At 42.3% G+C, this 288,358-nt stretch overlaps 3 protein-coding genes, 1 long non-coding RNA gene, 1 other non-coding gene and 1 pseudogene across 10 annotated transcripts; 3 read left to right on the top strand and 3 right to left on the bottom strand.

The window, feature by feature from the left end:
- Positions 1 to 24,982: 24,982 nt before the first annotated feature.
- POLD3 (DNA polymerase delta 3, accessory subunit) lies at positions 24,983 to 77,489 on the top strand. 2 transcript variants are annotated; one of them, XM_043580253.1, is made up of 12 exons: positions 24,983 to 25,144; positions 26,443 to 26,498; positions 36,983 to 37,085; positions 45,487 to 45,526; positions 46,762 to 46,894; positions 52,358 to 52,613; positions 53,920 to 53,992; positions 58,680 to 58,845; positions 61,452 to 61,558; positions 69,231 to 69,343; positions 70,479 to 70,554; positions 75,079 to 77,489. In XM_043580253.1, exons 1-12 carry the CDS (start codon positions 25,085 to 25,087, stop codon positions 75,279 to 75,281), a joined length of 1,386 nt encoding a protein of 461 aa, XP_043436188.1. In that variant the 5' UTR covers positions 24,983 to 25,084; the 3' UTR covers positions 75,282 to 77,489. The 2 variants fall into 2 exon arrangements, with proteins under 2 accessions (XP_043436188.1, XP_043436189.1); XM_043580254.1 differs by lacking the exon at positions 24,983 to 25,144 and adding an exon at positions 25,495 to 25,875.
- LOC122482868 lies at positions 44,152 to 45,255 on the bottom strand (annotated as a pseudogene).
- Positions 77,490 to 101,279: 23,790 nt separating the features above from the next.
- Positions 101,280 to 101,384, bottom strand: LOC122484561. Its single transcript, XR_006297621.1, has one exon. It is a non-coding gene; the product is annotated as a U6 spliceosomal RNA (small nuclear RNA).
- Positions 101,385 to 124,956: 23,572 nt separating this feature from the next.
- On the bottom strand, positions 124,957 to 157,053 carry CHRDL2 (chordin like 2). Of its 2 annotated transcripts, XM_043580252.1 has the most exons (12): positions 156,949 to 157,053; positions 145,354 to 145,466; positions 141,457 to 141,550; positions 139,308 to 139,450; positions 136,976 to 137,069; positions 135,715 to 135,770; positions 133,768 to 133,936; positions 132,630 to 132,824; positions 130,229 to 130,402; positions 129,356 to 129,410; positions 125,848 to 125,940; positions 124,957 to 125,119 (listed from the first exon to the last, which is right to left on the bottom strand). In XM_043580252.1, the coding sequence occupies exons 1-11, from the start codon at positions 157,028 to 157,030 to the stop codon at positions 125,850 to 125,852; spliced, it is 1,266 nt and encodes a 421-aa protein (XP_043436187.1). In that variant the 5' UTR covers positions 157,031 to 157,053; the 3' UTR covers positions 124,957 to 125,119; positions 125,848 to 125,849. The 2 variants fall into 2 exon arrangements, with proteins under 2 accessions (XP_043436187.1, XP_043436186.1); XM_043580251.1 differs by lacking the exon at positions 129,356 to 129,410.
- LOC122483343 lies at positions 137,077 to 138,902 on the top strand. The gene is made up of 2 exons (XR_006297395.1): positions 137,077 to 137,646; positions 137,825 to 138,902. It is a non-coding gene; the product is annotated as an uncharacterized LOC122483343 (long non-coding RNA).
- A 14,685-nt stretch (positions 157,054 to 171,738) lies between the features above and the next one.
- RNF169 (ring finger protein 169) lies at positions 171,739 to 285,383 on the top strand. Of its 4 annotated transcripts, none has more exons than XR_006297392.1 (7): positions 171,739 to 172,275; positions 205,460 to 205,533; positions 247,031 to 247,177; positions 251,417 to 251,535; positions 277,924 to 278,023; positions 278,589 to 282,392; positions 282,720 to 285,383. XR_006297392.1 is itself a non-coding variant. In XM_043580248.1 (6 exons), exons 1-6 carry the CDS (start codon positions 171,774 to 171,776, stop codon positions 279,768 to 279,770), a joined length of 2,124 nt encoding a protein of 707 aa, XP_043436183.1. In that variant the 5' UTR covers positions 171,739 to 171,773; the 3' UTR covers positions 279,771 to 285,383. The 4 variants fall into 4 exon arrangements, 1 of the variants encoding a protein (XP_043436183.1); XR_006297393.1 differs by having other exon boundaries at positions 278,589 to 283,002; positions 283,257 to 285,383; XR_006297391.1 differs by having other exon boundaries at positions 278,589 to 283,002; positions 283,112 to 285,383.
- The last annotated feature ends 2,975 nt before the right edge of the window (positions 285,384 to 288,358 follow it).

Raw genomic sequence — 288,358 nt, 5'->3', positions numbered from 1 at the left:
TCCCTCTGCCCCTCTCCCTGGCTCTCTCTCTCTCAAATTAAAAAGAAAGAAGAGAAGAGAAGAGAAGAGAAGAGAAGAGAAGAGAAAAGAAAAGAGAAAATCACCACAAACTTGGTAGCTTAAAATAACAGAAAATTTATTTTCTCACAGTTCCAAAGGCTGGAACTTCAGTTCAGTTTCACTGGGCCACAAGCAATGATTCAGGGCAGAGTCACACTTCCCTCTGAAGGATCAAGGGAAGAATCTGTTCTTTGCCTCTTCTGGCTTCTGGCGGCTGCCAACATCACTTGCCTGTGGCCACATCACTTCAATCTCTGCCTCTTTGGTCACACTGCCCCCTCCTCTTCTATGGGTCATCAAATCTTCCTCTGCCATTCTCTTATAAGGTACTCATGATTACATTTAGGGCCCATCCTAACAATCCATGACAATCTCCCTACCTCAAGATCTTTAATTTATTTTTTTCAACGTTTTTTTTTTGTTTTTTTGTTTTTTTTTTTTTGGGACAGAGAGAGACAGAGCATGAATAGGGGAGGGGCAGAGAGAGAGGGAGACACAGAATCGGAAACAGGCTCCAGGCTCTGAGCCATCAGCCCAGAGCCCGACGCGGGGCTCGAACTCACAGACCGCGAGATCGTGACCTGGCTGAAGTCGGACGCTTAACCGACTGCGCCACCCAGGCGCCCCTCAAGCTCTTTAATTTAAATTCACATGCAAAAGCCTTGTTTCCATAAAGGTAACATTTACAGGTTTCAAGGATTAGGAGCTGATATCTTTAAGGGTCATTATTCAGCCTATGATAGGGGCAAATCTGAGTTTTCTCTTTCTGTTGTTCTAACAGGGAAGGATGGTCTTTGGAAAGGAGTAGAGACACAGAGACTTTGTTTGCATGGTAACACAATGAAGTTATGTTCTGAGTAATAATCAAATTTTAAGAGAAGGTTTTGTTTGTCTTATGGGTTTCTCATTCTATAGCAGCTGAAGGACGTGAAGATTTTTCCAAAAATGTATACCTTTTCAAGGACCTGATGCTCCCTCTTCCATGATGAGGGGACCCTACAAAGAGGTAGAAGATTAAAGAGACTTAGAAAATGGTCAAGGAGGAGAAAAAGGGAGGGAAACCAGAGGGAAGGAAGAGAGAGTATGGAGAGAGAGAATGCCAATGGTAAACATGTTTCCAAGTACTGATCTGTATTCACACACCCTCCCAGACTATATATTTACTCTTTGGAGGAGACAGTGAATTGTTCCTGTGGGTGGCTGTAATCGTAGACAATAGGAGAATGGAGTACAGATAGATAGTGTTAAAGTCAGCTCCGTTTTACTCAGTGGAAAGGACAGATCACTATATGCCACTATTTCACACACTGGGGAGATTTCAAATATTTGGGAGCTGGGGTTTGAGCTAGACTGTATAGATCCTGGAGGATGACAGAAGATTGGAAGAATTCAGAAGAGCCATGAGAAGGGTGCTCAAGCAAGGCCAGTGGCCTAAGTAAAGAAAATCAGAGCTACTTTTTCCTGGGTATCCTGGTGACTTCCAAATACATTCCTAGTGCCTAGGATAATACACTAGAAGTACAGACAGCGGGTAGGAGATTAATCTACCCTCTCAGTCTGATCACCCAGCTCCAAGCACTATTCGATAAATACATTACATTAAGTAGTCAATAAAATTCCACACAACATTTCAATTTGGTAGGTTAACCATAAGTGTGAATTTTCTTATCTTTCTTTACTGCCTCTGCTACTTTTAATGTCTTTTTAATAGCCACGATCCAAATAAGAAGTTTTTAAAAATTTTATTTTTCTAAGTAATCTCCACACCCAATGTGGGGCTTGAACTCACAACCCTGAGATCATGAGTTGCATACTCTTCCTGCTGAGCCAGCCAGGTACCCCACCATAGTTTTATGTATGTATTTATTTTTTTAATTATTTTAAAAATATAAATGTGTCATATATGAAATTCTAAAGAAGTCTGCTCATTTCCTTTGGGAAATCTCCTTACCCTTGTACCACCAACCAACTTTATAAAGTACCCAGCTAAGGGGTGCCTGCGTGGCTCAGTGGGTTAAGTGTCTGACTTCATTCAGCTCAGGTCATGATCTCACAGTTTGTGGGTTCGAGCCCTGCATTAGGCTTGTTGCTGACAGCCCACTTTAGATTCTGTGTCTCCCTCCCTTTCTCTGTCCCTGCCCTACTCATGTTCTGTCTCTCTCTCTCTCAAAAATAAACAAACATTACAAATAAAATAAAGTACCCAGCCAATTTCTGTTCAGAACAAAAAGTTGGTACATTACTTATGTATTGATCACTTGCTTTGTTAGCTTATTAATTATTCCTATGATTATGGGCCCTTAAGAGTTGAAGCTTGGTGGTATTTTATCTTTTTTTCTGGATCCATGGTATAGAACTTGTTAATAAATGTTAATTGACATTTAATACCTAGGTTGGGTCAAAGTAGCAAATTCTTTAATGTCAGGGTGCAGATTTAACCTAAATGCCCTAAACATAGCCTCAGAGTCATAAAAAATCTAATTTTTAGAAAACCCATTTTTAGTTTATTAATCTTTTGCTCACAGCATAGGCAAAATTATAGAATGCTAGAATTGTGAGAAATTTTAGGGCTAATTTAACCTAAAATTCTCATTTGATACCAGAGGAAACTGAGGACCAAAGATTAAAGTGACCTACTCAGGGTCACACAATGAGGATCTGACTTGGAGTGAAGGGCCAGTTCATAAGGGGCACCAAAACCAAAATACTGCAGGAAATTGAACAAGGTGAGAAAAACTGAGTATATGACAACTCCTCTGGGGCAGAGTACTCTAGTTTTTGTAAGGAACATTTTGATTAATAATCTAAGATGGGGATGAATAACAGTGAACACTTACACAGCAGCTTCCTAAGGGGGCTTTTGTTTTGTGGAATGGAATATGCAAATCTGGGTCATAACTGAATTGCCCTGGAAAATAAAGGTGGAGATTAGCACTACCACCTCTGGATGTCCTTCCTGCCTTTCCCCTTTATAGCACTCAACTACCTTCTTCAAGAAAGTTGGTTTGAAGAAAGTGTGCTAGTATGTCTTAGCTGCAAACCTACCCTTCAGAACCCTGGGGTGCTGAGGCTGGGACTCTGCAAGCCACGTTTTCTTTTGCCAGCCCCATCCCTTGTCCACCTCCCCCTACAAAGGGCACTGGAGGAAGACTGGAACACTGGAGGAGGGAGATAGGACTTGTTCCTTCCAGTTTGCTTCCTGTTCCTATCAGCGTCACCCCAGCCAAAGCCATTCACCTTGACAGCAGCAGTTGGGGTCAGTCTCTAGATTTGGGGAGCTGTCTCAGAACGAGTCCAAATTCTAAGATTCTAGATCTCCATGAACCCCATCCTCTTTCCTCTATTCCCTAATCTCTGGTGGAGGTACCTGCTAATGTAGTTATTCTCTCTTTTATCTCCTTTCTCTCTTTTTCAATTCTCTACTACTTGTTTAACTAATTACTTACATTAAATTCTCTCTGTTAAAATACCTAGTGTAAATTCTGTTTCCCTAAAGACCCAGCTGCTGGGAGGTGCCAAATCATTAATCTTCTCAGGGTTCCTACAAGTCAGTGCAATCTTGGTTGGGCCTGATAAGAGCTACCATTTATTTGAGGACCCACTATATGCTCAGCACTTAAATACATCATCTTGTGGGGTGGTTGGGTGGCTCAGTGAATTGAGCATCCCACTCTTGATTTTGACTCAAATCATGATCCCAGGGTTGTGGGATCGAGCCCCATTTTGGCTTGAGCATGGAACCTGGTTAAGATTCTCTCTCTCTCTCTGCACCTCCCTCGCTAGCGCCTGCACATATGCTCTCTTTCTCAAAAACAAAACAAAACAAAACAAAAACAAAAACAAAAAAAAAACCCACATCCTGTTTAATCCACACAGTAACTATTTACTTTAATTATTTTTCATTTTTTTAAGTTGATTTACTTATTTTGAGAGAGAGAGAGAGAGTGAGAGAGAGAATGCCAAGCAGACTCCACACAGTCAGCACAGAGCCCGGCATGGGGCTTGAACTCACAAACTGTGAGATCATGACCTGAGCCGAAATTGAGAGTCAGACACTTAACCCACTGAGCCAGCCAGGTACCCACCCCCATTTTAATAGATAAGAAAATAGAGGCTCAGAGAGGTTTAAACAAGTTGTTCATGGTTATCCAGCCAGTATATGATAGAATGGGAGTTCAAATTTAGATTTCTCTGGCTGCTTTTTCTTATTCCTTTTAATTTTTAAACATACTTTTTATTTTTTATTTTATTTATTTTTTTAATATATGAAATTTATTGTCAAATTGGTTTCCATACAACACCCAGTGCTCATCCCAAAAGATGCCCCCTTCAATACCCATCACCTACCCTACCCTCCCTCCCATCCCCCATCAACCCTCAGTTTGTTCTCAGTTTTTAAAAGTCTCTTATGCTTTGGCTCGCTCCCACTCTAACCTCTTTTTTTTTTCCTTCCCCTCCCCCATGGGTTTCTGTTAAGTTTCCCAGGATCCACATAAGAGTGAAAACATATGGTATCTGTCTTTCTCTGTATGGCTTATTTCACTTAGCATCACACTCTCCAGTTTCATCCATGTTGTTACAAAGGGCCATATTTCACTCTTTCTCATTGCCACGTAGTACTCCATTGTGTATATAAACCACAATTTCTTTATCCATTCATCAGTTGATGGACATTTAGGCTCTTTCCACAATTTGGCTATTGTTGAGAGTGCTGCTATGAACATTAGGGTACAAGTGCCCCTATGCATCAGTACTCCTGTATCCCTTGGGTAAATTCCTAGCAGTGCTACTGCTGGGTCATAGGGTAAGTCTATTTTTAATTTTTTGAGGAACCTCCACACTGTTTTCCAGAGTGGCTGCACCAGTTTGCATTCCCACCAACAGTGCAAGAGGGTTCCCGTTTCTCCACATCCTCTCCAGCATCTATAGTCTCCTGATTTAAACATACTTTTTAAAAAAAGATTTTATTTTTAAGTAATCTCTACACCCAATGCAGGGCTCAAACATACAACCCCCAGATCAAGAGTCATACTCTCCATCTACTGAGCTAGCCAGGTGTTCCTAAACATACTTTTTTTTAAAAATAAGGAGTATAATGCATACTATTTATAATATGTCAAACAGTGGAAGAGTTAACATATAAAGCACATGTTAATAATCTTTCCCTAATTCCCTCTAATACCTTCACTACTCCCTCCCTACCATTTTCCACCCCACCCCTATTTACCAATATTAACACTGTGTTGTATAACTTTCTGCACCTTTCTTTTTGCTAATACAAATATATAAACCTAAAAAAGGGGGTTCCTTTTTTTTCTTAGCAAATATTGAGACATGTGATACACACTACTATGCAACTTGCTTTTTCATTTGATATTCCACATTCATTCTTCCTTTTTGGTATATAAATTTAACTCCTATTTTAAATAGCTAGATAATATTCTGTAATGTAATGTAAATGCACAAAAATGTACTCAATAATTTCTCCACTATTGGACATTCAGGTTATATCCAGTGTTTTGTTTGTTTGTTTTTGACACTGTAAGCAATGTCCCTATAAATATCTCTATCTATATCTGTATCGATATCACTATCAATATCTATAGATATCTATAGATATATAGATCAATAGATCAATATCTATAGATATATAGATATCTGTAGATGTTGATAGTGATATTGATTCAGATGTATTTATTTATTTTAGGTACTAATACATTTGCTCCAATAATATAGAGTCTTAAAAGAGAGATTACTGGACCAAAGGGTACATACATTTTAAATTTTAATAGATCCTTCCAGAATACTTTCCAAAGAGATTAGGGTATGAAGTTACACCTTCACCAACAATGTGTAACGATGTCCATTTTCTTACTCTCTAACAACAGCTGGATGTTCTCAGACTTTTAATTTTTGTCATATTTTGTAAAAGTGTGTCCTATTTTTATTTCCATGATTTATTTATTTATTTATAAATGTTTATTTATTTATTTCTGAGAGAGAGAGAGAGAGAGAGAGAGCGAGCACCCAGCAGGGGAGGGGCAGAGAGAGGGGGAGAGAGAGAAAATCCCAAGCAGACTCCATGCTGCCAGCACAGAGCCTGACATGGGGCTTAATCTCACGAACCATGAGATCATGACCTGAGCCAAAACCAACAGTCAGATACTTAAGCGACTGAGCCACCCAGATGCCCTGCATCCTATTTTTTATTTATTTTTTTTAAAATTTTTTTTCAATGTTTATTTATTTTTGGGACAGAGAGAGACAGAGTATGAACGGGGGAGGGGCAGAGAGAGAGGGAGACACAGAATTGGAAACAGACTCCAGGCTCTGAGCCATCAGCCCAGAGCCCGACGCCGGGCTCGAACTCCCGGACCGCGAGATCGTGACCTGGCTGAAGTCGGATGCTTAACCGACTGCGCCACCCAGGCGCCCCCATCCTATTTTTTAAAGTTTACATTTCCCTAATGACTAGTGAATTTGAACATTTTTTCATGTTTCTTGTCCATTTGTATTACCTCTTCTGTGAATTGCCTATTCATATCATTTACCCATTTTTCTCTGTGGCTTGTTCATCTTGTATATATTCCACATTGCAACTAAAGTGGTCAATAACAGAATCAGGACTACACCCCAGTCTCCAAACTTCCAAATCATGATTTTCTCTACTCTGCCACTTCCTGAACTATCACGCATAGTTGTTGTTCTGTATATTTGTTGTATTATATTTATGTCTCTTCTCTTACAATGTTAGAGTAGATAGTTTGGTGAACAAAGTGAACTCATACTGCTGTAGACAGAAAACCATATTTTCTCCCACCTGTTTCTCTACTGAATAGGTCTTTCCTTGTTACTAAATGAAATCTTGGACGGACCCCATTGGGTTCTTTGTTTGCTTGTTTGTTTTGGTTCTCAGGTAATGAGAGCTCTTCAAGTGCTTTCAAATATTATAAAGAAGACAAAATTAGAAAGATACACTGTGCCTGGTCTGGAAGAAAGCCAACATTCATGTTGTAAACTGCATACGGGATGTATTAGTCAGCTCAGGCTGCCATGACAAAATACCACAGACTAGATGGCTTAAACAGCAGAAATTTGTTTTCTCACTCCTCTGGAGGCTAGAAGTCTGAGATCAAGGTGCCGGCATGGTTAGCTTCCGGTAAGAGCTCTCTTCATGGCTTGCAGATGGCCACTTCCTTTCTGTGTGCTCACATGGCCTCTCCTCACTGCACGTGCATGGAGAGACAGAGAGTATGCTCTGATGTCTCTTCTTGTAAGGACACTAATCCTATTGGATCAGGGTCCTACCCTTATGACCTTACTGAAGCTTAATTTTACCTCCCAGAAGTCCCATTTCCAAATATTGCTCACATTGGAGATTAAGACTTCAACCTATGAATTAGGTGGGGGAGACAGGAGGGGAGACACAAAAATTCAGTACATAACAAGGGGCCACATGGAAAAATATTGGAAGTGGCCTCTAGGAGCTTAGAGTTGTCCTCAGTTGATAGCCAGCATGAAAACAGGGATCTCAGTCCTACAACCATAAGGAACTGAATTCTGCCAACGATCAGAGCTTGAAAGAGGATCCTGAACCCCAGACCTGACCAAAACTGAATTTATCCTGGTGAGACCCTGAAGAGAGAATTGAGTCATGCCATGCCCAGACCTTCAGCATACAGAACTGAGATAATAATTCTGTATTGCTTTATGTTGCTAAGTTTGTGGTAATTTGTTATACATCAGTAGAAAACCAATGTATCTTTAAGAAAAAGAATCCAAAGTTGTAAAGGGGCCTAAAGGGACCCGTTCCAGGGAGGGGTCCCAAAACACAAACTTTGTTAGTTTCAAGGTATACCCATCTCTGGCTCCAAGGGAGGACCACAAGGCATCCACTGCAGTGTAATGCTGCTTTGTGGGGTGGTCAGAAGTCCTAAGCCAATTCTTTCTTTTTGGAAAGCTTTAGCAGGCCTTTTGGAGATCCTCCCCTAGAGCTCCTGCCTGGACTTCCCTTGATAAGGCAAGGCCTCTCTCCCAGGTTAGCCCCTGAGCTTCTAGCAGTCCATCCTCTTTGTTGGGATCACAGTACCCTCCATGCGATTCTTTGAGGGCAGTTCACTTTTAAGAAGATTTCAGGCATCTCCCTTCTTCTAGGTCCACATCAGTCCCTAGGACACACCTGTCTTTTTCCCGTGGCCAGTGGGAGAACAGTTTGTTCTCAGCATAACCATCTCTCTCCTTGTCCTACAGGTTTCTTTCGATCTCTCATCACTAAGTTCCTCAAGCAAGTGTGAAATTATGTTTTATGATTCCCAGACTCCAGAGTCACATGTCAAGTTCTCCGAGTGGCTTTCTGGAAGTTGCCTATCTCCCTTGTCTTAAGGAAGGAGGAGAATATACACCCCCCCCCCCGACACACACACACACACACACACACATACCGCCACCCTGTGCACTGATTGCCATTCAGTAGAAAGAACATTGATGTGGGATTCAGGAACTCTGAGCTTTAGTCTGAGTTCTGTTATTAACTTAGTGTATCCTTGGGAAACTTCTTTTCCATTCTGGGCCTTGCTTCCCTGGGTCAGTTAAATGAAGATGCTGGATTAGATTCACACATTTATTTAGTAAATGGCTGTTGAGCCTCTACTATGTGCCAGGAGCTGTTCTGGGCACTGGGAAGCTGCAGAGAACAAACTTGATGACCTCTGAGGACACTTCCCATCCTCATATTCTCTGATGCTCCTCCCCACACAGTTCCCATTCACCCCCTACTCCTGATGGGCAGTCAGTACTGGCCTACCACATGGCCACCTTTTCCACCCCAGAAGAGCATAGCCTCTTCTTGCTGGGACCTTTGATGGAACTAGGGGTGAGCCTTCTCTGAAGGCAACATTGTTGTCTCTCTGTTACTTCCCATCAGTCTGGTCTGTCTAGGCTGGAAGTGCTGCCTGGCCAATGACAATGGAAAGGTTTATTTGTAGTGATCAGGAAGTCCCCCATGACCCCTTTCTATCCACCTCTGGGACAGGAAGCCCCAGGAGGAAAAAACAAAAGATGAAACACTGGCTGATTTCCCAGCTTCCAAGTGTTCAGTGATACTCTGGTCTGGAAGATCCCTTCTGACCAGCAGACAGTGACCTCCCTCAGAAACTCCTTCCTCATCATTGGGCCCCAGGACCTCAGTTCCTTCCCAGAGGATCCAGAAGGACTTAGGTGACGTAAAAGAGGTACAAGAAATGAAGACAGACTCTCTGGGAAAGGATGCGTGATGTCTTATCCTAAGCTAAGTCTCTGTCTGGGAGGGAAGGAGGCTGAATTCACAGAGTGGGAAAAATATTCTCAATGTTTAAGGAAGCAAGTGAGTCACCTGCTCTGACTTTCATCTATGCCTTCTCATGGCCAGGGTAGTTTCAGGGAGAGGGTGGGGATGGAAGAGATTTCCAAGCCTCAATTTTTGCTTCCTGAGTTATTTGGGGATCCTTACCTGTGACACTGCCTTTCATCCATCATTCTTGTCCCAACAGCTTAGCTAAACCTGCCTGGAAGAAAGTTACCATTGATAGGATGTGACCTGTGTAGGTGCCCAGGGCCTGTGCTTAGAAGGGCCTCATGCTTGGTTTAATGTCTGTTGCTGCTACCTTGAAAGTCTTGATAATTTCTGAATAATAAGCCGATGTTTTCATTTTGCAGTGGGCCTCGCAAATTGCACAACTGCTCCTGATTGAGAGTGTCCCATGTGTTCGGTTCTAGGCCAGGTACTTGACATACTTGTGTCATTCCAGCCTCTAACTGTGCTGAGCTAGGTGTTAGCTCCTTGTTACCATTGATGAAATTTAGGGTTAGGTAAATAACTTGCTGAAGGCTACGTACCAAGTACAGGGTGGAGCTAGGATTCAAATCCAAGTCTGATTCCAGAGTCAGTGCCCATTCTTGTCCACGGCGTCTACCAGAAGAGATGCTTTTACTTCCACTATATGGGAGAGCTGAGTCTGGAAAAGCAATTCAGGAGAGTCAGGCAGGGGTGGGATGAAGGGCTTTCACTAAGCTGGAATTCCAAGCAAGCCCTGAGTATGTTTTTTGAGAACAACCTACATGCCTACATGTTCACACAGTCGCACGCCTTCACTCTCACTCCATCTCTCATGCACACATACTCACACATGTTCACATCTACACACACACACCAGCAGCAGCAGCAGCAGCAGCCCAGAGCCTGCCTTCAGAAGCAGTTCAATTATGTGTATCATTACAGAGTCCTAGAGTGTCAACACAAGTACCCCTAGGGGAGCACCTAATGTGACAATCTGATTCCTTCATCTGACAGATGATAAAACTGAACTCAGAGGGAGAAGAGATTGTCTGGGTCACACACATTACTAGTGGCTGAGCTGGGGGCCTTGTGCCAGCCTCCCAACTCTAGATTCAACAGCATAGCATAGGACAAATTAATGGGAGGTAAAATGGGGCAATTACAGACATATCTGAGCAGAAAGGAAGCATAATGTTGAGGTTAACCAGGCTTTCTTTCCCTCCTGACCACCATTCCTATACACCTCAAGCAAAATTTGCCCATCAGCATCTGATAAATACTTTGCTTCTGACCCTGGCTGGGCACAGAAATCTCTACCTCCATATAAGTGTTTATAGCAATGCTATTGCTCAAGACCCAAAAACACCTGCTTTAAGGGGTTAGATGGTTTGGATTAGCAATGTTGATTGTTCTTTTATTCATAAGCAAAACAAAACACAAAGGCAAAAATATAAACAGGATAAGGCATGAGGGTTTAATTACCCTGTAGAAGCAGGAGAGTTTCTATGAAGTAAAAAACAAAACAAAGAACCATGATCTGCCAGGGACTGTCCTGGAAGAACAGGTGACCTGGGGTTGGGCCAACTTTTGGCGTTCTCTGGGCAATCTCCCAACTCCAGCCCCTAAGACTGAACTGGGCTTGAGATGGAGTAATGTAGCTAAAGAGCAGGGTTTTGATCCTCTTTCATTCTGAAGATCCTTCTCCTCCCATGTTTCCTCCTGGACAGATCTGGGTTCAAACTTTGACTTTGCCATTTACCAAATGTGATTTGGGCATGTTGCGCAATCTCTCTAAGCCTCAGTTTCCTAATGTGTAAAATGGGCATTATACTAAACCTATGTCCAGGTCTCAGGGGATTCCCAGGATGTAGGACTTTCAGTGCTACACCCGGTAGAGTCCCAGGCAAACTAGGAAGGCTGGTCGCCTTAGGTTATTAGGGAGATAATGTTGATAAAGCATTTATCAAAGTGGCTGGCAATAGATATTGCTCCTACAGTAATTATTATCCTTTTTTCTTCAAACATTTAAAGAGCACCTTCTGCTTGCCATTCTTCGTGTTAAGCACTGTTAAGATAAAGTAGAAACATTCACAAAGTTCATTTTATAATTTACAAAGCATTTTCATACCTATTTTCTCAGTTAATCTTTACAACAGCCCTAAGGGGGAGGTAAAACTCAATATCCCCATTTTATAGGTAAGGTAACTGAAGCTCAGAAAGATGAATGACTTTCTCAAGGTCACTTGGCTACTAGCTTGCTATGGAATGAATGTATCCCCCCAAATTCATATGTTGAAGTCCTAATCCCCATTTTGATGCATTTGGAGGTGGGGCCTTTGGGAGGTAATTAGGTTTAGGTGAGGTTGTAAGGGTAGAGTTCTTTGTAAGGGATTGGTGCCCTTATAAGAATAAGTAGAGACTAGAGCTGTGTGTGTGTGTGTGTGTGTGTGTGTGTGTGTGTGTGTGATGTGAGGATGCCATAAGAAGGTGGCAATCTGCAAACCAGAAAGGGCTCTCCCTGGACCTCACAGCTTCCAGAACTGAGAAATCAATGTTTGTGTAAACTAGTTTGTCTACAGTATCTTGTTACAGCAGTCTGAGCTCACTGACACGAAGGTGAAGGGCTAGGACACAAATATAAGTCCCTTGGCTGCAGAGCTTAAGGATTTTCACATCATATCACACTCTCTCTCCTACTTCCCTTCTCCATCCTCATTCATTGAGGCTGCTGATAGTTCCCATTTCTTCCTACCTTTACCAAGCAGGATTTTTTACTGCAAACAGGAACCATATTCTGGCTTATTTAAACAGAAAAAGAATTGTTGAAGGGATATCAGGTAGCTCACAGAATCTCGGGGAGGACCAGAGAAGCTTTCACCCCAGGAACAACTCCCAAATTCAGCACATAGAACTGGCCCAGTAAACACGTGACAGCCACTGCTCTAGGGAGTGGGTTCCACCGCCTACACCATCAAGACGACCAATGACAGACCTGGACTCTACCACCACAGCTGCTGGCTCTGCTGCTGCCAGCCGTGGCTCACGCTGATTTGCATGCCGCTGCTTCTTTGCCTCACTAGCTTCCAATTCAAAGTGGACCTAAGGCAGGTCTGACTGGCAGGGCTTAGGTCATGTGCCATGCCTTAGTTGCAGGGGTTGCTGGGAAAGCAAGTCTGGCATTTTCAGTTTCTATAATGGGAAGCTAGTTCTGTCTGTCTCATAAGATGGGGAACTCTCCAAACATGAAAAAGTCCTAAAACTCAGCAGCCCAAAACAATTACAACTATTTGCTATCCCATCCCTTCTCCACTTTCTTTACGCCTCCAGGCCAGCCACCTTCAAACTTCAAATTTTATTTTGTCTCTATATACCTTACTAAAGGTAACCCAGGTGTTGTGAATTCAGCCAGAGTGAAGTCCAGAGTTCTTAAAGGCGTTACACTTTTACACAGGTGTGTTAATCCAGGTCTTCCAAGAAACAGAGCCAAGAGGGGATGAAACATGCAAGGATTTTACTCATGTAACAACATGTGAAAAAAAATGAGAAGGGAGAGGTTGGTTGAACCATAAATCCTCCATGCGAGTCTGACCCTAAGTAAGCAGAAGAGGAGGGACAGTTGGGAGGACGTGTACAGTCTAAGGAAGGTTGGGCTGTCATGAAGCCAGACTTAGCTGTCAGAAGAGTCCTTGTCCCTCAGGAATATGTCTACTTAGCCTTCCTGCTGCACACAGCCCTTGGCTGGGAGCAGCTCAAAGGAGGTGTGGTTTCAGCACAAACTGAGCAGCAGCAGACTTTACAGAGCAGTGTCTGGGGCCATTGGTCTATTACACTCCTATAGTTGGAGATCTGCAAGGCACCTTTTCATGGCCCCATAACATGCTCTTCTCTACACCTGCAATGCCTCTTTTCCAGCATTTTCTTTTTGGCTAACTCCTCTTGGTCTCTCTCTTTCTTTTTAAATGTTTTGAGAGAGAGAGAGTTGGGGGGGGAGGTATAGAGAAAGAGAGGGAGACAGAGGATCCAAAGTGGGCTCTGTGCTGACAGGAGAGAGCCTGACTTGGGGCTTGAACTCATGAACTGTGAGATCATGACCTGAGCCCACGTCAAGAGTTGGATACTTAACCTACTAAGCCACCCAGGCACCCCCTAAGCCCCTTTCTTATATATGGAGAATTCTCCACCATGGGATTCTTGGAGAGGCAGATCTCGTCTCCTATTATAGAAGTAAAAAAGGCCAGAAATTTGCTTTCCAGCCCACCCTTACAGCTAGGGTATGCGCATATGATTTAGACTCAGTCAATCAGGTACATTCTCCTGGAACTTAGAATAAGATACTTGTATTGCAAAGAAGCAGGGACAGTGGAGAGTTTGGCAGGGGCAGGGACAATGGCAGTAGCGTGTAAGTTTCAGGGCACCAATGCCAGCAGAGTGAGTGGTGGCCTCTGGGTCCAGTGTTCAGGGCAGGGGTCAAGATGGCTTATTGAATTGGTTCTGTAGCATGAAAGATTAGGGATGAGGTTGTATCTGCCCTGGCTCCCTTTGTTACTGCCAATTTTTTAAACATCTTTATTGAGATATAATTCACATACCATATAATTCACTCATTTAAAGTATGCAATTCACTTAAAAATTTTTTTAATGTTTATTTTTGAGAGAGAGAGACAGAGTGCGAGGTATGGGAGGGGCCGAGAGAGAGGCAGACACAGAATTCAAGGCAGGCTCCAGGCTCCAAGCTGTCTACACAGAGCCCGACATGGGGCTTGAACTCACAAGCTGTGAGATCATGACCTGAGCCAAAGTCGGATGCTTAACTGACTGAGCCACCCAGACGCCCCTACAATTAACTTTTTAGATTAGTCATCACCATCAATTTTAGGACATTTTTATTGTCTCAAAAAGAAACCTCATGCTCTTTGACTATCATTCCCATCCTCTACCCCTGCTTCTCCCACCCCATCTCCCCCCAGCCCTGAGCAACCACTCATCTACTTTCTGTCTACAGATTTCTCTATTCCTTTCATGTGAAATGGAATCACATAGTATATAGCCATTTGCGACTGGTTTATTTCATTTAGCATAATTTCTTCAAGGTTCATCTGTGTTTAATCTTATGTCAGTACTTCATTCTTTTTAATGGCTGAATAATATTCCACCATATTCCAGATCTTGTTTATTCATTCATCAGTTTATGGGAATTTGGGTCGCCTCTCCTTTTTGACCATTTTGAATAATATCACCATAAACATTCATGTACAAGTGTCTGTGTGGGTGTATACCTTCATTTTCAGCCCATTTTTTAGCTTAATTCTTCAGTTTTTCTGGTGACTGTATGAGCTTTAGAAGATCATCAAATGTATTTCTTATTCAAATCAGCAAGAGCTGACATCTATTCTTTATCACCATGAGGTCTTTACTCCTTTCGCTTGGGGGCCGAGTTTTTAGCCCCACATCAAAAAGGCTATAGTTGGCTAATGTGACATACTTCCCAATTAACCTTCAAAGTCTTGAGTTTTGCTTTCTCTATACTTGATGTTGATATTGAGGTCCAAAGGGAGAAAGTGACCTGCCCAAGTTCACACAGCCAGTCAGTTGTACAGCTAGGACTGGAATCTAGGACTCCCCAGCACAACTTAATGCTCCTTCCTTTGTACTATGCTTCCTTTTGTCAACTCAAGAAATGTTTGTCAAGCTCTGTGGCAATAGGATATATGGAAGAAGTAGAGGATATAGAGTCCAAAGACATGATTTCTATTCCCAGCTTTGCCACTTCCTACCTTTGTGACCTTGGACAGTTTATCCAATGTCTCTGGGCCTCAGCTAGCCCATCCGTAAACAGGCAGGGGAGGTTCTGGGGGAAGAGATTGAATTAGACAGAATCTCAAATGCCTACACCCTCTGTAGGGTGATACTGTTTTACTTATTCTGTTCTATTTTATTCATTTATAATTTACCCCTCTTAATTACAATTTATAGCAGAAACACTTATCTGCATTAAAAAGAATCAATTCTGTTGATGTTTTAGTCCTTTTTTCCATTTTGTTGCTTTTTCATCTCACATTTTTTCCATCTTCTTCTTAGGTCTTATTATGCTTTATTTTCATAATAGTATTTAGGTTGTATTCTTTAAACATAGACAACACTGTGATTACTTCATTTTCACAAAAACTGGGTTCTTTCCCCCTCTGTTTTTGAAACTTGTGGCCCTCACAATCTAGCTCTTTCTTCGTTTTGTTGAATACATCGTCAGGAACTATTCACTGACAAGAAAAGAGTTTAAGAAAAGTAACAGTACAAATATTTTGACCAATGGCAAAATACCCTTGGCAGAAGACGGCAGCTAGATGTTTGGATTAATAAGACCTAAAATATGATTTTTAATGTGAAATCCCTTGTTCTTTACGTTCAGGCAATTAATTCAATTCAAGTTTGGCCCCCAGAGTGTTTTCTTCTAATTCGTTGTTGAGGTCCTTAGTCATTGTTACTCTTTCTGTGAGAAGGAGCACCAGCGCCTCCTAATGGTAGATGACAGAAGGAGAGGGGACTCTGCCATCTGCTGCTCCTTGACAGTACGTACCTGCCAGTCTTTTATTAGAGTTCCAGCACCACCCTCTGAAAGGGTCAGATCTGGAAGACCTTGTCATGGGCTCCTTTTTTTTTTCTTTTTTTAACGTTTATTTATTATTGAGAGACAGAGAGACACAGAGCGTGAGCAAGGGAGGGGCTGAGAGAGGAGGAAACACAGAATCCAAAGCAGGCTCCGGGCTCTGAGCTGTCAGCACAGAGCCTGACGCGGGGCTCAAACTCACAAACTGCAAGATCATGACCTGAGCCAAAGTCGGTCGCTTAACCAACTGAGCCACCCAGGTGCCCCATGGGCTCCTTTTTTTATGGATGGGTGTCGGAGGCACATGGAGGTCTTTCTTTCCAATACCCAGAAAATGCCTAGCCAGCTCCTGGGTAAAACCCATAACCAGAGTGTCCTCTGGTAAGCATCAGGGATGTACTGGCACAGAGCACAAAGTGTGGCTGGAAAAGGATGCAGGGAAAGGAGAAGGGATTGGAGCAGGAGATATCAAAGGAAGTTGGAAGCTGTCACAGATCTTCAGGAATGGCTAAGGTAAGAAAATTAGAGAAAAAAATGATTTCAGAGAACAGGACGGAAGAGAAACAGACTTGGGGAGACCTAGGATCCAGAGAATGAAAGGATGGGGCTACTAATGTCTGTCAATGAGTTGTACTTTGTGCTACTAGATTAATTTTTATAAAACTTCAACTTGATCATTTATTAACTCCAGCCTGTTTTGGCTTCATACTGAGATCAGACATATAGCAATCTGTCACCACATGAACACTGAATGCCCCTCCCCACACCCAGCCTTCTCCCCAACTAGTCTATCAGGAATCCTAGGTTGGATGGGAATCAAGAAGTCCCAGTGCAAGTCCCAAGTTCAGTTATTTTCTGGTGTATGAGCTTGGGGAAAGTCACTAAACATCTGGGACTTAACCTTTTTCATCTCTAGTATACCCATTTGAACAATGGCTCCCTCTATGGGGCAGTTCTGCTGAGCCTGCGTGTTCACTTGGTCTCTACTCTAGTTGTGAATGTTGTCTGAATTTACTCTTCTTACACAGATACCAGTCTTATGGATTAATGTCCACCCTAATGACCTCATATTAGCTTAGTTACCTCTTTAAAAACCCTATCTCCAAATACAATCACATTCTGAGGGACTGAAGGTTAGGACTCCAATATATGGTTGGGTTGGGGGGTGGACACAATTCAGTCCAAAACAGAAGCCATACACAAATAACTACACGTTGTAGGTTCCATCTATATGAAAAGACAAAATTATAAGGACAAAGAACAGATCAGTGGTTACCTGGAGTTGGGGGGTGGGATCAGGGATTGATTGTGTAAGTGGGGAATTAAGGCACATGGGAATGTTTTGGGGGTGATGGAAGTATTTTAAAATTGAGTTGTGGTTGTATGTGGTGGTGGTGGGGGGGGGTAACATCATCAGATCTGTGTTTTAGAAACATCATCCTGGAACTGGAGTTAAAGATGGACCATGGGGCGGATTGGAACTGAGATGAAGCTGGAGAAGATGAGGATGATGGTTTCCTTTATAAGCAGAAAAACAAGTTAAGAAAAATTGACTGATGATAAGGAGAGTCTGAAATTGGACAGGTACAGAGAGATCAAAGGTGTGATGGAGGCATCTTCTCATGGACAGAGAAAGGGGAAACGAGAATTTGTTTGGGTGAAGTTTACCCCCTTGTTTTTGTTGTTGATCTAGAGTCTTGGGAGAAAATACTGAAAGGTAAGATACTTCAGGTTACTCAATCCATGGAGTATTCACAAGATAAATGTGTATGTGTATGAAGTTTATATATATAGGAATGTAGGAAACCTCACTTTGGAGTCTCCAGCAACAGTGCTCTCTGCAATTCTCAAGCCTGTTTAGGACCTGTGCTTAGTCCTAGCTTTTGTCCTTAAAAGCCTCCCCCCGCCCCACCCCGTGCCCTCATTTCTGATCTCTGGGCCTTTGAAGGAAGCTGGATTTCCCCAGTTAGCTTATCAGTAATGCTCACCTTGATAACAGACTATGTAATAGTTCAAGTGGTGGAAGGGAAGGCAGACAACACCTTCCACAAACAATATTCTGTAGATCAACAAAGGGATTATAGAACAGAACAATATTTAATTCAGTTTTATCCATCCATTGATTCATTCAGCCATTCAGTTACCAGTCAACACGTATTTGCTAAGGGCCTACCCTATGCCATCTATGGCCACGCTGGGTGCCGGGAATCCAGGAATGAAAAGACCTTTAAGAAATTTCCATTCTTTGGGAACCGAGGATCTACCCTATGCCCTCCTCCTGCAGATTCTGGCCTGAAGTTTCTGAGGCAACCCTACTGAGGACATTCTAGATGAAAAAGACCCCAGAATTCCTGTCCTACCTTTTTCTAAGACAAATACCCACCACCACCTCCCACCCCTATCGCTTAGGCACATATGTTGTAAAGTTCATGACCACCCTCACTCCTATTTCTCCATTTCCACATACTTAATTGGCCAGAGTTGCCTTTACCCTCCATCTTCAGTTTCTTTTCTTACATTTCCTCCCTCCTAACTCACTGCCATCTGGCTTTTGTGTCTCTCACTCCTTTTGTACTTCATCAGAGGCCTCCTGACTGTCAAACCCCTATGTGTTCCTCTCAACCCCTACCCAACACCATTTCACATTTTACACTGTTGCAAACTCTCTTCTTCAAACTCACTTTTTTTGTTTCCATATGGAAACCTACCTGTTTTCCTTTTCTCTCTCAGTTCCCTTTTTAGGCCTTTCTTTCTTTGCATGTCCTTTCTGTGCTGATGTTCCTTGGAGTTCTGTTCTTCAGCTCTGTCCCTGGGTGATCTACTCTCTCTGATGGCCCAAATAGAATGTTGTGGATCCCCTATCTAACTCTGCACCTGGGCATCATGTATTCTACTGTATCTCATGTGTATAGTGGGCTCATAGAAGGAATTCAATGAACCATTGAGGATTAAGTAAAAGAGCACCTATCCAAGAGGAACCTGTACATGGCTGGTCAGTATCCTGAGAAAGATATCAATACTCTGAGATTTTAAAAAACCAAAACCCTGAGATAAGCTGAGCAAATCAGGTTCAACCATTTAGGAATTACAGGATGGGGAATTGTCAAAAGCATCTGTAATGATGCGGTAAAAGCTGGAGGTAGTGGTGTAGATGACCCTTGGTAACTTATGGTTGTGTTTAAACTAAAATTATGAGGAAGTAGAAACTGTGATTAAGCCAAAGTCAAACAGAATAGTCGTAGAGACAGAGAAGCAGTAATGCCAGGAGAGAGACAATGAGGCAAAGAGAGCAGCCACTCCATCCACTGTATGTAGAATGGCCTTTGCCCCTTCTTTACTCCATACCAAAGTGAGGCCACATGACATTTCCTCAGGAAGTCTTTCCAACCAGCAGTGCCGGAAGCCAGACAGCAATGGTGTCTAGAGAAGGATCACGTTTCTTTCGAGCCCTGAATGCCAAGTCTCCCTCACCTTCCCGCTCCCATTTAATAATTCATAAATGATGTGCTTAAGACAAAACTTCTCATCATCCATTTCCAGTTATCTTCACTTTTACCATCACCCTTCTGGTTTTAGGTAGTTTTGCCATAAACATCTTTGCCACATAACTAATTGGCTCTAAGGCAATTTTGCCATAAAAGAGAAAAGTAACTGGTTGGTAGTTTGGTTTGACAGTTTGTTGGTTTCATCAACTGGTTGAGTTTGGTTTCATTTCTTCATTAACACAGTACTCCCATTTTTATATTATGTGAGTCTTAGCCCTCATAATGGTCTATACAGTGGCACAGAGTTTTGAACCCACATTTCCCTTAGAACTTTGTAACATCTACCAATGGACATATGCCAAGAACAAACAACAGTGTAGAAGGCAGTCACAACGCAATACAAAGTGCAGTTACAAATATGCATCCTCCTATTTGGAAACTGATACCTCTATTAATGAAGGAAAAAAATTTAGCAAAAAAAGTCTGATGTCCAATGAAGAAATGAATCAACAAGCAAAAAAATATATATAATATTATGAACAAAAGATTTTGAAGACAAGTGCTCGGATACAATCCACAAAATAAAGTCAGTTATTTACACAGTATTGCCATGAATCTACACTATATATTTTGAATGCATTCAAATACTTTGTATTTTGCCATAGTGTCTTTTTAATTTTGTTATTCATTCTTCAGTATGTCCTTTTTAATGAGTGTCCCTCTTTTATTTTTTGTGATCTTATCTTTTATGGAAAAACTGCTTTTTGGCCAATTATGTGGCTAAAATGCTTACAACAAAAATGCTAACAGCGAAAATAGGGGCACACACTCTTCCAAAGCACCCTTCTAGCCCCCAAAGGGATTGAGAAAGGAAAACAATATACAAAGTAATTGCAAGATGGGACCGGGGTGAGATCTTCCTGCTCTTTTTCTGTGTGACTGAGGCAACAAAGGTAGCAAAGTGAAACTGTTGGTGATTGAGTTGAGAAATAAACAGGCTGAGGTGTAAGTTTGGGTTGGGGGTATGGTGGGGTGGCAGTGGGTATAAAACAGGGGAACCAGTGTCTGATTGCCCTCTTGGCTCACCCACTTTGTTTTGGTAACAGAGGGGTTTTACATTGATTTTTATAGAACTGATAAGGTGTGTTAGAACAGCATGTTATTTTACCCTTCCCTGGGCTCCTGCCTCACCAGCTGTCAAGAAGGTTGATGTGCCCTGGCCTTGATAGCTGTACATTCCACAAGACAGCCTGCACAAGGCACACATGTTCTCATAAAATACCTTTTATTATATTGGCTTGTTGTATGTGTTAATAACAGTGACAGCACTCTGATTTCCTATATATTTCACCTAAAGTGAAAGGAGGGATTACATGCTCTCTAGTCCTGGATACCTAAATCCAGTTTTCTCCACATTTCTTCTGAGCTCCAGGCGGGGTTAGTTGCCTCTGCCAGGTTCCCATGGCACCCTGTGCTTTCCCCACATTGTATTGCTATTTACTCCCCACAGACTAAACTCTCAGAGAGGAAGACCATGCTCTGTTCCCAGTAGTCACACAGGGCCTGGTAGACAGGAGGCCTTGAGTAATATTTGATGAACGAATGTATGAATGATTTAATGCTAATAGCATGGTATTAATAAGTTCTGGGTCCCTGGGATCTGGAACAACCCTTGGACAGTTATGTGGCCCCTAAACTATAGCTCTTAATCTTGTATTCCTTGGTTCTGACCTGTTCTTCTGCCTGGAATGGTATCTCCCAGAAATCTGCAGGAGCCCTGTAGCCCAGTTCTCTGGTGGGGCTCCCGAGCTGTTCCCACAGGCCCCGTTTCCTGGTCAGAGGCCTGGTGTCCTTCCCCTACTCTGAGTCTGGGGTCCTGCCTGCATATAGGTTGACCACTCCTTATTCTCTTCCCAATATTGAGTCCAGTCTGGATTTACCATCCCATGCCTCGTCACAATCATTAGCCTCTCTGATGCTAATCATTTCTGGGATGAAAGGAGGAAAAAGAAGGATTAGTCTTCTGTTTCTAATATCAACCTCTTTTGAAACATGAAGGCTGAAGAGTCTTGATCCTATGGCTCCCACTTCTGGTATCAGCTGACACTGCCATCTCCAAGTTTTGTCTGGCCTCATTTGTTTAGAAATACTTTGGTTGATTGGTTGTTCAGATTCCTGGAGAACTGCTATTGTTTTTGACATTTTTATTAAGCTTCATCTATAAGGAACAGGGACTGAATTTTTTTTTTTTTTTAAGAAGCAGCATTTAAGGTAGAAATGGTGGGGGCGCCTGGGTGGCGCAGTTGGTTAAGCGTCCGACTTCAGCCAGGTCACGATCTCGCGGTCCGGGAGTTCGAGCCCCGCGTCAGGCTCTGGGCTGATGGCTCAGAGCCTGGAGCCTGTTTCCGATTCTGTGCCTCCCTCTCTCTCTGCCCCTCCCCCGTTCATGCTCTGTCTCTCTCTGTCCCAAAAATAAATAAACGTTGAAAAAAAAAAAAAAAAGGTAGAAATGGTGGTACTTTTCCTTTTTGGAGGTTTGCCTGTTACATTTCAAATAGGGAAAATGTTACAGATGCCTAGAATAAGAAGATGAGTTAATTTTACATTGCTAAACGCGCCAGGCACAGAACCTGCCCAGTTGGGTCTGCAATTGACAAGGAGTGGTAGGGCTTGAGAGCTCCCCCTGCTGGCCTCCCAACTCCATTCTAAACTAGGTTTCCTTTTATTATCTTTTCACAAGAGCCATTACTAAAAATTAAATTATATAAATTTACAACTAAATAAATAATAGTAAAAGCAAAGACAATATATATTCGAATATCATCACTTCCTAATTACCTTACTGCCATATATGCTCTTGAGGTTATTTGTTTATTCTATGTGTATTGAGGAAATAATGGTGTGATCTCATGATCTTGTGTGTCTCCACGTACTTTGCATTCAGTGACATCAATATCACTAGCTTGAAATCTGCCATGATGGGAGTATTCACACCACATAAGTTTTCAACTCAGGGCTATTTATTTATTTTTGAGAGAGAGAGAGAGAGAGAGAGAGAGAGAGAGAGAGAGAGAGGCTGCATGTGTGCACACAAGCGGGAGAGGGGCAGAAGGAGAGAGAGAATCTCAGGCAGGTTGCATGCCCAGCGCAGAGCCCAACGGACAGTTCAGTCTCACGACCATGAAATCATGACTTGAGCTGAAATTAAAAGTTGCGTGCTTAACTGACAGAGCCACCCAGGAGCCCCAAATCAGGGCTTTTTTTTTTTTAATTTTTTTTTTCAACGTTTTTTATTTATTTTTGGGACAGAGAGAGACAAAGCATGAACGGGGGAGGGGCAGAGAGAGAGAGAGGGAGACACAGAATCGGAAACAGGCTCCAGGCTCCGAGCCATCAGCCCAGAGCCTGACGCGGGGCTCGAACTCACGGACCGCAAGATCGTGACCTGGCTGAAGTCGGACGCTTAACCGACTGCGCCACCCAGGCGCCCCCAAATCAGGGCTTTTTAAGTTTGGTTGTTATACATTTTATTAGTACACCAGTTTATTGCTCCTTCTTTTAAAGATCAGGAAACTGAGGGCTAGAGAAGTTAAGTTGATTTGCCTAAGTCCACACAGCTAGGAAGTGGTTAAGCTGGGATTCAAGCCCAGGATTTTGTTTGCTTGCTTTAAAGAAAAAAAATTTTTTTTCCCCAAAGCCCGCATGCATTCCATTCAGTCCCTCACCCCTGAGGTAGGAATGTTCAAACTGGATAGGCCTCCCAAGGCTAACTACTAATCTGGCTTTTAACAGTCACACAACCCTTTTAACATTGACATATCTAGGGCCATGTTGTTTCAGGTATATTATCATCTGGTCCCTTAGGTGTGAGGGTAGTGGCAAGACTCTGGTCAATCATCTTACTTCCCATCCCTGTGAAACAATGACAAGAAGCTTGAATTCCAAACCTAGTACTACTACTCAACACTGTGACCTGGAAAATTCATCTCTCCTCTCTTAAACCTCAGCAATCTAATCTATAAAATATGGACAGACACAATTCATTTGCAGGGTTGCTATGGGGATTAAGTGAAATCTCACTCTCATTACTATACACCAGGCATGGTATATAAGTATATAGTAATGTAATCCACTGTTCATTGATTTTATTGTGTGTAGGTATGGTGTGAGGGATATATATATGTATATACACACATATATGTATATATACATACATATATATGTATATATATATTCTCGTTTATAACTGTGACTAAATAGAATTCTTTGATATTCTTTGATATTCTCATCTGCCCTTTCTCTCAGTCTCCCACAGCCAGTAGTCAAAGGCATCACCATTTACCTAAATATTTAGATTCCAAATCTAGGTACTTTCCTTCATTCCCGCCTTTCCCACACTCTATTCATCTACTCATCAGCAGGTTTTGCTGACTCTAAAAAGAAAACCCAAGTCATTCAGTTCTTTCAATTTCCCACTATCCCATTTTAAGCCCTTGCCATCCCTCACATATCTTTATGAGAATGTAAACTACATGTGAACAGGCTCTGTGTATTGCTGACCCCAGCTGACCCCAGCACCCAGAACAGTGCCTGGCCCTTAGTAGGCTGTTGCTATGTCTTGAATCAGTACTTGTTGCAACAAAACTTTGAAGGGGATGCTATTATTATTTCTATATTATAGATGGGGTAAAAGGCTTGCAGTGGTTAAATAACTTACTTAGGGTCACACGACAATTATCAACACCAGGATTCAAATCCAGGGTCTAACTCTAGAGCTTGCTCCATTTTCCACCATGCTGCCCTCTTGAACTACACTGGCTTATGTGGAAGTCAGTTATTAAGGGTTCTTTAGCTGATGTAAGGAGAAATTTTAGTTGAAATCTCCCAACCTGAAACCTTTTCCTGAGAATCAAGTTCATGTGCCCCTTCACATAGCCTTGTACGTGCAGCATGATTGGCCTTTTCCCAAGTCTCATCTCTCCTCATTGCCCTCTTCTCCCAACATTCCAGCTGCAACAAACTCTTTTTTTCTTCCCAGCAAATGTTCCTGCCTCTTTCTGAAACATTTCTCTTCCCATCCCTTCTTGAAAACTATCTCTAATTTCTCAATTTTGAGGAATTATAATCAGCAGTACTTTATCCCAGCTGGCATCATTCTACTAAAATTACTGGTTTATTTGTCTTTATCATTCACTCCTGTGTCCTCAGTGCCTAAGAAGTGCCTGGAATAGGTACTTGATAAGTATCTGTTGAATACAGGTATGAAAAGGCAAGGATTATTTTATCAATTTACAAAGTGGAAAGGCTGTGATTCCCAGAGGTGAGGTATTTTGCCCTGGGTTAGTCATTAAACTGCAGATGGGAGATTTGAAACCACAGCTCCAAGAACAGCCCTGCCACCTCACGCGCACGCTCTTAGCTCTACACTTCCGCCTGCTCCAACTTACTAGCTCCGCCTACTTGAGCCTGCGCCGTCTCGGAGACTAGTTTGACCCTCGGGCGGCCGCCGTAGCGCGTCGGATTCGTTGCTGTGGGAAACGACCCGGGACCTGGGAGGGTGGAAAGACGTTTCCCGCCGGCGGGAGCTGCGGTTGTGGCGGCGGGGCTCAGCGCCGCAGCACCATGGCGGACCAGCTTTATCTGGAAAATATAGACGAGTTCGTCACGGACCAGAACAAGATCGTGAGGAGCTAGGACTGGGGAATGTGGGCGTGCGATTGAGTCTTGGGCCAGGCCAGGGTTGCGGGGGGCCTTGACCCCTCTGCGCGTGGCCTGGTGGGGACCGGCGGAGGGGAGACAAGTCCCCACGCCTCGTGCCCCTGGGCGAGCGAGGACTCGCGGGGGACTTTCTCTGCCGCGCGCAAGTCCGCGTCCCTTGGGTGGGCGTGCTGGGGACTTTGCTAGGAGCCGGGGCTTAGAGGACAGGCGCGGAGGGAGGGGCACTGGTAGATAATAATTGTAAGGCGTTTCTTCACCTGTCTGATAAGGTGGCTGGCGTTTAAAGTCCCAGGTTTACTGTTGAGGAAATTGTGCCTTAATTGGGTTAGGTGACGAATTGTTTAGCCTTTCAACAGTCGATTTCCTCCTTTGGAAATTTGGTATTAATACTTCATAGGGTTTAAGTAAAAGATCAAGTGAGCCGATGAATGTGAATGGACTTTGCAAACCGTGATAATTGAGTGCCTAATGTGAGCTTGGGATATACATGACTGCATTTGATCTTTACAGGACCCACCCAAAGGGCGGTGGAAGTAACCCTAAAAAAAGGAAGTTGAAGCAGACGAGCCAAATAACTTCTTGGTAGTTAGTAAGGGATAGGCAGTTTTCCAACCTACGTCTGTCTCTTTTGCTATTGCTTTCGTCTACGTCTTAATTATTGGAAACTCAGCATTTAGAATTGAAGACTTTGAGAGGTGAGGAGCATACAAGGAAGTGACAAATGACGGGAAGTTCAAGGAAGGGTGGAAGGAAAAACAAGGCTTAATGCCTGTAGTTTCCAGTCTAACCCCAGATACAGTATTCATCCACTTTTTTCAATCCTGACCCCTACACCATCTGTGCCTGTTAACGTTTGTATGGCTGCAACTTTCCTTAGAAGTTTATGGTATACACTTCAAAGTAATCTAGCTCCTGGATGAGTTTTAGATATTTATCAGTGGTGGCCACACAAAAGGATGGAATGTGAATAAAGGGCACTAGTAAAACAGAATGTAAAGAAAAAGAGAGCTTTTTCTTTGTATATTCAGCCCTTCTTTTTAGACTCTTGCATTAATTAGCCTGTGAAACAAATTTTTTAATATTTGTAAGATAAATATCTCAGTCCTACCTGCCCAGATGGATCGTTCTTGCCAAAACTAGGGTGGCAGCTACTGTAATTTATAAGGCATTATCATCAGAGTAGGAATCTCTAGGAACCCTTGGGACTGACCTGCATTCTGGAGTTATCTAATAAAATGTTAAAAAAATTTTTCTTCTTGTAGGTGACATACAAATGGCTGAGCTATACACTAGGAGTTCATGTTAACCAGGCTAAACAGTAAGTCCAATTTACTAATTTTATTCACTTTGGAATTTTTTGTTTTGTTTGTTTTGCTTCACTTTTATTTAAAAAATTTAAAAAAAAATTTTTTTTTAATGTTTATATTTTTGGGACAGAGAGAGACAGAGCATGAACGGGGGAGGGGCAGAGAGAGAGGGAGACACAGAATCGGAAGCAGGCTCCAGGCTCTGAGCCATCAGCCCAGAGCCCGACGTGGGGCTCGAACTCACGGACCGCGAGATCCTGACCTGAGCTGAAGTCGGACGCTTAACCGACTGAGCCACACAGGCGCCCCTAAAAATTTTTTTTTAATGTTTATTTATGAGAGAGACAGCGAGCACTTGCACAAGTGAGCATGAGCGGGGGAGGGGCAGAGAGAGAGGGAGACACAGAACCCAAAGCAGGCTCTGGACTCAGCTGTCAGCACAGAGCCTGACACGGAGCTCAAAACTCATGAACCATGAGATCATGACCTGAGCCGAAGTCAGATGCCTAACCCGCCTAGCTGACTGAGCCACCCAGGTGCCCCTGTTTTGCTTTGTTTTTAGCTTTACAGTTAGCCTTGAGGTAATTTTTTCTTCCCCGGGAAAATGGGAAAGAGAACTATTTTTTATACTTTTTACTAATTTTGCCTATGATTTAGGAGATAGGTGGACTTACCTACTTATATACAAATGTGTGGTGATACATTTACTGGATTTATTTGTAGTCTTCTGATGAACATCACTTTGTCATTTCAAATTTATTAAATGGGCTAGCCAATTCTGTTTATGTCTCAAATTTATATGCCTGTTATATCTTTGTTATGTTTTCACACGTGTTCCTTAGGCCCACATCTGGCTGTTACTGAAGTACTTTCACAATGAGGTCAACAGGTGTTTGATACAGGCTGTGTAACAATATAAGCCTGGGGAGAACTATTTAAGTGAAAGTAAAAAGGGAGTGTTCAGGATGGCACAGGGCATTGTCCTTGAATTTTGCTGTATCACCTTTGCTTGCTGAAACTTGTAGTCCAACTTGAGGCCAAAAGGGAAAAGGCAAGGTTTTGAATTAACTTAAAAATTTCTTAACTTAAAAATGTTGTCTCTGTCCCAAGGGGAGGAATTGGTGAACAGGCTGAGAAAACGTATATTGAATTAAATGCCCATTTAGTTCAGTTTATTCCTAAAGATGGTCTGATTTTTTCCCCCATTCTTTGAGTCATAGAAGCTTTCTTTGAGTTAGCGACTATTCCATGAGTCTTAGAAAAATCCTGATATATAGAATGGGTCAGTTTGGCTTTATGTGGGCTGCTGTTGGACAGATCTAGAATCTGGTTTTTGACTGTGATTTTTATGCCTCCAGGATCTGAAACTCTTGGCCTAGGGATTGATTTGGATTGATTTTGACTCTCTGAGATTTCTGTTGCTAATGCTAGTCAGGCCCAAACCCAAGAGTTTCAGGTAACTTTGAGAATGGACATATATAAGAGTAATTGTTATGGCTACAGATGTTTATGAAATAGCTATTACGATATAAGCCTGTTGAGGCTTAAAGGTGCATATTGAGAGCTGGAGACGAAATAAAGTTGCCTGCCGTTTTATTGTAGTTACCTTGATGCTCTGTAATTTTTATAGAATCAGCATACTGTCTAGCCCCTGTCTCTCAAACAACTTCATCCCATGCTACTGTCTACCTCACTTGTTCCTCAGATATGCTGGGCTCATTTCCACCTTTGGACATTTGCACCATTCCTTCTATCTGGAATGCTCTTCTCCCAGCTGTCCTCATCCTTCAAGTTGTAGCTCAAATGTCACGTGTTACTTTTTGCAACAACCCTTTATAATGCTCTATCTCAGGTATCCCCACCCTTTCCTAACTTTCTGCCGTATCAGTCTGTTAGTTCTTTTCTTCAAAAGAAGAAAGAGATATAAAGAGATATGCTTTATTAAGATATAATTCACATACCATGTAATTCACCCATTGAAAATGTACAACTCGGTAGGTTTTAGTATATTCACAAAGTTATACAGCCATCACTATAATTAATTTTAAAACATTTTCATCACCCTAAAAAGAAACCCTGTATCCATTAGCAGTCACTTACCACTTTCTCTCCACTCCTTTCTCATCCCTCCACCCTCTTCTTCCCAGTATTAGGCAACCACTAATATACTCTCTGTCTATAGATTTACTTATTCTGGTAATTTCGTATGAATGGAATCCTGTAATATGTATTCTTGTGTGTCTGGTTTCTTTCACTTAGCACCATGTTTTCAAGGTTTGTCCCTGCATGTATCACTACCTAAGTCCTTCTTAGGGCTGAATAATATTCCATTATATGGCAAGTTAGTTTCCTAAGGCTGACATAACAGAATGCTATGAACTAGGTGGCTTAAAACAACAGAAATTTATCTTGCAGCAGCTAAAAGTCCAAAATTAAGGTGTCAGCAGATGCTCTCTCTGAAACCTGTAAAGAATCCTTCATTCCTTCCTAGATTCTGGCGGTTTGCTGGCAGTCTTCGGCATTCTTTAGCTTATAGCTCCATAACCCCAGTGTCTGCCTTTGTTGTCACATGACATTCTTCTTGTGTGTTTATGTCTTCACATGGCCATTGTATAAGGATACCAGTCATACTGGGAGCCCACCCTACTCCAGTATGACCTCATCTTAACTAATTACATCTGTAAAGATCCTCTTTCCAAAGAAGGTCACATTCTGAGGTACCGGTGGTTAGGACTTCAACATACCTTTTTTTGGGTGAGGGGGGACACAATTCAGCCCATAATATTGAAAAAAAAATTTTTTTCATTTTTAGAGAGAATGAGCTTGAGAGCTGTGAAGAGGGGCAGAGGGAGAGAGAGAGAGAGAGAGAGACGGAGAGACAGAGACACTCTCAAGCAGGCTCCATGCTCAGTGCAGAGCCTGATGCGGGGACTTGATCCCACGACCCTAGGGTCACATGACCTGAGTCGAAATCAAGAGTCAGATTCTTAATCGACTGAGCCACCCAGGTGCCCCAACCCATAACATACTTAAATAGTACATTTTATCTATCATCGTCAATTGATGGATATTTGGGTTGTTTCCACATTTTGAGTATTATGAATAATGATACTATGACCATTTGTGTACAGATTTTTGTGTGGACATGTGTATTCAGTTTTTTTGGATATATATACCTATTTCTGGGTCATGTATAACATTTTGAGGAACTGACAAGCTGTTTTTTAAAGTGGCTACACTAATTTAAAATCCTACCAGCAAGGTATGGGAGTTCCAATTTCTCCACATTCTTGCCAACTCTTTTTATCATTTGTCTTTTTTGTTTTAGCCATCCTAGGGTGTGTGAAGTGGCATTATCATGGTTTGATTTGCATTTCCATAATTAATAATGTTGATCATCTTCTCGCATGCTTATTAGCCATTTGTGCATCTTCTTAGGAGAAAGATCCTTTCCCCATTTTTTCACTGGGTTGTTTTCTAATCTTTGAGTTATGAAGATTATTTTATATATTCTGGATACAAGACCCTGATCAGATATATGACTTGCAAAAATTTTCTCTCATTTTGTGGGCAGTCTTTGCACTTTTTTGATGGTACTTTTAGAAGCACAGAAGTTTTTGTTGTTGATGAAGCCCAATTTATTTTATCTTTTTAAAAATATTACTTTAAAGTTCTGTGCCCAACGTGGGCCTTGAACTCATGACCCCCCCCCCCAGATCAGAAGTCCCATGTTCTGACTGAGCCAGCCAAACACCCTTTTTTTTTTTATCTGTTATTGCTTGTGCTTTTTGCCCAACCCAAGGTTGTGAAGATTTACTTCTATGTTGTATTCTAAGAGTTTTGTAATTTTAGCTCTTACATCAATAATTATCACATATTCAAGGTTTCTACATATGCTTGTTAACATATTAAAAATGCTTTAGTCCTCATAATACGAATACACTGTAGTTTTCAAATTAGGTGTTGGCTCAAGCTAATTTTAAATTCCTTTTTTAAAAAATGTTTATTTATTTATTTTGAGAGAGAGAATCCCAAGCAGCCTCCATGCTGTCAGCTTGGAGCCCAACGTGGGGCTCGATCTCATGAACTGTGAGGTCATGACCTGAGCCAAAATCAAGAGTCAAATGCTTAACCATCTGAGCCACTCAGGTGCCCCAGCTCAAGCTAATTTTAAATGAAGCACTAAAATGTGTAAATAGGCACTTTTTCTTCCAGGAATCATTTTGTATATGGTGTAAGGAAAGGGTCTAATTTCATTTGTTTGCATGTGAATGTCCAGTTGATCCAGAATTTTACAATTCTTATTACTATCTGACATTTTCTAGGGCGCCCACCCCAGCTATCATATAAACTTCCATGAAGGTAGAGAACTTGTTTACCATGTTGATCACTTTTCCAATTACTATTGCTGTATAACAAATTATCCCAAAATTTAACAGCTTGAAACAACCATTTTATTATGTTCATAGATTCTTTTGGGTTAGAATTTGGGCAGGACACAGAATGGTTTATCTCTGCTCCATCACATTTGGTGTTTCAGCTTGGAAGCCTCAGTGGTGGGGGCCTTATTATGTGTGGGCATCTTTATGCACGTGTGGCAGTTGATGTTGGCCATCTGCTGGGACTTCAGCTGGGGCTGTCGATCAGACATTGCATGTGTCTTTCTTTGTGGGCTGGGTTTCCTCAGAGCATAGTGTCTCCAGGTGGTTGGACTTCTTTTTTTTTAATTAAAAAATTTTTTTTTAATGTTCATTTTTGAGAGAGAGAGAGAGGGAAGGAGTGGAGTGGGGGAGAGGGAGAGGGGGAGAGGAAAAGGGAGAGGAGAGAGAGAATGAGCAAGGAAGGAGCAGAGATAGAGGAGACACAGAATCCAAAGCAGGCTCCGGACTCTGAGCTGTCAGCACAGAGTCCGGTGCTAGGCACAAACTCCCAAACCATGAGATCATGATGTGAGCCGAAGTCAGGCACTTAACGGATTGAGCCACCCAGGCGTGCCTAGGTGGTTGGACTTCTTACATAGCAGCTCAGGACTCCAAAAGCTAGTGTTCCAGCACAAGGCAAAAGCTGATTGCCTTTTCCGACTAACCTCAGAAGTCAGGCAGTGTCATGTGTGCTTTATTCTTTGGGTTAAAATGAATCACTAGCCCTCATATTCAAGGCATGGGGATGGACTCCGCCTCTCTATGGGAGGGTGTAGAAGAACATGTGGGGTGGGAGATGTTGTAACCATCTTTGGAAAATACAGGATGCCACAATCGTCTCTTCAGTGTCTGGCTCATAATATGTGCCAATAAATATTTGTTGAGTGAGTATTAAGCACTATGGTAGATATTTTCACATACATTTATCTCACATAATGTTGTCACAGTCCAATGTGATGGGTGTTATCAACCTCTTATAACAGTTGAGAAAATTGAGACTTAAGTATCCTGTCATATTTTAAAATTTTATCTATAGGGGAAGCATTTTAAGTATTGGCGAGGGACCCCTGGGTGGCTCAGTTGGTTAAGCATCTGACTTCCACTCAGGTCATGATCTCACAGTTTGTGAGTTCTAGCCCTGCATTGGGCTTTTTGCTGACCGCTCAGAGCCCACTTTGCATCCTCTCTCTGGTCCCCCACTCTCTGCTGCTCCCCTGCTTGGTGTGTGCACTCACTCTCTCAAATGAATAAAATATTTTTATTTTTATTTATTTTTTTCAACGTTTACTCATTTTTTTGGGGACAGAGAGAGAGCATGGACGGGGGAGGGGCAGAGAGAGAGGGAGACACAGAATCGGAAACAGGCTCCAGGCTCCGAGCCATCAGCCCAGAGCCTGACGCGGGGCTTGAACTCACGGACCGCGAGATCGTGACCTGGCTGAAGTCGGACGCTTAACCGACTGCGCCACCCAGGCGCCCCAAATAAAATATTTTTAAAAAGTATCATTTGTGGTACTAAGGGCAGTGACTAGGCATGGGTGTTATTAATTTGATTAGATTTGTTAAAAATTTTTTTTAGATGTTTACTCATCTTAGAGCACGAGTGGGGGAGGAGCAGAGAGAGAGGAAGACAGAAACGGAAGCAGGCTCCAGGCTCTGAGCCGTCAGCACAGCCTAACTCAGGCCTGGAACCCACGAACTGTGAGATCATGACCTGAGCTGAAGTCAGAGGCTTAACCTACCGAGTTGCCCAGGTGTCCCAGATTTCTTAAAGGAGTATTTTTTTCATTTCTTATTGTTTGCATTATTTTAGGCTGTGTCATAAAACCGTAAACCTAACAGATTAGCTCTTTCTCATCATTGATTTAAACAAGATAATTTCAGGGACACCTGCGTAGCTCAGTCGGTTGAGCATCTGATTCTTGATTTCGGCTCAAGTCATGATTGGCTCAGGGTTGTGGATTCAAGCCCTATTGTTGGCCTCTGTGCTGAGCATGGAACCTGCTTAAGATTCTCTGTCTCTCAAATTAAAAAAAACCAAAACAACAAGATAATTTCAAGTTGTAAAAGTGCTATAAAGAATGAAAATAGGTTTGAGGGGCGTCTGGGTGGCTCAGTCGGTTAAGTGTCCAACTTCAGCTCAGGTCATGATCTCACAGTTCGTGGGTCCGAGCCCCGCATTGGGCTCTGTGCTGACAGCTCAGAGCCTGGACCCTGCTTTGAATTCTGTGTCTCCCTCTCGCTCTGCTCCTCCCCCACTCATCCTCTGTCTCTCTCTCTCAAAAATAAACATTGAAAAAAGTGGTTTTAAATGTAAAAAAAAGAATTAAAATAGATTTGGGAAGGCATTATAGACTATATACTGTATTCATTCTAGGGAAAATTAAAATGGGAAAGTATAGTTAATCATGTATAGGGAAGTGTATCGTTGATATTTAAGAGTATTTTGCATATTTTGCCAGTAAACGTAAAATGTTTGGTGTAATACAGTTAGATAAACATATCTTAGAGACTTAAAAGATATGCAGAAATTATTGTTATTTGTAAAGATTTTAAGTAATCTCTATATCCAACATGGGGCTCAAACTTACAACCCCAAGATCAAGAGTCACATGCTGTAGTGACTGAGCCAGCCAGGTGCCCCTGGAAATTATTCTTTAATTTTTTTAAAGTTTATTTCTTTTATTTTGAGAGAGACAGAGACAGTGTGAGTGGGAGACAGGCAGAGAGAGAAGGGGAGAGAATCCGTGCTGTCAGCACAGAGCCCAACTTGGGGCTCGATTTCACGAACTGTGAGATCTTGATCTGAGCCGACATCAAGAGTCAGACACTTGACTGACTGAGCCACCCAGGCACCCCTGAATAGGGCACATTTTTGTCCTCAGGGAGCTTATAGTCTAGTGGGGATGGCAGATATATAATGAAGTAGTTAGAATATAGTGTGATAAGTGCTCTAATAGGTATGGCATAGGTTCTGTTAGAACTTAGAAGGCAGGGATACCCTGCTAGCCTAGGTGGTTTTAGGGAAGGCTTCATACAGGAGATGATAACTGAGCTGCTGTCTTGATGAGGAGTTAGGTAGATGAGGTCTGAGAAGAGCATTCTAGGCAGAGGGAGGGCATACCAAAGAGCAACGGGGAACTGCAGAATGTTTCCTAAGGTTGAAAATAGTGAGTGTGGGAGAATGGTGAGAGATACAGGGGCCAGAACAAGAAGGGTCTTACCTGTCATTGCTAGAGTGTTGGAGTCAATCCTTAGGGGCTAGGAAAAGACTGAGAACTTTGGAACAAGGAGTAAGATTTCAGACAAGAGTATCCAATTACCTTTCAACATCACTTATTGACTAATAGGCATTTCAAATTTAACATGCCTCTAAACCCAGCTCCTAATTTCTCCCCCAACACCTGTTTTTCCCCATCTCAGTTAATGACAACTTCATTCTTTGAGCTGCTTAGTCCAATCATCTTTGACTCCTTTCTCTCATACCCCACAGTCAATCCACCAGCAAATTCTGTTGTTTCTTCCTTTAAAATGTACCCAGAATTCACCCATTAATCACTACCTCCATTGCTAACGTCCTGGTCTGAGCCCACCATCACCTCTAGCCGGGATTACTGCAGTAGCCTCCTCACTAGTCTCTCTGCTTCCTCCCTTTCCCCTCAACAGTATATTCTCCACACAGCAGTGAGGAATCCTTCTGAAAGGTGAGATCCTGTTATTTCTGTTCTAAAGCTTCTAATGACTTCCGTGCTTAAAGTCCTACATAGGGTCATAAAGCCCTGCAAGTCTGACACCACTCTTCTTCCTCCACACTTGCCTCTTTTCTGTTCTTGAACTTTGCTTACTTATATTCTTGCCTCAGAGCCTTTACATTTTTAGTCTGTCTGCCTGGAACATTTTTCCCCAAGATATCCACATTGGTGGCTCCCTTACTTTCACGAAGGGTTCTGCTATGAGGTCTTCCTTAATCATCTTATATAAAATCACAGAACTTCTCAGGCTAGTTATATTCTCCTTACCTTTATTTTTTTTTTCATAGATTCACTACTGCCTGACATATATTTACTTATTTGTTAGTTTATTGTTTGTCTTTCTTTTCTACAGCATAAGAGTAGGAATTTGGACTTCTCTGTTCACTGCTCTATCCTCTAGAAATAGAACATAAAGTAAAATTTTGTTGACCAGATGATTTGCATTTTTAAAGCTTCACAATGGTGGCCTTGTGGATAATGAATGGGAAAGGGGCAGGGCAGAATTAACACTTGAAATAGTCCAGTTAAGAGATTTGGGGCCTGGAGTCAAGAATTACTTAGGAGGAAGACCTAATGAGATCTGGTAACTCACTAGACCGGGAGAAGTGAAGGATAATGACTCCAGATTTCTGGTTTGGGTGGTTTGAGCGGATGATGTTGTTGTTAGGAATAAATGAAACCATGGGGTGAATGAAATAGACCAAAATGAGAATATGTAGTTAGGTGACCAACCATCCTGGTGTCCCCAGGACTGTCTGTTTTAACACTAAAAGTTCATGTCTCAGGAAACCCCTCAGATCCAGGCACACCCAGATCATTGGTCACTCTAATTTTTAGAGGGAAAAGATAGCTGACAACAGAACTCCAGCAGCGTGGAATAGGAGGAGATGGTCAAGTCTGTGCAGGAAATGGGGCAGAGGCAGTTGAAGGGGTAGCAGGAGACTCAATGGGGCATGGGATCATGGAAGCTAAGAGAGCAGATGCTTCAAGAAGAGTGGTCAACAGTATAGGTTGAGTTTCCCTTGGAATTTTTGAGTATTTAGCTGTCTTTGGCAGAAGTGTGACATATCAGAGGCACAGTAAATGTTTCTTGAAATAAAAGACACAAATGCTATCCCTCTGTTGTTGTTTTTGTTAAATTCTTTTGTTAAACTAAGTTAAGGGGAGTCAACTTTGGATACTTGCTGGGGCATAAAGATAAAAATTAGTTTAGGGATACTACTAAAAGCAACATTGGGGCGTCTGGGTGGCTCAGTTTGTTAAGCATCTGACTTCAATTCAGGTCATGATTTCACGGTTCATGAGTTTGAGCCCCGCACCAGTCTCTGTGCTGATAGCTCAGAGCCTGCAGCCTGCTTAGGATTCTGTGTCTCGCTTTCTCTCTTCCCCTCCCCCATTCATGCTCTGTGTCTCTCTAAAAAATAAATAAATTAAAAAAAAAACATTAAAAGCGATTTTATTTCTACATTGAGTGGCAATTTCAGGTTAATGAATATTCTGAATACTGGGCAGTGTGAGTAAGCTGTTACATTCTGCAGTTCTGAAACAGTATTGTGTCTGAGCGAACAAAAAATTTGAATTTCAGAATGAGACACTTATGATCATCTACATAGTGGTTCTTACTGTTTTAGAGTAATCCCTTTGAGAATCTATTAACCCTGAACTGTCTCCTTCCAAAAACACATGTGTATCTTGCTTTCAGTTTAGGGAGTGGAGGGTTAGAGATGGCCACAAGAATCCCAGGCTAAGAGTCACTGATTCCCCTTGTTTTATATCTTAGGGTTAAGAGGCCTAGAAAAATTAACTTATCCAGGATGGTTAGTGACTGAACTTTTTCTTGATTCATTGTTGTATCCACTGTGTGTTGTTGTTACTGTGTCAACTCCATACAAGTTGATCCAAACCTGTATGTCCTGTTTAAAGTCCATTTTTTTGGGGGGCGCCTGGGTGGCGCAGTCGGTTAAGCGTCCGACTTCAGCCAGGTCACGATCTCACGGTCTGTGAGTTCGAGCCCCGCGTCAGGCTCTGGGCTGATGGCTCGGAGCCTGGAGCCTGTTTCCGATTCTGTGTCTCCCTCTCTCTCTGCCCCTCCCCCGTTCATGCTCTGTCTCTCTCTGTCCCAAAATAAATAAAAAACGTTGAAAAAAATAAAATAAAATAAAGTCCATTTTTTTTTAACTCTCTGTCTATGGGATGGATCAAAATATTCTGTAAAAATTTGATGGACCGTCAGATTTTATATATTTAACTCTTAAGTCATGAATTAAGAGTTGATGGGGTAAAAACTTACTAATAATGACTTGTGCCTTTTGTTTGGAACAGGATGCTGTATGATTATGTTGAAAGGAAGCGAAAGGAGAATTCAGGAGCCCAGCTGCATGTCACCTATTTAGTGTCTGGCAGTCTCATTCAGAATGGACATTCTGTAAGTTGTCAGAATCTTATGAGCTGGAGTATGTTTGAGTTATAAACCATGTTACATAACGTAACACAAGGGAAAACAGTAGGATTCAGTATTACGGAAATTTTAAAGGGAAACTTCAAGATGCTGATTATTTTGGATTTTTAGACTGAACCTAAAACTCTAAGCTTGGGTAATATCTTGGCTGTGATGCAGAGAGAGTATCATGATTATTCAGTTTTCCTAGGCAACAAGATTAGGAGACTGCTCTGCTATTCCTTTCTTCCTCTTCAAAGTGTACTGGGGACAGTGATGGTTAATTTTCATCCTGTTCAGATGTCCAGCCACAACTTAGGTGTTCAGAAAGTCCAATTTTATTTATTTTTAAACTGAGTTTGATTTCAGTTTAAAATTTTGAAAAATTTCATTTTGGTAGGCTTATGTCTGAGTGGCTGAGGGACAGAGGTGTTGATAGGGGACTGAGCTAATGCAGTGCAGAAGCATAGGCCAGGAATACCTTTATTCTCCTATATCTATTTATAGTCCCATCTGGTATCTGGTCATTCATCAGCACAGGTCACTGCTGTGTTTTTATCATCCAGAGCACAAAGCTTTTTCAGGTCTGCTGACTTCTCTTAGCTACTTCCCTGTCCCTCTTGAGGGCTCAAGGATCATTCTATTACTGTCATGCCTGGATGAGGGCATCAGAAGCTCTGCTGAGATAACTCGTTCCTTCTTCTTCACTAGACTGATCTTTGGGAACTTTGATAATTTCTCCTCTCTGTCTTCCTCCCAAAAGTAAGGGACACCTTTTCTGTTCTCACTTCCCCAAATCTCGAATCTGAAAGTTCTTTTGCTTCCACTACCACCACCATCAGCTCCATAGAACTTAGCCCAAGGATTAGATTTCCTGCTCAGATATCCACTAATGTTTAAGTTTTTCTCTTTCTTTTGACTTTCCCTTAGAGCCCTCGGCTCAGAAAAGCCTGATTTATCAATATATTGACTGGGGTCACCTTGTAGCAAGAGTTCCAAGCATGTGAAATGTAAAACTTGGGGCGCCTAGGTGGCTCAGTCGGTTGAGCATCCGACTTCGGCTCAGGTCATGATCTCGCGGTCTGTGAGTTCAAGCCCCACGTTGGGCTCTGTGCTGACAGCTCGGAGCCTGGAGCCTGCTTCGAATTCTGTGTCTCCCTCTCTCTGCCTCTCCCCAACTCATGCTCTGTCTCTGTCTGTCTCTCTCTCTCTCTCTCTCTGTCAAAATAAACAAACATTAAAACTAGATTGGCAATTTAGTAATTTATAAGGAGAAACAACTGCTATGGGATCAGATCCTTATATTCTGTGACCAGCATATTCTTTCCTCATTGGTAAGCTATTTGGCAAGCCAGGTGATAACAAGGTGTTTATAAGTGTAGACAGAATCAGATGTCATTATATATCAGAAACACAAAATTAAGCAGACCTGATTTATTTGCTTTCAGAAATAAACCTGCCACCAGAATCCTTTCCACACATAGCTTTAGAGTGAATACTGCCCAAGTTTGCATCTGAATGTCTTCTTTCCTTTTGTTTCTAGGTTTAACTAACCCCCCCTCTTTCTTTTCTTTTGTTTTTTCTATAAGGCAAAGCCCTTTTATTTATTTATTATTTTTTTAAATGTTTATTTTTTGAGAGAGAGACAGAGACAGAGTGCAAGCAGGGGAGGGGCACACAGAATCTGAAGCAGGCTCCAGCCTCTGAGGTGTCAGCACAGAGCCTGATGCGGGGCTCAAACCCACGAATTGCAAGAATATGACCTGAGCCAAAGTCAGACACTCAACTGACTGAGCCACCCAGGCACCCTGCCCCCCTCTCTTTCTTTAATTAGTTGTTGCCTTCAATCTAGTCATGTCAATTTTTTTTATTTATCTTTTTATTTTAGAGAGCATGAGTGGGGGAGAAGGGCAGAGAGAGAGAGAGAGAGAGAGAGAGAGAGAGAGAGAGAGAGAGAGAATCTTAAGCAGGCTCCATGCCCAGCACGGAGCCCAACATGGGGCTAGATCCCATGACCCTGGGATCATGACGTGAGCCAAAGTCAAGAGTCGGATACTCAACTGACTGAGCCACCCAGGTGCCCCTAGTCTTACCAGTTCTTTACCTTAGAATAATTGTGTTCCTTTTTTTTATTATTACTATTTTAATGTTTATTTGTGAGAGAGAGACAGAGAGAGAGACAGAGTGTGAGCAGGGGAGGGGCAGAAAGAGAGGGAGACATAGAATCGGAAACAGGCTCCAGCCTCTGAGCTGTCAGCACAGACACCAATGCAGGGCTCAAACTCACAGACCATGAGATCATGACCTGAGTGAGCTGAAGTCGGATGTTTAACCGACTGAGCCACTCAGTCACCCCTTGTGTTCCTTTAAAGCAGTGGTTTTTATTTTTTTTTTTGATCACTGATTCCTTTGAGAATCTGAAAGAAAAATATGTATATTGACATATTCATAAAATTTTGAGTGAGATCATGACCTGAGCTGAAGTCAGATGCTTAACCTACTGAGCCACCCAGGCACCCCATCCCTGTGTCCATCTTAAGAGGAACCCACTGAGTGGGACGAGGTGGCTGAGTGGTTAAGGCGATGGACTGCTAAGAGGAACCCACTGAATCAGACCTCTACCCTGGTATGCATTGTTTAGCATAAGCAAGTTGGTATTTCAACTGCCAGTATCCCCTCAGGCAGCATTTAGCCACACTGAACTCTCTAGGCCGTCCACATTTTCTCTGGAAGGTACCCATTTTTGTTTGTAGGGCCTTACTTAGAAAGTTGCATAAGTTTGAGTGGTTAATTCCTAATGCTGCTTTTCTAATTAGCTCTATAATTTTTTTGGTACAGTTTTACAGAACCTAACATTTTTCGAAATGACTTTTTTTTTTTTTTAAATGTTTGTTTATTTTTGAGAGAGTGAGCGAGAGAACAAGTTGGGGAGAGGCAGAGAGAGGGAGACACAGAATCCGAAGCAGGCTTCAGGCTCTGAGCTGTCAGCACAGAGCCCAACATGCGTCTCGAACCCAAGATCATGACCTGAGCCGAAGTTGGACACTTAACCAACTGAGCCACCCAGGCACCCTGACCTTTGTTTTTTTAAGGAGAAAATGCATTATGAAAACATACTAATATACCCAGTTTATAAAAATTACACTTTTGAAAAAAAATTTAGTTGATTTTATACTGCTTTTTTCTCTTATGTTATATGAGTTTTGGTAGTTCCTAACATTCATAAATATGTTAAAATACTGAAAAATATTTGCTTTAGTAAAGCAAAACTATCTTTAATATGATTACAGGTTAAGATTTCTTTGCAGTTCCTTTTGTCTGTAGGATATATCTTACTAGGGATGCACAATCAGCTAGTATTTTATTTTTTTATTTTTTATTTTTATTAAAAGCTTATTTGTTTTGAGAGAGAGAGAGTGTGTGAACAGGGGAGGGGTGGAGAGAGAGAATCCAAAGCAGGCTCTGCGCTTTTAGTGTAGAGCCCGAGGTGGGGCTTGATCTCACAAACTGAGATTATAACCTGAGCCAAACTCAAGAGTCAGATGCTTAACCAACTGAGCCACCCAGGCACCCCAATCAGCCTGTGTTTTAGAGTCACTTGCAATAACTCCTCTCTGTGGATAAGCCACCAATTAAGTATCTAGTTAAATTCAAATTTTTTCCCACTTTCAATTTTTAGGTTCCCTACTTTTCCTGACAGGTAATTATTTTAATAGATTCTGCTTCTATTCCGTTGTTGTTGTATATATTTTTAATATATGCAAATATATATTCTATTACTCCCCCCTCCCTTTTTTTTAAGAGAGAGAGTGCAAGTGTGGGGGAGAGGGGCAGAGGGAGAGAGAATCTTAAGCAGGCTCCACGTTCAGTGCGGAGCCTGACATGGAGCTTGATCCCACAACCTTGGAATCACAGCCTGAGCTGAAATCGAGTTGGATGCTCAACTGACTGAGTCACTTAGGTGCCCCTTTATTACTCCCTTTCTTAGATAAAAGTTTTCATACTATACTCCCTATTTTACATTTTGCTTTTTTACCTACAGTAGACCCTGAACATTATTCCATAGCAGTTATAGAAATATTCCTTTTTTTTTTTTTAAGTTTGTTTATTTATTTACTTAAGCAATCTATACACCCAACATGAGGCTTGAACTCATGACCTGGAGACCCAGAGTCACATGCTCTTTCAACTGAGCCAGTCAGGCGCCCCAAAATATTCCTTATTCCTTATTACAGCCACCTGATGCTACATTGATAATACTTTAGGTTTTTCAACAGTCCCTTATTGATAGTTTTTGGAGTTATTTACAATACATGGCCTTTACAAATTGTGCTATAGTTAACGTGTGTTGTTTTTTTTTTAATATTTTTGCCACTTTTAAGGTTGCGTTTCCTAGGATTATTAGGATGCGTATGTACTTTTGTTGGGTAATTGCCAAATACTTCTCCATTTTTCATTCCTACCAGTAATGTATGAGAGTCCCTTTTCTATATAATGCATGTTGTCGTATGTTTCGGGGTCATTTGTGTTTCTTTTCCTATGAATTGTCTTCATACCTCTTGCCTATTTTTTCTAAAGGAGTTTATTTCCTCTATTTTAGAAGCTGTATATTAACCCTTTGTGATATGAGTTGCAGGTATTTTTCCCACTTTATCATTTCTCTTTGTACTTTGGCTTAAAGTTTATTTTTGTCATCTAAAAATTGTACATTTGTTAGTTTTTATAGATTATTTAAATTCTTATTGTTTATAGTTAGGAAACTTTTCCTCATTCTCATATCACTTCATAGTAGAATTTATCTGTTTATAGAAGAATTCACCCATATTTTCTACTAGTATATGTATGGTTTTATTCTTTACACTTAAATCTCTGCTTGGTTTAGAATTTATTCTAATCTGTGAGAGACAGATCCAATTTTTATTTGGTTCCATATGATTATATATTAATTCTCTTTACAAAACTTACTAAGAGGTTCTTTTACTCACACTATTTGAGATGCTGTGTTCATTTTCTTGTGTTTATTTTTCACTTTTAAAATTTAGCTTTATTCAAAGGAGCACCTGGGTGGCTCGGTTGGTTAAGCGTCCAACTCTTGATTTTGACTCAGGTCATGATCTCACAGTTCATGAGATTGAGCCCCACATCGGGCTCTGTGCTGACATCATGAAGCCTGCTTGGGATTCTCTCTCTCCCCTGTGTCTGTCCCTCCCTGGCTCGTACTGTCTCTATCTCAAAAATAAATATACTTAAAAAAAAATGGAGTTTTATTCTACTACGTTAATACTAATGCATGCCTGATAACCTAGTGATAATTCATAAGTTTAAGAGTTCACAACATTTTTAGAAAGCACATAATGTTAACATTCAAATAAGGTGTTATAGAAAATTTTGTGAAGAATGAAATGTTTACTATAATCCTTAAAAGCCTTGGTCCATTTTGAAAGATCAACATTGAAGTTTTAAAAATCAGAAGAAAGGAAAGTAAGTTTTTTTCCTCCACAAAATACATAAGAACCACTTGCTGGCATTCGTATTTTGAGTGCCTGGAATAAAATGGGCTACATTTTCAAAGGCAGTTTATAACAGCTTGTACAAGGACTTGTTTCATTTGATTTAGCACCAAGTACATTAAGAGTAAATACACCATTCAAGAGTCACGTTTCTCCTCTAGCTCTCATATGCCCCACAGGACGTAAGCAAGCATCCTTGTTACCCCACTAAGGGATCAAATCATTTTCATTTTAATATGGCAACTCAGATTATACTCACCGGTAGAGTTTCTTCCTGCCAAATAACAGTGGCCATAACTATGGCAGTGAATGCTAGCAGGTGTCAACTTCTTTGATTAGGAATAAAGAACTCAGTCAGCAGTTGGTCTTTTTCAGCCTGTCATGTAAATGCTTTTAATTGCTATAGCTGTTTACTAATTATGATTGTTATATATATCAAGGGAATTTTCCTCAAGCATACATGATCTATTTCTGTTTCCTTGTGCCATGGGTTTTCTTTTATTCTTCTTCTTGTAATTAATTTATTAATTACAAGGCAGATCTTACATTTTGATTACAAAGCAAGCTAGCAAGTAGATCCTAAAGCACAAATTTTTTTTTTTTTTTTAATTTTTTTTCAACGTTTATTTATTTTGGGGATAGAGAGAGACAGAGCATGAACGGGGGAGGGGCAGAGAGAGAGGGAGACACAGAATCGGAAACAGGCTCCAGGCTCTGAGCCATCAGCCCAGAGCCCGACACGGGGCTCGAACTCACGGACCGCGAGATCGTGACCTGGCTGAAGTCGGACGCTTAACCGACTGCGCCACCCAGGCGCCCCTAAAGCACAAATTTTTAAACTCAATAACATTTGAAAACATAAGACTTTACTTACATTTTCTGTTGAAAATTCAGCTTTGGTGTTTTTGCAAGAACTTCTGTCTGTTTCTGATGTAAATCATCCCTCAGTGCACATGTATTTTCGAAAGAACAGTCTTAGGAAAATGAACTTTCTTATGTGCTAATTAATACTTTTTTTAGTAAGTTGAAAATTCGAGTAAACTGAAGGTATGTTTAATGACAAAATAAATACAGCATATGTGACTAGTTTATAAGTGTCTTAGTGTATAGGTAGCAGTGAATTTGCATCCTGCAACTAATCTGTAAATCCAGTTTTTGTTTTTTCTTGGAATTTTATAGACATAATATCTCACAAAGCCATATACCACAGTGCTGAAGATGCTTTTTTTTTTTTTGCATCAGTCTATGCAAAAGCCCCTTATAAGATACTTTCCCCAAATAATATGGAATTTTTTTGTTTCTTTTCCATAAAGTAAGAAAACTTTATCAACCACTTATTCTTCTGAACAAATGTTAGGTTACTACCAATTGCTTTTTTAATTTGCTCTAAAAGATTTTTTTTAGGGCCGCCTCAGTGGCTCAATCAGTTAAGCATCCGACTCTTGATTTTGGCTCAGGTCTTGATCTCATGGTTTGTGGGTTCAAGCCCCACTTCTGGCTCCGTGTTGACAATGTGGAGCCTGCCTGGTATCCTCTCTCTCTGCCCTTCCCCACCTCATGCATGGGTGCTTTGTTTCTCTCTCTCAAAAATAAATAAACTTAAAAAAACATTAAAAACATTTTTTTTTAAGTTTAGACATTTCTGATGTTTTTCAATTGCACACCCACAGATTACTGGATAAAACACTAGATAATTTCAAAAGATGAATCTTCATATTTCACTCATTTGACACATCCTTAATTTCCAGATAAAATCAGTAGAAATGAAACTAATAGAATTCTCAAAGGATTCATACATGCCAGTCTTAGGATAAGGAGCTTCTAAATGCATGGACGAGGAGCTTCTGCTCATCTTACTAGGTAAATGTGGTTTTCCTCATGAAGTAACTGATGCTTTCTGGTTCATTTGTGGAACTTTTGTTTGTAGGGAAACATATACATAGGGCCAGATCTTATCAGTTTCTTTTGTGGAGAATGTATCCTACACCCCTTTTGTCTGGTAGGTAATATTCCAGGACCAGTTCTGTTTGGGTTTTGTAAGCCTTCCATCTCTTGAGAACAATTTCTGGTCTGTTATTCTCACACTGGATGATAGGTGCTCCAGTCAGATCATCACGGTTTTGGGAGGGATAAATTTGATGTTGTAGGCCAGGTGGCTAGGTGGATGAATTTAGCAAGGAGTGAGGTGTTGTTTAATGACCTCAAAGGGCATGTTCAGATTAATCACCATGTCTATCAGATAAACGATCCAGGGCTTCTGCTTATGGAAGTGTCCTTGGAAAACTATCTAATACCCAGCTATGTCGGGTGAGACTTTTCAATTCACGAAGGGCCAAGCTGAGTCATGACATTGTCTGAAATGAGCTTCCCTTGTTTAGTGAAAGTCTTGGCTAACCAATTTCTGTGTCCCAAGCCCACTGTCTCAGAGTGGGTCCCTGTGGGAGAGGGGCTTCAGCTCAAAGTATTTTGTGATGTGCGATGACACACCTTGCCCGAGCTCGGTGCCACCATGATCACTGCGTTCAGGAGGCCCGGGCTGCACAGAAAGAGGGCTTTGGCCTGGTTGCACACTCACCCTGTTCTGTGGTTTGGGACCTGTGGGCTGGCAGCACTGTGAGCTGAGGGCTGCCATTTGTTTGGTTTTTCATTGTATTGTTGATATGTATATTCTGTCACTTTCCTTAACCTGATGAAGTTTTAAAGTAAACAGCTTAAGTTAAAAAATAAGCCTGACTTTATGAAACTGTAATACAGATTTTTATGGGTACCTAATGTTCGTAATTTCACATCAAGGTGCAATTGAATTATCAGCAAAGAAACTTTCAAATTGGAAGTTGTACTACTACTTTAAACACTAATGAGATGTTATTTCCTTACAGTGCCACAAGGTTGCAGTAGTGAGAGAAGACAAATTGGAAGGTAAGTGTTTTAGCAACTTAGCAAGATTTTCCTCTTTTGGGATCAATGTAGGTACAGAAAAAATCTGCCCCTAGCATCTGCATACAGTATATTTAGCTATTTAACTGAAGAGCTGAATATTCCTTTTATTAGTAGTTTCTGAAACATGTTAAAATAGGATACCACATCTGCCTAACTTCCCATTTTTAAGACCAGTAGCTGCTGACATTTATAAAGCACTTTTATCACAGGATTTCAAAGCTCATGTGATTCTTGCAAAAAAACTATCATGAATAACATGTGGAACACCTCATCAACTGTAAAAAAGACAGTAGTCTCTAAATACTGTTTTGTGTTCCAGGACAGTTTTTTAGGAAGAAAATTAAAGATTGCTTTTCCAAAGTCAGAAAGACTTAATAGAACTTCTAAATTAAATTTATCTTCCCATTTCAAAATTATTAATGCTATGGTTCTATTTAAAAATCCAGTTCAAAGGAATTTTATGACAGGGTCCACATGATCTGGACCTTTGTCTCAAGACAAAACTTGTACTGTTGTACTTCCTATATAAAGACTCCCACCAGTGGTGTCATTTTCTTACAGAAGAATTCTGAGGTATTTAGGGTGGTGGAGATGTCCACTTTTTTCTTTGTGAATTCCCACCGTGGTAGGCAAAGTGAGATTTATTCATTCAGTAGATACATCATGAGTATTTATACTCTGTCAGGCTCTGTGCTACGTGCTGGAGACTCAAGCACATTCCCTTTCTTCGTGGAATCTAACATTTGTTCTTGTGATGTTCTTCTGTGTTTCTCCTCTGCAGACTTATCTGGTTAGTATTTTTGTTATAGAGTTGCTTTGTCTGCACAAAAATTGAATTACATAATTGAGTCTTCTCAGGTAGAAATTATTCTTCAGTTATATGCTAAAGATTCTTCCCTGACTGAAAAAAAAAAACCCAAAACATCATAGTCATCATCAATCATTCATTAATGTTTACTGAATGTCCACTGGATGAGTGATACCCTCACAGGTGTGGTACTTAGGACTGACTCACCACTACCTACCTTGTCATGATGTCCCCGTTATAGAAAAAAGAGTTGATGTTATACTGTGTATGTGACTCTTTGGCCTTTTAGGGCTTTTTGGACCACCACAGATTGCAAATGGTTTTAATGCAGAAGGGTTTCTTGTTAAAGTCCCCACATGCTATGAAGTTTGTGTATTAACAGACTGCTTTTCCTGTTGACTTGTAGCAGTGAAGTCCAAGCTAGCTGTGACTGCCAGCATCCATGTGTACAGCATCCAGAAAGCCATGCTAAAGGACAGTGGGCCTCTGTTCAATACCGACTATGACATCCTTAAAAGCAACTTGCAGAACTGCAGCAAGTGAGCTCCTTAATGTTCCTTGTGGGCTTCTTTACGAATTGATTTTGTAAGATGTTTACACAGTGGCTGCCTCTTAAGAGTGAATGCCAAGTCTAGTAAAACCCCATTTATCTTGCAGTAAGACACATGCCTGGTTTTATTAGTACATCATAAGGTGAAAAATAGCAGCCACAACCCATATTGAAAACCCCAGTGGGCTCCCCATAAATCTATTTCTCATGTATTTATCCTGTCACCGCCACCAGAAATGTTTGTTGTGCCCCCTCATTACTCCCTTACCCCAGTCTCTGCTTGTCTGAATCCTACCCATTTTTCAGGAACCAGTGTAAACGTCCTTCAAAAACTATTTCTAATTTGTTATCCCTCTACCTTCCATCCAAAAGCAGTTGATCTTCTACAGCCAGGATCACATCTTGTTTGTTTTTGTACTTTATATCGTTTTCAGTGAGGTGATGGACCATAATGCACAGGCTTGTGTTGTGGCTTTGCTGCTTAATAGCCTGGTGGTTTTGGGCCAATTACTTAAACTCTTTGAGTTTGGGCTTTTTCATTTTTAAATTAAATTCATTTTAAAACTTTCAAATAGTAATACCTACTTTGTGGGGTTGTATTAAGAGTTCAAATCAGTTCCCCAGACATATTAAGCACCTGCTACTTTGATAGGTACTAAGTGAGATCATTTGAATTCATTCCACAAAGTTCTGATGAGTACCTATGGCATGCCACACACTGTAGAGTGAATATGGCCCAGTACCTGCTTATGGAACTGATGGTCCTATGGTAAACACTTACATTATAGCATGACAGTGCTATAATAGGAGTAATACTGAGGGAGGCTATTTGGGGGGCATTTGTGGGAAATCAAATAGCTAGGGCCTGTGTTAGGAAATTATAGGGAACGCATTGAAAGCAGAACACTGCTTTCTGGCCTGCTCTTCTCATAGCCCTCTGAGTGATCTCCACCATAGTGGCCTCCTCAAGACGTCATGAACAATGACTGATTACCCTCCTCAACTCCCATGAGCAAGAAGATTCTTCAAACAAAAAAGGGGGATAGGTGGGAAATCAAATAGCTATGTCCTGGGTTAGGAGAATGCATGCTTTCCTTATAATCGCCTAACCCAGGACATAGCTATTTGATTTCCCACACACTCATCCCTCACTTTTGGGTGGGGTGGAGTGATGAGTCAAAAGAGAGAAGGCTTCCTAGAGGGTGTGACATTTAAGTCAAGGCCTTAAGGCCCAAGTAGAAGTAGCCAGTAAAAGGAGAAGTAGAAGAGTGAGGACAGAACTGTGAGGAAACATGGTGCTTGTGTGGAACGAAAGTCATTTTCTGTGGCTGGACTTAGACTGAGAGGTAGGAAATAATGAAATATAAGACTAAAGTAGGACTCACAGTCTACACTTTGACTAGTAGGTTAGAGAGTTTCGACTTTATTCTGAGGGCACTGGGGAGCCACTGAGGATTTTGAAGCAGATGGGTGAAATGATCAGAGCTGCATTTATAGAAAGATCACTTGGGGCACCCAGGTGGCTCAGTCAATTAAGTGTCCAACTCTTGATTTTGGCTCAGGTCATGATCTCATGGTTTGTAGGATCAAGCCCCACATCAGGCTCTGTGCTGAAAGCGCAGAGCCTGCTTGAGATTCTCTTTCTCCCTCTCTCTCTGTTCCTCTCCTGCTTGTGCTTGTTTTCTTCCTCGCATTCAAAAATAAATATTAAAAAAAAAAAAGATCACTTGGCTGCAATAAGATGGTGAACATCGATCAGAAGGGAATAATCGGGAGACAAAGCCGTCAGTGAAGAGAGATGTTGCAGTGATTCAGGGTGGAGATGACAGTTATCTGAAGTATAGTAGTTGTATTGAGGGTGAAGAGGTATGAAGGTTAAAGAGTCATGCTGTCAAAACCTGGATGTTGTCACACTTGGAGACCAGGTGTGTGTATGTGGCTGGGTGGGGGTGTTCATGATGTTAAGGATGATAACCATATATCTGACTTGGTGGCTGAATTGGGTGATGGTGTTATCAATAAGAAAGGGAATATGTGGGGAGGAGTAAGCTTGCGGGGGGAAGGAAAAATGGTGAATTGGGTTTGGACGTGTTGAGTTTGAGAAGCCTGTGAGGAGTCCAAGTGAAGATGTCCATGCAATAGATAGATGAGTCTAGAGCTAAGAGAGAAATCTGGCATGAAGATAGAGATTTCGGAATCAGAGAAAATAGGTAATTAATTGGAACACAGCAGTAGATACAGTCATTCACAGAGAATGCGTAGAATGAAAGAGGGCAGAAAGTAAAACTCGAGGTCATGGTTACTAGCTGTATAACCTTAAGCAAATTATTGAACCTCTCTGTGCCTCCGTCTCCTCATCAGTAAAATGAAGCTAACAATGGTACAAAGCTCAACAGGTTATTGAGGAGTAAATGAATGAATATATATAAAACACTTAGAATAGTGTTTGGTATGTAGTAAGCGCTATTTAAAGATAGCCACTTTTCAAGGGATGGGCAAGAGAAGAAGAGCCTAAATGGGAGCAGCCAGAGCTGAGAGGAAAATCACGAGAATATAGAGGGCTCTAAAAGCAAGGAAAGAGTTTTAAGAGGTAGGGACTGATTGGCAATATCATATCTTACTGAGAAGCAAAGTAGAATAGGAACTGAAAAGTGTCCATTGGATTTAGTGATGGCCTCGGTAAGAGGCTTTTCCATGGAGTGGCCAGAATCTGGTGAACTGAGTAAATGGGAGCATGATAAAGTGGGACAGCAAAAATGGACAAGTCTTCAGGAAATTGGACTGTAATATGGAGAAAGAGAGAGGTAGCTAAAGAGGATTTGAGACTGAGAGAGAATATATACATTGTTGAGAATGCCCTGAACTTGTACTATTCAGAAAGAGCCATAAGAGAAGAAATGGTTGAAGCTACTGGGCGAGATGGGGTAACTGATACAACCAGGTCCTTGAGGAGAAATAGAGACTTGCCAAACACAGTTTCTGTAAGTTCCATGAGAACAGGGATTGTGTCTATTTTGTGACCAAAAAATGGTGCCTGGCAAATGGTAAGCATTTAGTAAGTAACTGTTGAGTGAATTGATGATAGACATTGGTTCTTTTACTCTACCGCTCAAACCTTAATAGGCACACAAATATTTATTAAATACATAAATATAATTCTATAGCTAGAGTAATAAGTGGTGGGGTTTTTAAAAAATTTTTAGTGTTTATTTTTGAAAGAGAGACAGAGCATGAGTGGGGAAGGGGCAGAGAGAGAGGGAGACACAGAATCCGAAGAAGGCTCCAGGCTCTGAGCTGTCAGCACAGAGCCTGATGCAGGGCCTGAAGCCACAAATTGTGAGATCATGACCTGAGTCGTGATCCGAAGTTGGATGCTTAACCAACTGAGCCACCCAGGCACCCTGATAAGTGGTGTTTCTTAGGGAAGGACTACAAGAAAAGATGAATATCCTGATAGGTTTATGTAAATTGTACTATTAGATTTCAAAAATAATCTGCATTAAAATCTAGTTGTGGCATGTCAAGCTCTAAAAATCAGTTCTTCTATTGTATCTGAGTAGACAAACAGGAATAAAGGGGACTCAGAAGTTCAAAATGATATTTACTCAGGGACCACTGAAGTAAACATGGCAAAGTAGAAATGTGGTAATAGGAAGCACTTTAATGAAACCTTACTTAAATACTTAAAGTATAATGGGTAGAAATGTGAAGAATTTATCTCCAATAAAGAAGTTTGTCAATGCCCTTGAGAATTATGGGCCAACTGAAATCTGACTCATTGTTTCATGTGTTTTAAGAAGTGCTGTGACAGGAAGAAAGTTGAAATTTTAGGACTGAGCAGATTCTTCTCTCTTCGGACATGTTCCCAGCCTAACTTGGTCTCTTCCTTATTGCCAGTTCTGGTCCTGACCCTAAGGTGTGGAATGTAGACCAAATGGAGAAAGAGTTGTTTCAGGGCCAACTTCAGATGTTGACAATGAAATAAACCATTGCTTTTTTCTGTGTACATGGAAGCACTGCAAGGCCAGAGAGGAAGACTAGTGGGTACAAGGAAATGATTTCCGTCTGTTCTTAACTCTGATGCACAAAATATTTGTGTTAGTGTGGGGTTTTCTGAAGTGGACTCTAATAAATCAGGGGAAGATTTTGGAGCTGTAGACTCAGCTTTGGGGCTGCTCAGTCTAAGGTTACTTCTGAAATTAAATGATGTATCAGGGACTTTTTTCTTAGGCCAGTTAATCTAGAAGTTGTGCCTGGTTGATCTCTCGAATGATTACTATTACCACATAGTTTCTTTCTTAACTTTTCCCACCTCAAGTGGAGGTGATACATTAAAGAAGGGAGAGAAACCAGAAGCCTCACTTCCAGGGACTTCAGTTCTCATTCTTTCACACATATTTCTATGTGCCAGGCCTTGTACTGGGTACCTAAAATACAAAAGATGAATAGTACCCTTCCCTACCTCCAAGGAGCTCTCACCTACTCCCAGTAAGCTAAAGACTGGGGGAAATAAAATGTTTTTCTCTGTCAGAAGAGTTGAGGAACTTTGCTTTAAGCACAACTGGGATTTGTGTGAACAAGGCACGTCTACGATGATTATAGAAGAGATGAATGCTCCCTTTAATATGCCATGCATACCGTTCCACATTTCTTCACTTGGCTTTGGGCATACTTGTCTGGTGCTGTTAGTGGGTGTTATTAGAAATTTTTAACAAATGACAATAAAGGACCACAGGTCATAGGAGCCAGTGGCTCTGTTCCCAGCTTCTTCCTTGTTTTAAAGCATGACCCACTCTGGCCAGGAGAGTTGCCAGGAATTTTATTAATATTTAAAGCTCGTAATTTTGGTTCAGTCAATATTTATTGCATACGTAGCTCTGTAAGGTGAAGGTCTTTAAACACAAGAGATAACCATTTGATTTCCCAAGGATGTTGACATTACTAATCTTTTGTTATTTTTTGGTATATTCTTACTGTTTTGAATTGGGGTGCTTTCTTCAAAAAAGTAAGATGTTCAATATGGTATGGTAGAAGACCTCAGATTCCAGTCCTAGTTCTGTTACTGACTAGATGTATAATCTAGGACAAGTCTCTCAACATCTCTCCAATACTTTTTTCTCTATCTAAATTAGAGTTTTTATTTATTTTTGAGAGAGAGCAAGCAAGGGAAGGACAGAGAGAGAGGGAGACAGGAGACAGAATCCCAGGCAGGCTCCACACTGCCAGCACAGAGCCCGTGGCCAGGCTCAAACTCAGGAACAGTGAGATCATGACCTGAGCCGAAATCAAAAGTCAGATGCTTAACCGACCAAGCCACCCAGCCACCCCTGCCCAAAATAATTTCTAAAATCCATTTTAGTTCTAAACTTTTCTAATTTAATAGTGTTAGAGGTAGAAAGTATTGTGTGGAAGAAGCAAGACTTTGAAATTAATGTAACATTTCCAACTTCAGGTTTAGTGCCATACAATGTGCAGCTGCAGTTCCCAGAGCTCCTGCTGAATCCTCATCTTCCGAAAAGTTTGAGCAGTCAGATCTTCAAGTATCAAGTGAGACACAAGCCAATAATGAGTTGACAACCAATGGTCATAGTCCACCTACCTCCAAACAGATTTTACAGCAGCCCAAGGGAATAATGGGAATGTTTGCCTCTAAAGCTGCTTCTAAAACCCAAGAAGCCAACAAGGAAACCAAAACAGAGGCTAAAGAGGTAACAAATATAAGTTTAAAGATGTCTTTATAGCTCAGAATGGGTAACTAGAAGAGCATTGTAGTTTAATCACATAAGGTTCCAATATATAATAATATAGTCTGGTTTTTCCATTGTGGTCTGAATCCTTTAATTCTTGATATTCTCGTCTGAAATTGTCCTTTTTCTTTTGAAAATGCTTCTCACCAAGCTTTGGATTCTTCTGTAAAATGGTCCTGTGCACATCACAAGATTGTTTTGCAAGCCAATTGAAATCATGCATGTGAGAACACTTGAAAACCGTAAAGTGCCAGGAATCGTATATTACAAATATGTCATTTTGGGAGCATCTTATATTCTGAGCTTTGCCATGTATGCCTTTCTTCCTAGTGTATTTAACATTCTCATTCTGTTTTATGAATTTTTCTTGTTTCTTTCTTCATCTGCTTCCCTTATTTATTGTTCACACATCTGAACTAAAATGCATTGACTTAAGAAAAGTCTCATTAAAAACTATTAAAAAATACTCCAGAAAAGCATAATTATTGTTATTTTTAAAAGTTTAGTTATTTTTGAGAGAGAAAATGAGTCAGGGAGGGGCAGAGAGGGGGACAGAGGATCAGAAGTGGCCTCAGCAGAGACCCTGATGCGGGGCTCAAAGTCACGAACCAGGAGATCGTGACCTGAGCTAAAGTCAGACGCTTAACCAACTGAGCCACCCAGGCACCCCATAATTATCGTTATTATTGTTATTACCATCGTGATTTTTGGCCTCTGCTTTGGAAAAGGAGAGGGGAGTGGAGGGAAAACCCCTAACATTTATAGAACTACTGTGTGCCAGTAGTTTGATCTTTGCTTAAATCCTCCTAACTATTCTGTGAGGAAGAGATCTCCGTTTGTAGGTGGTGAAACTAAGGGCTAATTAATTGCCTGGATATCAGATTGCTATTACGTGGCACAACCAGAATTCAAATCCACTTCTGATAATAACAAATGTAACATTTTGAAGGTTCCCTTGTTGTGTATCATACTGCCTCTGATCTGTTTTAATTCTATCAAACTAAGCAGTTTTTAAATATACTCAAAGTTTAGACACATTCATGGGTAATAATTCTGTAAGAACTATGAGTAACTAAGCTTTGGAGATTAACATCAGATACCCTGGTGTGGATTTGTTCTTATATCTCACGCTGACACATTCTGGCATGATTATATAGGGACTGTGCCATCGTGACAATGTGCCCTGCAATTGAAGAGATTGTTTAAGACTCCGACTTGAAGAACAGCCTAGACACTAAAAAAAATCATATGTGTTTTCTGCTTCTAGGTATCTTCTGCAGGCAACAAGGCACCAGGGAAAGGGAATGTGATGAACAATTTTTTTGGAAAAGCTGCTATGAGTAAGCATGTTTTTACCTTCCTTTGATTAATACATGAATGGTAATATAATAACATATTTGAGGTGAAAGCCACCTTACCCAGTTTTTACCCATCTGGTGTCCCATGTAGACTTGCTGCATCCTAACATAAATTTGCAGTCTACTGACCAATATATTGAATGGAAGTAACCCAACTGGAACAGTGGATTTTAACGGGTGAGCTGAGTTCAGTTTACCTTGGGTGGTAGTTTACTATTCCTGTTTTTACTTCCTGCCTTGAAAAGACAATTATTTGTTTCATAGGGCTCTTGAAAATGGGTGATAAAATAGAAGGGAGGCTGCGTGGTTAAACAGTATAGTGTTGAGGTTAATATCCTAGATGCTGGGGTCAGTTTGCCTGGTGTGACCATTATTAATTATTACCTCTGTCTCCCAAGGGGTTGCAAAAACAAATCTTTTTGACATTCTATAGTTATTTTTTACAGATTATTCATGTTAATGAACTAGACCTCAGTATGAATTAGAAGGGCACAGGTGATTGTAGCCATTTAAAAATAATACTTTTTGAGAAAGCAAAATTTCCTTTATTTAAAAAAATTTTTTTAGTATTTTTATTTTTGCGAGAGAGAGAAAACCAGCAGCAGGCTCCAGGCTCCAAGCCGTCAGCACAGAGCCTGATGTGAGACTCAAACCTCATGAACAAGATCATGACCTGAGCCAAAGTCAGAAGCTTAACAGACTGAGCCATCCAGATGCCCTTAAAAATTTTGTTTTAATTAGAATTCTTTCATATGGAAAGAACCAGTAGTCACATATTTTCATACTTCTCATACCAAGTACACCTCCCCTAAGGGCTATGTGGCATAATACCAGAAAGCATTCAGGAGCCACAGGACAATTATGGCACACTTTCTTGGAGCATCAGTTTTACAAAGATCTTGTGGGAAGGTGTTTTGTTACATGCTTGTGCAAGAAAAATTAGTCAGAATTCTGCTTTCCTGTGATGGTCGGATTAGTGGTTGGAGGAGGCGTTGGGGTAGATAGTGTTTATTTGCCATAAAATCCATCAGAGAAGGTTTTTGTCTTTTGAAAATATGTAGAAAATTTGATACTTCAGGTTATTGGGAAGCGTGTTGTATTGTTGCAGGCACAATGCACAAGGAGGGCTCCCTACTTCTGTGAAAATAGATAGTGCTAATGTCACTGGCCTGCATGGCTGGTACTGGTCCACTGAACCCAATCAGAGTGTGTGTGGTTCCTTGGTGACTTTTAGGTCCACGTTTTTATTTTTGTTTTGTTATGCATTTGTAACCAGTGAATTTTAAAAATTTTATTATTTCTAAAATATATAAGCTGTGAATATTTGCTAGTTGTAAAAAAAAATCAAGCTATACAGAAGTATATAATTTATTCATGTGTTTATTTCAGAAATATTTATTGAGCAAGTACTGTGTACTTGCAACTATTATCCATGGTGATACAGTGGAGGAAATGTAGACAAGCAAGGTATCAGCCTTCATGGTCCTTACATTCTACTGTGAGAGACAGACAAATCAATAAAGAATAAAATAGTTAATTATTTTAATTGCTAGGCAGACAGTGATAGAAGGAGTAGGGAAACTGGATAAAATAAAAGAATTAAATACTTAACCTAATAAAAAGAATGGCTTCTAAAGTTGATTTATCTAACGTTTTTTCAAGGATGAATGTTTAGAGTAAAATGATGAATGTTTTATCGGATGAATGGTTTAGTGGGTTAAGTGTCTGACTTGGCTCAGGTCATGATCTCATGGTTTATGGGTTCAAGCTCCACGAGGGGCTCTGTGCTATCAGTGCTGAGCCTGCTTCAGATCTCCTGTCCCCCTCTCTCTTTCTCTCTCTCAAAAATAAACATTAAAGAAAAAAGTAAAATGATAAATATTTTTATTGTATTTGAGACATGACAAGATCATTGTGATGAAAGTGAAGAGAGTTGGATGAAAAGAGTTGAGGAGACTTGAAACATTTAAAATTTAATGCCGGGCAATAACAAGTGTTGGCAAGGATGTGGAGAAGTCAAGCCCTCATATACTGCTATGGGGAATATAAAATAATGTGCTTGCTCTGAAAAACAGTATAGTAGTATTTCCAAAAGTTAAGTAATTATCCAGTGCTTCCACTCCTACATGTCTACTCAAGTGAATTAAAACTGTATGTCCACATAAAAAATTGTACACAAATGTTCATAGCAACATTATTCATAATAGCCAAAAAGGTGAAACAACCCAAGGGTCCATCGTCTGATGAATGGATAAACACAATGTGATATAACCACACAATAGGATATTATTGAGCCAAAAAAGGAATGAGTCCTTGAACTATAACATGGGTGAATCTTGAAATATGTGAAATGAAAAAAGCTGGACAGAAAAGGCCACCTGTTATATAAATTTATTTATACAAAATGTCTAGAATAGGCAAATCTAGAGACAATGTAGATTAGTAGACTAGTGTTACAGGCTAGGTTGGGATTGGGGAGTGACTGCTCATGGATACGGGGTTTATTTTGGGGTGATGGAAATGTTCTAAAATTGGGTAGTGTTGATATTTGCACAATTACAAAGCACTGAATTTTATACTTTAAAAGGATAAATTTTCTGGCATATGAATTATCTCATTAACAAGAACTGTAATGCTCCATATGTGAAAAAAATTACAGCATTGGTGACAAAATTAAAAAGTCATCATCTGTATCTTCTAGTGTTTCATATTTTGACTATAAAAAGGAGATGCTTTTAATTAGTCAATGATACAAATGATTTGATCATTCAGAAAAAAAGAAAATGTGGTTAAATTTTCCTTAACAGTAGTCTGAAAGTGTTGCAATGAGCTGCCTCTTTACCAGCTAATTGGCCATTTGTAGCTGCATATGTAAATAATTTGGAGTTCCCCAAATACTGTGAAACCACGACAGAGTGAAAACTCTGGATGCTGAATCTCTTTGGTCACTGGTATTTTAATTAAGATCAGTTTCCTGAAACTGGTAGACTGTATGTAATAGCCTTGCTTTCCTTACCCCAGGAGTGAGGTAGGAAATACTTGGAGGTTTTTCCTCCTAATTATTTTATTTTACTTATTTTATTTTATTTTATTCTACTTTTTTGAGAGAGTGGGGGAGGGGCAGAGGGAAAGGGAGGAGAGAGAGAGAGAGAGAGAGAGAGCGAGAGAGAGAGAGCATCTCAAGCAGACTTCCCACCCAGTGCATAGCCTGACGTGGGGCTCGATTGATGGATAGATCTCATGACTGTGAGATCATGACCTGAGTCAAAATCAAGAGTTGGACGCTTAACCAAGTGAACTACCCAGGCGCCCCTATTATATAATTTTAAAACAGTTGCTGTCAATATGATATAAATTCTGTAACAATGCAAATTTTGCATAAATTTTAAGGATATACATGCAGCTTCAGAGAACTGGTTTTTTGGGAATCAGTTACTGACTCTGGACCCCCTAGAGATACATGTTTACTCTCCTGTACTATTTGGTGGAAAAACTTGAGACGTACTGATACTTGAGAACAACAGTTTTGAAAAGGCAAGGGAAAATGCCTCCATTCTCTGGTGGATTCCACCAGATTTCTCAGTCAAGTCTTCAAAAAATAAAGTATAAACAAGCTGCATGTTATACTTTTACCCATCATCTATTCTTTCAAAGAATATACTTTGTTTATAAATTATAAGCCGTGTGTAATGGCCAAGGCTAAGCTATCAATTGGTCTTTTTCCTACACTGTAGCTGGTTTTAGCCATTTTACATATAACCAAAGCTACTTATTGAAGAGCCTCATGCTGTTCACAGCTAAGAGTATTTTATGACTTTTCTTGAAAAAAACTGTCACTGAATATAGCACGAAGGCTATTCTATGATTTCTCAGATGGCTAGGCCCATCCTGCTTGCATTTTTTAATCCTCTGCATGGCATAGTAGTTGCAGCTTGGTGTAGGGAAAGAGGTAAGGATTTTGAGGAGTTAAACTGACCTAGGTTCAAATCCTGTCTCTCAACCTCTTCTGTCAGTGTTACCTTGGGTAAGCCATACAACCTCACATATTAATCCCTTTTAATCCTTACAGTAATCTCATAAATATTCAGTTTTTACAGAGAAGATTGACTTTTAGGTAACTTATCCTGAGTGAAAAAGTTTGCATCAAACTTTTCTCATTCCAAAGTAGTCTTTTAATTATATAATTAAGATAATACTGAGATGATAAGAGTATCCAGGTTTAAGAAGATAGAATGGAATAGGAAATAAGATTTTGGTACGAATTTCTGTTGTCACTATTTGTAAACTGTATACTCGGGAAACGTCTTTTATCTCTCAGACTCTTAATTTTCTCATCTAATAAGTGATATATAAATGAGAATGATGATACCTCATATAGTTGTATTTGCTTTTTCTAAGCCCTGCTTTTACTATTATTTGGCCTGGGAGTTGTGATATAATGAAGGATTAGCAAGAGGCAGAAATGAAAACAGTTACTGCTAGAGTGGTAGTTGGAAAGGAGAAATGTTCTCTGACTAGACCATGAGTTCTGTTAGGACAGGGACTGTTTTTTTATCCCTTTAGCCCCCTGCTCCTAACCAATTACTTGGCCCTTAGTCGACTATCAGAGGAATAATAGATTGATATTGCACGATGAGGTTATATATCATCTGTTATACTATATTTGTAGATAAACTTAAAGTCAATTTGGATTCAGAACAAGCAGTGAAAGAAGAAAAAATAGTGGAGCAACCTCCAGTGTCTGTCACTGAACCAAAGCTGGCAGCCCCTACAGGCCTGAAGAAACCCAGCAAAAAAGCAGAGCCTGTTAAGATGCAGCAGAAGGAAAAAAAAAGGTAGGAAAATTTTGTTGCCTGTGAGGGAAGAGTGTCTCTGCTGGGGGTGAGAAGGTCTGTTTGGGCTTATTGACAGTGGGCAGTTTTCAGTTGAGTACTAAGTCCTACTTAATGCCTTAGGGATACAGCTGTATAACCAAAATGAAGAGAGAAGCTCAGTAGCTTATCTAGGGAAGTAGAACTGTGGAACAGCCAGTGTAGATGGTTTAGAGCCCAAATCCAGTTTTTTGGGCCCCATTGAACTAAATTGATTATCCTTTTTTTTCTTTACTTCATTTTAAATTTGTGGACATGGCATAAGTGTGCCTGATTGTGTCTCTGTCTGTTTTTCACTTTAGATTGCCAAGTGAGGGGTTACTATTTCCAGTCAAATTTAAGAGAAAAAGTTCTTTGTTTTCTTTTTATATCAATGAGTTTATTTTTCAAGTGGTAAAATGTAATTAGAAAAGAAAATAAAAAGCACACAAGCTGTTAAAAATGGATCCAGGAATTTGAGACACTACCTCATAGTTGGTAGGAATTAGTCTGTTGAAAGAAATTCTAAAGACACTGTCAGCACTGATAGGCCCAGAAATACTTGACTTTTGTACCAAGGCTGGGGCTACTCTAGTAGAAAACATCAACAAAATGCTCAAGTTTCAGAGGGTCAAGGCTCTGTCCAGTGGGCCTTACCTCCTAGGAATATGTGAGATTGGTAGGTTAAAATGTCCCCAGCCCATGGGTATAACACTCATTGTTGACAGTTATAGTCAGGAATGCGTTCAGTATTTCATTACCGAGTGTGATGTTAACTGTATGTTTTAAGTAGATGCCCTTTACCAGGTGGAGGCTGTCCTTTTCTGTTTTTTTATGGATGGGTGCTGAATCTTGACTGATGCTTTTTCTGCATTTATTGAGATGATCTTTTGGGGTTTCTGTTAGTGTGGTGAATTACCGTGATCGGCTTTTAAGTGTTAAACCAACCTTGCATTCTTGGGATAAACCTAATTTTTTGTCATGATACATTATCCTTTCTATAAGTTGTTGGATTTTATTTGCTAATATTGTAAGGATATTTTGCCACTGCATCTGTGAGGCTGATAGATCAATTATTTACTTTTCTGATAATGTCTTTATATTTTAGTACCAAAGTTATGTAACTTCATAGAATTAGTAGAAAACTGTGTTTTCTGAGTTTGTGTAAGATATATATTATTTTTTTTTCTTAAAAGTTTGATAAAATTCAGTGAACCTGAGCCGAGTTTTCTTTGTGGGGAAGTTTATTTTATTAATTTGATTTCTTTAAATAGAGCCATCCAAATTTTCTTGTTCTTGTTGGGTCAGTTTTGGTTGTGTTTTTAAAGGAATTTATTTCATCTAAGTTGTTGAGTTCATTGGCATAAAGCCCCTACTATAGCCCTATTCTTTGAGGATCTGTAAAATCTGTACTTATCATTACAGATTCCTTTATTCTTTTATTCCTCATGTTGGTAATACGTTGTTTTGTCTTATTTTTTTAAATTTTCTTTTTAATGTTTATTTTTGAGAGAGAGGGAGACACAGAATCCAAAGCAGGCTCCAGCCTCCGAGTGGTCAGCACAGAACCGCGAACCCATGAACCGCGAGACTGTGACCTGAGTCGGAGTTGGACATTTAACTGATTGAGCCACCCAGGCACCCCTGTTTTGTCTTTTTTTAATCAGTCTTATAGAATGGTTTTATTAATTTCATTAGTCTTTTGCCCCAAAATAACAATTTTTAACCTTGTTAGTTTTTTTCTGTTTTATTTCATTAATTTCTGCTCTTTATCTTTTTTTGTTGTTTTTTTGTTTGTTTGTTTGTTTTTTACCTATTTGGGGTTTGTCTTTTACTAGCTTGAGGTAGAAAAATAAGTTGATAAAGTTACATAAGGAATAAGTTACTTGAAGATAAAAACCACATTTTATACATATCTGAATAGTGTGATAGAGTATCCAGAGGAGCTAACTAACGTTAAGATGGAGTCTAAGTTTTTTTTATTATGTCATTAGAATCACCTTAAGGTCTTATGTCTATGCCTTTGCACATTTTTTTTCTTCTCTTTAAAATATTTGTCTCCCTTTTTTTACCTGATGAATTTCCGCTTAGTTTTTAGTTTTCGTACAAAAGTCTTGTCCCACAACATTTTATTTGTCCAGTAGTCTTTATCACATTGTCTTACATTTGGTGGTGTTTATATCTATTTCTCCCACCAGAGCTTCTTGATAACAGTATTTTCTTCATCTTTGCATCCTCGGTGTTTAGCAAAAAGCCTGTGTATGTAGTAGCTGCTTATTTAAAGCTTGTTGAATGATTGAAAGGTCAGTAGGAAAAGTAAGAAGGAATTTGTAATGATAATTGATGAGCTGGTAAGTAGTTTCCAGTGAGCTATATAGAGAGCTAGAAAAATGTTTCATTCTGGTCACCCCATGGAATGACTTAGTTGTGGTCAGCAGAGTATCCTTAAAAAGAATCCTTATTGGTCTACTTTGACTCTTCTATCCTCTGGAATTAAGACCAGGAGTTATGAAGCAAGACCCATAGTAGCATATGAATACTTATATTTTTATTTTGTGTAACATGATTAAATTATTCCTGGATGGCAACAGGGGGAAGCGAATGGAGTTATCTGATGATGAGACAAAAGAAACTGAAAGTATGAAGAAAAAGAGGAGAAGAATCAAACTTCCTGAGTCTGATAGCAGTGAAGATGAAGGTGGGCTATGAAAGGTTGCTATTAATTTTTGGCTAGTGTCATTGTCTCCGTTACTTGGGTTATAGCAAAAGTACCATAGACTGGATGGCTTAAGCAGGACAAATTTGTCCTGTTCACAGTTCTAAAGGGTGAGAATTCCAAAATCAAGGCACTGCCTGATTGTAGTTCCTGGTGAGAGCTCTCTTCCTGGTTTGTAGGATATCTCCTTGTCATATCTTCACATGGCAGAGAGAGAAAGTGTTTCTCTTGCATCTTTTATAAGGGTGGTAATCTGATTCCATTGATTACCTCCCAAAGACCCCACCTCCAGATACCATCATGTTAGGGGTTAGAGCTTCAAATATGAATTTTGGGGGAACACAAACATTTAGTTGATAGCAGGGGTCAATTCTTACTTTGACGCTCAAGGAGTTAAAAAGTAATTTATTACAGGTCACAGTGACAATAGTAATTGTAGTATTGAGAGATAAACAATAGCACCATTAGAGTCTGCTTTCGCTTTTTGATCAGAACCATTGTTTTTTGGTAATTTAGCAAAATAACATAAAAGGAAAGAGAATAAGGATTATTATTATGTATATTATCAAAGAGCTTTTCTTTTTCTAATTTTTTTTTTATTTTTTTATTTTTTTAATGTTATTTTTGAGAGAGAGAGAGTGTGAGTGGGGGAGAGGCAGAAAGAGAGAGGACAGAGGATCTGAAGCAGGCTCCACACTGACAGCAGAGAGCCTGACACGGGGTTCAAACCCATGAACCATGAGATCACGACTGAGCCAAAATCGGAAGCTTAACTGACTGAGCTGCCTAGGTGCCCTGAAGAGCTTTTCTTTTTTTTTTTTTTTTTTTTTTTTAAATTTTTTTTTTTCAACGTTTATTTTTGGGACAGAGAGAGACAGAGCATGAACGGGGGAGGGGCAGAGAGAGAGGGAGACACAGAATCCGAAACAGGCTCCAGGCTCCGAGCCATCAGCCCAGAGCCTGACGCGGGGCTCGAACTCACGGACTGCGAGATCGTGACCTGGCTGAAGTCGGACGCTTAACCGACTGTGCCACCCAGGCGCCCCAAGAGCTTTTCTTTTTAAAAAATGAAATGGTGATATTCCTTTGGCTACCGTCATGTGAATCTTTTAAAACAGGTAATATTGTAGGTATCAAGGGTGTTGGTGATACGGTGTTACACGCCACATAAACAAAAACATGCTAAGTTTGAGAATCTATAGTATCATTGTTGAAAGAGAATGATACTATGGACCCTTCTAGTTTTATGCTGTGGGCTCTATTGTAAGATAAACAAACAGAATAAGGACAAGATTCTTACCTGGAAAATTCATATGCCTTTTCAAAGAATATCAGGTGTTCGAAGAGCCAAGATCTCTTCCGAAATTGTGTAAATGAAGGTATATAGAAAGAGGATGAGGCTGGGGCACCTGGGTGGCTCAGTTGGTTAAGCGTCCGACTTTAGCTTAGGTCATGATCTCAAGGTCCGTGAGTTTGAGCCCTGCGTCGGGCTCTGGGCTGACAGCTCAGAGCCTGGAGCCTGTTTCCGATTCTGTGTCTCCCTCTCTCTCTGCCCCTCCTCCGCTCATGCTCTGTCTCTCTGTCTCAAAAATAAATATAAAACATTAAAAAAAATTTAAAAAAAAAGAGGATGAAGCTAACGAGAAAGATGCCTTGGTCAAACCACTATGCCAGATGACTTCTACCCTGCTTTGAGAACAGTGGTGAGAAGCTTGAGTTTCTATAATCCGTTCTCTATGAATTTATGCCATAATGGGTGTAAAACATTTTGAGGGGTCAGGCAAATCTACTCCAAAGGAATTCAGCATCAGATGAAGGTAGAATGACAAAACAAACAGATGCTAAAAGAAATTAAAGAAGAATAACGAATGCAGGAAAAGGAACCTGTTCTGCTGGTAAAGGACAAAATAAACTTGTTAGGCTCTACTCTTACCAGAAATTTCTGTAAGAATTGAAAATGGCAACAGAGGCACCCCGAAAGCAACTGTACATGTACAAATGAGTGAGAAAGCCATTTATATATACAGATGACAGTAATGCAAAAGAAATGAACAGACCTAAGAAATTGTACAAGGAAGTCAAATCTATGATGTAGGTATATCTTTGACTCTTCCATAGGTTTAGATCCTACCAGTCATGCTTGCATGTAGGAGTTTATAAGCTCTGATATCCTATAGAGGTATTGTGCCCACCAGAGCTGTGGTTTTTTTTTTTTTAATGACTCTTTGGAATAGGTAGGGATAGGGCATTGTGAGCATCCTAGAGGAGCTGTCACTATATACTCATTCCATGTCATTTATCAAAATGCTTTGACTAAGACACCTGAAAGGAACATACCCAAGTGTGTGGCTGAAACAAGAGCCATCAAGTTAAGAATTAAGGAAATAGAAGCGACTCCATGAAGATACATGGGAAAATAATTAGGAAGTAACAGGAATATTACTGTGCTATTGAAATTGTCTTCCCTATTTCCAACCAGGAAAAGGATTTGGGGAAGAATCTGGAAAAGGCTTTCAAGCCATCAACCTAATGTATTTTGAAAAGGTAAACTAGATACTCCAGTGAAGGAGTCAGCTCTAAGTCAGGGAATTACTGTGGTTGATTAAACACTCATTACATATTTCTGAAATATTCTCTGGAGAATGATCAGAATCATTACTGCACAAAAATAATACCTGTGGGTGATTAGAAATATGAGTGGGGTTATTTAGAAAGAAGTGAGAAGAAATGTGATAGAGGTGAACAACCTATAATAATAGATAATATAAATGAGAAGCTCTCAGATTTTTTATCTGGCAGAATAATTTTTAGCATCTGACTAAATTTGCAAACCTTTGCCCTTTTATTCCTAAATTTCTTCTTCATCTCAAAGCTAGAGGGCCTTTATTTTAAACATTTACACAATCTCTAATCTATTACCATTTTATTCCTGTCACACTGAATATATGCTTTTCAATATGCTGTCTTCAGCTGGAAATTAGCAAATGAGCAGCAGAAGTGGAAGAAATGACAGGGACTTTGGAGTAAAACAGACCTGGGTTTAAATCTTACTTCTGCCACTTAACTGAGTACATGGCACCCCAATGTTTATAGCAGCACTATCAACAATAGCCAAAGTATGGAAAGAGCCCAAGTGTCCATCGATGGATGAATGGATAAAGAAGATGTGGTATATCTGTACAAAGGAATATTACTCAGCAATCAAAAAGAATGAAATCTTGCTATTTGTAACTACGCAGATGGAGCTAGAAGGTATTATGCTAAGTGAAATTAGAGAAAGACAAATATATGACTTCACTCATATGAGGACTTTAAGATACAAAACAGATGAACATAAGGGAAGGGAAGCAAAAAGAATATAAAAATAGGGGGACAAAACAAGAGACTCTTAAATATAGAGAACCAACAGAGAGTTGCTGGAGGGGTTGTGGGTAGGGGGATGGGCTAAATGGGTGAGGGGCATTAAGGAATCTACTTCTGAAATCATTATCGCACTATATGCTAACTTGGATGTAAATTAAAAAATAAATTATTTTTAAAAATAAAAAACCTTACTTCTGCCACTTATTGTGCAACTGGAGACAGATTATTTAACTTCTTCAATTCCTTGTTTCCTCATCTCTAATGGGGATGTTATCACACCGTGTAGACTTTTTATGAACATCAAATAAGATACGTCAGCAATGCCAGGACACTGCTTGACATAGCAGGTTTTCTTCTTATTCACCCCACTTTTTCTATTGACGTGTTCCATAAGTATTCAACAGCAGTCTCTTCTCTCAGAAAATTCCCTTCAACTTCATATCTTTAACTCTCTACCCAAGAGACTTTTCCTTTATTTCTCTTCTTGGCAGAGTCATAAGCACCATTAGCAGTTCTACATACTCTCTTTGTAAAGCAAGAAAAAGCCAGACCCAGATAGAAATCACATTAAGAGTGATGTTTTCATTGCTAGGAAGAGGGGCGCCTGGGTGGCTCAGTCAGTTGAATGTCCAACTCTTGATTTTGGCTCAGGTCATGAACCCAGGGTAGTGGGATCAAGCCCCACATTGGGCCCTGTGCTGAGTGTGGAGCCTACTTAAGATTCTCTCCCTCTTCCCCACTCGTGCTCTGTCTCTAAGATAGAATTTAAAAAAATATATTGCTAGGAAGAAATAGTTTTAGCTGATTAAGTTTTTGCTAACATTTTCAGTTTTTGCAAATTACTTATGGAGAATGTTAAGCAAATGACCCCCACCCCCACCCCACCCTTTTTAGGTTAAGATAGCTAGTTTATAAATTTTCCTAGGAAGCTATGAGTGATTTCCAAAATGACCCATCTCTGCCATAGCACTCTGGTAAACAGTGGTTACTCTGCTAGTAACTAGTTTTACTACAGTTCTTATTCTGCTGTCCTGGGGTAAGTGTTAAATTACACTTCTTGAGTACCTTTCATCTGAAAAGCTGTAAACTCATTATAAATATATTTAAAATACACCAATGTATGAAACCCTCCTTATGCTTATGTCACTAAAAGTATGTCGAGGATATATTTACCTTGATGGAAAATCAGACACATACAGATTCTAGCATATGAATGTGGCCAAATTTTTTTTAGTCTCTTTGAACCTCAGTTATATAAAACAGAAATAATAGTAACAGTGATTTTGTGGGGAATATTATGTGAATGAATGATTAATGTTTGTAAAGCCCAGAAAATTCTAGTTGTTTTCTGTATCCTTCCTTCCTTCCCTTTTTTTTCTTTTAAAAGTTTATTTATTTTGAGACAGAACAAGCAAGGGAAGGGCAGAGAGAAAGGGAAAGAGAGAATCCTAAGCAGGCTCTGTGCTGTCAGCACAGAGCCCCATGTGGGGTCCAGTCCCACAGTTTGTGGATTGAAGCTGAGCTGAAAACAAGGACTGGATGCTTAACTGACTGGGCCACCCTGACACGCCCCCCTATCCTTCCTTTCTTTTTTAAATAAATTTTTTTTTTCAACATTTATTTATTTTGGGGACAGAGAGAGACAGAGCATGAACGGGGGAGGGGCAGAGAGAGAGGGAGACACAGAATCAGAAACAGGCTCCAGGCTCTGAGCCATCAGCCCAGAGCCTGATGCGGGGCTCGAACTCACGGACCGCGAGATCGTGACCTGGCTGAAGTCGGACGCTTAACCGACTGCGCCACCCAGGCGCCCCATCCATCCTTCCTTTCTTAAAAAAAATTTCTTTGTGGGGCGTCCGGGTGGCTCAGTCGGTTAAGTGACTGACTTTGGCTCAGGTCATGATCTCGCAGTTTGTGAGTTCAAGCCCCATGTCAGGCTCTATGCTGGCAGCTCAGAGCCTGGAGCCTGCTTCGGATTCTGTGTCTCCGCCTCCTCTTCATGCTCTCTCTCTCTCTCTCAAAAAGAAATATACGTTAAAAAAATTTTTTTTTAAATTTCTTTGAGAGAGAGAGTGTGTGCATGCATGGGAGGGGCAGAGGGAGAGAGAGAGAATCTTAAGCAGGCTCCATTCCCAGCTCAGAGCTTGACGTGGGGCTCGATCTCACAACTGTGAGATCATGACCTGAGCTGAAGTCAAGAGTCAGATGCTTACCTGAGTGAGCCACCCAGGTGCCCCAAAATGTTTTATTTAAAAAAATTTAAAGTGATACACAACTTGAAAAATCAGATACAATAGAAGTTTTGTAATAGATTGTAAGCTCTCCTATTGGACTCAATCTAATTGATGCTTCTCCTGTCACCTTTCTCCCATCTGCCTTCCATCTTCTGGGGATTTGTTGAAAATTGTTATTCATTACAAGTTCTTGGCTCCCCCTTCTACTCTCTTCCCTGTTGTGGCAGGGATAGGGGTGGCAGGCAGGTTTACAGCATTTCATTCCTTAGTCATCACTGTAATGTGTCTCTTTGGGTGGATGTGGAAGGGAGGGGGAGGTATATGCTGACTCTTCCTTGACCTAGAAGCCCCTCATCCAAAATTCCAAAAATGATTGTTTTCCTTTATTAAAAATATCGTTACTGTTTGTTCAGTGCCAGGGAAATTGTGGTGTCTGCCTCCATGGAGGTTAGAGTCAGAGGAGGATCTAGATAAACACTTATATACAGTGCAGTGACAGGGGTCTTAGAGGGTGCCACTAGGATTAAGTGTCTTCATGGTTACAGAAGTGGAAATAGAATGAAAACTCCTAAATTTATTGTGAGGACTCAAAATTCCTTTTCTTTGGCTTCCTCACTGTGTAAACTTTCCTCCTGCCCCTGTAACGCATGTGACACAGCTTTCCTGATTGCTATACCTTCAAAGAAATGGGAGCTTGGCTCTGTGGTTTAACTTTTCTCTTGCTTACTTGAGCTCCCATCATGTTCTATTCTCCTAGAGCTGGGTTACTAGCTGGACCACTTTCCTCATATGTTTCTGACTCTTGTTTCCCAGAGCTTATAAAGTTTTGGGGCCCATTTCATACTTGAAGTGTATAATTTATTGTTTCGTTCTGGCTCTTGTTTTGCTTCACCTCTTTAGGTCATTTGGCCTTGAACCCTCCACTGTCATAATTTTTAACACTGACCTAATCAGTTGGGAGAATTTCAGATCCAAGACTTGTGCTAAGAAATTGAATACAGCCAGGAGATTCAGGGAGCAGGTGAGGCTAAGCAACTACCCAGTGTTTTTACCAGCAGTTTCTCTGTGGTGATTAAGCCGTAGGTCAGCTGAGGATTTTCACTTCCCCCTCTCATGGGCCTTATACCAAGACCACTATTTCTGGAACTGTTCAGGAATGATGGGATCCCTCTGGAGATGCTCTCTTCTCGGGTGATACCACTTCCAGAGCAATATTGCTTTCCCAAAAGTGTTCTTTCCGGTTACTCTTACTACAACAAAACAAGCCTCATCAGTGAGCAATCACTAGAAATAATTCCCATGCAAAATAGTAAGCCAGTCTTAGTTGTAAGAGCTGTAATTGTGACTGTTTCAAAGGTGATTTTTCCTCCAAAGTTTATGCTCTTAACATCAGCTGGAATATTTCAGTCTAATAAACATCTCAGGTGATTGCAGATAATCCTTGGATCATAGTCATGAAGACTCTGGCATGGAACATTTGATATAATCTGAGAATTAGATCTGTTTGTTTAACCTTAAAAGAAAATGTCTGGCCCTGAATGGTAAGGCAGCACAGAATAGTTGGAATGGTAAGGCTGTGGCATCAGACTGACTTGGGTTTAAAACCTCCTGCCTCATTTGTAAGCCCTGTGACCTTGGCAAGTTAATTAACCTCTTTGAGCCTCTTTTTACCCAACTGTAATGTGTGAATAATATTTGTCTCTTAGGGTTGTTATGAGGATAAATGAAACAATTGTAAGTGGAATACATGACACATGTTAGATGATCGGTGGATATTTATAAAACAACTTTAGACTTTCCTACAAAATAAAAGGTTTAGCTAAGATAATCTCTAAGGTTTCTTCCAGCTTTAATAACTCTTAATTCTCTGGTTTTCTTCGTATAAAATTAGTAAACTGTGTATTTTAAAGATCTATAACTGCAAAGTCCTTGGTTGTCATGAATTACTGCTTGCAAAATGTCCTTTGCTGGATACAGACGTTTAAAAAGTCACCAGAGAAGGCGTTGTACCAGATAGTGCCACAGTTCTCTTAGCTAAGCTTGTTTCATTATTTCAGTCATACCAGACTCTCCTGGGGATTATGAAGCTGAGTCACCATCCCCACCTCCTCCTGCTTCTCCACCTCCTGAGCCAGTGCCTAAGACTGAACCAGAGCCTCCTTCTGTCAAGGTAAAACTTTACTGGGATGGTTGCCTTTCCATGTGTCTGACCTCCCAAGGACCTGAAACTGTGCTGAACCGGCCACTGCTGTATAGTCCAGGGACACCAGTAGATGGCTCTTTTCTCATTCCACTCTCTGTAGGTACTACAGGATGGACATTCCCTCTCCTCACCTGCGTGAGAGCTCAGCTATAGGGCGTATCTCAGGAAGGTTGCAGAGGTCAGGCCTGGGAGTGGTTTTGTTTTTCATGACCTCCAGCATCAGGGCTGCTGTGTTACCCAACTCCTGTTGGAATTTTGCAAAGTAAGGTCTTGCCTGCATCAGAGCAAAGTTTGGGAAATAGAGTGAACAAACAACTTAGGCACATTTGTTGTTTTTCAGAAACTCTTCTGGAAAAGGGCAGGGTGAGAAAAGCTGGCAATAAATGGGGGACTATAGTTTTGAATGGTATTCAGCTGTATCTTGTCTATTAGTGTAGATAATGAAGAGTTGAGAAGAAAGGTGCTAACAAGGTTTTTTTTCCTTTACAGCTATTAGTTTTCCTTTAATTCATTGTATTAAGACTGTCATTTAAATTTTGCACTAATTTCCTCATTAGCTGACAGGAAAATGGGATGAAAGACCACTGAACATAAAAGGAAATTGGTATTAGTAGTATCTGTGTGAGACTAAATTAGACAAGGGTAATGTTGCAGCATCAAGGCTACAGCAAGGGTACATGCCACGGACCTCTCCTCTGATTTAGCTTTTCTGTTTGCTTCCATAATGTCTGCCACAGCCCTCCATTAAAGGCCTTACCACAGTGGATTGCAGTGGTCTGTCTTCCTCACTTCTCTCATCCGCTAAGGTCCTTGTCCTATTGGTCTTTTTAACCATGGTCCACTGCTTACCAAAAGTTTGTTGACTGAATGATCACAGTTATCTTATAAGCATTAAACATCAAGCTTCCATATATAGGAATGTAAACTTGTCTGTATAGTAGGACTGGTCCGTAAAAGGAAATGGATAGAGTTTCGCATTCAACTTTTTATCATCATGGAATATTGGAGGGTGATTATTGTAGATTAAAAAGCTCTTGTTTTTCTCTATAGAGTCATTGATCAACTGAATGTTGTAACCTCTGATCTTCCTGTGATCTTTTAGAGCTCAAATGGAGAAAAAAGAAAACGAAAACGGGTGCTGAAGTCTAAGACCTTTGTGGATGAGGAAGGCTGCATAGGTAAGAAGAGTTTCTGGCTCCGTGATCTCTTACAGAGCAGTGTGCTTCAAACTTGAATGTGCACATGACTCACGCCAAACATGGCACGCACCCTGAGTAGCAGAGTAGAGAACACTACAACGAAAGGCAGAACATGGGTTCTTGTTTGGACCACATCCTGTAGAAATAAGCTTTGAGGTCTTGGATAAAAGTCCTGTCACCTCTGGTAGGGAGTTTCTTGATGTATGGAATGGAGGTAAAATATCCATTTTGCCTATATGTGGGATTGTTGTGAAAATTCAGGTGAGGTAACGTTTAAAGGCACTTTCAATGTGGAAACCATAATACCAACATAAAATGTTGTTACAGACATTGAGAAACTTTTTTTTTCTAGAATGGTTGTTTTATACATTTGGACAGTGGAAAGGAAGCCCCCACTGATGACTAGACTCTGAAGAGAGTGTCAAGAGTCTTCTTGGTATTTTGTCCCATCTCTCCAGAGGGGTTTGACTCTTCCAAATCACTTCATGTTTCCCGTTTGTAAGTCATGTTAGATAAAAATGTGTGCTTTTTATGGTGACCTAGAGGGGAATTAGAATTTAGCTTTTCAGTTAGTTATAGGTTGAATTCTTCAGCCATGTTTAAGCTTGTTCTACCCTTCCACAGTTGACTCAAACTTCTGTGGGGCTTTCACCCTTGCAGGCCAATAGGATGCTCTGATCCTGGTACTTTTTGTGTTTACAGAGACTTGTGGGCTTAGTCTTGGAAACCTCCTGTTAGTTGGATAGCCTATAATTGTAGTTTCTCCCTTCCTGTGGCACCTGCTCTCCTAAAGAAGTATCTTTTCCCTTTCTTGACTCTCCTTTTCTGGTTCAAACTTTCATCTTAAAAAGATTGATCAATTCTGAAGAATCTACTTTTCCTAGGTTGTGTGGTTGTTAGAATAAGTGCAAACCCTGTCCCGTTGTTCCCTACCTTCCACTCCTCTGAAAAGGCCTCTGCCATTTTTTTTAAAGATGTTTTTCTCAATGTTTATTTTTAGGAGAGAGCATGCAGGTGGGGGAGGGGCAGAGAGAGAGGAAGACACAGAATCCAAAGCAGGCTCCGCACTGCCAGCACAAAGCCCTATGTAGGGCCCGAACCCAGAAACCAGGAGATCATGACCTGAGCTAAAGTTCAGTGCTCAGCCAGCTGAGCCACCCAGGCACCTCAGGCCTGTGCCATTTTAATTGTAGCATATTATCGGGGAATAAAATTCCTTACACTGGAAATTGGTCTTTTCAGTGCCAAATTTTTTGTGAGCCTATGAATTCTGGACTTCAAGTTAGGGTTGTTTTTTTGTATTTTGTTTTGTTTGCTTTCAGTCTTCTAATAGTGTGTTTTCAAGCCTTTTGGTTTGACTAGTGGTGATAATATGTGCATTTACTATTGAAGTTCTTACTTTTTCTTTGTTTTAAATTTAAGAGGACAAAGGCATCAGTGCCAGTTTTTCCCTCCTTCTACCCCGAAAGAAAAATGTCAGATATATCATTGTGAGCATTTACTGGGAGTTTGTGGCTAATTACCTGTTGCTTTGTTCAAAACACAGTACTCAAGTTTTGGCCAGGTATGGGATGTGGACTTTTTACACTCCTGTCTCCAGACAGGACTATTAAGAGCCTTGGATGCAACAATGAAAACCGTGCTCACATAGCACTTTTTTTTTTTTTTTAAAGGTTTGTAGTCCAAGCTCAACCTAATGAATCTTGGCTCCTGTTACCAACAAAGGAGTTGTGCTTTCCTTTCTGTTTGGACTGTTCCAAATGTACCAGCACAGGGGGCTTGTCCTGTCCTATGCTGGATGAGAGCTGGTCTGGGGGTTTTCAAAACTGATCTTTCCTTTTCTGTGACTTTGCTTCAGGGACTGGGGAGTTGGGCCCCTGAGATTAGTGTGGGGTAGACTTTTGGACAAGTTAGAATTCTAACAGCAAAACATTGAGTGGAGAATAATTCTGATGTTATCCATGTAAACTGGGCTCTTTTTTTTTTTTTTTTTTTTTTTAATGGCAGCCCAGAAAAGTTGCATGTTACTCAGTTAAAATAAAGGTTCTGTATCTTTAAGTTGAAATCTCCTTTGTCTTACAGTTTGAAGTAACTAAAGCTTTGAATATAGAAATCCTTCTTTTAGCTCTTGAGGTATACTAAGTGTGCTGCTGAAGAAATTTTGTTGGTGTTGCCCTGACTGGTTTTAACTCCCCCAAGCAACGCATTGCACAGAATTGGCAATGAGACAACCAGTGGTTTCAGTAATAAGTAATGAAATAATGAGCTAATTGATGTTGGAGTTTTACATTATAGACCTGCTGCCATTTGAATACAAAGTATAGCTTATGAAGGAGCAAGTTTTATACCACCAACTAGTAGTAAGTTGTTTCTTTTCTATGTCTGCATATGGCTCTTCAGACTTCCCTAATTTGAGATATTGAGTAAATAGCAGCTCATAAGTTTGTTCCAATAATCCAGTTGCATAATGCATTTCAAGTTGCCGATGAGATTGGGCTAGTGTTCAGGGATCATAATTGCTGAACTAATAGGTATGCCATGGGAATTCCCTAAGTACCTCAGAGCAGCATTTCTCAAACTTCACATTACTTGAAGATCTTGCTAAAATTCAAATTCTGATTCAGTAGGCCCTCAGGTAGGACCTGAAATTCTGCATTTCTAATAAAATCATGGGAGAGTCTAATGCCTCTGGTCTGTGGAGCACAGGTGAGTAGTAAGGCCTTTGAGAACACTTTATATATGTAAATATATATATCTACATATATATATTTAAAGCTTCTCAGTGATTTGTAGCCTCTAAGTTGATAGGAATCAGCAAAGTGAATTCTAGGCTCTTAAAAGTAATGACAAATCCTAGGAACTCTTAGTGAGGGAACCGTTAATTATGTACCCTTAATGGGATTAGATGGGTATGGTGAAGGAATGCTCTACCGGCAACAGACCTCCAGCATGGCTTTGCCATTGTGAAGGGAAAGACCAGCATTGATGGGTACTTGCTAATAAGATCACTAGGTGCATCCATACCTTCTGTGAGGCAGTGTTACTCCCATTTTACAGGGGAGGAGAGAACAATGATTCTCAAGGTATAGTCCCCAGACCAGCAGCATCAGCATTCCCTGGGAACATGTTAGAAAAGCAAATTCTCAGGTCCATCCCTCACCTACTGAATTTGAAGCTCTGGAATTAGAGTTCGGCAATCTGTTTTAATAAGCCCTGCAGGTGATCCTGATGCACATCAAAAGTTTGAGAATTTATAAATGGCAGACTACATATTAGTATGCAGATATAGTTGATTCCAAAGCCACTGCCTCTGGAGTAGTTTGTTCTTAATCGCTAATTAAGTGCTTAAAACTATTATTGTTCTTTAATAGGACAAAAATGTTCTTTAATCGTTTGAGCATTTATGATGCATATTAGGTTACTGTGTTCAGCCAAGAGGAGATGTTTTCCTTTACTCTTCATCTTCCTGCTGCAACCAGGAAAGCTGAGAAAGAATGTAGATGTTATACAGCTGCTGCAGCTCTCTAAAGTCACAGGAAGGTGGCATTGTACTGTTTCTCATGATTGGTTTGTGTGCTGCAGTAATACTGAAGAGACCCTCATCAGTTCTGTGACATCATTGTTGGAAGTTATTGTCTGTGCCTATGCCCTTTTCAGCTTCCTTATACTGACTGCTCACTGGTAAAATTATTTTCAAAGGGGGAGGGGGTCAGTGAATTTTATTGGTATAAGAAAAGGCAAAAGTATGCCTTTGGCTGATAGGGCATTAAGAGAATTGGTAACTTTGTTTCTCATTTTATCATTGTCTTAAAACAATCAAGCTTGTTATATGATTGAGTTTGCTTGGGGCAGTTATCTTCACAATGCAGACCACTAGTAAGTGTTGGGTCATTTAGAACTAAGAACTGAAAAATTGAGTAATCTGCAATTCTTGTATTTAGGATGTGCAGAGAGTGAGCGGGTGATGTCAGGATATAGCCAGCCAGGAGGGCCCCTGACTGTGAACCTGGTTAGACAAGATGAAGACTGGCGAATAGAGCAGAGATTAAGATCCAGAAAAGCAGCAGTGGAAGGAAATAGGCAGGCACTGTGGGTCAGGGAAGTGAGATTGAAGAAGTCAGTCAAAGCATGGAGGTAGAAGTGGGTATTTGAGATACAGACAGTTCAATGTAGAGTTCAGGAAGTTACCTAGCATTGACCAGGACCCAAATGCAGAATTTGGGCAAAAGGCATGGGACATAGCAGCGAGACAGTAAGGGTAAATGTTGGCTCTGAGCCCCAACTAGAGACTGTATGAGTTTAAGATAAATAGTTTCTATTGGTGGCCTGATCTGATCTCCCAGTGGGAGAAGGCTCCAGTATTAGGTGAGCTGATTAGAGGGTCTCCCTTGATCAGAGGGTCTGAAGGAATTGGAGTGAACAAGACATCTCATTCTCTTAATAACAGTGTTCTAAATGACTCGACCCACTCCTTTCCCATTTTTTTTTTTTTTATTCTGCCAGTGACTGAAAAAGTCTATGTGAGTGAATCCTGCACAGATAGTGAAGAGGAGCTTAAGATGAAGACCTCCTCCGTACATAGACCCTCCGCCATGACAGTGAAAAAAGAACCCAAAGAAGAACGAAAGGGCCCAAAGAAAGGGACTGCGGCTCTGGGCAAAGCCAACAGACAAGTATCCATTACTGGCTTCTTCCAGAGGAAGTGAACTGCCATCTCTGTTAGTTCAGAGATGTGGAGTGGTCAAGGGAGAAGACCAAGACAGACAGACTCTCACTTACTGTGTAAGTTCATCCTGTGCCTCACCTTGCCTGCATCAAAAGACTTATTCCATCCTGTGAGGTTTATACTGTTTCTGGTTTTTAACCAAAGGGAAATCACCTGGAAGCAAGAGGCAAAAGAATATTTAAGAAGCTGTTGTGTTTTAAGGACATTTTTTTAAGCACAATCTTGACCTGTTCTGGAGAAGAATTCACTCCAAACATAAATTGGAACAGGTTTCAGAATTATCACTGAAACCATTTAGTTGCTAATTCACTGGTCCCTACCCAATCCTGTGTCCTGAGCACTTATGGCTCAAGAAGTATTCTTCTTTGTTCCTTTGTATTCTGTGGACTTGTGTGGGTCTTCATTTATCCCTGAATTTTACTGGCTGTGTTTACCACTCTCCCCATAATCCCTTCCCCACTACCATACTTCTATGTGAAGCCATTTTCTGTAAGTCTTTTAAATCTTTGTTGGACTAAAGGCTGAAACAAAAATCTCCCTATAATCCTCTAATCCTCTCTTCCTCCGTTATAAAGTACACTGACACCTGGCTACAGACCAGCACATTGCTTATGTTCTGCCCCTTTCACAAAAGCTCTCTCGACCTTCACTCGCAATTAGTAGGTAGGGAAAAGCCTCAGGCAGAGCACAAATAGAAATGTAATGATGTATTCAACTCCACCAGAAATTACTTAGTGTCAGCATTGACGATAGTAGAGGCCTTGCCATGTTGCTGACACAGGGCATGTTTTACGCTGCTCTTTGTGATTTTTGTCTCCTCCTCTCTCCCTTTCCCACTGTTAGTACCTAGAGAGTGAAACCCAGGCAATGAAATGGAGGCTAAAAAGAGAAAGCCTTTTCTGTATGCAGGGTACAACAGTTAAGAAAAAGTTCTCCTTCTCAAGGAACCTGAATGTTCAGAAACAGCAATTTTCCAGGAAGGTAACAAGGAAGAAATAAAGCACACATTTTTATATAGATGTTGCTCCTCTGTATTTTAACCCTCCCATTTGCCTAAAAGTATAGGCTGCCCAAGAAAGGTGGAGAGACTGAGTTGTTAGTAGGACTAAACAGCAAGTAACACATTCTCATTTGTTGCTTATGGAAAATCATCTATTCTATTGATAACTTTTAAGTGATTTTCATGATAGCTGGACAGTGACCTTGGTGGATCGAAGTGGTGAGGTAGTAATCTGGTACAGTGAGCTCTAGGGAAAGAACACAGGCTCATCTGGCATGACTCACAACTGACAGACGAGGGACGTCTGACTTAGCCTGCGTATGTCATGATGCAGTCAGCATCCAGTAAACCTACTGTTTAAGGTTAGGATTCTAACTGACCTTGGATTCATACGAACATATTTAGCAGCCATCTCCCGGGGCTCTCCAGCCAGGCACCCCATGGACTTGATTGAGACCAGAAGTTTGGGAGATGAGTCCTGGCATTACATCTAGGACTTGAGAAGGCAGACGCTTTGTGTCATAAGCAGAGTAAAGGTTGACGTATTCCACAGCCCTCTTTCTTTTTAAAATGTAAAAGGATGGAAAGCCTGGACTTACCTTTACAAAAAACCTCTGGAGAATGATCTTTAAAAAATTTTTTTAATGTTTATTTATTTTTGAGAGAGAGAGGGAGGGATACACAGAATCAGAAGCAGGATCCAGGCGCTGAGCTGTCAGCATGGAGCCCAACGCGGGACTCAAACCCACGAACCGTGAGATCATGACCTGAGCCAAAGTCGGACGCTTATCCAACTGAGCCACCCAGGCGCCCCTGGAGAGTGATCTTTTAAATGGTTATTTTTGTCATTGCCTCTAGTAATTTTTCTAAATAAGAATTGGAAAAATTTAAAAAGCAACAATCTAGTTTTTTGTGGGTTTTTTTTTTTTTTTTTAAATTCTGCTGGGCTCTCTCTAGTGAAACTGAATTTTGAATTGGAAAACTCCAGTGGTAGTTGGAGTTCCATCTTTGAAAGGATAATGCAAATCCTGTGATCACCACACCCAGTATGCTGCCTGAACTCAGCTGTCTGCAAGGCTTAGGAGGGAGGGAGTGGTGGCCTTTTTTTTTCTTTTTATACAAAACTCTACCATGTTATCCACATGAGTTAAATAAATTTGAGAAGTTGTTTTAAAACAGTGCTTCAAACTGAATGTCTGATGAGTCTGTTATTTGACAGGACGGCAGCAGTGTGTGCAATTATTCAAACCCTGAACAGGAACAAGGCTGGTTTTCAGTTCATATTGTTAAAACTGCACACCCATAGTCTGAGATGAACAAGTCATTTGCTGCCTTCATCATTTTTTCAACCCAGTGGGAAACCTTAGTTTCAGCCAACATCATTTTTTAGTTCATTTAGGAGAAAATGTAGTCCTGATCTTGCACATTGTGTTAGTTTGGCTTCATCACTTGCTAGCCATGTGACCTTGGGCACATTTCTAAGCCTCAGGTTCTTTGTCAAAATAGAGCTAAAACGAGTTACCATAGATTGTCAAGACTGAAGAAGCGTATACATGCAGCCTAAATTTGGTGCACAGTTGTAGCACACAGGTGCTCTACAAATGGTGGCTTCCTTCCTGCTGTGAGAAATGCAGTCAGCCACCAACTTCCTGAAACGTTTTCAAGGACATGAGCCAGATATTCTACTTTGAAAGTTGTCATTCTGGCGGGAAATGTGATCAGAGGTGGAAGATACTTGTTCTATATTATGAAAAATTTTAGAGAGAGTAAATACTTTTCTATTGAAACAAAGTGAGGTTCATTGATGGCTGTATTTACTATACATGAAAATACGTGTGTCTACTCATGTGTCAGGCCTCTGACCTGGACACAAGAGGATATAGGTAGCATCCTAGAATTTAGCACTTGTCTACAGGCTCTAATGGAAGAGACAAGCCACTAAAATGAAATTATAACATGATATGGTGAGTGCAGTGACAAGTAAGCGCAGGGTTGTCTGAGAGCTCATAGGAGTGTGGGCATTCTTCCTGGAAGAGAGAAAGCTAAGTGGATATTTGAAGAGTGAGTAGGATTTTACCAAGCAAAGAGAAATGGAAAAGATTTTCCAGGCAGAGGAACATGGCTTTGGGGGGAAATGGACAGTAGACTTTGGGAAAAGGGATGAAATGTATTGAGAAATGAAGTCGGGTCCGGCTAAGGAGTTTGGATTTTAATGGAAAGACTGTGAAGACCAACTGAAAAATTTTAAGAAGAATAATAACATTAGAAGTTGATTCTCATTTAAGAGGGCAGCTGGCATATTCTTTAATTTTATGTGCCATATAGTATTTCTACGCATGCATGTACATTGTATCCTACTTCTAGTGCTATTAAAGTTTTAATGGGATTAAAAAATGTCACAGCTAAAACAAGGCTGCTTCATTCTGGCAGCCAGCATAGACAGTTGCAGTATTTCCCTCGTCTTCCCCTATCAACACAGATTTCTCTTGCAGAAGGCTTTTCAGTTTTCTGAAATTGATTTCAAAAATGGGGTAGTTCTCAGGCACTCTCAAAGATATGTGCCTCCACTCACCTCCCTGAAAAGAACGGAGGAGGGGAGGGAGGACGGGTGGAGCAGTTCTATTTCTTTTCTATCTTTGTTTCTCTAAGAAGACATTAGTTATTTTACAGGAGAGAGCTGAAGAGAAGGGCCATATAAGGAAACTAAATAGTTTCGCCAGGACATGAGTAGAATGAGTGCATAATAATGTATTTGCCAGAAACGTACTCTGTGTCAAGACTCGTTTTGGTAAACTTGTCTCCTTTCATTGGTTCCGGGACCTAGTATGCTGTAATGCAGCTTTTTACCACCATGAAACATTCTGGGGCTGCCTCGTTTTGTTGTGAGAAGGCAGTATTGCTTTCTGAGTTATTGCCCTGGCGGCTCTGTAAATTAGCCCATGCTGTCACCATGCCCTCTCTGAAGGGCACATTGTACCCAAATGACTGCATTTAGGATCGACTCTTGCCACTCCCTGCTTCATGACACTTCTCACCACTTGTATCTGTGTCCAGTTTTTTTCTGTGTGTTCTTAAGTGTGGGCCACCCACAGATTGCCACCCAGGCTCTTTAGCCAGAGAAACTTGGTAAGGCTTCTGATCCAAACCCACCTTAATTCTAGAATTGCCCTTTCATTTCAAGCTCTAAATATTGTCTGGCTCCCCCACACCATTCCCTCTCTTTTTTCTCATTTACTCTTGCCAGACTCCTTGTTTCTTGAGGCTTCACTTTGGCTTCTACCCCCTCTCTCTTTTTTTTTTAAATACTTAAAAGTTCCTCATTGCTAGTCCTACTTTAACTTCTTTCTTTTGGTCTTTCAGGCTTTCTTAAGGTTCTTCTTTCACATCTTTTACTAGACTGCTCTTGAAGAATGGAAAAACCATGTTGTTTAATATCTGCTTTGGATCATGCAAATCCAAAGTGTCAAGCAGTTGTTGAATGCTAGTTCTGTTCATTCCTGGATAAGATACTTTAGAGACTGCAAGAGCTCAGAGGTTACCATTTTGGAGTGGCAGGACATGCACCCTAAATAAATAGCATTATGTAGCAGTGGAGATGATGCGTAGATGAGGGGTAGACAGGAACTTAATAATCAGAAAAGTACCAGGATAATCATAACGGGCAACATTTTATAGTCCTTTGTGAAAAACAACAGAGGATTTAATGCAAGAAAACAGGCTGAGGGACGGTTCGCCATTTTAGTGGATTTTATTCAACTGTTTGAATGTCACTCATCATTTATACAGTCATGGTATAGGTAATCTATTAAGGGAACCTTTAGTGGAGTTATTTCTGTCCTATCTTAAGAATGAGAATACTGACAAGAAAGAAGCAGGTACCAAGGACTATTCCAAAAGGTACTTTATGGGATATATATTGGATTAGCATGAATTCAGCTCCATTTTATGTGTGCTCAATTTTGGCACAATGGGGAAGCAGGATGCTTTGAAACAGCACAAGTTGGGAGGCAGAGGGCTCTGGATTCAAACTTTGTCTAAAGGCACTAACCTTAGGTGAGGAACTCCTCCTCTGAGAACTTGTTTCCTCATCTTTACGATGAGCTACCACCTACCTTAAAGGGTTGTTTTTGTTGTTTGATTGATTGATTGCAAAAAGAGTACAAACTGGGGAGAGGGGGAGGGAGAGAGAATCCCAGGCAGGGATTTGACGATCCCACAACCCTGCAATCATGACCTGAGCCAAAATCAAGAGTCAGATGTTCAACCAGCTGAGCCACCCAAGTGCCCCAAATGTTGTTTAAGGCTTTTATGAAATACTGCATGGGCAGCTCCTAGTATTTGGACATACAATAAACTCACACAAAACAGAGTAACTCACATTTTTTGAGCACCCACTGTGTGTCAGGCACTGTTCAAGTATGTTAAGAAGTATTAACTCTTAATCCTCATAGTAACTCTATGAGATAGGCACGTTTGTTCCCATTTTACACATGAGGAAATGGAGGCAGAAAAGTTGACTAACTTGTTCAAAATCACAGAGTTAGCAAGTGACACAGAGCCAAGGTATAAATCTTGACAATTTGGCTTCAGTGCCTGTAGTCTTAGCCACTATGCTATCTTGCTCTTGGCTCTATATTAGTTCACACTTCGATACTGCCCAGTGATGATTGATGTTCGTTTTTATAAGTGAAAGTACAACTAGTTGTTCGGTTCCCAGATTGTGAGATGTGAAGGCAATCTTAATGTTTATCTAACTCAACCACTCATCTGCTGCTTGAGTCCTTTCTACAGCATCCCTGCCAAGTGGTCTTGAATCTATAAACAAAGATTCCATTATGCTCAGTATACTGTGCTTACTAAATTACCAAGTTAGATAAGTGGACTAATAAATGTTAAGAAGAATTTAAAGAGAGCCTGGAATAAAATAAAGTTTTCTGATTAATTTTAGATCACCAGGAAGCTCGTCTAAATAGAGCCTGGTTCCCTAAGCAGTGCATTTAATTGGTTTCAGTTTAAATCAAGAACACTGTTTTTCTTTGAAACAGATTGTCAAGTTCTTGGCCTTGCCTTTGACTTACTCATGTAAGAAAATCAAGAGGAAATTTGGTATTTCTTTATCCTATTTAAGCCATACTGCAGGTTCACAGGTAGAGAAGTAGCCCCTAAACATTTGTTGCCCACTGATTGCTCTGGCTTAGGCCAAGGCAGTGTCTTCCATTTTGAATATCAAAACCAGGTTTTTCTAAGAGATGTGTGAAGGTTATATAAACATAGCATAATCATGGTATTCTGTTTTATTCTATCCTGGAATAGGGCGTATAGGAAGCAGAACCATTTTCCTGCCATAAAGCCTGATATGAAACTCTCAATTATAGTCTACCTTCATATGGTGCTTTACTTTATCTTATTTCATCCTTGTGATAACCTACAAAGTTTTTCTCTTCTCTGTTTTGTAGAAAACAAGCCTAGGTTGTTTAGCTAGTGTGCCCAACATCTCACAGTAAGGGGGAGTGAACCAGATGTTCTAGAACCTAGGTTCAGATTTCACATTGTGTGACTCTTCCACTATATAGCAACCTTTAATAAGAGGAAGCTGTTGGTCTGCCCATAAGTATGCTTTGAAAATGCTTCCTGATTTGCCCAACAACCATGATGGCTGCTGTGAAAAATAGAAAAGCACATGACAAGTTCTCTGCTTGCCTGGGACAGACCATCATTGGAAAGGCAAACATGTGCATGTTTGTGCATTTCACAGACTTTTGTTAAAAGGTTACTATGTGCCCAGCACTGTTGTGCTAGATGCTGGGGATATAAAGATGAATTTCTTGCCCTTGAGGAATTTAGCTATCTAGTGCAGGGAGAGATGTAGACCAATACTTATAATGTGCTATAATGCTAATATAATGCTTGAGTGCTTACCAAGGGCCAAAATTCATGCAAGATATCTAAATTTACTTTCTCTAATCCTCACAACACTTTCATTTACAAATGCAGGTGGGGAGGCTCAGAGAGTTTAAATGCTTTGCCCAATAAGTGCCCAATAAGATGTGTCTTTTTTTAAGATTTTCTTTTTAAGTGATCACTACACCCAAAGTGAGGCTTGAATGTATGACTCCACGATCAAGAGTCACATGCTCTACCGACTGAGCCAGCCAGGAGCCCTGAGATGTGTCTTTAATAATAAATTTATAGTGGAAAATTGGAGGAACTGGAATACTTGAATGGTTGTGATTAGCAAACCTGTATAGGAAGCTGACTTCCTGTCAGATAGGTGTGTGAGTGAACGTGGAAGTTGGAACAAAAGAAATAAGATGAATTACACCTTTAAATTGTTGATCCCAGATAGGGATGATCTTGCCAGTGGTTCAAGTCACTGACTCTTTGCTATGATGCCCTGCATCTATCTTTACCTAAGGAAAACCATGCCAGTGGGCATTAGGCTAGAGACTGAGGCTTGCTCTCCTCTGGTTGGCCTGGAGGGCCAGAATTTGAACTCTAGGCCTTCTGACTTGAAGCCTTTATTCTTTCCACCGTACCATGTCCTTCCTTCTCTGTGTAAGGGAGGTATGTGGCCACGAGTTGCTGTGGGCCCCAGGAAGGGCTGTCTGCTACTGCCTTAGAGATTAAGGTTGTGAGAATAGGAGTTTGCCAAATGAGAACGTGAAGCCATCCCAGGCAGAAAGGACAGGGCATGCAGCATAAGGGGTGCACAGGCACAAGAGAAAGCTTGGAGTACTTAGAGATTATAAGCGGATTGAGGAGAGGTGGAACAGTGGGCGATGAGGGCAAATAAGTGATCAGGGGCCAGATCACAGTGAAGTTAGACTTGACTCTATGGACAATAGGAAACCACTGAAGAATTTTAACTTGTCTGGATTGTATGTTAGAAAAATCACCCTTTGTAGACTGAAGAGAGAATTACCTAGAGGTCATAAGTCAGAGCCAAGTTGCACCTGCATCTTGCAATAGAGCAAGCAGAGGAAAATAATATGAAATTAGGTTTAGTTCAGTTTTAGGCAAATGACTTCTTGATTTCCTTGGAAACTCATGACAGGAGAGAATTGGGAGTGGCTTCAAATCTAGAATGATTAGCCTTTTGCTGGGTCATCTCAAGCTTGGAAATCCTCTGGCTCTTGCCTGAGCCATGGTCCTAGTTAAACCATGGAGATGGGATTGGTTCCACAGTTCCACTAAGGATACATGTAGGCCATTCTCTGACGCACAAACACAAACTCTGATTTAGATCTGGAACTTACTGCATCTCCCTGGAATTCTTTGGGCCAAAATGACCCATAGTCCCAGAATGGTCAATTAAATTCATCCAAAGTCATATTTATTGTACACCTATTCCCCACCAAGTGCTTCCATATACTTTGTTATTTAATCCTAATAATTTTGTGAGGTGTAGATATCAGCCCAATTTTGTGAATTAGGAAATTGAGTATCAGAGAGGCTGCCCTGTTAGTTCATGATAGAGCTGGGATTTGACTGTGAGTGTCCTATCATTGTCCATTCTTGACAGGGGTTGTTTTCCAGGGGTATGGAGCACAGTAAGCAGTACCGCATATCATTAGGGTGCATATCAGCCACTCACTGAACAGCCATGATACCCAGGACCGTTCAGTGATAATACTTTTATTCCAGCAGTAAGTTTTTTGCTGCAAACCCCAGAGCTCACCCCTAAAGTGTAACAGCCAACCTGAAAAAAGCTGCATGAAGCCCCTTCCCCTTAGAATTGTGCATAGCTCACGATATGAGTTACATGGCTTCTCAGCCTATAGAAGCAGCAGAGCAGTTACAGGCAGTTGGTTTTTTGCTATCAGGTAGGTAAGTGGTTGTCACTTCTTGGGACACTTCTTGGGATTTTAAAGTTGGACAGACTGGGGGCACCTGGGTGGCTCAGTTTGTTAAGTGTCTGACTTCGGCTCAGGTCGATCTCACAGTTCGTGGGTTCGAGCTCCGCGTCGGGCTCTGCTGACAGCTCAGAGCCTGGAGCCTCCTTCAGATTCTGTGTCTCCCTCTCCTCTATCCCTTACCCCCCTCACACTCTGTCTCTCTCTCTCTCTCTCTCCCAAAAATAATAAACATTAAAAAAAATTTTTTTTCTAAGTTGGATAGACTGGTGCTGGGTGCCTGTTGACTACCCGTGTGACTTCTAGAAAGGCATTTAACTTCTCTGAACCTCAGTTTGCTCATCTGTAAAATGAAGGTAATATCTACTTCAAGATTGTTGTCAGGACTAGAGATTATAAAAAAGTGCCTGGTTTATTGTGATTGGTCAGTAAATGATAACTTCTTATTTTCAGAGCAGTGCTTTGGGCTTTAACCTATGTGGAAAAAAATGAGTTGTCATCATTTATTTTCTTTCCTTTTTTTAAATATTTATTTATTTTTGAGACAGAGCATGAGTGGGGGAGGGGCAGAGAGAGAGAGAGAGACAGACAGAATCCAAAGCAGGCTCTAGGCTCTGAGCCATCAGCACAGAGCCCAACGCAGGGCTCAAACTCACAAGCCATGAGATCATGACCTGAGCTGAAGTTGGACGCTCAACCAACGAGCCACCCAGACGCCCCATCATCATTTATTTTCCACTGTCCTTTATTAGAATGTCTACTTTATGTTATAGACAACACATTGAACTATCAAAAATGATGTTATGATAAAGCAAGGAGGGAGTGCTAATGGACCCAGTGTTTTGGTGGGCTTCCTTGTGATTCTGCCCACCTGTCCAAGCTCCTCTTTGATCTCCCAGCATGCCTGTCTTTCAGGTGAGCTGCCATGTCATGCTGTGCAACCTATACACTTGTTTCAGCCATGTTTCTACTTGAAGCAATTTAGAGAAAAACCAGTGGTCTGAGTGTGCATTCTGTTTCCCCAAGTATAGACATCAGGGGGCGCCTTTATAAATGAAAAGATAAACAGACCTCCAGCAGAGAAGAGACCTCCCCCAACCTCCCACAATGATGTATGGGGTGCTCAGGCAATAGTCATGCCTGCAGTTTGAGCCCATCTGTTTTCTCTGTTCACCTCCTGAGTACTGTCCCCTTGTGGTTTGCATCATTCCCAGAGACCAGCCAACTCCAACCCTCCTCAAGCCACTTGGTCAATAGCTGTCTTATTTAAACACACTCCCTCTCTCTTTAGGTGCCAGATGTGAAGTTTCAAGGCAGCAGAGGCCAGGCTGGCTAACACTGTGACACCTGCTTTAGCAGGCAAGCCAGTCAGCTGCTGCTTCTGATGATGTTGGCCCTTTTTCATGGACAGCATGAGGGCTTCACCCCACCAAGCACACACACAGGCAGCTGAGGGAGCCTCATAAATTATGGTTTTGTTTGTTTACTTAGGGCAAGCGGCGTGGTGTAGTGGAAAGAGCCCTGTACTTTGAAGCAGAAAACATGGGTTTGAGTCCTTACTGGTTATGTGATTTTGTCTTCAGAGCACCTCTCTCTTCGTAGATTTATAATGTATGAGATAGTGATAAGTGCTATTTGTTTATGTGCTTATTGGCCATCTCCTCCACCATGATGTAAATTCCAGGAAGTCAGGGGCTGTCTTGGCCATGATTCTAACTCCAGCACCTAGGACAGTGCCTAGAACATAGTAGGCTCTTAGAAAATATTTATTGAATGAATGAATGAACTCTAAAACTACCTTGTCCACTTACTGGCCATGTGATCCTGGAAAAGTCATTTATCTTCTCTGGGCCTAAGTTTTGTCGGCTGTAAAATGAAGGCATTAGATCTCTGTTCCTGGCACTCTAAGATTATAAGGATTCATTCATTTAACAAATTACCTCGGGTCTCTGTGCTAGGCATTCTGCCAAGCCCTGAAAATACAGTCATGAACAAGTCAGAAACAGAACCTGCCCTCATGGAGTTTTGAAAGGGAGAGACAACCAAATAAATAATGGTGTAAACATGTATTTAAGGACCATTGTGATGAGCCTTACAAAGGATCTGCAGAGAGCACTGTGAGAGGATTAATAGGGAGAACCTACCCATGTTGGGGGTAGTCTGGGAAGATACCCTGATGAAAATGACATTTAAGCTCAGATTTTACAGATAAGCAGGAGTTGGCCAGGAAAAGGGGTACAGGATTTCAGGCAGAGGGAAGAGCTTATGTGAAGGCCCTAGGGGGAAAAGTGTGGCTGGAACAGTGACCAACAGGGAGGTTGGCTGGCCCAGAGTATTGGGAACTTTGTGGCTGTGGTAAGGATTTTGTCATTCTAAAGGCAAAGAGAGGCCAGTAAAGACAATTCCTATCATTATGGAGAGCTCACTATTATATACAAAAGGGAAAGTTGGATTCCCTCCTTACATGCCTGTCCAGTGGAGATAGGGCAGTTATTACCCCATTTTGTAGATGAAGAAAGGGAGGTTCGGTGCTCTTGCAAGTCAGAGGTGGAGCTTACCCTTTGGAATTTTATTCACTCCTCTCAATTCTCTGCCACATTTACAGAATTGAGAGCTTCTTTCTCCTCTCAAATCCTCCAAATGGCTAAATTTTAGACCTAAATATCTTGTAATAACAACTCTCATCTGAAAATTGAATGTCTCATAAGCAACCTTTAAGCAAATCTGATAGAGACAAATTTCTCCTGAGCATTATGCTTGCATTTTGAGTAACTACAACCAAATGTGTGATGCATTTTTTATCCTTAGGATGGATTCCTAGGAAGAGCATTACTGTGTCAAAGGATATAAAGTCTTAAGGTACTCTTGACACATAATGCCCAATTGCCCTGAGATTGTACCAGCTTTGATGCTCATTATCAATACATGAGAATGACTTTTTCACTGCCTCAAGGTAATCTAATTTATTAAGCAAAACTGAGGAAAGCTGAGTTCCCAATCATACTTATTCATTTGGAGACAGGAAATACAACTAGGCTTTGGCAATATTAATCAGGGAAAGAAGATGAAGCTATAGAGATGGTAGTACCCAAGGGAAGCAGGAAACTCCCAAAGGCCTAGGAGGAAGCCAGAAAGTACCTCATGTGGGGTCTGTTCATTCACTGACAGGATGCACTCTCGTGTGTGCAACTGCTGCTGTTCAGAGCTTAGTGTGGTTCCTGCAGACTTAAGTAGGCTCTCTGAAACTGAAAGAACCCTTAACACAGAAAAGGAAACTCTTCTCCAGCAGAAGCTAAACTGGGGGAGGGGGGGGGGGTGCGGAGAGCAACGGTGAGTTCTCACTGCCAGCAGAATCGAAGGAATATCAGCATGCGCTTGTTAGCTTAGCAAGTGGGGACACGGGCCTAAGAGAGATCTTGGTGGTTGTTACCCGCACTTGGGCTGGTGTGATGGGCCCATATCTTCATCTTCTACAGTGCCTTGCATGGAGTAGATGCTCTGGGAATGTTTCAGAGCCAAGCTGAGTTTTCAGTTTTTAGCTAACGGTATTTTACTGTTGATTCAACACATATTTAATGTGCTAGGCAGTGGAAATGAAGATTAGGACAACATGGTTCATGTCTCCACAGATCTTACAATCTAGTGACAGTTAACTATAAGTTATAAGCAATTACAAAATACTAAGAGAAGGGCTATAAGGAGAGAAATACAGGGCATCATGAAAGTATATAGCAGCCCCCCCCCCACTCCCCATGGCTAGCTTTGGTGGATATGGTAAAGCTACAGGGTAAATTCAATGAGGACAGAGATGTATACACCTTGTTCACTGCTGTATCCCAGTACCTGCTACATGATGGGTCTCCCATAAACATTTGATGAATGAATCAACAAAAGAATGAATGAATAAAGTGATGTCTAAATTGGTAAGCCAAGTGGAGGATGGGAATAATGTTTCATACAGAGATAAAAGCAATGTAAAGGATTGGATAGGTTAAGAAAGTAGTTCAGTGTGGCTGAAGCAGAGTCAAAGAATCTCAGAGTATTAAGATTGAAGGCTGAAGAGGTCAAAGGAAGTCAGGCCATGGAGAGTCTTTTAAGGCATATTAGGGAGTTTGCATTTTTTCTTTTCTTTTCTTTTTTTAATGTTTATTTAGTTTTGAGAGACAGAGAGAGACAGAACCTGAGTGGAGAAGGGGCAGAGAGAGAGGTAGACAGAATCGGAAGCAAGCTCCAGGCTCCGAGCTGTCAGCACAGAGCCCGACACGGAGCTCAAACTCACGAACTGTGAGATCATGACCTGAGCCAAAGTTGGATGCTTAACCAACTGAGCAACCCAGGCACCCCGATTTTTTCTTTTTTTTTTTTAATGTCTATTTATATATTTTGACAGAGAGAACAGAGGAGGGGCAGAGAAAGAAGGAGAGAGACAGAATCCCAAGCAGGCTCCATGCTATTAGCACAGAGCTCAATGTGGGGCTCAAAATCACAAATGGTGAGATCATGACCTGAGCCAAGATCAAGAGTTGGATACTTAACTGACTGAGCCACCTAGGCACCCCGGGAGTTTGGATTTTTTCTTAAGGGAAATAAGAAAACAAGGAAAGTTATTAAGCAAGAAAGTGTTATAGCCAGGTGATAGAGATAATAGTAGTGATTACATGTCAGCCAAATGCTGGAGACTTTACATATAGTATCTCTTATTTTCAGAACAACCCTGCAAGGTATACATTATTCCCTATTTTAATTTTTTTTTTCAACGTTTATTTATTTTTTTGGGGACAGAGAGAGACAGAGCATGAACGGGGGAGGGGCAGAGAGAGAGGGAGACACAGAATCGGAAACAGGCTCCAGGCTCTGAGCCATCAGCCCAGAGCCTGACGTGGGGCTTGAACTCACGGACCGCGAGATCGTGACCTGGCTGAAGTCGGACGCTCAACTGACTGCGCCACCCAGGCGCCCCAATTATTCCCTATTTTATAGATGAGATTATGTTGCCTACCTAAAGTCAAATAACACATCTGGGACTGAAATTTGGGCCCGTTTGACTCCAAAGCCTGTGTATTCGTTCCACTAGATCACACTGCCGTCATTGTGCTTGATGTTCTCACTTTCATTTCTTATTGTGAACAATGGCCTTCGCCTGGTCCTTGGCTCCAAGGACACTGTCCTTTAGCTGAGCGTGTCAGTAGCTGGTTAGGACACTCCAAAGCCTACAGGCTATGCCATTGCTGCTGAATTTTTGCTGCGTGTGATGGTGAGACCTGAGGCTTCAAGTATGATTTTTGACCCATCTGTGTTGCTTGCCTGTTAGCCTTTTCAATTACATCTGCCCAATATAGATTTTAACACATTATACCAAAACCACAGTAATAGATGGCAATCATTTGTGGAGCTTCTGCAAATAAATGCACTATCAGGAATTCATATATATTGTTTCTTTTTAGCTTAACAATAATATTTTTAAAAAAAAATTTTTTTTTCAACGTTTATTTATTTTTGGGACAGAGAGAGACAGAGCATGAACGGGGGAGGGGCAGAGAGATAGGGAGACACAGAATCGGAAACAGGCTCCAGGCTCTGAGCCATCAGCCCAGAGCCTGACGTGGGGCTCGAACTCACGGACCGTGAGATCGTGACCTGGCTGAAGTCAGACGCTTAACTGACTGCGCCACCCAGGCGCCCCAACAATAATATTTTAAAGTAGCTATTATTAGCCTGATTTTGACAGGAAAAAAGAGGGTCATGCAGAGTAACTGATACTAAATCAGCCCTCCCACCACAAACAACTGTAAATTTGGATACCACACATGAAATAATTGTTTTCAGACATTGGACAACAGGCAGAGTAGGAGTTTGATCCTGAATAGAAAGAAAACAAATGTGGTGTGCTTATTATGACCCAATTTGGAGGCATTTTCTAGATCCTGATGTAGGGAAGTGCAAGCCAAAAGAACATTTGCTAAGATGAGGAAATATTTCAGGACTACCAAGGCAGCTGAAATTTGCAGGGCAGGGTTTCAGAAAGAATGGAGCTGTATAGAAAAGGAGCTCCAGAGATATACATAGGTGTCCTATACACATAGGTAGATAATCTATAAGGCCAGGCAGAGAACAAATGCTGGAAAACTGTAAGCTGAACTACCACTGCATACAGAGAACTGAGGTATGTTTAAATTACAACTAGCCAGAATATAGAGATCTCATTGAGCACTCCAAGCATCCAGTAGAGCTCTCAGAAATTCCAAACCTTAAGCATAGGGAAAATCTAACCCTAGAGTAAATGCTACTCTAGATGTACAAGCTTTAAAACTAGACTCAAAAGGATCAAATTCATCCTCAAGTAAGTTATCTGCCTGCCAGAACAAAACTCAACACCCTATTAAGGAAGACAACAAAATCCACACTCAACAATGTAGCATCCATAGTGTCCAGCACAAAATAAAGTATTAATAGACCTGCAAAGAAGCAGAAAAATGTGACTCATAATCAGAAGAAAAATAATTTAGTAGAAACAGACCCATAAGTGACATTAATGTTTGGAGTTAGCAGATAATGAGCTTAAATTAGTTATAAACATGTTCGAGGCATTAGAGAAAAGTATAATGAGGAAAAATCTCAACAGGGAACCAGAAATTATAAAAAAGAAATTATAGAACTGAAGAATATAACAGTTTTTTAATTCACTGCTTGATCTATAAATTTGATGCAATCCCAGTCCCAATCCAAGCAAGTTATTTATTTTGTAGACGTGGACAAACCAGTTCTAAAGTTTATAAAGAGAAGTAGAAGGTCCAGAATAGCTAACACAATGTTGAAGAAGAACAAAGTTCAGAGTCACTACCTGATTCCAGGACTTAACTATAAAGCTATAGTAATCAATACAGTGTGATGTTGGTGAAAAAATAGACAAATAGATCAGTGGAACAGCACACAGAGCCCCAAAGTAGACCCACATAAATGTAAACTTAATTTTAAATGTAAATAAGTTGATTATTGACAGAGGAGCAAATGCAGTACAATGGAGCACAGTCTTTTCAACAAATGGTGCTGGAACAAGTGGACATTCACATGCCAAACAAAAGAATCTAGACACACACCTTATACCCTTCACAAAAATAAACTCAAGATGGAAAGATGGATCATAGACATAAATAAAATACAGCACTGTAAAACTCCTAGAAAATACTATAGAAAACCTAGATGACCTTGAGTATGGCAATTACTTTTTAACATCAAAACATCAAAAGCACAATCAGTGAAAGAAAGACTTGATAAGATGGACTTCATTAAAATTAAAAACTTCTGTTTCGTGAAAGATATTGTTAGGAGAATGAGAAAAAAGGTCACAGACTGAGAGAAAATATTTGCAATAGATAAATCTGATATAAGACTTACTCAAAATATATGAAGAACTTTTAAAACTCACCAATAAGAAAATCCAATTTAAAAAAATGGGCAAAAGACTTAGATGCCTCACCAAAGAAGATAATACACAAGACAAACATATGAAAAGATGTTCCACGTCATATATCATTAGGAACTTACAGATTAAAATAACAATGAGATACCACCATACGTCTATTAGAGTGGCCAAAATCCAAAATACAACACCAAATGCTGGTGAACATGTGGAGCATTAGGAACTCTCATTCACTGCTGGTGGGAATACAAAATGGTACAGCCACTGCTTTTTGTTTGTTTTATTTTTTTTAAAGTTATTTCTTTATTTGAGGGGTGGGGAGGGGCAGAAAGAGAGGGTAAGAGAGAATCCCAAACAGGCTCCATGCTGTCAGCACAGAGCCTGATGTGGGGCTTGAACTCACAAACCGTGAGATCATGACTTGAGCAGAAAGTAAGAGTTGGATGCTCAACCATCTGAGCCACCCAGGCTCCCCAACAGTACAGCCATTTTTGAAGAAAGTTTCTTACAAAACTGAACAGTCTTACCAGATAATCCAGTAATTGTGCTCTTTGATGTTTACCCAAATGAAATGAAAACATGTCCACACAAATATCTTATGTCCACACAAAAACATACACCTGGATGTTTAGGGCAGCTGTATTCATGCATGAATTAAAAACTAACAGAACTGAAAAAAGTAGTGGATAAATCCACAATTTAGATGGATATAGAATGATGGGGCAGGACTTCTGGAATGGCAGAGTAAGGAGCTCAAAAAATCCTCTTTAAAAAAACAAAAATCAAAAACCCAAAACATTAAAACTATATGAAATTGTCAAAAACAAAAGTGATCAAAGGCTTACAATAAATTTAGAAGCATTCATTCATGAAAAACTACTGAACCTTTGGGAAGAACAGTGGCAGTCTGTGATGTCTTAGCTGGTGGCTGCTCCTAACTAACATTTTTCCCCCACACTACCACCCCAGCTCAAGGTTATCACAGTAATTGTTCTACATAGAGATGTAAGCCATGGAAAACTATGTCTTTATTTTGGGAAGGAGCTTACTTGATTTGAAAAACCCCATGCCCAGGGGCACTGAAAGAAACAATAGCTATCTCAGTGACAAAACAAACAGGGAAGGCCAACAACTCAGCTAGCTTGAGGTTGAGGTCCTGGTTGAGGCAAGCCAGGGACCAGAAATTTAATAGGGATACACAGGGAATGAGATAGCCATAGTGGGTCTTGATAAGTTCCCACATATCTATGGCAAAGCACATGAGCAGGACTGACCAGAGTGCCCTGGCTATCCACATATTCCTGGTAGAACTTGAGGGCATACAGACAGGTAGAGGAACATGATAGCGCCCACCAGAAAGTAAAAACTGTGGCAGACTTATAAACTGCCTGAATTTTGAATGTATTCTCTAACCCACACATTAGATTCATCACACAGCCGCTGAAGAAGGTGTAAGTCTTATGGGCTCAGTGTATTTGAGCAGAACCTCTCACCAGTCATTGGCCAGCTAATTAGCCATGCAGAATCAGAGGCAATCAAGACTTAAACATAAACACAAGAATTAAAGAAACAAACAAGAAAGACATCAGTGACTGCACACTGCAGACTCCACAGATTTAGTCCAGGCAAGTTACCAAACAAGCAAAAGCAACAATAGCCCCTAGGGAGAAAATATCAGACTTCAGAATTGCTAGAATATATGACCTAACAAGATTTAAAAAGGAGATATGCAAAGAAATGGAAAGTATGACCCACATATGGGGGGCGGGGGGAAGCACTCAAAACGATAATATATGAAACTTTAGAAACCTTAACAAATTTGACCTGATTGACATTTGCAGAACAGAACCCTTGATAATTGCATAATGCTTGTTCTTTTTAGGTATGCATGGAAGATAACCATTTGTATTTTAACCCTTATTCTTTTTTAAAGTATATTTAAGTAATACCTACACCCAGCATGGGGCTTGAACACACAACCCAAGATCAAAAGCCACATGCTCTTCCAACTGAACCAGCAAGGCACCCCTTAACACCTATTCTTGATAAAAAGGAAAAAAAAAAAAAAAACTTTCCAAAACATTGAAATAGAACAAAACACCCTCAATCTGTAAAGCAGGATCTATAAAAATTCTATGGCTAAATATGGTACTTTATAGTGAAATATTGAACACTTTCCCACTAAGTTTAGGATCAAGGCAATGATATCTACCATCATCAATTCATTCAATATTATATTATTGGAGGTTCTAGCCAATGCAATAAAACAAGAAAAGTAACTTAAAAGACATACAAATCAAAAAAAGAAGTAAAATTTTCCTTATTTTCAAAGAGCATGACATAGAAAAACTTAAGAAATCTACCAAAAATAAAGAAAAAAACTACTTAAGCTAATAAGTGAATTTAGTAAAGTGACAGGATATCAGGTCAACATATAAGAATCAATTGTATTTACATATACTAGCAATAAGCAATTGGAAAATAAAAAAAACTTAATGCTATTTATGATAGCATTGAAAACATAAAATATTTGCACAAAATATGTGCAAGACCTCAACACTAAAAACTACAAAATACTGGAGACAGGAATTAAAGAAACTGAAAATTAACAGAGAAATATACCATGTTCATGGATTGGAAGAACACAATATTGTTAACTTGTCAATTTTCCCCAAATTGATTAATAGGTTCAAAGCAATACCAAATTTCTAGCAGTTCTTTTTTTTTTTTTTAAGAAACCAACAAGTTCTAAAATTTATATGGAAATATAAAAGATCTAGAATAAGCAGTCTTGAAATAAAACAGAGGTGAAGAATTTACATTACCTGATTTCTAGGCTTACAAGAATGCTACAGTAATCAAGACACTGTGGTACTGGCATGAAGACCGACCAATGGGACAGAATAGTTAGAGTCTAGAAATAGTTAATTGTTTTTATCTAAAAAGCAAAACCAATTCAATGTGGAAAGAAAAGTCTGTTCAACATGCAGTGCTAAGAAAATTGGCTATGAAATTTTTTTCTAGAAGATTATTTTCATGATCTTTGGATAGGCAAATATTTTTTAGGATCCAGAAAGCAGTAATCATAAAAGAAAAATCAATAAAATGGAATTCATCAAAACTTAAAGTTAAAACTTCTCAAAAGACACCATTAGGAAAATAAGTAGGAGAGCCATAGATAGAGTAAATTTTCTCTATGCCTATACGTTTGACAAAGGATTTCTATCTAGAATATGTAAGCAACTCGTACAAATCAGTAAGAAGACCCAATTAAAATCCAATTAAAAAATGAGCAAAAGACATGAACAGACTCTGTACAAAGGAAGATATACAAATGACCAATATACACATGAGTATGTGTTTAATATCATTATTCATCAGCAAAATGTAAATAAAAATATTGAGATATCACAACATGTACACTAGAATGGCTAAAATCAAAGACATGCCATGTCTAATGTGGTAAGGATAGTGCAGTAAGCAAAATACATTGCTGGTGGGAGTATAAAGTGTAGTGATGCAACCACTTTGAAATTAGTCTGGAACTTTCCATAAAGTTAACATGCACCTACCAAATGACCCAGCAATTCCACTTGTAAATATTTTCCCAAGAAAATGAAAACATATGTCCATAGAAAGATTTATAATGTCCATAGTGGCTTTATTTCAAAACTGGAAACAACCCAAACATCCACAGGTGATGGATAAACAAGTTAATATTCATGTAGTAGAATACAATTCAGCAATAAAAAGGAACGAACTCTACCAAACATTTAAAGAAGATTTAATACCAATTCTTCACGAACTCTTCCAAAAATTAGAAGAGGAGAAAACACTTCTCAACTCATTCTATGAGGTCATTGTTACTCTGATACCAGAAACCAAAGACATGAAAAGAAAACCACAAATGTTACTGATGAATACAGATGCAAAAATCTTCAACAAAATACTACCAAACTGAATCCAGCAACATATAAAATGGATTATTCATTCTGACCAAGTGAAATTAGGCCAGGAATGTAAGATTGGTTTAACATCTGAAAATCAATTAATATTACATACCTTATCAATAAAACACATAAACCACACGACCATCTCAATAGAGTCAGGAAAAACATTTAACAAAGTCCAACACTGTTTCTTGATTTTAAAAACTCAAAAAAATTTTAATAGAAAAAAAATAGAAGGAAACTTCCTGAACTTGATAAAAGGTATCTATGAAAACCCACAGCTAACATCATACTTAATGGTGGAAGACAAAGCTTTTCCTATATGGTCAAGAATAAGACAAGGATGTCTTGCTCTTACTACTTCTATTTAACATTGTATTGGAAGTTCTAGCTAGGGCGATTAAGCAAGAAAAAGCAATAAAAGACATCCATGCTGGAAAGGAAGAAGTAAAACTAGTTCTATGGCATGCTCTCCTATGTAGAAAATCCTAAGGAATCCACTAAAAAACAATTAGACCTAATCAGCAAGACCAACATACAAAAGTTCAGCAAGATCAATATACAAAACCAATACAAAGCCAATTATATTCTACAGGTTAGCAACAGTCTAAAAATGAAATTAGAAAATTTCATTTAGAGGGCACATGGGTGGTTCAGTCAGTTAAGCTTCTGATCCTTGATTTCAGCTCAGGTCACGATCTCACAGTTTGGTTTATGAGTTTGAGCCCCACATCGGGCTCTGCACTGACCATGTGGAGCCTGCTTGGGATTCTCTGACTCCCTCTTTCTCTGTCCCATCCCACCTCAAAAATAAATAAACAAACATTTTAAAAAAGAGAAAATTTCACTTAGAATAGTATCACAAAGAACAGGAATCAATTTAACTAAAGAAGTGCAAAACTCATATTTGGAACCTCACAAAATATTGTTGAAAGAAAGAAGACCTAAATAAATAGATATTCCATGTTCATGAGTCAAAAAACTTAATATTGTGAAGATGGCAATACTCCCTATGTTAATCTACAGATTTAATGCACTCTCTATCAAAATCCAAGCTGGCTTTTTTTTTCTTTCCCAAAATTGATAATCTAATCCTAATTCACATAGAAGTGCAAAGGACCAAAAATTGCCAAAACGATTTTGAAAAGGAAGAACAAAGTTGGAGGACTGATACTTCTTGATTTAAAACCTTACTACAAAGATACAGTAATCATAACAGTCTGATACTGGCATAAAGATAGACATATAGATCAATGGAACAGAATTGATAGTCCAGAACTAAACCCTTATATATTTGTGGTCAATTGATGTTTGACAAGAGTGCCAAGACAATTCATGGAAAAAGAATAGTCTTTTCAACAAATGGTGCTGGAACAACTGGATAGCCACATGCAAAGGAATAAAGATAAGCCCATTTCTTAAACAGGATACATAAAAATTAAATCAACAGGGGCTAAAGATAGGGGGAAAGGGGAATTCTTTAATGAGTATAGAGTTTTAATTTCACAAGATGAAAAGTTCTGGAGATTAGTCACACGACAACATGCATATACTTAAAATTACCAAACTGTACACTCTACAATGGTTAGGATGGTACATTTTATGTTATGGATATTTTACCACAATCAAAAAATAATTTTTTTTAATAAAAACATTGAACTCAAAACGTACCGTAGACCTAAATGTAATAACTGATGCTATAAAACTCTTCAAAGAAGACAGGGGTAAATCTTTGTGATTTAGGGTTAGACCAAGCCTTCTTGAACACCCAAAGGATAAGTGACAAAAGAAACGGTAGGTAAAGTGGACTTTGAAGGACATTCTCAGGAAATGAAAAGACCACCAAATGGGAGAAAATATTTGCAAATCATTTATCTGATAAGGGAATGGTGTCCAGAATACATAAAGAACTATTACAAGTCAACAGTAAAAAGACAATAATCCAACTGAAAAACAGGCAAAGGATCTGAACAGACATTTCTCCAAAGAATACATACAAATGGCCAACAAAACATGAAAAAAGTGCTCAGCATCATTAGTCATTAGAGAAATGCAAATCAAAATAACAATGAGAAACCACTTTATACCCACCAGAATGGCTATAATAAAGAAGATAGAGGATAACAAATGTCAGTGAGGATGTGGATAAACTGAAGCCCTCATACCCTGCTGGTGGGAATGTAAAATAGTGCAACCATTTTTGAAGGCTGTTTTGCAGCTTATAGTTACCATATGACCCAGGAATTCTACTCCTGGGTGTATACCCCATAGAAATAAAGCATATGCCCATACAAAAACATGTACACAAATGTTTGTAGCAGCATTTTTCATAATAGCCACAAAGTAGAAACAACTCAAGTGTCCATGAACTGATGAACAGATAAATAAGTGGTACATCCATACAAAGGAATATTACTCAGCCATAGAAAGGGACAAGTCTTACACATGCTACACCGTGGATGAACCTTATAAACACTACACTAAGGAAAAGAAGCCGGACACACAAGGCTAAATATTGTGTGACAGAGGGATACAGAATAGACTGTAAATGTATAGCATACAATTAGTATTTCCTGAAAGAATATATGACTTAATTAAAAATTAAATACAATACTGGGGTGCCTGGGTGTCTCGGTTGAGTGACCAACGTCTTGATTTTGGCTTGGGTCATGATCCCAGGGCATGGGATCAAGCCCCGTGTCTGGCTCTGTGCTGAGTATGGAGCCTGCTTAAGATTCTCTCTCTCCCTCTGCCTCTCTCCCCCTCTTGTGCTGTCTCTCTCTCTCAAAAAGAAAAAAATAAAGTAAAATAAACTAATTAAGTAAAATGCCCACGCCAACTGGATTTAGAAGATGAAAGAAACATGAAACTAAAGTAAAGCTGAGTTTTCTAAAATGGGTGAGAGGCAGGTGGGAACATTAAAGAGACCTGGAGAGTCAGGGTAAGATCTAAAGCTCTCAGGTCCCAGAGGGAAGTACAGATGTGAGAGCCATTGTCTTAGAGGTGTTAGGTAAGGAGAGGTGATGGTTAATTTCACCAAGGAAAAAGTTCAGAAATAAGAGCAGAGTGGGGGCAGCTGAACCTTCTGCCCTTGTTTCTAAAAGAAGGTGTCTGCGACCCTGGTCATTCAAGTGGCATGAGGGGTGTGTGGTGCTGGGGAAAGAACCACGGACTTGGGTCAGAGGACCCAGGTTCTTTGCTTCCGCTCCATTTTGCTGTGTGACCTTGGGCAGCTGATCTTACTATCAGAGGCTTAGTTTCTTCACCTGTAATCAGGGATAATAATGCCAGCCCTCTTTTCCAAAACCATTGCATGGACCAAAAGGGAGAATGGATAAGAAAGTGCTTTGTAAGCCGTAAAAGACTCATCAAATGTAAGGGGTTATTATTACTGCAGTGGGAGATGCAGAAGGCCAATAAAATGGATTTGGTTGCAGTAAGCACAGGGGTTACTTTCTGTTTCTTGAAGAAAAAAAAAAAGGAAAGAAAGAAAGAAAAAAAAACGCAGCAGCAGCAAGTACTGCCAGGTGCACAACGTAGTTTTTCCAACTTTAAGAAGCAAATAACAGAGGGGGGCCAACTGGCTCATCCCAGGAGGCCTGTCTTCACCAATTGAATCAGAAATCATGGCTCAGGGAATAGTTGCAGGCAAGGGCCCAGGACAGCAGGCCCTGTCCTGGTGGGGCGGGACTCAGGGCGTGCAGGGCCAACAAGGGTTGTCCACATGGCCCAGGACTTGGTCCCTCGGCCCCTGTGGCTTGGAGCTTCCTTCAGTCCCCACCCAACCAGATGTACTCCTTCGAGTCCCAGGTGGCCCATGAAGGGTGCTGCCAGCCCCCAGGCCACATTCAGGAGCATCACTTCAGGGTTAGGCAGAGAAGTGACCATGGCTTCACCACAAAATAGGCCAGGCTGGGTTTCTATGGCTCCCCAGGTGGCCAGCCTCATTAGAGCTGAGGGCCGCATTGGGCCTGCCAGAACTGCGAGCCAAGTCCAGAGCAGGAGGCGAGGGGAGGCTGCTTCCAGTTCTTTCCAGGCCCAGAGACACGTTCCCCCAATGCCTGGCTAGATGTGAGTCCCTAGAGTTTGTGTGCCAGCCTGGAGACAGTCCTTTCAAATGGCACCTTTAAGGCAGCTACACTTCTCCCAGATCTTCTTGGCCTGGGCTAGAGAAGACATTAATGACCATCTAGTCCAGCCTGCCTGCCCCCATTTTCAGTTTAAGACTCTGAGGCCCAGAGAGGCAGGAACTTGCCTAAAGGTCACATCAGGGGAGCTTCTCTGAGGCCGAACAATGGTGCTGAGAAGTCGAGTCTCTCTGGCCTCCCAGCTGTCCATCTCTCCCCACCCCTCCATCTCTCCCCATTACTGGTATTTTCCAGTCTCTTCTCCTTGGGGCCACTGCTCTCTTACCTCTCTGAGCTTCCTGGCCAGCCCAACCAGCCTGAGGTCTCCACCTGAGGCTAAGATTCTGCTTCCTGGCCTCTACTGTGCACTGGCCAGCTCCAAGAGCTCACCTGCCGTGCCAGGCCACCTCACGGACACTCCGTAGGCCTGAGTGGGGCTGGGACGTAGGGGAGGTGAAGGTGAGGTCAGGAGCTGCAACAGCAAGCCCAGTTCTGCCACTAATGGTGATGTGCGGGCATAGGAAGAATGTCACCTTTTGAAAAATGATTCTTGCATTGAGACCCTGTGTTGGAGCTTCTCCTATTCCTCCTCTGGTTGCCTCTGGAGCATTTGTTCTTCCCCTCAGCATTCATTCTTTAATCCCCGAAATCTTGCTGAGGATTCAGACTCAGAGCCCTGCTTTGGGCAAGGCATCAGGACATAGATACTAACTGACTCAGCCCTGCACTCAGGTGGTCCCAGTCTGTTGGAGGCAGCATCAGAATGGGCATTTGTCCCCAGTGTGATCAGCATATGATATGAAGGCAGCACAGGGGACTCTACAGGCCCAGAAGATGCCCCTCGACCCCCAGCCTTGGCAGTCAGAGAAGGCCTCGAGCTCCAGTGTAGCTTGAGGAGACATTTCCTAGGCAAACAAGGCAGGGAAAGGCATTCCAGGAAGCCCATGCTAAGATGAGAAGGTAAGTGGCTTGACAGGATCAGGGAATGGTGCTGGATTTCATGTGGTTTAAACCATTGGCTGGGCAGGGGTGAGTGTGGATGAGGCTGGGGGTTGGCAGGGGCCATATGTGAAGGGTGCTGAAGGCAGGTCCAATGTGTATTTTCCAACACCACCAAGCCATTAAGTCAATTCTTTTCTTTTTTTTTAAGTTTATTCATTTTTGAGAGGGAGAGAGAGAGAGAGAGTGCAGGAGGGGCAGAGAGAGAGAGACAGAATCCCAAGCAGGCCTTGCACCATCAGTGATGAGCCCGATGTGGGGCTTGAGCTTGCCATTAAGTCAATTCTGATGCTGTCTACCTGGAGATACCATCAGATCTCATGAGTTAAGGGCTCGGTCTCACGAGACTACGGCCACCTGTGCTTCTGACCAACTGGTTATAAATTGGAGGTTCCCGAGACCTCCTCTTCAGGTTCAATTAATTTGGTAGAGCAGCTCACAAAACTCAGAAACACTGCCGTTTACCAGTTTATTAGAAAGGATATTACAAAGGATGCAATGAAGAGCTAGATAAAGAGATACAAAAGGCAGCATTAGGTCCCGCTTTCCCTTTTCCCTCGTGTCCTGGGCGTCCGGGAGGGGTGCTGGGGCAGACCCAAAGAGCCCACATTCTTTGGAGTGCCAGGCCCAGTATTCCTTTTTCTTACTGAACCTTAGCGTGTCACCCTTGCACGGGGGCCATGCTAATCTCTGTCTCCTTCAAACTTTAGCGTATGTGCTGCCAAAGTGAGTGCTCCTTGCTGAGCCTCAGGCTTCCCATCCAGCAACAGGAAAGATGAAACCCAGTCATATCTCGAGGGGATGCCACCCCTAGATGAATCAGAATCAACTGTGGAACTTTGTACATGACAAACACGTGGGCCCCATCCCAAGCTTATTAAGTCATCCTTTCGTTCCACAAATATTTTTGCACGTGCCAGACACCGTTCTAGGCGGTAGGGATACAGTAGTGGGCAAGCCCCTGGCCCGCCTTCATGGAGTTTACCCTCAGAATCTCTGGGAACAGGCCCAGACAGCTGTATTTAGAAAAAACTCCGTGAGTTTTTTCAAAGCCCAGTGTTACGGGCTGAATTGTGTCCCCCTCAAAATTCATATATTGAAGTCCTACCCCTCAGTACCTCAGAATGTGGTTGTATTTGGACATAGTGCCTTTAAAGGGGGTAATTGAGTTCGACGAAATCATGGGCTGGGCCACCATGACTGGGTGTTCTTTTAAGAGGAGGTTAGGACACACAGAGGAAAAAAGACCATGTAAAGCCAAGGCAAGAAGGTGGCCACGTACAAGCCAAAGAGATGTCTCAGAAGAAACCAGCCCTACCAGCACTTTGATCTTGGACTTCTACCCTCCAGAATTGTGAGAAAATACATTTCTATTGTTTGAGCTCCCCAGTCTGTGGTACTTACTAATGGCAGCCCTAGCAAATTAAGGTATTCGGCCTCACCCAGACACTGCTGCTTAAAAGACTGGACAAGGATGCAGAATGCAAATGGAACACGCCTGGGTAGTGTGAGCTAGGTAACCCAAAGCTTAGAAACATCCGTATAGGTTTGGCCCTGACAGAAGCCAGTTAGCTTCATGTGCCTCACAAAGGCATGACTTTGCAGGAAATGTGGATCCAATGGACCAGCCTACTGCTGGAGCCCTGCCCCAAACCCCGACAGGCCGGGCACAGGCTCCTGCTATCCAGAAAGAGCCACATGCACAGGAATGACCAGCAGATCCCAGGGATCTTACCTCCATAAGGAGGTTCCACCGGGAACAGGCCTTGGGAACAGCACCAAGGACCCATGCTGCCCAGAGAGACCCAGAATGGGCAAGGATCTGGCCTGAGGTCACACAGCATGATGGATGCAAGCCAAGCTGGAGTCTCACCCCCTGCTGGTGCCAGCTGCTTTCTCCTTCAGCCCCGGCACCTCGCCCAAACCTACTGCCACCCGCTCTGCTTTCCCACCCTCTCCTCCCCACCTCTCTGCCTCTGACTAAGGCCAGGAGCATGATTTCAGAATGATGAAACCTAGCTGCTGAGGTCACGCCGGCCTCTTTCAGTGGCTGTGATTTTGCACGGCCCCATCCCCCACAGTAGGCTGAGGCAGCTGCCAGGTCTTTGGCACATGTCTGGGGGAATGTGAGGGTGAGACAACCAGAAGAGCCAGGTCAAGAGGAATCATACGTTACAGATCGTCTCCTGACCCAGCACTGGTCTGGGGGACATGCAGACCGATAATACAAACTTGTGCTCATATCATGCCTTCACCCTTCATTCCACTGAATCCTCATAGCATCCCCTTTATACTCAGGCTTTCCAGGTCAATACTACCAAGTTGCTCATATCTCTGTCCCCCGTGCCGTGCTGATTCACATCTCTGGGGGCTTGCTTCTCTGCTGATTTCTCTGTCTGGATTGTTCTTTCTTCCTTCTTCCCTGCCCTCCTTATCTGCTTTGCCTGGCTTCTCCTACTCAACCTTTAAGACCCAGCTCTGGTATCACCTTTTCCAGGAAGCCTTCCCTGACTGTCCTCCCACTCCCACCCCCAGCAGGTGGGCCTATATATTTCTCTGTGTACACTCATACAAAACTTTCTGTTCATCACATTGTATTTTAATCACCTGCTTACATGTCTGTGTACCCACCTCAAGAGCAGGGATGGGGTTGGGACTAGGTCTGGTTCATCTTGGTGCTCCAGCCCCCAGCACAGAGCTAAGCATAGAATGAATCATTGAATGTGGGACAACCCCCCCCCCCAACCACCACCACAGGGATAGATAAGGCAGGGAATGTTATCCCCCATTTTATAGAGGCCCAAGGCCCAAGGGTCCAGGGTGAGTTAATATCAGAGCAGGGACCAGATTCCAGCTCTCCTGGTGCTTAGATTAGTTCTCTTAAGTTCCAAGGATGGCATTTACAGAACAACCAGCCAAAGGGACCCACTGAGCCATACTAGGTGTATCAGTTTCCTATTGCTGCTATAACAAATCACCACCAACTTAGTGGCTGAGAACAACACACATTTATTATCTTACAGTCCTGGATGTCAGAAGCTCAAAATGGGTCTCACTGGGCTAAAATCAAGGCTTCAGTAGGTCTGCATCCCTTTCTGGAGGCTATAGGGGAAAATCCATTTTCTTTTCTTTTTTAAAAAAATTTTTAAATGTTTTTATTATTTAGTTTTGAGAGACAGAGAGACAGAATGCAAGTGGGGAAGAGGCAGAGAAAGAGAAGGAGCACAGAATCTGAAGCAGGCTTCAGGCTCTGAGCTGTCAGAGCAGAGCCCAATGCGGGGCTTCAACTCAAGAACCATGAGATCATGACCTGAGCTGAAGTCAGATGCTTAAGCAACTGAGCCACCCAGGTGCCCCAGGAAAATCCATTTTCTTACCTTTTTCAGCATCTAGAGGCTGCCCGCATTCCTTGGACCCATCTTCAAAGCTGGTGAGGTCTGGTCAAGCCTTTCTTACATTGTGTCACTCTGGTATTCCCTCTTTTACTTCCCTCTTCAATTTATTAGGATCCTATGATTATGCTGGGCTCACCCAAATAATCCAGAATGATCTCCCCATCTCAAGGTCAATTGACTGCAACCTTAATTCCCTTTGCCATGTCATCTAACATATCCTCAGGTTCTGGGGATTAGGAAGTCGCTGTCTGTGGGAGGAAGGGGAAATATTTTGCTTACCACCCTGGTGGGCAAGGAGATAATGGATCTGTTAAGAATGGAGTGACCAGACTTCCCAGTGTTCCTGGGATTGTTCTGCATTAAACCTGTCATCCTGAAATGATTATTGATAGTGCCCATTTCTCTCTCAAAAACATTCTGGTTTATATGGTTACCCCAGTCATAGACTATTGGAACAGGAAGTCTAAGCCTACCATTTTGCAGATGAGGAAACTAAGGCATTGGAAAGGGGAGGAACTCGCCCAATGTCACACAGTTACTGACAGAGTGGAGACTGGGATCCAGATTTTTTTTGGATCAGGAGAAGGCCAGCTTGGTGCCCAGTTCAAGCTGAAATATTTCTTTCATGAAGTCAAGACTTCCTAGAGGAAGCAGTAGGCAGTCAACAATGATGATGATAATGAAGATGATGATGCAAATTTATTAAATACTTCCTATGTTCCAGGCACTGTTAATTCATGCTGAATGCTTTATCTGTATCATCTCATTTGATCCTCACAAAAATCTTGGGTCATTTTGCAAATAGGGAAACTAAGACTTAGAGTGGTCAAGTGCCCAAACCAGTAGGTCACTAAGACTCAGGCCCTTTTCTTTCCACTATAAACCTAGTAATCTTGGGCTCAAGGAACTAAGAGAGCCGAAAGCCTTGCTTTGGAGAAGCGTCAGTTGCAGGGTGGGGAGGAAGAGTGTGGAGGAGCTGCTGGCTTATTGAGCCTGTGAACTGATGAGAGGAAGGGCATGAGGATGAGGGGCTCAAACAGTTGTGTTTCGTTTCCACTGAAGACTTAAAACTATGGTCATAGCAGCAAGAGTTTACTTTAAAGGGTTCAGTTATTTTTCCATATCTGCCCAGTGTAGAACATTTGGAAACTACCAAAAGTGAAAAGAAGATAATAACAGTTGTGATAATTCCATTCTCCCAAAGAACCAGTGCGAAGACTTTGGCAAATTCCCTTACAGGGATTTTTAAAAAAATAAGATATGTTGACGTATGAAAAAGTATAATAATAATATTATCAACACCTGTGTACCTGCTCTCCGGCTTAAGAATATGCAGTTACATATATCATTGATGTCTGGTATACCTGTTTCCCATCGTACTTCCTCCCTCCTTCCAGAGGAGAGGTCCTTCCAGGCTTTTCTCTATGCATATCGCTCTTACTTAGTTGATGTTAGTGTGATTTTGCAATTTTGCACAGAAGAGTTCAGGAGAGACATCAGAAGGTCCCTAGCCCTCCCACAGTCGGTGGTCCTCCATTTTTTTCTTATGAAAAATAGCAAACAGTGTTGCATTGGCTCCACCTTCATACCCCTGGCTCTTGGTGGCCTAGTGGTCACTCCACCCTTGGTGCTTCCTGCCCCAGGTGTGCAGCTGTGGACCTGATTCAGCCCCTCTCCCCCCCACCTCCCCCCCCCCCCCCCCCCCCCCCCCCCCCCCCCCGTCTGACCGGGATGCTCTCCATCCTCCCTCTATGTCTCCACCTCTCCCTTTATTCCCCTCAGCCTTCTCCTGTCAGTCTCTCCTCGTCATTCTCATGTCCCCTGCCGGGCACTTCTCCTTATGTAGGTCCCTGTCCCTCCTCTTCATGTTCCTCAGCCAGTCCCAACAGCCACTCAGGTGGAAAGAGCAGCCAGTCCCCAAAAGCCTCCCCAAAACTTCCCCTGCCCATGCCTGGAATTCCTCTGTTGCAGCTAACTCCTTCATTGTCGGGACTGGAAGCATGGTCCCCACCCCCATTTCGGGGCTGAGGAAATAGGCAGAGAAAGAACTAACGTGCCCGACATCACTAGGCAGAGTGAATAACAGAGTAGAACCAGAAGCCAGGCGTCCTGCCTCTTATTCCAGGGTTCTTGAGACCCCTCTCACTGGGTAGCAGCACCCACTAGGCTGGACCCCTCCCTGCCTCCGGAGAACTGGTGTGTCGTGTAGGTGAGTGGGTTATTGGTCACGGCCACTGTCCCGTCTGGAGCAAGGGAGCATCTGCAGCAGGAGCATGAAGGGGGCGGGGGGAGGCCCAGCAGCTGCCATTCAGGGGCAGAGTGTCAGAGCTGGCGAGGTCTTGAAGCACACTCCTTCCAAGGACAGGGTGGGGGTGGGGTGGGGGGATGGGCGGGGTAGCCGGAACTCAGAGGGACTGTGCTTTGCTTTGCCCAGGGTGACACGTACAGTCTGTGGCACTTAGCTGACTACACTGATTGTCTGCCCAAGTGGCATGCAGAAGGGGAGAAAGAAACCCGCTGGTCCTGCTGGCCTCTCTTCCCGAGTCCATATGTCCTAACTTCCTTGTTTGCTGAGACCCCTTCCTCCCTTCCCTCCCCTTCTAACTCTCCTTCTCAGTCTCCACCCCCCATCCTTTAAGTGCTAGAGTTCCTTGGGAAGGGGAGGAGCAGGAGGACAGCTCCGGTGATGGAGGGTAGGAAGTGATGTTGGGAGGCAGGGGCAGGCCTATGTGGGTCTGGTGAGGAGGAGGCCCATCTGGCTGATGGTTTTGAGGTCATCCTGCTCAAAGTCTTAAATGCCAGACGGTGAATTGGATCTTTACCTAAAAGGCTGCTGTGGGATGTATGGAGTCAGGGGACAAGATCGAGGCCCGGCTCCATCATTTACTAGCTGTGCGGTCTTGGGCAAGTCACTAAGCTTCTCTGAGCCCCCATATCCTCATCTGTAAAGTTGGAGAGCAACAACATCTCATGTGCAGATTAAATAAGACAATGCAGGGCAAGTAGCCCGCCCAGAGTTAGGCACACACATTTAACCATGGTAAATGGCAGCTGTGTGACTCCTGCTGACATCCTGGGCTCACGCTGGGCCCCTGTTGCTAAGACCGTGAGCTGCCCCCGATTTCTTAGACCCATGGGGCCTGACCCCAGGGAAGATCAAAGGTGAAGGGGATTCATTCTCCCTAACCTGTCAAACAGAGAGCTCCCAGTCTTTCTGAGGAGCTAGCCGCATGACACACAGGAGCTGCCGTTCTCAGCAGTGAGGGGACAGATGTGCCAGGGTGGGGTGGGTACGCTGAGAGGGAGCCCCGGGAGATGTGGGGTTAAAACGCAGTTCTGGCCAGACCCCGTGTTTTTCAGTAAACCGCTCAAAACTCTGCTCCGGACGCCAGTACCCAGCACAGGGCCAGGCCAGAGCAGACTTCAGGGAGTGACAGTGGGCAGCACCTCCTGGTGCACGCCGACCCCTCTCAGCAGCATCCACGGGCAGCCAGAGAAGCCGCAGAGACCACAGTGCTGATGCTTCACTGCCATGAATCAGATGGCATTGGACAAGCCTCCCCGGCACCTCTCTGAATCTCAGGTTCCTCTTTAGCGGACAGAATACTCGTACCCCTGTGACGGGGTGATCTGTTCAATGAAACATCGTCTACAGAGCACATGGCAAAGTGGGGGCATAGAGTGCCCAAGCAAATGGTGGTGATTCGGTTTTGTGCGTACCTCACCTTGCAGACAGACTGTGAGCCCTTGGAGGGCTATTATGCCGGGGGCTCTTTCTCTTGTGCCTCCCAAGACCCAAATGGGGCCAGGTGCCCACGCGGGGCTTTTTCTGTATCCGTTGACCGAATGACTGAATGATCTGCTAACCTGAGTGAAGGGAGAATGGCGAGGATTTGCCATTTGGTGTTTTCATGCGGATGAGGTCATAAACGATGAATCACGTGTAATTGGATGCTGAGCCTTGGTGTGGTTTCCAATTTGTGAGCTCATTTTATTCGCGCAGCCCCTGCCCTCTGCCAACATTTGGAGGATTTGGAGAAGCTGGGATTGGTCTCCCCAATTTCTAGATGGGAAAATTGAGTTCGGGAGAGGCCGAGGGACTTATCTGGGTCACCTGGCAGTGGACACCATGGTAGGGGCTGCTCCCTTCCAGCCAGAGGGTTTTTGCAGGAGTCCAGTGGGAGGTTTGGGTTGCTCAGGTTGCAAGGAATCGAGGCCCACTGAGGTACTGTGGGGACATGGGGGATGGCGAGAGCGGCACAGCCTTTTCAGTATCAGTGTCTAACCTGCAGCTTTGATGGCCTGGCAGCCCCTCCAGAGGCCTTTCCAGGAGCATCCCCAGCGCCCCGATTAGGCTCTCCTAGTCCCATGACTCAGCCTCCTACTTGTCTCTGTTTCTTTTTTCTGCCCTCCCTCTGGGCCTCCTGTTTAAACCTATAAACACAATAGACACAGAATCTATTACCTAGACAAGCATTTTGGTTGCAAGGAGCATGGGCTCTCTCAGGCCATCTCAGGATTCCTTCTCTGGGTGGGTGGGACGGGAAACACATGGCCTCGTACTGGGAAGGGCTTAGACATCAAGGCAAACACATGCCCCATCCTCCTCCATTTTTATGTGCCCATTGCCATGGTGGGCCTCAGTTCGGATCCCTGGAGGGAGCGTTCCGACAGACTGAGCTATTTACCCGTGGTGAGCTGATCACCTCACTGTACAGACTTCCCAGAGGCCACCTTGGGGCTCTAGGGAAACTGAGCTGCTGCTCTCCCTACCTCTGGTCTCATCAGTGGCCTCCCCTGTGCAAACACCTGCCCAGCTCTGCTTTTTTGAAAGGGGGTGGGGTAGCATAGCTGTTTCACCAGAAGAAAATATTGTGAATATCCTTAGTGCCTTCAGATTGGGTTTGTCTCTACTTACCCTGGAGTGTCCCTCGGGGGCAGTATTCCTGAGCCAGGCCACCTCTTAGAGCACTTAGTCTCTCTTAGATCCAGCCTAGAGATGGGTGCCTTTGCCTTAGGTGTGGCGAGGGTGGAAGGGGTTTATAAACTCAAAGCTGGCAATATATGTCCCCAAAGTGGCCATTTTCTTTTCTTTTTTTAATGTTTATTTTTGAGAGAGAGAGAGAGAGAGCGCGAGCGAGCATGAGTGGGGGAGGGGCAGAGAGAGAGAGGGGGACAGAGGAGCTGAAGTGGGCTCTGCACTGACAACAGTGAGCCCGATGTGGGGCTTGAACTCATGAACTGAACTGTGAGATCATGACCTAGGCCGAAATCAGACGCTCAACCGAGCCACCCGGGCGCCCCAAAAGTGGCCACTTGCATCAGAAGGCACTGTGCAGGCAGCAGGCTCTCTGAGGCAGGGGATGCCTCTCTCTTGCAGATGGATCTCAGAGTCTGTGGGCAGAGTGGAACAGCCAGTTACTCCCTGGGCCCGCGGTCAGAGCCCTGTCAGCCCATAAGGTGTATGATAGATGGGGACTCAAGGCAAGCATTGCGTCATGGAAAGTTCTAGGCAGCAAGTGGAAAGATGTAGATGCAGTGAGGCGCCCCTGTGGGTGTTGGGGAATGGTTGGAGTGAATGTTCAGGCCCCGGATAAGCTCACCCGGAATGAGCCCATTAAGGAGTAGAATTAGTTGTGGCATCAAAACAGGAAGAAATGGCACCCAGGTCCATATCCAGGGTGAGCCTGGGGTCTAGAGACCACAGGCGGCCAATGCCCAGAGGCTGTTGTGAGGGACCCAGCACAGCCAGGACTCCCTTGAGGGAGGTCACGTGTCTTCACATCTGCCGACCACCGTGACCCCTCCCTGCTGTGAAGCCCGAATGGGGCCTGTATGAAAGCCAGGAAGATTATAGCTCTGGCTTTCCTTTCCCATTCCAGGAATAAGCATTTGTGTCTGGTTGGATGGATCCACGGGGAGGGCTACGGAGAGCTGGGTAGAAACTACCCAGTAGGGAGCAGCCAGGCTTCCCAAGCCCTCTGTGAGGACCGAGATCTGCCTATATCATGTGTCCGGGGAATGCCGCTGAATCCAATCGAAAGCAAAGCACTACAGGGTAATCTGGTGTTTCTGGTCATGGGGCCTTCCAGTACCCTCTTAGCTCTGATCCATGGAGTCATCCAGAATAGGAGGCTTCCAGAAGCAAGTGACTGGCCTCCTTCAAGCCATCCCCAGTGATTTAGAAGGAATCCGAGGCCTCCTGAGGCAACATGGGAGGCTCTAGTCCCAACTTTACCAGGTGACCTCAGACAAGTTATTCACTGCCTGAGCCTCAGTTTCCTCAACTGCAACCTGGAGAACACAAATACGTATTCTGTTTTGTGAGTTTGCCTGAAGGCACCTTGAACAACACCAGAGCTCTGTGCACACCTGAGCAGTTCTTGCTATTAGATTGGAATGGAATTTACCAGAAATCAGGGCCTACCTGTCCAGTTTACCTTTGTGTAGCCAGTGTTTGGCACATACTAGGTGCTCAGTGAATCTTTTCTGAATAAACCAACATGGAAAAGGACAATTTTGAGACTCATTATTAATGACAGTCATTCCATCAGAGCCAGCAGAGAGGCAGGCCTCTGAAAAGGGCATCAGGTCGGTAGATCCAGTCTTGGAACTGACTTTTCAGCTCAGTCTTTCTTGCAACTGACCTGCTGAGGGAACTGGGGCAAGTCACATCACTAGTCCGGGCCTTAACTTCCTCATTTTGTTCAAAGAGAGGGTTGGACAAGAAGAGTTCTCAGGTAGCTTCTTGGCTCTCTAGTCCTGAGGATTTGCTGGGGTGACCATGTGCCCACCCCCCATCTGGGTTCCTTGCGACCAGGGAAACCATTCTCCTGGCCCTGCCCTTCTCCCCGTGTGTTTTCTTTCTTCTTGGTATTTTTTACTTGGATTGGGCTATCTTCATTTGCAGGAGTTCAAATGCTGCTTTGGCCTTTTGTATATATGTACCCTACGTCCCACCCCAATGGGGAAGCTCCCTTGGGCAGCGCTGCCTCCCCCCGCCCAGTCCTCCACCGCACCTTATAGGCAAGACCATCTTCCTCCTCAGCCTGCACATCCCACCCCCTTCAGATTGGGACAGGCCTCATCTTCTTGCTGGGTCTCTCCCCACGATTAGACCCAGAGCTGTGGCTGCTGCCCTCACGACGGGTGGGGGAGGGCAGAGTGACATGCTTGCTGACAGACTGAGGCGGTGCTCCTTTGGGAGGGGGCCAGCAGCCGCAAAGGTGCAGCCGTGCCAGGTGGGCCTTGCCAGCCAGAGCTATTTTTAGAAGCCATGTTTGCAAATTTTGTGTTAATAGTGTCTCTGTCCAAGCTCTGGCTCTCAGGACTTAGAGAGGAGGAGAGCCTTAGAGAAACCCTCCCGCCTTGTTCTCCTCCTCCCCGTCATTCGTGCTCTCCTCCTCGCAGGTGGCTGGGGTTAGTGGGGTACAGCTATTTGTGTGCAGCACATGGTGGGTAGAAATGGGGCGGGGGTGGGGGAGAGGTGGAGAAGCTTAGAGCTCAGGTTGCTTGAGTCCAGTCTCAGAGGGGTGGTGGGACCCCTAACCACAGGACACCTCTGTCAGTGCCCACGTCACTGGATGGGAACTCTCAGTTGCCTGGTCTGTAACCACCTTAAGCAGTGAACTTGAGCCCCCACCAAGGTTCTATATGTCTCTGATGACACCCACCCTCACCTGCAGGACTTAACTGAGCCTGTGCTGGTCTCAGTTGAGCTCTGGTCCCAGTGCATCTTCCTGGCACAATCCATCAAGGGAAGGGACTGGCAGGTGGCAGAGAGGTGAGCAAGGCCCACACGGTCCCACCCTTAGCAGCCCTGATCTGACAAGAAAGGCAAGGTCATTGAGCACATTATTACCACTGTGAGGGGGATTCCAAAGGACAAATGGTGGGTGCTGAGAGAGTAGCACTTGCTCTAAGCTGATAACTAAAGTGTGAGCAGAAGTCAGGTGAGAAGTCGGTGGAAGAGAGATCGGCACGGCTGGAGCAAATCCTGATCACAGGAGGCTAGAGTGTAAAGGCCCAGAGGGCGAGCCTAAGGTTCAGTGATTCTCTGACGATGAGGCAGGGGATCCCTCCAACCACAGAGGCTTCCAAGGAGGAGGCTCCCATCTTTTCCTGGTCCCCACCCACCTACAGACCTGCACCCCACTCCACCCCCAATACCTAGGGCAGCCCAGGATGGAAGGTGCCTCCCCTGCAGGGCAGTGCCTTCGTGCATAGTCAGGGATCCTAAAGACCAGGACTGGAAGGGACCTCATAGTGCCACCACGGGTTGTGTTAGGACTCTGCTTGAACACCCCAGTGCTGGGGAGCCCGGTCTAATGGACAGCTTGATAGGGAGTGAGCAAACTCTGACTAGGAACATTCCTCCTGCTGAAACCCACCTTCCTGTGCCGAACCCATCTGGCCCTAGCCTTGCACTCCTTCTGCTGGAAGACGGCCTCCTGTAACTTCTGGAGACACAGGCTTGGATTCCAGGCCTGGCTCTCTCATTTAGAGCTGTGTGACCTTGGGCAAGGTCAACCTCTCCAGGCTTCATCTGTAAAATGGGGATATCAATGAAGTTGGGAGGACCAAAAAGGAAGTGGAAGAAGGTCTCAGCCCAGGGCCTGGAATACAGTAAAGACTCAATAAACACTTTCAGTAATGCTACTAGGTTATCATCATTACCATGTAATACACGGGGAAACTGAGGCCGGGAGCGGTCGGCAGCGGGGGTGGGGGGGTGGGGTCGAGGGCAGCGGAGCGGGAGTGGCGTGCAGCGGGCCGAGCGGGGGCGGGCGGCCGTGGCCTCAGGGGCCCTCTCCCGGCTCCGGCCCCCCTCGCCGCCCGGGCACCGCTCGGCTGCCGCGCTTTACGAGCAAAAACAAACACGTCCCACAAGCGGCCCCTGTGCGGCGCGGCCCCGCGCCCGCCAGCGCCGCCGCCTCCCGGTCAAAGCCGGCTTTGTGCCCGCCCCGCCGCCCCCGCGGCCCAGGCGATTTTAATTAGTGTCTGGGTCTGCGCCGGGAGATGGAAATCAAAGCCCCCGTTCTTCCAGCGCCCCCGCCCCGACCCCCGCCTCCTGCCTGCGGATCCCCAGGCTCCGCGTACCCCTGCTGGCAGCCGCGGGAAGTGGAGCCCTCCCGGAGCCGCCGCCTCGAGTTCGAATCGCGCTTTTTAAGGCGCACGGACCCCGGGGCACGTCATGGGCGCCCCGGGCCTCGGTATCCCCAGTAATACTAGCATTCAGCTCAGGCAGCCAGCTCTTAAAATGTTGCTGGGATGGCTGATGAGGTCTGACTCGGCGAGCAACCACTAGAGGATGGGGAGGAGGAGAAGGCCTTGAGGGGAAAGGCTGCGTTGTGGACAGCTCTCTATGACCCAAGTTTTGAACCTTATGCTCTTCAGGGTTTCTTAATTTTTTTTTAATGTTTATTTATATTAGAGAGAGAGAGCGCAAGTGGGGGAGGGACAGAGAGAGAGGGAGACAGAATCCATAGCAGGCTCCAGGCTCTGAGCTGTCAGCACAGAGCCCGTCGCGGGGCTGGAACTCAGGAGATTATGACCTGAGCCAAAGAAGTCCAACGCTTAGCCACTGAGCCACCCCGGTGCCCCTGCTCTTCAGGGTTTCCTAAAGGGGCAGCCTGGACCTTTGAGTCTGCCTGGGGAGCTTGTTTAAAATGTCAAAACCTGGCCCCACTCCACACCTGCTGAATCAGAACCTTGGGGCTTGGAGCCTCAAAATCCACATTTTGAACAAATGCCATGTTGATTCTGGTGCGTGAATGTGGCATGTGCAAAGGATAAATGAGCCATATTGTTAGAAAAATACAGTCTTTGCTTCCAATCCCCACAGTATCCTGACTGAAGTGGGACATTTGGCCCCACTACTTAGTTTTATTCCCCTTATAGAGTACTGTGTCCTCCAGGATATCGGTGTCCTTGCTCACAAAATGGGCACAACCTTGAGAATCAAAGGTGTCCTTGAGTGGGAAAGGCCATTAGAAGCAGGAAAACTCCTAACAGTCCCCTCTCCCACACTCTGCCATTAACACCTACCTCTAAAGGTATTTTGGTGAATGGCTGCTGCTGCTCAATACTGTGCTGTGGCTCCCAGTTGCCTTCAAAATAAGACTCTGACTCCTTATCATGGTGTTCCAGGTTGGGTCCTGGCCACATCTCCTGCTGCTTTCTCACAGTCCCTCATCTTGGTATGAAGCCACCCTCCATTTCCACCTCATCCCAACATCTGTGCTTTCCTGCTTACTTGCCTTTGCCCAAGCTGTCCCTTCCGTGGAAAAATACTTCCTCCTTACCACCCCCCTACTCTATTTCAAATAGCCAGACTTTGTCATTTCCTCATGACCCTGTTGAAAGGCTACCTCTTCCATTCCTGTCCCACCCCGGTCCCAGTGGGGTGTTCTTTACCTCCCAGGAACTTTTTTTTTTAAGTTTATTTATTTATTTCGAGAGAGATTACGAGCAGGGGAGGCGCAGAGAGAGAAGGAGAGAGAGAATCCCAAGCAGGCTCAGTGCTGTCAATCCAGAGACTGACCTCTGAAATCATGACCTGAGCCGAAATCAAGAGCCAGGATGCTTAACTGACTGAGCCACCCAGGTGCCCCTCCCATGAACTTTTTCAGCACTCTGTTCCTCTGTTAAGGCACTGACTGTCTTTTATTACTGGTTAAAATCTTGGGTTTGGGAGTTTGATAAGCCTGGTTTGTTACTCTGACTCCACCACTCTGTGACCTTGGGTGAGTCTTTTAACCTCTCTGAGCCTCTGTTTCCTCTTTATGATTATTGAGGGGGTTAGGGGACATAAGGAAAGGGGCAGTACTTGGGGCAGAAGCTAGTCAGTGCAGGGTCACAGTTAAAAGTGCAGGCTCTGTAAATGTCCATCAACTGATGAATGGATAAAGAAATTGTGGTTTATATACACAATGGAATACTACGTGGCAATGAGAAAGAATGAAATATGGCCTTTTGTAGCAACGTGGATGGAACTGGAGAGTGTGATGCTAAGTGAAATAAGCCATACAGAGAAAGACAGATACCATATGGTTTCACTCTTATGTGGATCTTGAGAAACTTAACAGAAACCCATGGGGGAGGGGAAGGAAGAAAAAAAAAAAAAGAGGTTATAGTGGGAGAGAGCCAAAGCATAAGAGACTGTTAAAAACTGAGAACAAACTGAGGGTTGATGGGGGGTGGGAGGGAGGGGAGGGTGGGTGATGGGTATTGAGGAGGGCACCTTTTGGGATGAGCACTGGGTGTTGTATGGAAACCAATTTGACAATAAATTTCATATATTGAAAAATAAAAAAAAATAAATGCACTATAACATTAAAAAATAAAAATAAAAAAAATAAAAAAATAAAAGTGCAGGCTCTGAACTGGAGTACTCGGGTTGGAAACCACATTCCACCCCTACTCATTGGCAGCATGACTTTGGATAAGATTACTAAACTCCTCTTTGCCTCGGTTTCCCCAACTATGCGATCAGGATAACGATAGTGTGGCAGACAGCCCCCATGGTGTTCCCCATGATGTTCACACCTTGCATAATCCCTCTCTTTGAGGGTGGGTGGGACCTGTGATTTGCTTCTGGCCAGTGGAATGTGGCAACGGTGAAGGGATTTTGTAGAATTGAGGTCCCAAATCAGTTGATTTTAAGTCACTCAAAAGGGAGATTGAGTGGGTGTGATGTGCTCAGGTAAGAGCCCTTAAGAGAGGAACTTGATCCTGCATGGAGTCAGAGACTCTGTTCCTAACTTTGAAGAAGTAAGCTGTTGTAAGACCAGCTGGTAGTCGCTAGGAACTGAGAGTGGCTGGCCCCTGGCTGGCAGCCAGCGAGAAAAGAGGGACTTCAGTCCTATAACCGCAATGAGATGAATTTTACCAATAACCTGGGGGAACTTGGAAGTGGGTCTTTTCCCCAGTTGAGTCTTAGATGAGACCACACCCCTGTGGATACCTGGATCGTGGACTAGTGAGATCCTAAAGCAGAGAACCCAGCTAAGCCGTGCCCAGACTTCTGGCCCATATAAACTGTGAGGTAATAAATGTGTTTTAAGCTGCTAGATTTGTGGTAGTTTGTGACCCAGTAATAGAAAACTAATACAAATCATATTCACTTCATCGGGTTCTGGTAAAGATTGAGTGGGGCCACTGAGGTAAAGCCAGCCTGGTGCTGGTTCATGGGAGATACTCAGTAGTAATTAGCTGCCATGAGCCAGCTAATTATGTTTGGAACACAGCACTTTACAAAAATAAATTTTAATCACCAGCTTATTAATTAGTTCGTTTACAAAAACCATAGAATTTGCAAGCAGGAAAACTACATTTGAGCAAACTTGCTGTAAGACCTTCCCCTTGCTATGTTATGACTGTTAGGATGCTTTAGGCTGCAAGTATAGAAAACTTGACTAATAGTGGCTGTCTTAGGTTGGGATTCTTAGAAACAGAACTTAAGGCAAGGAGTCATGTGAAAATGATGTGTATTAGGAAGAAGGTTTCCAAGAGAAACCAGAGTGAGAAGTAGGACTGGGGGGGGGGGGTGACATCAAGACAAGTCCCACAAAGAGAAACTTCGGCTCCATCTTATAGAGGAGCTCCGAGGACAGTGCAGGTCACCCCTCAGAGCTGGCCAGGTCAGTGCAAGGCAGCTGGAGGACTGACACCTCCATACTCATCTGTCACTGGTTAAGGGCCTCCCTTGAGGTGGGGCAGGGGTGTAAATTCCCAGGCTCTTCTGGCTTTTCATGCTCATAGACAAAGTGGGCTCCAGCAGCCTGAAGGCCATCCTCTGACAAGGGGAAGCAGGTGCTGGCTTTTGGGAGTGAAAGCACAGTGGGAGCCGGTGTGTATGAAAATGTTAAAGGGATGAGAGGGTCATTGGCAGCGTTGCTGCAGTGGCATAAGCTATAAGGACATCTGTTGTTTGCCTAACGAGAAACGTAGGTGGTCCCCAGATTGGCTCAGTGTGAGTCATTGATGTCCCTGAGGACTCGGCTCTTTTCAGCCTTCCTTAGCATGGCTGGTTTTCATATCCTTAGCCTCATGGCCACAAGATGGCTGCCGCAGCTCCATATCTCATGTCCTTAGCCGATGGCATCTGAAGGTAGAAGCAAAACAGGGCGGTAGCAAAAAGACTTTCTCTTCACAGGACTCTCTCCTTTGAGGAGGAAAAGCCCCCCTTCCACAACCCACCAGGTTGGATCATATACCCAGCCCTAGACCAGTCACCAGCAGAGGAGAGTGGGTTGCTAAGGTTTGCTTAGGTCATTCAGTAGTTCACCCCAGGTGATGAGCACCTGTCCAGTAGGGTTCTGTTAGCGCAGAGGAGGTGAGGGAATGACTACTGGGTGGGCACCCAAGAGTCTCTGCCACAGCGCATCACTCTTCCCCATTTGCAAAAGGAGAATACTGGTACCTGCCTCTGAGATTCATGGGGAGGATTCACTGAGCAGATTTTAATTTCTCGGTATGTCCACGCCTTTTTTTCTCTGATGTTTCTCTGTTGAGCTCATGGAAGGCAGGGACCATGTCTGGTTTACCCTTGCTTCTGTTGCTTCAACCCTCTAAAGAGTAGTAACTCCATCAATTTCTCTCCATGTGTTGCCACGCCCTAGTCCAGACTGCCATCACCTCTCACTGGTAGCTGTGAGGGCTTACTCATAGATTTCTCAGCTCCCGTTCTTGGCTCCCTCTAAGTCTTTCTCCCACGGAAGCCTGACAGATCTTTGTAAAACACACATCTGATTGAATTATATCCCCGCTGAAAATCCTTCCAGGCTCAAGAAAAAGGGCGGGGATGGGGGTTGGGTGGAGGCTGGGGAGTGATATTCAGAGTAACTACTGGTTTGGGATGGGCCCTGGGCAATCAGAACAGGCACCAACATTGACAGCAATGCCAGCACATCCTTCCTGCACATCGGCCCTGTTCTGAGGGCCCTAGGAGAGCTGGCCTCTGCCTGCCTCTTTGGTTTCTCTCTGGAGACTGTGCCACCCGCCAATCCTCTGCTGCCTGTACCACCCTGCCTGCACTGGGCCAGTGCAACTCTCGCATCGGCCTGATCTGCTCGCCCTTCCCCAGATGTACGACTCGTCTCCAGGCTTCTGAATGTGTTTCCCAGGACTGGAACATGATTCCCCCACTTCTTCTGGCTACTTCTTTAAAACTTGCATTTTGGGTGCCCCCTCTTCCAGGACACTTTCTCTGATACTCCTCTCCTCCGTCATGGTCTCTCATGGCCCCTGTGTTTTCTTCTGTCAAAGCACGTGTCACTCAATTGCCATTGTTGATGTCTCTTTCTCCCTCGCCAGACTGGGGTCTTTCTGAGGGCACGGTGGGACACACAGGACAGTTGCATCACCTGGGCTGGTAGTAGTGGGTGGTGATGGTGGTGGGGATGGTGGAGGCCAGCACCACTCTCAGACCCAGGCCCCTCTCTGACCTTCTTCCAGCTGCACCCCTCCCCATAGCACAAGGAGTCCATTGGTTCAGGAGGATATGTGCCCCTCCCCTCCTTCCCCACACGCTGGGAACCCAGGGTCCTAGAATTCTCTACCCAAACAGCCCAAGTCTGCTTCCAGGACTGCATAGTCCTCTTTCCAAGTCTGTTCTTTAAGCCAGAGGGATAGTTTGCCCAGAAAGTGAGGAGAAGGGAGGTGGGCTTGGATGAAGCTTGGACATTTTTCAGTTACTATCCCTAGGTAACAAATTACCCCCAAACTGAGCAGCTTAAGACGGTTGTTTTTTTAATGCTTATGAATTCTGTGGGTCAGCTGAGCAGGGCACAATGGGAATGGTTTTGTCTGCTCCATGATGTCTGGGCCTCCACGGAGAAGACTCAGTGACTGGGGGCTGAAATCATCTGTTTATCCATATCATGCTAGTAGTCGGCTGGGAGCTCAGCTGGGGCTGTTGACTGGAGTATCGCTGTGTGTTCTCCAGGTGCTTGGGCTTCCTCACAGCATGGTGACCTCAGAGTTAGTTAAACTTCTTGCCTAGTGGTTCCAGATGCGAAGGGCAAGTATCTCATTAAACAGCCAGTAGCTGCATCACCTACTGTTGTGTCTGCATCACCTACTGGCCTACATTTGTGGCCCAGGCTTGGAAGTCACCCAGAATAATTTCTGCTTCATTCTATTGGCTAAAATGAGTCACAGCCCACCCAGATATAAGGGGAGAGGACATGGGCCAGACTTCTCAATGGGAGGAGTATAAAAGCATTCTGGACGTGTCTTAAAAACATCAAAGACTTGCAGACTGGGGTTTCTACACCTGTGTGTACGAGGCCCTTCACACTACAGGACAGAGTTGAAATAAGAAGCGAGGTGGACTGAAAGGAGGAAGTCAGGGGCCAAAGGTCAGCTCTCCATGTGTTTCCATGTTCTGGCAAAGAAGAGGTCAGACAATTTTAGATTTGAAGTTGGCCTTCTAAGTCATTAAGAAGGTTTATTTGTCAAGGTAGAAAGATAGACTGTATTTATTTAATAGTTTATTAGTTTGATTTATAACTTTTAAATATGTAGGGTGTGATATGTAGGCCCCATTTGTTTTCCTTCCTAGACCCTACAATGTGAGGTGCGGCCCTGGTGGTGGTGGCAGTGGTAATGGTGGTGAGAATGGTAGTGGTGATCACTCAAGGGCTCAACAACCACTTACTGAGCACCTGCTATATGTCAGGAGTCAGCCACGTCTCACTGTTGTCTTCACCATTAATGCCATTCTTCCTTCCCTCATTTCCTTCTTCAGTAAGCATACACTGAATGCCTCCTGTGGACCAGGGGCTGGGGATGGAAAGATAACCACCACGTGGTCTCTGGCTCAAGCAGCTTACTGTCCAGTGGGAGAAGGGCTCAGGAACACATCATTGCAATACAAAAGCATGAGTTTGGTTACCGAAGGGCATATGATGTTGGGGCAGCAGGGAGGCCCAGTGGGGGCTTTTTCTGAGGAGGACTTGGAGCATAAGCTGGAATACTGCAGGAAGGGACTAAGGAAAGGCACTCCAGAAAGAGGGAATAGCATGTTTAAGGTGTGGAAGCAAGGACACTGGTTTAAGAAGTGATCCAAAATTGTAGTGGTGGTGACTGGGAACAGGGATCCCTGCAGTGACTGTGTGTGGGTGCCACCTCCTTATTTGAGGGAACTGCTCCTCACCCTCCCCCAACTCCAATCATGATTCTGATACCTCAGCCCAGACCACCATCTATGTAGCCAAGATGGACTAACCAGAGTTGTTCCCCCAGAATCTTTCTATAGGAATTGGAAGGGCAGATCCTTTGTACCCTGTCTGATTGAGAGCTAGTAGGCACCTGAGCAGTGCAGTGTGCTGTCTGCTTCTTGAAAGAGTTGGTTGGGAAGAACAGATTGGTATGCAGGGGTCAACAGAATGTTGTGATGGTGTCAGAGTCTGTGCCTCAGGTCTTCTTGGAGCCCAGATCCATGCCACCTGGGTCAGGTAGGGCAGCAAACTGGACCCTGGAGCGCTGCTGGGACAGATGATGGGGGAATTGGGGGCAAAAAGGCAGCAAGAACCAGATCTTCAGGGGTCCAGGAGGGAAGGTATCGAAGAAGGGGCTTAATGAAGGAAACAGGGTAAGATTTGTGTTTCTGAAAGATCATTCTGGGTTGGTGGGTAAGACTTGCTGGGAAGGGGAAGGGGAAGGGGAGGGGGTTGCTGGCAGCAGGGGAGCTGATAGGAAGGCTGATTCCACCCCTAGCCCCAACATCATGGGGCACGGAGAGGGGAGTGAATGTGGGAGTCAGACCCTGCGGGCTCCATTAGAGCCCAACTGTAGGTTGCTGTTGGACTTTGGGCAAATCTTGTGGCTCTGTTTTGTGCCAGAGGTGATAAAGGTAGGATTGGGGGAAGACCTCTGATGTCATATGATCATTCAAGCAGCCTTGAGCTGGGGCCAGAGATCCAGGTCCTAATTCCCACTCTAGAAGGTCTGAGATAACTTTCTGTACTCAGAAATCCATGCCACCCCACCCCCTTCCAACTTCAGTCAGCCTCCTGCAATACCTCCTGTTCATCTTCTATAAATTGGCCTTACAGGAGGAGAAGGCAGGCAGGGTGTCTTCCAGGGACCAGGGTGAGGGGAAGGGGGGTGGCTGGGCCTGCCCTGCCGAGAGATGCCATTGTGCCTGGTGGGGCCCCAGGCCTTCCCTTACCCCCAAGCCAGCCCCAAACCACAGGCCACGTCCTGTTTCTCAGAAATGCTGCCATTTCCCAGAGCCCAGGGTTCGTGGGGGGACAGGGGGAGGTGTCTTCATAGCTACTGGAAGAGGAGGAAACCCGGAGGCCAGGCTTGGCATCATAATTGCACTATCAGGTTTGGGGGCCAGGAAGCTACCTGGGAAGGTGGAGGCTCTGAGCCCAGGTCAGCTGCACCTGCCCCAGCCCAGGACCTGGCACTTCCAGTGTTCTGGGATCCATCAGGGTACAGAATGACAGACCTTAGCTGGAATCCAACCCCTCCATTTACCAGTATGTGATCTTGGTTAGGTCATTTCCTCTCCCTGTATGTGCCTCAGTTTCCTCATCTCTTAATATGGTTGACAGTCCCCATCTCACTGGGTTGTCCTAAGGATCAGATGAAACAACAGACTTGAATGTGCCTTGTTATCTAATGGCCGGGCATGGATGGGGGAGGGGACGTCACTCTTTCATCCAGAGCCCAGCCTGTGCCTAGCCTGGCCACCAAGTAGGACTCCCTGCTGGGATCTCTGGGAGCCTCACGAGTGGAAGTCTGGGTAGTCCTGGAAGACCACCATTTCCTTCTCTGTCATCATACACATGGGGAGACCAGCAGGGTTACACAGTGAGTTAGTGGCTGAGGCAGCGTAGATTTTAACTTGTCCTTAAACTTCCCTTCTTCCACTCTCTTGTTCCTTCTCCTTTCCCCTGTCCTGTGAGGAGGTGATGAGGGATCATCACCAAGACTTGCTTACATCTCTTCCATCTGAGAAACCCGCTTCTTCCATCCATGTCCACTGCCAGCCACTGCTCTGCTTCTCCCCTCTCCTTTACCACCAAGGTTCTTCAAAGACTTGTCTGTTTCCCCGCCTCCCTGACACCACCTCAGCCCCCCAAAACCTGTTCCTGCCTCCCAGCTCTCCTGACATTGCCCATTTCCACAGGCACCAGAAGCCCCCTCACCCCTGGGGGCGGAGGGAGACCCTTCCAGGCCTTGTGTGATTGAACTCTCCGCCACCATACCCTCTTGGCTTCCCTCTTGCCTCCACGGTGGTTCCTTTGCTGATGCTCGTCTGTCTCTTCTCTTCACTCTACAGTCTCTCCCAGGCTGGTGCCACCCACCTCCTGGCTTCAGTTACCACCTGCAGGCCAATGGCTCCCAAACCCCTGTCTCTGGCCAAGCCTTCTCCCAGATCCATAATATACCCCACGAGCCAGGGGTATCTCCTGAGACTCAACGTGTGCTCAGCTGAATCTTCTGAGTTTTTCCCCAGGCCCCATGTGAAACACAGCTGCGCCCTACCCTCCTCCCTCTCCCTCATCCAGTCCTCCATTAGCGTCATTAGTGTGGCCTTCCCTTCTAGCCCCACCGCCTCTCTCCTGCCCAGGCCGTCATCATCCCTCACAAGGACTCTCACAACAGCCTCGTACCTGGTGTCTGCCTCGCTTGGCCATGCTGGTCTTCACCCAGCAACCAGAGCCAGCTTGCTAACCCACAGACCTGACCCAGGCACTGAAACCCTTCCACGGCTCGCGGCTGCCCTCGGATGAAGCCAGAGCTTCTCAGCTGGGTCTTCAGCCTCACCTCCCTCAGCTCTGCCTCAAGCTGTCCAGTGAGCTGTTGGTGATTCTCCCTATGACATGCTTTTTTACATCTTCCATGCATGTCTCTCCCTGCACCGTCTCCCTCCCTCCACCTTTTCTTCACATCCTCCTCATCCTTCAGAGCCTGCTGAAGCGTCCTCAGTCTGGGCAAGCTTGTGCTCCCCATGGCCCTGTTGTCACAGGGCCCCCGTGATGCCCTGTGATGCCCCATCTCCCCCTCAAGACTTTGGCTCCCTAAGGACAGGCAGAGCCGGGCTGGTTCCTTACACTGTGTGGGTCGTCTAGCATAACGTCCTATCGCAGAGCAGCTTAGCAAGTGTTTTACGAACGAACACACGAAAGGGGAAGACAACAAGTCAGAGGGGTGTAAAACCACCAGAAAGCTGCTGAGCGGTTCCCAAGGCAAGCCTTGTGTGTGCACACTCAGAAATGTCTGGACCCAAAGGAGGAGATGCTGATATGCTGAACGTGTCTCCCATGGCGGAAAAGGTTTGGGGTGAACCACACAGGCTTCGGATAAGCCCCTCAAAGAAACCAGGAAGGCAGTTGGCCTGCAATACCAGGGAAAGTATACAGGGAAGTCCATTCCCGTGCTGAGGCCCGGAGCCACTTCTGATTACAGAGTCCTGCCTCCAACCCCATTCTCCAGCAGAGGGGAGGGGCCATTGTGCAGGGGCGGGGGTGGGGGTATCCAGGAAAACTTTCCTGAGAAGAGACACCTGAGCCAAGTTGATGGCTGACAGAGTTCACCATGTAAATGGCTGAGTGTTCAGATTCCTGCGCTTTAAATGTGAGATGCTCAGAGTTCATCGTCCCCGGAGTTCTGAGCTAACCCTACATGGTGAGCGAGCAAGGCCAGAATGCTGTCTTCTCTTGGATGGACAGGTGGAGGCTGTGAAGAGCTAACATCTTCCTACTCAGGGGAGGAGGGGGAGATTCCAGCCATGTTCCTCAAACCCCAGACTCTCAAACCAGGCCCGAGGGAGCTCGCAGGGGGAGTTTGGGCAGTGCGACATTGGCCCCTGCTCAGTGAGGGCGGCAGTGATAGGCTGCTTAGCAGACTTCCCAGGCCTCCCTCAGACACCTGGATACAAAGAGCAAGGCTCTGGAAACAATAGTCAGAGCCCTCCAAGTGACTACAGGTGGCAGAACTCCAGCCCATAGGCCACTTTACATCACCTCTCCACAGCTTCCCACAGGCTTGGGGTGGAGGGCAGCTCTGTCCTGGAGCAAGACCATGGGTCTGGGAGTCCGTAGGCTGAGGTCTAGTCCTGGCCTCACCTGTTGTCACTGTGAAGTTTTGAGGGAAGACACTGGCCGATCCTGATCCTCTGTTTCCTTCTAAGGTGCGGGTGATTCCTACACTGTTCGTTCACCTTAAGTGGAATCATGAGCGTTAAAACATCTTTGAAATTGCAAGTAATTGTACATGTAGGCAGGATAAATTATTAATGTTGTCTTTCATTGTAACTGTTAGGCTTTCTTCCCAGATGGTGGTGCCGGGGTTGGCAATTTGACTGCCAAGTCTTGGAAATCCTCGGAGGTGAGAATATTTGGGTTTATGACATTGGTCACGGCGGACCGGGGGGGAGGGCTAGCCTGGAGCAAGACACCTGGCACCAGTTTTACCTCTGCCATCGCCCCGCTCTGTGGCTTCAGGCAAATTACTGCTGCTCCCTAAATTCAGTGTCCTCATTATAGAATGGGGCTGACAATCGTAAGGATCCCCGGAAGATTTGCTGGCAAAGTGCTTTGAGCCTCCATTTCCCCCTCCACTGGCTATCTAGAGGCAGTCCCTTTCCTAGGCTCAGCGCCAATGAGCTCCAGGAGGGGGGCCGCCCATAAAAGCAGGAGGAGCCATAGCTGGGGGGCCAGGGACAGAAGCAGTACAGAGCAGGGGGGAGGCCACGGGCAGCAGACAAAGGCCTGGGCAGTGAGGCTGGGGGAGCTAGCCCTGGCTCCGGTAACAATTTACCATGAGGACAGGGCCGGTCTCTGCCTCGGCTGCATCTCAGTCTCTAGCCCTGCAAAATGGGATGGGCAGGCCCACCTTGTAGTCCCTGTGGGAACATGTGGGGACTGGACATAAAACTCAGCAGGCAGGATTGAGGGGTAATGCAGCTTGTTATTTATTAGTATATAACAACAAAAATGATAAAGCTCATATCTGCAACTGTTTAGGTCTTTATTATAAGGTCTTGGTTGCTTTGTCTGGACTGGCTGTGACCTTCAGCTCTGGGGTCTGGGCTAGGAAAACGTTCCAGTGACCTGCATGGAGGAAAGCAGAGGGGTGTGTGTATGTGTGTGGGGGGGGGGGGGGGGCCTGAGGGGGGTGTGTATGTGTGTGCGCAGGGGTGCATGCATGTGCACAAAAGAGGCAGAGTGACTGGGGTGGGAAAAACTTGGGACAAGAAGAACGGTGAGGGCCTGAGTTTGGAGCGCATAGGAGGAAGGGGATGGATATTTCCATCATAACCCCACATCCCAATCAGTTCTGGCACGTGACCCCAACTTCAACCAACCAGCATCTGGGGGCTGGGCTGGCTTCCTAACACCTGTTAGTGACACTCCCATCTGTGGCTTCCTCTCCCCCACTTAAAGCCCCACCTGGATCCGTCTTCCCTGGGATACCGTAGAGCAAATTAAGCGCATCAGAAGGAAAGTGGTTAGGAGGGTTTCAGCGGGAAACGTTCCAATACAGCGTGGGTAGGCAGCATTGGGGCTTGAGGGCTCAGGCCTCCCTCCTCCACAGTCCTGTCTCCCTCACTCCCAGGACCAAATCCAGATGGTTCTGCTTCACCTTCCCGCTCCCAAGCTCCCTGAGTTGAGAAATCTCTGGCCCAGACGCCCACTGGATTCCTGTGCCGGGAACTGACGTCTGTGGCTGACAACCACCCTGCCCCCCTCCCAGCACCAGCAGCCTGGAACTCCTCATGAGGCCCTGGCCTCTGGCTGGGCTCTTTTCCCAGGCCCCAGTCCTCAGCCCGACGTCTCACCTTCATGGGTGCTGGGGAGTAGCCGGAAGTTCTGTGCCTCTTTCTGGAAGTCTTGCTTCCTGACTTTCTTGATCTGAATCAAGTGGAAGATTCCTGAGGGCAGAGGCAAGGGCATGAGCAGGAAAGGTAGGGCCGTGCGGTCAGTGAAACAGGGTGACTTGGACCTAGACTGGACCTAGTCACCGCCCTCCCCTCCCCTATTCTGACCAGACATCAAACCCTGTAGACTAAATTTCCTAAAGGTTTTGAATCTATCCTCCCATCTCCACTGCCACTCTCCCCATCCGGGCCCCATCACATCTTGCCTGGGTCACTACACTAGACTTCTGGCCCCTTTTACTCCCCCTCCAGTCTGTGATCCTAACTTCAGTCATTCGAAAACATACGTTACCTGTCATTCCCTTTCCCTGACCTCCCATCACCTCCCTGCTGACCCTGCACCTGTCACCCTCAGCATCCTGCTCTCACACTACTCACCTGTCCACAATGTGTGTGTGTGTGGGGGGGGGGGGCTGTGTGGACAGGTCAGGCTGTTTTTTGGGCACAGAATGTGTGATAAAAATCAGTAGGTGTGTTTATCAGACTCCAAAGAGCATCAGGTGTCAGAGTGGTAGGGCTCCCTTTCAGCACAAGGCTCTGTTTGCCCAACCCCTGAGAGGCCTTCCTGTGCTCCAGCTCTAACCAACTACTTAAAGTCCTTGAGAGGCCCAAGCCTGTACGTAGGCTGCCCCCTTTGCTACAACTCCTTCTCCTATTGACTTCCGTTTGTCCTGCTGCTACCAGGTAAACTCCTGCTCATTCTCTGAGCTTTAGCTGGGAAGTCTTCCTTGATTTCCCTTCCTTGGGGCACCCACAGCTCTTAGCTTGTGTTTGTGATTGGGCCTATTTCTAATGTCCTCTCCTTGTGTCTATTCTTGCCTCCCCTACTAGACTGGTTACTCATGGAAGGCTTTCCTCTCTGGCTCCCCTGAGCCTGGCCCACATTAGGCAGGTAGGATAAATGAATGAATGAATAAGTGAATGAATACATGAATGAATGAATCCCTAGATGAATGGATAGATAAGTAAATATATCCAATCTAGGCCAGGCCCTAGAGAGGAACAAGGTATCATCTGGATCTCCTGATGTTTGCATCCCATGGGGAGCTCGCCACAGGCACCACGCATGGCACTGAGGCCCTGAGTACACGGGCTGGGAGGTTGCACCAGCTGTTAGCACCAGGGTCTGTGGCCAGAAAGAACAGATGTGACAGCAAGGTCTCTGCTAGGCCAGCACAGCCCTCAAGAAAACTAAGAATTGGCCTTGCTTGTGGAAATCTGAGTAGGATCCCACAGAGGAGAATGGGCAGCACTAAGGTCCAGGAGGCTGGGAATGTCCAGCATTGTTCTCAGGACCCTCCAGTCCAGATGCCAAGGACCAGGATATGGGAGAGACTCACTCCAAAGGCCCAGGCTACATCACAAACCTCAGATGGTTCTTCTGCCAGGCCTGACATGGCACATACCCCAGAACACAGATTGGAGAGATGACAGGATGAGGGAGGGTCTTCGTACCATAGCCTATAAAGCACGATCCTAATGACTGAGCTCTTGGACTTGGAATCAAGAGCTAGCCTGAGGGGCATGGTCATGCCTTTTGAGGGCATGCCAGGTCTGAGGGCAGCTGGGCTCTGTGGACCCCCAGGGCAGAGACGGCACTGGCAGGTGAGTCCCAGGAGATAGGGCAGGCTCAGCTCAATGTGAAAACAAACCCTTTCTCAGTGGAGCCATCCACAGTGGAGATGGGGTGGGGTATGTGCCGTCAGGGGCTAGAGACCATCAGGGAGGCTGTAGGGGAGCTTCCTCCTAGACAGGGGCTGGAATTGAGACCCCTGAGGTCCCTTCTACTCTGAAACTCCAGAATCTAAAAGGCTCTTAACACCAAGCCAAGCCTCTGGGGCCTGAGGCTGGCTCCACGGTGATGTGGCCTCACTTAGCCCAGGTTTTGGTGTCCACCTGGTGCCTTTGTCTCCAGGCCAATCCTCCCCTTCCTCTCCCTGCCCCCAAGGCCTGCTGTTTCTGCTCCTCTGGGTGAGGAAACAGGGTTTCCCACTGATAGTCAGCCCTTGGAGTGTTTGTTTTGACCCCCGCAGTCTGGGACAGGGAGGTAACAGAGAGGCTAATGAGGCAATTTGGCCGCCCAGGGGGTCAGGAGATGGAGAGGAGGTGTTTGCTAGTGACAGGATGGTACAGCCTGGCATTGTGAAGTTGAAGAGTCCCCACCACCTGTTCTTTTTCTGCTGGGCCTGGTCATAACGAGACCGGCCTTGAGCTACAACTCTCCGGTCTGCGCCATCCTGGACACACCTTGACCTTCCTCAGGCCCCTCTCTGAAAGCATTAGGTCACCTCCGTGGAGGTGGCACTGGGGGCAGTCAGACCTGGGTTTGAATCTTTGCTTTAGTGCTTAAATAAACTGTGTGACTTTGAGCAAGTCATTTTACCTCTCAGACTCCGTTTTATCTGCAAAATGGTGCATTAATACATATGCCTCAGGTTTCTTATATGGATGAAATGAAACACATTATGCATAGGGCGAGCTCCACACCAATCACAGAGCACGGGGTATGTCAGCACAGGCTCTTGGGCCAGTCTGAGGCTGTCGCTGCCACCTCTGCCTGCAATGTGTTCCTCTTGCCTTCCTAACTCCTAACCAGCTGCAGGCCCCTCCTCCACGAAGCCTTCCAGCCTGAACAACTCAGCTCCTGGTGAGCTCCTACTGCACCCCAGTCACTAAGTCCTGGGCTCCCAAAGACAGAGGCTGGGGCTTACTACTCCCTGGGGTCCCAGTCCTTGCTGGGGGTGAGGGGAGGTCTGGAGTAAACCAGCACCTGTCCAGGGGCTGATGGAGTTTCAAGGCATAAAATAATTATAAGGTTACTAAATCTAACTCCTCAGCTGTGGCAGAACGCCCACTCAGCCACTGCTTGCACACTCCTGTGAATGGAGATTGCTCCCTCCCTTCTTTGACAGCAACTGTCAAGGTATGACAAACTGCTTCCTCTCATTGGTGGAAATGTGCTTCTCTACAATTCTAAGAGGATGTGGGATGAGGATACTAACGTCGTTAGCACCTACTATAGGTCGGGGCTCTACCTATGTGATTTCATCTAATCCGCCAAACACCCTCCTCTCCAATTAACAGAAGAAAAAATTGAGGCCCAGAGAGGTCAAGTGATTGCCCAAGGCCACACAGTTAAGAAATAGCAGAGCCAGGATTCGAACTCAGGTCTGTCTGATTCCAAAGCCCCGGTTTGTTGTTCACTCAGAACACAACAGCTCCCCCTTCCTGGGGCAGTCCTTCAGAGCCATGAAGCCAGCAGTCCTGTCCCCCTGAGTCTTCTCTTCTCCAGGCTGAACAGGTCCGCTTTCTTCGTCCATTCCTCCTAGGACAGGAGGCAGAGTAGAGCAGGGAAAGAGCCGCATCTGACGTCACAAGACATGGGCTCTAGCTCCCATCCTCCACTTACTGGCTGTGTGGCCTTGGGCCAGGTACTTCACCTCTCTGAGCCTCAGTTTCCTCATCTGTAAAATGGGGATAATAATACCTAACTCTCAGGATCATTGAGGATCAAATGAGATAATGAATGTGAAAGCACTTTGTAAACTCTAAAGTGCTTCACACATTGGTTGTCATTATCATTATCATCGTTATTAGCATTCCCTCTTCCACCCCCACCCATTTCAGCAAGACCCATCAGTAGAGAAAAGTGACCTTACAGCTAAACCCCACTTAAAGGGTTTAGTTTGTTTTGCTCTACCCAGGGGATCTATATTTGGCAAGAAGTGCCCAGAAAACCAAATTCTCAGCAATTTCCTCATCAATGAAAACTCCTCTTCACCTTCAGCCGGTGATAGGAGCATCTTGTTGAATTGGGCGAGTTTCTCACAGAATGAGACATATATTCTCGTATAGAGGGATAGACTCCACCCAATAGAAAAGGCTAAATGAGCCTGAAGGCCCTCCTGCTTTGAGGAGGCTGTGGATGTCCTTCTGCCTGAAAAGATCTCCCCTCACAGAGTGCTGAAGTTCTACTGATAGGCCTTTGCTTCATGGTTGTAGGCATTACCCTGTCCTGGCTCCTTGCAAGTGCAACAACCCCTTCCCCCCAGGAGAGGGAGCACTGGGAGGCCCTGGATGAGCTTATCAGAACTGCCAGAGAATCACAGACAGAATCTCCGTCTCCCTCTACCTCGGAATCAGAGACTCAAATCTGGAAGGGTAGCCAGAGGCAGGTCTCCCTGGGCTAGAGGCACCTGATCAACAAAATAGGCCTCGGAGGCCCCTGATAACAGGGGGACAGGCCAGAGGTAAGCCCGACTGGGAGTGGGCCCATGCTCACCTTTTACCAGCTTCCAGAGGTAGATCTCCACCTGCTCAGAGGCCTCATGCTCGAGGGCAAAGCGATGTAGGTTGTCTGGGCTTGGAGACACTGATGTGTGGACGAGGACCCGGCCTGGCACCTTTGGACACCTGGTAGCACTGATCTCACTGTGGCCAGGGTCTGCCTTGTCCTCTGGGAAAGACAAGGAGCTGTGAACATTCTGTACCCCTCCTCCCGACCCCTGCCTGGTATGTCCAGGAAGCTGGGCCCCTGGTCTGACAACCCCCTCTGGTCTTTAAGGTCTTTGGGAAAGTTCTGGTGCCCCTGGGAAAGAGATGGGGCATTTCTCCCATTAACTTCCCATTGATTAGCATATTAAAACCTTCTCATCCTTCTGGGCTCAGCTCACCTTCCACCTTCTCCAGGCAGCCGACCTGGAACAGCTTAGCCTACCCTGTTTTTTCTCCACTCACAGCCTTTAAAGCCCTTCTTGCTTATGCCTCCCACTCATGCCCTTAGTCTCACTGACACGCATTGCCTTGTAACTGTCTCACTTGGGTATGTTCTTCTCTAAAAGAGACCCACGGGGTGAAGGCCAGGAGCCATGTCCTCCAAGTCTTTTGAGTCACCCCCATCACCAAACACAGATTCTCATGACCATACATGGAGTGAAAGGTTTGGGAGGGGTTGAGGTGATGATGGCAATAGTGATGATCATGGTTGTGACGGAGGGTGGTGGAGGTGATGGCGTGACTGTAGTGGTGGAGGGGACCGTAAGGGTGTAGCGGGGAGCGGTGATGGCGACAGTGGTTGGATCCAGTCCTAAAGCCTGGACATGTTGGCATTCCAAGGACATTTCCTGGAACTTTCCATGTACCAACATTCCCTATTTTTCAGGGACTAAAGGACTAAGTCCCTAAACATACACACTTCCTTCTAAATTCTTCCTAGTTATGAAACTCTTAGAGATGTCCCGCTAAGAGTTGTAAGGCTACAGTCTCCATATTTTTAAGAGGAAATGGACTGGGTTCCAGTGGCAGAGCCCAAGATCAAGTGTGTTTGTGAGGGAGCCCAGCAGTGAACCACAGCCAGTCTCCAAGAGAATCCAAGTTGAAGCCCCACCCCTCGTTTTCTTCCAGGTGCCATTCTGTCATGCTCTGTCCCTAACCCTGTCCCAATAGCATATTACTCTGAAAAATAATAGTGACCCCTTATATTTGGATTTTGTTTGGATGTTGATTTACAATTTATAAAGCATTTTTCATCAACTCTGTCTGAGGCTCCGAAAGGAAAGTAACTTGTCTAAGCTCACAACAGTAAGTTAGGGAAGTCCGTCGGTAAGCAAGCTAACATAGACTCACATTTCCTGACGTCAAAGCCTGGGGTAGGTGCAGACTTAAGATGATTGCAGCCACTCTGTGATCTCATTTGTAAAACAGCTGAGAGATGAGGATTAATTGAACTAGGTGAAATCACAGGACAATACCTGGTGCCAGTAGGTTCTCGACACACATTTCCTTCCCCTTTTTTCTTCCCCATTCCTCTCCTTTTTGTTTTGCCAACCCAGCCCTCTAACCAGAAGTGGTAAAGGCACAACACAGCCCGCACCTTCTACCCCACCTGCTCTCCTTCCAGGATTGAGGGAATGGGTCTGTTCCTCACAACAGCTACTGTTGACAATCACAGGCTGTTCCTCCCAATGAGATACTCTGATGTTTTCTTCTGCACACTTATTAATCCTAGGGTCACGTGACAGCGTTAGAGGAACTCAGTTGGCAAGTCTGGAAGCCTGAGTTCTAATTCCAGCTCCACGACTACATTGCTCTGTGACTTTAGAAAGTCCCTTCTTTTCTCTGGGTCTCAGTTTACCCATATGTAGATGAAGGTTAAAGGAAGACAACAGTGGTCAAGAGCATTGTCTTTGGAGTAAGACAGACTTGGGTTCGGATTCCAACTGTCATTTGAGCTGTGTGACCTTGGACAGGGCACTTATTTTCTTGGTCTGTAAAATGGAGACAAAGATACCTGCCCTGTCCATTTGTGGTGAGGAGTACATGAACTCCCACATGTAAAATGCCTGCTTGGCTCATGGTAAATGCACAATAAACATTGGCTATTCCTCCTAAAAGTCCTAACATCCTATGATTTTATGATTTCAGAGAACCCAGAACGTTATTTGATTCTGTGTATTTGACTGAGAGCCTCTGAATCTGTCACTATAACATTAGATATTCCATAAGTCTAATATTTTGTGAGTCTGGCATTTTCCACTCGAGTGCATCTAAAAACCCTGCATCCTATGGCTCTGAGTCCATTGCCCCATCTGTGTCGGAGATGTTCCAAGTATCTGTGCCCTGGGGAGAGGGACCCAGGGCCCACTCAGGGCAGTGCCCTCCCTGCCTCCAGCATCTCTTTGTACCTGGGCAAATCTTGCAGCACTTTCCGGCCACTTTCTCAGGGTGATGGCAGGGATACTCAGTGGGGCAGGTCACCCGCTGGCAGTCCTGGCGGCCATCCTGACAGGTGCACAAGATGCAGGGCAGGGGTCCAAAGGAGCGGAAAGCTGGGTGCCACACCTCCCCATGGGAGTATGTCTTCCCACTGTGCACGCAGGCTAGGCCAAGGAGGGCAGGAAGGGAGGAGGGTCAGTGCCTCAGACCTGGGCCAGAGTCCAGTGATGGGTGGGGGTGGGGCCTTGGGGAGCCCCCTGCTCCACCAGTCTGGCCCAGCCACACTGCTTGTAAAGCTGAGGCCAGCTGCAGACCTGGCCCCCTGTCCCTGACTTCTCCCCTGTTTCAGCACTCAGAGCTGACACGTGCCCAGAAAGTTCTTGCTGAAGAGGGAGAGTACTCCCCCTGCCCGTCACAGCATGTCTGGTGGGAGGAGAGCTGAAATCAAGTTCGGACACTTACCTGGCTGTGTGAGCTCTGGCAGGTCCCTTCCCCTTTCTTAGCCTCAGTGTCCCATCTGTACAAAAGGGGCTGGGACAGCAGCTCCTCCTGCTCCACCGGTTGGGGGTGGGGGGGGTCTCCCGCAGTAAGCCTGCTTTCCTCCCCCTCTGCTGCCACCATTGCCCACTTGGCCTCCTTCCCTGCTGCATCCTGACCATCTTGCTGCAGCCTAGCTCTGCTCCCTCCTTTCTTTGTCAAAAACTTTCCCTCACCACTTCCTTATATTAGAGTATTTATTTGCATGTCTGGAGCCCCTCGAGGACAGGGACCATTTTTCATCTCTCTGTTCTGTGCCCCTCAATTCCCAGCAAAGACATGGCAGAGGCTCAAAAAATATTGTTGTGTTGACCCATAGTTCGGGTTCTAGGACTGGTTCTGGCTCTCACTCAGTACTCTGAACTTCAGGGTCCTCATCTGTGAAATGGGGCCTTAGACCTGATGCCCTTAAGGACACCTTCAGTTTTGATATTTTGTGAATCCACAAGCTCATGGGCAAGTTGAGATCAGGGGACCACTGAGTGGGGGGTGGGGGTGCGGGGGTGGGAGGTGGGAGCAGTCGGGGCCCCCTTTTCCCACCTCAGGGATCAGAGGAGGTTCCGTCCTCACCTTTCTTATGTTTCTCCTTCAGGACAATCTTGACTGTTGTGCTGCCTGCCCCCTTTGGTCGGAAGTGGTGAGGGATGAAGCCCAGAGGAGCACTGAGGCCAGTAGGAGCTGGGGTGCCCAGGACCCTCTTTCTTCCATTGTCCCCTGAACACGGATCCTGGGAATGTCTCTGCAAATGGCAGGAAGGATGAAGATCACTGATGGGCCATTGTCAGCAGAAGAGCAGCAAGACAGAGCTGCAGTGAGGCCTGCAGGTAGAAACCAGCATGACTTCCTAGTAAAGAGAGGCACAGGCTAGGGATAGAAAGATCTGGATGGGGTCTAAGATGTTTTCAGACAATTGATATTTGAAAACTCTCAGAGGATAGTGGTTTGGAAACCCAGTCTCCACCAACCCCTTCTCAGGACTATCAGAGCCAGGGCCTTGGGGCTGAGGTGAACAGAGGGGTACTGAGGTCTTGACCTGGGAGACACAGCAATTAGGAACCTGGGAAACTTAGAAACTACAGGTCTGTAGTGAGGATGACAGTCAGGAAATTCCTTGAAGATTTAGGTGATGGGATAAGGGGATGGGCCTCTGAAGGTCCCACCAGGCCCCAGAATCCCACAGGGCAGGAAGACTAAGAACAGGTCCCATCTGGAGACCAAGTCTCCAGAGCCCCCTTTCTTGAGCCCCTGGAATCCAAGATCCTGAAACCCTGCCCCTCCAGACCAGGTCTTGGCAGGGCTAGCAGTGATAACAAAGGGGTGAGGGCAGTATAATGGGTCAGGCACATCACAGCTCCTAGTTAAGAGGCTTGGCGCTCGAGGTCAAGGGGTAGGAGCAGGTGGGCTTATTACCCGCCTCACCAATACCAAGTCACTCATAGTCCTTCTTCTACAGCCCCTTCCTGCCCCATACAGTGTCTGAGTCAGCCTTTTGATGGCCCGACCGAGCCCACAGGAGCTCCCAGGAAACCGTCTCAGGCCCCAGCACAGGCCCAGGCACTTAGGAGGCTTCCAGGAAATGCTTGTCAAGTGGAACAGTAGCAAGAAGGAATTGAAAAGCCCAACCCTCTGATGGGACTTGCTCACGTCATCCAGTAAGGAGCTGCCCAGGGCCTGGAACTAAGCCTGGGTGGGCTTTGCCTAGCACGCTGCCTCCTAGGGAGAGGGTGGGATGGCAAGGAGATGGCCTGGCTCAGGCTCTGCGGCACAGAGCCCCACTCCACCTGAAAAGGCCCAGCCTGAGAAGGGAGGATGAGCCAGCAGAGGAGAAGGGAGGGCTCATAGGCCAGACCCCTGGGGAGTCCCTGAGCAGGGGAGGTCAGCCTCCCATTCCCCGGGATCCAGGTGACCCAGGCTAAAGGAGAAGGTGAAGTTGTTTACATTGTAGACATAGCACAGAGGGTGGATGGTGACTTGAGTTGGTGCGTAAGCCCATCCTCACACCTCTTTCCTCTCTGACCAGAGAAAGCTGGAAAGTTTAGCCCATCCTAACTCTAGACTAAGACGGAGAGGGGCCAAGACAGAGGGGAGGACAGAGAGGTAACCCCCAGACAAAGCATCAGTACCACAGGAGCTGGGTGGGGAAGGCTGGGCCAGGACAGAGGCCACATTCTCTGGAGAATGTGCTGCCCACAGGCAGGCTGAACTAAGGACAGATACAGGCTCCAGATAGAACAGTGTCAGTGTCAGAATGTTTCTCAGGAGGGAAGCTGGGAAGTTTAGAGCCTGCTCTTGCCCTGCATGGCACTTGTTCCCAGCCCCTGCTGACCCACCAGCCATGATGGGAGGCTAGGGAGAGGGGCTGGGACGTGGTGGAGGGCGTGGAGCTGACCTAGGGGACAAAAACAGAAATGAAGACAATGACTGGTGTTGTCTGCTCCAGAGTCATGGCATTTAGGCCCTGGATACCAGTCCCCCTCACCACCTCTCTCTAGCCTGTCAGTAAAGCTGTGCACTCACCGCCCCACGGTGTGACTGTGTGGTGTCCTCTTCAGCTGATTTCTTACTTGACTCATCTGGAAACCCAAAGGGAAGTTGGGTCAACCTCCACCTGCTAAGCCTTGCTGATAGAGGCCCTGCAGGCCTTCAACCTCCCAGGCCTAGTGACACTTCTGCAGTCCCTATGCACTGGCAGGGCCCTCTGCCCCAGTGGGGACTTATTCCCACTTCTAGTTACAGCTGCTTTTCACCGTTGGCTTGACAAATTCCCTACACTGGGTTGTTGCCTCCGTTTCCCTACACTCCCTCTTGGCTGGGCCAGACATTCTTGTTCAGTGCATATCATGGATGACCCAAGGGCCCGGGATCCCATCCCTACAGCCTGCTTAGCTGCAGTCCCCTGGAGAGCCACCGTATCCAGCCACATATGAAGTCACCAGGCCTTGGTCTATACTATACCCTCCCAGGTACCCGCCTCCAGTCCCCTGTGTCCTAGTTGGAACACCCTAGAGCTCTGTCTCCCACTCACCCCGGGGTGCCAGCACACAAGGCCCCGAGTGGGATTCTCTCTCTCTAGCCCCTGCCTCACACACGGTCCGGCTCCTTCCAAGCATTCTTGGTTCAAAGACCAAGAACCCTGCCTGGAATTAGACAGTCCCTTAGAAATCACTGAGGCCAGGGGCACCTGGGTGGCTCAGTCGGTTAAGCGTCTGACTTCTACTCAGGTCATGATCTTGCAGTTTGTGGGTTTGAGCCCTGCGTCAGGGTCTGTGCTGGCAGCTCAGAGCCTGGAGCCTGCTTTGGATTCTGTGTCTCCTCTCTCTGTGCCTTCCATGCTCATGTCTGTCTCTCAATAATAAATAAAATTTAAAAAAAAAGTTTTTTTTAATAGTAAATAAATAAATAAATAAATCACTGAGGCCAACCTCTCAGTGCACACATGACATAGCTGAGGCTCAAAGAGGAACAGGGATCTGTAGGAATTTTCTGGAAGAACCAGGACTAAACTGGAGTCACCTGGCTCCTGGTCCAGTGCCCTTCCACAATGCCAATATCTGGGGAAGCATTCTACTGTGAAGTACTCCCTTCCCCCAGTCCTGTCTCCTCCAGGAAGCTTTCCTGGACTAACCCAACCCACGGGGAACAGTCTGACCATCTGTGCACTTCACTCTGCTCAAGCCATTTGTCCTTCCCTAGCTGAGGTTCCTCCACCTCTAACAGCCCTTGATGAGGTCCCTGGGGTGGGGGTGGGGGGCATTGCCAGACCTAGGGACAGACTCACCTTTGCACATCTGGCAGCAGGATGCAGGCAGCGGGAGGGGTGCGGGGCAGCCTGGTTCTGGGCAGGTCATGAGACCACAGTAGATCTGGCCCTCCTGACAGAGCAAATAGGAGATGAGTGATGAGGGGCAGCCTTGGGGTGAAGAGAGCCCCACCCCTGCCCTGAGGGCAAATTGCCTTGAGGTGTCCCCTGAGGTGGGGGTGGGAGGGAGCAGCCAAGCATCCTGGGCAAGGCCCAGCCAACTCAGAGGAAGGATCCCCTATACCCAACCAATCCCTCCCCCTCCCCTGGCCCCGCGTTAGTTAGCATTCATCCTTCAGCTTGTAAAGTGCTTTCAGACCCTGCCTCTGCCTAGGCTCTCACAGCAAGGGGGGAGGTGGGATTCTTTCATCCTATAGAAGTGGAGAGCCTGGAAAGCTGCCTGAACTGCCTGAAGTCAGAGACGCAACCCAGCAGAATGGATTAGAGCCCAGCCTGCGGGCTGAAGTCAACACCCTTCCCCCTGACCTGGAACAGGGGGCCCAGCAGAGAGGAGGGGGATCAATGGGATACATCCTGGGATCATCTTGCTCTGACTGAAAACCCTAGGTCCCCAGCTTCAGGACCCAGACTAGAGAGGCAACAATGTAGAGGAAAGAGCCTTCTGGGAATCAGAAGCCAGATGACCTGTGGTGAGTCACTTTTCTTCTCTGGGCCTCAATTTCCTCCTCTGTGAAATGGGGACACTCCCATCTGGGTTGTGAAGATCAAGTGAGGGAATGGTTGTGAAAACCCTTCTTAAACTGGAAGGCATGATGTACCTGGGAGGAAGTGATATTACCTTGAGTCCTTTCCCTATTCCTTTTCCAGTGAGCCTCAGGAGGCCAGGAGTCAAGCCAGTCCCATTTAAACAAGGAGGAGAAGAAAGAAGGGGAGATCCAAGTATCCAAGGAGAAGGGACAAGGAATCATAAGAATGTTCTCACCACCCTAAGGCCATGCCATCACTTCTGTCTCTTTCCACAGACTCCTCCTCATCCAGGCCCTTGTCCCTTTACAGGAAGCAGCACAGCACGGGGAAAGGAACATGAATTTTGGAGTCATGTGGCCCTACATCTGAATTCTGGCTCTGCCACTTAACTAGCTGTGTGATTTCAGGCAAGTTGCTTAACTGATCTGAGCCTCAGTTTCCTCATCTGAAAATAAGTACAGTAATATCCTTTTCCTAGGGTCTTTGGGGTACTGTTTATAAACACAAGGCATTCCCATGAACCAGCAGGTATAATGTATCAGACCTCTGGAAGAGGCTCAAGCCCTACAAAAATAATTGCTCTCTAGGTTGAGTTATAAGTGACACTCTTTGTCACTTGTAAGTTGTTTGCTCTGCAGCACAGATACTTTAAGATTCTGAATCTCAGACTGATAGGATCCTGTCCCTGAAAAGATGGATGGGGACACAGGCCCCAGGGAAGTGACTAGATCAAGGTCACACAGGGAACCGTGGCAGAGCTGGAGCTCAAACATGGGTGTCTGACGTCTAATCTAGGCCTCTTACCCTTGTGTCACTGCTAACTCAGATTATTATTTTAAACAGGACGTTGGTGATCACCTGGTCAGACTCCCTCCCACACTGGGAGGAAGTGAGGCCCAGAGAAGTTTGATGAGCAGACAGTATGGAAATCAGGAGAGCAGGAGTTTCTCCGACCAATGCACAGATGAGTTAAACTCCAGGGTGAGAATGCCATGGCGAAAGCCACCTGTAAACCTATAGCAGGGCCACACTTAAGCCCACTGAGGGGAAGGGTGAAGACTTTCCAGATCCGGCCCCGCTTGGCTTTAGTCTCTGTCCCCTGATAACACTGCAGGGTCAGTTCTGCCTGTCCCCAGGCCCAACCCTGACCCCAGCAGGTGGAGTATAAGCAACTTCAGATTAAATCCATTTGCAACAAGCAGTCTGACCCTGTCTCCGTACCCCAGGGCTGATCATTCACTCATTCACTTATTCATTCAACAATCATTATACACATCTGTGTACCAGGCCCTGGGCTGGTAGCAGCAGAGGATACAATGAACTGGGTATGCTCCCTCTATTTGAGGAGTGTAGAGTTACTGGGGGAAACAGAAATGGGCAAATGTCAGTACGAGGTAACTGTGGTAACCATGAGGAGGATGCGGAAGCCCAGAGATTCCAAACCTCAGAGATTCCCTCCCTGCTGAGCCCGTTCACTCTCACTTTGCTTTGACCAGAGAGGAACAATCCCCCGCTCTCCCCCACCATACCACACCATTACGCTTTGCCGCTTTGCCGGCCGATCTGTGCCGGCCTGTGCTCACAAGAAGGCGGAAGGTCTTACGGTACAGCTGCAGAGGACACACTGGTTGGGCAGGCGGGAAGGGAGCAGCTCGTGGGCACTGAAGATCTCTCCATGTTGGTACATGGTCCCATTGTGCTGACAGTACTTTGGGGGGGCCCGGAGCCCAGAGGGGGTGTGAGGTTCTTCAAGTGGAGGTGGGGCAGGAAGAAGAAAAAGTTTGACAAAAGCTTTGTCAAAATTAACTGGACCACTTTTCTGAAGATTTTGCATCTTATCCTATCTTGGCATTTAAACCAAGCTCTGGCTTCAGCCCTCCCAGACAGTCCCCATAGTAGCTAATTGAGAGGTCTCACTGATAACTACATCTGACCATGATTGCTCCCTCTGATGGGTCCCCACCGAGGCCTTTCAGCCCCTCAGTATCTGAGCTGGCCCTGACAAGTGCCAGAAGCCTCAGCTCCACAAAGCCCCACTCAGTGGGGACCTGCATTAGTTCATTTAACATTCAATGAGCATATCCATGAGTCCCCTCTAGTGCCAGGCACTGTCCTAGGTGGTGGGGCTACAGCAGTGAACAAAACGAGGCCCCACACAGAGTTATATCCTAGTAGAGTCAGCTGGAATGATCTAGACTATCCCTGTGCTTGGTGTAAGCTCCTGTCATTCACTGGCCACCATAGCCCCACTTGTCAGCACCTGCCAACTAGCCAGTCCTCATCCTGCCAGGTAGCAGGATAAGTCTCCGTTCCTGACAGTACCCACTCATTCCCTCAAGACACCTTTACCAAGCACCTTCTCTGTAGCAGGCACCAGGCTAGGCATTAGGAATGGAGTGCTGGGTAAGAGCCAGCCCCTCCCAGCAGGACTCTCACATTCTGAGGGGTTAGAGAAATACCCTACGAGCAGTGCTGCTGTAGAAGTAAGGGCTAGGGCAGATGGAAGCACAGAAGTCATGGCAGCACAGAGAAGGAGCCCCTAACTCAGCCGGGGGTGGGGTGGGGTGGGGGGTTGGGCAGGGAGGGCTTTCCAAAGGAGCTGATGGCTGAGCTGAGTTATGAGGAACATGTACAGCCAGGCGGGCAAAGGGGCAGGGCTCGGAGAGGGAGAGAGGAGCATGTAAGAAGGAAGGGGCCAGTGCACAAAATCAGCAAGGAGAGGTAAGGACTCCTGGAGTGAGCCTCTGCCATGGAGGAGGCACGATGACCCCCTCATGGGGCAGGATGAAGCTCAGAGCCCCTACTCCCCAAGGGGACGGAGAGCCAGGAACATCTGTGACCCGAGCCAGGGCCATGGTCAGATCTCTACTGGGGTTGTGCATGGAAAATGAGCCCCTTTACACACATACTCCACACAGGTCCCCAGCTCACCAGGAGAGCCCTGGTTCCAGAGCCTGGAGACCATAGTCTGGAGCCCTCTTTTATCACCTTCCTGTTGCTTCTAAGCATTAATTCTCCTCTCAATATCTCCCTACCATTATGTTGGTCTCCCCACTGGCTGCCCCTCATTGGCCACGTGGTTACATATACACTTGGTAATGCCAGTTCCTTCTCAGACCACCTCTTCTCTTCTCTCTTTTACCTTCACTTCCTAGAATCCCAGTCTCAGAGGCTCTTAGAATCTTAAAATCATAGAATCATAAGCATTTAGCATCAAGACACATAGGGTCCCTGAACCTCGGCACTGGGAGAAATCTCCAAATACATGTACTCCAACTCCTGTAGTCATTCCCAGCCCCAGGGTGGGACTCCTGGCATCTCCCTCCAGGGCTTCTGGGCCCCTGCTTAGTCACCCCACTTACACAGGGCATGTCCACCCCCTCCAGCTCCGGCCAACCAGAGAGAGATTGGAGCCCAAGTGTGCCGTCCACAGGCCAAGCACGCCCCTGTTATCTTCAGCCACTTTCCACATTTTCTCCCTCCTTCTGCCAAGCCCAGCTACTTAAGAATGAGAAATTTGCTGCTACCCCAGAACTCCGTGGGGATTGGGATGTTTCTTCCCCTGAATACCTTTGTCATCTCAACACCTCTGATAGTAGAGACTGCCCCCTCTCATGCCAGAGGCGCCTCTTAGCCAGAAGCCTGCATTGGGATGGGGTCAGCAGGCAAGGGGGAGAATGGATGGGGCAGAGAAGCAGAGAGAGAGGGTGATGCGCAAACACAGAGGAGCCGAAGAGAGAGAGGCCACTTACCCACACAGCGGGGACAGCACTGCTGCGGCTCGGTCACAGGCTGGGGGCAGTGGACAGGCGGGCAGTGGAGGCGGTAACAGCTCACATGGGCACTCTGAAGGGGACATGGAAGGGAGGTCCTGATTCCAAAGAACCACTGCCTCCCACCTGAACCTGACCTTTCCCAAAACCCCATCCCAGCTGTGGGACACTACACTTGTTTTCAGCCTGTGATGGAACAAAAACAATCAACTCAATTTGTCCAGTCTCTCCCCTTCCCCTGCTCATGTGCCCCACAGTGTGCATGGACCTGCACAGACCTTGTGTCCCCTTCCCGGTGTTTGAGAAATACAGGTAAGAGGCTGGACTTATTCTGACATTGATCTTGACTGTTGTTGTTTTACATCTGGGGCTTCATTTTACCTCTGAGCCTGAGCTTTGGGGTTACAAGAGAAATGTGACACAGGAGGGCAGGTGACAGGGATGAGGACAAGATTAGAAACCTGATGTGGAGAAGACTCAGGGCTTTGCGATCCACTCCCTGAATCTCTAGGAGGTTTGGGTAACCTTGCACAAAGCCTTGGAGCTGGCACCAGAGAAGGAGGGGCCCAAAGTTCTTTACGCTTTTTCAAGGGCAGCAAATGGAAGAGAAGGGATGGGGCAGAGAAATGGGGGAGGGGGAGTGATGAGCAGAAACAGAGGAGCTAAAGAGAGAGAGGCCACCGCCCCTTCTGGAGGTTTCCCAGCTCACCAGGCAGAGTCTGTCAGCCCGACCTAGGTGGCCCATACCTTACTCTCCCCTCTGTTATAAGGGTCATGGCATTCGGGGGCGGGAGAAACGAATTAGCTCCAGTGGATCACGAATCTTGGACTTTGTCAACTGGACCACATGTTGTCACAGACCATTTACATCTGTCTAGTCCATTCATCCACGAATTCTTTTCCAAAAACAAGGGTCATGCCTCGTCTGTTCATCTCTGAATTGTCAGCTCAGGGCCTTGCTCCAGGCTACTGCCTGTTACAGTCTGAACAAAGGAGTGGGTGAATAAATAAGAGCCAGAAAAGAAGGGATAGAGGGCCTCTTTCTTAGATGAAGGGAGGGAGCCAGTTTTGTTCCACTGTGAAGTCAGCGGGTTTGCTTCTAGCCCCCTTGCCCACCGAGTTCCCGGACAGCACCTCTTGCCCCATGGAAAACTCTGGACCAGACCCCAGTCCCTCTGGGGCCACTGCTTCTCAAGACGGCCAGATTGCAAGGACTAATCAGTGTGCTAAGGGGCATCCCAGAGTCCGCAGAATTGGTCTGAGCTCCAAAAGGGGCCTTCTAGAGGCCTGGCACACATGGGTGCTTAATAAGGTGAACTAAGGGGCGAACTAAGTCCCTCAGATGAGAAACTAGGGCAGAGTGCAAGGAACTGTGTGACCTGAAGAGTTAGGATCTCTTTCTTGATTCCAGCCTTGGAGGAGCCAAGGGCTGGAGATGATCAGCCACATGCAGCCAGGAATAAAGTAGAGACAGGCAAGGGGTTGAATGGCAGGTGACCAGGTAGAAGGCCATGCAGCCAGACTGCCTCTCAGGAAAGTCATCACTACCATTTACTGAGGGGCTACTAGGTAGGGACTTTATCTTGTATATATAAATATATGATCTCACTTTATTTGCTCAGCAATCCTAGGGGTAGGTACTGCTATCCACACTTTCACAATGAGAAAAGAGCCTCTGTCTGAGAGGTTAAATTGCCTAAGACCACACAATAGGTGAGCACTGTCTCCAGGGTCCCTGCACTTCCGTGATGCTGAGCTGCCCCTGGTGGACGGGATGGGGACTCATTCATTCTCTCAGGATTACTACACGACTACGGGGGTGCCAGGCCCTCTTTTAGGCTTTAGGGACATAGCAGTGAACCCGACATGGTTTTTGCTCTCGCAGAATTTGCATCCTATGAGTAGGAGAGAGACTATAAAAAATAAACAAGTAGGAACAAGGTCATTTCAGATGTTAAACTTATAATGATAATAAAATAGGGAGATGTGCTTGGGCTAACCAAGTTAGAGTGTTTTAGAAACAGCTACCAAAGAAAGCCTCATAAGGAGGTCACTTTTATGTGACAAACTGCGAGATGAAGGGGACCATCTGTGAGAAGATTCAACTGGGGGGACATATTTCAGGCGGAGGAACCACCAGGCAGGAATGAGGTTGAAGCATTGGCACAGGTAGGAGATGAGGTCTGAGAAAGAGGCAGAAGGCAGCTCCTGTGGAACCCAAAGCAGGAAATTTGAATTTTACTTTAGGTGCAATGAGAAGGTTTAAAGAGTGGAATAACGTGATCAGTTTTATGTTCAGAAAAGATCATTCTAGCTGCTGTGTGGAGGACAGATTTAGAGGGGGAACAGGGAGACCAGTTGGGAGGCTGGTGTAACAACCCAGGGAGAGATCGAAGGTGGCTTTCATTAAGGGGAGCAGTGGAGAGAAGTAGAGGAATTCAGGATATTTTCTGGAGATACCAGCACGATCACTTGGGTTGGGGAAACTCGGAGGAGGGAGAAACAAATTAGCTCCAGTGGATCACAAAACTTGGACTTTGTCAACTGGACCGCATGATATGTCTGGAATTTTCTGTTATGGTTTTCTTTCTGTTCTCTGGCTATATTTCATAAAGTTCTTTTTGTAAAGCCTGATTGGCCTCAGATGTGCTAAGGAGAACCGGGGGGGGGCAGTTGTGGGGGGTTGTGTCTCCGTTGGCAGCAGTGTTCTGCCTCAGGCCAACATGGTAGAAGCAGTGGGGAATCAGAGGGAAAGATCCCAGGAGGAGTGAGACCCCAGTGATCAGAGTCAGGAGAGGGGCTGGTCCACCCCCCTCCACCTCCCAATGTCTTCTCAGAAGCTCTTCTGTGCTCCCACTTTGAGGACTGTCTTAACAAGGGAGGCCCTTATAGGCTTTCTGCATTCCTCTCTTGGCTTTTGTTCAGGGAAAGATGCCAAGGGGCTGGCTCCAGGTAGGAGCTAGGTACGCTGTCCCCCTCAAGCACCAACACCCAGACAAAGACTGTCGAGGATATCGCACCAACCAGGCTGGGCCCAGGCAGCTGAAGGGGTGTTTCAAGCCTCCCAAATCACTCCCCCTCCATCCTCACCCCTCCACCCTCATACCTGGCCTGAGAATTCTGGGCCACCCGGGGGATCTTATTTATTCCACCCAGTTGATAGTACAAGGCTCTGTGGAGGGTGCTGGGGTGGGGTGGGGGAAAGGACACAGAAGTGAACAAAAAGATCTGGTCTCTGCCCCAGTTTGTTCAGCCTCTGGCAGGACACCAAATTGGGCATGAGTAGCAGCCAGGAAGACCTGCTCTCAGGGGCCCCATGTGGAAGGGGCAGTAACTGACAGACACAGATAATTATACTTGGCCAACAGTGATCAGGAGAAAGGGACAGAGAATCTTATGTGGCATCCAAGAAGGAGACACACTTGCAGGCGAGGCATCCAATAATAAGGCTAATGGTGAGGGGGGCATTTGGGTGGAGCCTTAAAGAGTCAGTGTTTGAGCCAATGGAGTTGGGAGAGCACATCCTAAGGCAGGGCAGCAAGAGAGGTGGCCGGAAGGAAATAGCACAAGGAAAGGAAGGAATGGGAGGTCAGAACAGGGAGGCTCTTGTCCTCTGCTGCATGGGACACAAGGAGGCTGGCAGCAGCCAACATGGAAGGAAGGCTGGGCTGAAAGATGGAGGGGCTGTGTCCCCAGCCCAGCCCAGCCACTGACCCGTGGTGTGACTGATCTCTGGGAGGCGCACACAGCTGTCTGTTCCCACATATTGCGCACTCGCTAGGGAAGTAGCATGGCCCCACCCTCTCTCTGGGGTGACTTCTCTAGGGTCTCCCGGACATACCTGTCACGTGTGGTCACGTGGCCAAAGGAACGTACCTCAGAGCAAGTACAGCGCAGGCAGTACATCAGGCCCTGTGGCTCCAAGTAGGGGTGCCAGCTCTCACCGGGGGAATATCTCTTCCCATGGAAAAGGCAGAACATGTCTGGGCCTGGCAAACCAACCAGTACTTTGTCAGTCCTAGGAGGCTCCAGCCCAAAGACCCTGCTTCATCCCTTCTTCTTTCTGGCTCTAGGAAGGATGTCATCTGGACCACTTAGGTGAAAGGGAATCCACCAGAAGTGCTCTCCAGTCAGGGGCCCAGAATATCGAGTTTGTTAGCTTGTCCACACACTTGCTGTGTGACTTTGGATGTGTCACTTCCCCCTTCTGAACCTTAACACTTCTCTCATAGGGCAGTTAGGGGGATCAGACAGTGAAAGTGTTTACAGATTTAAATTGTAGTATAAATGTTATTAGATGAACAATCTGAGGCCCTGAGAGGATAAATTACACCTTTAAGGTCAGTCACCAAGGAGGGATGCTAGCCCAAGCTTCCTGACTCTCAGTCCAGAGCTCCTTCTGTCCTCATAATAACACTGGCTTCCTTTCCCTTGGTCCCATTTTGCTTATTTATTTACTACATCTCTGCACCCCACCCCTTCCCACTGCTGAGCCTCTCCCTACACACACACACACACACACACACACCATCTCTGGGTCCTATGACCCACCTTTTCAATAAAGCCACTCAGAGCAATTTTTCTGTGTTCATACTGTACTGTGTCCTTACAGCTCAGCAAGCTGTGATGGAAAGTGTTTGAACTGGGAAAACAAGGGCTACGGAGTGAAAAGTTCTTAGAAAGCTGACACCTACATTTCCTTAACAATGGTCATTGCGACTGCTATGGCTGCACTATGGTTGATTACTTTTGTGATCTGCATGTCAGTTGTCTATATGCAGATGAATGCTTCCAGGAATGACTTGAGAAATGGTTGTTTCACCAGGTGGGTTAGATACATCTCCTGCAACCCTGCTTTCCTCACTCACTTCACACAGCCAATCAGTCTCCCCGCCTGCCCCCACCTCTTACCAGATCACCACGTAGGCTTGGGTCAGGGCTCCAGGTCTGGCTCACAGCCCCGTGCCTCACCCTGCTGCCTTTTGCCCTGTCCCTGCCAAATCTCCTCCTCACAGGTACCTGGTGATTTTTACAGCCCAGAAGGGATGCTGTCAGTCCTACAGGAAAACTCTTTTAGGGAGGAACTGGGATGCCTAGCACATCCCCAAGGTTTGTGGAATTAGATGAGATTGAGCTATGGAAAAAGGAGCCAACATTTATTGACTATCTTCTCTTTACATAAACTACTTAATTCTCTCATTGGCATTATTGTTTTGGACGTTAAATTGGATGATGCTTGTCAAGGGCTTACTTAGCCCAGTTCCTAACACTTAGTCGAGCGCTAGGATTATGATAATTGTGGTAACAATGACCCTGCAAGATGGGTCATCTTGAATAGATGATAGTGTCCCTCTAACAGGGTTGTGGGGTTGTTACCGTAATGATGAGAAAACTAGATGGAAAAACTGAGGATGCACTTGTCTAGGCCATCCAGCTAGTGTTTTAAATCCAGGACTCTACTCCCAGGCAGAGCCCTCCGCAGTTCACCTCCCCACTCCTTGGCTTTTTGCCCAATCCCAGGGCCTAGGGGCTCCTCTCTCTGCCTCAGCCGACACCTTACCCTGTTCTCTATTTTCTTTCCCTGTTCCCTACTGGTCTAGAATCTAGAAGGTGCCTTTCATACCTCCTCCTGCCCACTTCCTAGAGTCTTCCTGTTAGATATTGGACCACATAGAATCACAGAGAGCTGAAAGCAGCACACCAGCAGGGGCAGCTCATGCAATGCAGAAATCCCCTCTCCAAGTCAGGGGTGCTGGGGCGGGTCCCTGGCACACACCTCCAGAGGAGAGAGGCTCAGGGGCCATTCCTAACCTGCAGAAAGTTTCCCCTGTAAGAAGCTGGAACCGGCCTCCCTCTGGTTCCTTGCATGACTCCTGCTCTGCCTCTCAGGCCTCCAGGAACAAAGATTTGAAGTCCCGGTCCGGTCGTGATGCCCTCAGAGTGCTTCAGTGGCCGCTGGGGATTGTAGCAGCACAAGGCTTGGTTCTCTCCCCACCCCCTCCCCAGCTCCCTAAAGTAGAGGGGGGATCAGACAGCAGATCCCGTTCCCAGCAAGGCCCAGGCTGGCCCATATCAAATGAGCTGTGTTTATCTCTCAGCCCCCGCTGGCAGAGAAGGCGGGACCCAGCCCCAGCTGGGGTGCTTGTCAGAGCCAGCCCAACTCTCCAAGGATTGAATAATGTCTTTCTTCCTCAGTCCCCTCCCCCCACCCGGGAGGGGGCCGATTGCAACACAACCTCGAAGAAGCCTTCCGTCTGAGCCTCGTTGCTGAAGAAACCCTCTACTCCCACCTTCCTTGGGGCGGCCCTGTAGCCTGGCCCCTGTGCCAGTTGGCACCCCTCCCCCTTGCCGCCTGCTCAGAGCACGGAGACAGAGGGAACGGCTCAGCCCATGCCCAGGCCAGGAAGCCGGTTGCCCCACCAACAGACCTGGCAGTGGCTGAGAACGTGTGGGGCCTGGCAGGCCGGTCCCTCAACCCCAGGAGGCCCTGCGGCCACAACCCCACCCAACCACACCTTCCAAGGTGAGAGGCACAAGGAAGGGTGGCTTTGCCTGGGGCTCCCTCTTATACCAGGGAGGTGAGTGCCCCAAGGCCATGCCAAAGCCAAGCAGAAAGAGGACCGGCCAGGCTGCAGCCTCTTCCATCCCTGCAGTCCTGGCTTTAGCCCCCATCCTTGCTTATGGCTGGGAGGAGCTCTAACTCCTTTTGCCACCAAATCACCTTGTGACAATGAGGAAGCCTTGCTCTTCCTTCTCTCAGCCTCAGTTTCTCTTCTGCAAAATAAGGGGGGTGGTGAACTTTGATCTCCAAAGGTTTCTGCACAGATACTGCTTATGAGTCTGTGATTTCCCAATTCTAAGACTGCAAGTTTCTAAGATTGAAGATTTGAGAATTCTGTGCTTCTAAGAGCCTACATTTCATGAGAACATGAAGCTTCTGTGATTTTGTGGTCCTAAGATTTGATCATTTCAAGCTTCCACGATTTAGGATATATTGGTGGTGCCACACACCCAAGCTCTCGGGGCTTCCAAGGTGGGCTAGGATAAGGTTCAGGGAGCCAGTGAGTAACATGAAGAAGGAGGCCAAGTTTGTCTCTCACATCCCCTCCTTTCCCATCTGCTCCCTTGATCTTCTGTGGCCTTCTCCCACCTGCCCTGCCCTTGGGCCTGCCCCGCTGCCCCTCTCCACCCACCACCGTACCTCATCCCATCCACCTGTACCCACATTCCTCTCCCCAACTCAGGGGGCAACTGGGCCTGCTCTTGAGGATCTTTTGGAGTTAATGGCCCCTAGCAGTGATGTCTAACTCAGGGAAAAGACAGCAGTAGAGGAAAAGGACAGTTGGCCCTGTTCCAGGCTTTAGATAGAGAAGAATTAAAGTTGGACAGGCTTCCTACCCCTCAAAATGCGTGTAGGTGTGTGTATATAGTCCAAAGACCCTGGCTTTTGAGTCAGATAGGTCAGGATTCAACCTGGATTTGGCTTTTATCTGTAGCCTGAGTTTAGACAAATTACTTAATCGCTCCAGGTCTCAGTTTCCATATCTGTTAAACGGGATTCGTTTTGGCTACCTCTCAGGGTTATTGTAGAATTAAATCAGATAATATATGCAACGTGCCTAGTGCCTGACATGTATTAGATGCTCTGTTAAATGGTAGGTTAGTGGCACCTGGGTGGCTCAGTCAGTTAAGCGTCTGACTTTGGCTCAGGTCATGATCTCACAGTTTGTGAGTTTGAGCCCCGCGGCGGGCTCTGTGCCGACAGTTCAGAGCCTGGAGCCTGCCTCGCATTCTGTGTCTCCCTCTCTCTCTGCCCCTCCCCCACTTGTGCTCTGTCTCTCTCTATCAAAAATAAATAAATGTAAATGGTAGGTTAAAAACAAAAAGCAGATCTGGGTGCTGACTCCAAACTTCCCTAACAGTCTGTTTGTCATGGTATTCCATTTGTTCCCACAATTTTATGGGCAGCCCCCAGACACCCATTAGGGCATGAATATCAGGGTACCTGCCACTGAGGTCACATCTCCCAGGTGTCATTTACAACCTCACCAACCCTGTTTCCTGTGGCTCCCCACACTCTCCTAGCCGCACTCACAAGCCAGATTCCCTCAACGCCCCCTCTGCCTACACAGACCTCAGGGATGGGATACAGAGATGAAAGGGGTCAGGAGGCTGGAGAGGGAGGGAGAGGCTCACAAGGGGCCTTGAGAATCCAGAGGGCAAAAGAAAGGCACGGAAAAGTTTTAAACCGGGGCATGCCCATGGTCAGGTTTGCATTTTAGCATTATCAGTGTGGCCACAGGAGTGGAGAATGGGTTGGAGGAGTTGGAGGGCAAAACTGGAGGCAGAGAGACCAGGGAGGCTGTTGCAGTCACTGGTTGTGAGAGAATACTGGCCTGGGCCAAGACGGAAGCCGTGCCCATGGGCAAAAGTGCAGATTTGAGGAACACTTAGGAGGTATGGTGGGCGGGCTTTGGGGCAGGCTGGATGTGGGCGGGGAGGATAAAGGAACAGTCTACAGTAGTAGGACTGAGGTTTCAGGCCTGAACCACCAGGTGAATGGGGAGCACTTGACACAAAAACAGAAAGTGTTATTATCATTAGGTGTAGTAATGTTACTTCCTGCTAGTCATTCATTTATTGAGCTTTTGTGTATCAAGTCTTCTACAAGTCTGTGGGCCTGGGCCATGACTAAGACACAGTCCCCATTCTCAAGAAGCTCACAGCCTAATGAAGAAGACGGATAGATATAATACAGCTGACCCTGAACAACACAGGTTTGACCTGCACAGGTCCACTTATATGTGGATTTTTTACACCGCGGTACTGTAAATGTATTTTCTCTTCCTTATGATTTTCTTAATAACATTTTCTTTTCTCTAGCTGACATTATTGTAAGATTACCATATGTAATACATATAACACACAAAATATGTATTGATTGACTGCTTATGTTATCAGTAAGGCTTCAAGTCAATAGTAGGCTACCAGTTATTAAGTTTTGGGGTGAGTCAAAAGCTAAAGGCAGGTTTTTGACTCTGAGGGGCTTGGTTCCCTTAACCCCCACATTGTTCAAGCATCAACTGTACATACAGTGTGACAAGTTCTATGACAGTGAAAGCACAGAGTCTTTGGGGAAGGCTTCCCCCCAGAAAAGATGCCTGACTTGGATGTTGGAGGGGTTAACAAGGTGCAGACGGAGGGGAAGGACCTGTCAGGCAGGTCAGGAGCTACGTGCAAAGGCACAGAGGTGGGGGTGACTGTGGTTCACGCAAGGCCGCTGCAGGTGGCTGGGACGTGCCGGGTGCTAGCTCCCCTTCCTGCCCGAAGCATCCACTTGAATAGGCCATAGCCAAAGCTCTTCCCTAGCTTGACACTGACTTAAAGTCGCTGGACTTAGTTGGTCCCATCTGATTTCAGGGCAACAGCGTTTACCATATAGACTCTAAATCTTATCGTGTCACCTCAGACTGCCATGAGCCGGCTCTTGCCTGCTTTTCCAGCAACACTGTCAGTGGTGGCCTCGTTTTCAGCCTCCCCTCCTCTTGTTGAATCTCTCACTCTTTCACCACCCCACCAGGTTCTTTCGCACTTCTGCGCCTTCCCATGCTGTTTCCTTCACTTGGAATGTGATTCTCCAACTCCATGTTTGGCCAACTCATTCTCATTCTTCAAAAGCCTGTCTAGATGCTGCCCTTTCGGTGAAGCCGCCCCACCCTTCCAGGCCAGCTGCCAGTCCTTCCTCAGGGCTCCCACAGAACTGAGTTCAGCCCTCTGTGACAACTCCTGTCACTGGGTTTGAAGTACTTACTAAGTGCATTCTTCTTCCTTACTAAACTGTGAGCTTCTTGAGAGCAGGGACCACATCTCATTACTTTTTGGGTCTCCAGTGCTCTGCACAGGTCCTACACAGAGTTGGTGCTCGATAAATGAACGTGCCATGAAAGAATTGAGTCAGCGGAGAGGGGAAGTTCTGGAAGAGGAGGTGATTGGTGGTCCTTAATCCTGGAAACCTCTTTAACAAAGAAAATACTTCATCATGTGGTAAGATAGCACTTTTAGCACTTTGACCCTTAGCACTTTGACCTTGCCACCTAACCGGAACTAGCCTTTGACCTCCCCTTTCCAGCCCTCACCATCTAAACTCCCAAGCCAAATACCATGTAAAAAAGGGCAGAAGCCCGGGTAGGTAAGGGGATGAGCAATTCCATGATCTTCACATGTAAGCCAAAGTTTCCAATCTGTTCCATCCAAGGTCATCCCACAGTCTGCTTTGAAACTCTCATGCTATAAAGGCCTCAGAGGGGATAGTTAGGAGTGGGTAGTGTGATTGGGAATTCTTCCAAGAAGAAACAGAAAAGACAACCAAAAAGAAGCTTCTGGGATGCAGGGGAGGCTGGAAGGGACCAGGGGATCTGGGGTGTGAGGAGAGAGGCCTGGGACTGTGGCTGGCCTGTCCCCAGCCTGCAAGAACTCAAGAAACCTGAGCGAGCCAGCTGCGCAGGAATGTGAGAAAGTTTACATCTTTTCCCTTGCGCCCACACAGCCATTATTTATTTATAGTTCCCTTTCATGCAAACAAACTTGCTTCCCTCTAAGACAAAAGCTCTGCTCTGGGCACTGGCACCCAACGGGGGAGGCCTCCTAAGGGAATCAGAAGTGAAAACCTCAGGTCCTCAGTAGCTAAGCTGTATGACCCAGGGAAAGGGCCCTCACTTCTCTGAACCTGACTCCTCTTCTCTGGCACATGATGGATGTTCAGGAGTACAGGAGGACCTGAAATGAGAGACCTGTCAAACCAGGAAAGGCAGCTCTGTTACCAGCAAGTGTCGGGGAGGGGGTGGGGGTGCAGAGATGAGACCGTTTACATTCTGTTCTGCCTTGGACATAGATACTTAGATTCACAGAATCTTAGAAAGTTAGGGACTGAGAGATGACATCCAATCCTTTATTACAGATGTGGAAATTGAGTCCGAGAAGAGAGGCCGGGACTTGCCTAAGATCATTGATTTATGCCAGCACAAACTCCAGTGGCAGTCTTCAGATCTGAGGGGGGTGCTTATAGGAACACCCCTTCCCTAAGGGGGCAGGACCAGAAGAAATGGCTTTGAATTGCGAACAAAAGGATCCAGGTGAGATATAAGGAAGAATCCCAGCTGTAAGAATGGGTAACATAAGAAGACTGGAACCGCCTTCTCTGGGATGGGATGAGATCCCCTCCAGGGGGTTGCCTGAAATGATCTCAGCACTGCATCTCCCAGGGGCACTGCTCTCACACCAGTCCTTTTCTTTGGGAGTCCAAGGGATTCAGGATCCCTCTCCCAGAGACCGGCGCCATGGCTGGTGGCTGGGGGAACTTGAGAGGCCAGTCCTGGAACAGGTGCAACAGCTGGAACAACTGCGCAGCTGTTACCCAGCTCCTGCTCAGCAGCCAGCTAGCCAGTGAGTGAGACAGAGACCTCTACTGGTGGGAGTGAGGAAGTGCAGAACCACCTAGACAGACCCAGAGAGGGGCCTGCCTGGAGCCAGATGTCAAGCCTTCACTCAGGGGTCCCCCTCCCCTGTGTAAATCTGGACAGGTAGACGGGGATGCAACTAAGCTGAAAAGCAGGGCAGGGTCCCTGCCGGTGGGTCCCCCTACACACCCACTGTTCTAGGCCTCCTAAGTACTGGAGGGGCCACTCCTGGTGTCTGAGGATCTATTGACTCCTCCCTAGCAGGACAGGAGTACAGGCTGCAGACCTAAACACCCTGACTTCCTTTCCCGAAGCCCAGAACAGGCTCAGAATCAAGGCAACAGCAGCTTTGGATCTTAGAGTCTTAGAATCACGGGATATTAAAGCCAGAAGTGTCCTCAATGATTGTCTCTTGGGGTCAACCATCTCTCTTTACCGCTGGGAAAACTGAGGGGGAGAGAAAGGCAACTTGTCTGGTGTCTGCGTGGCTGGAATTAGTAGCAGAGCCAGGCTGAGGCCCTGACCTTCTGATTCCAAGTTTGTCCTCTGTACTACTTCATACGATGGGAGCTCCCTTCCTGCCCTATCTCTGCTTCTGCAGTCTGGGATTCTGTCACTTGGGAACAGAAGCCTCAATTCCCACAGTTCACATCACCTTTGGAGAGAGGCTAGAGCAATTGATGGTTTTACCTGATAACTGACTGTCTCTTGAAAGCAGGACTGGACAGCGGGAGGGAAGAGAAAGCAGAAGTGAGCCGGATACCTTGCGGGTGGAAGGGGGTGGCAATAGTAAGGGAGGAGCACGAGGAAGAGGCGCTGACCTAGGGGGAAGAGCACCGGAGAGGGAGTCAAGATACTAGGCCGGTTCTCATTCCACAGAGAAATGGATACCCAAACTGACGAACATCATACATGTATGTGTCTTCACCTGGGGCTGGGGTCAGTACCAGTCAGTGACCAGGTCACAGACCTGGAATCGGGGTTAAGTCCGTGGTCAGGGCTTTGAGGATCAGGGCTCAGCCTGTGGCCAGAGCTGAGACTCAGTCCGGGTTGAATTCAATCTGTGGCTGGAAACGGAGCCAAGGACAGAATAACCTTTGTTTGAATAGCCTTTTTGCACTGTAACTGAGGAGCAAACTGCCATGTGTGTTCACAGGCCTTTGGCATTCCGCAGGGCTGAGCCACCTCAGGAGTCTGACATGACACAGACTTGAGAATTCCCATCCGTTGGTATCACTTCTGAAAGCACCTAAGGTGTCACCAGGAGATTTCTTATGTACAACGGGCCTTAGATCTTACTTGAACTAAGACAAGAACCATCATAAGACACCTCCAAATAGGACTCTGGCAAATGACTATAGAATAGGATTGTTCCAGGGCGCCTGGGTGGCTCAGTTGGTTGAGCCTCCGACTTCAGCTCAGGTCACGATCTCACGGTCTGTGAGTTCGAGCCCCGCGTCGGGCTCTGGGCTGCTTCCGATTCTGTGTCTCCCTCTCTCTCTGCCCCTCCCCCGTTCATGCTCTGTCTCTCTCTGTCTCAAAAATAAATAAACGTTTAAAAAAAAAAGAATAGGATTGTTCCTAGATTCATAGATTTTCAGCACTAGACAAAGTGAGGCTCCGAGCAGGGAAGTGATCTGTTCAAATTCACACAACCCATAAGCAACAAATCTATTCTTTAATAAATTTGCTGTGTGAACTTGGGCAAGTCACTCCCACTTTCTGGGCTCCAGTTTAACTATAGGAAAATTGGGGGGGGTAGAAGCAGACAATTTTCTAAATTTTTTTTAATGTTTATTTATTTTGAGAGAGAGACAGAGCATAGCAGGAGAGGGGCAGAGAGACAGGGAGACACAGAATCCGAAGCAGGCTCCGAGCTGTCAGCACAGAGTCCAACGTGAGGCTGAAACTCACAAAACGTGAGACCATGACCTGAGCTGAAGTCGGGTGCTCAACCGACTGAGCCGCCCAGGTGCCCCAGAAGCAGGTGATATTCAAAGGCTCTTTCAGCTCTGACATCCCAGAATCTGAACATACCCCTCTGAATGCCAGTCCACCTCACTTTAACTCAAGTCTGCTCTGAGTTGTTTTCTTGTGTGTCTCTCCCTAAGACACTGCCTGAAGGCCAGTGGAGGCACAGAGGAAGGAGAGCAGAGTGGATCAGGTGGCCAGGGAAAGTTTGCTGGAAGAAGTTTGACCTGGCAAGGTGGTGAAGGCCTGACAAGATATGGGAGGCCAAGAGCAGGGGTGTGGGTAGGACAAGAGCAATCCTGCACAACGATGTGATTCTAGGACATCTTTCCAAGATACATCAGGGGCAACGGTACCCGGAGAAACACCTTGGGAGCTAAGAACGATGTGCCAAGAGGAAGGGAGGCAGGCATTAAGGGCATTCTGTACTAGGTCCCTTTTAAGAAACAACAGGTAAGTGTTAGAAGGAAACCTCCAGGGCCCAAGGAAGGGGAGGAGGAATTTACTGAGTACTAGGCATTGTGCTGGCTGACTGAACACAGTCACTTCCCTTAATCCTCCCAAGAACTGTTTGGGTTCCAGGTAAGTATGTGTCTTAGGTGATGAAATCGAGGCTCAGAGAAGTTGTGACTTATGAGAAGTCACACAGCCGCTAAGGGGCAGAGGCAGGACTTGAACCCAACAGAGTTCCTTCCATTACTTGTTACTAAGGACTTCTATGAGTCTCATGCTAAGGGCAGCCCAGAGACGACCAGACTTGCAGCCTGCCCTCACAAGCAGAGACAAGAATGAAACAAAATCCAGCACTGCCAGCTCAGGAAAGTCATGTGCCAAAGAAAGGCAGCAATGGGGGAGTGGAGCTGTGGGGAGGGCAGAGCGCTAGGCGGGGAGTTGGGAACCTGGGGTACAAAACCAAGATTCTCTTGATGAGAAGGAAGGAGTTTAGTTCAAACCCTGAAATACCTGATAAAGAAACTGAGGACAAGGAGGGGCAGTGGTTTGCTCCAGGTTACACAGCACAGAGCTTCAGAGGTTTTGTTTTCCATCCTCACAGTATTCTAAGAGACTGGGGATGCAGAGGAGGTCCAGGAGCCTCTGGCAGAGGCAGTGAGAGAACTGAGCTGCAGAGAGATTATATAAACTGTTTGAGGTTACACTGTCTAAGTGGAGAAGCATGAATTCGGGAACTGATTTTTTTTTTAAGACGCTACCATGTACCAGCTAGTTGCTTTATTATATTTTCTCCGATTTAATTCTCACAACAGTCCTGGGATTTTTGACTCCCATTTTATAGATTGGGAAACTGAGGCTTAGAGAGGTGCCCTCCATCAGCCGGTATTCAGAAGATCTGGGATAGTGAAGACTGGTCTATCTCCCTGTGCCCTGCTGCCTCCCAGGGTCTTACAGCTCCAAATCAGGGTTCCTTCCAGATGCTTTGCTGTGCGGCAAGGGGGAAAGCATAGGATTTGGAATTGGAGAGCTCTGGCGTTGGATGGCTTACTAGCTCTGTAAACTTCAGCAAGTTTCTTCTGTTACCCTAAGTTTTCTCATCTGTAAAATGCAAATGATAGTACCCACCTCTTGGGAGTCACGTGAGGATCACAGCGGATAACAGAATGAGGTTACCTAGTGAGCTCTTCTTTCTTTGCTGGCTCCCTTTGACTACAATAGTCTTTACATCTCCATCACCTTCTTCACACCCTTGCAGCCAAACATACCCTGTTCTCTGCTGAGAATATGAAGCACCACCACCAGCCTACACACATGCGCACAGTGTCCTGCCTTCTCTCCCACTGCCCTCAGTCCCCCTGTCCTCAGGTCCCTGGCAGCAGGCCCCCTGGCCCTGAGTTTTGCCAAGTTCCCCCCAGTATCCCAGACTCATCAGCCCATACTGGTCGGCAGAGGAGTCTCCACTCTCCCCGCACAGGTGCTGCCTGGAAGGCTGCCAGAACAGTGTGGGGTCCCAAGTCCTGGCACTTTCCCTGCACATCCCAGGGGCTCGCATCCCTCCTCTGCTTATCCAGCCCTCCCCTCCCCTACTTACGGGCTCGAGCGTGAGAATCCAAGGGGAACCAGAGCAGCGCGAGTCCCAGCAAGGAGGAGAGGACCCTTACCTCGGGAACCATCCTTCCTTCCCCCGGGGCCAGGCCGCCAGGCGCTGAGCCAGGAGGGGCGTCGGGAGAAACTGAGATGAGGACACTGAGGCACAGGGGCACAAAAGCAACCAGAGGGGGGCTGCTGCTACAGTGGAGAGTCAGAGAAGGGTCGAGTAGGCGGTGAGAACAGAAAGAGAGGTCCAAGGTGGGAATAAGAGGAAGGTGGAAAGAGGACAAGGGAAAAGGAAAGACAGAGAGATGGAGAGATGGAGGAAGGTACGGCAAGAAGGGAAAGCAATAAAAGCAAAGGAGAAGGTGAGAGGGAGGGGAGGAGGAGAAAGACGGGGAGGACAGGGGTCTGCAGAGCGCGCAGCGTTGGGCGAGGCGCGCGGGAGCAGCGGGCGGTTCCCGGCGCGCGGGCTAGAATCGGCCGGCGCCCCCTGCTCGGTGGGCTCGGGGTCGGGCTGCGGGGTCCTGGGGCCCGGCGGGGCGGCGGTACCGGCGGCGGCGACGGCGCGGCGGCCACGGGGGCTGGCTGAGCGCGGGCCGGCTGTGCACGCCAAGGGCGCCAGGCGCCGCGCTCGGGCGCATTTGTACTTTGCCGCGGGAAGCAGGCAGCCCCGGCCTGGCGCTGGCCTAGCGCTGGCGCCTCCTCTGGGGCACCGCGGGCTCGGTGGATTGGCCACCCGAGAAACAGGCCCACTTTACCCCTCCTCTCTGGTGCGGGTCTCTGGGACGCACGCTCCAGGCGCGGCGCCGAGAGGAGGCGAGAGGGCTGGGGAGGGGGAAGGGGCCACCCGGGCCACGGGCTTTAACCCCTGACTCCCCGCGGCGCCCAGAGAGCAGGAGGACGCAACCCAGTTAGGCTTCAGGTGAAACTTGGGGGCGGGGAAGGATGAGATGCTCGGGTGGGAGAGGCGAAGCGAGCTGCGGGACCCGCGAGGCGCTCAGGGTAGGGCTCTGGGCAGTGCGTGCACATCACTCTCGATGGAGTCAGGCAGGACACTTGCCATTCTTAATTCTGTTTGTGGTCTTGGACACGCCATCTCAGGATCTAAAATGCGGATCTTAATATCTCCCCACTTCTTTTTGCGAAGATGAAATGAGGTAATGAACGTCAAAGTACTCACATCTCAAAAAGAAGGGGTCGTAATCCCATGCACCTAGAATACCCTTACCAGTTCCCCTTCCTACCCACACGCTCGGTGCCTAGGTTGAAATCCAGTCCAGCTGGATTCTTGGCCCTTCCTCTGGAAGTCTTTCTCTACCTTTCCCCCTCCCACTCCCAAAGGAGGACATGGTCTCTCCTTTGTCTCTGCAGGTAAGGCTCCCACCTCTCTGAGAGTGATGACCGCGTTCATTCCTCTTCAGTGAGAGCTGATTGTCAGTCACCTTTCCCACCAACGTGAGCTCCCTGTGGGTGCCGCCCTGAAACCCATGATTAATGCTCCATACCTTGTGTGGAATGAGTGCATGAATTAGTAGGACGCTTGAGCTTTCCAGATAAGAAACACCCAGGCTCTGAAATCCAAAGCCTGGGTCTCTCCCGGCTCTCTCCCTAGCTTGCTGGGCCATTTTGGTGAAGTTCATCCATCCTGCTTTGGATCTCAGCTTCCTGCCCAGCTTCTCTTGCAGAGCTACTGGAAAGCCCGGTGAGCACCCAGAAGAGTGAGAGGTGAGATGGGAGGCCAACCCACATCCCACTCTGGTAGAGAATCATTTCTAGCTCTGCACACTTCTGGAAAGATAGCTTCCCGCGATAAGGCTGGGCTCCCCATTCCCAAGTGCTGCCAGGCCATCCCCTCCAGAACAGAGAGCAGGGGGGAGGAACCAGTGATCTCAGAGACAGAACTTCCCCGGGGCTCTCCGAATCAGGGACAAGCATGGTCTGCCCCAAAGGTGCCCTTCAGGCTTAATTTCTCCCACTCCAATCCGGCCAGTCTTAATGAGAGCTATGCGTGTCATCGTGCTTCCCTTTTTGCCTTGCCTTTCAGGAAGCGCGGTTAAATTTAGTGCTTAATTGCAGAAATAGTCTCATCCCAAGTTTCTGAGTCAGAGATCTTTTCCTTTCTCCATCTTTATTTATTTATTTTTAGATGTTTATTTATTTTGAGAGTGTGCATGGGGAAGGGGCAGAGAGGGAGAGGGAGGGAGAGAGAATCCCAAGCAGGCTCTGTGCTGTCAGCCCAGAGCCTGACGCAGGGCTTGCTCTCACAAGCTGTGAGATCATAACCTGAGCTGAAATCAAGAGTCAGACACTTAAGCGACTGAGCCACCCAGGTGCCCCTCTCCATCTTTATTTAAAGTCTGCTATACATATATATCCGTGTCTTAGTTGTAAGAGACGAATTAAGATTGGCCTGTCCTATATCCTGCCCATTTTACTTCAGGAAAGGTCTCTACCATGAAACCCCAAAATGTCTCAATCCTTCTCTCCATCCTCACTGCTCCCAGAGTTGGGGCCATTGTCATCCCTTACCGGGATTTTGCCAACAGCTTCTAAGCAAGGCTGCCACCCCTAACCTGGGCCCCTTCAATTTATGTTCCTCCCGTGTGCCCTAAGAATTATTCTGATTATTTCGACCGACAAATCTGATCACATCACTTTCCCCTTAAAATCCATGATTGGAAATAGATAAATATATAACATTAAATGCAATGTGGTACCCTGGATTGGATTCTGGGACAGTAAAAGGACATTAGTGGAAAAACTGGTGAATAAAGTCTATACTTTAGTTGATAGTAATGTGGCAATCTTGGTTTCTTCGTTTGGACAAAGGTTCCCTGGCTATGTAAGATGTTAGCATTGGGGGAAGTAGGGTAGAGGATATAGGGTTCTTAGATGAGAACTCTACTATCTTTGTAACTCTTCTATGAATCTAAAATCTTTCCAAAATAAAAAAAAAAAGCCTTTCCAAAATGAAAAGTTTATTAAATAAATAACAGAAAAAAATTATTGGTTTCCTATCATATACAGAATAAAATCCAAAACTGGTAACGTTGGATTCAGGACTGTGGGCATTTTGGCTCCTACTTACCACTCCCATCGACCCTACACTTCACTACTCACTTCCCCAAATTGGCTGTGATTTCCCACACCTTCACATGTTTGTATATGCTTTCCTCCTGCCTGCATCATCTTTCTCCTTCTCTATCTAGTGAATTCCTTTTCACTTTCAAAAGTCAGCTCTGAGTCACTTTCTTCTCCAAGGCCTTCCCTGAGTCCCCCAAGCAAAGCAAATTTTTGGTCTTTGTGTTTCCCAGAGCACTTTGTATTGTAGCTACTGGCGTGTAAATATTTATTTGCATTTTGGAGTAAATATTTGCATTTCCACTCAGTACTGTGGGGAGCAGGGGCCTTTTTTCATTTATATCTGTACTTCCAGCACTTAGCAAGGCCCCTGACACACAAAGAAATGGAATAAATGATTGCTTCGTGGATGAGTGAAGACCTCAGTGATTTGAAAAGATATTATTCTTTCACGGGGGAGGCTTCAGCACCCCTATTGTCCTCGGTTTTAATCAATGATTGACATAAGAAGCAAGCATTTGAGGAAAATCTCTGAGTCTTCTGTAGAATTGTTGAAGATAGTTCTCCAGGAAGATGGTTGTCCTTGAACAAAGGAGACTTGATAAATTCTTCCAAAATCTATTCAGAAAAAAAAAAAAGTACCCATAGCAATTTGTTACAAGTTTGGTACCTGTTTGCTTCCTTCTTAGGGAACTTGCTCATTGCCTTCCAAGGCAGACCATTCAATGCACTGTTGGACAATTCTTCAACTGGGGTGCCTTGGTGGCTCAGTCGGTTAAGTGTTCAGCTCTCAAGATTTTGGCTCAGGTCATGATCTCACAGTCCTTAAGTTCAAGCCCTGCATCCAGCTCTGCACTAACAGCACAGAGCCTGCTTGGGATTCTCTCTCCCCCTCTTGCTGTCTGCCACCCCCCCACTCCCACCCCCTGCTAGCAAAGCTCTCTTTTTCTCTCTTTCTCAAAATAAATAAACATTAAAAAAAAAAGTTCTTTAACTGATATCTGATTCTCCGTGACTCCCCTCACTGCCCCTAGCTCTGCCCCCAAGGATGCAGAGAGTAAGCCAACTCCTTTTGTCTTTTGAGAACTCTCTAGAGATTTGAGACAGAGGACTCCTCTTCCATACTTGCATCCTTACTAGTTCTGGCTCTTGGACCCGTCATGCCACATTATATTTTCTCTTTTCAAACTCACTGAGTGCTTTTGCTTCCCATGTCTCTGCATGTGCTATGTTTTTCTAATGCCCTCCCTCTACTCTTTCTTATCTGGCAGCCTTACTTTTTCCAGGGTTAAAACTGCTCCCTCCTTCATTCATCCAACCCTGTGCCAGGCACTGTGCTAGGTGCTAGGGACACAGTGGAGAACAAGAGAGACACTGGTGCTGGTAGGCCAGGTTCTGGTTGAAGTCTGTTTCATGGTGTCTGAGTTAGCTTCTCTTTGCTCCATGCTTCTGTGTCTCCATTGTAGCACATGCCACTTGTCACCTTGTATCATCAAAGGTTTCATGTCACCTCCTCTAAAGTGAGTTCCTGGAGAACACAGACTACTATCTTCCCTAGCCTTCACACACAGGTTTGCACACAGTAGGTGCTAAATAAAGTTTTGTCGAAGAATAGCCTTGTTCCTTCAAATAGTCTTCTTGTGACATTATTTGTGGCTAAGACCTCCTCCTGGGCTATAGGCTCCTTGATTATGAAAACTTAGCATAGTGATAAGGATCAGAGAGATTAGCATAAAGCAAAGACTTCTTAACCCAGTCCACTTAATTCTGTAAGTAAGATTCTAAAAGCAGATTGACCTAAGAGTGAATATAAGAGGACTACATAATAGACTCTACATCGGTGTGCTCGTAAATGTGTAACAACCAGCTCTCTAAGGGAAAAAAAGCCCTGGTTTATAGCAGTTGCCAATTTCCATGGTGTAGATACTCCCACCGTGGCCAATTTCAGGCTAGCAATGTGACATCACTGAATGTGGAGTTGACGATAGGACACCATTATGTAGTATTTCCATTAGCGGGTCCAATACATGTAAATAATTTCAAGAACACTGATGGTGAAGTGCAGGAATATAATTAGGGGTTGAAGAGTTTGAATGTTTTGAATATAACTTACTTGTGAGTTTATATGATTTAATGTTCAGAATGATAGTGTTAAACAACCAGCTTGCAAAATTCCTGAGAATTTAACACTTAGCTAGCTCTCCTGAGTCCTTAGAATCAGCTCTAGTACACTGCCTTTACTTGATGATGTCCTGATGATGTGAACAAATTGAGTCTTTAAAGCTGGGTCCAGTTTAGGTACAGTGGGAGGAAAGTCTTATTTAAAGGAACGGTCAGAGTTAATTTATTTGTAAATTGAACAACCCCCACTCCACTCCCACCCTTCAGCCAGGTTAGAGTTACTTATCTGTGTAACAAACATTTACTTAAAACCTATTATTGCTTCAGGACATATTCCTTTGAATCTCCAGATATTGTGCATATAGTTGGCTTAAATAAATGTTTGTAGAACGAACTTGAAGCTCACCAGTATTTATTTGTATGGGTTTTTAGTGTGGCTTCGTGAACATGTCTAAGTCTTTTTTGGTTTGTTTGTTTGTTTAACCGTAGTGGGCCCTCCTCTCTTCCAAGAACAGCCTGCAAACAGAAATTCTGAGGGAGAGAGGTATAAGGAACCAGGATGAGGGAAGGCATAGCCCTTAATTTCACAGGACCCTCACGAGGGAAACAAGTGTCTTCGGAAGGTAGAGTGGGATCATCCTTCATCCAGACCCTAAGCTCTGCTACCGGCCAGAGGCCTCCCTACTGCAAGTGCCATCACCAGCCAAGCCAAAGGAACTTATGCTACTGCCTCCTCCATGTTCAGGGGACCTTTGGAGAGCAGCTTGTCCTCAGAGATTTCTGTCCATAGGTCTGTGAAGATGTAGCTAGAGTGCCAGAGAACGGTGCCATATAACTTGGGTCCCACAGCCAGACGGTGGCAGGCACTGTACCCACCCAAAGATGGGAACGAAGAGCCACCAGTTATCTCTGTGTTTTCTCCAGCAATATGCAGAGTTTAAAGGTTTTTTTCCGGGTTATCTTTTTTAAAAAATGTTTATTTATTTATTTTGAGAGAGAGAGTGCACGCAGGAGCAGAGGAGGTGAAGAGAGAAAGGGGGAGAAAGAATCCCAAGCAGGGTCCACACTGAGTATGAGCCCTACACCGGGAACAATCTCATCACCGCGAGATCATGACCTGAGCTGAAACCTGAGAGTCAGACGCTTGACCAACTGAGCCACCCAGGTGCCCCCTTAATTCTTGATCACTGCTGTACTCCTGGCTCCTAAGACAGTGCCTGCCCATAGTAGAGTCTTACTGAATTTTTAAATTTAATTAATTAATTTTAAGTAAGCTCTACACCCAACGCGGGGTTTTAACTCACGACCCCGTGGCATGTTCCACCGATGGAGCCAATCCCGACTGTTTTTTTAAATAAATGAAAATAAATGGAAGATAGAATACTTACCTGGATGATCTGATTCATGTAAGAAGTGAACCCTAGACTTAAGACTCCAATCCTTGGAATTTAACCACATTAGTATTTTCATCACTGTTATTATTACCTCATATATTATTATCATCCCCCCATCATCATTATCAACAACAGTGCTGTGTTGCACATGGGGGTTCTTACTGTTTATTGACTGACTGACTGAATGAATGAATGGACAGACATCAACTTTACAGCTAGCCTCAAACTACCTTTCTAGTCTTATTTACTATTCCCCCTCCCCCGTTCTAACTTCTTACATATACTATGCTCCAGCTACTCAGAAGCAATCATTTTCACTTACCACACTATGTCTCCACATTTCTGTGTGTTGACTTATTCTGCTATTCCTTGTATTTGGAATTCCCATTCTTTGTTTGGTGAGTTCTCATCCTTTCTTTAGGACCCCATTTTGCATCCCATCTAGATAGTCACTCTCGCTTCTGGTCTTCCAGTTCACTATGCCTGCACCACTGAAAAACCCATCTCCTGTCCTGAATTATAGCTGTTTGTTGACATAGCTGACTAATCCCTCAGATAAAGAGCTCCTTGAGGGCAGGGACAGTAAATTTTCCTCTCTGTATTCTCAGGAATCATTGCTGGGCCTGTCACATAGCAGTTTCACAGTATTTGTTGAAATCAGTCTGATATCAGGGGCGCCTGGATGGCTCAGTCGATTAAGTGTTGGACTTTAGCCTAGGTCATGATCTCATGGTTTGTGGGTTTGAGCCCCCTGTCGGGCTCTGTGCTGGCAGCTCAGAGCCTGGAACTGCTTCGGATTATGTGACTCTGTCTCTGTCTCTGCCCCTCCCCTGCTCACACGGTCTTTCTCTCTCTCTCTCAAAAATAAATAAATGTTAAAAAATACTAAAAAAACAAAAAAACAAAAAAACCAACAGAAATCAATCTGGTATCAGACATAGGCTACGTGCAGAGCCACATGCTACGTGCTGGAGGAGATGATATACAAGGCTGGTCCAAAACACAGTCCCTGACCCTGAATGCTTACAGTGTAATTGGAGACACAAGTCCTTTTCATAGGAAAAAATATCATTAAAAAACAGTGTATTCTAGAATTACATATGAGAAAGGAGAAAGCTTGGTGTGCTGGAACACGTAGAGGACTGGACTTGGTTTCTGGTCCCTACTTTACCATTAACTCACTATGTAGCCCTGACACCTTATTTCTCTTCTTTAGACTTTGGTTTTCTTCTCTGTAAATGAAGATGATCAGAAGGCTTGCATGATTTCTAAAGCCAGATTCCAGCTCTGACATTCGGAGTTTGGCTCCATGGAAACTAGGTGGAAGAGACATGGTTAGAGCTCAGTAGTCTCAGTTTGCCCCCTGCTGGTCACTCGGCAACATCACAGTCAGGGTGACAGCTGTAGGCTTTTCCCAGGGCTGGAGACAGCAGAGCTCAGAGCCTTATAAACAAAGAACAGTGGGACACTGACCATTCTAGAAGAGAACCAATCAGGCTTCCCCCTGGTTACTAGTAGGTGGGTATGGAATCCTATACTCCTTCAGAATAAAGGAATTTAGGAGATCGTGCTCTCTGTTCTCAGCCTCCAGCTGAATCCATTTCATATCTGTTTCTTTGCAAACCAGAAGGAGTCAATCTTTGGGAGGCTGCTTTGTAGTCCTCCTGAATTTTTCTTCTGCTCCCATCACAGTGCTCTCTTCTGAGGCAAATCCTTCATTCTGGTCAGTACAACTATCCATTTATTTATGACAAAATGAGGGTTTCTCTCCCTCTCCCTCTCTTCCTGGAATAGGGCCATGAGCCAAAGTGCAGGTAGTAGAAGGCTTTCTTTGGTAGGGTGGGGAGAAGAGACAGACTGTGCTAGAATGAGGCATGTGGTTTATACTGTGAAGATAACACTAGCAGAGAGAGGGTTGTCTTTTAGATGTTTCATTCAAAGTGGGATTCGGGAGGCCATTTGCCCATTTATTTCCTTATTCTCTCTAGGTTGAACCCAAAGGACTTCTTTTTTTAAAATATGTTTTTAATGTTTATTTCATTTTTTTTTAATTTTTTTTTTAACGTTTATTTATTTTTGGGACAGAGAGAGACAGAGCATGAACGAGGGAGGGGCAGAGAGAGAGGGAGACACAGAATCGGAAACAGGCTCCAGGCTCTGAGCCATCAGCCCAGAGCCTGACGCGGGGCTCGAACTCACGGACCGCGAGATCGTGACCTGGCTGAAGTCGGACGCTTAACCGACTGCGCCACCCAGGCGCCCCTAATGTTTATTTCATTTTTGAGAGAGAGAGAGAGAGAGAGAGAGAGAGACAGAGCATGAGCGGGGGAGGGGCAGAGAGAGGGAGTCACAGGATGGGAAGCAGGTTCCAGGCTCTGAGTTGTCAGCACAGAGCCCCACGCAGGGCTTGAACTCACCAACTGTGAGATCATTACTTGAGCTGAAGTTGGCACTTAACCAACCGACAGCCACCCAGGTGCCCCAAACCCAAAGGACTTCTTAAAGTCGTCACCTCAATTTCCTCCAAAAAGCCCCACAATTAAATCAAAGATGGAATTGGTTACTTGGAATCTTGGGCCAGAGCACAGAGGAAAAAGAATAGGGACTCTGAGGGTAGGGAAGAGAGAAGTAAAAACCAAGGGGAAAGGAGGTGGGGCAGAGACAGACAGAGTGAGAGCTGCTACTAATTCCATCTGGATTTATAGGTATCTAGAGGGGAAATTGTAGGAAACTAAAGAATTCTTTTTCTCCACAAATGTGCTTGTTTGCAAACAGAATTGTTTCTTTTCTGACAGTGCACGATAATTTGAACCCTACTAAACATTAAAGGCGTGACTACAGGGATAACACTCATTCATCCCACATTATCTGGAACGTGCCAAATACTGTACCCAAAGCTGGCCCACCCGAATGGGCTCAGCATCCATACTTGGCCTGCCTGTTCACTGCTGAATTCTTAGCACCTGTCTTATGCTGCCACCTAGCAGGTGCTCAAAAGAGATTTGTTGAATAAGTGAATGGTAGCTGCACTGTACTTTGTCCAGTAATATCTCAACTCCATGAGGGTAGGAGAAAGTCTACTTAGATTTTCATTCCTCACTGATAATGATAGGATTGAGAGTTATCCTTATAAAATACAAATCCATATGTAGAACTCCTTTGGTTCCAATGTTAAATCTTTCAATAGTCTCCCAATATCCTGAGTTCCTCTGTAAAATGGAGACAGTAATATACACACCTCACAGGGTTACTTTAGGTCTAAACGAAATGGACATATCATTGCTTAGCGTGTTCCAGCATGTTGTAGCTGCTCAATAAATTCTAGTTCCTTTTCTTCTCCAATTTTCTAGCCTAATGTCCAATCCAGTGTTCTAGCCATATTGAATTTCTTATCAGTCCCACCACACAGGAATGCCAGGAAGGCCAACCTCTCTGCCTGGTGAACTCGTCTTGTCTTTCAGAACAGAGCTCAAATGTCCCCCTCTTCTGTGAAACCTTCTGTCCATGCCCTCTTGCTTTCTGGTTCCTCATTACCCTGTATGTGTCTCAGTCATACAGCATGTTTCTGTTATACTTTTTTTTCACTTATACTTTTGCCTCTCTGTTAGGCTGTGACCTTGACAGGTGCAGGGACCAAGTCTTACTTGTATCTGTAGAGTGTTTAAAAAGAGTCTGGGAGAGGCTGGAAAGATGACAGAAGGATTAGCTTTGCAAAAGAACTGCTTCTTGGGTGCCCGGGTGGCTCAGTTGGCTAAGTGTCTGACCTCAGTCCCAGTCATGATCTCACTGCTTGTGGGTTTGAGCTCCGCATTGGGCTCTCAGCTGTCAGTGTGAAGCCTGCTTCGGTTCCTGTCTCCCTCTCTCTCTGCCCCTCCCCAGCTGGTGCTTTCTCTCTGTCTCAAAAATAAATAAAAACTTTTAAAAAAATCGCTTCTTCCTCTGAAACAAAAGGGAAGGAACTGAAGATGAATAATAGTAAGAATGTAGCAAGAATCTTTAAAGCAACAGGGAAGAGGCCAAATCTCAAGGGGGGAAATCTGGCTTGAGGGAGAGAGAATACAGGAAGAAGATGTCATCCCGAGAGATGAGGAGGGTAGAGGAGAGGGGGCAGTGGTATGGTCTGATCCTTCTCCTTCCTAGATGTGTGAGGTCTCAGGATGGACTCAGGACCTGGCTTAGCAAGAAGGGGTTCTTGGGCCTGCGAGGCAAAACAGCCTGGCCCCACAGAACTTGGCTGAATGGCCTTGCTTCACATCTGAGTCTTTCAGTCCAGCTGGGAGAGGCTGGAGGCTCCAGATGCCAGGAAGAGGGAAGGTTTGCAGTGATGTGCATGAGAGATTCTGAAGAGCTAGTGGTGGTATGGAACCATGGACACGCGATGAGAAAGATAGCAGGTAATCTGGGCAGCAATGCAATCCTCAGAAGATATGGTAGGAGTGACAGAACAAAAGCAGCTGGAGAGGGAGCATTGGTATATATGACACACTGCTATTTGTTCCAGTTGGCATCTTTTTAAAGAAATATTTATTTGTGAAAGAGAGAGAACGAGCAGGGTAGGGGAAGAGAGAGAGAGGGACACAGAGGATCTGAAGCAGGTTCCACACTGTCAGCACAGAGCCTGTCACGGGGCTTGAATTCACAAACCGCAAGCCCATGACCTGAGCCAAAGTCAGACGCTTAACCATTTGAGTCACTCAGGTGCCCCTCCAGTTGGCGTCTTTGATGACTGCATTAAGGTGAATCTGTGAGTCTCTCTTCCCTCAGTGGTCTGTGGTATAGGTGGGGACTTAGAAAAAAGACACAACTCTGACTCGTTCCACTCTAGGCTGTTGTACTAAGTTTCTTAGATTGTTTCGTAACTTACAAAGCACCCTTGACAACTGTTTCCAGGTGACACTTCAAAAACAACAAACCATTATCTTAATCAGAGTACTTTGATGTAAACAACAGAAATTGTGAGACATTTAAGAAAAAAAGAGAATTTACTGGAAGGATACAGAGTTGACAGGAAAGCTGGAGAGTTGGATGTGGAAAATGGGTTTCAACCTAGGAAAGCCAGGCAGCAGGCACCACAACCAAGTCTGTGCCTCAGGAATGATCTGGAATGGCCACCATCACTATGGTAGGGACTCCCATACCCCCAAGCTCCATCAGGGACCCACTGTGATTGGACACCTACTGTTTCTGTTGCTCTGAATAATTCTAAACTTGTCTACGTTACATTTCATTCCCTGAAGATTCAAAGTTCAGAGAAGTGTGGCCAGGTGGCCAAGCCTGGGTCATAAGTCACGTTGTAGCTGCTGGGGGGCAGGTAGAATACCTCCCTGCTTCAGCTTCCCTAGTCTCAGCAACACTGCAAATACAACATAGAATGGGGCGTTTCTCCAAGTAAGGACTCCAGATGCTGATGGTAAACTAAATAAAACAAATTATCCACCACGCCCTCATCTTTCAGACTGCTTTTCCTTTCCACTTCTGTTTTTGTCAGTTGTCAGTTGTGGTCATCATGTAGGGTTCCTAGGCTTGACATGTTAGGACCATCCATCGCTCTCATTTTCCCACACAGTAAATAACTCTCCAGATTTCTTAGGTTTGCCTTACCTTCTGTCCCTGCTATGGCTTTAGTAAGATTGATCTGGCGACAGCATAGAGGAGAGAAGAGACTGGGAGAAATTGGGAGTCAGATTCCTAGAAGGTTAAAGCTAAAAGAGACCTTTGAATTTATCTGTTATAGTGGTCTTATCTAGGAGTATTCATTAGAATTCCTATGGCGTTAATAAAATACACATGCTGGTACTCACCTTCAGTAGATCTGAGGTGAGATTTTGGTGTGTGTGTGTGTGTGTGTGTGCACCTTTCTGAGGTGTGTTCCAGGTCACAAACTGCTCAATTTCAATACCCCCCCCTTTTTTTTTAATTTTGAGAGAAAGCACGTGTGAGCAGGGGAGAGGCAGAGAGAGAGAGAGAGAGAGAGAGAGAATCCCAAGCAGGTTCTGCACTGTCAGTGTGGAGCCCAATGGATGTGGGGCTCAATGGACATGGGGCTCCATGGAGGGGGGCTCCATCTAATGAACTGTGAGATCATGACCTGATCCGAGATCAAGAGTCAGATGCTTAACTGACTGAGCCACCCAGGTGTTGCACCAATACCCTGTTTTAAAGATGAGGAGACTGTAGGCCCAGAGAGAAGTTAGGTGTTTGAAATCACACAATGAGTTAACGAGAAGGGTAAAGGGGCCAGGACCAATCCCAGAGCTCCTGGCTTTTGGTCTAGTGCTACTCAGACCTCTTGTTTTTTCCCTCTGTGAAAGGAAATTTCCCATCTTTATTTGTATCTAAGGAAGCATGCTGCATGTCTATCGTTCAGCTCTTCCAACAGTAAACAGGCTTCAGATCAAGAGCCCCAAACTGTCGAGAACGAGCCCACACCAAGAGCCCCAATCCTAATGGTAGTTAGTTTGATCTCTGGACCACAGGCCTCCTTGTCAGAATCTGGGCAAAGCGCCTTCAAGAACCTCAAGTGGGGAGTGAAATGAGGAGGATCCCTGGATAAAGGACAGTCCAGCTGAAGCCATACTTCTGTGTTTGCCAGGATTCTGACTGGGCCTCTGTGCACACAAGACCTTGTTTCAATTACTCATTGACTCTTCTTCAATTCTTGACTGTTCTTTAGCCATCTGGTTCTCATCTTGGGAATCTACTTCTTTCTTTTTCCTGCTCTCTGACTTCCACCAATCACTCTGCCTTGGATTGTTTTACCACCAGTTCAGACACTGTTTCTGGGCAATGGAAACCCAGGGCCTCTGATGCCTTCCATTACATTATGTTGCTTTTTTTGATTTTGCTCTCCTTATAAAACTTGTGCTTTCTTATAAAGATTCCCAACAGGAAATGCCATTTGCTTAATGTCCTCCTGCTCCATATCTACCTTAGTGCAAAGAAAGCAAAGGGTAGGAGAATTGCTATAGCAGAACCATTTTTTCAGAAGGGAGCCATTCTTTCTCCCATACCCTCTGCATCCAGGGGGGCTGGCATCAAAGTCACTCACTTGGTGACTAGCCCAAGTAGGAATGACATGGTAAGAGCTGTCCTTTAGGAAGCAACTCTAAGAGCTGTGGAGCATGGGTTGGAGGAAGAGAGGCTGTGGGCAGGGAGACAACCTACTGCAACAGTCTAGGGGAGAGATGATGGGACATGAATTGGGTGGTGGGAATGGAATGAATAGGAAAAGATAGGTGGGAAAATAGTCACTTTGGTGGGAGAAGTGGCAGGATTAACAAACTGACAGATGTGGTAGATGAGAGAAATGTAAAGAACCCTAGGTTTAGAGCTTGAGGAACTAGGAGGATAGTACCTTTAACAGGATGAGGGAAATAAGAAATACGCTGTTTTTGAAGGAGGGTGGAAGACAGTGACTTGGGTTTTGTACACGAGGGATGCAGACATTCAACATGATGTTTCCATCAGGCAGTTGAAAGTGCAGGGCTGGACTCAGGAGGTCTGGATGGCCGGTATCAGTTTGGGAGTTTCAGCTGGGAGAAAGTGTGAGGTGAGAGTGGGGGCACATGGGGCACACCCAAAGAGAGAGGAGGACTGAGCCTAGAAGAAAACGCAGGCTTAAGCCCCAAATAAGGGGGAGGGATCGAAGGAGTCTGGGAAAGGGCTGAGGGGTTGAGAAAAAACCAGGAAAGTCTGATTTTGCCAGCCAAGAGAGGGGAGTTCCAGGAAGAGACGTGAATAGGGAAGATATGGAGATGAGAACTGACAAGAAGCTGTTATTTTTGGTAGTTAGTTGCTGGTCACTAAGTAGGCCTGGTCACAACAGCTACCCTTTCATGAAATGAAGCACTGAGGGAACGTTCTGGATAATTCACATAACCCCCCACTCACTTTAGCCTTAGTTATCAAGGTAGTGCAGGATAAATGTAATTACTTCATAAAGTTTAACATCGCTCAGAATTTCCAAATCCCCTCAGTCCTCAACTTCACCAGGTTCGATAAGAGGAAATTGCAAAAACTGGAGGGCGAGGCTGAGGACGACATAGAAGGTAGCTAATAAATATTAATGAGGTTTCGCTTCCCGCCAATCGGGCCCGGGGAGAACCTTCTCCCGGCTCATTGGAGCCCCGCCCCCTCATAAATATGTAGCCGGTACCGCCCGCCGCGCACTGCCCCGCCCTCTACTCTTCTCCCTCGCAACGGACTCTCCCTTCAAACGGGAAACAAGATGGCGGCGGCAGGTCCGAGTACTCGGGCCTCTTCCGCGGCGGCAGCGGCAGCTCTGAGTCGGCGGGGCCGACGGGGCCGCTGTGACGAGATGGCGGCAGCCAAGACTGGGGCCCCGGGCGCGGCCTCTGGTCCCGCGTTGCTGGTGTTGCCGCCGCCGCTGCTGCAACCGCCGCCACCGCCGCGGCCGGAGGAGTCGGGCTGCGCCGGGTGTCTGGAGACCCTGGGCGAAGCTGCGGCCCTGCCGTGCGGCCACTCGCTGTGCCGAGGCTGCGCCCAGCGGGCCGCCGACGCAGCGGGCCCCGGTTGCCCCCGCTGCCGTGCCCGCGGCCCGGGTTGGGCCCGCCGTCGGGCCCGCGACGACGGCCAGGCCGACGCGGAGGTGCAGAGCGAGCGCGCCCGCCGCGGCCAGCCGGAGCGCTGCCGCCAGCGCCGGGACGGGGGCGCGGCCGCCGCGGGGTCCAGGCCGGAGCAGGAGCCGCGCGCCGCGGCCACGGAGCCAGGTGGAGCTTTCCCTCCTCCCTTTGGGGGTCTGGAGCGAGGCCGAGCGCGTCCGGCCTGGCCTGGTTGGGGGGTGGAGGGTCCCAGGCCGTGCTCGAGCGGCTGTGTAGAGTTCGCGTGGGGTTGGAACTGGGCTCTGTCCAGGCGCATCTGTTTCTGAATTTTGAACTTCAGAATGAAGTACGGGCACGATGGATTTGGAGGGGCAGTGAGGGGATCTCGCGCCTTACGGAAGTTAGAAGTTTGGAGGGAAACAGCATTCTTGGAACAAGTTAGGGCCAGGTTGGAATGGTGTGTGGGAGAAGGGTTCCTAACTTTGTAGGAGCCCTGGAGGATCAGAGAAGTGCTTGGTTTCGTGTTGGGTGAAGAACTTGGGGTCGAACTGCGTGTAGAGAAGTGGCTCCTGGGCCTAAATGGATTAGTGAGAGGTATGGAGTATCCGGAGTTAAGGGGGCGGGTTGAATTTGAGGATGTGAAGAGAGCTTTTCAGACTAGAGTGTGGAGTGGGTTGAGAGAATGAACTCACAAGCGCAATTTTCACAAAATCTTGACAGAGCCTCGCACATCGGGGTTATTTATATTTATAAGTAATAACTCCAAAAATGAATAAGCTGTCCAGTAGTGCTCGACAAAAAAAAAAAAAAAAAAACACAAAAAAAACTTAAAAACAACAACAACAACAAAACTGGGTGGGGGTTAAGTTTCGTAAATGGAGATTGGTTGGCAGGGGCTGCTTCTGTCTCCATGGCTGTGTAGGTTTCCTGCTATCGTCCTGGTAGTTAAAAGTTGCGGGACTGTTGCTTTCAACTTCTTTGCCTTTCGATACCTCCCACAGCCTGCCCCTCTGGTGCTGAGCTTGACGTTGAAAGTGCCCTGTAAAAACACAAAACAGAACTGTGTGTAACTCAGGACTCCGAGACACATCCAGTCAACACAACATCTATGTTCTTTGATAAAAAAATGCTTACCTAGGAGGAGATTTCCAAGAAACATAATTAGGAAAGGCCAGATATTTGCACCTTTTGTGTTGGGAATTCTGCCATTTTTTTTTTTTTTTTCAGTAGGGAAAAGGAAGCGTTGCTTGTGTATGAAAGTGCAGTCTCTAGAAACTACAGTTTCCGGAATGCAGTTCTGTTTTGATTAAAGTAGACACCTGCCACTGTCCTAGGATACCTTACTTTTATTTCTTTGTCTTACTTGGCTATATTCCTTATTTTTCCTTTTAAGTTTCACAACATCCTTATGAGAGAGGTACTTTTATTTCCGTTTTAGAGATGAAATTGAGGCCCAGAGAGGTTAAGTAACTTGCCGAAGGGTGAACCCCAATTCTATCTGATCCTTGTTCAGAGTAGGTGAGAAGGCCTCCCCAAACGTCATCTAATTTGTGGGTGCTGAGTGATGATCTCATATGCTCTTTAGTTTGCTTCAAGTTCTGAGATTATGGTAAAAATTTCTCTGGTCTTCCTACTAGTACTATTGATTATATGGTCAAATAAGATAGAGATGTCTGTTCTCATTTATAAAGTCTGGACTCCTCTGTGAAATATCAGTTCTGGACTTTGATTCATGAGAAGGAGTATGGCTTGATAATTTGTGCAAACTTTTTCTGATGAAGAAATTTGTCATAAAGTGTATCAGTGATTAAGGAAAATTATATAAAATGAGATTCCAAATTAGGATCTATTGAATTACTGAGTATCCACCAATTACTTATATGTTTATATGAGGACTGTGATGAAAAATATTTTTCCTTAAATATTCTTGTCGGATCATTGAGTGTATATAATTACAGGCTTATTAAGTCAAATCATTATAGGAGAATATTGCTGAACAGGGTTTGCGAATTATCTTCTAGCTTCAGTGGGTTGTCTGGACTTGTTAGAGTTATATACAATTTTTTAATTTAGAATTTTAATATGCCGTGCATTCACATAATCCAAACACAAATGTAAGAAAGTGTACAATGGAAAGGTTCCTCCTATCCCTTTACTCATTTCCCACTGCCACCAAAGATTCTCATTTATTCTTCCACAGTTTCTTTATGCTTCTACATAAAAATTCAAATATATTTATTTTAGTTTTTGATCTTTTTACACAAAAGGTTGTATATTGTATACATTGTTCTGTAACTTGCTTTTTTCCATATAAAGATACATGATGGAAAGCTTTTCATATCAGTATATAGAAGGTTTCTTCTGCTTACAGCTGCAAGGAATTTCATTGAATGGCTATAACAATTAACTGTCTATTGGTAGACATTTAGGTTGTTTCCAATCTTTTGCTATTATAAAAAGTCAGTTATAAAATTGTTATATACATGTGTATGTGCATTCATATGGAGAGGTCACCTGTAGCTTTCACCAGATTCTCAAAGGGATGCAGAAAGAAAGCTAGGAACCATTGTTTTAACCCAGGTCTCTCATTCTACAGAAGAGAGAACTGAGGCCCAGAAGAGAGTAGAAAGTGACCAGCTAATGGTCATCATGAGTTAGTAGCAGATAAACAAGGACCAAAACAATAACCCATAAATAAGGGCTAAAACATAGCTTAATTCACAGTTAAATGCTCATGATGACTTGTAATAGAGAAAACTAAAAATACCAGTTTTATAAAAACTTACATTGTGTTTTTGAGTGGGAAACAGCAACAGAACTAGCAATTTTAGGTATATTCAGAAGTATATTGCTTAGCAGTTTTTTGGGGGCATAGTTAGGTTAATTGATAAAAAGAAAGGTCAGAATTCCTTTTTAATACTGGAAATTAAATTTTGTAGTAAATGCACTGGTGCTTAAGTGAAATTCTTATATATATATATTTTTTAATTTTGTTGAAGCCCCATGGCTCTTTTGGAATTGAATTGTCTATAATAAGTATAAGAGTTTGTGCTTGTCGAAAATTTTGGTTGTGTTGGTGACATTTTTGTTTTTTACCAGTTTCCTGACAAGCTTTAAAATTCAGAACCTTAAGGACTCCTGTATAACATGTTTTGTTTTATTCTTCTATGCCTTGTCAGTTTGCTTTTGGATATAGCAAACTGTTGCACAGTTGACTTGTGCAACATTGTGTGAAGTCTACTTCAACTTTATGTTCCTTGAGGTTATAGCTCATCGCATATATTGACATAGTATTTGAACCATTTTGAGCAATATTCACAAGTATGTAATGAATGTTTGTGCTGGGCCAGGCACTGTTCTAGGTTCTTGGGAGACCTTAGTGAATGAAATGTTCAAAGATTTCTTCTTCTTGGAGCTTATATACTAAATTTAGAGGCAGTCTTGGTCCATTGATTAAAAATAAAAACTGTAGCACATGGGCATATATAGGTGCTTTTGCAACTGCATTTGACCCTTGAACAACAGGGGTTTGAACTGTGTGGGTTCCACTTATACATGGATTTTTTCAATGAATACATTACAGTGCTGTAAATGTACTTTCTCTTTCTTATGATTTTCCTAACATTTTCTTTTTTCTAGCTTAGTTTATTGTAAGAATAGAGTATATAATGCATATAACATACAAAATATGTGTTAATCAGCAGTTTATATTATTAGTAAAGCATCCGGTCAACAAAGGGCTACAAGTCAAGTTTTTGGAAAGTCAGTAGTTACCGTAGATTTTCAACAGTGCTGAGGGTCGGTGCCCCTAACCCCTGTGTTGTTCAATGGTCATCTGTATATACAACAGCAATACTTAAGTCTCATTGATAATAATTAATGAATCTTAAGAATTAATTTAGTCTTTTGATATGAAATCAAGAGTGACCATTCTAAATTATACTGATTCTGAAATTGAAACCAAGACCTTTTTAGGATAATTCTTTTTCTTCTACCCTGGGTAATAATTGAAGAGAAAAGCTACACAAAGGCCAATGAGTCCTTTTTATTTTTTTTATTTTTTTATTTTTTGGAGAGAGATAGAGAACACGAGTCGGGGAGAGGGGCAGATGGACAGAGAGAGAGAATTCTGACACAGGTCTTGATCCCACAACCCTGCGATCATGACCTAAGCCAAAATCAAGAGTTAGACTCTCAACTGACTAAGCCACCCAGGAGCCCCACCAATGAATCTTTTAAATTGGCAGTTAAAACTTAAAAAAATTTTTTTAGTGTTAAAAGCGCGTTTCAAAAATTCAATAGTACCTCATTTATCCCATCCCTTTCATCACCCCTCAACCTCCCTGTTCACTTAGGGTTAACATTATACATTTAAAAAAAATCCTCTTTCTGTGACAAACAAGTAGTTCTGGTTTATTACTCAGTTGGCAGACAATGTTTGCTATGTGTGCAGCCTAAATTGCATTTAGGACTAATGAATAATGAAATCATGTGATTGTAGTGTAAAAGGATAAGAATTTCCCTCAACTGTAGGGATTTGTTGTAAAATGTATAAAATGACTCAACTTTTTATCCTTAATGACACGTACACATATTCCAGAATTTGAGAGTGCCCTTATGTGTTCTAATGCAGGAAACAATTCAGAATGAGATTACCTCGCCAACTAAACACTAATTACCATTAAAGGAATATCTGTATCCTATAGAATTCAGGGTTGAGCCTCAAGAATTTAGGAGGTATTTGGTTTTCTTCTTATCCACTTCCAAACTTCCAGTTAATCTGGACAATTGCCTACCCTTGAATTCATTTATATCTGAGGGGTTTTTTTGCTTTTTGTTTTTGTTTTTGTTTTTTTTTTTTGAGTGTAGGATACGGGATATGTTTGTCAAATGTCATCCCACTAATTCAATGAGCATTTTAGGGGCACATGCTCTGTAAGATAATACAGTAAAAAAGGGGAATAAGACATGGTCCCTGTTCTTTAAGATTCCACAGTCTGGTTGGAGAAACACCTTATCAAAAATATTACAAAGTAGTAAGTGAGGTAAATGCATAAAGCCAACAGAGTATAGGAATGGGATAACTAAGCATCTGGAGGAGAGCTGAGGAATTTGAGCTCTATGCTGAAAAGGTAGGAATTTACCAGGTGAGAGAGGAGGGGATGGCCATTCCAGGCAGAAGAACCTACATGCACAAAGGCATGAAGTCTCTTGGCATATTCAGGGACTGACAGGAAGTTAAATATAGATGGAATGTGGGACTGAAGTGGGAAAGAAGAGAAGGGACTGTGGAAGTTAGATCACAAAGGGCATGGTATGTCATGATAAAATAATTTGGGACTTTGTCCTATAGACAGTACAGAGCCCTTACAGATTTTTAAGTAATGACATCATCATAATGATGTGCTTTAGAAAGAATATTGGTTGGGGTATGGAGGAAAGACATGAATAGAAATGAAGAAGGGAGTCCAGTTAGGGGACTATTTTAGTAGTCCAGGCAAGAGATGAAGAGGGCCTGGACTAAAGCAGTGTCTATGGGGATGTTTCCTTCCGTCATGCATTAATTTAGTAATCATTTGAGGGTCTTCTGTGTGCTAGGCAATGGAACTGCATATAGAATAAAGCATGATTCTTTCTCTTTGAGTCAGCGTAGTTGGGAAGATTGGTGCACAAGCATGCAACTGAAATGTGTAATAAATGCAATTATAATGGTAATGCAAGATATCATTGTAGAAGGCAGTAAGGAATATGTTAATGGGGCAAGTTAATGGAGCAGGATCTGGAGACAGATTGCCTGTGTTTGAATTCCAGCTCTGCCATTTATAGCTGTGTGCCATTGCGTAGGTTGCTTCAACTCTCTGTACCTTAGTTTCCTCATTTGCAAATGGGGATAGTAATAGCAAAATCATAATGTTGGTAAGACTAAATAATTAGTAGAATGCTTGTCATATAAAGAACTCAATGAAGAGCTTCCAGCTTGGATGGGTCAGAAATGGCTTCAGTGAAAGGCAGACACTTGACCCTGAGTATTCAGTAGGTGGATGGGGGCAGGATGAAGGTGGAGGGAAACCGGTGTATGCAGAAGTACAGGACTCTGAAATAACAAGGAGACTTCCAGGGATTGTAAGTAGGAGTGGTTGGAGCATAGACTACATGTGGGAGAGTGGGAGGAGATGGAATTCCAGAAATAAGCAGTTACTGAATAACAGTGGACTTTGAATGCCATGCTCAGGAGTGAGGATCCACTGAGGAATTTTAAAGAAGAGTTCCATCTTTGCATTTTAGAGTGATTACTCCTATGGGGTTAATGTAGCAAATGGATTGGAGAGCCCAGATTCTCTTTTAGCAAGAGGGCTAACTGAGATGAGAAGATGCTTCTGCTGCAAATATCCAGAAAAGCTAGATGATATTGAACTAACAATTCTTTTAAAAGAATTCCTGAGCTTGCAGGAAAGACAGGAAAATCTCCAGGTTCTAGAAATAAAAATGGAACTAAAAACCAAAACTTTAGTAAGCTCATGCTATGTTGCCCTAGAGTGGGGGTGAAGGGGTGGAGTGAGGGGCTATTTCTGGTTTTCTATTCCTAGTGGATTGAGTTTTAACCACAGAAAAAGGAACCAAAACTAAGACTTGTGCATAAAACTGGGATTCTTTTTTTTTTTTTTTTAATTTTTTTTTCAACGTTTATTTATTTTTGGGACAGAGAGAGACAGAGCATGAACGGGGGTGGGGCAGAGAGAGAGGGAGACACAGAATCCGAAACAGGCTCCAGGCTCTGAGCCATCAGCCCAGAGCCTGACGCGGGGCTCAAACTCACGGAGCGCGAGATCGTGACCTGGCTGAAGTCGGACGCTTAACCGACTGCACCACCCAGGCGCCCCTAAAACTGGGATTCTTGATGTGCATTCAGAGTGAAGGGGTGGGCAGAGAATAATCTTCCTACTGGTAGAAGCCAGTAATAAGAAATTTTGTCTTGATTTACTTGGGCTCTATGCAGAGAGGAAATGGAGAAAAGAGCTTTCCTGAGAAATTGAAGCGCACGATGTATGCCTTGCTCATATTTGGGATCTGATTTTATATTATATGGTTTTAAGTATCACCATGCTGAGAAATTAATATAAAAGCTGACTCCAAACTAGTGATACCCATGGATCACCTGGAGAAAGGAAAAAAAAAAGACTCTAAGAGGTACTCCCAACTCGCTCCAGAAGAGATTCTTTAAGAAGAGATAAGCCCAACCAAAGATGAACTTATAATTGAATGTGACACACGAGGAAACCATTTTATAACATAAATGAGACTTAGTAGATATAACAAGCAAGGGGATTCTATCTCCAGGAACTGGGATAGTAGAATAGCAGCTTAAATGATAATTTAAATTGGCACATTTTAAGTGACTAAAGACATTAAAGAATTAATGGAAATCTCAAGAAGTGAGAAGGACATTATGAAACAGGTGCATTTAAAAAAGAGCTAAACATAATGAAAAATATAGTCAGGGAGGTTAAAAAAAGCTCAGTGAATAAGGTAAGCACTAGTTTACACGGATGAAGAGAAAATCAGTAAGCTGGGAATTAGATATGTGGAAATCCTGAGGATGCAGAACAGTAGGATAAAGGAAAATCTGAAAGAGAGGTGAAGAGAAATGAAAGGTCAAGAAGACCCATCATCTAATAGTTACAGAAGGAGAAGAATAGAATGTGGGAGACATGGAATTTAAAGAGATGGTGACTTGAGAGTATTTTGGGATTAGTAAGAAGACATGAATCCTTAGGTTTTAGAGTCATGAGGCCCTAGAAAGAATTGAATGAACAAAGCAAACAACCCCCACAACTAAACACATTGCAATGAAACTGTAGAACACCACAGGCACTTTAAAAAGCAACCAGAAAGGAAAAACAAAGGAGCAACAGACTGAGAGCAGACATCTTATAACCAAGAGAGGCCAGAAGAAAATGGAACAATGTCTTCTCAGTGTTGAGAGATCTGAATTTTGTATTCAGCTAAGTTATAATTCAAGAGTGAGGACAAAATAAAAATATTTTCAGATAAACAAAAATACAGAGAATTTACCACGCTGTTTCTGAAAGAACTATTATACTGAAGAATATACGTCAGCAAGAAAGAAATGTAATGGGAGAAAATAGGATACAAGAAAACATGGTGAACAAAGAAATGGGTAGGTAAACTAAGTGAATATTGACTCTATAAAGCAAAAATAATTATGACTAATATGTGGTGGTTAAAACCAAAATGGGACTAAAATATCAGACAAGGATAAAATGTAAGCTGGGAGGGAAGGTGATCAGCATTGAAGAGTTCTAAGGTTCTATATATAGTTCAGGAGGATAGAGATATTGATTAACTTTAGGCTCTTGGTAGATGCATATTAAAAATTTAAGGGTAACCACCAAAAGAAATGGAATGTAAACTTGATCTGCTGCATATATATAGAACCATACACCTCCCAAATTAGAGAATATACATTCTTTTATTTTTTTATTAAAAAAATTTTTTTAACATTTATTTATTTTTGAGAGAGTGTGAGCAGGGGAAGGGCAGAGAGAGAGAGTGAGAGCGAGAGCGAGAGAGAGAGAGAGAGAGAGAGAGAGAGAATCTGAAGCAGGCTCCAGGCTCTGAGCTGTCAGCACAGAGCCTGACATGGGGCTCGAACCCACAAACTGTGAGATCATGACCTGTGCCAAAGTTGGACGCCCAACTGACTGAGCCACCTAGGCACCCCAAGATTTTACATTCTTTTAAACAAATGTAGAACATGCACATAATTAGGCACAAAGAAAGTTTTAACAGATACCAAAGATTGCTATATAAACTGTTATCTCATCCCAGTACAATAAAATTAGAAATCAGTGACAAATATAACCAATCCCCCTCCCAGTCCATGTTTGGAAATTTAAAAAGCAGAAACAAACGTCTAAATAATATATGGTGAAGAACAAAATCATGGAAATTGGAATATATTTAGAGTTGAGTAACAATGAGATAGTAAACAACTCAGAATCTGTGGAGTATAACTAAAGCAAAACTAAGGAAAATTTAAGTGTCTGAATTATGTTTCATTAAATCTTAAGATGCCATCATTTGTAAGATGTGCTGTCATTTACCAAACAATGCTTTACTGTCACTCAGACTTTTTAACTTTGTACTTACTGAAAGAGTTCTTATAAATTTATTACAGATTTAACGTATCAATTGAGCATATATTTTTATTTATTTTATTTATTAAAAAAATTTTTTTTAACGTTTATTCATTTTTGAGACAGAGAGAGACAGAGCATGAATGGGGGAAGGTCAGAGAGAGAGGGAGACACAGAATCTGAAACAGGCTCCAGGCTCTGAGCTGTCAGCACAGAGCCCGATGCGGGGCTCGAACTCATGGACCGCGACATCATGACCTGAGTCGAAGTCAGACGCCCAACCGACTGAGCCACCCAGGTGCCCCGACCATATATTTTTAAAAGGAAGTAACGTGATAAATTAGAATATTCCTGTGACTTCATATTCAGAGCCTGATTCTTCTAAATCATAGAGGTTGTGTGTTTTTCTATGTAGTATTGTTTACTGTGTCATTGAGACCATTGGTGATACAGAATTTCTTAAAAGAGTGTTCCACAGCTCTAACCTTTTTCTTTTCTTTTTAAGGAAAAGAACTTTTTAATTTAAATTTTAGTTAACACAGTACAATATTGGTTTCAGGGGTAGAATTCAGTGATTCATCACTTAACATTTAATACTCAGTGCTCATCACAACAAGTGCCCTCCTTAGTATACATCACCCATCTAGCCCATCACCCACCTCCCTCCCTCTGTCAAATTCATAGTTTGTTTTCTATTATCTAACATTGTTCTTTAACACTGCTGACACCCATCATGTTGGGATGCTCATGCTTTTTTGAGCTTGCCAAATGGCATCAACAAAATGTTTTCAGATGAGATTTATAGTTCTTCCTCAGATGGCCTTTATAGGCTAATACTGAGGTCACAGTTGTCCAGTCACCAGGGATAACCACAAAATCATACATTTTTTGGTGAGCTTACTCTTTAATTGTGTACATTTATACATAAATAAGCAATGACAGTGCCATCATCACTGCTGCCTGGCTGACAGTGATTATAAGACTTCAACTGTAAGAAACATCCCAATTTCAGAGATGTTAATATGAAGAAATGTAGGTCCTAGAACCTGTAAGATATTTGAGTTCAAGAAAGCCCAAACATTATTGAGTTAAGTGGTGAACCGAAATAGTTAGAAAAGTAATAGCAGAGGGGCACCTGGGTGGCTCAGGTCGTGATCTCACGTTCATGAGTTCCAGCCCTGCACTGTCAGTGCAGAGCCTGCTTGGGATTCTCTTTCTCCCTCTATCTCTACCCCTCCCCTGCTCGTGCTCTCTCTGTCTCACTCCCTAAATAAATAAATAAACAAATATTAAAAAAAATAGATTAAACCCAAAGGAAGTAGAAGATAGGAAAGAATAAAAATAACAGAAATTAGTGGAATAAAAAATAAACAGTGAAGAGGATTAATAAAGCCAAAGTCTAATTCACTGAAGGTCGTAATATGAGATTTATGTTATGGGGGCTCCTGGGTGGCTCAGTCGGTTGAGCATCTTAACTTCAGCTCAGGTCGTGATCTCAGTGTGTGAGTTTGAGTCCCGTTTCAGGCTCTGTGCTTACAGCTCAGAGCCTGGAGCCTGCTTCGCATTCTGTGTCTCCCTCTCTCTCTGCCCCTCCCCTGCTCATGCTCTGTCTCTCTCTGTCGCAAAAATAAATAAAAACATTTAAAAAAATTTAAAAAAAGGTTTATATTATGGACAAATCTCTGGCAAGATTGGTCAAAGAAAAAGAAAAACAAGAAGGCATAAATGATATTAGGAATGCAACAGGGAATACAACTACAGATGTGATAAAGATATAAAAATCCCGTAAATATAGAATATGGGCTTTATGCCATGAATTTGAAATATTGCATAAAATAGTTCACTTACTAAAAACTGCAATCTGTCACAGATTGCTTAAGAATAAATAGAAAATATGAACAGAAATGTAACTAAAAAAGAAAATGAATAGTAAAATCTATCCACTAAGTAATATGTAGATAAAATAAGCAAAATCCAGAATGTGGGAAACTGCAGGATACATGGCCCATTACCACAAATAATGTGAAGAAGAAGGAGGAAGAGGAAGAAGAGGAAGAGGAAGAGCAATAGAAGGGAAACCTGTAGATGAAAAGACATAACAAATTTAAGTGCGTGAATTTATTTGGATCCTGATTTGAAAAACTGTGTTAAAACATTTGATAGGAATTTGAACACTGTTTGGATGTTTGTTGATATTAAAGATTATGAAGTGTTCAACATGACAATAGTTACATATTTTGTAAGAGTCCTTCAGGAGAGATACTAAAATGTTCCCAGATAAGATGATTTGATGTCTGGGATTTGCTTCAAAATCATTCCTTCAAGGGGAGTGGGGAGAGGTAATGATTGGGGGAATAGATGAAATATGATTGGCAATGAATTGATTGTTGAGGCTGGAGGATGGATAGGTTGGGGTTTATTATACAGGTATCTGTAATAAATATTTGGGACTTTTCTGTAATAAAAGGCAGAAGAAAAATTCTATCTGCTTAGGATGCACCAGGCACAGGGTTTTACAGGTTCCCCAAATATTGCAGGATGCAGACTATTCCAGGAAAGAAAAGTGTTTTCAGGTTCCTTTTGGAAGGCTTTTACAACTTGATATCAAAATCATACAAGGACAGCATAAGAAAGGAAAAATACAGACCAATCTCATGAATGTAGATTTAAGAAATCCAAAATGAAATATACACTAATCTAGTAGTGCATTAAAAAAAAACAAACTCACAACCAAGTAGCATTTATTCCAGGAATAGGGGTTCAGTTTAACATTAAGAATCTAATGTAATTCAGTATACAGCATTAATGAACTAAAGGAAAGTAAAACCATATGATCATCTCAATAGATTCTTAAAAGAGCATTTGACAAGAATTTACCATTCATTCATTTAAAAAGCTAGAACACCTGGAATAGAGGGGAACTTTTTCTTTTTTAGTGGAACTTGTCAATAAGGATGATTAGTGAGTGGCCAAGAACACTCAAGACAATTTTGGAGCACATTGCTTTATCAAATAGTAAGCTATTATAAAGCCGTATTAATTGAAACAGGTACTGATGTCAGGATAGTTGGATAACCAGTGTTACATAATTAAAAAGTCCAGGGGCACCTGGGTGGCTCAGTCGGTTGAGTGTCTGGCTTCGGCTCAGGTCATGATCTCACGGTTTGTGGATTCAAGCCCCGCGTCAGGCTCTGTGCTGACAGCTCAGAGCCTGGAGCCTGCTTCAAATTCCGTGTCTCCCTCTCTCTCTGCTCCTCCCCTGCTCATGCTCTGTCTTTCTCTCTCTCAAAAATAAATAAACATTAAAAAAATTAAAATAATTAAAAAGTCCAAAAAATAAAGAGTTGAGTAACATGCCCTCATATATTTGAATTTGATAGATAACAGATGGCATTACAAATCAGTGGGGCAAAGATTTTCTTTTTCTTTTCTTTTTTTTAAAAATATAATTTATTGTCAAATTGGTTCCCATACAATACCCAGTGCTCATCCCAACAAGTGCCCTCCTCCCTCTACCCTTAGTTTGTTCTCAGTCCTTAAGAGTCTCTTATGGTTTGCCTCCCTCCCTCTCTGTAACTTTTTTTCCCCCTCCCGCATGGTCTTCTGTTAAGTTTCTCAAGATCCACATATGAATGAAAACATTATGGTATCTGCCTTTCTCTGGCTGGCTTATTTCACTTAGCATAATAACCTCCAGTTCCATCCACATTGCTGCAAATGGCCAGATTTCATTCTTTCTCATTGCCAAGTAGTATTCCATTGCATATATAAACCACATCTTTATCCATTCATCAGTTGATGGACATTTAGGCTCTTTCCATAATTTGGCTATTGAAAGTGCTGCTATAAACATTGGGGTACATGGGCCCCTATGCATCAGCACTCCTGTATCCTTTGGGTAGATTCCTAGCAGTGCTGTTTCTGGGTCATAAGGTAGTTCTATTTTTAATTTTTTGAGGAACCTCCACACTGTTTTCCAGAGTGGCTGCACCAGTTTGCATTCCCACCCGTAGTGCAAGCGGGTTCCCGTTTCTCCACATCCTCTCCAGCATCTATAGTCTCCTGATTTGTTCATTTTAGCCACTCTGACCAGCGTGAGGTGATATCTCATTGTAGTTTTGATTTGTATTTCCCTGATGAGGAGTGACGTTGAGCATCTTTTCATGTGTCTGTTGGCCATCTGGATGTTTTCTTTGGGAAAGTGTCTATTCATGTCTTCTGCCCATTTCTTCACTGGATTATTTTTTGGGTGTAGAGTTTGGTGAGTTCTTTATGGATTTTAGATACTAGCTCTTTATCCCATATGTCATTTGCAAATATCTTTTCCCATTCCACCGGTTGCCTTTTAGTTTTGTTGATTGTTTCCTTTGCAGTGCAGAAGCTTTTTATCTTGATGAGGTCCCAGTAGTTCATTTTTGCTTTTAATTCCCTTGCCTTTGGAGATGTGTCGAGTAAGAAATTGCTGCAGCTGAGGTCAGAGAGGTTTTTTCCTCCTTTCTCCTCTAGGGTTTTGATGGTTTCCTGTCTCACATTCAGGTCCTTTATCCATTTTGAGTTTATTTTTGTGAATGGTGTAAGAAAGTGGTCTAGTTTCATTCTTCTGCATGTTGCTGTCCAGTTCTTCCAGCACCATTTGTTAAAGAGACTGTCTTTTTTCCATTGGATATTCTTTCCTGCTTTGTCAAAGATTAGTTGGCCATACATTTGTGGGTCTAATTCTGGGGCCTCTATTCCACTGGTCTATGTGTCTGTTTTTGTGCCAATACCATACTGTCTTGATGATTACAACTTTGTAGTAGAGGCTAATGTCTGGGATTGTGATGCCTCCCATTTTGGTTTTCTTCTTCAATATTACTCTGGCTATTCGGTGTTGCAAAGAACCCATTTTCAATTGTTGTGGATAGTTAGCTAACCTTATAGAAAACCAGAAAAAAAAAATAGATCTTTACCTCATACTATACACAAAAAGTTAATTCCAAGTGGATTAAATGTCAAACCACAAAACTTAGAAAATACTAGAAGTATCTTTATGAAAATGAGGTAGAGAAGGATTCTTCATACAAATAGCATAAAGGAAAGACTGATAATTTGGACACATTAAACACTTCTGTATTATAATGTAAGAAGATAAATCACAGGGTGGAAGAAAATGTTTTCAATGAAATTACCGATTAAAGATTAATATCCAAAATATATGAGAAACCACAAATTACTATGACAGACACCTCACCAGAAAAATAGTGAAAAAATAGTCTATTTGAATAGACATTTCATGGAAGAGGAAAACTGAAAAGCCAATAAACATCTGGAGTTATGCTCACTATCATTGATAATTAGGGAAAAGCAAATTAAGCCAATGATGAGAGGCTACCAGACTGCATAATTTATGATTAATTAATGGGGACCCACATGCTGCTGGGGAAGTAAAACCCGGTATAACCATTTTGGAGAGCAGTTTGGCCATACCTAGTAAGGTTGAAGAGATATATTCTTTATCTCTTGCCTTGTGGCAATTCCGTTAATAGGTGTCTGCCCTATGTATGAATGTGTATGACATTTATGATATATATTCATGTATATACACCTATACACAATTACAAAGTTTTAAAAAATGATGCTCATTATAGTACTGGAAAGAGTAGTAACAGCTGTCCTTGATAGGAAAAGGGATAAAGGGATAAATTATGGTTCAGGCAATTATTGTTTATCTTTCTAGAGAGAACTATTGTTAATAATTATACATTTCCTGCCAGACTTTACTAGCTTTTTACCTATGCCTAAATATTATATATGGCTTTTTAAAAATGATAATTAGTAAAAAGAAATTGTTTAACTTTCTTTTGATATATAAGGGCCAAATTGATGTTTAATCACTTCATTGACTAGGGAAGGTTCTGTTGCCTCAGGATATCACTCACATGTATCCTGTAGTATCTGAAATTCAATACATATTTTCTTTTTTTTTTTTTAATTTTTTTTTCAACGTTTATTTATTTTTGGGACAGAGAGAGACAGAGCATGAACGGGGGAGGGGCAGAGAGAGAGGGAGACACAGAATCGGAAACAGCTCCAGGCTCTGAGCCATCAGCCCAGAGCCCGACGCGGGGCTCGAACTCACGGACCGCGAGATCGTGACCTGGCTGAAGTCGGACGCTTAACCGACTGTGCCACCCAGGCGCCCCCAATACATATTTTCTTTAGGTCCCTTATTCTTGCGGTTCTCTTAAAATGCAGGTACTTTTGAGAAAGAGAACTAGATAAACTTGTTCATATAGGGTAGGGAGGTTTTATCATTTTATGCATTCTTAAAGTTGGGATAGTTTTGGAGAGGGAAATAGCATTTATGGAGTTTACTTTGTATTAGGTCCCATATGTTAGGTTTTATAGTTTACTTGCTAGACATTTATAGAGTATCTAGATGTGTAAGGCATTGAACTAGGTGCTTAAAAAGGGTAGACTTGAAGAGAGCAAGAATGTTTAGAGGAGGAACATTGAAGGAAGAAGAATTATCTTTCATACTTAATAACTGTGCCTGAGTCTATTTTAGAAGATTAGGTTAAAAATAAGTGTCAGACGATTGTGATGAAGATATGTAAGGGAAGAAGAGTGCTGATTAGTCATACTGATAAAGATGGTGCAAGACTGTCCAATTTCAACATCTCACTTTTCTTTCTGGTTTTCTAGAAGAAATGGATAGTATTACTGTGGAGATAGTTGTATGCAAAAGCTGAGCTGGTTTATCCCAGACTGATAACTTTCCATAAGCCTGCTATTAGCTGTTTTGATTTGAAAGATCATTAGTACTTAGGCTAAGTAAAGATTCTGTTTGTTTATCAGATTATCCCCATTCATTGAACTCTTTCGTGCCTATTGTAAACTGACCCTGGGGAACCTTGGAGGTCCTTCTTGGTGACTTTATTAAGAGCAGTTTTGGGAGAGTGGTGGAACAAACTAAGGCCCTAATAGCATGAGTTAAAGTGAGAAAGGAGAAACAGTGAATATATACACTACTCTTTGGAGGGGTCTGCTGTAAAGGGGGGCAGGGAAACAGGCCAGTACTTGCTGGAGGGCAAGAGCTCAGGAGTTGTTTCTTTTTAAGATAGCTGATATTATGTCATGTTTGTGTATTAGATTTGTGTGTTATCATAGTAGAGAGGAAGAAATTGATGCTGGAGAGAGTAGAGAAAAGTGATGAGCTAAGGTGAGAGAAGATGAGACCTGGAACACCAAGGGGAGATTGATTTTATACATGAATAGGGATATTTCTCCCATTGTGGGGACTACTCATTGCTCTCTCTATATTGGACAATTTTAATGGTTTGAAAGTTAAGTTTTCTAGTGAATTAAAATCTACTTCCCTAGTTTTAGTATTCAAGTATTTAAAGACCATGATTACTTCTATCTAAATTTTTAGGTTAAACTTCTCAAATTCATTTCTTTGGTCTTCTTCCTCCCTTTCCAAATGTTCTGATCATGCTACAGTACTTAGAGTTCTTGTAATATAGTATGCTTTTTGGCCTTTTGTCCCCTATGATTATCCTACCTGGAAGACTCTATCTTCCCGTCAAATTATACTCATCTTTTCAGGCCCAGGTGAAATATTAAGTGCTCTGTAAAATTTTTTTCACACTCATACAGGAGTCAGTTATCTTCCTTTGTGCCACCACACAGCATATGCATCACTCATGTCACTGGATTTCAGTTCCTCATTTGTGTATCTGGCACTGCAGTGAACTCCCTGAGGTCAGAGATTATGTCTTTATGCATTCAGCACTTCATATGGTACTTAGAATGTATTAGATACATAGTAAATGTTTAATGGAGGAAAAAGATTTCTAAAAAAAAAAAAATCCCTAAAAGTTCTTGATTATATGTTATGATTCCTTCTGGTTGGTCATCTTTAAATATGCCACTCAGAGATGACTCTCATACTTTAAATAATACCTGACTAATGCAAAGTGTGGTGGGGCTTACTGTCCCTCCTTCTGGATGCTAAATTCTTTTCTTTCTCTCTCTCTCTTTCTCTTCCTTTCCTTCTCTTCTCTTGTCTTCTCTTTTTTTCTAGATCGAGAGAGAGTGAGGGGGAGAGGGATAGAGAGTATCTTAAGCAGGCTGCACGCCCAGTGCAGAACCTGAGGCAGGGCTCCATCTCATGACCCTGAGATTATGACCTGAGCTGAAATCAAGAGTGTATGCTTAAATGACTGAGCCACCCAGATGCCCCTGGATGTAAAATTCTTAATACTGCTAAAGATTGCAGTAGCCTTACTCATACTGAATTTGTCAGCAACAAAACTGGTTTCTTTCCTTGTTTTTTTTTTTTTGGGGGGGGGCATGAATTACTGTCAAGACATCTTCCTCATCACATGATTTACCACAAAATTTTTAAGCTTGAAGATAACTTATTTCCAATTTTGGTTTGGTTTTTATTTTTCTGAATAGCAGTGGACTTATTTTCCCTTGACTCCCTTCTGTTTTGCCATTTCTCTTGTGTTTTGCTTGTGTTTGGTTCTGTAAAACTTCAACAAAAGATTGGACTTTGCTGAAGTTTACCTTTGCCTTAATTATAAAGAAAAGCTTTATTAACTTCAGCTTCCTTCAGACAACAAATTATTTGAAACTTTGGTATAAAATGGTGCTAATGGTATTAAAGATCTTTCTCATTGGTTCATTCTACAAAAATGTTTTAGGCCACTGAGTCTTACACTGAGACACATACCTAGAGACCATCCCTATCTTAAAGGAAATCTTCTAGTTTGGGGAGGCAGAGGCAGCGACAAATAATTATAATACGGGTAATAAATGCTACTACCATTGAGAGAAGTGCAGAATGTTATGAGGCCTACAGGAAGCTGATGTAATTCTCTCTGGGTTAAGCAGGAAAAGCTTCACAAAGGAGAGAGCGATGGATCAGCTTTGGAAGGAATCACTGTATAGTGAGAAGGAGAAAAACCATTCTGGAAAGAGGAAGTGGCATATATAAAGTCATAGAGGAGACAGGGTATGGCATATCCAGGAATAGATGTCTTAAGTCTGGGGAGGGAGAGGTATTGCAGGAATGGAAAAATGTGGCTGGAGTGGTAGATTGGGTACTGTTTATAAATCTTGTAGGCAGAAAGAAGGCAGGAGGATGATAGGGTAAGGTCTGTGTTTTATAGAAAACCAAGGAAGCAGTGTTGATGGTAGATGGAAAGACAAAGAGTCCAAGAGAGCAATTAGGCTACCATTTAATACACACAGAATCTGTACCAAATAGATATTGGAGGATTAAAAAAATTTTTTTTAATGTTTATTTATTTTTGAGAGAGAGACAGAGACAGAGTTGTGTGTGTGGGGGGGGGAGAGGCAGAGAGAGAGGGAGACACAGAATCTTAGATAGGCTCCAGGCTCTGAGCTGTCAGCACAGAGCCTGATGTGGGGCTCAAACCCACAAACTGTGAGATCATGACCTGAGCCATAGTTGGATGCTTAACCAACTGAACCACTCAGGCGCTCCTAGATATTGGAGGATTAGATGAGAAAAGCAACCCTATTATGGTAGGTAGTACTCCCATTTTACAGACGAAGAAACACAGGCTTTGGGAGCGTAAAGACTATTAATATTTATCCTGTGGGTGGTAGCTTTGAACGCATGTAGTATAGCTCCAAATCCAGCACTCTTTCTAATTTTGGTATCATTCCACCTTGTGGACTAGTGTGAATGATTCTTTGACTCAAACAGAGCAGAAATTAAATCCAAAGGATTTTGTGCTAGGATGATGGATATAGTGGGACAACCATATGGTGGTCTTGTTCTGCCTACATCTACAGGGCCTCCCTCTCTGCAGCATTCCTATACCTGTATTTGCATCTACGACATCTTTTATTGTGTGTCTCCTGTTGATTTGACTGTGCTGATCCAATGCAGGCTGCCTAACCATGTTTAATTGTTTGGGCCATTTCTGGAATAAACAAGGAAGCTTACTGCTTTCACTCTACTTTTGTTTAATATGTGCGTTTGCAAATTCTGTTGATCTCTGTTACTTTGTCTTTCTCCAATCCATGTGTCTTAGTCAATTTGGGCTGTTATAGCAGAATATCATGGACTAGGTGGCTTATAAACAACAGACATTATTTTCTCATGGTCCTGGAGGCTGGGAAGTCAAAGATCAAGATGCTAGTAGATTTGGTGTCTTGTGAGGGCCCACCTCCTAGTTCACGGACTCATTTTCTTGCTGCGTTTGTCCTCACTTGGTTGAAAGGCAGAGGTCTCTAGCATCTCTTTCATACGGGCACTAATCCCATTCATGAGGGCAAAGCCCTCATGACCTAATCGCCTTTGCAAGGCCCCACCTCTAAATGCCATCATACTGGGGATTAGGTTTCAACATATGAATTTGGGGGGAGGGGCGGGGGGGGGGGAGAGGTGGTAATGCAAACATTTAGCACCAGGCATTGATAGCTAGAGCCAGCAGGCCAGACCCAGCCTGCTGCTCATTTTTGTAAATAAAGCTTTTCTTGGAACACAGCCATACTTATTGTCTATGGCTGCTTTCATGCTACAGTAGCAGAGTGGACAGAGACCTTATGGTCTGCAAAGCCTGAAATATTTACTCTCTGGCCACGAGTCTATAGTCTTGGGCTACTCATTATTCTTTCCAAATCACGGTACAAATCAGGTTAATTCTTTAAGCTAAGGGAGCAAGATGCAACTTGAAATTTGAGTATTTATTAATTTTTATTAGCAGTTAATTTAGTAAGTACTTTAAAGTTGGCCCACTAATACATATATGAAAAAACACTTTGGTGCCATTTTTTTTTCATTGAATTTCTCATATTTTCCTACAATTCCAAGAAATTTATATCCCTGATATATATCCCTATATCCTTATAGGGAAGTTTCTACATTCAATCAATATCAGTTATGTAGCCAACACTGTACCAGACACATTACATTAAATCACATTTAATCATTCATAATAGTTCATTTAAGGGAGTTATTGTTACCCTTTTGGGAATGGGGAAACTGAGGGCTAGAGATGTTGTGGTGTGCCCAGAGAGTATCTGAGTGGTATCCACAGTCTGGGATTTTGTACTTAAGAAGTTATCAGGTGTACTCATATGTTTGGTAAAGTGCTATATTAAAAAAAAGTATTTAACTGAGTGACCAACCCAGGCAAGCACTGCTGATAGAATCACAGAAGTACGTCCTTCGTACTGTATGTAGGGGGGATTCTGCCCAAATTTGGCATTGTTACCACATAAAAGTAAAGAACAACCTATTCCCCAAGCATGTGGGATAACAGGTTTTATAGTTTATTAATAGTCGTACCATATTAATAAGATTAAATATGTTAGTATCATCATTGCTTCCGACCGGGTGAAGTTTAGATTCCGTAGCCTAACTTCATAGAGAACCTTGTTGAAGGTTCTCCATAATCTAGCCCGAGCCTACCTTTCTGGCCTGTACAACCTTTCTGTTTTAGTTAAACACTGTTTTAGTTATTCACTGTCCAGCCTTTATACTTCATGCTTTGTTGTTCGCATGAATTGCTTTTTCTCCCATCTTTTTAATTAAATTTTACCGGTTAGACTCTGCTTCGTCCCATCTTTTTTTTTTTTTTTTAATTTTTTTTTATGTTTTTATTTATTTTTGCGACAGAGAGAGACAGAGCATGAGCAGGGGAGGGGCAGAGAGAGAGGGAGACACAAAATCGGAAGCAGGCTCCAGGCTCTGAGCTGTCAGCACAGAGCCTGATGCGGGGCTCGAACCCACAGACCGTGAGATCATGACCTGAGCCGAAGTTGGACGCTTAACCGGCTGAGCCACCCAGGCGCCCATGCTTCATCCCATCTTAAAGTCTTGCCTCTCCTTCCCAGCCCTGGTTCTCTTCCTCCTGTGGGTGGGCAGATGAGTATTGCAGTATTGGCTTGTAAGCTTCACTAAGCAATTGTTTATTTTGTGATATTGCATCTGTCATCATCTCTGTTGTTATTTAAATCTTTTTAAAAACTTTATGAATTTGTCTTCATTAATAAGCTATATTATAAATGCTTTGGGCAAAGGGTCTCATACTTTTTTTTTTATTTTCAAGGGTTTTAAAAAAATGTTCATTTATTTTGAGAGAGAGAGCATGTAAGCAGGGGAGAGACAGAGAGAGACAGAGGGAGACAGAGAGAGAGAGTCCCAAGTAAGCTCCATGCTCAGTGTGGAGCCCGATATGGGGCTGGATCTTATATCTGTGAGGTCATGACCTGAGCCGAAATCAAGAGTCGGATGCTCAACCAACTGAGCCACTAGATGCCCCTCAAGTTTTTATTTAAATTCCAGTTAGTTAACATATAGTGTAGTATTAATTTCAGGTGTCATGCCTTGTTTTGTGTGTTTTTTCTTCCCACAGCAACTCCCTTCTTCTTCACTGGTCATTCCTGCTTTAATTTCCTAATCTCTGGAAACTTTTTTCATTATTCTTACATACTTTTTACATGATAACTTAATATTTTTGTTCCTTTTGTGACTTCTACATTTATATTGCTGTTTCTTTTTCCACTTGTTTATTGCTATTTCTATGTTTAGTGTTTGTTTGTTTGTTTTCTTTAAGCAGGCTCTGTGCCCAGTGTGGGGCTTGAACTCATGACCCCTAGATCAAGAGTTGTTGCTCTACCAGTGGTGCCAGTAACATGCCCCTGCTTAATGTTTTTTGTTTTTTTTTTTATGTTTGAAATTATAAGGCATTGAGTCTGGCAACTTGTATCTCTCGTTTAATCTAAATGGTTTTCTATCTTTCTATCTTATTATTTCTTTCTTTTATCTCCCATTATTAAAAAGTCTTTATATAAAATTTTAATGGCAGAATAATCATGCATTATATAGACTGTCTGTAAATTAGCCTAACCATTCTCTCAAAATTGGACTTTTAGGTTATTCTCAGTTTTTGTTTTGCAATTATGAATAGGTTGCAATGAAAATCTTTTTATGTAAAAGTTTTTATGTATTTTAGATTATTTTCTTAGATTCCTGGAGATTAACTATTAGGTCAAAAGTTGTAAGCATTTTATATGTTCTTGGTATGTGAGCTGTAACATTTTGATTTGATTAGTTCTTTGCCAAAGGATAGTTTTAAAATACAAGCAGTATAAGTTCATGTAGTGGTAATCTGTGGTGTTAATTACAGTACTTAAGTAAACAGTCTTAAAGTTTGGTATTAACATTTTATTAGCTTTTAACTTTTTCTCTCTGCCCTTCTTTTCCCCAGGTAACCACTCTTTATATTGCTTGCTATAAATTGTTATTTGTCTTGGGCAAGTGGGGAAATGAACAGTTGCGTTAGTTTAAGACAGTTAGTACTTGGACAGTTAGTACTTGGCTGTCATCTGAACTCTTAGAGTTAGAAGGAGTAAACCAAAAAATAGTAGATAAAATAGAAAACACTTTAGTTTCATTTTAGAATGGATTCGTGGTTCACTCTGCATGTCTCCACCTTCCTAATTCTAAATGATATGCTTAATTTAACATTAAGATTTCTCCTTTCACTTACTCTACTTGATAGTGGTTGTTTGGTGGATAGTACCAGCAGGTAACCTTGAAATTAATATGGATAATGCCCTCTTGTATCCTGTGGATCTCTGCACTTACATATGTTTTGTTATAGAAGATGTACTTGGATTCATTGTCTTCCTTTTGCTTTTGTGCACCTCTGTCTCTTGCTGTTCTATGCAGCTCTTTTTCTTTTTAAAGATTTTGTTTTTAAGTAATCTCTACATCCAATAGGGACTCAAACTTATAACGCTGAGATCAAGAGTCACATGCTCTACCGACTGAGCCAGCCAGGTGCCCCTGTTCTATGCAGCTTTTAACTGTTTAGTTTTATAACTCTTTGACATTCTATAATTGTCTCATCCAACCAAGTATGTTTTTCCTCCCCTAGAAAGATTTTAAGTTTCTTTAGGACTTGGAACACAAATGTTTTTACCTTTACTGTATCCCTTTCTTGATCTTCTCGAAGGAATATTCTCTACTTTTGTATTCTTCCTCACTGCTCATTCCTTCTATAGTAATGGTCTGTTGTCTGATGATAAAAATTTGTCTTTTCCACTGCTTATGAAAAATGTAGATTTTGATTCTGGCTATGATGGAGCAGATTGTAGCAGACCAAAACTCCTGTTGAGAATAACTAGAAAAGCCTGATTAAAAAAAAAAAAAATCTATATGAAGTCATTGATACATTGCTAAAGCAGCCAGGACTTCAGACATTTGTGGTCTCTTGGCAAATGGAGAGTGTAACTTTAAGAGGTGGAAAGATAGCAAAGCTTTCTTCATGGGGCTGGGGATACAAAAATTGTAGTTCAAGGCTGACAGAGCAACAGGAACTTGAGAGGCCAAGATCCCAGAGAGAAGGGAAGTACATTTCCCCACTCCCTTTTCTCCCTCTACCTGCTTTTTTATCTTAAGGATTTGTTGATTCTTAAACTGTGGAGGGTAAAAAAGGGCTAAGAACCTTCACAGAAAGCTACTGTAAAGCAAAGGATTCTTGTAGCAGTTCTTTAGTGGAGAGAAAATTTGAAGACCTTCCAAGGGAAGTAGTCCTGGTAAACACCCAGACTCTCAGTTGGACCTCTGAAGGGCTACAAAGCAGGGTAAGCTTTACAAGCTTTACAAAGACTGCAGCCAGCCTTGAATCAGCTCCTGTCCTGATTGGATTGTGAGGTGATCTGCCCTCATTCTAAATGCTTATGGAGAATATGATGAATCCTCTGTAGGAATGTAATATCATCCAGAGCCTCTACAGTTTTTCATACACAATGAAAGACATTCTAATAAAAATTACTGGGTAAACCAAGAAACCAGACCAGGAATTAAAGCAGACAGTATAGTAATAGATTCATGGTATCCCAGTCATCTGATAATTTATTCAGTGTCTCTAATTGAAGGATATTTAGGTTGTTTTCAGTCTTTAGTATTGTGAGGATCCACAGTGAACATTATTTAGAAAAAAATTTTTTTTAATGTTTATTTTTGAGACAGAGAGAGACAGAGCATGGGCAGGGGAGGGGCAGAGAGAGAGGGAGATACAGAATCCGAAGCAGGCTCCAGGCTCCAAGCCATCAGCACAGAGCCCCACACGGGGCTCGAACTCGTCAACCTGAGATCATGACCTGAGCCAAAGTCAGACGCTCAACCGACTGAGCCACCCAGGCGCCCCCACAGTGAACATTCTTATACGTAACATCTTTGTACACATCTGTGAGATATCTTTAAGATAAAGGATACCTTTGCTAACTCGTCTTTATCAAACTCTTTGATTTTTGCCAATCTGATAAAAAGAAGTGTTTTGTTTTAAAAGTTCTTGGTATCTTAAAATATGAGTGACATTGAACACATTTTAATATGTTTATAAGTCATCTGAATTTATTTTTAAATGTTTATTTATTTTGAGAGAGAGAAAGAGAGTACATGCAAGCAGGGGAGGGGCATAGAGGGAGAGAGGATTCTAAGCAGGCTCCGTGCTTCTTCCTTCAGGGGGTCAACCTCACAAACCACAAGACTATGTCCTGAGCTGAAATCAAGAGTTGGGTGCCAACCTCTGACTTTATTTTTACTATAAGCCACCTGTTCATGTTGTTTACCTATTGTTTTATAGGGATTTTAGGCTTTAAAAAAAATTATTATTAAAGAAGTAATAAGGAATTGTGGATAAGAGCACAGATTCTGGAGCCAGATTGCTTGGGTTCAAGTCATAGCTCTTTCACTGATAGCAGCATAGCCTTGGGCAAATTAAATGCTCTATAAAATTGGGATAATAGTATGTCCCCTTTGGGTCATTATAACGATTAGATGAGTTAATAAATACAAAGTGCTTAGAAATGAGCCTGGCATAATGTAAGTGTTACATAACTGCTGGCCATCATAATGGTGCTGCAGGTGGTGATAGAGATGGAAATTACCCAAAGAGTATTTTTTTTTTTATTTGCCCAAGGATAAATAGCTAGTAAGTCTGAGTATTCAAATTAGGATCTAGGTCTTGGGACCTGAGTCCTAAGTTCTTGTTCTTTCTGATGTACTGATAAGAATTCGAATGTACAGGGGTGAAAACTCAAGCATAGCCAGGTACCAAGGAATGATTAACTTTGGATTTGGGAGTTGTTAGGGTTAACATCTTCCCAGTACAGTTGAATGAGTTTCTTTTTCGAATTTTGTATTGAGTATGATTTGTCAGTGATGCTTCATTCCTGAGGTTTTGGTACAATTAGAAAAATGCCTGTCTTCTATTTTGTTTTGTTTGTTTGCCTTTATTAATAGCCCAGTCACCCCACCCCAGAGAAAATCCTTTTCAGGAAGGACCTTCAAGGAAGTATAGCTGCTCCTCCAGTTCACATTAGACTGAATGCAATACTCTGTTTAGGTCACCAGCCACAGGGATGTGTCATTCTTAAGGCATCATATCCTTAGAGAGTTTCTCTTCCTGTTAAACATAGTAGTAGTTGCAGGACAGGCATTAAGAAAGTATTACAACCATTGGATTCATTTACAAATACCAAGATATTCAGCACCTCAGTGACACCTGAAGTAGTTTCTAGCTTGTCTTTTCTCTGCAGTGAAGGAAAGGTGAGTGGTTGTTTCTATGCTACTGAAACACTTGAAAATCTCTATAGAAGCTGGTAGAGGAATTGGGTTTGGGACTAACTTCTCTGGACTAAGGAGGGTAGTGGTGTTTTTAGTCTCCCACGTTATCAATATCATTCACCAAAATATTAGATTTGTTACCAAGGATGAGCCTACAATGCCACATTGTAATCACACAGTCTGTAGTTTGCTTTAGAGTTCACTCTTGTATGTTCTTTGGGTTTGGACAAATATATAATGACATATATCCATCATTATAATATTGTACAGAGTATTTTTTTATTATTTTTTTTTAATGTTTTATGTTTTATTTATTTTTGAGAGAGACAGAGACAGAGTGGGAGCGGGGGAGGGGCAGAGAGAGAGGTCGACCCAGAATCTGAAGCAGGCTCCAGGCTCTGGACTGAGCATCAGCACAGAGCGCCATGGTGGTGTTTGAACTCACAAACTGTGAGATCATGACTTGAGCTAAAGTCAGACGCTTAACCAACTGAGCTACCCAGGTGCCCCTGTATAGTGTGTTTTTACTGGGGTAAGAGTTCTCTGTGCTCTGCCACCTCATCCCTACCCTCCTCCATTCATGGCAAACCCTGGTCTTTTTTTTTTTTTTTTTTTGTCTCCATAATTTTGTCTTTTCTAGAATGTCATGTGGTTGGAATCATTCAATATGTACCTTTTTCAGAGTGGCTTCTTTCACTTCGTAATATGCATTTAAATTTCCTCCATGTCATTTCATGTCTTTAATAGCTCATTTCTTTTTAACACTAAATAATATTCCATTTTCTGGATGTACCACAGTTTATCCATTTACTTACTGAAGGATATCTTGGTTGTCTCCAAGTTTTAGTGATTATGAATAAAGCAGATAAAAATATCTTTGTGCAGGTTTTTGTGTGGACATAAGTTTTTAACTCCTTTGTGTAAATATCAAGGAGTACAATTGGTGGATCATATGGTAAGACTGTTTAGTTTTGTAAGAAACTGCCAGACTGTCTTCCAAAGTGCCTGTACCATTTTGCATTCTCACTAGCGGTGAATGAGTTCCTGTTGCTCCACATCCTCGCCAGGATTTGGTTTTCTCCATGTTTTGGATTTTGGCTATTCTAATAGGTGTGTAGTGGTATCTTGTTTTAATTCATAACTCCTTAATGACCTATGATATGGAGTATCTTTTTATGTGCTTATTTGCCATGTGTATATCCTTGGTGAGGTGTCTGTTAAGGTCTTTTACCCATTTAAAAAAAAATCAGATTGTTTTCTTTTGAATTTAATAGTTCTTTGTATATTTTTAAAAAACTTATAATTTTTTTGAAGTAATCTCTGCATCTAGCATGGGGCTTGAACTCACAACCCCGAGATCAAGAGTTGCATGCTCTACTGACTGAGCCAGCCAGGCACTCCTAATTCTTTGTATATTTTAGGTAATAGTCTTATGTTTATATCAGCTATGTCTGTTGCAAATATTTTGTCCAGTCTGTGGTTTATCTTCTCATTCTCTTGACATTGTCTTTTGCAGAGCAGACATTTTTAATTTTAATGATGTCTACGAATTATATTTTTGATAGTATATATGAAAAGGCATCACCATACCAGGGTCATCTGGGTTTTCTCCAGTTGCTCTGCTCTAGTGGTAGTATTGCAGGTGTTTCAGCCATAATTTCATCTTTTGGAGCGGAGGAATCTGACTTATGACCCTAGAAAGGCAGAGGGAAATAAAGAGAAAAAAGTCCCACATCAGCAGACAGCAGCTCTTGTATTATAAGTGATTGTTTTTTTTCTTTATTAAAAGGTGGGGAACCTGAAAGGTTAATAATGATTGATAAATGTCTTAGTATAATTAATAATGTTGATTTTATACATGTTTTCCAGTCAGCTTTAAGAGACATTGTAAAAGATTGTGATTTAAAAGGGGAGATTTTCATTTTTCTGGCCCTTTTCTGTTCCATTTCTCAATAGTTCAAGCAGATTGAAACACCACATTTCAAAAAGCTTCAAAGAAATTATTTAGATATTATAGCTACTCTTATGTAAGTTTAAAATCTAATAGCATTTTTACCATCATGTTAAACTTTAATAGAGTATTTCAGAATTTGGAGAAACCTACTGAGTAGTAAATTAAAATGAAATAAAAATATTGTTACTGAATCATTAACTTTACAAGTTATCTAGTGTGTTGCCACCCTTTTCTCTCAGGTAGAAATGAGATCTAAAGAGATTTTAATTTTAGTCCATGGTGTGTGTGTGTGTGTGTGTCTCAGGAAAGCCCAAGACCACCCAGTTATGATGATTCACCAGCAGTACTAATAGGACACTGCATATAGTTATGCTCATGGCTATGAATTATTATAGTGAAAGGATATAATTCAAAATCAGCAAAGGCACATAAGACAAAGTTCAGGGGAAACCAGATGAAAGCTTCCAGAGTCCACTTTCAGTTAAGTCACACAGGACATGCTTAATTTCCCTAGTAACAAGTTGTTACAACACATGTGAAATGTTGCCAACTAGGGAAGCTCATTAGAGTTTTTATTAGGGGCTGATGATGGGCACCTTCTGCCTAGCATGTGCCAAAATTACAGACTCCCAGCCTGAAAGAAGGTATTCACCATAACTGTATTGTTTCTATAAATAATTTAGGTGTAGTAAACCTGTACCTAATCAGTTGTGGGGGTGCAAACTCTACTGAAATCCAAGTTCCTAGGCCCCAGTCAGCCAAGGGCCAACCTTGTAAGTGGGCCTTTTGAGATAGGCAGTGAGGCCTGCTATGTTAATTCTTTTCTACATTGTGTGTATGTGTGCGTGTGTGTGTGTGTGTGTGTGCGACATTTAGTATATAGTACTTTTATTAAATGTTAGCTGTTTTTATTTATTATAGGGATTCTTCATTGATTACTCCTACTTCTATTAATTGTGATCTTCTGCATTCCTAGGAGGTAGGTTGGCCAGTATTTTGATCTTTATTTGATAGATGAAGAGACCAAGGCAAAGAGAAGCCTTGGCATTTCTAAATACTTTCACTTGATCGACCAAGCAGGTATTAGAATCTAATATGGGGTTTTTTTTTGCAAGTCTATAGGATAAAGATGGGATTTTTTTTTTGCCTTGTTGACATTTCTAGAGGGTATTAGTAAAATGGGAAATAGGATTAAATATTTAAATTAGTGTCATGTTGGACCAATTCACAGTTTTTTTGTATTTATGTAATTTGTGAATTTGGGGGCACAGTGCCATTTAATGTAGCACAGTTCTGTTGGGGCAAAAAATGATCTTGACTATTTAGCATTTTGTATTGTTAAAGCATTAAACATCATTAATCTTTAAAAAAATTTTTTTTAATGTTTATTATTTTTGAGAGAGAGAGACAGAGCGTGAGCGGGGGAGGGGCAGAGAGGGAGACACAGAATCTGAAACAGGTTCCAGGCTCTGAGCTGTCAGCACAGAGTGCTACGTAATGCTCAAACTCACAAACCATGAGATCATGACCTGAGCCCAAGTCAGAGGCTTAACTGACTGAGCCACCACCCAGTTGCTCCTAAACATTATTAATCTTAATCTGATATTAAGCTAATCTATATTAGTACTGATTTTGGTGAATGTAAATTGGTACTTCACCTCTACCCTACCCATTACCTTTTACTCTCAAATAAGTCAAGGCCCAGATTTCAGTCAGTATGCTGAGTTCCACTTGGCCTTATATATAAACTTTGAGATTTCTATTAATAGGTGTCCAAAAGTTAATTTAACTTGCAATGTAATATACTTATCAAAGCAATTGAATAATTATATTTTTTTTCTTGTAAGTTGTAATTGCAAGTAAACCAGACCAAACCACAACTTCTTTCTCTCTCCAATACCAGAGACAATTTTGTAGTTAGTAGATTTTATTGCATTCCACTATACTGGCTGAAATAGTTTATAGTGTTTTCATTTTCATTACACTCATTTGATCCTCATAATGGCCGGTCATAATACTCTGATTTTACAGAAGAGGAAGTAGTTGAGATGAGTTCTCCAAAGCTCTGGAAACTTCTAAGTTGGGGATCAGGCTTTTAACTTTGTATTATTTACACTATGTGATGAAGATGGTAAGCTCTTTGGACATTTTGTTCTAAATGTTAGCAAGACCGTTTTCAAGAAAACAAATTCTCCAACAGTAAATAAAAATTGTCATCATTTCCACCAGGCCACCACTAAAATATTTTTGGTCCCTTGTGTTGGATAGTAAGTTTATAAGCCTGAATAAGACTATGTTCCTCATGTTGCTCCTCAAATGAAAATAAAGATTTGGAATTTTTAAAAGGAGACAGGAGAAGAATCTTATACTTTGTACCAGAAGAAAATATGATAAAATTTGCTATTATATTTTGGCCTGGGGAAGGTCTTTCCAATTGTACAAAAATACTGAAGCCATAAAAGAAGTTTGATTAATATAACTACATAAAAATAACCACTATAAGCAAAGTCAAGGCAAATGATAGACTAGGAAAAGTATTGCTAGTTATGTGACATAAAGCTAATTTACCTTATAGAAAGAGAGCTTTTACAAATCAAGAAGAAAAAGTTAATATAAGGAGTAAAGAACATTTCATATCAAAGTAAATGCAAATTACTCAAACATGAAAAGTACTCAATTTCACTCATAAAATATGTATATAAGATACAGAATTTCACCTATTAGATTGGCAAAACTAAAATGTTTCAACACTTGTGTTGGAAAAGGTATGAGGAAATGGCATTCTTATGCATTGCTGGTGGGACTTAAATCAGTATAGGCTACCGGAAGGAAGGAAGACTTGGTATTGTCTGTCAGAATTACAAAAACACGTAGGTACATATTCTTTGACACAGTAACTGTAATTCCAACACTTTGATCTATGAATATACTTGCAAAATGATATGCATGCAAGGTCATTCATTATAGCATTGTTTGATAACCTTTGGAGATTTAACACCCCCCCCCCCCCCCCCCCGATATCTGTATTTTGGTCCTTCTCTTTATTCTAGGTATTACTTTGTCTTCTCTCTCTTTTTTTTTTTTCTTAACCTGTTTTACTAGAGCTTGGTTTATGGGTCATTTCATAGTTTCACCTAAAAGATGCAACCAGCCGGTTGTCTGTTTTAATCAGCAGAAATCTACTCTGGCAAATTTAAGCAGAAAAAGAATTTATTGAAAAAGAATATTGGGTAATCCAGAATAACCAGCCAAGTAGCCAGAAAACTTGGCTTGGAAAATAGCAGCTAGGATCCAAGAGCAAAGTCTGTATAATATGAATTCTTTGGAAGTTCTTTGTGACCTAGTGAATTTTTAATTGTTCCTTGTTTGCTTTAAGGAATATATATTCTATTCATTGAGTGCACACATATATATAAATATATTATGATAAAGTTTGTTAATTTTTTTGTTCAGTTTTTCTACATTTTTACTTCCTTTTGGACTGCCTGATGTGTTTTTAGTTGTGGTGTGTTAAAATTTCTTACCATTATTTTGGATTTATTAATTCCTCCTTATAATGTTATTAGTTTTTTTGCTGTGGTATATGTTCATACAAGTTCGTGATTATTATATCTTCTTTGTTGGGTTGCCTTTTTAATCATTATTTGATTTCCCTCTTTATTCCTATTAATAGTTTTCTGTTGGTTTTGCCATTTACTAGTTTTGTGGCCTTAGACAAGTCATTAACCTCTCATTTTCCTTCTTGTAAAATGGGTATAATACCTGCCTTACAAAGTTTCTGTGAAGATTCACTGAGAAAATATATATAAAGTATTTTACATGTGATAGGTTCTCCATAAATGGATTCAAAGTACTGTATCGCCTTAAGGGTTTTCTTTTACCTCTCTGCTTCTCCTTCTCTATTAAAGCATCAGATTTTAAATACTGTTTGCCTATAATTAGAAATGTGCTTAAGGGATATGATGAAAATAGTCATCAGGACTTTTTTTAAGTGAGTGAAGGTGGTGGAATGTTTGCCTCCTACACGCAAAGTCTAACAGTTCTCTAGTACTTGTAGGCCTTTAAGTTACTGTTCCTGCTTCTGCATTAGATCCAGTGTTTCTACCTTCCATATTTCTTAGGTATGCTAGAGTCTTTCAGAATAGTTGAGACAACTGAAAAAGGATAAAAGTCAATTTTTTTGAGGAGCCTACTTGTCTACAACAAATATTTATCAACCTTAGTGGGATATAGAGTTCTTAGAAAGTCTTAAAATTAATACTGTATTTTGACCACTACATATACATAGAGTTATATAGAAATGTCACATTTAAGGAGTGTAAATGTGGACTTTTCCGCTCCTTTTTGTTAGCATTTAGAACTTATTTATTTATTTATTTTGAGAGAGAAAGCGCGTGTGAGTGAGTGCACATGTTAGCAGGGGAGGGGCAGAGACAAGGGAGAAGGAGAATTTTTTTTTTAAAATATAATTTATTGTCAAGTTGGCTAACATACAGTGTGTACAGTGTCCTCTTGGTTTTGGGGGTAGATTCCTGTGATTCATCGCTTATATACAACACCCAGTGCTCATCCCAACAAGTGCCCTTCTCAGTGCCAATCACCCATTTTCCAGAGGGAGAATCTTAAGCAGGCTCCATGCCCAGCATGGCGCCTGATGCAGGGCTTGATCTCACAACTCTGAGATCATGACCTGAGCCAAAATCAAGAGTCGGATGCTTAACCAAATGAGCAACCCAGGTGCCCCTAGAACTATCTTTTATTCCTATTCTTAATTCGGATTTTTATCATCTATTTATATTACCCGTGTGTACTGTATGTCTCCTGTGGTCCTGGATAGCTTGGACTTAAAAATATAGAGAGATGAGGGTAGAAAACAGAATTTCAGCTAAGAAAACAGTGTAGAAAGTTTAAAAATATATGGCATGGATCTATTGTAACTAAACAGTCAAGGGTTAAGAGATCCAATGCTGGAGAAAGATGAAGTTGTGATCTGCCTTTGGAGGGCCTTGAATGACAGATTGAAGAGTTTTGACTTTCTTCTATAGGCCAATAAAAAGCACAAAGGCTTTAAGGGTAAAAAAAATCAGGTTATATACTGAAAATATTTACAGGTTGGATACAGGAAAATACTCTGCTGGCAATGGCAATGTTGAAAAAGAAATAGAAAGATACAGTGTTATGAATAAAACTTCAGCTCATTTAAAATGTTACTTAGTAACATTGAACTAAGAACTTTAAGTATAGTTTTTCCTTGAGGTCCTTTAACATGTTATTTTACCAGGCCCTTCCAGACCATTCTATATAAAATAATCTTTTTCTTTCATCCTACATTTATTTTCCTCCATAACAGTACCACCAGTGGTGTTATGTACACACTTGTTTGTTTACTGTCTGTAAGATCCTAAACTCCACAAGAGCAAGAGCTTTATGTGTTCAGTGCTTCTGAACCGGTGCTTAGAACTCTGCCTCATTTATACCCTTTAATAAATATTTGTTAACGAATGAATGACTATTCAAATTAAGATGACTACAATTTTTCATGTGGTTTATAATGTGAGGACAGCAGTAGGACAAGGTTTGGGGTTCTTTCCTAGAAACTAATGTTAAAAAGTGTTTTTTTTTTTCCCTTTTCTCCAGAGTTTATATTCAGAGCACCAATCAAATTAAGCAAGCCTGGGGAACTTCGTGAGGAATATGAAAGCCTGAGAAAGGTATAGTACACACATTATCATATCACTCATATTCTTAAAGTAAATTGAAATAATGACATTAAAGAATGCTTAGTGGGTTTTTAATTTACAATGCAGAGCCTTTCTCTGTATTACCTTATACCGTAGCTATAATAGAAGTAGAGTAAACCTTAACTAAGAACCTCTTTTTAGCTATCCTTTCAAAGATGAAAATGTAGCTCACCAAGCCTATCTTACACCTGCAACAAGGGGGTATTCTTGGCATTTAAATGTTGGTTAAAAGCTAACATTTAAGCTTTAATAATAATAGCTTGTATTATTTTTCCTTATCTTGCAAAGTTCCTCTAATTATGTGTAATTGGTGTTATCTTTTGTTGCTTTTACTCTGTTATGTACTCCAGAAGAACTGTAACTTAGGCCATTCAGAGGGTAGTGAAATAATTTCCTAGGTGGAGAATGTTTACCACTGGGAAAACTTTTAGCTATGTTCACATCATCTTATTTTAGATGTTCTCAAGCTAATTGTCTGGGAATCACTTAGAGAATTAAGATGTCAAAAAGGCTGGTAATAAGAAGAATGTTACAAGATTTGTATCATCCTTCCCCAGCCCTTTCCCTATACCACCATACCTTACACACCTCCGTAAATGATTCTACATGTGGATATTTAATGTTTTGTAAAGGTAAATAATCCACCTAATCTGAATCAGACATCATCATAAAACAGGTGAGACAATAACATTATTGTGGCATTTTATATTGAATGGAAAAATCAGTATTTAAGGAGGTCACATGAAGGAGAAAATAGAGAACTCTGCTTAATTATTATACATATTTTGACTTTCTCTTTTAAGTGAGAGTGTCAAATGTTGACTTGGGTCCTCATGCTCCCTTTTATTTTATTTTATTTTATTTTATTTTTATTTATTTTTAAATCATGACCTAGTAACTTTTTTTTTTAATTTTTGTAAGTGTTCTTTAAAATTTACCTTTAGAAAGAGAGAGACAGAGCGTGAACAGGGGAGGGGCAGAGAGAGGAAGACATAGAATATGAAGCAGGCTCCAGACTCTGAGCTGTCAGCACAGAGCCCATCACTGGGCTCGAACTCACAGACTACAAGATCATTACCTGAGCCAAACTCAGATGCTTGACCCACTGAGCCACCCAGGCACCCCCTCATGCTTCTTCTTTTTTTTTTTTAATTAATTAATTATTTATTTATTTTGTAATGTTTATTTATTTTTGAGAGAGAGCGAGTGAGCGAGGGGTAGAGGGAGAGGGAGACAGAGGAGCTGAAGCAGGCTCTGTACTGACAGCAGAGAGCCTGATGCGGGGCTTGAACTCACAAACTGTGAGATCATGACCTGAGTTGAAGTCAGATGCTCAACTGATTGAGCCACCCAGGCGCCCCCTCATGCTTCTTTTATATTAGTATTATGAGGGCACTTTGGTTTCTGCCTTTTTTTTTTTTTTTTTTTTTAATTTACATCCAAGTTAGGATATAGTGCAACAATGATTTCAGGAGTAGATTCCTTAATGTTCCTTACCCATTTAGCCCATCCTGCCTCCCACAACCCCTCCAGCAACCCTCTGTTGGTTGTCTGTATTTAAGAGTCTGTTGTGTTTTGTCCCCCTCCCTGTTTTTATATTAGTTTTGCTTTCCTTCCCTTATGTTCATCTGTTTTGTATCTTAAATTCCTCATATGAGTGAAGTCATATGATATTTGTCTTTCTCTGATTGACTAATTTCACGTAGCATAATACCCTCTAGTTGCATCCATGTGGTTAGTTGCAAATGGCAAGATTTCATTCTTTTTGATTTTCGAGTAATACTCCATTGTATGTATGTGTGTGTGTGTATATATATATATATATATATATATATATACACACATACATACACCATATCACCTTTATCACTCATCCATCGATGGACATTTGGGCTCTTTCCATACTTTGACTATTGTTGATAGCACTGCTGTAAACATTGGGGTGCATGTGCCCCTCCGAAACAGCCTGCCTGTATCCCTTGGATAACTACCTACTAGTGCATTTGCTGGGTCATAGGATAGTTCTATTTTTAATTTTTTGAGGAACCTCCATACTGTTTTCCAGAGTGGCTGCACCAGTTTGCATTCCCACCAGCAGCGCAAAAGAGATCCTCTTTCTCTGCATCCTCGCCAACATCTGTTGTTGCCTGAATTGTTAATGTTAGCCATTCTGACAGGTGTGAGGTGGTATCTCATTGTGGTTTTGATTTGTATTTCCCTGATGATGAGTGATGTTGAGTATTTTTTCATGTGTCGGTTGGCCATCTGGATATCTTCTTTGGAGAAGTGTCTATGTCTTTTGCCCATTTCTTCACGGGATTATTTGTTTTTTGGGCATTCAGTTTGAGAAGTTCTTTATAGATTTTGGATACTAACCCTTTATCTGATACGTCGTTTGCAAATAACTTCTCCCATTGCATTGGTTTCCTTTTAGTTTTGCTGATTGTGTCCTTCGCTGTGCAGAAGCTTTTTATTTTGATGAGGTCGCAATAGTTCATTTTTGCTTTTATTTCCCTTGCCTTCAGAGACGTGTTGAGTAAGAAGTTGCTGTGGCTGAAGTCAAAGAGGTTTTTGCCTGCTTTCTCGTCTAGGATTTTGATGGCTTCCTGTCTTACATTTAGGTCTTTCATCCATTTTGAGTTTATTTTTGTGTATGGTGGAAGAAAGTGGTCCAGGTTAATTTTTCTACATGTCATTGTCCAGTTTTCCCAGCACCTCTTGCTGAAGAGACTGTCTTTATTCCACTGGATATTCTTTCCTGCTTTGTCAAAGATTAGTTGGCCATATGTTTGTGGGTCCATTTCTGGGTTCTCTATTCTGTTGCATTGATCTGAGTGTCTGTTTTTGTGCCAGTATCATACTGTCTTGCTGATTATAGCTTTGTAATACAGCTTGAAGTCTGGGATTGTGATGCCTCCAGCTTTGGTTTTCTTTTTCAAGATTGCTTTGGCTATTTGGGGTCTTTTCTGATTCCATACAAATTTTAGGATTGTTTGTTCTAACTCTGTGAAGAATGCTGGTATTATTTTGATAGGGATTGCCACTTGGGTTTCTGTTTTTAAATCACTTACACAGTTTTTTTCTACTTAAGAAGAAATTATTTTTAGCGACCACATCAAAAGAACCACAGATTCCTTTTAAATAAAATTCCAGAATCTGCAGATACTTAATTCTGATATACTTTTTTTACAAAGAATATGGAAAATTTAAACCTATCAGCTTGAAGATAAAAAGAAAACAAGGATTGGAGGTAGAAAAAGAAGGTTAAACAATGCATAGTAAGAGCTGAGGTTTTTAATAAGCTTTGGGAGAGAGAAGGAAACCTTGGGGAACTATGCTTTTATTCTTATTAGGAAGGAGGGACAGAAAAGCGGTTTTAAAAGGGATTGATGGCAGAATGTTTTTAAGTGAAGCTAGGGCAGTCTCACCCTATATAAACTGGATTGGTCTTGAAAAATGCTCACCTATGTCTTTTGGGTTAAATAAATGACATATAAAGCTCCCTCCACCCACCTGCAAGTACTCAAGTTATCTGGCATCCATTGTACAACCTGGAAAATGCAAATTCAAGTCATAAAATCAAATGGCACGAGTATGGCATATCCGTACAGTAGACTAATATTCAGCAATAAAATGGAATGTGCTACCAGTTGGATGAACCTCGGAAAGATGCTAAGTGGGAAGAGCCAGATACAATGGATGCACATCGTTGTATGATTCCATTTTCAGAAAATGTCCAGGATAGGCAAATATATGGAGACAGACAGTAGATAAATGGTTTGTTGGAGGAGGGGATGGGAATGGGGAGTAAGAATAAATGGGCCTGTGTGATTTAATTGCAGTGGTGAAGATTTTTACAACTGATTATGATGTGTTCCACAAGTTGGTAAATTTACTGAAAGTCACTGAAATTATACACTTGAAGTGGATAAATTATATAACATGTAAAATATGCCTTAATAAAGTTGTAAAGGAGAATTAAAAGGCGCTAGACATCTGGATGGAGAATTTGATAGAGAAAAAGGTGTCTCTTAGAGTGCATATTTTATTTTCTAAAAGAAAACAAAGTAAATATATAATTATTTGGATGTATATCTAGAGAAGGAAGATCCTTAAAAGTTTCCACTCAGCAAAGGATGGTAAGTGGAAATTCGTTCTACACAACTCATCATTACTATTTGATGCATAACATGCTACTGATATACTTTTTATTTGGTATATTTTATTTTGTTTAAGTGATAGTAAAAAATTTTATAAGGGCTATGAAAAGTTAATAAGAAATTTTATTCTTGGGGTGCCTGGGTGGCTCAGTCGGTTGAGCATCTGACTTCAGCTCAGGTCATGATCTCACGGTCCATGAGTTCAAGCCCCGCGTTGGGCTCTGTGCTGACAGCTCAGAGCCTGGAGCCTGCTTGGGATTTTGTGTCTCCCTCTCTCTGCCCCTCCCCTACTCATGCTCTGTCTCTCTCTGTCTCAAAAATAAATAAAAACATTAAAAAAAATTTTTTTAAAGAAATTTTATTCTTCTAATTCTAGTTCTTTTAGAAGATACTTACTTAGTAATCATAGATTATCCTACCTATGGGGGGAGTATTATGCTTAAGGTTACTCTGAGTTTCTAAATTTTGTGATTCTGTGAGTGGATTTATATTTCCAAATATGTTTAAAACTTTCTTCCTGCCATGTATCATATATAATTTTGGGTTTTTTTTTTTGAAAAGAAAAATAATGTAGAAATATGCAGAGCAAAATGTGAAAATTCCTCTTTTCCTTATTTTTCATTATCCTCCCCATAGTTAACTTTGATAACTAGTAACAACTAGTAACATCAGTTTAGGTCCTTTATATACTTTCACACACACACACACACACACACACACACACACACACACTTTAGTCTTTTTCAGTATAAGTGAGCTCATGTTATATAGTCATTTACTCATCAGATATTTTTTGTGTCCCTACTGTGTGCCAAGCACTGGAGATATGGTGCTGCAGACACCTGAGGTCCTTGCCCAGGGAGATTCCATTCTAGTGCCAAAGATAGTAAATTAGCAAACAAATACTTAATATATATTACTAAAGTAGGATCAGAAGAGTTACTGGGAGGTAGAGAGGAAACTTGAGGAGACACAAAAAAACTGTTTTAGATAATCAGGAAGGTCTGTCAGAGAGGCAACATTGGAGTTGCTACGTGGGTTAAGTGAGGTAGCAAGCCAAGTAAAAGTATGAGGAAAGAGTATTCTAGGCAGAGGAGCAGCAAATGCAAAGTCCCTGAAATAGAAACAAGTTTGGCTTGTTCAAGGAACAGTGTGGCGGGAGTTGAGTGTGCAAGTGGTGGGTGAAAGGGTGGTATAGGGATTTGGTAGGAGATGAATTGGAAGAAATAGAAGGGCCAGATCAAAGAAGGCCTAGTTGACCTGGTAAAGAACCTAAATTTACTTTAAGTGTGATGTGAAGCCAGTAATGTGATCTGATTTATACTTTTAAAAGGTCTCTGGTTGCTGTGTAGGGAATAAACTATAATGGGCCTAGAAGTTAGGAATTGTATTTACTGTAAATAGTAGAGACCCAAAAATAATGACCAAACAAATGAGGAGTTTTATTTTTCTCTAGTAACCGAAACCAGATGTATGCAGCCTAGGGCTGATATAGCAGCTATGTGACATCAGGAAGTCAGGTTCCTTTTGTCTTTCTGTTTAGACATCTTCAAGTGTGCTTGTCTCCTTGTGTGAGATGGCTGATCCTTCTCTAGAGTCACATGTAGACAGAAGTCAGAGGCAGAAAGGCACATATCAGCTGATTTTTTTTTAAGGGTTTTCTCCAAAGCTCATTCAGTGGCTTCACTTGTGCTTTATGGTCCAGTGTCATAGACACTCTCTAGCTGTCAGGGAGGCTAGGAAGTACAGTGGTTTAGCTAGGTGCATTAACCTCCCAAGTAAAATATGGGTTCTCTTGGTAAGGAAAGAAAGAATGGATATTGGGTAGGTAGCTAGCAGTCTGTGACTTATGGGACAAGAATGAAAATAAGACCAATTAAGGCACTTTTGGGTTTAAGCAGCCTTGGAGTTTTGCTGGAAGTATGACAGAAGGAGAGATGCAATGAACTGGCAAGTGTATACAAGGAAGTTGTTACAGTTTTGGACCATGGTTTTTGAAGTTATTTAAAGGAGGGAATTGAGAAGGTGATGGACGTTATGGACAGTGAAAGAATGGTAGGGTCAGTGGGCTAGAAGTTTTGATGGTGGTAGAGAACTGTAAAAGTAGGGTCACTAGCAAGTGACTGCAAGTCATGTTAGAAAGCTAGGAAGTGTTGGTCTAAATGTGAGAAGCTTAAAAGTGAGACTGGGAGGTGGGTTAGTTATTGGACAGGATGAGATTTAGAATATGATCAGGGAGTAGATAACTGAAGTAGGATGGAAAAAAAAAGACTTATTTAGGAGGAGGTACAGGAACTGAGAGAGTATACTGATGTTGAAATCTTCAGGAATCATCATTGAAGTAGTTGGAGAGAAACGTAGGTGCTGAGTTTTTCTGTGAATAAGGGGAATTGCCAGAGAGATAGGTAGATGACTACCACAAAGAGGGGTTATAGTAAACACTTCAGAGAAGCTAGGATTTTTGAGGAATAATTGATCTATTCTGTAACTTCCTCTTTCTTTCACTAACAATATGTGTTTTTTTTTTTTGTGGGAGGTAAGGCTTTCATATAGATACTTTTTCATCCTGAAAGATATTTCATAATATGGATGAGGCATAATTCACTTAACTATTCCATTATCATTAGTCATTTAAATTCTTCCCAATTTCTCCCAGTTTTAAAGAGATGCTGCACTGAATACACATGAACATGTGCAAGCAAACACTTCCTTTAGGTTAGATTCCTGGAAATGAAAGTTCAGGGTCAAATGGTACGAACACTTTGTATTTTGGTAGATATTAGCAAATTGCCTTTTAGAAAGACTTTTTCAACTTACTCTTTCACCAACAGTAAAAGGGAGGCCCCTTTTCTTTAAATCCTTGCCAAGTTTTTATTACTTTTAATACTTTGCTAATCTGTTAGATAAAAATATCTCATTGTTTTACTTTGCGTTTACCTGATTACTAGCTAGAAAAAATGTACAGAAAACATATAAATGACCAGTGAGCCTAAGATGCTTCCTCTAGCTAGTAATTTATATGTTTTCTGTACATTGTTTGTTCACAACCTTTGAATGTGAAAACCAGTTCCATCTTTTAGCATTTGTAAACTTGACTACTAAAGGATGCTTTTTTCCCCCTGTGCCTTTGTAGATGTATTCTATTGAAAAAGTTTCTGACTTCTTTTTCTCCCTGACATTTTATGGGGTTTTTAACTGGAAGGAGAAAATTAGCATGTGCTCAGTCTCCTATCTTGTTACATTGCCCGAGGAAATAATTTTGTTGTATTCATTTTAGAATATATATATATGTATATATTATTTTTTTATTTCAACAGACATTTACTGTAGTCAAGACTATAATAATATTATGTAAGATAAGAATATTGTTATACTCTTGTCTGCAGTAAATGTCTGTTGAAATAAAATAATTTTAGCAAGAAATTATTTCAATATGGATATCTTTTTATGTTTCTATGCTATATGAGACTATTAGTCATTTTTGTCTTTTAAAATAATTGATTCATCTCTGTAAGTTCTATTTATTGGTTGGATTAAGCTTTTTATTTACACCATTATTTCTTCTGCTTACAGTTTGTTTGATGCTTAATTTTGACCACCAGGTTAAATAGTTCCTTTATGTTAGAGTTAAGAAACATAATCCACATGCTCTTGTTTGACTTCTTTCAATCAGTTGGACTCTGAAAGGTCGTAAGTAGGAGAAAAAAACAGCCTCTGCTTCTAGACTGCTTATCTCCCTGGTTCCTGTAGTGGGAAAGATGAACTGCTTTCGGTAATTCTGTGGATCACATGAGTGGTATAGGCTTTCTCTGAATTGGTTTACTGACCTATCCATTTTCTTTTTTCTCTCTCCCTACTGGCTCATTTTTGAGGAGTATTTTCTCCCCATTGCTGGCTGAATTATTCAAGTAGTAAGCATGCAGTTCTTAGTCCTTAGCCAGAGCACAGTGTAATCAGATATGGTCAATGGGTTACTGAAGTGAATAATGTCTCTATGAGGCAGACACTAACTTTTGTGAAGGAATGTTTTGAAGGTAAGTAAACTTTTAGGACCTCATTGTTTTTGAAATTATAAATCTTTAAAGTCTCTTTTATTATCTTTATGCCATGAACTTAAAATATAATGCACTTTATTTAAACTTGAACATTTCACTTAAATCTGTTTGGCTATGCAGTGCATCATGAACCAAATGTTGAGCTGGCCTTACCCACTCCTCCCTTTAAAAAAATTTACTTATTTTAAAAGGAGCTTATTTACCTTGAAAGTTTAAAATATGTTCTGTCACAGAAGCAGCAGACTATTTGTTTAATTTTTTTTTTCCTATTAGATTGTAAAATCTTTCCTGATGGATCTGTTCATTTAGTCTCTTCAACTCTCTACTGCATGTAAGATACAGTCATCCCTACTTATCCATGGGTGTATGTTCTTTTTTTTTTTTTAATTTTTTTTCAACGTTTTTATTTATTTTTGGGACAGAGAGAGACAGAGCATGAATGGGGGAGGGGCAGAGAGAGAGGGAAACACAGAATCGGAAACAGGCTCCAGGCTCTGAGCCATCAGCCCAGAGCCCGACGCGGGGCTCAAACTCACGGACCGCGAGATCATGACCTGGCTGAAGTCGGACACTTAACCGACTGCTCCACCCAGGCGCCCCCATGGGTGTATGTTCTATGAGCCCCCCCCCCCCCCCCCGTAGATGCCTGAAACTGTGGAGAGTTCCAAATGCTGTATATACTGTGGTTTTTCCTGCACATACATACCTATGATAAAGCTTAATTTCTAAATTAGGTACAGTAAGAGAGTAACAATGCTAACTAATAATAAGATAGAGTAATTATAACAATATACTCTAATAAAAGTTATGTGAATGTGGTCTCTTAAAATACCTCATTGTACTGTACTCGCTCTTCTTATGATAATGTGAGATGGTAAAATAAATACCTATGTGAATGAGATGAGGTGAGGTGAGTGATGTAGACATTGTGATGTAGTGCTAGGCTACTGTTGACCTGATGATGTGTCTAGAGGAGGATCATTTGCTTCCAGACTATAGTTGAGTGACACTGCAGAAAGCGAAATCATGGATGGGAAGGGAGTGGAGACAGTTTAGTGTAGTATCTTGCATATAGGTATTCACTGAATGCTGATTGAATGGTTGATCGTCTAGTTTCAAAGCTCCTCCTTTTAAAATAAATGACTGGTGTAAGGATGTATAGCTGGCTCACAATAAAGCTAGATATATTTTAAGATTTCTAGAGTTCTTTTTGCTACAATGTTTGTTATTTTTGTTTCTTATTCCTCTGTAATGTTATCATGTAATCTTGGAGGAAATGCCTGCTTTTTGGCAGGTGCTGATGTGCCTGTTTCTAGAACCAGAAAATAGACACAGAATCGCATAGTACATTTTTAAGAGAAAGTAAGCTATATGGTAAGTTATAATTTTGACTGCCTGAGGGAAAAACAGCTGTTGCTGAAAATCTAAAAATATTAAACCTGGTTGTTTTCTTCTTTTGCTATTTACAACTATTCAGACAAGGGGGAACAGCTTTATCAAGTATATAGTGGCTTTTCAAAGAAAATAACATTTGGGGTGGAGTGCCTGGGTGGCTCAGTCAGTTAAGTGTCGGACTTTAGCTCAGGTCATGATCTCACGGTTTGTGGATTCGAGCCCCACGTCAGGCTCTGCACTGACAACTCAGAGCCTGGAGCTTGCTTCGGATTCTGTGTCTCCCTCTCTCTCTCTGCCCCTCCTCTGCTCACCCTCTGTCTCTCTCTCTCTCAAACGTAAATAAACATTAAAAAATTAAAAAAAATATCACATTTGGGAAATTCAAAGCCTGATCAAATGTAATTATAATAGAAGGTTATTCAAAGTTATTTCTGCATTGTGCTATCTTTCCTTGTCTCTGATTTATGAGAGGAGAGGATCAGTAGTTATAAGATTATTGTATTAATATAGTACCTTTTATGGTTTAGAGAACAGTTTAAATAAAATCATTTCAATGCTACTCGTGAAAGCCAAACTAGGGAATTTTTTTAGAGCAGTTGCAACTCTTTTTACAAAACGATTTTATTTTGTAGAAATATGTGATTAGTGAAGGTTTTAAAAAATTAAATTTTTTTCCTGCTTATAAAAGTAAGCAGAATTGTAAAAAGGAAAAAAAAAGTTCAGATAATGAAAAGATTTAAAGAAGAAAGGAAAATTACCAGTAATCTTGTCATCTAATAGCCAAATTTAAATATTTATCATAAATTTAAGCTTAAGATTTTTTACAGAATAAAGAATCACACTATACAAACCATTTTTACTGATTTTTTAATTAAACATATGTGAAATTTCCATGTCAATAAATTTAGATCCATGCCAAAATTTATAATGATTATATAGAATAACAGAAAATATCATTGTAATATATCACATGTATGCCAATATTTTCCTTAAAAGCCAAAAACATTCAAGAATGAAAAATAACTTCTAAAAATATAGTATTTCAAAAAGATTCCACAAGAAAATTTTTAAAATTTCTCCTCTCTAGCCAAATTTGTGTGAAAATTCACAAGTAATCTGCTTTCAGTGGAATTGCAAGGTTGGTTATATTTTTCTGGATTCAAATGAGAGTTTAAGTCTCATGCTTCTTACATCCGAGACTGAAGTTTTTTGTTTATCTTAAACTTAAAAAAATGCAGGTGTTCTTCAAAACTCAATACAGGTGTGATGTCGATGTTTTACTCTATTATAGTGAGAAAGAGCCACTGTCTGGGTTCAAATCCTGGCTCTGTAAAATAAACACCATAGCACCTGGCTTATAGAGTCATAAGATAACATAAATACAACCCTTAGCAGAGGGCCAGGCACTTTATAAATCAAACCTTCTCAAGGATGGTCTTCAGACCTACTCAGTAATTATTTATAAATTCCAGATACCATTTTTCTTTTCTTTCTAAGAGGAATGCAGTCATCTTCCTTCACTATTGTGAAATAGTGCCTGGCACATAGTAATCCATATATAAGAATTATTATTATTCTCTAAAATTTGGAATCCTGAAGAACCTAGCACAAAATAAATTCCTCCATTGCTGCCATTTGTTTGTTCATTTGAGTAAGAAATGGCTGACCTTCAAAAAGTCATAGTTGGAAGTTGGAAAGTTAGTGGTGTGAACCAAAGGATTCTCCATTTTCTTGAACTTTCAACAGTGAAGAAGGCCTGTATTTGCCTTTTCATAATCAATGACTTAGAGATCTTTCTTTCTACTGATACGTGAGTTCCCTCCTGTCCATTTAGCCTTTTATTTTATATATTTAAAAAAATTTTTTTAATGTTTATTTATTTTTGAGAGAGAGAGACCCAGAATCCAAAGCAGGCTCCAGGCTCTGAGCTGTCAGCACAGAGCCCGACACGGGGCTCAAATCCACAAGCTGTGAGATATGACCGAGCTGATGTTGGATGCTCAACCAACTGAGCCACGCAGGCACCCCTCATTCAGCCTTTTAGCTTGGCAATTAAATGTAGGACTTCTGTAGCATCTGCTGGTTCAATTTATGTGTAAACTTGAATCCCTGTGATTAATTTTATATGCATTTCTGCATAATGCATATAATTTAAAACCTATATTAAAGTAATTTTAAATACCTTATTACATAAAGGAGATATCTTGTAAAATGTTATCTTGACATAAAAGTTTATATATGCTTAGCTCTAAATGTAACATTTAAATTGAAAGGTGTTTGAGAATTAAAGTGAAGACAGCATAGTATCATAAATATGATATCCTTAAAATTAAGTAAGAATCATAAGAGCAAGTCAATTGCTTTGGTGTTATTTATGTGATTGCTCAAGTAGAAATCATGGCTTTAACTTTGTATGCAAGAGATCATTTGCTATGATTCAGGATGCTATGAAATGGAAACTGCAAGTAGTCCTAGTTTACCCAAAACACTTTTAAAGAAATTTTATTTAAATCCATCTTAATTGACATATAGTGTAATAATGGTTTCAGGAGTAGAATTTAGTGATTCATCACTTACATGGAACACCCAGTGCTCATCCCAACAAGTGCCCTTCTTAATGCCCATCACCCATTTAGCCCATTCCCCTACCCAGCACCCTTCCAGCAACCCTCTGTATTTAAGAGTCTCTTTGGTTTCTCTCTCTCTGTTTTTATCTTATTTTTTCCTTCCCTTCCCCTATGTTCATCTGTTTTGTTTCTTAAATTCCACATGTAAGTGAAATCATATGGTATTTGTCTTTCTCTGACTGACTTTTTCTTAGCATAGTATATTCTAGTTCCATCCACATTATTGCAAATGGCAAGATTTCATTCATTTTGATTGCCAAGTAATATTCAATTGTATGTATATGCCACATCTTTTTTATCCATTCATCCATTGATGGACATTTGGGCTCTTCTCATAATTTGGCTATTGTGGTAGTGCTCCTATGAACACTGGGGTATGTGTGCCTGTTTGAATCAGCATTTTTGTATTCTTTGGATAAATACCTAGTAGTGCAATTTCTGGGCCATAGGGTAGTTTCTATTTTTAATTTTTTGAGGGACCTTCATACTGTTCTCCAGAGTGACTGCACCAGTTTGCATTCCCACTAAAAGTACAAAAGTGTTCCCCTTTTTCTGTATCCTCGCCAACATCTTGTTTCCTGAGTTCATTTCAGCCATTCTGACAGGTGTGAGGTGGTATCTCATTGTGGTTTTCATTTGTATTTCCCTGATGCTGAGGGATGTTGAGCATTTTTTCATGGGTCTGTTAGCCATCTGGATGTCTTCTTTGGAAAAGTGTCTGTTCATGTCTTTTATTCATTTCTTCACTGTATTGTTTGTTTTTTGGGTGTTGAGTTTGATAAATTCTTTATGGATTTTGGATACTAACCCTTTATCTGATATGTCATTTGCAAATATCTTTTCGCATTCCATCAGTTGCCTTTTAGTTTTGTTGATTGTTTCCTTCTCTGTGCGGAAAATTTTTATCTTGATGAGGTCCCGATAGTTCATTTTTGCTTTTGTTTCCCTTGCCTCTGGAGACATGTCTAGTAAGAAGTTGCTGCAGCCGAGGTCAAAAAGGTTGTTGCATGTTTTCTTCCCTAGAATTTTGATGGTTTCCTGTCTTATATTTAGGCCGTTCACTTATTTTCAGTTTATTTTTGTGTATATTGTAAGAAAGCGGTCGAGGTTAATTCAATTCTTCTGCATGTCGTTGTCCAGTTTTCCTATCATCATTTGCTGAAGGACTGTCTTTTTTCCGTTGGGTATTCTTTCCTGCTTTGTCAGAGATTAGTTGGCCATACATTTGTGAGTCCATTTCTGGGTTCTCTGTTCCACTGATCTGTGTGTCTCTTTTTGTGCCAGTACCATATTGTCTTGGTGATTACAGCTTTGTAATACAGCTTGAAGTCTGGAATTGTGATGCCTCCAGCTTTGTTTTTCTTTTTCAACATTACTTTGGCTATTCAGGGCCTTTTCTGGTTCCATACAAATTTTAGGATTGTTTGTTCTATCTCTGTGAAGAATGCTGGGGTTATTTTGATAGGGATTGCATTGAATATGTAGATTGCTTTGGGTAGTATTGACATTTTAACAGTATTTGTTCTTCCATTCCATGAGCATGGAATGTTTTCCCATTTCTTTGTGTCATCTTCAATTTCTTTCATAAGCCTTCTATAGTTCTCAGTGTACAGGTCTTTTTATCTCTTTGAGGTTAGGTTTCATTCCTAGGTATTTTATGTTTTTTGATGCAGTCGTACATGGGATTGATTCCTTGATATCTCTTTCTGCTGCTTCACTATTAGTGTATAGAAATGCAACTGATTCCTGTACATTGATTTTATATCCTGAGACTTTGCTGAATTCATGTATCAGTTTGAGCAGTTTTTTGGAGGAGTCTTTTGGATTTTCCATGTAGAGTATCATGTCATCTGCAAAGAATAAAAGTTTGACTTCTTCCTTGCTGATTTTGATGCCTTTTATTTCTTTTTGTTGTCTGATTGCTGAGGCTAGGACTTCTAGTACTATGTTGAACAACAGTGTGAGGATGGACATCTCTGTTGTGTTCCTGACCTTAGGAGAAGACCTCTCAGTTTTTCCTCTTTGAGGTCTTTCATATATGGTCTTTAGGATGTTGAGGTGTGTTTCTTCTTTCCCAACTTTCTTGAGGGTTTTTTTTTTTTTTAAATCAAGAAAGATGCTGTATTTTGTCAAATGCTTTTTTCTGCATCTATGGAGAGAATCGTGTGTTTCTTATCTTCTATTAATATGACATATCACATTGACTGATTTGCGGATATTGAATCAGCCCTGCAGCCCAGGAGTAAATCTCACTTAATCGTGGTGAATAATTATTTTAATGTATTGTTGGATTTGATTTGTTAGTATATTGTTGAGAATTTTTGCATCCATGTTCATCATGGAAGTTGGTCTGTAATTCTCCTTTTTAGGGGAGGTCTTTGGTTTTGGAATCAATGTAATGCTGGCTTCATAGACAGAGTTTGGAAGTTTTCCTTGCATTTCTATTTTTTGGAACAGCTTCAAGAGAATAGGTGTTAACTCTTCTTTAAATGTTTGGTAGAATCTCTGGAAATCCATCTAGCTCTGGACTCTTGTTTTTTTTAGGAGATTTTTGATTACTTTGTCATGTCATAGAATGGGTTTGGAAGTTTTTCTTTGATTTCTATTTTTCAAACAGCTTCGATAAAATAGGTATTAACTCTTCTTTAAATGTTTGGTAGAATTTCTCTGGGAAGACATCCAGCCCTGGACTCTTGTTGGGAGATTTTTGATTACTGATTCAATTCCTTTACTGGTTATGGGTCTGTTCAAATTTTCTATTTTTCCTGTTTCAGTTTTGGTAGTTATATGTTTCTAGGAATTTATTCATTTCTTCTAGATCACCCAATTTGTTGGCATGTAATTATTCATAATATTCTCTTATAATTGTTTGTATTTCTGCGGTGTTGGTTGTGATCTCTCCCTTTTCATTCATGCTTTTATTTATTTGGGTCCTTTCCTTTTTCTTTTTGATCAATCTGGTGAGGGGTTTATCAATTTTGTTAATTCTTTCAAAGAACTAGCTCCTAGTTTTGTTGATCTGTTCTATTTTTCTGATTTTGGTATCATTGGTTTCTGCTGTATCTCCCTTCTGCTCCTGGTTTTGGGCTTTCTTTGCTGTTCTTTTTGTAGGTCCTTTAGGTGTAAGGTTAGGTTGTGTACTTGAGACATTTCTTCCCTCTTTAGGAAGGCCTGGATTGCCGTATACTTCTCTCTTATGTCCGCCTTTGCTGTATCCCAAAGGTTTTGGACTGTCGTATTTTCATTTTCATTGGCTTCCATGTACTTTTCAATTTGCTCTTTAATTTCTTGGTTAACCCATACATTCTTTAGTAGGATGTTCTTTAGTCTCCAAGCATTTGTGATCTTTCCAAATTTTTTCTTGTGGTTGATTTCAAGAGTCATAGCATTGTGGTCTGAAAATATGCATGGTATGATATCAATCTTTTTGTACTTGTTGAGGGCTGATTTGTGACGCAGTATGTGATCTGTTCTGGAGAATGTTCCATGTGCACTCAAGAAGAATGTGTATTCTGCTGCTTTAGGATGAAATGTTCTAAATATTTCTGTTAAGTCCATCCAGTCCAGTCAAAACACTTTCTTTTTATGGCAGCATCAGCAATAATCACCAATTAGACCAAAAGAGGTGGTAACTGTTAGTATCAAATGAGAGTCTAGGAACCAGATAGAAGATACAAAGCACTGACTGCTCTAGATACCAAAGTAAATTGAAATGTTCTGACACTAATTTCATTAACAGGTTTATCATGTTTGAAGTAATGGTTCTGAAGCAGTGGTATTATATACTTTATCAGCCTGTACTATATTTCTTCCATAGCCTCTGTAAGAGTTTAAAATATTTTTAATATTCTCTATTAAGGAATAAGCCCAGACATCAACAAAAATGTATTCAACCTATTTACTGAGATGGTGGTATTTAGTGGGTACAAACTACGGGCTATTAAGTGTATGATTTGTTAGATTGTTAAAAATATATTGAAAATTAACTTAAAGATTCCCATTACCAGCTTTGTGGACATCTTAAGGGTCTAGGGTCCCAGTTTGAGACTTTTTGGTCCAGAGATAACTAGAAAATATAGAAAATGAGTTAAATGTGTATAATTTGTAGAATTTATTTAATGTTTTCATATATCATCCTCTTACAGGAAAAATTTGTTATTACTTATTGGTGGAGGGGAGAGATTAATGAAACACCATAATGCTGTATGGTCCTACAGCTGTCACAAGCCATTTCTGTAGTCTATCATTGGGCAGTGGACCATTTTACCAACTCAGATAAGGAAATGGAAAAATTATAGATGAATGAGCTTCTTGTCTTTAAAGTGCCATGGGGTAGTACTCCTCCCACCAGCCTGTGTAAATGGTACTATCAGGGTTGGTTACCTTTTACTGTGGAATTGAGAGAAGCTCCCTCAAAGCATGGGGATGGGTACGGTCACCAACAACAGTATGGTTTGTATCACAGGGAATGTTTGTTGGAAGAACCTTTTAAAAATTGTTTAGCTCAACCTTATTACTCACTTCAACTGTATTCTACTAGAAAGTAAGCTCCATGCACAACTTTGTCATCTTTGATCAGGGCTGTATATGCGCAGCACCAAAAATATGCCTGACACATAGACTCTAGTGTTCTGTAGCTGTTGGTGGAACTGAACTTTCTGAACACAGATCCCAGTCTAGAATTCAAGCAGGAGAGGGGAAATCAAGGAGCAATGGGACACACACAGTTCCATGGTCCCCTTCAAAAGAAGCTCATAGTGTCTGGGGGCAGAGAGACTTGAAAACAAGGAATTGGACACAAGTAATCTATTTCATTTTCTTAGCGTTTTATTTACTTTTGAGAGAGAGAGAAAGAATAAATAGGGGAGGGGCAGAGAGAGAAGGGGACAGAGGACCCAAAGCGGGCTCCATGCTGACAGCAGCAAGCTGGGACTCAAACGCATGAACTGTGAAGATCATGACCTGAGCCGAAGTCGGACGCTCAACCAACTGAGCCACCCAGGCGCCCCAGTAGTTTATTTCAGAAATCCATGGTAGAAGTGCTCTCTGGATGGTATGAGATATACTTTAAAATACTTCATTTGGGGGGCATCTGGGTGGCTCAGTCGATTAAACATCCAACTTCAGCTGAGGTCTTGATCTCACAGTTGGTGGGTGCTGACAGCTCAGAACCTGGAGCATGCTTCAGATTCTCTGTCTCTCTCTGTGTCCCTCCTCTACTCAGGCTCTCTGTCTCTCTCAAAATAAAGAAATAAACATTAAAAAAAAATACTTCATTTGAAATGGTGTGGTATGTATATGTGTTTTTTATTTTAATCTCTAAGCATGGCTAGTTAACATTTGAAGTGTTATGTAGCACTTGAAAGACTATATTGTCAGAACCTTCACTGTATAGGCTCTGATAAGCCCTTCAATTATTTCTATAATCATCCAGCACCTAAGGTTTATTAGCTAGCATAACATATGTTAGAAATAATTTCTAAATTTTAAATTTTGTAATATTCCAGCAAATATAAAAGTGGAGAGAATAAAATGAACCCCTGTATACTGATTACCCAGATTCTGCAATTTTGAAGATAAATAATTTTTCATGGTGAAATGAGTATTGTTCAAGATGTGGCTTAGCTACAAATATTTTACAGGCATTTCTGCCCTTGCATGATAGGATTTAAAAATCTAGTGAGCTCTGTAGCCTGTTCCTTCTATGGAACATTGCCCTGTGGCTGGGAATTTTATTTGGCTCTGTGTTTAGCTGTTAGTGGAAAATTCACTTACCTGATTCTGACCAGAATCCTGCTACTAAAATATTGCCTTGAGTGAACTGTCATGCAAGATATTTATTGTAATATCTAAAAGGATGGAAAGCTAGCTGGAACTTCATGATACTATATGACACAAAAATTTTTTAAGTGCTATAAAATATATATAACAAAAATTTGCCTTTTTAACTATTTTTAAGTATACAGCTTAGTATCCTTAAGTACATTCACAGTTTTGTGCAACCATCACTGCTGTTTTTTTTGAAAATTTTTTCATTACTCCAAACAGAAACTCTGTACCCGGTAATCAATATCTTCCCGTTTCTCTATCCCCCCAGCCCCTGGTAACCTCTAACTAACTTCCTATTTTTACAAATTTGCCTATTCTAGATATATAAGTGGAACCATACAGTATTTGTCCTTTTGGTCTGGCTTATTTCACATAGCATAATGTTTTCAAGGTTCATCTACACTGTCACATGTTTTAGTACTTCATTTCTTTTTATGACTGAATAGTATACCATTGCATGGACATACCACATTGTGTTTATCCATTCATCTCTTGACGAATACTTGGGTTGTTCCCACTTTTTGGCAATTGTGAATAATGCTGCAATAAACACTGGTGTACATGTATTTGTTTTGAGTTTTTGTTTTCGGGTTTTTTTGAGTAGGAGTAGAATTACTGGGTCATACGGATAATTGTATGTTTAATTTTTTGAGAAATTGTCAAACCTTTTCACAGCAGCTGCACCATTTTACGTTCCTACCAGCAATGTCTGAGAGCTCCAATTTCTCCACATTCTTGTTAGCACTTGTTATTTTCCTTTTTCTTAAAAAAAAAATTATTATAGTCATTCTAGTGGGTATCTCATAATTATTTTGATTTGCATTTCCCTAATGAATAATGATGTTGAGCACTGTGTCGTGTACTTATTGGCCATCTTGTGTCTCTTCTTTGGAGAAATATCTATTCAAGTCCTTTGCTTAATTTTGAATTGGGCTGTCTTTTTGTTGTTGACTTCTAATAGCTCTTTATGTATGTTGTCAGAATATTAGGTCCTTATATATGATTTGCACATATTTTCTCCTACTCGGTAGGCTGTCTTTATACTTTATTGATAAACATCCTTTGGACAGAGTTTTTAATTTGGACGAAGACCAATTTGTCTCTTTTTTCTTTTGTTGCTTCTGTTTGACTTTTTCATTAAGCACAATTATGTTAAGATTCATTCACTTTGTTGCATGTATCAATAATTTATTTTTTGATTGCTGAGTAGTATTTCATTGTGACTGGATATGTCACAGTCTGTTTACCTGTATGCCTTTTAATAGATATGTGGGTTGTTTCCAGTTCTTGGCCATTACAAATCTGCTCTGAACATTCATGTATGTCTTTGTATAGACATATATTTCTTTTTCTCTTAGGTAAATGTTTAGATGTGAAATGGCTAGATCATAGGGTAGGTGTGTGTTTCATTTTTTAAGAAATTGCCAAACTTTTCCAAAGTAGTTTTACTATTTTAATTCCTACCAACTGTGTGAAAGTTCGGGTTTTTCTTGATCTTCACCAACATCTGGTATGATTAGTCTTTTTAATTTTAGCAATTCTAATTGGTGCGTAGGGGTATCTATCTCATTGTGGTTTAAAAATTTTCATTTCCCTAATGACTAATGATGTTGAGCATCTTTTCATGTGTTTATTTGCCTTCTATATATTTTCTTTGGTTTAATGTCTGTTCAAATATTTTGCCTTTTTAAATTGGGTGATGTATTTTCTTATTGTTCAATTTTGAGTGATCTTTGTGTATTCTGGATACAAATCTTTGATCAGGCATATGCTTTGCAAATATTTTTCTCCCAGTCTGTGTCCATGTTTTCATTCTCGTAGAGTCTTCTGAAGAGCAAGATATTTTTTGTTTTGAGTTTTTGTTTTCAGGTTTTTTCTTTTGTTTTTTTTTTTTGTTTTTTTTGGCTAGGAATAGAATTACTGGATATCTTTCAAGAAAAATAGTTTATAAACTTTTTTCTTTATAGATTGTGCTTTTGGTATTATATCTAAGAATTCTTTGCCCAGCCCAAGTTCACAGAGATTTTCTCCTCTGTTTTCTTCTGGAAGTTTTATAGTTTTAGGCCTTACATTTAGGTCTGTGATCCATTTCAAGTTAATTTTTATATGTGGTGTGAGTATAGATCCAAGTTCCTTTTCGTGCATATGAGTGTTAAGTTGTTCGAGTATTGTCTGTTGAAAAGACTATCCTTTTTTCATTGGATTGCCTTTGCAACTTTGTCAAAAATCAGTTATCCATATATTTCTGGGTTTATTTCTAAACTCTATATTCTATCTGTACCACTGATCTATTTGTTTATTTTTATACCAATGCCATGTTGTTTTGGTTATTGTAGCTTTATAACAACTCTTGAAATCTGGTAGTGTTATTCCTCAAATTGTTCTTTTTCAAAGTTATTTTAGCCATTCTTGCTTCTCAGTATACACATGTGAATTTTAGTATCAGCTTGCCATTTCCTACAAAAAAAGGCTTCTGGGATTTTGATTGGGATCACATTGAATCTATAGATCAATTTGAGGAGAATTGGCATCTCAATAATATCGAGTCTTCAGACCCATCAACATGGTATATATTAGTTTTTTAAGATCTTTTAAAATTTCTGTCAACAATATTTGTGGTTTTAAGTTTCCACATCTTTTGTCAGATATAAAGTATTTCACATTTTTTGATGTTATAGTAAATGGTATTTTAAAGTTTCAATTTCTGATTGTTCATGCAAGTATATAGAAATACAATTTATTTTTATATTTTTATATTTTGATATTCTGTTGCTAAAACTCATTTAGTAATTCTAGTAGTTTTTTTTGTAGATTATAGTAGATGTTCTACATGGAGGATTATGTTGTCTGTGAATAATGTTATTTCTGGGAGACTTTACTACTAGATTTCAAGAATTGCTATAATGCTAGTCATCAAGGCAACATGGTATTGGCATATGGAAAAGACATAGATCAATGGAGTAGAATATAGACCTGGAATAGACCCACTCATATATCGTCAACTGATGTTCATAAAAGCACAAAAGTAATTCAGTGGCAACAGTATAGTCTTTTGAACAGTGGTGCTAGAACAAACTGAATATCTTATGAATATCTAAAAGTGAATCTTGACGTCTGTACAATATACAAAATTAATTCAAAATGGATCATAGACTAAACTTACAAGCTAAAACTATGCAGAAGAAAACATAGAAGAAAACATTTTTGACCTTGGGGTAGGCAAAGATTTCCTAGACAGGAACACAAAAAATCCTAATCACAGAAGAAAAAAATTGATATATGGGTATCAAAATTAAAAAAATTCACATGTTAGGGAAATAAAAAGGCAAAACAAATAGTGGGAGAAAATATTCTCAAAATGTGTATCTAACAATGGACTTGTATCCAGAATTTGTAAAGAATTCTTGGACTTAGCAAGCAATAAGTTAAAAAAAAGAAAAATGTGAGAGTGAAAGGTTTGACCAGACACTTCACAAAAGAAGATATGCTACTAAACACATGAAAAGATGCTCAACATAAATAGCCAGCAGGGAAATAGTTATTAAAGCCACAATGAGATATCCCTTACATCTTTTAGAATGGCTCAAATTAAAAAGGCTAACAATTCCAAGAATGAGAATGAATAGGAGAGTGTGAATCATCAGATACTCTCATGCAAGGCTAGTAGGAATATAAAATGGTATGACCATGATGAGAAACATTTTGACAATTGCTTTATAAATTTAAACATATACTTACTGTGTAACCCAGCGAACCTGCTTGTAGCCACTTAGCCAGGCAAAATAAAACATCTGTCCACAAAAAGACATGAATGTTCTTAGCAGCTTTATTCATAATAGCCCCAAACTAAATAAAACCCAAATATCCAACATTTGAATAAACACATTTTGGTATATTCATACAACTGAATGAATGTAACTCATCCATAAAAGGAATGTCTTAATAATAAACTTATTAACATGGACAAATCTCAAAAATATGCTCAGTGAATGAAGCCTGACACAAAGGAATATATGCTGTATGATTTTATAATAGACCAAACTCATCTGTAGTCACAGTTATCAGATTTAGGGGTTGCTTAGGACTGACTAGGGAGGAGGATTGATTGTTAGTGGGCTTGAAGGGACTTTCTAAAGAGGTAAAAATGTTCTATATCTTGATCAGGGTGATGATTACATGGACATATACATTTGTCAAAACTCATTGAGCTAAACATTCTATAAGTGTTCATTTAATTAGATGTAGATATGCCTTACCATAGTTCACTTAAAAAAAAAAAATCAGTTCTAAGTGGGTTGTAGATCTAAATGTGAAAGGTCATACTGGCACAAAAACAGACACTCAGGTCAATGGAACAGAATAGAGAACCCAGAAATGGACACACAAATGTATGGCCAACTAATCTTTGACAAAGCAGGAAAGAATATCCAATGGAATAAAGATAGTCTTCAGGAAGTGGTGCTGGGAAAACTGGACAGCAACATGCAGAAGAATGAACCTGGACCACTTCCTTACACCATTCATAAAAATAAACTCAAAATGGATGAAGGACCTAAACATAAGACAGGAAGCCATCAAAATCCTAGATGAGAAAGCAGGCAAAAACTTCTTTGACCATGGCCGCAGCAACTTCTTACTCAACACGTCTCCGAAGGCAAGGGAAATAAAAGCAAAAATGAACTATTGAGGCCTCATCAAAATAAAAAGTTTCTGCACATAAAAGGAAACAATCAGCAAAACTAAAAGGCAACTGATGGAATAGGAGAAGATATTTGCAAATGACATACTAGATAAAGGGTTAGTATCCATCTTTTTTTTTTTTTTATTTTATTATTTTTTTTTTCCTGAAATTTATTGACAAATTGGTTTCCATACAACACCCAGTGCTCATCCCAAAAGGTGCCCTCCTCAATACCCATCACCCACCCTCTCCTCCCTCCCACCCCCCATCAACCCTCAGTTTGTTCTCAGTTTTTAACAGTCTCTTATGCTTTGGCTCTCTCCCATTCTAACCTCTTTTTTTTTTTTTTTCCTTCCCCTCCCCCATGGGTTCCTGTGAAGTTTCTCAGGATCCACATAAGAGTGAGACCATATGGTATCTGTCTTTCTCTGTATGGCTTATTTCACTTAGCATCACACTCTCCAGTTCCATCCACGTTGCTACAAAAGGCCATATTTCATTTTTTCTCATTGCCATGTAATATTCCATTGTGTATATAAACCACAATTTCTTTATCCATTCATCAGTTGATGGACATTTAGGCTCTTTCCATAATTTGGCTATTGTTGAGAGTGCTGCTATGAACATTGGGGTACAAGTGGCCCTATGCATCAGTGCTCCTGTATCCCTTGGATAAATTCCTAGCAGTGCTATTGCTGGGTCATAGGGTAGGTCTATTTTTAATTTTCTGAGGAACCTCCACACTGCTTTCCAGAGCGGCTGCACCAATTTGCATTCCCACCAACAGTGCAAGAGGGTTCCCGTTTCTCCACATCCTCTCCAGCATCTATAGTCTCCTGATTTGTTCATTTTGGCCACTCTGACTGGCGTGAGGTGATACCTGAGTGTGGTTTTGATTTGTATTTCCCTGATAAGGAGCGACGCTGAACATCTTTTCATGTGCCTGTTGGCCATCCGGATGTCTTCTTTAGAGAAGTGTCTATTCATGTTTTCTGCCCATTTCTTCACTGGGTTATTTGTTTTTCGGGTGTGGAGTTTGGTGAGCTCTTTATAGATTTTGGATACTAGCCCTTTGTCCGATATGTCATTTGCGAATATCTTTTCCCATTCCGTTGGTTGCCTTTTAGTTTTGTTGGTTGTTTCCTTTGCTGTGCAGAAGCTTTTTATCTTCATAAGGTCCCAGTAATTCACTTTTGCTTTTAATTCCCTTGCCTTTGGGGATGTGTCGAGTAAGAGATTGCTACGGCTGAGGTCAGAGAGGTCTTTTCCTGCTTTCTCCTCTAAGGTTTTGATGGTTTCCTGTCTCACATTTAGGTCCTTTATCCATTTTGAGTTTATTTTTGTGAATGGTGTGAGAAAGTGGTCTAGTTTCAACCTTCTGCATGTTGCTGTCCAGTTCTCCCAGCACCATTTGTTAAAGAGGCTGTCTTTTTTCCATTGGATGTTCTTTCCTGCTTTGTCAAAGATGAGTTGGCCATACGTTTGTGGGTCTAGTTCTGGGGTTTCTATTCTATTCCATTGGTCTATGTGTCTGTTTTGGTGCCAATACCATGCTGTCTTGATGATGACAGCTTTGTAGTAGAGGCTAAAGTCTGGGATTGTGATGCCTCCTGCTTTGGTCTTCTTCTTCAAAATTCCTTTGGCTATTCGGGGCCTTTTGTGGTTCCATATGAATTTTAGGATTGCTTGTTCTAGTTTCGAGAAGAATGCTGGTGCAATTTTGATTGGGATTGCATTGAATGTGTAGATAGCTTTGGGTAGTATTGACATTTTGACAATATTTATTTTTCCAATCCATGAGCAGGGAATGTCTTTCCATTTCTTTAAATCTTCTTCAATTTCCTTCAGAAGCTTTCTATAGTTTTCAGCATACAGATCCTTTACATCTTTGGTTAGATTTATTCCTAGGTATTTTATGCTTCTTGGTGCAATTGTGAATGGGATCAGTTTCTTTATTTGTCTTTCTGTTGCTTCATTGTTAGTGTATAAGAATGCAACTGATTTCTGTACATTGATTTTGTATCCTGCAACTTTGCTGAATTCCTGTATCAGTTCTAGCAGACTTTTGGTGGAGTCTATCGGATTTTCCATGTATAATATCATGTCATCTGCAAAAAGCGAAAGCTTGACTTCATCTTTGCCAATTTTGATGCCTTTGATTTCCTTTTGTTGTCTGATTGCTGATGCTAGAACTTCCAGCACTATGTTAAACAGCAGCGGTGAGAGTGGGCATCCTTGTCGTGTTCCTGATCTCAGGGAAAAAGCTTTCAGTTTTTCCCCGTTGAGGATGATGTTAGCTGTGGGCTTTTCATAAATGGCTTTTATGATCTTTAAGTATGTTCCTTCTATCCCGACTTTCTCAAGGGTTTTTATTAAGAAAGGGTGCTGGATTTTGTCGAAGGCCTTTTCTGCATCGATTGACAGGATCATATGGTTCTTCTCTCTTTTTTTGTTAATGTGATGTATCACGTTGATTGATTTGCGAATGTTGAACCAGCCCTGCATCCCAGGAATGAATCCCACTTGATCATGGTGAATAATTCTTTTTATATGCCGTTGAATTCGATTTGCTAGTATCTTATTGAGAATTTTTGCATCCATATTCATCAGGGATATTGGCCTGTAGTTCTCTTTTTTTACTGGGTCTCTGTCTGGTTTAGGAATCAAAGTAATACTGGCTTCATAGAATGAGTCTGGAAGTTTTCCTTCCCTTTCTATTTCTTGGAATAGCTTGAGAAGGATAGGTATTATCTCTGCTTTAAACGTCTGGTAGAACTCCCCTGGGAAGCCATCTGGTCCTGGACTCTTATTTGTTGGGAGATTTTTGATAACCGATTCAATTTCTTCGCTGGTTATGGGTCTGTTCAAGCTTTCTATTTCCTCCTGATTGAGTTTTGGAAGCGTGTGGGTGTTCAGGAATTCGTCCATTTCTTCCAGGTTGTCCAATTTGTTGGCATATAAGTTTTCATAGTATTCCCTGATAATTGTTTGTATCTCTGAGGGATTGGTTGTAATAATTCCATTTTCATTCATGATTTTATCTATTTGGGTCATCTCCCTTTTCTTTTTGAGAAGCCTGGCTAGAGGTTTGTCAATTTTGTTTATTTTTTCAAAAAACCAACTCTTGGTTTCGTTGATCTGCTCTACAGTTTTTTTAGTTTCTATATTGTTTATTTCTGCTCTGATCTTTATTATTTCTCTTCTTCTGCTGGGCTTAGGCTGCCTTTGCTGTTCTGCTTCTAGTTCCTTTAGGTGTGCTGTTAGATTTTGTATTTGGGATTTTTCTTGTTTCTTGAGATAGGCCTGGATTGCAATGTATTTTCCTCTCAGGACTGCCTTTGCTGCGTCCCAAAGCGTTTGGATTGTTGTATTTTCATTTTCGTTTGTTTCCATATATTTTTTAATTTCTTCTCTAATTGCCTGGTTGACCCACTCATTCGTTAGTAGGGTGTTCTTTAACCTCCATGCTTTTGGAGGTTTTCCAGACTTTTTCCTGTGGTTGATTTCAAGCTTCATGGCATTGTGGTCTGAAAGTAAGCATGGTATAATTTCAATTCTTGTAAACTTATGAAGGGCTGTTTTGTGACCCAGTATATGATCTATCTTGGAGAATGTTCCATGTGCACTCGAGAAGAAAGTATATTCTGTTGCTTTGGGATGCAGAGTTCTAAATATATCTGTCAAGTCCATCTCATCCAATGTCTCATTCAGGGCCCTTGTTTCTTTATTGACCGTGTGTCTAGATGATCTATCCATTTCTGTAAGTGGTGTATTAAAGTCCCCTGCAATTACCACATTCTTATCAATAAGGTTGCTTATGTTTATGAGTAATTGTTTTATATATTTGGGGGCTCCGGTATTCGGTGCATAGACATTGATAATTGTTAGCTCTTCCTGATGGATAGACCCTGTAACTATTATATAATGTCCTTCTTCATCTCTTGTTACAGCCTTTAATTTAAAGTCTAGTTTGTCTGATATAAGTATGGCTACTCCAGCTTTCTTTTGGCTTCCAGTCGCATGATAAATAGTTCTCCATCCCCTCACTCTCAATCTAAAGGTGTCCTCAGGTCTAAAATGAGTCTCTTGTAGACAGCAAATAGATGGGTCTTGTTTTTTTATCCATTCTGATACCCTATGTCTTTTGGTTGGCGCATTTAATCCATTTACATTCAGTGTTATTATAGAAAGATACGGGTTTAGAGTCATTGTGATGTCTGTATGTTTTATGCTTATAGTGATGTCTCTGGGACTTTGTCTCACAGGGTCCCCCTTAGGATCTCTTGTAGGGCTGGTTTAGTGGTGACAAATTCCTTCAGTTTTTGTTTGTTTGGGAAGACCTTTATCTCTCCTTCTATTCTAAATGACAGACTTGCTGGATAAAGGATTCTTGGCTGCATATTTTTTCTGTCTAGCACCCTGAAAATCTCTTGCCAATTCTTTCTGGCCTGCCAAGTTTCAAAAGAGAGATCAGTCACGAGTCTTATAGGTCTCCCTTTATATGTGAGGGCACGTTTACCCCTTGCTGCTTTCAGAATTTTCTCTTTATCCTTGTATTTTGCCAGTTTCACTATGATATGTCGTGCAGAAGATCGATTCAAGTTACGTCTGAAGGGAGTTCTCTGTGCCTCTTGGATTTCAATGCCTTTTTCCTTCCCCAGTTCAGGGAAGTTCTCAGCTATGATTTCTTCAAGTACCCCTTCAGCACCTTTCCCTCTCTCTTCCTCCTCTGGGATACCAATTATGCGTATATTATTTCTTTTTAGTGTATCACTTAATTCTCTAATTTTCCCCTCATACTCCTGGATTTTTTTATCTCTCTTTTTCTCAGCTTCCTCTTTTTCCATAACTTTATCTTCTAGTTCACCTATTCTCTCCTCTGCCTCTTCAAGCCGAGCTGTGGTGGTTTCCATTTTGTTATGCATTTCGTTTAAAGCGTTTTTCAGCTCCTCGTGACTGTTCCTTAGTCCCTTGATCTCTGTAGCAAGAGATTCTCTGCTGTCCTGTATACTGTTTTCAAGCCCAGCGATTAATTTTATGACTATTATTCTAAATTCACTTTCTGTTATATTATTTAAATCCTTTTTGATCAGCTCATTAGCTGTTGTTATTTCCTGGAGATTCTTCTGAGGGGAGTTCTTCCGCTTGGTCATTTTGGATAGTCCCTGGCGTGGTGAGGACCTGCAGGGCACTTCCCCTGTGCTGTGGTGTATACCTGGAGTTGGTGGGCGGGGCCGCAGTCAGACCTGATGTCTGCCCCCAGCCCACCGCTGGGGCCACAGTCAGACTGGTGTGTGCCTTCTCTTCCCCTCTCCTAGGGGCGGGATTCACTGTGGGGTGGTGTGGCTCGTCTGGGCTACTTGCACCCTGCCAGGCTTGTGATGCTGGGGATCTGGCGTATTAGCTGGGGTGGGTAGGCAAGGTGCTCGGGGGCAGGAGGGGCAGGCTTAGATCGCTTCTCCTTAGGTGATCCACTTCAGGAGGGGCCCTGTGGCAGCGGGAGGGAGTCAGATCCGCTGCCGGAGGTTTGGCTCCGCAGAAGCGCAGAGTTGGGTGTTTGCGCGGAGCAAGCAAGTTCCCTGGCAGGAACCGGTTCCCTTTGGGATTTCGGCTGGGGGATGGGCGGGGGAAATGGCGCTGGCGAGCGCCTTTGTTCCCCACCAAACTGAGCTCTGTTGTCAGGGGGCTCAGCAGCTCTCCCTCCCTTTGTCCTCCAGCCTTCCCGCTTTCCGAGCAGAGCTGTTAATTTCTGACCTCCCAGACGCTAAGTCGCGCTTGCTGTCGGAACACAGTCCGCCCGGCCCCTCCGCTTTTGCAAGCCCGACTCGGGGGCTCTGCTTGGCCGGCGAGCCGCCCCTCCGCCCCGGCTCCCTCCCGCCAGTCCGTGGAGCGCGCACCGCCTCGCCGCCCTTCCTACCCTCTTCCGTGGGCCTCTCGTCTGCGTTTGGCTCCGGCGACTCTGTTCTGCTAATCCTCTGGCGGTTTTCTGGGTTATTTAGGCAGGTGTAGATGGAATCTAAGTGATCAGCAGGACGTGCGGTGAGCCCAGCGTCCTCCTAAGCTGCCATCTTGCCGCAACCAAGGGTTAGTATCCAAAATCCATAAAGAACTTATCAAATTCAATGCCCAAAAAACAAATAATCCCATAAAGAAATGGGCAAAAGACATAAATAGTTCTCCAAAGAAGATATCCAGATGGCCAACCGACACATGAAAAAATTCTCAACCATCAGGGAAATATAAATCAAAACTACAGTGAGATACCACCTCACACCTGTCAGAGTGGCTAACATTAACAACTCAGGCAACAACAGATGTTGGTGAGGATGCAGAGAAAGAGCATCTCTTTTGCACTGCTGGTGGGAATGCAAGCTGGTGCAGCCACTCTGGAAAACAGTATGGAGGTTCCTCAAAAAATTAAAAATAGAATTACCTTACGACCTAGCAATTGCACTACTAGGCATTTATCCAAGGGATACAGGTATGCTGTTTCGAAGGGGCACATGTACCTCAATGGTTATAGCAGTGTTATTGATAATAGGCAAAGTATGGAAAGAGCCCAAATGTCCATCGATGGATGAATGGATAAAGAAGATGTGGTATACATATACAATGGAGTATTACTCGACAATCAAAAAGAATGAAATCTTGCCATTTGCAACTACATGGATGGAACTAGAGGGTATTATGCTAAGCGAAGTTAGTCAGTAGAGAAAGACAAATATATGACTTCACTCATATGAGGAATTTAAGATACAAAACAGAGGAACATATGGGAAGGAAAGCAAAACTAGTATAAAAACAGGGAGGGGGACAAAATATAAGAGACTCTTAAATATGGAGAACAAACAAAGGGTTACTGGAGGGGTTGTGGGAGGGGAGATGGGCTAAATGGGTAAGGGGTATTAAGGAATCTATTACTGAAATCATTATTGCACTATATGCTAACTAAAATGTAAATTAAAAAAATAAATAAAGGGGTGCCTGGGTGGCGCAGTCGGTTAAGCGTCCGACTTCAGCCAGGTCACGATCTCGCGGTCCGTGAGTTCGAGCCCCGCGTCAGGCTCTGGGCTGATGGCTCAGAGCCTGGAGCCTGTTTCCGATTCTGTGTCTCCCTCTCTCTCTGCCCCTCCCCCGTTCATGCTCTGTCTCTCTGTCCCAAAAATAAATAAACGTTGAAAAAAAAAAATTAAAAAAAAATAAATAAAATAAGTATGAAAGGTCAAATAACAATCTCCTTAAAGATAACACGGGAGGTAAGGCACCTGGCTGGCTCAATTGGAGCCAGCTCAAATTGGCTGGAGCATGTGAATCTTGATCTTGGAGTCCTGAGTTCAAGCCCCATGTTGGGCATACAGCTTACTTTTAAAAAGTTTTTTTCTTAACGGTAACATGGGAGAATTTCTTGAACAGGATACACAAAGAGTTGGTTAAGTGTCCAACTTCTGATTTCAGCTCAGGTCATGATCTCACAGTTGATGAGATCAAGCCCCATGCCAGGGCTCTGCGCTGACAGTGCGGGACCTGCTTGGGATTCTCTCTCCTCTCTCTCTGCCTCTCCCCTGCTCACATGCTCTTTCTCTCAAAGTAAATAAGCTTCAAAAAAAAAAAACCCACTGAAGTTAAACTACCTTAAAACCTGAAACTTTTGTCTGAAAGTTTCTGATTTTCATATACATGAAAATGTATATGTATATACATATATATGTCCTATGTATATTTTTTCTTGAAAATTGCTTCATTTCCAAAATGTATAAATAACTCCTACACATTACTAGGGAAAAAAAACCCAAATATCTAAATGAAAAAAGGACAATAATGTGAATAAGCAGCTCATAAAAGAAGATTTCCTAATAGTCCATAAACATATGAAAAGCTCTATATCTTTAGTCACCAGAGAAACGCGTATCTAGTCATAATGCAGTCCCAGTATATACTCACTGGAATGACTGAAGTAGAAAAATGGTACTGAGTGTTAAGGCTGAGAGCAACTGTCATTCTGCCTCATTGGGGGGTGGAAGTGTTCTCTGTACAACCAATTTGGGAAGCTATGGCAGCGCACCCATGTCTTATGACTAAACAGTTTCTCTTCTACAATATACACCACAGAACAGTATGTGTATCAGGATACATCTTCAAAAATATTCATAGCAGTTTATTTGTGAATAGCCACAAATTAGTAACTCCCCAAATATCCATTAATGATAGAATGGTTAAATTGTTTTGTAGTCAAACAGTGGAATAGTATAAAACAATGAGAAGGTACAACCTACTCTATGCACCTACATGGATGAATCTCACAAATAGAATGTTGACTGAAGGAAGACTGATAAAATACCCATGAAAGATTCCACTTACATAAAATTCAAATAGGTAAAAATGAGTTTTTGGTGTTGGAAGCTGGAATTGTGGTTACTTTTGGGTAAAAAGAGGCACAGGGAGTACTGGTTTCTTGATCTGGGTGGTGGTTACATGGATATGCCTATTTTGTATAATTGATCATACTTTGCCTTCATGATTTGTACACTTCTCTGTTTATAATCCTTGATTTTAAAGAGTTTATTTTTATTTAAAAATTTTTTTGAGAGAGAGAGAGAGGGTGGAAATGAGTGAGGAGCAGAGAGAGAGAGAGAGAGAGAGAGAGAGAGAGAGAGAAGCAGGGCTCACCTGAAGCGGACTCATGCTCACCCAATGTGGGGCTTATGTTCACCCTTAGCGAGGCTGATGGCTCACCTGAAGCGGGGCTTGAGCTCACCTGACGTGGGACTCAAACTCATAAACCCTAAGATCATGACCTGAGCCAAAGTCAGATGCTTAACAACTGAGCCACCTGGGCACCCAAATACTTTATTTTAAAAAAACTAGTGAAGGCAAAGTAAAGATATTTTCAGGAAAAGATTACATGGTGTTTTTTTGGTAGTGTGACTGGATATGAGATTAATGTACAGAAGTCAATAGTTTTTCTTTAATAATTAGCATCCAGAAATGGAAGTGGTAAAAACCATTCCACTTACAGTAGTGGGCAGCTTCACTTTGGTACAGCCTGAGATCTTGTTTAGGCTCCTAGTGCTTGCCTCTTGCTTTTAGCATTAGGGCTTCTCTGTAATCGCTCTCCAGTGCCTACCATGGGAACTTCCTTAGGTTGTACAAACCAGTGTGAGGGGTATTTCATGCCTCGTGAAGCAAACTTTGGTCGGTGGGAGGTAGGAATCAATAGATCCATGCTTCCCTTTTTCTCACTTCAGACTGACAGTCTTGACATGCATTTTATACAGTTTCTCATATTGGCCTTTGTAGCCAATTATTGGACCCACCACCATACCACTTTTATTGGCTTTCTTTCCTTGGTAAGTATACTCTGTATTCAACTCCTACTCCCAAAGTATTCATGCATGAGCCTTCTTCTCAGACTCTGTTCAGCTCCCCATAACAAAGAATTACATGGCCTAAAAGTGCTGAGGTTGAGAAATCTTGTTATCTGAAGCCAGCGGTTTGCTCTTCAGTATTCAGTCTCTGCGACTTTGGGGAATAACCACTGAGTGTTAATTTTTGTGTGTATAAAATGATAATAATAGAATCAAACAGAGTCTGTAATGTTTAAATGAGGTAAGCTCTCTAAATTTAGTGCCTGGCACAAAGAACAGTTCAATAAAGAGCAGTTATTGATGTTTCTTTTTCAAGTTTATATGCTACTTTCTGACACTCCTGAAGTCATTTTCCCTGACTGTGAAAACTCTTTCCTAGACACCAAGTTCTCAAGTCCTTATAAAAAACTATTCAAGGGGCGCCTGGGTGGCTCAGTCAGTTGAGCCTCTGACTTCAGCTCAGGTCATGATCTCGCGGTCTGTGAGTTCGAGCCTTGCATCGGACTCTGTGCTGACAGCTCAGAGCCTGGAGCCTGCTTCGGATTCTGTGTCTCCCTCTCTCTGCCCCCTTCCTGCTCATACTCTGTCTGTCTCTCTCTGTCAAAAATAAATAAACATTTAAACATTAAAAATGTTAAATAAACATTAAAAAACTGCTACAGAACCCAGTAGGGAGAAGACACAAATATCATTCATGTGAAGATTTAAATGCACATGTAGGTTTTTCCATTTTGTAAGTTTTTAGCTGTGTTAAGATGACAGTGTGTTAGAGACTCAACATTACAATAGAAAGGTTGTTTTGCCAGAAGCAGCCCATGTCAAAGTTCATTGTAAAATTTTGAGAGCAATAATAAACATTAGTAGGAGGCAGAAGGATGCATTTTAAAACACTAGAAAAGCCAGAGGACATAGTATATAAACACCATTAAGTAAACAAAATAACACTAAAATATATAAAATAGGAAATGTAACAGTTTTTTTTTTTTAATAGCAACATCTGTGGCGGGGGGGGGGGCATTATTGGAGGCAATCTTGTGCGGCCTCACCCACAGTCTGCCTGTAGCACCTACACACCCCCATACCCTCAGTTGTGACAACTCAAAGTGTCTCCAGACATTGTTAGATGTACCCTGGGATGTAAAATCATCTTTGCTTGAGAACAACTGAGATAAACCTAGATTGGAATTCTAGCTCCTGGACTATGGCACTGGGAATTTGAACACAATACCTAACTCCTAAAACTTAGTTTTCTTATATGAGATGATGTATGTACAGTGCTTAGCCTAGCACCTGACACACAGGAGTTCAATAAATGATAGCAATTACTTTGATGCTAAAGCTTGTTCTCTTTTTTGCCACTCTGCCTCTTTATCCTCTAAAAATGAATTGCCCCTTTATGTAGCCTGTGGTTAATCTGTTGAACAAGAATTTTTCATCTGATATCATCAAAAGACATTGGGCTTTCATGTGGGCAATTAATATAGGCTTTAGGTTTACTTTCTTCCTGGCCATGGTTTGCTTTTCATCCTTTTGTTTTTTTGTTTGACTTGGGCAGAGTTAGGAGTACGTTATTTCATTTGAGCCTCTTCCTGACATAACATTGTGTATGGTGTTCATTGAATATTTGTAACCTCTTGAATTAGACTCAGCATATTAAAGACTAGTTCAAGCCTGTAGCAATCAGACGTATAGAAATTGGAAAGATAAAACTAAATCTTTTTTTTTTCTTGGTACTTTGAAAAAAATTATTAAAAGTTTTAAAAAATTATTTTTTAATTTACATCCAAGTTAGTTAGCATATAGTGCAACAATGATTTCAGGAGATTTCTTAATGCCTCTTACCCATTTAGCCCATCCCACCTCCCACAACCCCTCCAGTAACCCTTTGTTTGTTCTCTGTATTTAAGAGTCTCTTATATTTTGTCGCCTTCCCTGTTTTTATACTAGTTTTGCTTCCTTTCCCATATGTTCCTCTGTTTTGTATCTTAAATTCCTCATATGAGTGAAGTCATATGATATTTGTCTTTCTCTGATTGACTAATTTCACTTAGCATAATATCCTCTAGTTCCATCCATGTAGTGGCAAATGGCAAGATTTCATTCTTTTTGATTGTCGAGTAATACTCCATTGTATATGTATACCACATCTTTATCCATTCATCCATCGATGGACATTTGGGCTCTTTCCATACTTTGACTATTGTTGATAGCGCTGCTGTAAACATTGGGGTGCATGTGCCGCTTTGAAATGGCACCCCTGTATCCCTTGGATAAATGCCTAGTAGTGCAATTGCTGGGTCGTAGGGTAGTTCTATTTTTAATTTTTTGAGGAACCTCCATACTGTTTTCCAGAGTGACTGCACCAGTTTGCATTTCCACCAGCAGTGCAAAAGAGATGCTCTTTCTCTGCATCCTCACCAACATCTGTTGTTGCCTGAGTTGTTAATGTTAGCCATTCTGACAGGTGTTGAGGTGGTATCTCATTGTGGTTTTGATTAGTATTTCCCTGATGATGAGTGACGTTGAGCATTTTTTCATGTGTCGGTTGGCCATCTGGATGTCTTCCTTGGAGAAATGTCTATTCATGTCTTTTACCCATTTCTTCACGGGATTATTTGTTTTTTGGGCATTGAGTTTGATAAGTTCCCTATGGATTTTGGATACTAACCCTTTATCTGATATGTCATTTGCGAATATCTTCTCCTATTCCATCAGTTGCCTTTTAGTTTTGCTGATTGCTTCCTTCGCTGTGCAGAAGCTTTTTATTTTGATGAGGTCGCAATAGTTCATTTTTGCTTTTATTTCCCTTGCCTTCGGAGACGTGTTGAGTAAGAAGTTGCTGCGGCCAATGTCAGAGAAGTTTTTGCCTGCTTTCTCATCTAGGGTTTTGATGGCTTCATGTCTTACATTTAGAACTTTCATTTTGAGTTTTTAGTTTATTTTTATGAATGGTGTAAGAAAGTGGTCCAGGTTCATTCTTCTACATGTCGCTGTTCAGTTTTCGCGGCACCACTTGCTGAAGAGACTGTCTTATTCCATTGGATATTCTTTCCTGCTTTGTCAAAGATTAGTGGGCCATGTGTTTGTGCGTCCATTCCTGGGTTCTTGTTCCATTCCAATGATCCGAGTGTCTGTTTTTGTGCCAGTACTATAGTGTCTTGCTGATTATAGCTTTGTAGTACAGCTTGAAGTCTGGGATTGTGATGCCTCCAGCTTTGGTTTTCTTTTTCAAGATTGCTTTGGCTATTCGGGGTCTTTTGTGGTTCCATACAAATTAGGATTGTTCTAGCTCTATGAAGAATGCTGAAGTTATTTTGATAGGGATTGCATTGAATATGTAGACTGCCTGGGTAGTGTTGACATTTTAAACAGTATTTGTTCTTCCTATTCAGGAGCATGGAATATTTTTCCATTTTTTTGTGTGTTGTCTTCAATTTCTTTCATAAGCTTTCTGTAGTTTTCAGTGTATAGATTTTTCACCTCTTTGATTAGATTTATTCCTAGGTATTTTATGATTTTTGGTGCGTCAGTGGGATTGATTCCTTGGTTTCTCTTTCTGTTGCTTCATTGTTGGTGTACAGGAATGCAGCCAATTTCTGTGCATTGATTTTACATCCTGCCACTTTGCTGAATTCATGGATCAGTTCTAGCAGTTTTTTGGTGGAGTCTTTTGGGTTTTCCACATAGAGTATCACGTCGTCTGTGAAGAGTGAAAGTTTGATCTCCTCCTAGCTGATTTAGATGCCTTTTATTGCTTTGTGTTGTCTGATTGCTGAGGCTAAGACTTCTAATACTATGTTGAATAGCAGTGGTGAGAGTGGACATCCCTGTCTTGTTCCTGACTTTAGGGGTAAAGCTCTCAGTTTTTCCCCATTGAGGGTGATATTAGTGTTGGGTCTTTCATATGATCTTTTATGATCTTCAGGTATGATCCTTCTATCCCTACTTTCTTGGGGGTTTTTTATCAAGAAAGGATGCTGTGTTTTGTCAAACGCTTTCTCTGCATCTGTTGATCGGATCCTGTGGCTCTTGTCCTTTGTTTTATTGATGTGATGTACCACATTGATTGCTTTGCAGATGTTGAACCAGCTCTGCATCCCAGGTGTAAATCCCACTTGGTTGTGGTGAATGATTTTTTTAATGTATTGTTGGATCCAGTTGGCTAGTATCTTGTTGAGGAGTTTTGTGTCCATGTCCATCAGGGAAATTGGTCTATGATTCTCCTTTTTAGCAGGGTCTTTGTCTTGTTTTGGAATCAAGGTAATGCAGACTTCATAGTCAGAGTTTGGAAGTTTTCCTTGCATTTCTATTTTTTGGAACAGCTTCAAGAGAATAGGTGTTAACTCGTCTTTAAATGTTTGGTAGAATTCCCCTGGAAAGCCATCCAGCCCTGGACTCTTGTTTTTTGGGAGATTTTTGATTACCAATTCTATTTCTTTACTGATTATGGATCTGTTCAAATTTTCTATTTTTCCTATCTCAATTTTGGTAGTTTATATGTTTCTAGGAATTTATCCATTGATTCCAGGTTGTCCATCTTATTGGTGTGTAATTGCTCATAATATTCTTTTACTATTGTTTTTATTTCTGCTGTGTTGGTTGTGGTCTCTCCTCTTTCATTCTTGATTTTATTTATTTGGGTCCTTTCCTTTTTCTTGATCAAACTGGCTAGGGGTTTATCAATTTTGTTAATTCTTTCAAAGAACCAGCTTCTGGTTTCATTGATCTGTTCTATTATTTTTTTGTTTGTTTGTTTGGTTTTGGTTTTGATAGCATTGATTTCTGTCTGATCTTTATTATTTCCTGTCTTCTGCTGGTTTGGGTTTTATTTGCTGTTCTTTTTCCAGGTCCTTAAGGCATAAGGTTAGGTTGTGTATCTGAGACCTTTCTTCCTTCTTTACGAAGGCCTGGATTGCTATATATTTCTCTCTTATGACCGCCTTTGCTGCGTCCCAGAAGTTTTGGGCTGTGGTGTTATCATTTTCATTGGCTTCCATGACTGTTTAATTTCCTCTTTAACTTCTTGATTAGTCCATTTATTGTTTAGTAAAATGGTCTTTAGTCTCTAAGCATTTGTTATCTTTCCACATTTTTTCTTGTGGGTGATTTCAAGTTTCATAGCATTGTGGTCTGAAAATATGCACGGTATTGTCTCAACCTTTTTGTACTTGTTGAGGGCTGATTTGTGTCCCAGTATGTGATCTATTCTGCAGAACGTTCCATGTGTATTGGAGAGGAATGTATATTCCGCTGCTTTAGGATGAAATGTTCTGAATATATCTGTTAAAGCCATACGGTCCAGTGTGTCATTCAAAGCCATTGTTTCTTTGTTGATTTTCTGTTTAGGTGATCTGTCCATTGTTGTAAGTGGGGTTGAATTCCCCTACTATTATGGTATTATTATGAATGAGTTTCTTTATGTTTGTGATTAATTGATTTATATATTTGGGTGCTTTCACATTTGGAGTATAAATGTTTACAGTTGTTAGATCTTCTTGGTGGATAGACCCCTTAATTATGATATAATGCCCTTCTTCATCTCTGTTACAGTCTTTATTTTAAAGTCTAGGTTGTCTGACATAAGTATGGCTACTCTGGCTTTTTTTGTTGACCATTAGCATGATAGATGGTTCTCCATCCCCTTACTTTCAAGCTGAAGGTGTCTTTAGGTCTAAAGTGAGTCTCTTGTAAACAGCATATAGATGATCTTGTTTTCTTATCCATTCTGTTACCCTGTGTCTTTTGATTGGAGCATTTAGTCCATTGATGTTTAGAGTGAGTACTGAAAGATAGGAACTTATTGCCATTATGGTGCCTGTAGAGTTGAGGTTTCTGGTGGTGTGGTGGTGTTCTCTGGTCCTTTCTAGTCTTTGTTGCTTTTGGTCTTTTTTGTTTTCCATCTTTTCTCCCCACAGAGAGTCCCCCTTAAAATTCCTTGCAGGGCTGGTTTAGTGGTCATGAACTCCTTTAATTTTTATTTGTCTGGGAAACTTTTTATCTCTTCTTCTATTTTGAATTACAGCCTTGCTGGATAAAGAATTCTTGGCTGCATATTTTTCCGATTCAGCACATTGACTATATCCTCCTTTCCGGCCTGCCAAGTTTTTGTGGATAGGTCTGCTGCAAACCTAATCTGTCTTCCCTTGTAGATTAAGGACTTATTTTCCCTTGCTGCTTTCATGATTCTTTCCATGCCTGCTTATTTTGTGAATTTGACTATGATATGCCTTGTTGGTCAGTTTTTGTGGAATCTAACGGGAGTCCTCTGTGCTTCCTGGATTTTGATGTCTGTGTCTTTCCCCAGGTTAGGAAAGTTTTCTGCTATGATTTGCTCACACGAATCTACCGCTTTTTCTCTCTCCATCTTCTGGGACCCCTATGATTCTGATGTTGTTCCTTTATAATCAGTCACTGAGTTCTCTAATTCTTAAATCATTCTCTTTTCCCGTAGTTTCTTTGTCTTCTGCTTCATTGTTCTCCCTAAGTTTGTCCTCTATATCGCTGATTCGCTGCTCTGCTTCATCCATCCTTGCTGCCATGGCATGTATTCAAGTTTGCAGTTCAGTTACAGCATTTTTATTTCATCCTGACTAGCTTTTACTTCATCTCTGCAGAAAGGGATTCTAATCTATTTTCAACCTCAGCTAGTATTCATATTATGATTCTAAATTCTGGTTCAGACATCTTGTATCTGTGTTGATTAAGTCCCTGGCTGTCCTTTCTTCCTGTTCTTTCTTTTGTGGTGAATTCCTTCATTTCATCGTTTTGAAAGAAGAAAAGGAATTAATAAGGTACAAAAATTACAATTAAAGAATTAAAAACAACACCAAAAAAAGAATCAAATAATGGAAGTTAGATCCTAGGTGTGTTTTGGTCTTTTTGTTGAAAGGACCTTGATAGATTAGAGAAAAAAAGGAAAAGAAAAGAAAAGAAAAGAAAAGAAAGAAAAAAAAGGAAAACGTTTGAAAAGTTGAAAAAATGAATACAATGGAATAGAATAAAATGAAATGATGGAAGCAAAATAGAATTTGAAAAATTTACAAAAAAAGTAAAAAATATAGTAGAAAAAAATTAAAAATATTTTTAAGAACCGTGGAAAGTAAAAATAATTTTTTTCTCTTTCTGTATTCAGGAATAGGAAAAGAAAAAGAAAAAAAAGTGAATAGATGGACTAGCAAACAGACTGAAATATGATTGAAATTAAAACAGTTTCCCCTAGCAGTCAAACTATGAAGCGCTTTATAGTCCGTTAACTAAGCAGGCAGAGACTTGAGGAGTTCCTGAAGAGCAAGGTTGGCCCAGTTGGACTGGGCTTAGTGTAATGGCTCCATTCTCCACTAGATGGCGCTGCTTAGTTTACTAGGGTGAGTTGTTGTGGTGTAAGTAGGTGTGTATGCGCATGTGAGGGAGGGGTGAAAATGGCATCACCTAGCTACCCAGTCTCTAGTATCAGAACTCTGTGCTCTCCCTGACCAGCAGTCAAGCACCCCTCCTTTGCCTCCGGCTTCCGTCCACTCTCTGCTTTTACTGTGACCAAGCTGTCAGGCTGCCAGGAGGCACTTCCCTCCTGAGTTTTGTCTCAGATGTGGCTGTGTTTCCCGGCCCCTTACTACTGAGGGACTGCATCTTTGACCTGTTCTGACCCTCTGGAGGAGGGTCTCACCAATCAATGATAGGGTGCCCGCCCGCCAGGAACATTCGCAGGACTGTGCTGCTGCTGATGCCCAGAGACTGCAACTGGGTGCCAGCCCACAGCAGAAAAAGTTCATGTTATTGTGTAGCAGCAGTGTTTCGAGGATTATGGTAAATCACAACACATCTGGCACCAGCCTTCCCCCTTAATGCCCTTGTTCCAGCACCGTTGAATGTGGTTCTTCTCCAGGGTCCTCTGGGACTTTTGCCTGTGGGGTTGTCTCACAGCCTCTATGAAATGTCCCCCCGTCGGGGAACTGGCTCTCCCCGTGTGGCCTGAGGACCCCTTGGACCTCGCTCTCTGCTCCTGGGGATTCGCCCTTCCCACCAGAGCACTACCAGGTATCTAGCTATGGAGTTTGAGACTCTGCACTCCCCCTGTTTATAAAGTGTTCATGGAATTTAAACCCTTTTCTTTATCCTTTCTCCCTTTTTTGTTCAGTCCCTTGCATACTCTTTCTTTTCTCTCCAGCTGCTTTCAGGGATTGGGGGAAGGATGCTTTCCCGTACTCTTCCTGCCTTCTCCATCCTCTCTCCAGAAGCAAAAATAGTTTCCTCCCCTCCACGGCTTCTCTCTCCCCCAGTTCACTTCTCTGTGCTGCACACCTGCCAAGTTCTGTAGTTCAGGTTGTGCAGATTGTTGTGTTAATCCTCAAATCAGTTTTCTAGTTGTGCAAGATTGGTTTAGTGTTGATCTGGCTGCATTTCAGGGACCAAGACTAAATCTTAATTGTTTTTATTGTTGGTTTTGCTTTTTAACCCTGAGGCGACAACCAATGCAAAATATTTGTTCTTTAGCTTTATTTTTTTTGCAAGTATGATTGAAAATTAGTAGCCTGTAAATGCCTTGATATACCTTATGTCATTTAAGTTTTATGAAAACCCTAGGGCAGTGAAAGGAAAATAAAAGGAAACTCTTAATGTACTGTAAGTACACAGCAAGACACTACATTAAATCCTTTATATTATTATTTATTTCTTACAGTATCTACAAAGTAAGCATTATTCCTATTTTGTAGGTGAGCATATGATGCTTCATTTGCCCAAGATGGTACAGCTGGTAATAAGTACAGACCCACTGGAACCCGAGTTTTTATTCCAATGCTCATCTTATGTTCATAATGTCCTGCCACCTCCAAATGAGGAGCATTGGCTTCTGCCTTAAATTTATTTGTAAACAATGTATTTTGACCTGTCCTCTGGACCACAAGATAATGGCATAAATTGCAGGACATTGGAACTGTGATAATTTTTTCTATTGCCTCTAGGACCAATGACCCCTGGCCCTCTGTGGCCTACATCTTGGCTATTCTCCTCACTTAATGTAGTTTATCTAGTTTCTGGGAACTTGGAAAGTTTTTAGGTTCAGCCTTTTTTGGCTAAGTGAGTAAATCTTATTTTTTGATTACGCATATTATTTTAGCTTTTTTCATTTCATATTGCTTAAGAATGCGGAGCAGTTAAATCTTAAGTCATGCAGTGTATGTTTGGCAAAAGTCAAGTGAAAGCAGACTTACTTAAAAATTAAGAGGGCTCTATATCTAATAAGAAAACTAGTCTCAGACTTCCATGTGATGTTTGTTCTAATAGACTACTGAGTAAAAATGTTTTGAAGTCTATAGTTGCCTAAAACTCTCCTTCTCGGTGTGATTCGTATTTTTAGCTGAGAGAAGAAAAGTTGCAAGAGGAGAAAACCTCAGAAGATCAAATCCACAAGCTGTTATCAGAGGATACAGAAACAGGGAAAAGAAAAATGGATGAACAGAAAAAGAGAGATGAGCCATTAGTACTGAAATCAAATCTGGAACATGTAAGTAGATCACCGTTTTGATGGACATCTGGCCCCAAATCAGTAATTATCCCAGGTGATGGGGATCTGCAAACCTATGTTTGTGAGCTATGAGACCAGAAGAGTCGCTAAGTATGCAGTTTAAGAGTAGTGAAAAACTTAGTGCCTCGATGACAGCTGGAGAAAATAATTCTGAATGAGACAATTGAGACTTGGGTGAAAAGATTAAGGAACAGTGGGGAAAAAAGGTGAGTGAGGGGAAAAACCTAGTACAGGATACTACTTGTGGAGTATTCTATACTATTCACTACTATTCAATACTGTTCTATTCAATACTACTTACATGTGTGTTGTCGTTTTGACTTCTGTGTTGTGATTTGACCTTTGAGTTTTGTACATCTTATATTCTCAACTAGGTTTCCTTAAATCTTGTATTTGATTTCCTTTTATTCTTTTTAATGCCTTAAGCAACAAGTGCTAGATATAAGGTAGGACTTCAATATCAGATTACTTAGTTTAAATTAACCCTAAGTTACTTAGTTTAAACTAACGCTAACCCTTAGTTTAAACTAACTCTAGACTTCTAATCTTGCAAATCTTGCCTGAATTGTTTTCATCACTTTTTTACCAAGCAAATTACTCAAAAAGGTTGTAAATGGTATATTTAATGTATGTATGAAAGCACTTTTGGAAGGCCTACTGGATGCTCAAATGGATAATTACAATTGGGTTTTTTTTCTTAAGTCTTACTGGATCAGACCTTTTTCTGTTGCTTGCTGTGTGTACTTACAATATCTTTAGTGTCATAATCTTTTAGAATAGTTTGTGATTTAGCCTTGTTAGTATTTCAGGTTAGCTTCCCAATGAGCTGGAATTAATAAAAGCTTTACTGTATTTAATACAGAGAACATAGAATGGAAGGAAAAAAAAATTTTCTGCACCTTCAGAAGTCTGCTCCTTAAACATATCCCAGCATTGTAACGGGCTGTACGACTTTGGCTAGGTTACTTAATTTCACTGTGTTTTGGCTTTACTCTTTGAAAAGGTATTTTTCCTGACCTTCAGGAAATGAAGTTACTTAAGCTTTCTTGGATCAATAGTAATTGCTGCTATCAACATGCATGTGCATTTTTTATCCCATTTATAATAATCGTTATTATTTAATTCTTATCAAAACCAATCACTTGCATTTTAGAGGGTTTCACTCTTCCATAAGATTCAATTTAACAAATAAGAAATGCTCATGTACTCTTAATGCTCTGTTCATTGGGAACTACAAAAGGAAAAAGACTGCTACTGTACAGCATGCAGCTTAACTAGGATGGCGAGAATAAAACGTGTCTTGCGCCTACAGTATGTTTTCTGACTAGTAGCCCCAACTGTGGTCTGTGATCTCTAGACAGCAACCTTTGCCTCTTTACCCCAACAGGACTGTCCTTTAGAGCCTTCAGGCAAAATGATCCAGAAGGACCTTTCTCTTTAGGACAAACCAGTCTTGACAAAGAGAGCTTACCCTTCACTGTGGTCCTTTGATAGAAAGAACCTGCTGTTTTTGGCCTTGCCAGATTCAGGTTTCATCCAGGAAAAGATCTCTAGTATTAATTCATGTCAAGGCCAGGAAATTGCTCTAATTGCTTTTTCTTTTGCCACTAGCAACTTTGAAACAGAAATCAACTGCATTTTGTTAGTTTAAAAGGAATTGTAACCTGATTGTAATCTTAAAAGGAATCAAGAAGTATAAATCCTCAGACTTGTTTTTATTGGTAGTAGTCAGTTTCAAAACATAAAAAAAAATTTTTTTCTACATTTATTTTTGATAGAGACAGAGCATAAGTGGGGGAGGGGCAGAGAGAAGGAGACACAGAATCCAAAGCAGGCTCCAGGCTCCGAGCTGTCAGCACAGAGGTTGACATGGGGCTCAAACTCACAAACCGTGAGATCATGACCCGAGCTGAAGTCGGACACTTAACCGACTGAGCCACCCAGGCGCCCCAGTTTCAAAACATTTTATATACAAAAACACATTGAATAAAATCTCACTTATGAACACTTGAAGTTTTAGGTTTTTGCTATTTTACCTCTTTTTCCCTTTGCTTTTGTCTGTTTTGAGGACTTTTACATGGCTCTGATTTTGCTTTAAATATGTCTTAAGAGTTTTTGGTGTTAAAAAAATAATTTCATTTAGTTTAGCCAAGACTATGTTCAAATGGGGACCTAAGAGAAGCTCAAGTGGTCTCAGTGGAAAGCCAGCTGAAGGATTGTTTTTTATAGAGAGAACATTATGATTAGAGCTGAACAGATCATTTTGCTTTCCTGCCCCCAAAGACTTGGTGACACCTCATTTCCTATGAAAGTAAATGAGAATTCTTTACTCTAACATTCAAGTCCTTAGTGTAATTCTAACTTATCTTCCATCCTTGCTCATACCCCCAAATTCTAGAGAACAGACCTGTTTACTTTCCCCCCAAATATATAGCTTTATGCTTTTCTTTCTTAAGAGTTTTTGCTCTTGCATTTTCATCTAATTGAAATGCCACCCTGCTTACCTGTTTGAAAGCTATTCATCTGTCCAAGCCCAGTTCCAAAGCTGTCACCTTCCTGGAACCTATTAGGGATTCCTCACTTGTTTCTCTACTCCTATCATCTACTCTTTCCCCTCCCAACTTTGTAACTTTTACAGGATTTATTTCATTCTCCCTTAGATTATGGTTGTGTATTTGTGTTTCTCTGCTAGATTTATAAGTTTGTTGAGTAAGCTATTTTAAAATCTATTTTAAAATCTAACTCAATCTTTAAAATTGAGTTAGCTATTTTAAAATCTCCTACACTGTCTTGTACATCATAGGTGTTGGGTACATGTTTATCAAATTCAATTCAATGGAGGGAAGAAAGTGCTTATTCTAGAAGATATTACCATCTGTTGTTATCAATGTGGAGTGGAAATAAAATGGACATGACAATCTACTATGATTTGTTATGGTATAGTTAATACCAACAATAATGTGAATTGTTGGAAAACAATCTGGTATAGTAATTTAGTCTTATCAAAGATTATAAAGCAAAAAGTGAAAAACTGCTTGTCATCTAACAATTTAGAGGTAACTCTTAGAAACATTTTGGTAAATAACCTTCCAGACCTCTTTTCTAAGTACGTGTAAAGAAACTTCAAACGTAAATTGAAAGACTCAAAATAAGACTCTAAAATAAAATGAAGGTAACTGAATGAGTATCAACAAGATGGAAAAATCTGATTCTAGGGGTATTTAGAACCCCTTGCAGAGAAAGTGACATTTCAGATGCCTCTGAAAGGCCAATGAGTATTTCTTTTAGGCAGAGAATGTGGAATAGGAGTTTTAGGCAAAGGGAGTAGCATGTTCAGAATAGAGCCTTTGAAAGTCTTTGATAGTACATGGAGAGTAGAAAGTAGTTTGGTTGTACTAGAGCTCAAGGAGTTCCCTTTATGAGAACTGGTGGGAGAAAAATTATGAAAGAAGGTTTGATCTAGTTTTTGAAGATTATTGTATCATACTGAGGTGTTTCCACTTTATCCTTTAACCAACAGTTAAGCAGGGGAGTAACAGGATTATATTTGTGTGCTTAATAGTATGGTAGGATTAGAGGGGAAAAGGCTGGAGAGAACAAGACCAGTAAGTAGATAATTGCAACAGTCCAGGAAAAAGAGGATGAGAATCTAAGGAAAGGCAATGACAATGAGTACACATGGAGGAGTTCTGTCTGAAAGGCATTTTAGGAGTAGAATGGGGTAGAGTGGAACTAGCATGAAGGCACTTGGAGACAGACACTCTGGATTTAAGTAATAGCGTTAGCTACTTATTAACTCTACAGTACTATGCAAGTTAATTATTCTGGGCCTCAGTTTGCCATCTGTAGAAGAAAGGTAATCCCTTCTTAATAGGACTGATATAAAGCATAAATGAAATAAAATATTTAGAAGTGTTAGGGGTACTCAAAACCTCTATGCAGTGTTTCTGTGACTTTGAAGAAAGGGAAAGGAAAGAGTCATAATGACATTGAGGCTTCTAGCTGGGTTGGTAGTGGGGCTTAGAGAGGAAAATACTGAATTTAATTTTGGATATATTAAGTTTGAACTATTTGGGATATCCAGATTGGGATCTCCAAGAAGCGGTTGGAAACATTGGTGCTTAGAGAGAAATGACATATAATAGATGTGGAACAATAGCTATGGGAGATTCCATGGGAACACAAATAGACAATGTTGTCTCCCTTGTCTCCTGCCAGTGTCCTGCACGCCTCTCAGATTCAGAGAATGAAGAACCTTCCCGAGGCAAGATGACACAGACACATCGCTCGGCATTTGTTTCCAAGAACAACTCCTACTCCTTAGCTTTCCTGGCAGGGTAAGAGACTGATACTGAAGTCAGTCAAGGTTCTTCCATTCTGGAGTATGAGACTAAAGGGATGGGGTAGGGGGAGCAAAAGTATTTGTTGTAGCTACTTTGGGGAGGGAGAGGTGGGAATGGAGGAAAGATGTGGGAATTGGGTTTTCAAATATGGACTAGGAACAAGGGGCCGATCTAAAAGTAATTTTTACTCGTTTCTGGTATCCTCAGAGTAGTATTATGCTACTTTCTGTACTACAAAGTGTGATCTTTCTATCTTGGGAAGGAACAACAATGTCAGCTTCTGCTAACAACATCCGTCGATTCTCTCTCTGGAGTTTTTTCTCTTAGTAGGAAGTGAGGCCACAGTTGATTTTATTTTCACTGCCTAGAACTAAGATATATCTTGAATAGGTTTCAAGAAGACAAACTGCAAAGTTTTTAAGACCTTGTCAAGAAATCTCTTGATCCTTTAGACTTTGCAGGCTGTGGAGATGAAAGGAGGGAGAAATTGGATGGATGTTGGATGATGGAGGGAATAATGAAGCACTAGATGGAAGGAAAAGGAAGGAAGGAGGAATGATGGAAGAAAAGAGAATGAGAGAAGAAAGGAAGGGGGAAGCAGTGATAAATAGGAAGAAAGGAAGAAGAAATGGGGGAAGGAAGTAAGAAGGAATCATTCATTCAACAGACATTTTGTGAGTAGCTACTATATGCCATGCACTCTGTTTTAATATAAAGACGAAAAGACACAATCTTTATGCCATTTTGTTATCTGTTTTTGGTTAAAACCAGCATTGTTCACCCTTATATCTAGGGTTCCTCTCTTTCTTCCCAGCAGCACTGTGAAGTAGATCTCTCTTTTTTGCTGCCCCTATGGACATATGCTTGGTTCCGTTTTAAGTTTTTTTATTGCTAATCACTAATAAATATGACCCCCAAAACTACCAAGTTTAAGATGTATAATGCATGTACTATTATGATTCCTGATGTAATGTTTATATCTAAATCCTTTTTGTGTGTGTTCTTTTGGAGCAGTCTGATTTTCTTGTTCTTTCTGAGAATAGAATTAATTAAACCTCCCCCCTCCCCCTTCCCCTTCCCTTAAAGGCCTCCCCTTCTGCAGGTAATGGCAACTCCTTCCAGGAAGGCTCTTTCCTAGAGTATTTATTCATTCATTTGACATTTAATGGCCACTGTATTGTAACCACTTAGGTTTGATTGATGTAATCAGAACCCAATAAGTGAGATATAAGCCAGTTTACTTTCCATTTATGGTAAAGATGAAATGCTTGCATTGTGCATATGAGCTTGAACTATAGATGCCCCCTAAAGTTAAAAAATTCAAGACTGCTTGACTAAGGATTTTTCAGTTGCTGATTGTATATATATATGGATTGCCCCCATTTATAGCAGGCATATTTTAATGATTATAAGAGGTCTACTGAGAAGAGAAACAGATCATGTCATTCATTTTAGTCAAGTCACAGTAAATACTTACTGAAACAAATAAATGTTGCTTTTAGGCAGTCTGTGATAAGTTAATTAATATCTCATAAATTTGAAATGACTTGGAAAAAAGAGAAATTTGTCTTGAAATCCAAATATGCCAAGGTCAAATTGCCCCAGTTAGTTGGAGTGGATATTGATCAATTGTGCCATTGAATTACTTATCACCAATTCTAGTCTCTGCTCTTGTAATTCATTCTTTTAAAGAGGGTAGCAGGTTAATATGTCATTACTTAGAAATGCCTAGCAAGGAACTTAGAAAATTCTTCTCTAAAGGGTAAAATGTAAAAAGCCCTTATGCAGAGGTATGCTTTCAGTTATGTGTGGCTCTGGAATATCTGTAACATATCTTGTTTTCCTGCTCCTTGGCCCATCCTTGCCCTTACTGTATATCATTGAGCCACAATGGGACTAATTTATAGGAAAACATTCACTTAACATCTTACTGTTAAGGAATGCTTATGATTTGTCTTACACATTTCTGGGTTTCAGCATTCATTTTTTCCAAATGTCCAAGGTTGTGGGCTGAGTTCAGTTATTAATGAAGTACAGTTATTAAAATAATTCATAGGATTTGGTTGGTAGGCTTATCTTTTTAGGACATAGTTTGCTGATGTTCTGGAAAACTTAGGTTGGAAAATCTATTACCATAATATTGTGAATTGCCTGTCTTATTTAGTCAACATACTTTTTTCCTTAGATAAGAAAATATTTAAATTTCAGTTCCAAAAGATACTTAGAAAAACAATTTGGACATGTTAGTGCTGAAATTGTCACAGGTGAACTGGGGAGACCCGGAACCCTCATCTCAAAGATGTCTCCGAAGGCTCTTGGTCTTGTTGCAAGAAAGAATTCAAGGATATACCAGACACAACAGCTGAGCAGTGCAAGTAGAAAAGTTTATTAAAGTGAGAGTATGCTCTCCAAGATGTGAGAGGAGGCAAGCTCAAAGGAGAGCTATTCACCCTGGGGTTTGGGTTTCTTTTATTGACAGTTGTTAACTAGGGGGTGGAATATTTATTACTTGGGGAGGGGATTTCTTGGGAGCAGGATTTCACACCTTTTCTCCCTTACTTGGTCTGCATCTCTATCTGGCCTTCTTCATCTTGGGCCTGTTTGATTTGATCTGGCTTCTGTGGGTTTGTTTTTGGTGTGCTGCCAGCAAAGGTCTCTAACTTCCCTGCTAGGCTAGTGAGCCCCACCTCCTTTGTTGGCCTCCAGGCATCCTGTTAAAGCCTAACTAACTGCTTACTCTAACACAATGAGATGTAGCATATGGATATATTAAAAAATAATTAGCATGGTGATGTTGCACAACAATGTGACTGTAAACTTAAAATGGTTAAAATGGTAACTTTCATGTTATATATATTTTACCACATTAAAAAACGTATTAGCATCGTTAATCGTTTCTGGATATTTCACATGCATTTTTTTTTCCATGTGTTAAAAACAAACAACAAGAGAATAGGTCTTCTCTGTAAGTTCTTTTCTTAAAGAGAGGTCATAAGTAAAAGCTTTCAGAGTTTTTTTTTTTTTTTTTTTTTAAGTTTATTTATTTATTTTGAGAGAGAGAAAGCACAAGTCTCTGGGAGGGGCAGAAAGGGAGAGAGAGAGAATCCCAAGCAGGGATTCTGTGTGGAACCCAACACGGGGCTCAAACCCATGAACCATGAGATCATGACCTAAGTAAGCTGAAGTGATACACTTAACCAACTGAGGCACCCAGGTGCCCCAAAGCTTTCAAAGTTTTTACAACTGTATTTAAAGGAAATCAATCTGTATTTGTTTTACCTACCTACTTTGTAAAGTTTTCTGTCTTAAGCCCAAAGGCATGGAGGGAAGAGTGAGTAAGCCTGATAGGATAGCTATTTTGGAAGGAATCCATTGGTTGATTCTGGCTATGAGTCTTGCCAACAGCTCTGTCTCCACTTATTCGAAAAATTCAAAGCAAAGAGGGCTTTGGAGTATTATTCATAAAATTCCAGAGCCTTATTGAAAATGAAACTTCTTTCAAGTAGGCAGAGTAATAGTTAATCCAAGATCATTTCTAAGTTAATCACAAAATATATGTTAATTGAGAAAAATTAACTTGAGGGGTGCCTGGGTGGTTCAGTCAGTTAAGCGTCTAAATTCAGCTCAGGTCATGATCTTGTGGTTCGTGAGTTCAAGCCCCGTGTTGGGCTCTGTGCTGAGGATCCTGGAGCCTGCTTCAGATTCTGTGTCTTCCTCTCTTTGCCCCTGCCCCACTCATACTCTGTCTCTCTGAAAAATAAACATTAAGAAAATTTTTTTAATTAACTTAAACCATAAGATATATAGTTGTAAAGTTAAACTTTTATTTTAAGTATCTGAAAAAGTGGTTTAAATTTATTTCCCTCCACTCTTCATTCCCTTCTTCCCCACTAGAATCAAACCAAACCTGATTGCAAATTCTTCTAAAAGCTCAGCCTGGAAAACTTTCTCTGTTGAGATAGTATCTTTTCAAAAGGCTACATGTCCACTTGCATTTTCCTCTTTGCTTTTGCTATCTGGAAGTTTAGGATTAGGACAGAGTTTTCAATTCAATCGTCATGACTTTCAACATAGCCTATAATAAAAAAATTTTTTGGGTATACTTTTTCCATATTTATTACTTAATGTGATCTATATCCTCTGTTAAGGCTCAGTTTTTATGTATTTTTGCAGTAAGTCACTTTGGATTCTTCTTGGAACTAGGGCCTAACCGTAAAAAGGATATAATTTAACCATCTATCCTCTTTCCAGTTTAAAAAATGAAAAAAAAAAAAAAGAAGAAGAAGAAAGAAAGTGATGCAGTAATGCCAGTACTGCCATTCCATATAAAATTGTATCTTAAGTAAATAGTACCCAGCAAGATTTCTGCCACATGATAATTCAGTGACTGTTACTGCTGCTATTTTGTTATATTCTTTTAGAATGTAGACTCTTAGATCTGAAAAGGATCTTTTTTGAGGGGGAGGGGGTTTGTTTTTATTTTTTCAATTATTTTTATTAGTTATTATTTTTTTAATATAATTTATTGCCAAATTGGCTAACATACAGTGTGTAAAGTGTGCTCTTGGTTTTTGGGGTAGATTCCCATGGCTCATCGCTTACATACAACACCCAGTGCTCATCCCAGCAAGTGCCCTCCTCAATGCCCATCACCCATTTTCCCCTCTTCCCCACCCCCTCCATCCACCCTCAGTTTGTTCTCTGTATTTAAGAGTCTCTTTTGGTTTGCCTTCCTCCCTCTCTGTAACTATTTTTTTCCCTTCCCATCCCCCATGGTCTTCTGTTGAGTTTCTCAAGATCCACATATGAGTGAAAACATATATCAGTCCTTCTCTGACTTATTTCACTCAGCATAATACCTTCCAGTTCCATTCATGTTGATGCAAATAGCATGATTTCATACTTTCCCATTGCCAAGTAGTATTCCATTGTATATATAAACTATATCTTCTTTATCCATTCATCAGTTGATGGACATTTAGGCACTTTCCATAGTTTGGCTATTGTTGAAAGTGCTGCTATAAACATGAGGGTACCTGTGCCCCTCTGCATTAGCACTCCGGTATCCCTTGGGCAAATTCCTCCTAGTGATGGGTCATAGAGTAGTTCTACTTTTAATTTTTTGAGGAACCTCCATAGTGTTTTCCAGAGCTGCTGCACCAGTTTGCATTCCCACCAACAGTGTGAGAGGGTTCCCATTTCTCCATATGCTCACCAGCATCTGTAGTTTCCTGAGTTGTTCATTTTAGCCACTCTGACCAGTGTGAGGTGGTATCTCAGTGTGGTTTTGATTTGTATTTCCCTGATGAGGAGTGATGTTGAGCATCTTTTCATGTGTCTGTTGGCCATATGGATGTCTTCTTTGGAAAAGTGTCTATTCATGTCTTCTGCCCATTTCTTCACTGGATTATTTGTTTTTCGGGTGTTGAGTTTGGTAAACTCTATAGATTTTGGATACTAACCCTTTATCTGATATGTCATTTGCAAATATCTTCCCATTCCGTCAGTTGCCTTTTAGTTTTGTTGATTGTTTCCTTTGCAGTGCAGAAGCTTTTTGTCTTGATGAGGTCCCAATAATTCATTTTTGCTTTTAATTCCCTTACCTTTGGAGATGTGTCGAGCAAGAAATTGCCGCAGCTGAGGTCAAAGAGGTTTTTTTTCCAGCTTTCTCCTTTAGGGTTTTAATGGTTTCCTGTCTCACATTTAGGTCTTTCATCCATTTTGAGTGTATTTTTGTGTATGGTGTAAGAAAGTGGTCTAGTTTCATTCTTCTGCATGTTGCTGTCCGGTTCTCCCAGCACCATTTGTTAAAGAGACTGTCTTTTTTCCATTGGATATTCTTTCCTGCTTTGTCAAAGATTAGTTGGCCATACATTTATGGGTCCAATTTTGGGTTCTCTATTCTATTCCATTGATCTATGTGTCTGTTTTTGTGCCAATACCATACTGTCTTGATGATTACAGCTTTGTAGTAGAGGCTAAAGCCTGGGATTGTGATGCCTCCTGCTTTGGTTTTCTTCTTCAGTATTACTTTAGCTATTTGGGGTCTTTTGTGGTTCCATACAAATTTTAGGATTGTTTGTTCTAGCTTCAAGAAGAATGCTGGTGCAATTTTGATTGGGATTGTATTGAATGTGTAGATTGCTTTGGGTAGTATTGACATTTTAACAATATTTATTCTTCCTATCCATGAGCATGGAATGTTTTTTCCATTTCTTTGTGTCTTCTTCAATTTCCTTCATAAGTTTTCTATAGTTTTCAGTATACAGATCTCTTATATCTTTGGTTAGGTTTATTCCTAGGGGTTTTATGGTTCTTGGTGCAATTGTAAATGGGATCTGTTTCTTGATTTCTCTTTCTGTTGCTTCATGATTGGTGTACAAAAATGCAACTAATTTCTGTACATTGGTGTTGTACCCTGCCACTTTGCTGAATTTATGTATCAGTTCTAGCAGTCTTTTGGTGAAGTCTTTCAGGTTTTCCATGTAGAGTATCATGTCATCTGCAAAAAGTGAAAGTTTGACTTCTTGTTTGCCAATTTTGATGCCTCTTATTTCATTTTGTTGTCTGATTGCTGATGCTAGGACTTCCAACACTATATTAAACAACAGTGGTGAGAGTGGACATCCCTATCATGTTCCTGATCTCAGGGAGAAAGCTCTCAGTTTTTCCCCATTAAGGATGATGTTAGCTGTGGGCTTTTCATAAGTGGCTTGTATGATGTTTAAGTATGTTCCTTCTATCCCGACTTTCTTGAGGGTTTTTATTAAGAAAGGATGCTTTATTTTGTCAAATGCTTTTTCTGAATCTGTAGACAGGTTTATATGGTCCTTATGCTTTCTTTTATTAATGAGATGTATCACATTGGTTGAGTTGTGAATATTGAACCAGCCCTGAAGCCCAGGAGTGAATCCCACTTGAACATGGTGAATAATTCTTTTTATATGCTTTTGAATTTGATTTGCTAGTATCTTGTTGAGAATTTTTGCATCCATGTTCACCAGGCATTTGGGCCTGTAATTCTCCTTTTTTTTGTGTGGGGTCTCTGTCTGGTTTGGGAATCAAGGTAATGCAGGCTTCATAGAATGAGTCTGGAAGTTTTCCTTCTATTTCTGTTTTTTGGAACAGCTTGAGAAGGATAGGTATTAACTCTGCTTTAAATGTCTGGTAGAATTCCCCTGGGAAACCATCTGTCCCAGGACTCTTACTTGTTGGGAGATTTTTGGTAACTGATCCAATTTCTTCACTAGTTATGGGTCTGTTCAGTTTTTTTGTTTCTTCCCATTTGAGTTTGGGTAGTGTGTGGGTGTCTAGGAATTTGTCCATGTCTTCCAGGTTGTTCAGTTTGTTGGCATATAATTTTTCATAGTATTCTCTGATAATTGCTTGTATTTATGAGGGATTGGTTGTGATAACTCCATTTTCATTCGTGATTTTATCTATTTGGGTCCTCTCTCTTTTCTTTTTGAGAAGTCTGGCTAGGGGGTTTATCAATTTTGTTTATTTTTTCAAAAAACCATCTCTTAGTTTCATTGATCTGTTCTACTGTTGTTTCTTTTTTAATTCTGTATTCTTTATTTCTGCTCTGATCTTTATTATTTCTCTTCTTCTGCTGGCTTTGGGGTTTCTTTGTTGTTCTGCTTCTAGTTCTTTTAGGTGTGCTGTTAGATTTTGTATTTGGGATTTTTCTTGTTTCTTGAGATAGGCCTGTATTGCATTGTATTTTCCTCTTAGGACTGCCTTTGCTGCATCCCAAAGGTTTTGGATTGTTGTATTTTCATTTTCATTTGTTTCCATATATTTTTAAATTCCTTCTTTAATTGCCTGGTTGACCCATTTTTTCTTTAGTAGGATGTTCTTTAACCTCCATGCATTTGGAGGTTTACCAAACTTGTTCTTGTGGTTGATTTCAAGTTTTGTAGCATTGTGATCTGAAAGTGTGCATGGTGTGATCTCAATTCTTCTATATTTAGTGAGGGCTGTTTTGTGACCCAGTATGTGATCTAGGTGAATGTTCCATGTGCACTCCAGAAGAATGTGTATTCTGCTGCTTTAGGATGAAAAGTTCTGAATATATCTGTCAAGTCCATCTGGTCCAGTGTATCATTCAGGGCCATTGTTTCTTTATTGATTTTCTGTCTAGATGATCTATCCATTGTTGTAAGTGGAGTATTAAAGTCCCCTGCAATAATCACATTCTTATCAATAAGATTGCTTATGTTTGTGATTGTTTTATATATTTGGGTGCTTCTGAATTTTGTGCATAAACATTTATAATTGTTAGCTCTTCTTGATGGATAGACCCCGTAATTATGATATAATGTCCTTCTTCGCCTCTTGCTACAGCCTTTAGTTTAAAATCTAGTTTGTCTGATATAAGTATGGCTACTCCAGCTTTCTTTTGACTTCCAGTAGCATGATAGATGGTTCTGCATCCCCTCACTTTCAATCTGAAGGTTCCTCAGGTCTAAAATGGGTTTCTTGTAGGCAGCAAATAGATGGGTCTTGTTTTTTTTATCTATTCTGAGACCCTATGTCTTTTGATTGGAGCATTTAGTCCACTTACATTCAGTGTTATTATTGAAAGATATTGATTTAGAGTCATGGTGTTATCTGTAGGTTTCATGCTTGTAATGATGCCACTGATCCTTTGTGGTCTTTGCAACATTCCACTCACAGTCCCCCTTTGGATCTCTTGTAGGGCTAGTTTAGTGGTGATGAATTTCTTCAGTTTTTGTTTCTCTGCGAAAACATTTTATCTCTCCTTCTATTCTGAATGACAGACTTGCTGGATAAAGGATTTGGGCTGCGTATTTTTCCTAGTCAGCACATTGAAAATTTCCTGCCACTCCTTTCTGGCCTGCCAAGTTTCAGTAGATAGGTCTGCTACTACCCTTTGTGTCTACCCTTGTAGGTTAAGGCCTGTTTATCCCTAGCTGCTTTCAGAATTCTCTCTTTATCTTTGTATTTTGCCAGTTTCGCTATGATATGTCATGCACAAGATCAATTCAAGTTACGTCTGAAGGGAGTTCTCTGTACCTCCTGGATTTCAATGTCTTGTTTCCTTCTCCAGATTGGGGAAGTTCTCAGCTATGATTTGTTCACATATTCCTTCGGCCCTTTTCTCTCTCTCTTCTTCTTCTGGAACTCCTACGATACAGATATTGTTCTGTTTTATTGAATCACTTAGTTCTCTAATTCTCCCCTCATGGAACAGAATTGTTTTATCTTTCTTTTTCTCAGCTTCATCTTTTTCCATAATTTTATCTTCTATTTCACTTAATCTCCCCTCTGACTCTTCAGGCCTCACTCTCATCACCTCTAGTTTATTTTGCACCTCATTTACAGCATTTTTTAATTCATCATGACTATTTTTTAGTTCCTTGATTTCTGCAGCAATAGATTCTCTGCTGTCTTCTATGCTTTTTTCAAGCCCAGCGATTAATCTTATGACTATGATTCTAAATTCTTGTTCAGTTATATTGTTTACATCTGTTCTGATCAATTCTTTAAGCTGTCATTTTTTTCTTGGAATTTCTTTTGAGGAGAATTCTTCCATTTTGTCATTTTGGCTAGTTTTCTGTCCCTTATGTGTTTTATAAGCTTGTTATGTGCCCTGCACCTGCGAGCACTATATTAAAGAGGGGTCATACACTCTCCAGGGCCTCATCCTTCAGGAGGTGCTTTTGGAGGTGTTACTTGCTCTCTGTTGTTGTGACTTTGGTTACTTTTTCTCCCTACTCGTGGTGATGTTTTGGACCCTCCACCAGGTGTGTTTTGATTTGTTCATTGAAGTAGCCCTGGAAAGGAAACAAACAAAAAACAGAAAACAAAAACAAACACACAACAAATAAACAAACAAACAAACAAACAAACAAAAGCAAAAAAACAGAAACACCAGCTACAAGTAAACAGGGTGGAGGCAGTGCTGATGGATGAGGCCTTATCCCATACAAAGAGAGAAATGACAGGGCAGGGAAAAATAAAATAAAATAACAATTGACCAGACAGAGAAACTATACGGCTTAATCCAGAGAGGGAGAGGAAGAAAAATAAAAAAGGAGGCAGGGAAAAAGAAAAGAAAATTGACCAGAGAAACTATATGGCTTAATCCAGAGAGAAAGGAAAATAAAGAAGGAGGTGTAGAACATGTATAAAGAGAATAGATTAAATATTTCTGATTAAACAAACCAACAACCACATTAACCAGACTAGAGGAGGAAAGAGATAAGAAGGAGAAAAGGAAGGAAGAATATATATATAATTGTCCGAGAATTTAATCAGGCAATTTCAATCAGTCTGGAGGAGGGGCTGTATGGTCCTCAGCGTCTATGCCTCTCTAGGAGATAGCAGTTACCAGGTGTGGAGGGGCGTGGTTTGATGTAGGCCCACTGTCCCTTCCCTGAAGCCCCACCTTGGTGGTGGGGAGAAAAATGGTGACACCCCAGGCTCTCCTCCACGGACCAGGTGTCCCAAATCACTCTGTTCAAGCTATCCTCACTGTGCCGTGGGCACAAACGAGGTGGTTTGTCCTGTTCCACCAGTTCCCGAGCCTCCCTGGCACTCTTCTGGGACTTAAACCCCTCTGTCTTTAAGGTTCCCACTCCATCTGTCCTGGTTTGGGGAAAGTGCTGCTCTGCGCCGCTGGATATAGGGTCTCTGGCTGGCAGGTGCAGGCAATCTTTGTCCTTTGAAAGGATATATACCTTATTCCCACAGCACTCCAGGGAGGGGATTGCTTTCTCCCACTGTGGACTGTGCCTCTGAACTAGTTGCCGAGCACAGGGCTGGCTCCCCTCCTCCCCAGGTGTGTGAACGGGGCAGTTGGCCCCAGTCTGGAGAAAGCCCCACAGTTAGAGATTAGATCTTTCTCTTGTCCAGATACAGTCTTACACTTCCCCAGCCTCTCTTTCTCTTCCCTTTGTCTCTGCAGAGGGGATTCCGCCCCTGTTCCTCTGCCGTCTGCCCATTTTATCTCTCCCAATTCGCAGCCACGCATCTATGGCCTGACAGGTTGTCCTGGTGGGTCCCTGGAGAAGTCTCTGTCACTTTGCCACATGGACTCTTGGAATTCAAAGTCCTTTGGCCTCAACACTGCTGTGTTTGAGAGACGAGGGAACTTCAGATCCCTCTACTTCTCTATCATGTTGGCCCCTCCCTCTGAAAAGGATCTTAAATATTATCTTACCTAATTCTTTTTTTATTGATGAGAAGACTAAAGCCCGGAGAGAGAGAACATGGTTTGCCAAATCGTAGATAGCTAGAATAGTAGGAATCTGAGTTAGAACCGAGGTTTCTTGGTTCTTTCCACTTTACCCCATTGTCCCCTATCACCTTTTTATAGACCCCTATACTGCCTCTGCCCATCTCCCCACCTCCCCACTAGACTTTAAACCCCTTGCAACCAAGGACAGCATCTTGTTCACCATTATGGTTGCTCTGCTTAGTACAGTGTCTGGCATATCGAGCCTCCACTCAATAAATACTTAGGGAATGTTTGAGTAAGTCTTGTGCTGTGGTAGGTTAAACTGGAGCTTTGTCAAAATCGATTGTCAGACTTATCAAACTTGCAGCATAGGAGGGAGGGCTCAGGTCGCTGTAGAGGCACACACTGGCTGGTGGTTGTTTTTATAGACTAGATTCCATATGATTAATACGGGGTGGGGGTGTCTAGTACCACACTGATAAAGTGTATATATTATAAAGTTGATTTTAGCCTTCAAATGCATTAACAATAGCTTATGATGGTACTTTTTTTAGAGATTCTATAAAAGAAAACTGTTTCCCACTGAGTAGTAATTAAGCCTTTATTAAGTAGAAATTAACCACATATTTTGTTTTCTAATGTCCAAATACTTTAAGCCTGAGTCTGTGGCTCAGGGTGGGGCACATCAAATGAGACCTAAGATGCTTACTATAAGGTGTGTTTGAGGGGAGATAGAGACAGAAACTAACAGACTCAGCAACAATAAATGCATGCCCAGTCAGTGTTGCAGACCTGTCCCTCTTCCTTAAAATATGCAGACCTGTCCCTCTTCCTTAAAGTGAACAAATGAAAATACATATGCTCTCAGATACCAAATAGAGACATGAGCGGTATGATATTGGAGGACTAGCTGCAGAATTGATGAAAGGAGGCACAGCCAAAGAGGTGGAGATGGGGAGGATAGTCTAGGGAGATGGTAGGGACGTTGTGTGAGCTTGAGTAAACTCATTGGACCCACTTCTATCTCATCTATGCAAAAGACAGGTTGTTAGGCCTACCTGCTTGCTGGGCAGGGTCTTTTACTGTGTGATTACTGTTTTTTGATGTTCATTTATTTCTGAAGAGAGAGCACAAGCAGGGGAAAGGCAGAGAGAGAGGGAGGCAAAGGATCTGAAGCAGGCTCCACACTGGCAGCCAAAAGCCAGATGCAGGGCTCGAACCCACAAATTGTGTGATCATGACCTGAGCTGAAGTTGGATGCTCAACTGACTGAGCCACCCAGGCATCCCTACTGGATAATTTCTTAAGATTCTTTCCACCTCTCAACTAAAGCCTCTGGAAGTGGCTTACTGGGTGGCTCAGTCGGTTGAGCTTCCAACTTCGGCTCAGGTCATGATCTCACAGTCTGTGAGTTCGAGCCCCGCGTCGGGCTCTGTGCTGACAGCCAGAGCCTGGAACCTGCTTCAGATTCTGTGTCTCCCTCTCTCTCTGACCCTCCCTCATTCATGCTCTGTCTCTCTCTGTCTCAAAAATAAATAAACATTAAAAAAAAATTTCCAAGTGGCTTAAAGCAGACTTTTTTTTTTTTAATTTTTTTTTTTCAACATTTATTTATTTTTGGGACAGAGAGAGACAGAGCATGAACGGGGGAGGGGCAGAGAGAGAGGGAGACACAGAATCGGAAGCAGGCTCCAGGCTCCGAGCCATCAGCCCAGAGCCCGACGCGGGGCTCGAACTCACGGACCGCGAGATCGTGACCTGGCTGAAGTCGGACGCTTAACCGACTGCGCCACCCAGGCGCCCCAAAGCAGACTTTTTAAGAGTGGAGAAAATGAGGCCATGGCATGAAAAGAAAGGGGTGAGGGGAGTTAGAAAACTCCATAAAAATCTAAGGATTAGACTTAGCAAGTTTGTGTGTGGGGAATAGTCAAATGGTAACCATAAGGGAGAGGAGACTGTGAGAGAAAGATGAGGTAATGAGTTAAAAGAAACCACAAGACTTTATGATGGTCTGGGGCACATTGTCTGTGTGTGTGTGTGTGTGTGTGTGTGTGTGTGTGTGTGTGTGTGTTTGTGTGTGTGTTGGGGAGGGATAAAGGAATTGAAACAAATCAAGCAGATGAACTGGTTATTAAGAGGACAAATCATGTTAAAAGTAGTGGAATGTGGTTGCAAAGGGAACATAGCTTGAGGAGAAGTGATGTGGAACATAAGGAGAGCAGCAGGTTTTATAGGTGCCAGTAATTTCTCTGCCACACCAGGGTAGTTTTCAGAGGGTGGGATGGTGAGTGGTAGCAGGGGAACTAGCTTTTCTCCGGTGCTTCCGGTCGTGTTGAGTACTTTACACACCTCATTTCATTTAGTTATCACATTAATCCTACAAGATTTTTTATACTATTCCCATTTTTCAGCTAACGAAAATGCAGTTCAAAGAGGTTAAGTAACTCACCCAAGAGCTTCTCACCGCATTATAATTAAAGAGATGGAACTAGAACTCAGGTCTCTCTTTATCCCAAACCTATGCACTTTCTATCAAACTACTGAAGGAACCCTGTGACCAAAGGCTCTGCACTTGGAACCTCATCTTGAAATGATCTACCTTTGCAAGGGAAAACTGCCTTCCTTCTCTTTGTTTAATTTATACCCTGCCTTGTTCTAAAAAGATAAAGGGTTGCTACAGAGGTAAATAAGAACTTGTCCAATTTTCCTCATTTTTGAGGGGACTGAAGTCCTTTTGCATGATACTAGTCCTTTTAGAATATAGCCGTGAAAGCAGTGTTCCTCCATCTATCACCAAATGAATACTGATGTGTGTCCAGAATAGCCAAACAGGTAGAGACAGAAAATAGATCAGTGGTTGCTTAGGGCTTGGGGAGAAGCAGGAGCTTAGGGGTGATAGCTAAAGGGCATGAGGTTTCTTTATGAGGTGATGGAAATGTTCTAAAATTGCTTGTGGTAATGGTTAAAAAACTATGCGAATTAAAAACCATTAAACTGTACACTTAAAAAAAGAAATAATACTAGTGTACACAAGGCAGATAACCCAGGTCATAAATACACAAGGGAAAGATTATAACAAGATCTCACCCATTTCTGGGTGCACAGCAGCTACAACTGGGCCTAAAAAGGTTTCTGGTTTTATTCAAGTATGTGTGTATGTGGTGACGTTTGGGAGGGCTCATACACCCAGGCTAGGGCCTGGAAGAAGGCTCCTCTCCAGCCTTTAGCTTCTAGGTGGAACTCAGCTCTGCCAGACCTGAGAGTTTAATTAATAAGCTACTATGGTTTGGATATGTGAGAGTGGTGATTGAACAGTTCAGAGCATGAGCTATCTAATCTTTTGTATCATGTATTACCATTTGAAAACCCTTTAAGCAGTATTTTATAAGCATTAAATCTTCTAGTTTTCCAGCTGCATGTTTATACTGGCTGCCCCCCCTTTCTTTCTTTGTAAGTCAGACTCATTGTGTTGGTGGGTATTTTTAGCCTAACTCTACATCCCAGAAACCATCTGGTCTCTTGGCAATGGAAATTTTAAGCCAGTTGCCTTTTAGACAATGCTGCTTTCTCTTGTTTATGACTTCATTATGTGTTTGGAAGAGAGAGCTTCTCTAGATGTGCTGGGTCTGTTTTATGCCACAGCAGAGTAGAATGTAAGATCAATATCTTGTGGTAGAAAGAACACAAGCCTTAGAATCATAGAGATACAGGTTTAAACCTTGGCTTTGGCTGTGTGACCTTGGAAGATCACCCCCCTCAGTTCTTTGACTGTAAGTGAGGATGATGATGCTTATCTCATAGAGTTTCTGTGTGGATTAAATGAGATACAGAATACTTAAAGTAGCATAGTGCCTGACAGATATTACATTCCTAATCAATGTTTAAGTTTTCTCTTTTTTTCATAATAGAGAGGCCTTTCTGTATATATTTTTATTCATTAATATGAAATTTATTAAATATATCCATTGTGTGGTGGTGTTTAGGGGTACAGAAATGGATGTACACAAAGTAATGGGAGTAGTTACTTCACTTATTTTTTTAGTGAAGATGTTGTTTAAGTTCTTTCAGTCCTAAGAACATCATCAAGTTCACTGGTCTTGACTATTCTCAGCCTGTAATTTTTTTAAGTTTATTTATTTATTTTGAGAGAGAGAGAGAGTGAGAGCAAGAGCACGTTGGGGAGGGACAGGGGAGAGAGAGAATCCCAAGCAGGCTCCATGCTGTCAGCACAGAGCCCAAAAGGGGGGCTTGATCCCATGAACTGTGAGATTGTGACCTGAGCCAAAGTCAAGTCATAGGCTTAACTGACTAAGTCATCCACTCACCCCTCAGCCAGTATTTTGAAGCCTCTTATTTTGAGCAAATACTACAGTAATATGTTTATGACTTATAAGATGTTTTTACAATAATTTTTGTAGCTCTTCATGTAGCAATAACAATGTAAAAGGGTGATAATAGAGTTATATAGGAACAAAAAAAGCTTTTTTATGCTATTGAAATTGAATTGGTATTAATTTTGAAATAGATTGTTGTAAAATAAGATGTTTATTGTAATCCCCAGAGCAACCACTAAGAAATAATTAAAACATATTTAATAAAGGAATAAGAAGAGACTCAAAATGCTATACTAGGAAATATCTAACACAAAAGAAGGCATTAATAGAGAATTGATGAACAAAAAAAGGTATAAGGTATATAGAAAACAAACAGCAAAATGGCAGAAGTAAATCCTTCCTCATCAGTAATTACATTAAATATAAATGAATTAAAACTCTCCAAATAGAAGACAGATATTGGTAGAATGGATTTTTTAAAAATATGTTCCAGATACAGGCTGAGATTCACTTTAGATCCAAAGGCAAAAATAGGTTGAAAGTGAAAGGATAGAAAAAGATATTCTATGCAAACAGTGACCAAAAGAGAACTGGAGTAGCTAAACTAATATCAGACAATGTAGACTTAAGGACAAAAATTATTACAAGAGACAAGACGGACATTGTATAATGATAAAAAGGTCAATCTTTTAAGAAAATATAACCATTGTATGGGGTACCTGGCTGGCTCAGTTAGTAGAGCATGCGACTCTTGATCTTGGGGTTGTGAGTTTGAGCTGCATTTTGGGTGTAGAGATTACTTAAAACACACACACACACACACACACACACACACACACACACACACACCATTGTAAACACATATACACCTAATAATGGATGCATAAAATATATGAAGCAAAAACTGACAGAATTGAAGGGAACAGTAAACACTTTAATGATAATAGTTGGAGACTTTGGCACCCAATTTCAATAATGGATGTAATATTATAGATGAAAGGTAAAGAAGGATATAGAAGACTTGCACAATATTGGATACCAATTAGACTTACTATATATAAGCATTCCACCCCACAACACCAGAACACACATTCTACTATAGTGCACATGGAAAATTCTTCAGGGTAGACCATATGTTACACCATAAAATAAGTCTCAATAAATTTTAAAAGATTGGAATAATACAAAATCTTTTTTGATCACAATAGAATGAAGCTGTAAGTCAATAACAAGAAAAACTGGAAAATTCACAGATATGTGGACATTAAACAATGCATTAAAAAAAAAACACACATGGGTCAAAACATAAATCACAAGAGGAGTACCTGGGTGGCCCAGTTGGTTAAGCGCCCGACTTTGGCTCAGGTCATGATCTTGTGGTTTGTGAGTTCATGCCTTGCATTGGGCTCTGTGCTGACAGCTTAGAGCCTGAAGCCTGCTTCTCATTCGGTGTCTCCCTCTCTCTCTGCCCCTCCCTCACTCATGCTCTGCTTCTCTTAAAATAAGTAAACATTAAAAAAATTATAAAAAAGAAATCACAAGAGAAATTAAAAAATACCTTGAGAGGAATGAAAATGAAACCCAACATACTAAAACTTGGGATGTAGTTGTAAAAGCAGTGCTTAGAGGGAAATTTATAATTCTAATTTCTATATTTAAAATGAAGAAAAATCTCAAATAAATAACCAGATCTTCATCTGTGGATCCTCCCACCTGAGTCACAGGCACTCCCAGCACTAAACACACTTCATTCACACCTCCACCCTGTGGCTCACTTTGCACATTTCTACCCATGACTAGTGAGCATGTGTAGAAAGCCAGCCAAACTCTGTGGGCAAGGGAGAGACCACAAACTTCAGTTTTAGTGCCACCTTTGGAAAAGCAAAAGGGTGCTTTTGTGTCAGTGCATGGCCTGGTGTGCTGCAGGATCAAGAGAAGTCATACAAGCTTAAGAATTCTGCCATAAGAGGGAGCAAGAAACAAGGAGCAAATATGTCCATAGAAGATCTGAGGAAGCCTCAGAATCCCTACCAAGGCAGATGGGAAGTATGTCTTTCCCAAAGGCAGTTAATTAAAGACTGGAGGAAGCGACTGCAACTTTATTTATTTATTTTTTTCAATATATGAAATTTATTGTCAAATTGGTTTCCATACAACACCCAGTGCTCATCCCAAAAGGTGCCCTCCTCAATACCCATCACCCACCCACCCCTCCCTCCCACCCCCCCATCAACCCTCAGTTTGTTCTCAGTTTTTAAAAGTCTCTTATGCTTTGGTTCTCTCCCACTCTAACCTCTTTTTTTTTTTCCTTCCCCTCCCCCATGGGTTTCTGTTAAGTTTCTCAGGATCCACATAAGAGTGAAAACATATGGTATCTGTCTTTCTCTGTATGGCTTATTTCACTTAGTATCACACTCTCCAGTTCCATCCACGTTGCTACAAAGGGCCATATTTCGTTCTTTCTCATTGCCCTGTAGTACTCCATTGTGTATATAAACCACAAATTTCTTTATCCATTCATCAGTTGATGGACATTTAGGCTCTTTCCATAATTTGGCTATTGTTGAGTGCTGCTATAAACATTGGGGTACAAGTGCCCCTATGCATCAGTACTCCTGTATCCCTTGGGTAAATTCCTAGCAGTGCTATTGCTGGGTCATAGGGTAGGTCTATTTTTAATTTCTGAGGAACCTCCACACTGTTTTCCAGAGTGGCTGCACCAATTTGCATTCCCACCAACAGTGCAAGAGGGTTCCCGTTTCTCCACATCCTCTCCAGCATCTATAGTCTCCTGATTTGTTCATTTTGGCCACTCTGACTGGCATGAGGTGATATCTGAGTGTGGTTTTGATTTGTATTTCCCTGATAAGGAGTGACATTGAGCATCTTTTCATGTGCCTGTTGGCCATCCGGATGTCTTCTTTAGAGAAGTGTCTATTCATGTTTTCTGCCCATTTCTTCACTGGGTTATTTGTTTTTCGGGTGTGGAGTTTGGTGAGCTCTTTATAGATTTTGGATACTAGCCCTTTGTCCGATATGTCATTTGGAAATATCTTTTCCCATTCTGTTGGTTGCCTTTTAGTTTTGTTGGTTGTTTCCTTTGCTGTGCAGAAGCTTTTTATCTTCATAAGGTCCCAGTAATTCATTTTTGCTTTTAATTCCCTTGCCTTTGGGGATGTGTCGAGTAAGAGATTGCTACGGCTGAGGTCAGAGAGGTCTTTTCCTGCTTTCTCCTCTAGGGTTTTGATGGTTTCCTGTCTCACATTTAGGTCCTTTATCCATTTTGAGTTTATTTTTGTGAATGGTGTGAGAAAGTGGTCTAGTTTCAACCTTCTGCATGTTGCTGTCCAGTTTTCCCAGCACCATTTGTTAAAGAGACTGTCTTTTTTCCATTGGATGTTCTTTCTTGCTTTGTCGAAGATTAGTTGGCCATACGTTTGTGGGTCTAGTTCTGGGGTTTCTATTCTATTCCATTGGTCTATGTGTCTGTTTTTGTGCCAATACCATGCTGTCTTGATGATGACAGCTTTGTAGTAGAGGCTAAAGTCTGGGATTGTGATGCCTCCTGCTTTGGTCTTCTTCTTCAAAATTACTTTGGCTATTCAGGGCCTTTTGTGGTTCCAGTGACTGCAACTTTAAATGTGAAGGCAGCAATGCAAAACTTCAAGGAACATGAAAAATCATGGAAATGTGACACCATCAAAAGATCACAATAATTTTCCAGTAATGGATCCCAAAGACATGAAGATCTGTGATGTACCCAATAAAGAGCTCAAAACAGCTGTTTCAGAAAGCTTAATGAGCTACAACAAAACACAGAAAGACAATTCAACTAAATCAGGACAACAGTACAGTAAAAAAAGAAAAAGAAGTTTAATAAAGAGAAATAATAAGAACACAACAAAAATTCTGGAGCTGAAGAAAATGTTGAATGAAAAGAAAAATGCAGTGGAAAGCATTAATAGCAGGGTGGACTAAGCAGAAGAAAGAAGAATGGGAAACAGTGAAGAAAGCCAGTATGACCTGTGGGATACCGTCAAAAAATAATAATAATAATTTTCAAACTACTGGAATTTCAGAAGGAGAAGGGTAGGAGAGGGAGAAGGGAGCAGAAAGGTTATTTAAAGAAGTAAGAGCTGAGAACTGTTCAAATCTGGGGAAAGGTTTGGATATCTAAATTTGGGAAGCTCATAGGTCACCAAACTCAAAGAGATCTCACCAAGACACATAATAAAGCTGTAAAAAATCGAAGACAAAGTGAGAATCTTAAAAGCAGTGAGAGAAAAGAGTATTGTAACTTATAAAGGAACCCCCATATGCCCTCAGCGGAATTCTCAGCAGAAACCTTATAGACCACGGGAATGGGGTGATATATTCATGGGTTGAAAGAAAAAAAACCTGCCAACCAAGAGTACTCTGTCCAATAAAGCTGCCTTTCAGAAATGGAGAGGTAGACTTTCCCAGACAAATAAAAGCTGAGGGAGTTCATCACCACTAGATCAGCCTTACAAAAATGCTGAAAGGAACTCTCCAGACTGAAACAAAATAATGCTAACTAGTAACATGAAAATATGAAAATACACAACATACTGGTAAAGGTAAATGTATAGTAATATTAGAATTCTCTAATACTGTAACATGGTGGTACATTAACCACTTAACTCTAGTATAAAGTTTAAGGGACAAGAGTATTAAAAATAACTATAAAACAATTTGTTAATGAATACATATGAAGTGTCTCGTGACATCAAAAAAGTAAAGGGGTAAATCTTTTGTATGTGATGGAAGTTAAAGTGTTACTGGTGTAAAATAGAGTGTTATATCTATAAAATATTTTATGTAAGCCTCATGGTAAAGCACAAAGCAAAAGCCAACAGTAGAGTCACGAAAAAAAAAAGGGAAAGGAACCAAAGCAATAGTACTATGGAAAATCATTAATTCACAAAGGAATGCTGAAAGAGAGGGAGGAGGGATCCAGGGAAGTATGAAACAGCTACAAACAACAACTAAGATGGCACTAATCACTTCCTATCTATCAGTAATTACTCTAAATGTAAATGGGTTAAATTCTCCAATCAAAAGTCATATAGGGGCACCTGGATGGCTCAGTCAGTGAAGCATCCAACTCTTGATTTTGACTCAGGTCATAATCTCATGGTTTGAGATTGAGCCCTGTGTGTCAAGCTCTGCACTAGGCATGGAGCCTGCTTATGATTCTGTCCCTCCCTCTACCTTTGCCCCTCTCCTCAAAAAATAAAATTTTTTTTACTCATGCTCTCTCTCAAAAAATAAAAATTAAAAAAAAAAAAGGCATAGAGAGGCTAGATGGATACAAGACCCAGCTATATGCTGCATACAGGAGACACACTTCAGCTTTAAGGACATATAGGCCCAAATTGAAGGGATGGAAAAGATACTGCATGCAAATGAAAACCAAAAGACAGAGTAGTTATTCTTATGTCACACAAAGTAGACTTTAAGCCAAAATGGTAACAAGAGACAAAGAAGGTCATTATATGATGATAAAGGGTCAATTCATCAAGAGGATATAACAGTCATAAATGCACCCAACTTGGGAGCACCTAAATATATTAAGGAAATACAGATCTGAAGGGAGAAATAGACAACAATATAATAATAGTGTGGAGGACTCTAGTACCTACTTTAAACAGTGCCTAGATCATTCAGACAAGAAATTAATAAGGAAATGTTGGAGTTGAACTATACTTTAGGCCAACATAAAACTAACAGGCACACACAGAACATTCCATCCAACAGCCACAAAATACATATTCTTCTCAAGTGCATATGGAACATTCTCCAGGATAGATAATATGGGTCACAAAACAAGCCTTAGAAAATTTAAGAAGATTCTGGGGCGCCTGGGTGGCGCAGTCGGTTAAGCGTCCGACTTCAGCCAGGTCACGATCTCGCGGTCCGTGAGTTCGAGCCCCGCGTGGGGCTCTGGGCTGATGGCTCAGAGCCTGGAGCCTGTTTCCGATTCTGTGTCTCCCTCTCTCTCTGCCCCTCCCCCGTTCATGCTCTGTCTCTCTCTGTCCCAAAAATAAATAAACGTTGAAAAAAAAAAAATTTTAAAAAAAAAAAAAAAAAGAAAATTTAAGAAGATTGGAATCATTCCAGATGTCTTTCTGACCACAGTGGTATAAAATTAGAAATCAATAACAGGAGGAAAACTGAAAAATTCACAAATATGACAAAATTGAACAACATGCACCTGAACAACCAGTGGATCAAAGAAGAAGTGAAATCAAAAATATCTTTAAACAAGTGAAAATGGAAGCATGACATACCAAAACTTGTCCGATACAGCAAATCCATTCTAAAAGGGAGTATACAGCAATAAACACCTACATTATGAAAAAAGAAAGATCTCAAATAAACAACCTAACTTTACACCTCAAGGAACTAGAAGAAGCCCAAGTTTGCAGAAGGAAGGAAATAACAAAGATTAGAGCAGAAATAAATGGAGACCAGAAAAACAATAGAAAAGATCAATGAACCAAAGAGTTGGTGGGGTTTTTTTTTCTTAAAGATAAAATTGACAAACCTTTAGCTAGGCTAACTAAGAAAAAAAAGAAATCTCAAAGAAATAAATTGGAACTGCAAGAGGAGATACCACAACTGATATCACAGAAATACAAAGGATCGCAAGAGACTACTATGAACAATTATATGCCAACAAGTTGGATAACCTAGAAAAGAAATGGATAAATTCCTAGAAGGATACAACCCACCAAAACTGAATTATGAAGAAATAGAAAATCTGAACAGATCAATAACAAATAAGGAGATTCAATCAGTAATAAAATACCTCCCAACAAAGAAAAGCTCAGGACCAGATGGTTTGCCTGGTGAATTCTCCCAAACGTTTAGAGAAGAATTAATGCTAATCCTTCTCAAACTTTTCCAAAAGATTGTAGAGGTGGAAACACTCCCAAAATCGTTTTATGAAGCCAGCTTTACCCTGATGCCAAAGCCAGACAAGGACACTACCAGGAAAGAAAATTACAGGTTTATATCCCAGATTGTGAATATCAATGCAAAAAATCTCACCAACACATTTGTGAACTGAATTCAGTAGCACATGGAAAGGCTCATAACCATGATTAAGTGGAATTTATCTCTGGGGTACAAGGATGGTTCAACATAGGCAAAGCAATAAATGTGATACAATACATTAACTGAAAGAAAGGTAAAAATCATATGATTATTTCAATAGGTGCAGAAAAAGCATTTGACAAAATACAACATCCTTTTATGATAAAAACTCTCAACAAATTTGGTACAGAAGGAATATACTTTAACATAATAGAGGCTATATAAGACAAACCCACAGCTAACAACATACTCAATGGTGAAAAAGATTGAAGGATTTTCCGCTAAGGTCAGGAACAAGACAAGGGTGCCCACTCTCAGCACTCCTATTCAACATAGTACTTGGAGTCCTAGCCAGAGCAGTCAGGCAAGAAAAAGAAGAAAACAAGGCATCTGAGTTGGAAAGCAAGAAGTATAATTGTCTTTGTTTGTGCACAATATGAACTTATATGTAGAAAATCCTAAAGACCACACACACACACACACACACACACACACACACACACACAAACTCTAGAGCTAATCAGTGAATTTAGTAATGTTGCTGGATACAAAATTAGCATACAGAAATCACTTGTGTTTCTACACACAGTGGAATATCTGAAAAAGAAATAAAATAGCCTCATTCACCATAGCATCAAAAAATAAATAAATAAAATACTTAGGAATAAATTTAATCAAAGAGGTGAAAGATCTATATACTGAAAACATTAAGACGTTAATGAGAGACATTGAAGATACAAATAAGTGGAGAGTGTGGTACTGAAATAGAAGTAGATATGTCAGTCAGTGGAACAGAATTGGGAGTCCAGAAATAAACCCATATATTTATGGTCAGTTGATTTTCAGTAAAGGTACCGAGTCTATTCTATGGGGAAAAAGAATAGTTTCTTCACATATGGTATTGGGACAACAATTAGATATCCATATACTAAAAAATGAAATTGGACCCCAATCTCACACCAAATAAATCAAATTGAATCAGATACCTAAATGTAAGGGCTATAGCTATAAACTGTAAGAAGGAAACAGAGATTAACTGTAGAATTACTGCTCTTATAGCACTTTTGTGATATGGTAGGGTGGACTTCAGTGACTGGATGCGTCTGTGGATCAAGATTATCTTTCATCAATCTGTCTTTCATGCCTTGCACCGAGTTGGTACTCAGTAAAGTCAGAAGACTAAGGGAACAGAAGAGACAGACAGTGACAGTTTCAGCTATACTGAAGTTTACCAAAAAGGTTTTAGATAGTCAGAAACTACTTTTGGTGTCCTTGTTGTGCTTGAGTGCCGCAGGTATGGGTTTCTTCCCTGGGCCTTTTCTTTCACCAAAATGGAATTTAGGGGGCATATGAAGAGGTTCCCCCCAGCAATAGGTACCTGTCATTTGTAGATCTGATAATTTGGGCATGTAGCCAGTGTCTTTAAATTTGACTCTGCTACTGCTGACAATATGGATTCATAGCATGTTTTTAAAAATTATATTAAACTAATTCTTAATTATGGAGTATTTGGACCCCTAAATATAGGTACAGCCTCAGTTTGAATACCAAGGCAGCTATTAATGAACTGCTGTATTGAAGGTTACAAAGTTCTTTCTTATGTTGAGCAGAACATCTTTTTCTCTAAGTGTCTACTGTTTCCCAGTGGAATGATGCCAAACAAGTCATGTATTTGAAATAATAATGCCTTCTCTTTCAGCCCTATGTTCATTCCTCCTGACCCAAAGTATATGTTGTTCACCCCAGCATTTTAATCTGTCATCCATTTTACTTATGGGTGGCTTACACCACTGACAGTTTGTGTGAGTTCTGGGAATGCAAGTGAATTTCAATACGATGCCAGGCAAAATACAAAACACGCTGATTTCTAAGCAGCTGCCTTTATAGGGTGATGTCTAAGTTTCCTACCTGTTCCCAAATACATTTCCCACTAGAAGGTACAACTCTCACATTATTTGCTTAGGTTCAGTGTTGAATTTTCTTGGTAAAGTGCAGGCATGAGATGCAGGTTGGCCACCACTTTCTCCTATTAATACGGTAGCATAGATTAGTTCTGCAGACTGGAACCATATAGCAAGGTGATGTGGCCATGAGACATAGGATTAGAGGGTTTTGAATGGGAGGAATAGCACAGAAATGCTGGAATAGAGGCCACTGTGGGTAGGGGCGCTTAGGAGGTTCAGTCTGTTGAGCAGCCGACTCTCAATTTTGGCTCAGGTCATGATCTTGTGGTTTGTGGGGTCGAGCCTCACTTTGGACTGTGGACTGACAGTGTGGAGCCTGCTTAGGATTCTCTTTCTCCCTCTCTCTGCCCCTACCCAGCTTGCGCTCACTCGCTCTCGCTCTCTCTCTCTCTCTCTCAAAAATAAATAAATATTAAAAAAGAAGCCTTTGCTAGAGACATAGGGAGAGGAAAGGCACTGTGGGAATGCACCTTATTACTTCCTTTGTAAGTTTTCTGAGTTAATCCTGGCACAGTGAAACTTAAAAAGTAAATCTTTTGCTACAAAAGAGTAGCTGTGATGATGTATTTCATTCCGAAGCTAAATAGAATCATTCAAGGAAATAATTTCTGTTTGGGATCGTCTACATGGCTATGTATCCACCTTGACTTCTGGCAAATTCTTATTTATCCTTCAGACTACATGTGCCATAGGGAGGCTTTCCACCCTGTCCTCACTCCATCCAGGTAATTAATAACTCCCTCGAGGCATACTTTTTTGGGTACCACTTCACTGTATTGTATGATTTATTTGCCTGCCCCACTGGACTCTGAGTCCTTGAAGACCCTAGACTGTGTCTCATTCTTCTCAGTATTCCCAGTGCCCACATGTGCTCCTCAGTGACTGGCATATAGTAAGTATGATAATTGTTTGTTGAATAGAGTTGTAGCACAGGGAAAATAACAGCTGCACATATTTGTAAAGGCATCATTCTCACCGGACATGTATTAGGCACAAATTGGAGATCAGGAAACAAAGGTGAGTAATAAGATAATCAAAAACTCCTACTTATAGTTCCCCCTTGTCAGTGGGATAGGTGACAGTCACCTGCATATAATTCTTACACAATAAGATTCATGTTATAATACAGGTATTCTGGGTTTTGGGTTGGGTTGTAAAGTCATAATGTTGCATGCGTCAGAAAAAAAAAAATCACGTGTTCATGAAATCTCTTGAATAACCGATTTAGGCCTTTGGAAGCTCAAATGGAATAAATTAAGGAAGAGACTACATTTAATTTTGACTCCCCACATAAAAATTTAGTGCAGTGCTATGTATTTTGTAAGTACTTAAATATTTGTTTCTTGGCTGACTTAGATTGCTTGAGGAGAGGATTGGGCCTAATAAAAGGAAAAAATTTATTGTTCATAAAGGTGATTTTAATACTCTATCCACCCTATTAAAGAAGGCGAAGTATCCCTACATCTCTCTAAGCTCGAGCAGAACAGCCATTGATTGGTCTTTCATATTTAAGCAGGATCTAGTTTGGAAACAAAGGCTTACACTGAATGTCCTCTCTGGAGAGCTCTTTCTCTTTTGACAGGATTTGTTCTTAGAATGTGTTCTGTTAATAAATCAATTCATTTCCTATCTGTAGCTTGCCAAGGGAATTGTCTTTCTTGGTAGATGGCTTTGAGGGCACAGAAGAGATTGTTATTCTTTTTTCCTTAGTTAGCATATGAGCTACTTTTGACTATTTGTCTTTTATTTATTTATTTAGGAACCTAAATTCCAAGGTGGAAAGGAGTCAGAGCTGCAGTGACACAGCTCAGGACAGAGCGAAGAGCAGACTCAGAGCAGCCCCAACAAGCAAAACCAAGGTACATCTCAGACACAGGCTTCTGGAGCTCTCTACTCCCATCCTGTAGCTCCCTGCACATGGCCACGACAGAAACTATTGCGCACGCTATTTGAGTAGGCTCCACATCCAATGTGGGGCTTGAACTCATGACCCTGAGACCAAGAGTCATGTGCTCTTGAGCCAGCCAGGTACCCCAGAAACTATTCCAGACAAGCAGAGGCAGAATGGGTCCTGGGTATACTAATTATGTTGGAGAAGTTTGCGAATAGATGGAAAGGAAGAGAGTTTGCGTTGAATTAGTAGCCAGAAGGGTGGAATGAGGGCCAGTAGAAGAACTTTTTTAAAAGTTCTAGATGAGGTTTTTTTTCCCCTGTAGCTTTTCAATTTTATTAATTGTTTCAAGTGTGTAGGAATTTCTGCAAATGGTGCATATTCTAGGTTAGGGATTTTCCCCATTTCTTAGGCTCACATCACCCTCCATCCCTTTTCTTACCCTTCCCCCACTGCCCTTCTACCATCATAAAAGAGTTATGAAGAAAAAATATATATATGCGTGTATGTATAATCTTTTTAACTTCTTTTAGGTCACAGCTATAACCCCAGCCTCCAACCCCATCATTGGTGTCCTCTTGTCCACTCAGAACAACCGCTGCCTCTCAGCCCCTGACTTAACCGTTGAGAAGCGTCTACCCTTCAGCTCCCTCTCATCCTTGACTTCCCTGCATAAGCCCGAGCGCTCCATCAGTCCTGAGAGCAATGACAGCATCTCCGAAGAACTAAACCATTTCAAGCCCATTGTCTGCTCACCATGTACTCCTCCCAAGAGACTCCCTGATGGCCGAGTGCTAAGTCCCCTCATCATCAAATCAACACCCCGCAACCTAAACAGAAGCCTGCAGAAGCAGACTTCTTATGAGGCTAGTCCAAGGATCCTCAAGAAGTGGGAACAGATCTTTCAGGAGCGGCAGATCAAAAAGACCCTTTCGAAAGCCACCCTCACCTCCCTGGCTCCAGAAACAGGGGAAGACTCACTGGTCTCTGAAGTTATCCATTCTAACAAGGAGAAGCCACCTCAGGCTTTAAATACAAGACTGGCCAGTGGGCAAGTACTCTCTGAGTGTGTAGGACCCACCCTCACTGACCTTGATTTTTTCCCCTCCGTTAGCCAAGCAAAAGTGGAACAGGGCAGCGATAGTAAAAGGAGCTCTGAGATCCCGTTGGAAACCTGCTGTTCCTCAGAACTTAGAGTGGGAGCCAGTGGTACTTTGGAGACGGAGCAGAGTGAAGGGCCGGGGCCAACCCCAGATGCCAAGTTAGACAAAACCTGTATAAGCGCAACCATGAAAATCTCGGCACCTCATTCAGCGCTACCCAAAAATAGTGTTCTGGGTGGGGTCCTCAAAACAAAGAAGCAGCTGAAGACAGCAAATCATTTTGATCTGCCTAATGGTGTGCTGGCAGACAGCCGAGGTGAGGAGCCGCTTCCTTCCTTGCGTCGGGGCCGGAAAAGACACTGTAAGACCAAGCACTTGGAACAAAATGGCTCCCTTAAGAAACTGCGACAGAGCGGTGGTGAGGTGGTCCTGGCCCCGGCAGAGCCGGTGCTGCGGGAGATGGAGCAGAAACTGCAGCAAGAGGAAGAGGACCGGCGGCTGGCTCTGCAGCTGCAGCGCATGTTTGACAACGAGAGGCGGACTGTGAGTCGGCGAAAAGGAACCGTGGATCAGTATCTCTTACGGTCCAGCAACGTGGCCGGGGCCAAGTAGCACCTAATGAACAGTGTTACCTATTTTTAAGAGGTCTTTGGGCTTGATCATTTATCCTGAAGAGCTGAGTGTTCTCACTTTGGGTTTCTTTAATGGCAAAACACTGTCTGATACAGTTCTGGGAGGTTCCGGGGCCTTCGTAGTCCATGTCCAAGGGAACTGTGTCTCTGCCTCCCTGGGACCGAGGCCAGAAGCACTCCTCACCCCAAAGTGACCTGTCCCTGAGGGCTCCTGGGCCAAATCGGGCAGCACCCACTTGGAATGAGATTCGGGAGCACAGTGGCCAGAGTTACAAATGGTAGAGGAATGAGGGGGGATACCTTCTTAAACCGACAGACCTCCTGACTTCTTTCAACAGGGTGTTATTTTAAATCAGCCTTGCAGATAAACATTACTTCCATCTGTGTCGTAGAAGTGGATCTGCGTTTTGGCAGATTCCAAAATGATTGTGTTCCCCCTTCTCCTTATCCATGCCACAAGTAAATGTACCTACTGAAATTGGTTGAGTTTTTCCCTTCTACAAAAGTTAATTTACCTTCCCTGTTTAAAAAGTAACATTTGATTAATGCTATATAGTTGACAGACCACATTGAGTCACTGTTGGATTTGGTCTTCTCAGGAGTGCTAACGTGTAAGCAGTGTGACACAGCCCCATTTTAGATGATGGAGCTGCAGGGCAGTGTTCAGATTCTCTCATTTACTAGGTGGAACATCCCAGACTGACTGTTGGGTCTCCCGACAAGAAATCCCATAGATTTTCCACACTGACAGGTTGCTGTAATGGATTGTGACCCAAGGAGCCTAGGGAAGCTGGCTGGGCATGTGAATACTGATTGTGCAAAATCCATAGGCAGATCATTGAGATTGACGGGAAGTACAAACAAATATTATGGAGTTATCTTCCCTTCTCCCGGCACAGTTTACCCTTTTGTTTTCTTGGGGGTGGGGCAGGGGAGACAAAGTACAGTTGAGCTTCCTTACTACTCTCTACGTGTCCAAGAGTTATCTGCAATGTTGATCTAAAATCCAAAACAATTGCCCAGAAGTCAGGTAAGAGCAATGCTGAAACTCCATACTATGGAAACAAGGTATCTAGCTGGATGCAGCTGGTAAATTCAGTCCCATGGACCTTTGGGGTTTATTTTCCTTAGCAGCTGACACCATGTGTCTTTTGCATCCCTGGTGGTGCTTGGTGCTTCTGCCCGTCTGGGCTCATTGAGAATAGGGATTAAGATATGACTTTAGGGAATCTCAGATGGGCTGGCGTTCCCTGTGCATGTATGAGCTGTTACTATAAAGTCATGTGACTGGCATTTTAACAAAGGCTTTAGAGCTTCTATATCCCAGTGTATGTTGTCTCCCTTGAGTGGCCCCAGCAAGATACCACATAGTTTTCTAATGATGTTGCCATTGGCAAAAACATTTCTGGAACTCTCCTCAAAGTCTAGAAACGTCTAGAAATATAGACTCCTAAAATGTTAGAATTGGAAGGGACCTTAAAGGTCATCTATTCCAACTTCCTCCTCTTACTGAGGCAGAAGCTAAGATTTGGAATGGTGACTCACTGATTACTAGGGATTTACTACATCACCTTCTTTTGATTCCTCCCGGGAGATTTGCCCCTTCTTCTCTGGACAAATCTTTAATCTTTTGTGGTTATAGAAGGGAGAATTTTAAGTTTGAAACTAGTCAGAGGCTATTTGAAGCCTCTGGAAGAGAAGGTAGGTCAAGAGGGTTTGGAGTCATAGATGAGGTACAGCCATAAAGCAGCTATTTTCTTCTGCTCCTAAACAGTTCCCAGAGAGACGTTCCAGAGATGTCTTAAGCATTCTGGTCATCATGGAGATATGTGGAGGCTCCTCAGTGACTACGTTGGTGGGAGTGTCACTCGAATGTATGTGTTCTGTGTGTCTGTGTGCGTGCACACATGCAAATGTATGTTTAAACATGCACCAATCTCATTACTTTATATTCACACCACTTCAGTTCTAGGCCCTGCCAGCAACATATGTCTCCAAAGGCTGCTGGAGGGTTGGTACCCAAGACAGAAGAGCTGGTGCTGGTGCTGGTCTGCGGAGTAAGAGGAGGGTGACTTAATGCCCTTAGAGAAATCATCAGTTCCTGCCATTTCACACAGTTCCCCTTGGTTCGGAGTACATAATATCGGAAGGCTAGTCTCATTGGTAGTAGCAAAGACACTTATTTTTCCACTTGCCACCTTTTTCTATATCTCCAGTAATTTGAAAAACATTTTGGTTGGAACTGATTTTTGTTTTTGGAAAAAAGATAAATATTTTTAATAGAAAAAGATATATATTTTAAATATTTCCCCCAAAGTACTACTTTCATTTTAAGAAATTGCATAGCAGTTAGCAACAAATTTTAGTTTCAGGTGCAGAGTGAAAAGCTACTTCCTGTTAAGTGAACATTCCAGACGCTGGATCCAACTTACTGACTTTCCCCTTTGCACCTACTGTTGTGCCTGGAATGGTATCAACAATTGTTTTCCAAACTTCCAGCTGAGCAGTAGCCCTTCACACAGAGGCAAAGTGGTTTAGGTTAAGGAGCGACAAGGCTTCACCTCTGATCTGCTCGGCTTTGGAGGAGGAAAAAACCACTAAGGTATTATCTGTATTTTAAAATGCTTCCCTTACTTAACTAAAACCTGAACACTTTTTGCTTCTGAAAGAATTCTGTGTCCTGTTGCTCGCTTGCTTGCTTGTGAAGTTTGTCACAAATGGAGTTGTCAATGTGAATTATTTGGAGACGGAGAAAGACAAGAAAAGGAAAATAGAGCGATGGGAGGGTTTGTGGGCTAGAATGAGAGAAAAACCATTTCACAAAACAAACATTTCTCATGAATCATTGGAATCTGATTCACCCTACAAATTTCCCATGCCCTACTAACTCTGCTCTTTGTGTATATGCATTCTGTGTTTTTTATTAAAGGGGAAGTTCTGAGAGGTTGGAGGATCAAGGTCATTCTGATGGGAAGTCCAAGAAATGCGGTGCCCTGGGAAGGGGGAGCTCAGCCCTTTTCCATAGAGTGGGAGAGACACTTTGGGAACATGCTCATGACCCGTTGATTGTATCTGCTGGAAGAAGTCATCTGGGCCTGTTGGGTTGGTGTCAAATCAGGCGATTAGGCATCCAGCCCTTGGCCCCTTTCGTATAATTGCCTCTTTTTAAAAGGTTAATTCGCCTTGGCTGAAGCTTCCCAGGAAAACCCTTTGTAAGTGGCTTCATTTATTTTTTTAATTTAATTTTTAGACTTTTGTCTGGAGGAAGAACTGGTGATGAATGCCTTCTGTTTTTGTTTTTTTTCTCATTTTTCCTAAAAGAAAAAAATGCCCTTAAGGATTAAAGCTGCTAATTAATTGCTGTCTGATTACAAAGTGACAAACTAAGATGGGAAACTGCCACTGTGCTTGACTGGTGAAGCTGATGACCGAAGGCTGTGCCGTTCATTTTTTCTGTTCCATTCAGACATTCCTGAGCTTCATTCGAACTTGTGCCAACCCTGTGCTGGGTCATGGAGATACAAGGATGGAAAGGACAGTCCCTGCTCCTAAGAAGCTCAGCCTCTAATGGAATGTATTTGAAGGTATATGTGGCTGGAGAGTTTGTTCATGCTCGTGTGAAAGGCCACTTCTTCATAGTGATGATCTTGGATGGAGTCATTTGAGATACTGTCCAGCACCTGACAGGCTGCACTGAACATTTTAGACACCCCCATCAGTATTTCTCAATTTGATTGCAACACTGCTTTCCATTTCCTAAGTAATTTTATCAGAGGAGAATGAATTTTCTCCCCCAGTGATACAGGACAATAATTTCTCTTCAGGAGCTGCTTTTACATAAGCTCCAGGAAATGAGGCAGGGTGTGGATCATTGACATGGTCAGAGGAGGCCCACATCCCACCTTACTGCTCTCCTAACCTCTCTCCCAACCAGACCTCTCACCAGAGCTGGCAGCAACTTTGGATTCCTTTCCTTTTTCCTGCCTGGCTTTTCATTGAGATGGAAAGCCAACAGGAGAGGAAGGAAAGAAAAACTGAAGGCTGGGTTATAATCATAAAATGCTGTAGCTGGAAAGGGCATGGAAATAACTCAGATCAAACTCACCCATCTGCTTCCCCTTTTTTTTTTCCTAATAAGGAACTTGAGGTCCAGTGCTTTATGCCCTGTTGACACTGTAGTTTCCTAGGATCTAAATAGTCTTTTTAAGTTACACACACACACACACACACACACACACACACACATAATTTGCTAACGAGGAGGACACCCAAATGATATAGGAAGCTTTTTGTTTTAATAGCTTTTTTCTTCTAAAATGTTTCAGAATTAAAATATGCCTCTGTCCCCTGAATACATACCCAGATAGGGGAAACCCCATAATGTGACTAATGTGAATATGGAATCTTGGGAAGTGATATATTTTGATTGGAATAGTCATCATTTTAACCACCAAGGGTTAAAACCATGCCAGCCCTTCATTTTTCTTTGAAAAAATCAAGAACTCCTTAGGGACTTAAATCTTTCTCAGCCAGCCTTTTCCCCCATCAACCAAAAGAGTGGTATTCAGCCTGGTTTTTAGAAGTGAACATAGTTGCTTATAAATTCTTGTGAGTTAGTGACAAAGCAGGTATGTTTTTTGGGGTCAGGGAGATTCTAGGGAAAGCTGCTGTTGAATAGATTTTGCTCCAAAGATGATATAGAAAATGCATCTTTACACGTGATTGTTACCCACTGTAGCTTTCTGAAGATCGTTCTATAGGAAAGAGAGACATAAGCAGAGGTCACAACCAGTTTAGAGATCGGTTAAATTGGATGAAGAAAAAGTGCCAGGACTGAATGTGCACATTGTTCTATGTATTATCAGTATTTTTATTCTTCCTAAGAAAAATATTTACACACTTTGCTTTGTGAGTAAATGCTTCCTTAATGTCTTGTTAATAAGCGTGGCAGGCTCCCTCTCTACCTTTTCTGGTGTCTTAAATCAATTGGTTGGACAGAGCTGAGCTAAGGCCAGGCTTATTCATCTTCCTTTCCTCTCATTTAATAAGAGGTAAAAACAGGCAATGCACTCCTCAAAGATTAAATTATTAGAGCTCAGGAGAAGCTTTTGGGCCCTGGGTCTGGCCCTTAGCCTGCAGCAGAACACTTCAGTTCCTAAGGAGAGAATGTATAACTGTGTGAGGGAAAAAAATTACCTTAAATGCCATCTAATGGTTTTATTGTTACTCTCAATTTGTACAGACACTGTTGTCCTTAGGGCCCTTCCCCTTCCCACCTACAAACAGAAAATGGGATGCATATTGGTTTTCTACCTGCTGTCTTCACTGGAATTGGAGAAGGGGCCTGGATCCTTGTGGACCGCCACTGCGGGCTGCCTCCTCTCCAGCTCATCGTAAAGAGCATTTTGACAAAGACTCAGAACGGGGCATGCCTGGTCAGGGATGCTTCTGACCACAAAGAAATGGTACAGAATCAAATGGGGTGATGTGTTGTTTATTTAAACAGTACCAGGGTGCATTCTTCAGTGTGTGTTTGCCTGCTTAAGGAGAGGCCCAAGTTGAGAATACAGTAAAGCAAACTCATGAAAGTGAATGTTCTGTTTCTAGTTAAAGTTTTAACCTCTAGCGTGTAATCTCAGACAAATCTGGGCTAATAGACTATGTGTGTTTGACTTTTGGTGCTATCTTTGCTCTGGGAGATGCCCCACACTGGAATGTCTCACTTTGGCATTCAGACTGGGATGGGAGAAATTAGGAGGCGAAATGGGGTTTCCATGGCATGCTGCTGGAGCATGAGTTTGGAGTTATTTCCAATGTATAACTGTCATTCTCCTATTCAACCATTCTTACTCCTAATGAAGGCACAAGAGTCTGAGTAAAGAACAGATGTACAGGATGACACTGTCCTTGCATACTGGGGCAGTACCCCAAACATCTGATTTTAAAATCAGCTTTGGAAGCAGAAATTCATCAAAATACCCTTGGTGCCAGTTTCTCATCAAACACAGAACAAACGTATCCCTGTTTCATCTAAACTTGTAAAGCCAACTTGAAGGACTGATGTAAGAAATGCCATACATGGTAAACCAGCACGTAAGGGTCCTTTGAAATCTGGCCCAGACTCTTCCAAAAGAGAGTATTTGAAATGATTTGCAAGAAACAAGGCAGCTGCTTGGAGGTAGAAGAATGGAATTTGTCCCTTGGCCCTTAACAGGAAATGTACTACATATCATGCTCATGGATTCCCTGATAGCCCGGTCTGGTGAAAGGATGGGAGACTCTGGCCCTAACATAGCCTGGAAGCTGGGTCTTCTGACTCCAAGGCCACTGATTATTCAATCTTTTCCTGTTGCCCTGGCTTAATCAACTGAGGGTAGTGCCATCCTCCGCCACTGGTCTTGCCTAACCCTAGGGCTCCAGCTGCTTTCTGGGTTGGATCTTCTGGACTTGGGCCTGCCAGGGCCAGAGAAATCAGTCTTCCCTCTGCACCCACTGTAGGGGTGGGAGGTATCCTACAGTAGCAAGGATTGTGAGTCTGTATCTAAATCAGTTTGCTTTCCTGTGGCCACATCCAGTTCCAGGTAGTTACTGGCCATCTTGGATAAGTGACGAGAACAGGCTGGGCCTACCTAGTTTTGGAGAATTAGTGGTAGGAGAAATTATTTCTTCTGGTTTGCTCTTGTTAGAAGTGTGGAGAAGGCTCAGAAGAGTGTGGCAGCCAGCTCCCATCTGCTTATGGCAAAGGAAGGGGGCTCTGGGTGAAAGCAGCCCAGGGGGTTGAATCATCTAGCAGCAAATCAGATGTGCCAGGGAGAGTGTGCTGGTAACAGGGAGGGTTGGTGCCACCCAAAAGGCTTCCTTGATTAGTTATGGATTCCTGTTCATTTGACAATTCTAGTCAGAGGCTTTACTCATTGAGACAACTAGTTCACATCTCTTCAAAAGAAGTCAAAACTCAGGAAACCAAGCAACTGAAGTCTGCTCACTTGGACACAACTGGTAGACGGTTGTATGGCTTCCAGAGATGCAGCAATTTACCTGCACGGGAGGCTGAGTAGACAGTGTGATATGCTGCCTCTCATACCTAAAACAGGCACTAGGAGAGGCAACTAATTTATTCAGATGGTATCCTATGTGGAAAAACAGTTCACGAGCGTTTGACCTGGATAGGTGAAGCCTCTTCAGGATGCTCTCACATTGGTGAAGGGCTCTGGCCTGGCTGGGCAGAGAGAGCAGATATATGCCTGGCTAAAAATCAGAGCTAGGAGCCCTGGGGGACTTCGGCACACAGCTTAGCTCAGTGGTTAGAACTGTCAGATAGCTTTCCCAACAAAGGAAGCGACAGCCTTTGGAGGGAGTTAGTTCCCCATCACTAGGGGTGCAGGAAGGAGCTGAACAATCTGTTAGGGGGACCGCAAGATGCTTCCTGTCTTGAGGCTGGGTAGGGCGTTCCTAGGAGCCTTTCAAGCCTGAGGGCCTATGGTTTGAGAGTGTTTCTGGCTGAAAGATGCAATCCGTTTCTCTAGAACTGGAACCTAGCAAGGCTTACAGTGTAAATGTTGGGGTAGAGTCTCCTTTCTAACATTAGGGGAAGGGGATTTGGGCCCCAGGAGACCCAAGGCAGCGAGTTAGCAACACACTCTGCAGGTGAGTGCCACCGTGGGTGACCCTGTATTACATGTATCTGTCCAGGTGCCTGTGTCAAGTGTGACGTAACACCCTCTGTAACTAGATATGTGTACGTGACCGTGTGACTTTCGTGAACGCGAATGTATGCATCTGGTATGACCACAGCTAGGTGTAATTGTGTAACTGGCCACGTGTGTGAGTGAGACTGTGTGGCCAAGTATGATAGTAAAGCTATTTCTGTGTCCTAACAGAGTCTCACAGTCACAATACAGCAGACACTCCACCACGCGTCTGTCAGACCTGTGGCGGCAAGACAGATTAGATCTCAATAATCACCTTACCTGCAACTGAAGTTGTAGGAGTTTGTGCCTTGCTGAGGAGCCTTAATCCTCGTGCCACCAATTCCTGGACCCTGGGACCTACATGCCTGCTCCCCAGGTCTGAACTGTAGGTACCCTCAGGAGAGTAGCCTTAGCAGCGAAGGCTGCTCAGGAGACCAGTCACACACGGTGTCCATTCCCAAATGCACATCTCTGGAGTTCAGTGCCAGTGGCCTTCGCTAGTGGAGCAGATGGTGACTCCTGGGCACTCAGAAGAATGGGGCAGCCCCACAGGCTGCTGTGGCCAGAACCAGTTTACTTACTGTGAGCCCAGGCTGACTTTGCAGGATCTGTTTTAGAGCCACGGTGTTTGCATATGGGACTTCAGCTTGTGTCCTGGATGAGAGGACCTTAGGAAATTCCATGTAAGTCCTGCCCTCAGCCTGTCCCAACTTTGTGGCCATGACCATCCAATAAGGGAATTCCCAACCCTCTTCCCCTTCCTCTCCATTTGCCCTCAAAATTGAAAAAAGCTGCCCCATAAAAAAAAGCACATTTTCTGGGGCCTGGAGGCCTCAGTTTTGCCCCCTACCCCAGCAACACACACACACTTTGTTGG

The sequence above is a fragment of the Prionailurus bengalensis genome, chromosome D1 (genome assembly GCF_016509475.1).
Source record: "Prionailurus bengalensis isolate Pbe53 chromosome D1, Fcat_Pben_1.1_paternal_pri, whole genome shotgun sequence".
NCBI lineage: Eukaryota > Metazoa > Chordata > Mammalia > Carnivora > Felidae > Prionailurus > Prionailurus bengalensis.
The sequence above is the reverse complement of the archived record's forward strand: the minus strand, read 5'-3'. Positions and strand labels throughout refer to the sequence as shown.

Coding starts and splice junctions, on each gene's coding strand:
- POLD3 (XM_043580253.1), top strand. CDS start 25,085: ATGGCGGACCAGCTTTATCTGGAAAATATAGACGAGTTCGTCACGGAC. Junction 37,086..45,486: donor TCATTCAGAATGGACATTCT/GTAAGTTGTCAG, acceptor ATTTCCTTACAG/TGCCACAAGGTTGCAGTAGT. Junction 46,895..52,357: donor AACTTGCAGAACTGCAGCAA/GTGAGCTCCTTA, acceptor TTCCAACTTCAG/GTTTAGTGCCATACAATGTG.
- CHRDL2 (XM_043580251.1), bottom strand. CDS start 157,030: ATGGTTCCCGAGGTAAGGGTCCTCTCCTCCTTGCTGGGACTCGCGCTG. Junction 137,070..139,307: donor GTGTCCTCTGCAGCTGTACC/GTAAGACCTTCC, acceptor TTGCTCTGTCAG/GAGGGCCAGATCTACTGTGG. Junction 133,937..135,714: donor CACAGTCACACCGTGGGGCG/GTGAGTGCACAG, acceptor TGCCATTTGCAG/AGACATTCCCAGGATCCGTG.
- RNF169 (XM_043580248.1), top strand. CDS start 171,774: ATGGCGGCGGCAGGTCCGAGTACTCGGGCCTCTTCCGCGGCGGCAGCG. Junction 251,536..277,923: donor TCCTTAGCTTTCCTGGCAGG/GTAAGAGACTGA, acceptor TTATTTATTTAG/GAACCTAAATTCCAAGGTGG. Junction 278,024..278,588: donor CCCCAACAAGCAAAACCAAG/GTACATCTCAGA, acceptor AACTTCTTTTAG/GTCACAGCTATAACCCCAGC.